The following is a 229,314-nucleotide window of genomic DNA, read 5'->3' as shown; positions in this document are numbered from 1 at the left end:
GCAAAGAATTTCTCACAATTACCACTGTCCAACAATGGGACCTTCCTGTGCCTGTTTCCTCACCTCTAAAATAAATGTAATAATAGGACTTATATTAAACAACAGTTTAGAGGATTCGAATGTATCTATATGTAAGGTGCCAAGAAGAAATGCCTCCCTAGCATGTAGCAAATGCTCAGTAAACTTATTTTTATTGTGGGTAGCAGATGTACTCTGTTCCATGGCTACACTTCAAATTTACCTTTTTGGAAAACACTTGGAAACCTAAGATAAATACCTTAAAAATGTTCATGTTTGGTCTCCTGAAGACATTAGATTTAGGCCAAAAAAAAAAAAATTCACCACAGTTTTACTTATAAACAAAAAATAGAAACAGATTTCATCATCACCTATTAATTCTACCTCCTAAAATAACTCAAATCTTGTTTCTCTGCCGTGCTTTCACAACCACGTTAGGACCCCATCATTTCTCACCAGGACTGTGCATCCTCTAGCTGACATACATACCTGTACAGTCCCACCCTTCTTTGACCACCACCTGACAGTAATCTGCACAGCAACCTCAGCGATCTTGTTATAGTGCAAATCTGATCTATAGCAGTTCCTTGATTTAGGCACACTGGTAGCCAGTGGGCCAAACCTGGCTGGCAGATTTGTTTTTTGTTTTTTTTAAATTTTTATTTATTTATTTATTTATTTATTTTTGGCTGTGTTGGGTCTTCGCTTCTGTGCGAGGGCTTTCTCTAGTTGTGGCAAGCGAGGGGCCACTCTTCATCGCGGTGTGTGGGCCTCTCACTATCGCGGCCTCTCTTGTTTCGGAGCACGGGCTCCAGACGCGCAGGCTCAGTAATTGTGGCTCACAGGCCTAGTTGCTCCGAGGCATGTAGGATCTTCCCAGACCAGGGCTCGAACCCATGTCCCCTGCATTGGCAGGCAGATTCCCAACCACTGCGCCACCGGGGAAGCCCTGGCAGATCTGTTTTAATTCGAATGCCTTTAAGCAGGTAGGTACCACAAGCCCTACCACTCACTGTCGTATGTATTGATTGCATTCTTTCAGATTCACACTTCTTTCCTGCCTGGGCCCTGTAAGATTTGAATTTGTCAGTCTACAGTATACAATCCAAATACTGCAGCTGGCATAATCTTTCTAAAATGAAGAAGAGGCTATGTTTCTGCCTTGCTGTGCTCAAAAAATGTAGCTACTAATTGGCTACTCTTTGTCTAGATGTATTCAATTCAGGAAATACTGTGTCTCTACAATGTTACCCAGCACTCTTCTACGTGCCAGGGACACAACAGCAAACAAAACAGACCAACATCTCTGCCTTCATTAAGCTTAAATTTGATAAGAGGAGACAAGTGCTGTGGAGATAAAGCATGGAAGGGGACAGGGAGTATGGTGGGGTACCATTTCAGATCAGCTGGCCAAGGAAGGCCCACAGAGATGGGGGCATGTGCTATAAAGACATGGGGGGAGGGGTGGAGTGCATTCCAGACAGAAACATACAGTGGCCCTGGAATGCTGGAGGCCTGTCCCTCCAGTAGCTTCTCAGTTGAATCCTAGTTGTCCCTCAAGAATCAGCTCAAATGCCGTTTCTCCCAAGAAATTTTTCCTACCATTCCCAGGTAGAATGGCATTCTTCCTCCCATAGATTCTTACATATAGCTCAGATAATTTCATGATTCTGTCATCATGTGTAGATATTGGCCTCAAAAATATCCACTGAAAAAAATAAGTTACCTGAAGGATAAGCAGACATGATGACGCACTCTGGTGAAACTCTCCTACTGCATTCTCCTAACGCAGGGATGTTATCTGGAATTCTTTGGAAAAAAGGTTTTGGAATCAAAGTCCAGATTTCAGTTTATCAGCCCTTGTTTAAGCCACCATTTGTACAACAATATTGTCCCATGAAAACGCATGATAGAGGCCTAACTCTGTAAAAGCATATAGCAGGCAAAAATAAGTAAATCATAGTGCTTTTCTCCTTCTTGGAAAGCAAATTGCTTTCCATCATAGAGTCCCCCAGTGTAGCTGTGGCCACAAGAGGGCACCATCAGCACAACTGAAAAGCATGGCTGCTTTGCCTTCTCAAGCTCAACCAGCCACCAGCTTTAAGTCCACTGTGTGTGAACTTTGAATGAAGAATGCCAACTGACAGGCATATGGTGGTGATGAGCTTGGTACCACCAAGTATATTACAAGGAGACGAGGAGAAACAAGAATCTAGTGTGGTGGGGAAGAGCAAGGACTGATCAGGATTGGAATGTGGGTTCCACAACCACAGTGCACAGCTGTACCTCCCTCAGCTTCACCTGTAAAACAAGGTCATGCCAGGCCTCTGCTAGAGGCTGCGCGCTGGCCTCAGTGAGCTCAGTCTTGCTCGATGGATGGATGAACAAACAGATGTGATGAGAGCTGCAGGGAAGAAGTCCTGGGGGCACGTGGTCACTGCTCACCTGCTGTGGATACACAAAGTCCCCAGCTCTGCGCTCCGCCCCTCTCGACAGTGCCTCTTCCATGCTGCTCCCCGATAACTGACGGCCCTGTGCGCGGAAGCCAAGCGAGACGATAAACCAGCAAGGGGCTGCGTGAAAGAGCATATATCTCACAAATTAGAAAGAAAAAAACTCTAAGATGATATTTAAAAGTTGATTAAAACACATGCCTTAAGGACAGTCTCTTCAACAACTGGTGCCAGAAAAGCTGGATATTCACATGGAAAAAAAAAAAAAAAAGAGCTGGACGCTTACCTTGAACCATACACAAAAACTAAGACTTAAAATTATAAAACTCTTAGAAGAAAACGTAGACAAAACCCTTCATGACAATGGATTTGGCAATTATCTCTTGGATATGACACCAAAAGCATAGTCAACAAAAGTAAAAATAGACAAATTGCACTACATCAAAATTTTAAACTACATCAAAGGACACCAGTCAACAAGAATCAAAAGGCAACCTCCAGAATGGGAGAAAATATTTGCAGATCATATATTTGATAAGGGGTTAAAATTCAGGATATTTATGAAGAAATGCCTAAAATTCAAGAACAAAAAAATCCAATTAGAAAAAAATAGACTTGAATAGACATTTCTCCAAAGAAACTATATTAAGTGGCCAACGAATATATGAAAAAATGCTCATTAATCATTAGGAAAATACAAGTCACAATAACGTATCACCTCACACCCAGTAGGATGGCTACCATCAATAAAACAGAAAATAACAAGTGTTGAAATCGGAACCCTTGTGCACTACTGGTGGGAATGTAAAATAACACAGCCACGATGGAAAACAGTATGGCAACTCCTCAAAAAATTAAAAATAGAATTATTATATGACCTAGCAACTCCAAAAAAGAATCGAAAGCATATTCGCACACCCACTCCTACAGATTTTGTGTCCCATCCCCCTCCCCCAATTTATATGTTGAAACCCCAATCCCCAATAAGATGGTATTTGGAGATGGGGCCTTTGGGAGGTAATTAGGTCATGAAGGTGGAGACACTCAGGATTACAGCCCTTATAAGAAAAATCAAGACAGCTTGCTTCCTCTCTGCTCTCCACCACGTGAGGATATGAGAAGATGGACATTTGCAAACCAGGAGGTGGGCTCTTACCAGATGCCAGACCTGCTGGCATTTTGATCTTGGACATCCCAGCCTCAGAACTGTGAGAAAAAAATGTTTGTTGTTTACCCAGTCTATGGCAATTTGTTAGAGCAACCCAAAGTGACAGCTTGGCTTGTTTGGCAGTATTATTCAGAATAGCCACAACGTGGAAGAAACCAAAGTGTCCGTCAGTGGATGAACAGATAAACAAAAGCTGGTATATACATCCAAGGGAAAATTATTCAGCCTCAAAAAAGAAATTCTGACACACGCTACAACACGGATGAACCTCAAGGACATTACGTGAAATAAGACAATCACAAAATGACAAATACTGTATGATTTCACTCATACGAGTTATCTAGAGTAGTCAAATTCAGAGAGACAGAAAGTAGAATGGTAGCTGCCAGGGACTAGGGGGAAGGGGGAAATAGGGAGCTCTTTAATGGTTATGGATTTCAGTTTTACAAGATGAAAAAGTTCTGGAGACTGATTGCACAACAATGTGAATATACATAATACAACTGAATTGTACACTTCAAAAGTATTAGGATAGTAAATTTTATGTGTTTTACCACTTTTTTTTTTTTAATGCCTTAATATACTTCTACCTCTGTTGAGTGTGCCAGTACCAAAAAATGCTTCCTAATGAGCATGTTTTATTTTGGGGTTATCTCCTAATAAAGCTACTCAGAGTCTAAACACGATTAAGCAGATGAAATATTTTAAAAGCAGAGAGGTTATCAGCATTTTTTTCCTTTCAGCTTACCACAAGTACACCAAAGACACTGGATATTTAGTCATATGTGCTATTCATGCAAAGCACTGAATGGTTATAAAGGAAAAACTGCCCCTGGGTCTTCTTCTCAATGCTCTACTCACAATATTTCTGGTCACCAAATATGTTTTTTTCCCTACCAAGCCAGTCTGCTACACAGGTCGTGTGCACTGTAATTCAGTTCCTACACTATGTACCCGGAGTTAGCATCAGATCCTGCAGGCTAAGGGCTCAGTCTCACGAGACTGTTCCCCAACCCATTTCCAACACAAATCACAAATCCAGATTGTTACCTGTGCTTCTGAACAAACAGCTATATATCACACCCTCTCCTCACATTGGATTACTCTGTTAGAGTGGCTCACAGAACTCAGGAAAACAGTTTACTTACTAAACTACCAGTTTATTACAAAAGGATACAAATCAGGAACAGCAGATGGAAGAGATGCAGAGGGCAAGGTACATGGAGAGGGGTGCCGAGATTCCACGCCCTCTCCAGAAGCGTCACCATCCCAGCACATATGCATGTTCGATGATCTGGAAGCTGTCCAGATCTCAAAGTTCATGGATTTTTATGTAGGCTTCATTATGTTGACATGATTGACTAAAGCATTGGCCATTAGTGATTGACTTAACCTCCTGCCCCTCTCCTCTCCACTTGGAGGGGGCGGGTGTGTGGAGGTTGAAAGTTCCAATATAAATCATTCGGTTGGTTCCCCGGGCAACCAGCTCCCAGCCTTAGGGAGTTTCCAAAAGTCACCTCATTAGCATAAAGTCAGGAATGGTTGAAAGATGCTAACGAAAGACACCCATTTCACTGTTATGGCTCTGGAGCTATTTCAGGAACTGGAAACGATACTAAATACTATAACAAAAGATGTTCCTATAGCTCTTATAGAAAATTACAAGGGTTTTTAGGAGCTGTGTGCCAGGAACAGGGACAAAGACCAAATGTATATTTCTTATTATAAATCATAGTATCACAATGGCAAACAGTATTTTCTCTATTACTGGGTCTCAGGTAACTAACTTGGATGCCATCCTCTTAAATTCAGGCATACTTATGGCTCTTGACTGTCTTTGTAGGCACTTAGAAAGAAATTTTAATACATGTGTTGAAGAAAAAGTATTTATTTGACACCTTTACAAAAATATTTAGGCACATAATTTTCATATTATGTCACCTGATTTACATATCTCAATCCTCGGTACCTTTTAAAAACACTAAAATGGTCATTTGGTAAATAGAATCTGTATTGAAAAAATACTGTGATAGGCCAACATTTGTAGACAAACTCAGTTGATCATCAGCATGAGAAAGAAACATTTATGAACAAAATAATCTCTAAAAACATTTTTGTGAGACAAAAAATCTAACCAGTAGATTTTTTAAAAAAGTATTTTCAAAAAAGCAAGCTTAAAAAAAAACCCACCATAGAATACCTCCTCATACCATGATGAAGTGGCATCCTAACAGTAAGAACTAGAAGGTAGGTTTAGAAAACAGCAATGGTGCCAGAGGTTCACAAATACCAACTGACAAAAGCCTGGACACAGAGGCAGCATGAAGTTGATGCATTTAATTCGGAGAAGGGAAGAAGGAATGTCTGACCTATACAGGAGCTACCTTAAGGTGACAAACTGGGGAAGTTTTAACGGAATCACCATTCTGAAGTGTAATTATCTTCCTCTAAGGTAGAAAATAATTTTTTTTTTAATTTACCAAAATACGAAAGCAATTTCTTTTTATTTTTTTTTAAACAGATGGATTCACCTGCATCACACAATATCCACAATTATATCCAGTAGGTATTTAATAAAAGACGGCCGTGAGCAGAAACCATTCTTTAACCGTGAGCCAAAACTCTTCTTTAAAACTAAGCATTCTAGAGGCAACAAAGTATAGGGTCACATTTTAAAAGAAATACACTGCCCAGCCTCTAGCATTTACGGAGCACAAATTAAGAATCTTAATCTTTGCCTATAGTCTTGCCATGAAATAATGACAATAACAACATGTGCTGAGTGCCTAATATGTAGGAGGCGTTGTGCTGAGTAGTTTGCATCTGTTATCTCATTTATTCTGAATATTTTTTTCCCCCTCAGGGAGGGAAAAATCAATTACAGCCTTGTTCATAAGGAGGAACCAGTAGTACATAGCTATAGCTATGAGGAAGCAAGAATACATGCAGGAGAGGGAGGAGGGACCCAGGCTATTCACAGGATTCTAATGGCCTGGCACTCATCTCAGAGCTGGGGGACTAGTAGGAGTTGTAACTCCTCTTAGATTAAAAAAGTGCCTCATTCAGCTCTGTGGGTGGGACACCCCTGATCAGCGGTGCTGACAACTGCGCAGGCAGCTTTTACTCATAAATCACTGACTCCTTTCATCTGTTTCTTTCTCTCAATCGGGGTCTGGCTAAAGAATAATACATTCCTTGAGAACAAGAACCCTGCCCTCTTCTTCATCTCAGATGCCCCAGAGCTTAGCATAATGCCTGGAATAAAACAGTCAATCTTTGCTCACTGAATGACACCATAATAATGAAAGCAAAGACAGGCCCTCCCAAAATCCTGGGTTCCATCCCAAACCAGTCAAAAGTGAAATTCCACTATTCTTTCCACGAAGATCCTACATCAGCGTTACTGATGTGAACTTACCATGCATTCCTGATACACTAGGACTACAAACAACAAACTTGCAAACATACTTTTCTTTCTTAACCTACATGCAAGTTGGATCCTACAAATGACTGACTCGTACAGCCAACTTCCATATGAGGGTATTAAAAATCACCTGACATGTTAGCAATGTGTAGCCTGGCCAACCAGGGTTATTCAAATCAATCTGGCACTGCCTTAAAAACAGACTGGCCGAAGACAACATCACTGTCATCGACTCAAGAAGAGGAGCCACTAGTCACTAATGTGTCTTCAAAATTCTCACCACAGCTCATCTGTCTCAAAGGGCAAATTAAGCATTTAACTCTATACTGTCTCTCTTTCTTCCAAGAGGTAGTTAACAGGTCAAAGAACTTTTGCCTTATAAGATGCTGGAATACCAGGTAAATCTCTTTGTGTGTGCCATAACCAAGCCTGCACGTAATTGAAAACAAACTTCAAAAATGGTTGGCCAGTCTATTCAATCTCCAACTTCCCCAGGCTTCTTTCTCTTATCTTGAAATGTTGGTGGCAGTTGAAGGGGGCATCCAGCAATCAACATGGATAGAGCAGAAGCTGTAAACGACTCTACTGCTTCTAATCATCCAGAAAGTTCAGCATAGGCCAGGAGCCCTGAGGTCATGTGCATCTAGTGAAGTTATAACTATCCATGATTTCCTCAAATAAACCTGGAGAGATGACAGATCTTCAAGGGAACCTGATCCCCACGAAGCAGTTCAACCCCAGTGGGGTTTTAGTCCAACACCTCTGAATGCACACAAACTATTTCTAACATCCAAGTTCCCTCCTCCATGTGGCTGATAGAAGGAGGAACAGAAGTGCTAAAATTAGCTCCCACGACTTCCCACTGTCCCCAGGCACAACCAGGCCGTGGCAGCAGCAGTCACAGACAGAAGTGCATGTCAACCGAGGCCAGCCTGGAAGTGAGACAGAAGCTCAGGCATGTAGACTGACCCATCATTCTCCCTGATTCGCAAAGCCTATTCCTCTCTGACTCCAAATTCAATGAACAGATTGCCTCCCTGAAAGAGCTCAAGCTAGCTTAGCTGGCAGCCCCCTTTCCTCACCCACTCAGGGGAGAAGGGAGGTTATCATTGGCAGCATGGCTCAGTGGAAAACACAGGAATTGTGACTTACTAGCAAGTCACCTAACTTTCTCTGAGTCTTGTTTTCTTATCAATAAAACAGGGACAATAAGATATCTTGCACAAGATAATATCCTATTCTCCCACTTGAATTTTCTCAGCTCACATAATACTGGAAAAAAGTGAGCCTTAGGACCCCTTACCTGGACCTTGTAACTTGGGAGTTGGCCATGAGGCTAATTCTAGGGACCCAGCACCACTGGCCAGGCTTCGATAAAGACAAAATAAGGGAAAGATATGAATGTGAAATGACCTCAATATAATAGTTTTTCAAAAATAAAAAGAAATCAAAAACCTTCCAGGTCCCCTGTTGAGGCACCAAAATACTGTTTAGGTCAACAAAGGCCAGTAGATTGCAAACCTAATGAAATGGAAGCCGGAGTGTGCACCAACACAAAGGTACCCAGCCTCTTACACAACGATTGCACAGCTGGCCTGAGCAAACACTCATCTTCAAAGTCAATGTATGTCTCTAAGCCAAGTCACACTACTGTGTTTGAGTTAACACCTGACCCACCCAAAGAGGCAATTCAGGCATGCCCGTCCACAGCTGCTCTCCAGGATGCAGCACTGGTCTTGAGAGAAGCGGGCACGCTCATCAAGTGACCAACGGACGTGGGATGTAGGTGGGAGCATCCAAAGGAAATAGGTAAATGCTCGTGCCATTGAAGTGGAAAGGAAGGTGATGGCTCTAACACTGACACTGCCAGAGACAGTCCAAGCCTCGACAATGTAGAAACATCTAACCAGCCTTTCTCCTCAAACCATATACTCAAAAACATAAGACGTGGTCATTATTGATTCAAGGACGAGTAAAAAGAGTAGCAAGCAAACCCAGTGGTGGGAAGCATGGGGAAACAGATGATGGTCACCTTCCCTGCATGCCATTCTCACTCAGAGAAGAAAGGCTGAGTTGCATGGTTTACAATTGCAGCTTTTCACATACATGTGACATACACTGTAGCACATGGTTTCACGTCACCGTGGGGCTGGTAGACAGGTGCTTCCAACCCTACTTATAGATCTGCAGTTTCTGAGAGCTGAAAAACTTTCCATGACTTGTTCATAGTCACAACATCTTCTAAATAAATCAACAGAGCTAAGTTCTCTGTCTAACCCTCGGTCACTATAGCAGGAGTGAGATCAAGGCAACTACCTCCAAAACATCCCTTTACCCCCAGCACTCAGCACAATGCCTGGCACATACTACATACTCAATACGTTTTAGTTGAATGAATGAATCAGCGACAGACGAATAAATGAGTAAAAGGCCTACTTCCTCCGTCCCTTCATTATCCTCATCCTACACAACAAAGAGGGAATAGGATATTTTCAAGGAAAGCACTGTTCATCCCATGAGTTCTTAGGGAAGCCAACGTGGAAACCAATACACTTCAAAGCCACACACATTTCTTTAGCGCCAAAGACGTCATCTTTGGCAAAAGCAGTGATGATATCCTTATGAAGAAAATGCAATTGTTAAGAAAGAAAACTCAAAGAAGAGAAATTTAAGATCCTTGGCTGCATTTCCAGCAGAAGGAAGGCTAAAGTGCCTCCAGACGCGGCAACGATGTGAATGCGGCGGCTCCAGCTGGAGCACTTCATGTACGCAGCTCTCAGGGACACCTGGATATCAAACTATGGAATAAACATTGATGTTTCACTGTTGGCATAGAAGAAAAATAAATTAAAAAGCCCAGTACATTTTCCAGTCTGATATAAATTAATTCAAATGGCATATTTAAAAGAGTCAATTATAAGTTTCTCTCATAAAATTTTAAAAGGCAGCAATCAATCCTCAGATTGTACAAGTGCAAAGGAATGGTATTTTCTCCATAATCAAGACACCTCAGAATCTGTATAAGAACTGCCAGTGTTCCGAGCTGATCAAAAACTTGGGCCTGTGTAGTTGATGCAATCCTCTGGTCATACTGCTCCTTTCCCCTTAATGTCCAGCTTGTTACTGGCCTCTGACTGTTTGCTCAGCTGCTCTTCAGAGAAAGTGATGTAGGAATACACCAGGCTCCCAGCAATGCTGCAAAATAGAAAACCACCATCAGAGAAGAAGGAAGGAATGGCAAATGTAAGGGAGACTGGTGTGAGCATTGGAGCTACCTTTACAAATCAACAGCACATAAAACTAAAACATACAGCATTTTCATCTACCAAACTAGAGACATTTCCCTCATCATGATATTATCCACTGCTGTTGATGCTTTGGGACAATGAATGTTTGCACATACTTGCCAGCAGGAGTGCCAATTTTATACAGCCTTCCTGCATGACAATTTGTTGAAGTAAAAACCTTAGAATTCTGCTTATCCTTTGACCTAGCAATCCATTTCATGGATGAATTGTATACATCTTCATAGACTTATTGACAAAGTATTTACCACAAAATCTATAATTGCAGAAAATTAGCTAAAGGATAAATGTCCCACAATAGGGAATTATATAAATTCATACAATAGAATACTATGCATCCATTTAAATGATATAAAATAAAAACTGGCAATGACAGTATTTTGTAATCTTACAAAATATTAAGTATTGTCCAACCCCATTTTATTTAAATGAACATGAATATGTATATTAATATGCATCATAATAGAAAAATGTCTGAAAGGAACACAACAAGAATATTAACAATGGTTACATCTGGGGGCTTCCCTGGTGGCGCAGTGGTTGAGAATCCGCCTGCCAATGCAGGGGACACAGGTTCGAGCCCTGGTCCAGGAAGATCCCACACACCGTGGAGCAACTAAGCCTGTGCTCTAGAGCCCACGAGCCACAAATACTGAGCCCAAGTGCCACAACTACTGAAGCCCGTGCGCCTAGAGCCTGTGCTCCGCAACGAGAAGCCACCGCAATGAGATGACCGCGCACCGCATCGAAGAGTAGCCCATGCTCTCCACAACTAGAGAAAGCCCGCGTACAGCAACGAAGACTCAAAGCACCCAAAAATAAACAAATAAAATAAATAAATTTATTTTTAAAAAATGGTTACATCTGGACGGTAAACAAAATACCAAAATAAACAAATAAATAAATAAATAAAATAAATTTATTTTTAAAAAATGGTTACATCTGGACAGTAAGGTTATAGGTGATTTCTATATGTATTTTCTGCATTTTCAAAAATAAGCTTTCAAGACAAAGAAATATTATTTTTAATAAGAGTAAAAAACATCCCAATAAGTAAGTAAACATGCAGACCCTGGGGAGATTCACAGAGTTGGTTTCTCTCCGACTAGAATCAAGTTCACAGTGGAGAACCTATCATCTGGGCCCTCAGACTCTGAACTGGCTGCTGCTACCCCTCACACTTGTCTACCACACCTAACGGCAGGAGGGTTCATTCTTTTGCGACAGTGATTACTCTTTGTCTACTCTCACCTGGACTACATAGCCTCCTGCCCCAGTCACTAAACTGAAAGCAAGCTGGAGGAGCTCAAAGAGCCGACATGCTAAACTGCCCTGACCAGCTCTGCCGTCGAGCCTGCCACCTGTGACTCCCTAGGGTCTCCAGCTGGCAGCCTAGCCTACACTCTTTCAGATGTCTCCATCCTGGATTTGGCTCCTGCAAATAAGGAAGCAAGATCAGGCATTCAGGGTACTAAATAATCAAATTGTGACAATTTATTAAAGTCTACTACATGCCAGGCATTTTACATACATCTCCTGCCACTATAATATCCCTTCAAGGTGCTCATTTTAGGGATGAAGAAGCTGAGTCCCAGAAGTCATAAGTTACCTTGCTCAGGGTCACAAAGCATCTTAATGATGGACCAGAATAAAACCCAAGTCTGTCTCATTTTCTGCACTGAATCGGCTTCCTCCCTATAGCCCCTGCTCCACTTGACAGTGCAGGTACCTGTCTTTATTTTGTTCCCATCAGCCTATGAATTTCCCAAGGCTTTACTCTTAGCTCTACAGAGTGCCTTACACAGCCTGGCACTTTGTAGCAGCACAATTAAATAACTGCTGAATTGCATATCTGCTATGGCCCCATTCAAAGAAAGGAGCCTCACGAACCCATCCCTGGGCCAGTGTTCACAGAGCTTCATCTTTTCCTTCATCTGGTTGCTTTCTTCCATTTCTTTTTTCTTCTCCTTTTTTCCTTTCAGAATTTGATCCGACTCTTCTGGAAACTTTTCTTATTTATCTAATGCATCAAGTAGATGATTTCCTTGGTAGCTGGGCTAGGACCCAAGGAGACAGCTTACCATAGCCTTCCCGATCAAAGCTAAAACTTCTTTGAGGTTCACATGTACATCTACATGATAGTCAATTTCCCTTTGCTTCCAACCCCACAAAAAAGTAGAAGGAATGATCTTTCTTACTTTCATCCTATCCTCCTCTAGATCCCCTCTCCCATGACAACCTAAAACATAACAATGCTCTCTTTTATTTCTCCTGTCAAGACAATCTATTATGTTCATGTTAAGCCGATTTCACCTAAATAGAAATAATGGAGCAATGTAGGATAGAAGAAGACAAAGAACGCCCTGGAATTTACTCTGGACTTCCTCCTTATGGTGATCCTGGGGCCCTATATCCCTAGCATAGTTAGTGTGACAAAAAACATGGACTCTGGAGTTAGGTGTTGGTTCAAATCTTGAATGTAACTGCTAGCTCTGTGCCCCTGGGCAAATTTGTTAATTTCTCTTGAGATTCTAGTTCTGTACTAAAAAGATAAGAATAATACTATCTACCTAGACTTGTTTGAAGAATAAATGACATAACACGTATAAAGAACCAGGCCCTAATCCTGGCACACAGAGTAAGCAATCAGGAAATATTTATTCCCTTCTCCCCACTTCCATGTAAGCTCCAATACTCACAGGCTAGAGGCGAGATGCATTGTTAACAAAAGGTAGAGTGGTATAATAAGGTATAATAAGAAGATTCCTGATGCAAGAAAAGGGCATCTTGTTACCACAGAGTTGTTTAAATAACCAGAGCAAAACCAAAACACAGAAACCATTATTCTTAACTCTGGAGATTAAAGAGTACAGACTGTTCAGTTTATCACAAGTTCCAACATGAGGCAATAATAAAATAGGCTTTCATCTCATCTTTATTCCTGACTTGATCATTATCAAACGTTTACATTTTCAGAAATGGCCTTTCCTGAATCACCTGAAAAGAAGTAAATATTCATCAACAAAGACACCATGTGCCAAAAAGCAGTGATGAGTTAATGCTGTGGAAAGAACATAAATTGCTTCCTAGAAGCTTTGGGAATGTGGGGAAGCTGGAAGGAGGAGATGAGGAGGACTGAGAAAAGAAAGGGAAAAACCCCAATTTGGGGGGGAAAGGCCTATATCTAAATTTTTATACATCACTATCAAATGATTCTGAATCAAAATCTTCTGCTACTTCAAAAAACTTCTCAATCTACTGGCTCTATAAATATTCACATTAAAGTTGACCTCTGATACTTTGGAATTGGTATTTATATATTCGACAATCCTAAATACTGATTTTTAAAATCTTAAGCAATTCTCCATCTGCCTAATATTCAGATCATAGTACTACCAATTATTAATTCACTGAGACCTGCTGTGGCAGACACAGCCAGGAAAGAGACAGAAGAAAGAGACAAAGCAACAGTGTCCCGCAGACAGGGGTCTAGTTAGAATACCACAAGGCTGGCTGGCAAGTGCTGGATAGTGCCACTTCACCTGCTCTGATCCACTCCTGATCTTCCAAAGATCAGGCAAGTACAACCTACCTCTCCGACCTACGTAGCCATGGACATATTTACCAGCCTCGTACAATTAGAAATCCATCCTACAGACATATACTAAAAATGCCCTCCATGTAGCAGCTCCATGGCCGCGGACAAGAGTGTGAAGGAACAGGCTGTCTCCATCTCCCCCTGCAGCTGACCTTTCTGTTCACAGGTGTCGCCAGGTAGCTCTGCCTCTTAGATTAGACTCTGCCTTCCATATTCCATGTGTAAAATATGTCAACCAATATCAAAACCTATGAACCAAGACAGTTTGACTTTTACTGCGATTTCCTAATACACACAATTTCTGCCGAATAATTGAGGCAGGGCCTCTGAGTACATTCTTCCTCCAGTGACCAGGGACACCCCATCTTCACTCCCCACACAGCAGCTGCTGGGGACCCTTTTCTCATCTTTCTCACCAGGCACATAAAGCAGAGCTATGTTGCCTCTTCATCTATCTTCCAGAGCTCCTATCTGAACAAAGGGAAACAGAGAGGTGACACAGGGTTGACTAGAAAGCATTTAACTGTGGACTCTGTGACATTTGCAAAATTCTATAATGTGGGGCAAGTTACTCTCAGAACCTTAGTTTCCACATCTGTGAAATGGTGATTAGAATACCACCCTTACAGGATTGATGTGAGAATTAAATTATATAATTTATTTATATAACAATGTTATATATAATTATATGTTAAATTATATAACTAAATTATAGACTTAATAGGACAACAGATCATTTTCAAAAGGTTAATCAGCATACAGTAGACATCCAATAGGGGTAAAAGTCAAAATGCTAAGGCATACCAGGGACTAATACTGCCAAAAAGCAAAAAGAAGAAAGGGGTTTTGGCAGTTATCGCTTCTCCCCCATCTCTGTGGCTGCACACCAATTTATTCATCCAGAAAATCAAGGAGTCCTAAGTATAGCAAAACCTTCCTGGTTTTGGTCATCCCAATTAGGCCTTAATTGTATTATGAGTAAGCAAGACTTGACCTAACCTCTACCATCTGTAGTGTATTAGTAACTCTCAAGAGTATTTTCCTAGCTGGGTATTCATCCTTCCCATTATGAGACATTCAAGGCACTTTGCACTCGGGCACCAACCTACTTCTCTAGCACAGTCAGTCCTCGGTACCTGCGGATGTAGAACCCACAGATACAGAGGGCTGACCATGGGACTTGAGCATCTGCAGATTTTGGCATCCACGGAAGGTCCTGGAACCAATCCCCTGGAAATACCAAGGGAGGCCTGTTTCACCCTTGTGAAATACGTCTTGCTCTAGCGGTACTGGAGTTCCTACCAGCACCTCCCCGGCCTCCACCCAACATCTGCCTTTCCAGCCCCACACTTCTGCTCACGCAGTACTGCATGGCTGGAATACCCACCCTTCTCTTTCCCACCTCTCCAAATCCTACCCACTGGTCAAGTCCTGGCCTAAGTAGCCTTTCCACTATGAAATCTCCCAAGCAACTCTGTGATTTTAGTTCCTGCGACTACCACAACCTTTATTACTGGTGCCAGTCTGGATAGATATTTTGTGACCTTTGAGTGATGATAGCTGTTGAAAGCTCTTTTGAGGGAATGTATTAAAAGGGCCTCGGCATTGCTATTATTAATGCCATATAAATGCCTAATGTTATTATAAATGCTATGTGATTCCTATATAAATGAAAGCCATTACTCTTAATATAAACATTTCACACTTCCCCTCCTCCTTTGGTCTAATCTCATCACAGGAGCCAGGGTGGTCCTATTAAAACTAAATCAGATCATGTCATTCCTCTACTCAAAATCCTCCAACTCTCTTCCTATCTCTTAAAAGTTGTCCCTAATCTGCCCCCAGCCCATTACCTCTATGGCCCCATCTCATTTCAGGCACTCCACTCCCACCTGCCACACTGGCCTCCTTGCAGGTTCTTGAACACACCAGGCACACTCCCACCTCAGGACCTTTCCACTTGCTCTGCCCTCAAGAAATCAGCACACCTTTGATACTAATCTCCAACTCGGGGCTGAGTCCAAACTACTCAAGCATTTCCATCATTTTCTCCCCTACTTCTATTCCTTTTTCTTTTCTGCCTCTTAAAACACCTTAAAATGTGGGTAGAGGACTCCCATCAGAACTTTTAAAAAGATAATATATTTTATGTGTTTCCTACACCTGGAAGAAGTTCCTTCAAATGTCATTAGCCTCCTGCAAAATAACTTTAGACCTAATGACCACATGACATAGTTTCACAGGACTTCCTCAGGGTGAATCACAGAAGTTTAGTGGCAGAACTAGGATAGACAACTCTAGCTTAAAAACTGAGCACAAGAAAACCGAGGTCATGAAAAGTGAACTATATGTGAATAGCTAGCAGCAGTACCCATAACAAAGCACACATTTTTTGGCTATATTCCATTTCGGTGCTCTTCTGTAAGGAATTATACTATAACCGAGGGCTAGCTAACCTCCCTACATCCTATTTAAAAGTCCAAGTTATTCTAGTGAGATGCCAGTTATTTAACTCTAAAAAGCCTGGTAACTGTTATAGCAGCAGCAACCAACTGATATTACAAAACATGTCCTCTCTCTCTCCAAATGAGAGAGCTACTAAGTAAAGGAAAAGCTCATGTCCTTACTTCAGGAGAAGCCTAGAACCAGAAGAGAGTCTGCTAGGATGGAATTATTCAGAAGGAGGAGTCTGGAATTAGGAAGCAACACATCCTTTTAAGGAAACAGGCAAAGGAGTCCAAAATGAACGAATTGTAGATTCAGGCTCTGGGCAGAGATAGCTAGACCAAAGTCCTCAGAACCTAACTCTGGAGCTAGACTCTGAGCTGCACCATGGCCCACCCCAAAGACTGCATAGACTCTAGGTTGGTGTCAGAAGCTACAGTAAAATGGGTTGTGTTACACAAAAGGAGGCTGACTTAAGAGTTATATAACCAGTATGATGACATATCCTGAAGGGATATGAAAATAAATTTATTCATCTATTCACTATTTACTAGACTGCAGTTAAGAAAATGTGGAAGGCAATCAAGGATTGAATATTTACCAGCTGGGTAGTATGTGGCAAGTTTCTCAGCCCCTCTGTGAAATGGAATATTCACAGCATCTGTCTCAGAGGGCTGTTTTGAAGATTAAGTGTGGAGTACTTAGGGCAACGCCTAAGCATAAAAAATATTGTCTGGTATTCTGTTATTATTATTACTGGTTGGATGCCTATTATGGATCAGGAACTGATAAATACTGACACAACTATAAATAAGACAAGTGATTTCTACCCTCAAATAGCTGGGAATCTAAGGTAACAATGGCTACATATGGTTTACTTAGGTTACATTACAATTAATCAGTCATTTACTGAATGATAATTCATTACCGGGTGAGAACTTGGACTCTGGAGTCCAACCCATCTGGGTTAAAATCCTTCTATGACTTACTAGCTATGTGACCTTGGCAGAGCTATGAGTGAATGCACCATGTGTCTCTGGAGCACGATGCCTGGCACACAGAAACAGGCTCAATGCATGCCTTCAGAATGCATTCAACTCAAACTTTCTAAGCCTCAGCCTCCTCATTTATAAAACAGTGATAATAAAAGAACTTCAAAAGAGTGTTATGAAGAATTAGGCAGTTCAACAAAGAAAGGACAGTATTTTCAACAAAAGGTACTGGAACAACTGGATATCTATTTTAAAAAAACACATACACAGGAAAAAGAATCTTCATCCAGACCTCACACCACATATAAAAATCATTACAAAACAGGCTATATACCTAACTATAAAACCTAAAACTGTGAAACTTCTAGAAGAAAATATAAGAGAAAAATCTTTGTGACCTTGGGTTAGGCAAAGATTTCTCAGACACAACACTGAAAGCACAACCCACAAAAGAAAAAAAAACTGGTAAATTAAACTTCATCAAAAATTTTAAATTTTGCTCTTCAAAAGAGATTAAGAAAATGAAAAGCAAGCCATGACTGAGAAAAACTACTTGCAAATCACACATCTGATAAAGGACATGTATCCACAATATACTGATATAAGGAACTCTCAAAACTCATTAAGAAAACAACTCAAGTTTTTGAAATGAGCAAAATATTTGAATAGCCATTTTACCAAAGAATACATACAGATGGCAAATAAGCACATGAAAAGATGCTCAACATCATTAATCATTAGGGAAATTAAAACCACAATGAGATACCACTACAGATCTATTAGAATGTCTAGAATTTGAAAAACAAAGACAAACTGATGATACCAAGGGCCAGGATGCGGAACAATTAGAACTCTCACACGTGGCTGGGGGTTACGCAAAATGGTACAGACACTTTCGAAAATAGTTTGGCAACTTCTAACAAAGTTAAATATACACTTACCATACAGCCCAGAAATTCCACTCCTAAGTATTTACCCAAGTGAAATGAAAACTTATGTTCATACACAAACTTTTAAACAAATGTTTTAGCAGCTAACACAAAACACCTAAAAACTGCTAACTATGCAAGTAACTTTCAGTTGATGAATGGATAAACAAACTGTGACGCATCCATAATGGAATACTACTCAGCAGTAAAATGGTGCAAACTACTGATACACGCACACCACAGAATCTCAAATGCAACACGGAATCTCACATGCAGTATGTTAAGCGAAAGAAGTCAGACCAAGAGCTACATAACATTATGTATCATTATATGACATTCTGGACACCATATGGATAGAAAACAGATCTTTGTAAGGGGAGAGAGGTTCAATGCAAAGGGACATAGGGAGATTTTGGAGGGTAATACAATTATTTTATACCTTGAATATGGTGGTTACATAACTGTAATAGCTGGTTACATAACTGTATGCATTTGTCAAAACTTGCAGAACTGCACAGGAAAAGGGGGGCATTTTACTGTATTTAAATCATATGTTAATTTTTTTTTTTTTTTTTTAATGGAAGGGGAAAAAAAAAAAGAATCACAGATAAAGATAAGCTCCAGAGATTCTACAAATTCTAGCCCGGGCAGTTATGGGGATGATGATGTCATTATCTGGAGAGGATACGTTACTCGGGCCAAAGCCACAGGCCAGAGCCCAACCTCTGATGAAAGTACAGAAGCGTGTTCTGTCACCACCCTTCACTGTTCATTCCCCACTTGCTCTGCTGCTTTTCTGGGCTTGGGTGAACAGGCACTAATTGGCCACTGGAAAAAGGCACTTAGGGGAGTTAGAGACAGCCAGGCTCTCCACAGAGCCCTACTGAAAAAAACAAACAAACAAAAAAAGCCTTCATAAATCACAGTATCAAATTTGAATGGAGCCTGAGAAGCCACCAATGCAAACCTCCTGCTTCCTGGAATTGAATCGTATCGGAGGGGGCTATTTAAACTTTTCTTAAAACAGCAAAGAAACCAGGCGGGGTGAAGGGGAGCTAGATGCATCTGAGTTTAATCAGAGAATCCTTTAAGAGTACAGTTTAATTAGTGATTTCCTTCAAAGTGCAATCAGCCAAGGATGGACTGACACCATGTCCAATCAAAGTGAACTCTAATAAGTAGCCAATTTAAGTTTGTTTTTCACATGTAAAAAAGAAGTAATGTTCACAACCTATGAGTCTGCTGATTAACTAGTGGAAGATAAGTCAAAAAAACAATAAAACCATAATTTTCATTTTAAAGAGAAAAAGTGAAAGAAAAAAAAGGCAACATATACTTTCCTTTACAAATGCTGTAAAGCATGTTGTAATGGAAAGAGTATTTGAAACAGAAGGTCACCTGGATTTTAATCCCAACTCTGCAAATAATTTGAACGCTGACTGGTGACTAAGTATACTACTTATTGTCCTTAATCTTATAATGAAACAGAGATTAAAGAGATACGGCATGTAAAATTTATTACAATAAAATGTGAAAGCAATTAGGAATTATTAAAAATACTACAGAGGGGAAGAGTACCAATGACATCATTATCAACTAACCTTGCTAGCAAAACAGTACTGTTTAACCAGAACTATAATGCACTACTTAACACAAAAAGAAATTCCACTGGAAGAATTTTCAAGATGTTACATATGTTAGGCTGACATACGTTGTAACATTCCAGCATACTCAGGCACTTAGAAGTTTTTTTAAGTAGCCTGAAACGTGAAAAAAAAAAACCCCTAATATTTCTTATAAGATACTATAAGAGATTTGAACTGCAGATATCTGAAAATGCAAACAGCAGCTTTTATTTCATTTTGACTATCAAGTTCTCATTTGAAGGGGACAAAAAGAAAATCAAGGCATCTCTGAATCGGGTCTGTAACATGTCATAATGATTCTTTAATCTAGATTTTTAGAAATGAAGGAAACTCAGGCCACATCCAAAGTCAAAACTGGTTCACCATGTTGATCCTTATATCCTGGCCCTTCTTCACAGCTATTAATGAAAGAAACTGATATTTACTAAGCATAGATGTGAAGCAATGAATCAGGTACTTTACATTCACTGGATTATTTCATTCCAACAACTCTAAAGAGATAGGTATTTCTATCCCAAACACATAAGAAAACTGAAGCTCAGAAAAGATAAACAACTCATTCAAAATCACACAGGGAGCCAGCATCAGAAGTGTGACTCTGACCAGGATCTGAGACTCAGCTACTCATCTTCCTTCTATAACGTGCAGTCCTCAGGTATGCTTACATACCCATCCTCTCACCAACTCCTACCCCACAAATAAAAAATGATTTTTCCTCTAAAAGACAAACAACAATAGTGGCAAATAAATGTCAGGGAAGGGGAAACAATGAATTACTAACCTATTAATAATATTAGTATGGAATATTAAATTCTCATATTGATTCATAAGAAAGGTAGAATAGGTATTATCATTTGTTTACATTTGAAGAAATAAAAGCTCAAGAAGTTATATACTTTCTTGCAAATTAAAAAAAAAGATACTACCATATTCTAGAAAAGAGTTTTATAGTTTCCAAAGTGTTTTTTTACCAATCCATACAGCAATATACAGCAATCCAATCAAGCAAATATTTATTAAGCAATGACCAGGATTCATTCTAGGAGCTTGGGAAACGTGAGGGAAGAATACAGGCAGAGATCCATACCCTCGTGGAACTTACATTATAGCAGCGGAGATAGAAAATAGGTAATATATATAAATATAAATAGAAAAGTAGAATAAGAGGGTTTGGGAGTATCAGAAGAGGAAGAGCAGGCTGCAATTTTAAATAAGGTGGTCGGGGTAGACCTCCTTGAATAGGTAACATCTGAGCAAAAATTTATAGGCATAAAGGAATTAGCCACGCAAAGTACCTATCTGGCAGTATAATGTTCCAGGTAGAGGAAATATCCTGTCCAAGCACCTAAAGAGAGAGCATGCCCTGTATTCTAAAGGAACAGCAAGGAGGTCTGTGTAGATGAAGTGAGGTGAGGGAGAAGAGAAGCAAGAGTTGAACTTGGAGGACAAGATGGGGATAGATCTTGTAGGGCCTTGTCAGGACTTTGGGACCTGGAGAGACATGGGGGAAGGGAAGTAAAAAGAAGAGTGACATGTTCTGATTTACCTTTTACAAGGAATATACTGTCAACTCTTGAGAACTGACTAGGTGTGGGATGAGGGGATGAGTTAAACCAGGGATACAAGTACAGAAGACTAGGCAGTAATCTAGGCAAAAGATGTTGGTAGCTTAGATGATGATGGAAGTTATGCAGATGGTGAAAAGTGGTATTCTGAAGGCAGAACCAACAGAATTTGCTAACAAACTGGATACTGCGTATAAGACAGAAGAGTCAAGGATGACTCCAAGGCTTTTGAACTGGGAGGCTAGAAGGATGGAGGCTCCATCAGCTGAGATGCAGAGGCTGTGGAGGTGGAAGAGACTTTGGAGAAAATAAAGTTCAGTTTTTGACATGTCAGCCAGAGATGTCAAGTGGGCTACTACATATAAAAGTCCGAGTTCAGGACAGAGGTCTTTAAAATTTGAGAATTTTAAAGCATATAAATAGTGTTTAAAAGCATGAAATTCAAAATTCTCAAACTGAAAAAGATCTTTCATGCAAGTCACCCTCATCATTGTTGAGGATAAATAAAGTCTAAAGGAATGCAGTGATATGTCCAAGGTTAGACACATATAAAGCAACTCTAACAGAGCTGGTATTCTTTAGCCTTGAATCTTCTTGAGAACACTGCATTGACATCTAGCACAATAAATAAAGTATTATTCTTTGAAGGCTAAATAAAAGGGGTTCAACTTCCAGAAAAGACTCCCCAAAAACTGTGGATAAAATATGGAACCACTGTCTCTCCCTTTTCTTAAAAACCATTATTGAAAGACATGAAATGTATAGTTTAAAGACAGCCTCTTCAATAAGTGGTGCTGGGAAAACTGGACAGCTACATATAAAAGAATGAAATTAGAACACTCCCTAACACCATACACAAAAATAAACTCAAAACGGATTAAAGACCTAAATGTAAGACTAGACACTATAAAACTCTTAGAGGAAAACATAGGAAGAACACTCTTTGACATAAACCACAGCAAGACCTTTTTTGATCCACCTCCTAGGGTAATGAAAATAAAAACAAAAATAAACAAATGGAACCTAATGAAACTTAAAAGCTTTCGCACAGCAAAGGAAACCATAAACAAGATGAAAAGACAGGGCTTCCCTGGTGGCACAGTGGTTAAGGATCCGCCTGCCAATGCAGGGGACACGGGTTCGAGCCCCGGTCTGGGAAGATCCCACATGCCGCAGAGCGGCTAGGCCCGTGAGCCACAACTACTGAGCCTGCGCGTCTGGAGCCTGTGCTCCACAACGGGAGAGGCCGCGATAGTGAGAGGCCCGCGCACCGCGATGAAGAGTGGCCCCCACTTGCCGCAACTGGAGAAAGCCCTCGCACAGAAACGAAGATCCAACACAGCCAAAAATAAATTAATTAATTAACTAATTTTTAAAAATGTTTAAAAAAAAAAAAAAAGATGAAAAGACAACCCTCAGAATGGAAGAAAACATTTGCAAATGAAACAACAGACAAAGGATTAATCTCCAAAATATACAAACAGCTCATGCAGCTCAATATCAAAAAAACAAACAACCCAATCAAAAAATGGGTGGAAGACATAAAGAGACATTTCACTGAAGAAGACATACAGATGGCCAAGAGGCACATGAAAAGATGTTCAACATCACTAATTATTAGAGAAATGCAAATCAAAACTACAGTGAGGTATCACCTCACACCAGTCAGAATGGCCATCATCAAAAAATCTACAAACAATAAATGCTGGAGAGGTTGTGGAGAAAAGGGAACCGTCTTGCATTGTTGGTGGGAATGTAAATTGATATAGCCACTATGGAGAACAGTATGGAGGTTCCTTAAAAAACTAAAAATAGAACTACCATGTAACCCAGCAATCCCACTACTAGGCATATACCCTGAGAAAACCATAATTCAAAAGGACACATGTACCCCAATGTTCACTGCAGCACTATTTACAATAGCCAGGACATGGAAACAACCTAAATGTCCAATAACAGATGAATGGATAAAGAAGATGTGGTACATATATACAATGGAATATTACTCAGCCATAAAAAGGAACGAAACTGGGTCATTTGTAGAGATGTGGATGGTCCTAGAGTCTGTCATACAGAGTGAAGTAAGCCAGAAAGAGAAAAACAAATATCGTATATTAACGCATATATGCGGAATCTAGAAAAATGGTACAGATGAACCTATTTTCAGGGCAGGAATAGAGACGAAGAGAAGGGACATGTGGACACAACCACGGGGAAAGGAAGGGTGGGACAAACTGGGAGATTAGGATTGACATATAAACACTACCGTGGGTAAAACAGATAGCTAGTGGGAACCTGCTATAAAGCACAGGAAGCTCAGCTCGGCACTCTGTGACGACCTAGATGGGGTGGGGTGGGAGGGAGGGGATATATGTATACATATAGCTGATTCATTTCACTGTACAGCAGAAACTAACACAACATGGTAAAGCAATTATACTCCAATAAAAAATTGTTTTTAATAAAATATATATATATATATAGTACATTGTAGGCACTCCATAAATGTTTGTCTAATAATAAATGAACAAATTTGCTGTGCAACAGTCTAAGCTTACTGTGACTATTTGACAATCCAAATCCACTCATCAAAGTGGTTACAGTTAAATATTTTTACTTACCTGATATTTAAGCCAATGAAGTTTGTCCATGTGAAAATGTAATCTCCACCAAAGACCATTCCAATATAAGTTATTAATATATTCTAAAAAGAGAAATGGCAATATACTGTATCATAGGTTTAACTGAACTTTTTCAATATTCATATAAACTCATCCATACAAAGACCCAAACATATATCCTTAAAATACAAAAACAAATAAACAGAAAATAACAAAAACCTAATGACCCTAAAACGAGTGTAGTATAAGCATGAACATTAACTAATTAAAAAACAATGACATCAGTCTCTTCCCAGTCTCTCTCTGGAAGCTAAATGCTTTCACTGAAGAATACTAAAAAGATTATCAAACTTTCCCTGCCCTGTGGCACACGCTGACATTATCAATCTAGATAGAAAAGCACTGCTATTACTGGGGGCAGAAAACACCAAGCCACGTTTAGCAATCTCAGAGAAGAGTGCTTTTCTCCTCCTGTAGAGGTAGCAGTTGACTTGCCAGGGGAGAGTGAAGAAGGAAAATCTGCTTACATGCAAGCATTTTCCCCTCTTTCTTGAAAAGGAAAAAAGGAATGGTGGGGAATTTACCAACTAAAAGACTGTTTCTAGAGCAATCTTCCTTGGCACCTTAAAAAACCACAGGGGAAGTCATCTCAAAGTAGCATACCTAAAATCACCTCTCCCAACTCCCTTAAACTCCCAGGTGTAAACATCTTCTGCTTATCTCACTCCCTTTTTGGCTTGTGAGATCTTACTTCCTAGACCAGGGATAGAACCGTGCCCAGGGCAGTGAAAGCGTCTGGCTCCCTTTTAATTATCCTCAGACCGTAAAGGTGAAATAAAGTTTTCCAAAGTTTCATCTCTTATTCAGTTCTTCCCTAACCTCTCTTCTTCCACATTAAGTCACTGCCTCCCTCTGTGCTATTACAACTGCCAGAAACGGTAAATGTCACAAATATTTTTAGTACCTGGGCTCTCTCCGATTAGACCTGTGAAGCAGAAAGTATAGTGCCACAGTGTTTTTAAGAAGCCAAAAACAAACTTCAAAATTATTTTTTTAATGGAGTACGCTTTGAGAGAGCATTCAAAATTATGTCAGCCTCTTCTAGGTCTAAGGATGGAGACAGAATATTACTTTAGAGCAGATTTTCTTATTATTTGAGAGGAAAAAAATAAAATTAAATACCATGTAACAGTAAACAAGGCTGGTAGGCAACTTGGGAAAATGTGTAACAGGACCTCTTGGAGTACAGAGATCCAGGGAAAAGAGAGATTAATTTGCAATAAACTGCCCAAGGAACTTCAGAAAGGGAAAGGACTCAACCCTTGTTGCTCAAAATCAGAAGTTAGAAAAACTTTTTTTTAAAATATTTATTTATTTATTTGGCTGCGCCAGGTCATAGTTTTGGCATGCGGGATCTTTAGTTGCGGCATATGGGATCTAGTTCCCTGACCAGGGATCGAACCCGGGCCCCCTGCATTGGGAGTGCAGAGTCTTAGCCACTGGACCATCAGGGAAGCCCCAGAAGTTAGAAAAACTCCAAGTATATATTAGGGTATCCTAACCAAGGTTTTCTATCAGAAAAAACACTCATGCTCCCAAAGTAGAACTTACCAGGAAGCACAGAAGAGTCTGCGCTGGTAGCTCAAAACTAAGACTGCAATCTCAGCCTTCAGTATACCTGAGACTCAGCTGGAAACCCTGATGATTTCCACGCCCTACTTTAGAGATTCTGATTCAATACATCTGAGGTGAGCCTAGGAATTTCCATGTTTAACTAGCTCTCCTAAGTAATTTTCCAACCACACTCAGGAGAAACAAGGAATGCTGACCCAAGGGTTTATGGGGTTAGGATCCTCAAGCACAGAAGGAAGCTTGAAGCCTGCTGGGAACAGTAACTGAGCTACAAGGGTTGTAACTGGGAGGCTAATGAAAGAAGCTCCACTGTGGCCTGAGACACTCCAAACCAGCAAGGACATCAGGGTACTCCCGTCTGTCTGAAGATATAAGACATTCTTTAATAGCAATACCACATGGCCGTGAGAAGCGACAGCAATTCTAAACCACAGCTGACCCTTGAACAAAGCAGGGGTTAGGGGTGCAGTGGAAAATCCGACTGTAACTTATGGATGGCCCCCCTTACCTGTGATTCAGCATCTGTGGATTCAACAACCACAGATGGTGTAGTACTGTAATATTTACTACTGAAAAATATCCGAGTATTAAGTGGACCAGAGCACTTCAAACCTGCATTGTTTAAGGGTCAACTATAATCAGATAATCCATTTTTTCCCCTCCCTCTAGAGTTTGGAAGTAAAACTGCTCCCTTTGGACTAAGTTCATACAGTTCTGTGGGGAAGAGGAAATATCAAAAGAAAAGTACTGGACTTTATGTTAATAAGAGCATGACTGTATCTGTACGCCATGCTAATAATGATAAAGAACGTACACTAAGAAATTCTAAGCAAATAGGTTTAGTTATCTGCTAAATAACTTTCCCTCACCATCCTTCTTCTTGGTTAAAAACATGGCACCAACTGTTCTCTCATGTTCTTACTGTTTTTATTCTGAAAAGGCAAGTCATCTACTTTGCTCTTGAAGCACTCACTTTACAAAAACCGGAGCAGGGCTGAGAGCTAATTTGGGGGCTGAAACTGTCTCAGCCAGGCCAGGCCTTTGAATGCCTATCTCTAGCTTTCACAGGAAGTCACACAACTGACTTGCTATAGTTTAATTTAGAATTCTATTCACACCAAGCACTCCAAATCCATGATTTGAAGACAAAGACCTTCTGAAGTTTTAACCCAAATCTAGTTTCTATAATGAGGTCAGGCAGACACAACTCCATTGGGGGTGCAAAGAGAAACATAGCAGAACAGTACAAACTTTGCCTCTGAAACCCCTTCCCTCGCTATTGACAAATGGGGCACCAGAAAGTAAGTTCCAAGGGCAAGTGCACTCTTTCCTCCAAATGATCCAGGACCTACCTCCATCTTGCTTTTTTTTAGAAAGCAAGCCTACCTCACTAATTCTTTTGGAATTCAGGGATGCTGTGGCCTCTTGGATCTTAAAGCACCAGAATCACAAAGTCAGATAAAAGAGGCCTCAGGCTTCAAGTCACTAACTGCAGCTCAATATTCAAGTCAGCTTGGCTCTCCTGGCTGAAGACAAATGAGCCTCCCTCAAATAAAATGGATCAGGAGGAAATGACATCACTGGAAATGTCAGACACAGCTTTTAAAAGTGGGCCATTTAAGGTTTGGCTCACGCTTAGGAAAACTCTCTTGATTAGCTTTTGGCACGCATCCTTTTCCTACAGAACAGCCAGAACTCAGCGAGGCAGAGAACAATTCTCATTGGGAGTTAAAGGGACAAGCCTATCAGTACCAAGCTAGTCAGAAACAGGGCTGATTCTCCTTCCTCTGCTCTGAGATGACACATTCTCCTTTTCCCATACTCCTCAGACCTAAGTTGCCTGAAAGTAGAGATGATGCTTTCCCTGAGTTCTTAAGGATTGTTCTAGAAACCACCCCACAAGTTGTCAAACTACCAAGGCAACACATGAGGAAATAAGAATGATGGGGCTTACGGCCACAGCCAGACTTATTTTAGAGGAACACTTTTCAATTAAAGAAGGCACCCAAAAGAGAACAGTATTTTTTCAACTCACCTTAATACAGCCAACTATTGTAGTTGTAAGAGCAGAATTATACTGAGTGCAGAGTACTGTGGCATACATCAAGATAAATCTGGAAAAAAGAAGGAAAAGGTATCTTATAAGTAAGATTCAACTGCTGATTTTATAATAACCTCTAGCCAAGAGAAACAGTGTTGGCCATGCCAGTACATTCTACTAGTCACTGATTGACTGTGAGCCTTCCCTACTTCACTGCTGCTTATACTGCAGTTTCAGATTTTTTTAAATTTCATTAAAGAGAAACACATGTACATTTAACGATCAGGTGCTTTGCCCAGCTACCGCACCGAAACCTTGAAACCACCATTCACAATCATGAATACTCTTTTTAGATCATAGTCCTAATTCACCTAACCCAGACAGAAAGCTCAGGACTCACAGACCCTGGCTCAGGTGTGCATGTCACAGGAGGCCAATATGATTACAGACCAGGGTGAAGGCAAGAGAGATTCTTAAGGATGGAAGAAAAGCAAATGAGAACTACTTTAAGAGGGGATATAGTTCACTTAACAACGAAGTGGCAGCAGTCAGCAGTCCCAGATTTTACAATGAGGCTTTGAAGCCTGACTCAGTACCAAGATATCATGTCAACTTTATTTTGAAGCATCCAATCTCTATGTACCTAGCCTGTGCCAGATCCGGTCACAAATATCGAGTGAAATGACTGGTTGAGGGAAAAAAAGCATTAGGGATATTTGGAGGTGAAGAGAAGAGGCAGATACAGCACATGTGCAGATACCCTCTTGCCTTCTACAACCTGGCAGGGAGAAGTCAGCCCTAAATTCAAAGGCGGCCACTGCTACCTACTAATTCTGAAAACTTAGACAATTTACTTGAATTCTGAGCCTGCTTTCTCATAGGTAAGGGGACAACAATATCTGTCAAATGGTCAATGTAGAAATAAAATTAAATAATGCATGTTGAAATATAATGGTGCTTATCACATACTAGCTTATTGGGTAAATATTGGTTTTTTTCCTTCATCCTTCTAAGCATGACTTTGAGATCAGTTTGGTAGCCCTGAGGGCACATTCCCAAGGGTGGTGAAACCACCTGAATCTGGAGGTTTATCCTAAGCTGATACACTCAAGAGACAGAACAGGATACTAAGAAATGAGGCAAAAAGACGCTAGAACAAATCTGTCTAAGAAAACTATCTGTTAACAAGGCAGCAAGGCTTACCCCATCACACAAGAGAGGGTGAACTGCAGAAGAAAGAGGGTGTCGGCCCAGCCTTCAAAATCCATTGCCTGTAATACACAAGAAAGCCCCGGACTTTAGAGCAGGCTCTCAACATCAGCCGTTCCACTCATCAACCAAATTCCTGTGCACTTGCTCCCGCCACACTCTGCCACATACATACATTTCCCTGCATCGTTCCAAGCGTATAGAGTGACGTTCAAGAACATCATATACATGGAGCTGAATCAACAAGCAGTTTTGTAAGGTTTTCACCTTTCCAAAATATGTAAGGTGAGGGAGATTTTGTACTTCTCCCTGTTGGTACAAGGAAACTGATATTTGCTTGAAGGCGCAAGCCATGTCCTACTAATCTCAGCAGTTCTCCCAGATGGCTGGTATTAAATAAAGGCTTTCTCAAACCTTAAAACGTATTTCTTCCCTGTAACGTGCGAAAGCTCAAGTACAGTCTTAGTTACACAAATTCAGCTGAGGTCTGCCCAGGAAGAATTCCTATTTTAAAACAGTTGATTTTGTAAAAGCAAGATTTCTGTTGTTTTGTTTGATTCGAAGCCAAAAGCAAAGGAATGAATAGAAATGACAGGTGCATTGATCATCTCATTTCTCATCCAATAGAGAGGGTTTGTCTCTCAAGTACATAATTTCTCTTGCAATATGAGTTTGTCAGGCAAATATGAGAAACGCTCCACTTTTCCTCTCTCTGCCAACCTGTCCAGCTTCAACTCTTGCCACTTCAACATAAATCTCACAGCTCCAGGGCTCCAGCAATACCAGGCTCCTTGTGGTTTATAAAACATAACTTGCAGTTTCAAACTCACATGCCTTTGCCTGGAATACCCTTCCCCTCTACATTCATCTGACTCCTGCTCACCCATCAAACTAGAAGTCAAGCAGCTCCTTCGTGGGGCTTTCCCAGATCAAGAACTCCTTCCTTTGTGCCTCAGCAGTACTTCTCTAGTGCTCTTAGAGTCTCTCTGAACTGCAAATCTTTCTATACCACGTCTACAGACTGTGAGCTCCCTGGTGGGAGGAACCACATCAAATTAACTGAATCACATTCTGAACACAGCATCTGACAGACAGTAGACATTCAATCTGCTTACGGTTCTTTGTTGAGGCATAACATATAAAAAATAAAATTCACCAATTTTAAGTGTGTAATTCAATGAGTCTTGAAAAATATATAGTCATGAAACCACCATTACAGTCATGATAAAGAAATTTCAGCCTAAAACCATAAAACCTAGAAGAAAACACAGGGAAAAGCTCCTTACCACTGGTCTTGACAATAATTTTTTGGCTATGACACCAAAAGCACAAACAACAAAAGATAAGAGGGACTTCATTAAACTAAAAGGCTTCTGCACAGCAAAAGAAACCATCAACAAAATGAGAAGGCAACCTACGGAATGGGAAAAAATATTTGTAAACCATATATCTGATAAGAAGTGAATAGCCAAAGATATAAGGAACTCATATAACTCAACAGCAAAAAAAAAAAAAAAAACCAAACAACCCAATTAAAAAATGGGCAAAGGAACTGAGTAGACATTTCCCCCCAAAAGGAGGCACAAATGGACAAGAGGTACATGAAAAGGTGCTCAACATCACTAATCAAAAGAAAGACGCAAATCAAAACCACAGTGAGATAGCACCCCACACCTGTTAGAATAGCTGTCATCAAAAAGACAAGAGAGGGCTTCCCTGGTGGCGCAGTGGTTGAGAATCTGCCTGCCAATGCAGGGGACACGGGTTCGAGCCCTGGTCTGGGAAGATCCCACATGCCGCGGAGCAACTGGGCCCGTGAGCCACAACTACTGAGCCTGCGTGTCTGGAGCCTGTGCTCCGCAACAAGAGAGGCCGCGATAGCGAGAGGCCCGCGCACCGCGATGAAGACTGGCCCCCACTCGCCGCAACTGGAGAAAGCCCTCACACAGAAACGAAGACCCAACACAGCCAAAAATAAACATAATAAATAAATAATAAATAAAAAATTTAAAAAAAAAAAGACAAGAGATAACAAGTGCTGGAGAGGGTATGGAGGAAAGAGAACACTTGTGCACTGTGGGTGGGAATGTAAATTTGTACAGCCAAGATGGAAAACACACACACACAGACACACACAATGGAGCATTATTTAGCCATGAGAAAGGAAATCCTGCTTTTTGCAACAACATAAATGGACCTTGAGGGCATTATGCAAAGTGAGATAAATCAGACAGAGAAAGACAGACACGGTCTGATCTCACACGTAAAATCTAAAAAAGCCAAATTCACAGAAACAGAGGGTGAATGGTGGTTGCCAGGGGCTGGGGCGTGGGGGAAATGGTGAGAGGTTGGTTTTACAACTTATAAGATGCGTAAGTTCTAGGGATCTAACGTATAAGCATGGTATTATAGTTAACAACACTACATTATATACTTGAAAATTACTAAGAGAGTAGATCTTAATTAAGTGTTCTCACCACACACAAAAAAAGGCAGTTATGTGAGGTGATGGCAGGGTTAACTAATGCTACTGTGGTAATCATTTCCTAATACATAACTGTATCAAATCAACCACTGTACAACTTAAACTTACACAATATTAAATGTCCATTGTATCTCAGTAAAGCTGGAAAGAAATATTTACCACCCTAGAAAGTTCCCTCCTGCCCCTTTACAGTCAGTCAATCCCCTCTCCCATTTACAGCACCTGGGAACCTCTGATCTACTTTCTTACTAGAGTTTTACCATTCAGTAATTTCATATAAATGAGATTGTACAGTATGTACGCTTTTATGTCTGGCTTCTTTCACTTGACATAATGCGGATGGCTTGGTTCTTTCAGTAAATGCATCTTTAATTTTATAATGAACTGTCCAACTGTTTTCCAAAGTAGCTGTAACGTTTTGTATTCCCACCAGCACTGTTATGAGAGTTCCCGCTGCTCTACATTCGTATATACACTTGGAACTGTTTGAGACCATCCAAGTGATTAAATAAATGGTAGCTCATTATAATTTTAATTTTTTTTAGGTCATGAATCAATTTATTGATCACAAATAGCATTGAAAAATAAAATAGAACGAAATAGAAAACAGGGTGTATTCCGTGTAACAAGAAATATTTTTTTATGAAATTTTGCCTCATTTATGTGTGCATGGGAGTGTATACTGAATCACAATATAATTATTATTTCTAACTGTATGCAGAGGTCAAATATTTTGAGAAATATTAGTCTAGGGGATCAAATGTTATTTTTAGGGTTAAATGTTTAAAATATTTATACACTGACATGAAAATTGTAGTTTCTACCTGGCCGAAGCATGGCAAGACTCACACAGATAAACCGGAGTAAAAAGTATTACAGACCTAATACTTTTTTTTTTTTTTTTTGGCTGCATCGGGTCTTAGTTGCGGCACATGGGATCTTCGTTGAGGCATGCGGGCTTCTCTCCAGTTGCGGCGTGCAGGTTTTTCTCTCTCTAGTTGTGGTGCGCGGGCTCCAGGGCAAGTGGGCTCTGAAGTTGTGGCGCTCGGGCTCCAGAGCGCGTGGGCTCTGTAGTTTGCGGCGCGCACAGGCTTAGTTGCCCTGAGGCATGTGGGATCTTAGTTCCCCTACCAGCGATGCAACCCAAGTCCCCTGCGTTGGAAGGCAGATTCTTTACCACGGGACCACCAGGGAAGTCCCCAGACCTAATACCCTTGAAGAAATAGAATACATTCTATTTCACACACAGACACCAACATCTTTTGTCTTGAAACTTGTAGCACTTTCCTCTCTTATAAGTTACGTTTCTTCTTCTTTTTTAAAGCCTTCATAAACTGATGACTGGCTTTGAAGTCAGACCTGCATCCAGATCCCAAATCCCCCATTCCCTATGTGTATCATTGTAATTTTAATTTGCATTTCCCTAATCACTAATGAGGTTATAAGCATCTTTTAATGTGCTATTTTGCCATCAGTACTGTTTCTTTAGTGAAGTGTCTGTGCAAATCTTTTCCAAATTTTATTCAAGTTATTTGTCTTCTTACTACTGAGTTTTAAATTAACAGTTTTAAAAAATATATTCTAGATACAAGTCCTTAATCATATATATTGGGTTGGCCAAAAAGTTCCTTAGGTTTTTAAGTAAAAATAAAAGACACATTTTTCATTTTCACCAAGAACTTTACTGAACAACGTATTCACCCTTTTGTTCCACTACCTTCTGCCATTTTTCAGGCAACTTCATAATTCCATCTTCCCAAACATTTCATCTTTTTGAGCAAAGAACTGTTCCAGGTGCCTTTTACAGTTTTCCAGGGAACTGAAATTTTTTCCATTGAGAGAATTTTCTAAAGACTGAAATAAATGGAAATCTGAAGGTGCAATGTCTGGTGAATACGGCGGATGAACCAGAACTTCCCAACCAAGCCTTAACAATTTTTGCCTGGTCATCAAAGAAACATGCGGCCTTGTGTGATCCTGATGGAAGATTATGCGTTTTCTGTTGACTAATTCCGGACGCTTTCGTCGAGTGCTGCTTTCAGTTGGTCTAATTGAGAGCAGTACTTGTTGGAATTAACTGACTGGTTTTTCGGAAGGAGCTCATAATAGAGGACTCCCTTTCAATCCCACCATATACATCACCACCTTCTCTGGATGAAGACTGGCCTTTGGTGTGGTTGGTGGTGATTCATTTCGCTTGCCCCACGATCCCTTCCGTTCCACATTATTGTACAGTATTCACTTTTCATCGCGCGTCACAATTTGTTTTAAAAACGAAACGTTTTTGTTACGTTTAAGTAGAGAATCGCATGTGGAAATACGGTCCAGAAGGTTTTTTTCCACTTTAACTTATGTGGAACCCAAACATTAAAGTGATTAACATAACCAAGCTGATGCAAATGATTTTCAGCGCTTGATTTGGATATTTCGAGTATGTTGGCTATCTCCCGCGTGGTATAACGTTGACTGTTCTCAATTAATGCCTCGATTGATCACTATCAACTTCAACTGGTCAACCTGATCGTGGAGCATCTTCCAGCAAGAAATCTCCAGCACGAAACTTCGCAAACCACGTTTGACACGTTCGATCAGTCACAGCACCTTCTCCAAACACTGTACAAATCTTTTTGTGCGTTGCAGGTGTGTTTTTACCATTCTTGAAATAATAAAGCATAATGTGCCAAAAATGTTGCTTCTTTCTTATCAATATTAAAATGACTAGACAAAAGTTCACGAATTTCGATAAGTTTTTTTTTTAATGCACGCCGATATGACAGCTGTCATACAATCTAACAAAACAATCTAACAAAATTGTTTTGAATGAAGTTAAAGACAACTAAGCACTACTAGAACCATCTTATGGAAAAAACCAAATGAACTTTTCGGCCAACCCAATATATATGAATGCAATATATGCAATATATGATTATACAAGTATTTTCAGTCTGTGGCTTGCATTTTCTTAACGGTGTCTTTTGAAAAACAACTTTAATTTTGATGGAGTCTAAGATCAACTTCGTGTTTTACAATTCTTGCTTTTTATGACTTTTCTATGAAACCCAGTCTAACCCTAAATCACAAAGATATTTTTCTGTGTTTTCTTCTAGTTTTATAGTTTTAGCTCTACTTTTAGGTCTATGATCCTTTTTGTATTAGTTTGCTAGGGCTGCTGTAACAAAGTACCACAAACTGAGTGACTTAAAAAACAGAAATGCATTGTCTTACAGTTCTAAATGCTAGAAGTCCAAGATCAAGGTGTCAGCAGGGTTGGTTCCTTCTGAGGGCTGTGAGAGAGAATCTGTTCCACGCCTCTCCCCTAGCTTCTGGTGATATGCTGGCAATCTTTGGTGTTCCTTAGCTTGCTGAGGCATCATTCTGGTATCTGCCTTCATGTTCTCATGGCATTCTCTCTATGTTACTGTCTGTGTCCAAATTTACCCTTTTTATAACTGCACCATTGATACTGGATTTAGGGTCCATACTACTCCATTATGATTTCATCTTAACGAATTACATCTGCAATGACCCTGTTTCAAAATAAGGTCACATCCTGATACTGGGGGTAGGACTTCAACATGACTTTGAGGGGAGCAACAACACAATGCAACTCAAAATACTTTTCAAATTAATTTTTGTGTATTTCCTGAGGTAAGGGTCAAGGTTCATTTTTCTGCATATAGATGTCAAATTGTTCCAGCACCATTTGTTGAAGAGATTATCCTTTCCTCATTGATTTATTTAGTTACCTTCAACAAAAACAATTGACCAGATGGTCTATCTGTACTTCTTGATTCTCTGCTCTGTTCCATTGGTCAATGTCTACTCTTAATCCAATACCACACTGTCTTGATTACAGTAGTTTTATAAAAGTCTTGAAATCAAGTAGATAAATCCTCCAAAATTTTTCTTTTCTTTTTTAAAAATTTTAGTTTTTTTTTAATTGAAGTATAGTTGACTTACAATATTGTGTTAATTTCAGGTTACAGCAAAGTTATATATTTTTTCAGATTATTTTCCATTATAGGCTATTACAAGATACCGCAAGAGTTCCCTGTACTATACAGTAAATCCTTGTTGCTTCTTTATTTTAATAGTAATTTGAATCTGTTAATCCCATACCCCTAATTTATCTCTCCCCCCGACTCCCTTTCCCCTTTGGTAACCGTACATTTGTTTTCTGTACCTGTTGAGTCTGTTTTGTATATAGATTCATTTGCATTATTTTTTAGATTCCACATATAAGTGATATCATATAATATTTGTCTTTCTCTGTCTGACTTACTTCAGTTAGTATGATATTCGCTAGGTCCTCCAACATTGTTCTTTTTCAAATTTGACTATGATAAGTCCTTTGCAATTCTATATAAATTTCAAAATCAGCTTAGCAATTCTACAAAAAATCCTGCTATGGGATTGGAACGATGTTGAATCTACAGATCAATTAGAAGAGAATTGACAGATTAATAATATCAAGTTTTCCAATTCATAAACATTCATAAATATAAAAATCATTTATTTCGGTCTTTTAAAATTTCTCTCAGTACTGTTTTATAAAGTTTTCAGTGTACAGACATTGACATATTTTGTTAAATTTTTCCCTGAGTATTTCATACTTTTGAAGCTTTTATAAATGGTATTATTTACTTAGTTGCCAAGTGTTCATTGCTGATATATGGCAGTACAGTCGATTTTTATATGCTGACCTCGTATCTTACAACTTTGCTAAACTAATTAGTTCTAATCACTCTTTTCTAGATTCTTTAGGATTTTCTGCATATATGATCATGGTCTTTATAGAGATACTGTTAATTCTTCCTTTCTAATCTCTTATTCTTACCTTCCTGCACTGATGGGGTCCTTGAGTATAATGTTGAATAAAACATTATATGAGAGCAGACATCCCTGCCTTGTTCTCAGTCCTAGTGAAAAGGTATTCAGTTGTTCACCATTAAGTAAAATAGCAATACATTATTTTGGTAGATGTCCTTTATTAGGCTGAGAAAGTTCCCTTCTATTCCTACTTTGCTGAGAATATTAAACTCATAAATGCGTGTCAACTTTTGTCAAATACATTTTCTCAAACTATCGACATGTTCTTCTACTTTACTCTTGCCAATATGATGAACTGCACTGATTAACTGATTTTCCTATTTTAAACTAACCTTAATTCCTAAGATAAACACAACTTGATCATGATTTAGTGTCCTTTTTATATACTGCTGTATTTTTGGACTATAGTTTTCTTCTCTCCTTGTAATTTTTGTCAGCTAGCGGTAGAGGGTATACTGGCCTCATAAATCAATTGGGAAGTGTTCTTTTCTATACTCTGGAAAATTTTATGTAGAATTAGCATTGTTTCTTCCTTAAACATCTGGTAAAATTCTCCAGTGAAGTGATCAGGGCCTGGAGTTTCCTTTCTTGGGAGGTTTTAAACTATAAATTCAATTTCTTTAATAAAGATAGGGCTAAAAACTAGGGCTTTTACTTATTTTAATTAAATAGAGCAATTTATTTAACAGAGTAAGGCTATTCATGTTATCTATTTCTTCTTGAGTGAGCTTTGGCAGTTCTGTCTCTTTCAAGAATTTGTCCACTTAGATAGCCTCAACCACCAGAGGGCAGACAGCAGAAGCAAGAAAAACTACAATCCTGCAGCCTGTGGAACAAAAACCACATTCACAGAAAGACAGACAAGATGAAAAGGCAGAGGGCTATATACCAGATGAAGGAACAAGAAAAAACCCCAGAAAAACAACTAAATGAAGTGGAGATAGGCAACCTTCCAGAAAAAGAATTCAGAATAATGATAGTGAAGATGATCCAGGACCTCGGAATAAGAAAGGAGGCAAAGATTGAGAAGATGCAAGAAATGATTAACAAAGACCTAGAAGAATTAAAGAACAAACAAACAGAGATGACCAATACAATAACTGAAATGAAAACTACACTAGAAGGAATCAATAGCAGAATAACTGAGGCAGAAGAATGGGTAAGTGACCTGGAAGACAGAATGGTGGAATTCACTGCTGCGGAACAGAATAAAGAAAAAAGAATGAAAAGAAATGAAGACAGCCGAAGAGACCTCTGGAACAATGTTAAACACAACAACATTCGCATTATAGGGATCCCAGAAGGAGAAGAGAGAGAGAAAGGACCAGAGAAAATATTTCAAGAGATTATAGTCGAAAACTTCCCTAACATGGGAAAGGAAATAGCCACCCAAGTCCAGGAAGCGCAGAGAGTCCCATACAGGATAAACCCAAGGAGAAACACGCCGAGACACACAGTAATCAAATTGGCAAAAATTAAAGACAAAGAAAAATTATTGAAAGCAGCAAGGGAAAAATGACAAATAACATACAAGGGAACTCCCATAAGGTTAACAGCTGATTTCTCAGCAGAAACTCTACAAGCCAGAAGGGAGTGGCATGATACACTTAAAGTGATGAAAGGGAAGAACCTACAACCAAGATTACTCTACCCGGCAAGGATCTCATTTAGATTTGATGGAGAAATCAAAAGCTTTACAGACAAGCAACAGCTAAGAGAATTCAGCGCCACCAAACCAGCTCTACAACAAATGCTAAAGGAACTTCTCTAAGTGGGAAACACAAGAGAAGAAAAGGACCTACAGAAACAAACCCAAAACAATTAAAAAAATGGTCATAGGAACACACATATCGATAATTACCTTAAACGTAAATGGATTAAATGTTCCAACCAAAAGACACAGGCTTGCTGAATGGATACAAAAACAAGACCCATATACATGCTGTCTACAAGAGACCCACTTCAGACCTAGGGACACATACAGACTGAAAGTGCCGGGATGGAAAAAGATATTCCATGCAAATGGAAATCAAAAGAAAGCTGGAGTAGCTATACTCATATCAGATAAAATAGACTTTAAAATAAAGAATGTTACAAGAGACAAGGAAGGACACTACATAATGATCAAGGGATCAATCCAAGAAGAAGATATAACAATTATAAATATATATGCACCCAACACAGGAGCACCTCAATACATAAGGCAACTGCTAACAGCTCTAAAAGAGGAAATCGACAGTAACACAATAATAGTGGGGGACTTTAACACCTCACTTACACCAATGGACAGATCATCCAAAATGAAAATAAATAAGGAAACAGAAGCTTTAAATGATACAATAGACCAGATAGATTTAATTGATATTTATAGGACATTCCATCCAAAAACAGCAGATTACACTTTCTTCTCAAGTGTGCATGGAACATTCTCCAGGATAGATCACATCGTGGGTCACAAATCAAGCTTCAGTAAATTTAAGAAAATTGAAACCATAAGAAGCATCTTTTCTGACCACAACGCTATGAGATTAGAAATGAATTACAGGGAAAAAAACGTGAAAAGCACAAACACATGGAGGCTAAACAATACGTTACTAAATAACCAAGAGATCACTGAAGAAATCAAAGAGGAAATCAAAAAATACCTAGAGACAAATGACAATGAAAACACGATGATCCAAAACCTATGGGATGCAGCAAAAGCAATTCTAAGAGGGAAGTATACAGCTATAGAAGCCTACCTAAAGAAACAAGAAAAATCTCAAGTAAGCAATCTAACCTTACACCTAAAGGAACTAGAGAAAGAAGAAAAAACAAAACCCAAAGTTAGCAGAAGGAAAGAAGTCATAAAGATCAGAGCAGAAATAAATGAAAGAGAAACAAAGAAAACAATAGCAAAGATCAATAAAACTAAAAGCTGGTTCTTTGAGAAGATAAATAAAATTGATAAACCATTAGCCAGACTCATCAAGAAAAAGAGGGAGAGGACTCAAATCAATAAAATTAGAAATGAAAAAGGAGAAGTTACAACAGACACCACAGAAATACAAAGCATCCTAAGAGACTACTACCAGCAACTCTATGCCAGGAAAATGGACAATCTGGAAGAAATGGACAAATTCTTAGAAAGGTATAACCTTCCAAGACTGAACCAGGAAGAAATAGAAAATATGAACAGACCAATCACAAGTAATGAAATTGAAACTGTGATTAAAAATCTTCCAACAAACAAAAGTCCAGGACCAGATGGCTTCACAGGTGAATTCTATCAAACATTTAGAGAAGAGCTAACACCCATCCTTCTCAAACTCTTCCAAAAATTGCAGAGGAAGGAACACTCCCAAACTCATTCTATGGGACCACCATCACCCTGATACCAAAATCAGACAAAGATAATACAAAAAAAGAAAATTACAGACCAATATCACTGATGAATATAGATGCAAAAATCCTCAACAAAATACTAGCAAACAGAATCCAACAACACATTAAAAGGATCATACACCATGATCAAGTGGGATTTATCCCAGGGATGCAAGGATTCTTCAATATATGCAAATCAATCAATGTGATACACCATATTAACAAACTGAAGAATAAAAACCACATGATCATCTCAATAGATGCAGAAAAAGCTTTTGACAAAGTTCAACACCCATTTATGATAAAAACTCTCCAGAAAGTGGGCACAGAGGGAACCTACCTCAACATAATAAAGGCCATCTACGACAAAGCCATAGCAAACATCATTCTCAACGGTGAAAAACTGAAAGCATTTCCTCTAAGATCAGGAATGAGACAAGGATGTCCACTCTCACCACTATTATTCAACATAGTTTTGGAAGTCCTAGCCATGGCAATCAGAGAAGAAAAAGAAATAAAAGGAATACAGATTGGAAAAGAAGTAAAACTGTTACTGTTTGCAGATGACATGATAATATACATAGAGAATCCTAAAAATGCCACCAGAAAACTACTAGAGCTAATCAGTGAATTTGGTAAAGTTGCAGGATACAAAATTAATTTACAGATGTCTCTTGCATTCCTATACACTAATGATGAAAAATCTGAAAGAGAAATTATGGAAACACTCCCATTTACCATTGCAACAAAAAGAATAAAATACCTAGGAATAAACCTACCTAGGGAGACAAAAGACCTGTATGCAGAAAACTATAAGACACTGATGAAAGAAATTAAAGATGACACCAACAGATGGAGAGATATACCATGTTCTTGGATTGGAAGAATCAATATTGTGAAAATGATTATACTACCCAAAGCAATCTACAGATTCAATGCAATCCCTATCAAATTACCAATGGCATTTTTTACGGAACTAGAACAAATCATCTTAAAATTTGTATGGAGACACAAAAGACCCCGAATAGCCAAAGCAGTCTTGAGGGAAAAAAACGGAGCTGGAGGAATCGGACTCCCTGACTTCAGACTATATTACAAAGCTACAGTAATCAAGACAATATGGTACTGCCACAGAAACAGAAACATAGATCAATGGAACAAGATAGAAAGCCCAGAGATAAACCCACGCAACTATGGTCAACTAATCTATGACAAAGGAGGCAAAGATATATAATGGAGAAAAGACAGTCTCTTCAATAAGTGGTGCTGGGAAAACTGGACAGCTACATGTAAAAGAATGAAATTAGAATACTCCCTAACACCATACACAAAAATAAACTCAAAATGGATTAGAGACCTAAATGTAAGACCGGACACTATAAAACTCTTAGAGGAAAATATAGGAAGAACACTCTTTGACATAAATCACAGCAAGATCTTTTTTGATCCACTTCCTAGAGTAATGGAAATAAAAACAAAAATAAACAAATGGGACCTAATGAAACTTAAAAGCTTTTGCAAAGCAAAGGAAACCATAAACAAGACCAAAAGACAACCCTCAGAATGGGAGAAAATATTTGCAAACGAATCAACGGACAAAGGATTAATCTCCAAAATATATAAACAGCTCATTCAGCTCAATATTAAAGAAACAAACAACCCAATCCAAAAATGGGCAGAAGACCTAAATAGACATTTCTCCAAAGAAGACATACAGATGGCCAAGAAGCACATGAAAAGATGCTCAACATCACTATTAGAGAAATGCAAATCAAAACTACAATGAGGTATCACCTCACACCAGTTAGAATGGGCATCATCAGAAAATCTACAATCAACACATGCTGGAGAGGGTGTGGAGAAAAGGGAACCCTCTTGCACTGTTGGTGGGAATGTAAATTGATACAGCCACCATGGAGAACAATATGGAGGTTTCTTAAAAAACTAAAAATAGAATTACCATATGATCCAGCAATCCCACTACTGGGCATATACCCAGAGAAAACCGTAATTCAAAAAGACACATGCACCCCAATGTTCATTGCAGCACTATTTACAATAACCAGGTCATGGAAGCAACCTAAATGCCCATCAACAGACGAATGGATAAAGAAGTTGTGGTACATATATACAATGGAATATTACTCAGCCATAAAAAGGAACGAAATTGGGTCATTTGTTGAGACGTGGATGGATCTAGAGACTGTCATACAGAGTGAAGTAAGTCAGAAAGAGAAAAACAAATATCGTACATTAACGCATGTATGTGGAACCTAGAAAAATGGTACAGATGAACCAGTTTGCAGGGCAGAAATTGAGACACAGATGTAGAGAACAAACGTATGGACACCAAGGGGGGAAAACCGTGGTGGGATGGGGATGGTGGTGTGCTGAATTGGGCAATTGGGATTGACATGTATACACTGATGTGTATAAAATTGATGACTGATTAAAAAAAAAAAAAAAAAAAAAAGAATTTCAATTATTGTTTTTCCTTTCCCTAAGTTAAATTTAGTTCTGTTTCAAATATAACTGACCAAATTTATAGTCACTTCTGCCTTTGTCACACTTTCAACTCCATCTTTTTTGGTTGGTTTGTTTGTTTAAAGAGATTAAAGATATTTATTTTATATTCTGCATATAATAAAATTACATGCATTATTACATACATAATAAAATGTACAGTCTGTGCAAAAAAAAAAATTTGTCCATTTCATCTCAGTTTTTGAGTTTATGGTATATTGTTCATAAAATTCCCTTATTGTCCTTTTAATATATGCAGGCTAGGTAATGATGCCCCTTTCTCATTCCTGATGTCGGTAATTTGTATTTGTATTTGTATTCTGACTTTCTGTCCTGATCACTTGGCCATGGTTTAGCAATTGTACTGATCTTTTCAAAGAACCAGCTTTTAATTTCATTGATTTCTCTACTGCTTTTCTGTTTTCTATTTCATTGATTTCTGCTTCCTTCTATTTACTTTGGGTTTAATTTGCTCTTATTTTTTCTAGTTTCTCAAGGGAGAGGCTTAGATCACTGAATTTAAATCTTTCTTCTTTTATAATACATATTAATTTCTAGTTTAATTCTGTGATCAGCGAACGTACTCTGTATGGTTTTGATTCTTTTAAACTATGACCACTTGTTTTATGCCCCAGAATATAGTTTATCTTGGTGAATTGTTCCATGTGCACTTGAAACACATGTGTATCCTCTTGCTATTGAGCGGAGTGCTCTACAAACGTCAGTAGGTCGGCTTGGTTGACGGTGCTGTTCAAGTCTTCTCTATCCTTAATGACTCTGAGTTTGTTTTATCAATTACTGTAAGGAGAATGTTAAAATCTCTACTATAATTGTAGGTTGGTCTATTTAGAACAGAAAGGTCTGTTCTATCTGTTTTTGCTTCATATATTTTGAAGCTCTCTCATCAAGTACATACACACTCAGTATTGTTATACCCACTAATATTAACCCTTTTAGCATTATGGAATGTCCCTCTTTATGGTATAGTTTCCTTTATGCTTATTCTATTTAAGGTTTATTGAGTTCCTTGTGGGTGTAGGTTTAGACTTTTCATCAAATTTGGACAAAAAAATTCAGCCATTATTTCTTCAAATATTTTTTTTCTCCCCCACCCCGCCCCTTTTTCAGGACGATACTTACACAAATGTTAGACCCTTAATATTATCCTACATGTCACTAATAATCTGTTTGTTTGTTTTCTAGTCTTTTTTTCTGAACTTCATCTTGAATAGTTTCTATTACTATTTGTTTAATTCACTGAACTTTTCTTGTATAGTACCTAATCTGTTTGATACCTTCTGCTTTATTTTTCAATTCTGATTATATTTTTCATCCCTAAAAGTTTCACTTGGGTCTTTTTTTATATCTTTCTTTTCTCTTCTCATCCTTTCTCAACAGTCCTTCACTGCTTTCAATGTACAATTCGACATCTACTAAGTTCCGATCATGTGCCAGGCCCCATGGTAGGCCTCAGAGCACTAAGCTGAAGATGGTTTAGTCAGGTTTTCTGATAGTGAAGGGACAAACGGCAGCAATAAAAACATACCACCTTATATTTATGGAGCACATTATAGTTTACAAAGTGCTTCTGTACATGACCTGTCATTTGATTCCTACAATAGAAAGGCCAAGCCTTATTATCCCCAGAAGACAATGAGTGACTTACTTCAGGTAACACAGCTAATCCATGGTAGACTTAACATATTTCAAAGCCCAATGTTCTCTACACGGAGCATCAAATTTTATTCAGAAAAATGCCCCAAATATTTAGTGCACAGTCCCCTTTGGGAACATAATAACTATACAGAATATTAAAATAAATCTCAAGGACATAATTCCATTTATAAATAATTCAAAAATAGAAAATTCTCACAGGATTTTTTTCTTTCCCTAAATACTCAGCCTGTCTCTGGAGAAAGCCAGTCAACGGGACAGGCAGCCTGTTGCATTCCCCTGCTTTGCCATAGGAATGGATCTTTGGCAAGCAGCAGACATTTGAATGTATAGCTGCAGGATAAATATGACCCAAACAGTCCTACAGTACAAAGGAGTCCACTCTCCTTTTATTATGCCATAAAGATGGCATAATAAAAACAATAAAAGCTACTGCTTATTAAGCTATTATGCTCTAGGCTCAGAAATATTAAGTAACTTTACCAAAATTATTCAGCTAGTAAATACCTGTTCAGCTCCATAACCTTCATCCTGCTATCTGGACTACTAGGGAAAACGAAAGACAAGGCAATATATTCTGAACTTTCTCCTAGATGGTTCCACATGGTTACTGAGTCAAAAAGCGGAAGTTCTAACTCTATCTCTGCCATTAATCTTCTGTGAGGCCATCATAAAGTCATTTAACCTTTCTAAACCTCTACCTATATTACAAATATAGAAAACTACTCCATCTGTCTCTTGTGAGAATCAATTGAGAGAATAAAATACAGACTCTTTAAATGTATACATAATTTACATTCAGGGAGATTATTCACTTAAACTGCTATCACTGTTACCTCTCAGTGATAGATTTACAAGCGAATTTTTCTTCTCCCTAAGATAGGAAATAAAGAAGGCACGGTGAGAATGTACTTTGTTATTCAATTTTTAAACAAAACAAAACTTCTGCCTCTAGAGAAAACTGATAAAGAGCCATTGTGAAGAAAATGAGCTGCTTGGTCATTCTGTGTGGCACAGAACTAGATGGGCTCTCTGACACAAGGCCGGCAATGTTCAGTGCTGGCTGAGCGCGGGCTGTGGTTATAGACTGAACATACAAACGTGCTTTCTAAGGCTTTCCTTCTGTTTTGAATGAAGTCTCTGGTTCTACAGGTGCTGACAGTGTAACGTAATACACACCACAGGCATGAAAAGAATGTGGCATAAGTAATGGGCAAACAGGTCATATGGACCTACCATTTCCTAAAACTAGGCATTTGGTTTAAATAAGACTTTTAGTTAAATAAAAATATTTAGAAAAAAACTTTAATGAAAAAAATGTGTTCTTTAGTTGCTTAGGTTAAGGAAATAAAGAAAGAGAGGGAGACTCTGAGTAAGATTAGGCAGTGATCAATAACATAATGAATAAAATCTAGTGAAGGTACACCTGAAACTAATGTAATATTGTAAGTCAATTACACTTCAGTTTAAAAAGAAAAAAAGAAAAAAAAAAAAGAAAAGAAAATCTAGTGTAGGAATACAATCAGATTTTGTCTAATCAACTAGCTCTAATCGATGGATCTGCCTATCTGGACCAGTATCTTGGTGAAAAGTCTGAGGCTATGTGCAGGCTTAGCAAGAAAGTGCTGGGACAACTTGGCAATGTCTACAATGCAATATTAGCACCAAATCACCACCCTGATCTAGTGAAAAGCAGGGAATAATTTCAACATGTACCTGAGTCTTAGATGCAACCGTTCTCACTCCCAGGAAAATTTGTTAAGCCAAGAGTTGCCAATTTACTTGAGATTTGAAATAAAATCCAAAGCATCATTGAGACATTTTCTTATGTGTCTGGATACCTCCCTGCTTACTATAAAGACTAAAAATAAACAAACCACTTAGTCTTTGGACTTCATGGTTAAAAGAAAAAAAAAGGTTAATGAATTCTATTTTGAAAATTCATTCCCCAAAAAACTCTTGAGAAAAAAAGTGAATCCTTAGCCTAGAAAGTAAACTGCCAGGAAACTTGCTAAGGCAGAAGACAATGTCCGTGGTGTAAATGATCTGCATGGTTCCCCCCGACCTTGGAAAAGTTAGACAAGTTCATGCAACCAGTGGTCCTAGTTAGCACCCCATCTTCTGCACTACTGTAACCATCTGCCTGCCTCCTGCTCCTAGTTCAGAAAAGGAATAGGAACCCACATATCTTCAATACCCCTTCTTGCTAGGTTCTGCTGCCTATGTTAAAACCTACATACCATGTCAAAACTACACACTCCAGTACTAGTGTCAATGGGGTCACTTACTCTTATTTGAAAAAAGCATATCCTCAAAGGCAAGAATGGCTAAAAACATTACTTTGTCAAACAATATACGGGCGAAGAGAAAGATCTAGTCATTCATAAATAAAAAATAACTGATCCAACCCACTTGTATTACATTTGAGAATACCAAGGCCCAGAAAGCCGGAAGGTCCTGTCTCTATGTGGAAAGAACACTTCAGGGTTTGAGAATCAGTCTGCAATGATCCACAAAGGGACCCAGAAAAGATTAATAACGCTAGACAGGCTAAAGCAACAGCCTAAAAATTCTTCATTATTTAGTAGTAATGCTTAGTAATGCTACACCTCCCAGGAGATGATCTGTGCAGGAACTTTTCCCGTAAAACTCATCGGAGCCATGTAATTTAACCAGTGATATAATGAAGACGTTATACAGTGTACCAGTGCTTACAGTGCTGGCCTTGTGAGAGCTACAGCAAGGGGTCTGTTCTCCCATCCCTACGTGAGAACACCTAGCAGGGCGTGCTGTCAGAAAGCCAGACTCCAATTCCTGAGACTCTGAATCACTGGCTTTGTGCTACAGACATTCCCTTTTGGAGGCAGCGACTAACAAGTTTAAACACAGTCTGTCCTTTGGAAAGTCATTAGTCAACTGATGCTTGTTCTGCCTTTATCTACATTAACTAGATATCTTTGGTTAATAGTAATGTGGCTTTTGCGTGATACACAGTTTTTTTTTTTTTTTTTGGCTTGTTGGGTCTTCATTGCTGCGCGCGGGCTTTCTCTAGTTGCGGCTACTTTTCGTTGAGGTGCGCAGGCTTTTCATTGCGGTGGCTTCTCTTGTTGCAGGGCACGGGCTCTAGGCACGTGGGCTTCAGTAGTTGCAGCATGCAGGCTCAGTAGTTGTGGCACAGGGACCCTAGAGTGCGTGGGCTCAGTATTTGCAGCTTGTGGGCTCTAGGGTGTGCAGGCTTCAGTAGTTGTGGCTTGTGGGCTCAGTAGTTGTGGCACACGGGCTTAGTTGCTCCACAGCATGTGGGATCTCCCCGCACCAGGGATCAAACCCATGTCCCCTGCATTAGCAGGCAGATTCTTAACCACTACACCACCAAGGAAGTCCCATAGCTTTTTTTAAAGGAGAATGTTTTAAAGTTAGAAGACATGTGTCTAAAAAAACTAAATGCTGGATATACTGGTTCCTTTGTTTCTGGTAAACCTGGGACGTTGAGAACTTAAACTTTCTGAAAAATTACACGCACACATTTGGCTTCTCAGAATGCTTTGCCAAGGACCTTATTAGTGCTCACTGGGATGAGTTGTTCAATTGCATCTTGCCTTTCAATTTTTATGGTAATTTAGTTTTTTCTTCCTTGGCCTTCATTCTTGCTTAAAGGCTGTGCCAGCTCATCAACTGCTCTATGTAACTCCTGCTTCCCTGGGGAGCTGACCTTTCAGAGCCCTCTTATTGGATTCCTGCCCTAACAGAGGGAAGTTTTCCCTCCTCTCCCTACTAAGGTTAACAGTGGGATTTTGAGAAAAATAATTTGGATCTGATTTTGCTTCAGTCTGAATCCTGGGTCAAGAGTCTGCAACTCTGAACAATGAAAAACAAATTTATTTGTCCCACCTCCCCCACTTATTTTAAAATTTACAATTCATCACAGGATAGTCATTATTTATAAAGAAAAACTTTATCTTTTATTTTCCTTTTATAAAATGTAATTTAAAATACATTTATATGGTTCTACTACAATCAAAAAAATATAAGAAGACAAATAATGAAAAGTCTCCCTCCCACTTTTATTCTACACTTACCCTGTTCTCTCTCTCTCTCTCACACACACAAATTGGTGGTTACGTTATTAGTTTCATGCATATTCTTCCACAGTTTCTTTACTTAAATAGTAAGTAAATTAAATGAATGTATATATATATTCTTATTTTTCCCTTTTTATTTTACTCAGAAGTTAGTAAACCATATGCACTGTTTTACACTGTGCTTCTTCATTCAACAATTTATCTTGGAGATCTTTTCATTCAATACACAGAGAGCTTACAATCAAAAAAGCTCTGGGTCAGGAAGGCCAAGAGTCCAGCAGATGAGAGCAGTTTATCAGCGTAGATTATCAGGAGGCAGGGAGCAGCTGGGCTCATGCCAGCTGTCAGAACAGCAGCCCAGTCTCCACACTGGCGTGCCTCCTACTCCTCAGAAACACTGCCTCAGCCCTGAAACATGCCCTACCTAGAGAACCAACCAACTCAGTGGACCCAGCCTACTAAGTTACCACATGACAAAGTGGGTCTGGACAGCAGAAGGGACTCATTCAAAGTCAGACAGTGGTCACAAACAGAACTGGAGTTTGCTGGTCTTTTGCATTCTGGCCCCAAGTCCTCTCCACTGTACCACCGATGTCACAAACTTCTAGGGACGTGTCACTGTCTGCAGAGTAACTTGCAAATTCCTGTGTCTGGCACTAGTCCCAACTTGGAAGGAAGCGGAGTGTGGTGTGGCAGGAAGAAGGAGACACTAGTCGTAGAGTCAGAAAATCTGGGCTCTAGCCCTAAGCCCTCTGTGGGCCCAGTTCCCTCATCTGTGAAATAAGGGTCTGGAACCACACGCTCTCCAAGGAATCCTCTAAGGGCTCCAAAGTCGTTGATTTCTACCTTCTAACCACGTGGAAGAGTCTGGTCCTTGCGGCTGGGCCTGTGCCCACACTATTAATTCCACCTGGAACGTACCTTTTGTTTCTCTGCCTCCACATCTTCCAAGGCCCACTCTGACTTCTCCTGATACTTGCCACTCCAGAAAATGCTCCTTGTGAACAAGCTCCTGCCTCAGTCCTTAGAACCTGCTCTTCCCTCGGCCTAGACTACTCCTTCCAAAGAGCCACACAAACTGGTCTCTCAGTCCATTCAGTTCAGTGTCTGCTCAAACGAAGCTTATAAAGATGCTTTCCTTAATCATCTTATCCAAAATAGCACTTCCCCAATCACTCTTCTCGTTTTATCTCTCTTCACAGCTCTTATTACACAATTTATGCTTAGTCTATCTTACCCCACTGGAATGCAAGCTCCTTTGAAGCAAAGACATGTCTTTTTTTAACTTAGAACAGCACCTGACACGTAATAAGCACTCAATAAATATTCGCTGAATGAAATAATTATTTGTAAACAATTAAGTAACAACAAAGCCAAGCTTCAGGGACTCCACTTCTAATACTAATCTGAGGTATTTCTCCCATTCAGTAGCTTGTTCTGTATGCATGGAAGTCCTGAACGGGGGAAAAAAACAAGTCAGGGACACAGCAAGTGGCTTTGGGAGATAGATGTGGTCAGGCAAACAGCAAGAGATCTCCCTGGAGTCAGAGAGACTGGTTTTAGGGAATTCCCTGGCAGTCCGGTGGTTAGGACTCTGTGCTTTCACTGTCGAGGGCACGGGTTCGATCCCTGGTCAGGGAACTAAGATCCCACAAGCCACAGGATGCGGCCAAAAAAAAAGAAAGACTGGTTCTAGTGCTGAACTCAGCCACCGTGTAACCTCAAGCATGTCCTTAACCTCTATATATCAGATAACAACCTACCACACAGGTACACAATGAGGATTAAGGAAAACGATTAATGTGGAAGCATCTTATCAGGCATTGTACAAGGCATCATACCCTATAGGTGAAGTATTACTTGAAGGTCAGAAGTAGACTGAAATTGTTAACATGGGAACAGCTTTATTTAAAGATAAACTGTTGGGACTTCCCTGGTGGCACACAGTGGTTAAGACTCTGCGCTACCGATGCAGGGGACCCGGGTTCAAACCCTGGTCCGGGAACTACATCTCACATGCATGCTGCAACTAAGAGTTTACATGCCACAACTAAGGAGCCCGCCTGCTGCAACTAAGACCCAACACAACCAAATAAATAAATAAATAAAAATTAAAGGGAAAAAAAAAAGATAAACTGTCATGCCAAAAGTGTCCATTCTTTAAAAAAATACATGCACATATACGAATGTTTGCCCACTTATATGTACACATATTTTGAAGGGAAAACCCAAGCCTCAAAGACACACTGACTATGAACCTGACTTACCAGAAAACACTTACCTGAAATCCTGCCACATATTCCACTCTGTAATGTGAACCATTTTTGCCAGAACTTCAGACAAACAACCCACTACTATGAAACTGAACCTTCCAGTGGAAGAAATCAACTGCAGCCTCTCGTAGGATACTATGAGCCTCTAGGATGCGTCAGGGCATCTATGGCTTCCACCCACTGCTTCTGTGCTGATTAATAAAAGCAAACCATTCAACCACTTCTGTAAGTTGTATCTCTAACAACAACCCCCAGAACAGGTTAGCATTACTTGTTGCAGTTGGTGGATAAGAAAACCAAGCCCTATCTCCTCTAAAAATCCAAGCTTGATATTTAACCCACACCAGTTTCTTCCTAACCTGAATACTTATAGTACTGACTGACGGGCATGCACTTTGGTGCTGGATCTTACACCATCTCTGTAGCATGCCCAATGTCTTTCTTGTGTGGCAAGGACTATGTTGTAGTTCTCATATAGTCCCCAAAGAACTTAGCACAGGGCTTTCTTACCACAAGAAAGATGCTCAGTAATACTGAATGGACTGAATCTGAAATGAACTTAAAATGAAATTGTAGTAAGCACACAAGGAATTTAGGAAGAAAGGAATTTAGGAACAGAATCAAACTCAGAATTCTTGGAGTTCCTAAGTTCCAAATTTAATTCATAACCTACCAAACAATACTGATTATTCATATCATTTGTATTTTCATTCTGTAGGCAAAGCTCCATGAGACAGGGATTCCCTCTCCAACAAGGAGATGGAATTGACCCACTTCCATTTTCCATCCCACAATGACCCCAACACCTCTCCCTCAGAACCGGTAACAATTACGACTCTGATGTTGACAGGTCTGCTCCCCAAGACAACTAAATGGTCCTCAAAGGCAACAATACCACCTAATTCATCCTTCTTTCTTATCACCTGAGCCTAGCACTGTGAGACACACAATAGCACTTAATAACTATTCGAGAATGTTAGAGGGAGAGTATGTCAAGGAGAGAATGTTAAGAAAAAGAGCATGAGATTGTAAGCCTGCCAGCCAGTAGGTCCATCTGTACCCCAATAAATATTTTATAAGAATCAAATTAATTAATAATAAGAATAAGGATGAACAAACATTTATGTAAAACCCAAAACACTGATGGGGTTGATCACAAAGCAATGAGTTTGGCCTCCACAATTAGTTTATCATCCCAACTTGAAAGCATTTAGATAAATTCAGTCATTCTTGAAAAACATTGTTCTTTCAAAATAAACCTTTCTTGACCTTTGCTTGGCATTTTCATTGGAAAAAACAAAAAGATTACTCAAATTCCACTCCTCTGCTTAAAAAAAGAAGAAAAGAAGAATAAAAGAGTAAAATCTAAATCTCATCCCAATATAAGTGGCAAAGTCATTTTTTCCACTATGGGTAAACACCTGTAATTATATCGAAGCACTTAAAATTGAAAGTGTGTTAGTGAACTTCAAAATACGCATGAATTTTGCTACAACCTGGCAGATAACTTCTAGTTAAATGATCATCACTCTGGAATGAAGAAATATCTCCTTCAGTCAATGTTTTCAAGTAGCTACAAGCTACTAGTCAAAGTTTCAAATTAATGAAAATTCCATTTTTGCCGAGTCTGTAGAATACCTAATCACATTAATTCTTCCAACTTTCTCATGTACAGATTGGCCTCAAGATTTGGAATCATCTGTGCTGCCATGGGGTACCTGGTTATTTTACATTACATTCTTACCCCAAAGCTAAAGAATGAAGGGTGCTTCTGCCAGAGTCAGCTAGAGGAGGCAGAACACTGAAAAGACCATGGCCTCTGCAGTCAGGCTTGGGTTTAAATCCTGACTCTACTACCTGCTGACAGTCTGATGTTGGGCAAGTTATTCAGTCTCTCTGAACCTCTATTTCCACCTTGGTAAAATAGGGTTAATTCAAACTTCCTACAGCTGTTATGGGGACTATATTACATGGTATATATAAAGTGACTAGCACATAATAGGGACTCAATAAATGTTAGTTTCTCTTCCCACTTTTTTCACAGCCACAAAAAACTCATTCAACACCTTTATTTTTAGAGCAACAGCTCTACAGTAGTTTCCTGCTTTGGAGTCATTTCTAGGCCTGCTGATAGCCAGGTCACAGTTCATTAAAACATTTACATATGTTCTTTGCCAGTTTTAAAAGAAAGAGTTCTTGATGAAAAAAACAAAACAGCTTTATAAGCAGTCAGTCTTCTCCTACCTCTGATTCAAGAACAATTTTTAACAGTCTAACTACTTCTAAAAACCTCTTCTTTATTTTGGTCCCCACTGATTTGTGGAACTTGTCGCTGTCATTATAATAAATAATCAATACATTTATTCTGAAGAAACTACTAGCCAGGGGAATCATTAGGAGGAATCTTGGTACCCAAATCCTTGGCAGAATTCTAGATTTCCATTAAGTTTGCAAAATTCTGTGAATTCTAACAAAATGTTACCGATTTTTATCCTATGAATATGTGTTTCAGAGAAAAATTCTTGTCTGGATTTAGTTTGCTACTTTATTCTGGATTTATTTAGCTAAACATTTGCAGAAAATGAGTAAACTATTCTATTCGTTGCTATTGATATGGTTAAGTCACCACACGGCTAAATATCTCCTGAGGGGAAAAAAACAGCTTGGGATTTAAGCCAGGATGACAACTGTACACCAAAACTGAGAGCTTCTAGAGATACCAAGCGTTTTGTTAGGTTTGAAGAATTCCACTACTCTGGATTTTTTGTTTCTCAAGGATAGTTTGCTACTATTCCTATTTTGTAGTTTAGTAGAAATGTAAAAATTCCCTTCCTCCATCCTTCTGGCACGTAAGAGAAGGACACTAGTTGGCATGCACTATTTTTATGTCGACAGCCAGAGCTATTTTAAGCTACTTTAGTACTATCCAAAAAGGTTAGCATGACATTAGCAAGCTAAAAAGTAAATTCTCAGTCTTTGGTCACTTACTAAGAACATTACTTTTTAACAACCCAACTGTCTATCTCTTGGTCATACAGATAAAAATAAAATTCAAAAACATAAGCCATGAAGCCATAATTAGAAAGTCCTACCTTTTGCGCATCTCCCGTAAAATATGCAATGGCTAGGGTGGGCAGAATCATGAACAGTGCATTGTAATAGAGCAGACCATATTTTCCCAGCTCCTAGGAGAGTAAAAAATTAGGTGTTTCATTCGGTTCCGGTAGACAGAGAGAGACAACCCTGTACAGAGTGCCACCCCCCATTACAAACACGCACCCCTCCCCCACAACATACACAGCAAATTAGTCAAGTCAGAAGTCTTGCAAACATTAAGAAATAACCTAAGCTTTCAAAAAAAAAAATGCAAACTTGCAAGATTTCAAGTTTATTTGAAATAAATTCCTTGAGTGCTTAAGATCAGAGAAATAAAAATGACATCAACTGGTTGCCTCAAAACAGCAAGGAGAAAAGAGGTTATTTTGAACACAAACATACCTCTCTATAGAAACACGTCCTTGGAGCCCTTCCCTTTCCAGACCAGAATAAAAGTCACCAAGTTAGTCCTGGGCTTTTCAGAACTATAACAGAGTGCAATTTAACAGACACAAAGACTCACACCTAGACCAACACAGACAGACATGACTTCCCAGTGAAGTATTTCTCAAAATGTATATGGGAAGTACAATGAAGATTAAGAAGAAAAAAAAGAAAAAGGAAAAAAAAGAAAAGAAAAGAAAGAAAGAAAAAAAAAAGAAAGAAAATTAAGATTACCCTACAGGGACTTCCCTGGTGGTCCAGTGGTTAAGAATCCACCTTCCAATGCAAGGGACGCGGGTTCGATCCCCGGTCGGGGAACTGGGATCCTACATGCCGTGGGGCAGCTAAGTCCTCACACCGCAACTACTGAGCCTGTGCGCCACAACTAGAGAGCTCATGTGCTGCAACTACAGAGCCCACATGCTCTGGAGCCTGCGCACCACAACTAGAGAGCCAATGCGTCTCGACTACTGAGACTGTGCGCTCTGGAGACCACGTGCCACAACTAGAGAGAAGCCCGCGCACCGCAACAAAGAGCCCGAGCGCCACAACAAAAGATCCGGCGTGCCACAACTAAGACCCGACACAGCCAAAAATAAATAAATAAAATAAACATTAAAAAAAAAAAGATTACCCTACAATTCCCAAACTATGGTATGACTAGTTGTGCCCTCAGCTACTGGGGAGCAACAAAAGACCACACACATCTTCAAACACAGGGAGTCTATGAGAACTGTGGGTCCACCTTTGATTCACAGAATTCTGGGACATTCAGCAGGAAGCAGTCACCTAAAAAAGTAGGCCTGAGTTTGGAGGGTAAAGGGGGGGTAAAGGAATAGCGAGGACAGGGGCATAATATCTGCCTAACTTCTGTGACTGAAAGATCACCAAGTGATATGAAAAGTCAAACTACCTTCTCAAAAGCAGCTTTTTTTTTTAATTTTTATTTTATATTGGAGTAGAGTTAACAATGTTGTGTTAGTTTCAGGTGTACAGCAAAGTGATTCAGTTATACATATACATGTATCTATTCTTTTTTATGTACCTATTTAGGTTATTACAGAATACTGAGCAGAGTTCCCTGTGCTATATCAAAAGCAGCTTTGAAAAACTGGAAACAAATAGCCAACAACAGAAAACTAGTTGATTAGACTATGATACAACCATACAATGAAATATTATGCAGCCACTAAATATGTTTAATACTGATTGATGAGGAAAGTGTTCATGAAACAGTACTGCATGAAAAATACAGGTTAGAAAACATTATATATCATCACTCTTTTAAGTTTTTCTCATAGTTAAGTGTGTACATGCACACATACACACAAACACACATTCTTACAAAAGGGTATCTACCAAAAAACAGTGCTTCTCACTCAATGGTGGAATTAAGAAAGATTTATATTTTCTTCCTCTTGCTTATCTATGTTTTCTACTAATACTATTATAAATACATGTTATTTGTGTGATTTCTTTTGAGTTAAAAATGTTTTAAATTCAGTAGCTGCATTCAGGTCTGAAATGCAGCACTAAGTCTTTATGTCCTGTGATTCATGCTCAAAGGACCATGATTATAAGCAGTTCTGAAATGATAGGTAATAAAACTCCTGATTAAAAGCATCTCATTGTGGCCCTACTGCCTGCTGGATAAACCGAATAACTGATTGCTTATGGCCACCACAGCATGAATGAAAAGGTGTGCCTGATTTCTAAGGCAGCAAGAAAAAAGCCACAGTAGGACAAAACAACCTTTAACATCAGGTGCTCCAACAGCAAGAGACATGAGTGTTATCCAGGAAGTAGAGGATGCCTACACACACACACACACACACCATCCAGACAGCTGACAAATGCCAAACTGTTGTTTTTCTTTTCACTTGTTAAAACTGTTTTAAATATCTTTTCCCGTTTTCTTAAACAGAGCACACTGACTACAATTTAATTTAGGGCATCATCATTAGCATGCATTATTGTATTGTGTTTTTATATGGTGTTGTCCATCTTTGAGTAGTTCCATCTGACTTTCACAGTTTTCCTGTTTCTCTTGTTATTAGCTGAGCTTCTATATCGCTGATAAGCCTCTGCCTCCAGATAGGATTGTTGCTCCTAATCCATGAACTGTGAAAAGCAGATCAATATGCTTAAAAGTTCTAATATAAGTAAGCCATAAGTCATTTCTGAGTGAGGAACTAAAAGGCTCCCCTGGGAATGAAATACTCAGAAACCCTCTTTGCTTTTTTTCTAGGTTCTAGGATGTATTCTAGATTGTGCTATCCAATATAGTAACCACTGGCCAAATGCAGCTATTTCAATTTAATTATAATTACATTAAACTACCAGTTCAGTTGTGCCGTCACTTATCAAGTGTTCAACAGCTACATGTGGCTAGTGGCTACCATTAATGGTCAGCAGAGATAACAGATTTCCATCATCATAGAACTGTACTCGACAGTACTGTTTTAGACAGCTGAGGCTGCTGGAGAAATGAAATGTTATTATTACTACATATTTCCAAAGCAGCAAAAAACCAGAGTAAAACTAAATCTCTAACTGTTCCCTTTTCTCTAGCTATTGCACAAAGATTAAGTTTTTTAATAGTAGCTTCCATTAAAATGCAATCATCATACAGAGTCATCAAGGCAAATAAACGGAGAAGACATAAAGGGTATATTCAAATAAAATTTGCTGGAACTAGATCTATACTGCCCCTAGTTCTTCCAGGTTATTCAAAATAAACATTCCAGATTATTCAAAATAATGAAAACTACTGGGATGGCCATATATTCTACGGTTCTTTCTGAAGAAGGCAAAGCCACCCGCCAAGATGATACAAACTCTATACTAATACTACTATCAAGCAGGTAGGGCATTTGTATTTATGATCTGAACCCCAAAAAAGGACCTGAAGTAGTTTCAGAAATACTGTACATATAATAGAGCCAACTAAAAACTAAGCGGATATGGTCATCTGACTGATGAGAACACAGGGATAGGAAAATAAGATAAAGCTATGGTCAAGTTATAAGACTTAAATATGAGATAAAAATACACCAGCTGCTTAGGAAAAACTATGATGGTATCTATGATAACAATCTCATGTGGGTCTTCATATAGGATCCATCATAATAGAAAGGACAACTCCTTCAATAACAACCCTATGATATATAAAGCTGAGTTCCATGTAGCTTCTCCTTACAATAATGCAATCCTATACCACAATGTAGTACAAGTAATATGGCTTGAGTGCTCAGCTTTCTGATGGTCTGGCTTGACCTCAAAATAAAATTCGGTGTGTTTATATTCAACGTATATATTAGACAAATAAAAATATCTTTAAAGCCTTCATGTGCATGCTGCAGTTGAAGGAAAAAGAGCGGGGTATATGAAGTTCAGGTGTATGAGATCTAGGCCAGGAAACTTGGTATTGCCCCTGAAAGAGAGAGATTCTAATACTGCCTACGTTTCCCATTACAGTTGGCCCTCCATATCCATGGGTTCTGCATCTGAGGATTCAACCAACAGTGGATGGAAAATATTCGGAAAAAAAAATTAAAATTCCAGAAAGTTCCAAAAAGCAAATCTTGAATTTGCCACGCAGGCAACTGTTTACACAGCATTTACACTGTACTTACAACTATTTACATAGCATTTATATTGTATTAGGTGTTATAAGTAATCTAGAAATGACTTAAAGTATATGGGAGGATGTGCATAGGTTACATGTAAATACTGCTCCATTTATATAAGGCACTTGAGCATCCGAGGATTTTGTTAATCTCGGGGGTTCCTAGAACCAATCCCCCACGGATATTGAGGGACTACTATATTTGTAGGACAAATATGCAAAGTCCATTCTTGTTCTGCAGCCACTTCCAACTCACTTCTGAAATCTGCTCAAGAGCTTCCAGATACTTCTTTCTTGTCCAGGTCCCTCACCAAGTCCTCTAGAACACAGCCATGAACGTTTATGACACTTTTCTCTAATGAACACCCCTTACTTACATCACTATCCCTCTCAAAGTCAATATTCACCCAGTCCGTTCCAGAAAAGCCAACAGTAAAATCTAATTGCTAATTAGAAAATAAAGTTTCTTACGTGAGCACCAAGGTACAGGCATTTCCCATCTTTCGTAAGTATTTTTCCTTATTCCCCTCTTTATCCCCTGATGAATTGACATGACCAATCCCAACATCAGTAAACATCTCTTAAAGAAGCGTGAGACTGCTACCTACTTTTGAATCTAATTTTTGTTTTACGTAGGCACCATTTGCTGCTGTCAGGACATCATTTATCAGAATAAAAACATATCCTTCCAGATCGAATGCCAAGTCAGAGCTGCAAAACATAAGTAACACTTTAATAACAACTAACATTTAAAGAACATGCATTAAATTTTAAATAAGTCTGAACTACAATATTTCTAAGAACATATGCTTATCTAGGTAAGTGAATATTAGGCATTTTATCAGCTACTAGTATTTCTTGGTTCCTGGTTAGAATTTGCAATTTCATAATCAGTAAGGGGGTCTTCAGAAATGAGAAGCACTAACACTTAAACACAGAATCATTAGCAATAATCAACCACGTCAGTTAATAGCACACTGCTCTGAATTCAAAGTCGGACAACAAGAAAGAACCAACCAAATTCACCATTACAATATAGCTGAAGCAAGCAGAAAGCATCAGAGCTCAATTTCACAGATAAGGAAAACAAAAGGAGAATGAAGTTGTTAACACGTCATTTTTCAAAGGTTCACACAAAAGGTAGGGCTGTCTTGCACAGGTGGTTGGGCCACTGGGTGGAATTTCTGAAGTGTGGAAGGTGGTTAGTTCTGAGATCAGGCTACATCAGTGTCTAAGCACATAGTGGGAACTCAAATACTTAAAATAATTGCCTAATGAGCCTAAGATGTAACTAGTGGGATTAGGGAAACTGAAGTTTCCTGGTATTTAGCAGAGCACCAGGCACAAGACCTTAGTAAACTGAACAGAATAAATGAAAATCTAAGTACGCCTTCAGCATACTTTAGCACCCTAGCTAAAACAGGGGCCCCGCATTCTGTGATTCTGCAAAGGTGCTATCTATTTGTAGCTAAACTACTACATGGGACAGACTTCTGAGGAGCTCTATGCCACTGCAATTTCGGGCAGAACTACCTAATGACCCACCCCTCTTCCAAGCAGCCTGACAACCCTCTAACTCCAGACTCTCTTCCTCCAAATTTTTTTCCCAAGTAAAAGGTTCTACCAGATAGCAATCTGCCTCAGAAACTTTTTGCAGGCCAGAGTTAGCCCTGAGAAACTCCTGTTGTTTTGCTCTATTTTAGATAGCACCAGCTTCAATGAAATGCTTCAAAGATTAGTAGGGCACCTTTAAAAAGAAAGGTAGGAGGCTCGTATAGAATTTTTCTCCAAGGAGGAAGGTTACCTAGAGGGAAAAGCAGTCAGCTATATAACGAAATTCTAGTAACTAACTACTCTATTTTTTTTTTTTTGAATGAAATTTCACTTTGAGAGTTAGGGTGGAGTAGAATTGACTTATAGTACTTTCCCCCCACCTACACTACAGGGATATGATGAAGGTAAATGAGCCAATTCAAGAAGCACACTGGAACTCCCAGATGGAAAATACGAAGTCAGACAGAATTTGCGGCATTAGCAAACCCACACATGCATGGTCTGGGCTGAGTAAAATGTTGTAGAAGGCTTCCACTCATCATTTCAATTTTCTGAGTCTTTGGGTATACATTTTCCCCATTCACTTTAAAATTAAAACTTAAGAACAATGGAAAAAAGCTTTAATAGAATATCTAAGTTACGGCATTTGTGATACCTTAGGTGAAACCAAATAAAGCAATTCTATTATTTATTTCCCATAAGGCAAATAATTTATTATCATTTGCCTTCTCTGAGACACTATTTTCTTTAGCAGCATGCAAAGGAAAAGAACGTCACGTGGTTTATAAAAGCACGCAGGCTCTGGAGTCAGGCACAGATTCAAATTCCAGCTCTGCCATTTACTAGCTGTGTGACCTTGAGCAAGCTACTGAACTTAGATTTTAGTTTTCTCAATATAAGTAGGAAAATTATACCCATACCTTTCAGAGTGGTTGTGAAAAATACATAAATAATATGTGTAAAAATACCAAACATATTGTATGGCACATGGTATATGCTCAATAAATAGAAGATAGCATAATAAACTCTAATTTAACCTTTCGAATGAATGAATGAATGAACTTTTAGAATGAATTTAACTTTTAAGAATCCCAAGAATCTGATTTTGCTAGCCTTAATCTTCATACAGCCAAAAAGATTTAACTTTTAAAAGTCTTTTACTTTTCAAAAACATGATTCTTATTTAGCCTATAAAAAAAATCTCTTTATTGGTAATTGATCATTTATTATCAATAATTATTGATAAATTCTAATGTACTCTCATAGATTTTATATAGGCCCACATCTTACCTGGCAGCTACAAAGGCTCCAATAATCATTGCAAATACAGTCATCTTAATACCCCAAGAAAAAGTCTTCCTACAAAATAAAATAATTAAAAAATACATACATGTGGCTTTAGTTATTTACAAAGACTCGTTTTGCAACACAGGCAAAAAAAATGTATGTTTTTTTTTAAAAAGTTGCAAACAAATGATTCCAAGGAACTGGATATTTAAAAGAACCCCTCTGATGAAGCAAAAACTTACTTTCTTATATAAGTAAGTATACTTATTTTTTCTTACTTTTATCATTTGTTATTATTATTATTGAGTTTGAATTTTTGCTAATCACATTTCTTTAAGTTGAAAATGGTCACACACATTTGTAGTAAAAGTAGCCAAGACATAAACACTATTTAAAGCCTATACTGATCTTCTGACCCAGCTTCACCCAGTGGCATCAGTAGGTATACGAATTCTTGAAAGTATATCTCATGTTCAGACAGGCTTCCATAAGGAAGCCATAAACTATCAACTCCTACAGCAAAGGGAGAAAGTTGCTTAAACTTCTCAAAAGATAAAGTAGAAACAACACAAATAACTGTAATATCTTACATATGCTGGGCACCTTTTCAGGGTGATTAGAGTTGGCTAAAGACTAGACATATTAGAAATTTAACTCACTTGAGTAAAACTCCTTCAGCAAACATTGTAAACAGGATGGAGAACCTTCTCAGAACTGTAAACATTGGCAAGCTGCAGGAAAAAAACAAAGATATTTAAGTAAAATAAAATTTGATTCTCTAAAATTAGTATTTTAAAATAATGCTAATCTCTTCCTTCCATTATGGAAATTCCATGCTGATTAATCTGTGACTAAATTAAATCCTTATTTCTCTCTAGAAAGTATTTGAAAGCCTGAAAGGGTTGCTTTTATAAAACTACCAGAAGTGAAAAACACAAAACTAATTATAAAATGGTAGAAAACATACATCTATTAACAAAGACTGATAACAGACACTTTTAATTTTACCCTGCTTATTATGTTAAACACCCTGAACAGTAATCATGTCAGTCTTTAAAAGACCTCTTCTTTCTTTTCTAGACTGACCTCCCTTCCTACCCCTAACCTTCAAATAACATCGGTGATAATCTTACCCCATAAAACATTCCCTGATTGCCCTTTTGTGGAAGTAATCCTGTCTTTCTCTAAATTCCTAGAGCATTCTGCTTGCACTTATCAAACATACAACCTCTTGCAACATAATTATTTCTGAATCTATCTCATCTCACCCCAAAGTGCCTTATACTTAACTGGCAATCAAAGATAGGGTGTGAATAGATGGATGGATGGATGGATGACAATGGATGAAAAAGAGCAAACTCTATATACAAGCAGCACTTTGCAGCAGGTCTGCATTTCTTTCCAAGTGGGTAATGAGATGTAAAAGGATGCCCCACCCATGATAAATTTGACTTCCATGGAACCTTCCCCAGAAATACCATCGTGGTCATTCTGTCAAGTTTCTTGGGTCTGAGGAAATGAAAAAAGCTTGGTCTCTACCCTCAGAGATCTCTCCATTCTGTTTTACAATCACCCATTATGCCAGAGGTTTAGCTCACGTGACAGTGGTGAAGCCATGGGCTTCTGTTAAATGGTTTCCCTAAGTGTATACTTTTAACATCACATATACCTGATACATACACTCTTTAAGTGGAAAAGCCAAGAATTGGGAAGTTAGAGGATAATAAGTGTTGTCATGGAGTAGAGAGCTACTGCTTCTTTCTAAAAGTGAAAATGCTGCCTCTACAATCATATGGCCATGTGTAAAATGTTAATCATATTTGTATCAGGGTTCCATCTGATGCTATTTTAACTACCTTATGTTAAAAGAAAAACTACAGGGCTTCCCTGGTGGCGCACTGGTTGAGAGTCTGCCTGCTAATGCGGGGGACATGGGTTTGAGCCCTGGTCTGGGAAGATCCCACATGCCACAGAGCAACTAGGCCCGTGAGCCACAACTACTGAGCCTGAGCGTCTGGAGCCTGTGCTCCGCAACAAGGGAGGCCGCGATAGTGAAGAGGCCCGCACACCACGATGAAGAGTGGCCCCCGCTTGCCGCAACTAGAGAAAGCCCTCGCACAGAAACGAAGACCCAACACAGCCAAAAATAAATATAAAAATAATAAATAAATAAATAAAAGATTACTATTAAAAATAAAAAAAAAGGAAAAACTACTAAAGTTTTCATATCCACCATCTAATTTTACTTGTGGAATTTGCCTAAAATATACTATTTATGAATTGTACTAACGAATTGAAATCTCAGAAGCCTAACATATATCCTTCACTATTATAGGTCTGGAAAAATAATGAAAATCTCCCATCACAGTATTTTACAACATTTTAAGACTTTTATCATCAAAGTGAAGGGAAAAAAAAACCCCAAACAAACAAAAAACTCCTTTCTCTTCAAACTTAAGAAATTTTCTGGTCCTTTCATTTTTCCAGAATCATTAACAATGTGTTAAACATTTGACATTTTCAAGTACAATTTTAAGAACACATTATATTAACCTCACTAGTAAAATAAAGTTATCCATACTTCAGTTTCTTTGTGCTGAACAGTCCCGTGATTTGGTTCCCAAAATATAGTAGAGGTAGTGGAAACGTCTAGAAAATTTAAAAAGGGATAACAAAACTCAATAATAAAGACAGCTAAAACAAGGTCCTTTTCAAACAGAAACAGTTTTGTTTATATGATCAAATTCTTTCTACTTAAAACACAAGATTAGTTCTCACACACAATTTTGGCCCCCATGAAGCACCCAAACAACATTACTCCTGGATAAATAGCTCTCTGCAGAAAGAATGGAGGGGAAAAAAGAAACACAAATATGAATATGATCAAACCATATGGGACAACAACATCTTTCTTTACAATATGATAATGTAGAGCCCATTGTTCTGATGTCAGCAGAAAAAGGAAAGGCATTTCATCTTCAGGTGGAGTCAAGCAGAGGCAGATGGAAGAATAAGAAAATAAACCCAAAGAATAATGAATGCAGGATACACTGGCTAGATTAGATGGACGTAGAAAATGCAAAATGACTGTAATCCCAGCAAGTCTTCAATAATTAAAACAGAACACAAGATCTAGGGGCACTTTTTCTTAACTTTAAAGAGACTGTGTTAAAAACACATATTAATACATTTATTCTTTGCCTTCATTATACCCACTCTGGATTAGGCAATTTCAAGGCTGCAATTTTTAAATATGTAAGGCACTGATGAAAAATATATATAGTGACTTCTTTTCAGAACATAAAGTATTACTTTTTTTTTTTTCTTTTTTACCTTTCGAGGTACATTTCTGTCAAAGTCAGGAAACTTGACTACTCTGAGTGCCTTTCCAACCCAGAGTACTGCCACCGTGGTCACCATCTGTAAACAGAGAACACAGATTCACCGTTCTACATATAAAGACACATTCAGAAGTTCTAACGACACAAACCACGTAATGCTGAAGATTCCAACTAACCTGGCCAAGTCCAACACATAGTGAGGAGGGAAATCTACAAAAATGGTAGAGAAAACAAAAAAAACACAGGGTCAGAAAAACCCGAGCTCGGTGAATTCAATTTGCACATCGGCAACCTTACAATGCATTTTGATACAATACACACCAACGTCTACCCCTCATCCAAATGACAATCTGAGAAAAACCCCTGCCGGTTGTCAGGCAACACCGCTGATTTTGTAGCCTCGGGCTGCCACTTGTCTCATCTTGTCCGATTCTACAATTTCAGTAGGCTGCCTGTAACGGATTTTTCTTGGAAGTGAAGACATACATCTCTTGAACAGTTTCACACATTTAAAAAATAAAATGCTTCTGCCTCGGGGTCCCAGTGGCAGCATCACAATCATCTTAAATGGGCTTGAGGATGCGTAGGTCCCCAGAGGCTGTCTATCAGCGAAGTCGGAGAACCCTGAAGTCCCGGACCCTAGCCCAGGCTGCGGGGAAGGCCGGGCATCCCTCTCCCGCCTCCCAGCCTGGCATGCACAGGAGTCAAAAAAGTCACGAAGCAACTCCGCTCCGTCGCTCCGAAGGGCAGGGTTTCCAGGGCGCTGCACGGCGGGCAGGGCAGGCGCTTTCTGAACGCGGCCCCGAACGCTCGCCCGGCAGTCCCGAGCTCGGCGCCGGGAGCGGGACTCCCACTCCGGGCCGGCGCGCAAGCCGGCTCCGCCGCCCCGGCCGCGTATCAGCCGCCCGCCCGCCCTCCCTCCCCGGCTCCCGCCCAACTTTGTTCAGCTCTAACTTTGCAGGCAAAGTCCAGGGAGCCGGCGCCCAGCCGCCGCCGCCGCCCGCTCCTCTCCGCGGCCTAGGTCGCCGCCGCCTCGGCCCTACCTGTAGTTGGTGAGCACGCTCTTGTTGACCACCACGATGAGGAAGGAGCTCACGCCGTAAAAGCCAGCGGCCAGCAGTTTCAGGAACACGGTCAGCGTTTCGGCCGACGCCATCCCCAGCTCCTCCTCATGTCTGTGTGTGGAGGATTTCGCGGGGGCTTCTCCTTTAACCCGGGCCTGCTGACGTCTATGAACTTCCGCCATGGCTGCGGCGGTGGCGGCGGCGGCGGCGGCGGCGGCGGCGGCCTGCGAGGGAAGCGGCGGGCGGCGGGGCCGAGCAGCGCGGGGGTCTGAGGCGGCAGCTCGCGGGGACTCGCGGGACCGCGGCCGGTGTACTGAGCCGGCTGCGGCCGCCGCCTCGGCTCCCCGCGCGGCCGCCGCCCACGCCCGCCCAAGGGCAGGGACGCTGTGGTTCACACGCCCGGGGACTTTGGTCGGGCATTGTGCAACGCGGGGTCAGAGGGGAGGGGCCGCGCCTGGCTCGGCCTGGGCAGGGCTCGGAGAGGGCCCGGAGAAGGGGCAGTGGCGACCCTGAGTCCCGGACAGAGGGAGAAGAACCTTAGGGGGAACCACTCGAGGACACCAGGACGCCTAGCAGCACAACACACTCGCGGAAGGAAACGACCGGAGAGCGCCTGCGCGCAAGCCCGCGCCGGGTGTCTCGGGGGCCGCGTACCTGGGATGCGGAGGCTGGCGGCTGGGGGGCTGAGAGCCGTATTTTCCAGATAACTGCCGCAACCAAAATACAGACCCTCCTCCAATCGGTAACAGGTGGCTGGCTGAGTAGTTAACAATGTGCGTGGGTCTAGCCTCACTCGAACGCTATTTTGGTCTCTCTTGCACAGGGCCGAAGCCCTTAAAAAGTATCAGATGTGGATCAAGAGTAAACATTCAACTGTTCGATATTTCAGTCTGCGTTGCCTCAGATTTCTTACGGTTTCTGAACCCAGAAAACACTATACAATACTGTCTTTGAGATTGTACTGCCATATCCAAAAAGTAGCAAGATAATAAAGTGGCTTGGGGGTAGGTGAAAGAGTAAGGTGTTAGGGCTGAGTTCCAATTCTGCGTTTCCTAGAAATGCCCCCTCACTAGCTGTGTGCCCTTGGGTCAGTTAGTTGAACTCTCTGAGCCTACATCTCCTCATCTCTGGATATAAAGCTGGTTTTCAGTAAACAGTAGACATTGTTATATAAGAGAAACAAATCATTATTACCAGCGTAAACAAAGAAATGACATATCTAATTTTAATGTCAAGACAGAAAAATAACTTTGAATTATTTATCTAAATATTTTGTCCATATCTTTAAAACATTTTCCCATATTTTAAAATTATGGTAAAATATACATAACACAAAATTTACCATCTTTACCTGGTTTTTATTATGGTGAAATATGCATAATATAAAATTTATTATTTCAACACTTTTTAAGTGTACAATTCAGTGGGTTAAGTACATTCATATTGTTGTGCAACTCTTAACCACTACCCTTCTCTAGAGCTTTCATGTCATCTCAAACTGACATTATGAAACCACTAAACAATAATTCCCCATTCCTCCTTCCCTCCATCCTCTAGTAACCGCTACTCTACTTTCTGTCTCTATAAATTTGACTATTCTAGGTATCTCAAATAAGTAGAATCATACAGTATTTGTCCTTTTGTGTCTGACTTATTTCATTTAGCATAATATTTTCAAGGTTCATCCACATGTAGCATGTGTCAGAATTTCCTTCCTTTTCAAGGCTAGATAATATTCCATTGTATGTATATCTTTTGATTTATATATTTTATGTTATCCTGGGGACACTTGTGTTCTTTGACTGCTCCTTAGGAAAAACTGGCACACAGGATGAAATTCTTAACACAGTCCACAAGGCCTTAGGTGACATGGCTCCTGCCGTCCTTACATTTTCCTCCCTAGGCTTCAGCTAAATCAAACTACACCCAGTTCCCTGAAGAATAATCTGGGTTCCTGTGTCCTTACTTCTGTGTCTTTACTCCCATATTCCCTACATCTGGGGTGCTTTTTCTCTCCCTCTCCTCCACTGTCTCCTGAAGAACTGTTACTTTTCTTTCAGTATTTAGGCAAAATATTATCTCCTCTCTGGGCACCTTCCTTCACACCGCCTCTCCTTGCCCTCCACAAAAATGACATCTCTCCTTTGTGCTTCTCCCACTGCATCTTTGTGCATCCCCTTTATAGAGGCTCTGGAATTATATGTTTACATGTCAGTCTGTTCCACTGGACAGTGAGCTCCTTGAGGGCTGAGTGAGGCAGGGACACCTAGAACACTTTAGATGTTTTTGCTAAATGAATCAGTGAATGGTATAACTTTTCAACAATGCAAGAAGCGGCCAAATTTCTTCCTTAACTGCTGGCAGCAGAAGAAAAATAACTAGAAAGTTATATTTTGAGAAACATCCCTTGTGAAAAAAATAATTATTAAAATAATAATGTCGCTCATTACAAAAGCAAACAAGCAAAAGAGACTTGTATCGCATAACTATCTTGCTCTCTTCCTCTCTCACCCCAACACGTTTTTCAGAGAAAGCAACTGCTAACCATCTCGGGGCTCTAGAGCCACTTTCTGTGCCTATACAAATACATATACACACACATATGCATATACATACATACACATATATTTACAGACATGTATTGTTATACATTTTTTAACATAAATGGAGAGAACCAGGTAAAAACACTGATGCTCAAACCAGATACTGCCTCTGACACTAGTTTTGTGATCTCCGGCAAGTTGCTTGATGTTACGGTGGTTCAGTTCCCTCATCTGTAAAATGGAGATAACAATAGCACCCACCTCATAGGGTGGTGATGAGAATTAAGTAAGTTAATAAAGTTAAATGCTTAGAATATAGTACACACTTTACAAGTGTTCCTAATGATAATAATTACTATTATTATCATTATGATTATGCAACCTTTCTCTTTTCACTTTTTATTCCTTGAAGGCCTTTCTGTGGCAGTAAAGAAACTCTACCTCATTCTTTTTAATGGCTGCAGAGAATTCTATCAGCTAGATGCATCGTGATTGATGTGGTCCATCCTATAGACATTTTTAAGTTGTTGCCATTTTTTCAGTTTATAAACAATGCAGCTTTGATTATCCTTGTCCATTCAACTTTGTACAGGTATCAGTTTCTAGAAGTGGAGTTGCTTAATTAAAGACTACTCTTAGGGGCTTCCCCGGTGGCGCAGTGGTTGAGAATCGGCCTGCCAATGCAGAGAACACGGGTTCGAGCCCTGGTCTGAAAGGATCCCACATGCCGGGGAGCGACTAGGCCCGTGAGCCACAACTACTGAGCCTGCGCGTCTGGAGTCTGTGCTCCGCAACAAGAGAGGCCGCGACAGTGAGAGGCCCGCGCACCGCGATGAAGAGTGGCCCCCGCTCGCCGCAACTGGAGAGGGCCCTCGCACAGAAACGGAGACCCAACACAGCCAAAAATAAATAAATAAATAAATTTATTAAAAAAAAAAAAGACTACTTTTAAAAAAAATTAATAGAATGAACAAATTGATCTCCAAAGAGGTTGTACCAATTTTATATTACCACTAACACTGTATGAAAAGGAAATTTCCTTTTATAAAGTCAGATGGTGATAATGGAAACCAGTGAAAGAGGCCAGATAATAGTTCAAGTGCTACTCTATGGAGTATGAAATGCCAGGTACAAATTTCTGCAACAAATCAATTGCAATTACACAAAATGAAATGAAAATAAATCTCCTAAAAAGTACTGATCCAAGCAATTACTGTTGTTTTTCTCAGCATGATTATGTAATTTATTAGCAAGTATACACTAAGACCTACCATAGACAGGCCAAGAACTGTGTTGGGTTTTCTCAACTCCAGTAATGATTTGTGGAGCCTCAGTAGAATGCTGTGAAGTGTAGTGGAGTCATGCATTCTCATTAGATAATGAGAGATAAGATAGGTACTAAGGGGCTTCCCTGTGGTGCAATGGTTAAGAATCCGCCTGCCAGTACAGGGGGCACGGGTTTGAGCCCTGGTCTGGGAAGATCCCACGTGCCGCGGAGCAGCCAAGCCTGTGTGCCACAACCACTGAGCCTGCGCTCTAGAGCCTGCGAGCCACAACTACTGAGCCCACATGCCACAACTACTCAAGCCCGCGTGCCTAGAACCCATGCTCCACAACAAGAGAAGCCACCACAATGAGAAGCCCGTGCACCACAACGAAGAGCAGCCCCCTTTCCCCACAACTAAAGAAGGCCTGCACGCAGCAACAAAAACCCAACACAGCCAAAAATAAATAAAATTAAATCTTTTAAAAAAATAAAAAGAAAAAATAAAGCAACTATACTCCAATAAAAGAAGATATGTACCAATACTGTAGTAGGGTATTATTATAGAAAATTAGACTTTTAGGTATTTTAGGTACTCAAACCTCTTTCCTAACCTTAGTAATATTAATCACAGAATTATATATGGGAAATTTATACATTATCTGATAAAATTTAATAAAGTTTAAAAAATATCTTTAAAAACTGTACAAGATTGGAAAGACTGGATTTAAATGTTCTCATTGATATACAAGCCTACTCTAGTTGGAAATGTCAACATTGTAGGTTGATATATTTTATATCTTGCTAGGTGTAATTACTAGCAGAAAAATCTTCTTTGTATTTAAATCATGTCTTTTGCTTTAGCCATCATGTTTCTTCATGAAGGAAATTGATCAGTACTCTTCCCTACACTTCTCAATTTGCCCTGGCTCACTTGCTTTTCCTATACTGGAATTTATTTGGCCTTTTTGGTGTTCACCAATTTCTTGTTTCACTAGATCAGCCAGCCTAGATCATACCCAATAGCCTACTGTGTTATACCACTGATTATGCTATAGCCAGGGAGCAAAGGTCATAGGTGTTTCCTATTTGAACAATGCTTTTAAAATTCTGAGACCCGAAGTGCAAAGAAGGAGCGTGCAGCTTCTCTGCACTGCCTCATACTTCTCTGTGTTGGGCTGGAAGGAATGACCTCAGTGACCACTGATGGGTGGCCTGGCAATGTGCTGCGATTGAAATTCATTATCTCATTGCATCCTTACCACTCTAGGAAGTAGGTATGGTGAAACAACTTATAAACAGGAAAACAAAGGCCTAGTGGAAATATTAGGCATGCCCTGAGTCTCACAGCTCTAAGTAACTGTACAGATTTGGCCCTAGTCCGTTCAACATTTAGTTTGTGGTCCTCCACTGGACACCCCTGCCTTATTTGGGGTAGGTGGACATACTTGCTTCTAAAGTTCTCCCAATGCCATTACCTCCTTCAGTTGCCAAGTTTAGTGTTTAGCAATGCCATGAAGAAGAATAATCAGGATATAGGAACATCAGTCTATTAAAATCATTGTCACTCATGACCCATTCACAACAATACCATACCAGACATCAATTTAGGCATTGAAAATACAGAGACATTTCAAACTCAATTTATTTACAACTGAACCTCATACAAATCTATCCAAAGTCAGCTGCTTTGAATCTTCTGTCTCTGTGAACTGACTGGCCTCACTATCCACCTATTCACATGGCTCTGCCCAATCTACAACCACCTCCAATCACTCTTCAACTCAGACCAAACTAGTTTTATCCCCTCCACTACACTGAAGCTGGTCACCCCTAAGTCACCAATGACCTCCATGGAAGTAAACCCAGCTGACTCTCAGTCCTTCTCTTGCTTGACCACTTCACAGCATTTGCACGCTGACCCTCTCCCTTCCCTTAGCTACACTCTCTTCCCTTGACTCCTGGGACACCACACTCTCTGCAACTCCTCCTGGTTCTCTGGATGCCCCTTCTCATTCGTCTTTGCTGGTTCCTCCTCTTCTACCATATCTTTAAAATAAAAGTTTCATATGCCTCAAGGCTCAGTCGTGGGTCTTCTCATTTGATTCTACATATTCTCACTAAATAATCTCATCCCATTCCATGGCTTCAGTTATGATTTAACATTCCATCAACACTTCCTAAATCTACTCATGTGTGTTCTCTTGAACTCCAGGTTTGTATATCCAACCGTGTCCTAAACATCTTCACTTGGATGACTCTCTCTGAGGCTCTTCAACATGTCTAAAACTAAATTCATCCTTATCCCCTGAACACCAGCAAACTGCTTCTCCTCCACTGTTCCCCATTGTATCAAGTAATGAATTCTGACCAGCTGAGATCCTGGCTGTCTTACTTAGCTATCCAAAATACTTACTACTTCCTTGGGACTTCTCTGGCAGTCCAGTGGTTAAGACTCTGAGCTTCCAGTGCAGGGGGCATGGGTTCAATCCCTGGTCATGGAACTAATATCCCACATGCTGCACAGCTTGGCCAAAAAAAATAAAAATAAAAAATTTACTACTTCCTGTTTATCAGATCCAATTAGCATATTTCAATCCCTATATTGAACCAGTTGATTTTGTATGAGAATGTTCAGATGATCAAGATCTCTGTGGACTATATTATGGCAGAGAGTAGGAGATTTGATGTAACCCTGAGGCAAGACTGTGATGTTGTACTCCTGACCCTGCCATTTAAGAAGTAAACTGCTTCTAGTCAGTCCTAATAAACTGATGAAGAGAAAAAAGCATTTGCCATATCAATAGCAGCATACTAGGTGTCAGGAGCTGTAGTGTTGATCTGGCTCAGTAAAGATGCTACATGTGAAACATTATCTAAAATTGGAGTCACCTCCTGATTAAGTTTATAATCATTCTTAGATATTTGTCAAGATCTGCCTTCTGTATTGGACAAACAGGTGAGTTAAATGGAAATATGATAGGTATCACCACTCATGGATATTTCCAAGTCTTTGATGATGGCAATAATCTCTGCAATTTCCCTAACGATATGCTATTCCCTTTTGTTACTGTTCTGGTAGGATGGGAAAGTTCCAGAGGCTTTCACTTTCTACAATTATGGTCTTTATTCCATGGGTCAAAGAGCCATTGTGAGGATTTTGCTAGTTGCCAAGTATATCTGTTATGTCTAAACATGTATCTCTTCTAATTATACATTCAAGAATTGGATAAATAACCACACAGTGGCTCTATAGACCCACTGGACTCACTGTGTTTCAGGTTTGGGCTAAGACTCCAGTGGCCACCTGACTCAGCCCCCAGTTTCACTGGTAGTTTACAGTGATATAGGTGCCCAGGAATTAGTATCAAGTAGCCAGTGTTCCATAATCCCCAAAAGGTCTGTGTATGTCCTTTCCCCCAGTACACAGTCACTCTAGTAAATCACTGCAGGTCCCTCTGAGGAAGACTCGGAGGAAGATATGGTGTATACTTGTACCATGATACAGGAGCCTTCCTCAAGGACACTTGACACCCCCTTCAGTGCAAAGGGTTCTGGTTCTATAAACTGGCTTACGTCTGGAAACTGAGTGAGAGACTGTGAGTCTCCATTTTAGAAACTCAAGTTAGATTTTTTTGCTGTCAGTCTGGCTTTTCCTGTTATATAGATTAAGCACCATTTTAGTAGGTTGCCTTGCTATTACATTCTTAGGGATGTTGTAATCAATTAGCCACTGCCAAAGATTCCTGGGGATTAAAACATTCTGGTTACCACTATGTTACTGCTTTCCTTTTATGGTAAATATGCCCATCTCGCCTTTGGTGGTTAAGAACTGCTACTTGCCTCTGATACTCCAGGACTTCTATCATCTCTATTATAAATAGTGAGCCCACCTAAATAGTGAAATTTCCCACCCTTATGCTTGGCTTAGCCATGACAGAACTTCTCAAGGATGTACATGCTCTACACAAAAAGATGTTTCTCAACGTGTTGATGATGGGCGTGTCCTCTCAACATGTAGTTGAGAGATGGGTATGTAGATTATTCATGATAAAAGCCCTCCAATATTCCTATCTCCCTAAACCTTGGAATTCCTTCATCTACATTATAATGGAGGAGGTTCTGGTCTCTCGATCTCATTAAACAGAGGCCACTTTTGAGCCCAGGTCTTAGTTAACTAACTATAAATTGTCAGAATATTTCCACCTACATGAGCTAAAACATTAAATCCAGAACCTCTGGTTAAAAGCACTCATGTCAATACATATGGCCCAATCCAGTGTTATGGTCCATCTTCCTTAAAACTCATCCCTATACATATTCTCCAGGTTTATATTGATATAAATTAGGAAAATCTTGCAGTTTTTTTGGTATATCAACTGCTTCCTCCTGGGTCAGACTTTGTACTTGTTCCCCTGGAGCATACTGATATCTGACCCTACTAATGGGGATAGTAGATAGTTTTCGAGCAAGGAAAGGCTAATATCAGGCACAGGAGGACAAGCTGCTTCTACTGTTAGAAGAGGTTCAGAGTGACCTGAGAATTCAAAATTCTCAACTTGATCTAAATCCAGCCAGATGTATCCCCACTTCAAGATTTAGGGTCCCTCTGCTTCCCTATCATTTTCCTAACTTCTTCATGAGAGACATGGCAAAGCTGTAAATTCAACTGATGTAAATTCTGTAAACTGGACAAGTATATATTTATTCACTTTTAGGAACACCAGTCCTGTGGCTGCAAGAAATGAGAGATCCTTTTAGAGCTGCCATAGAATTTCTCTAGCTCTCTGATGAAACTTAAGCAGACTATAAGGACCTGAGTTTGATACTTTCTTTCTGTAAGTGTTTTAGTCCACTCAGAAGAATCTATCCCACACCACAGTCTTCATGGTCATAATTACTGCTGTAACAGTCAAGTGCAGCAGGCACAGGCTCCAAGGCACTTGGGTCAGCAGGCACTTCTTCACAATCAACTACAGGTGATGATTTAATCAATCATGCTACTTCTGCATGACATGGGTAACCAGCATTCATTTCCCATTAGCAAGGAGCTCAGCACTACATTCAAACCCAAGGACAAAACCAAACCAATCCCCAAATCCCATCTTTTAGAGTCTGTTTCCTGGAACCACTCCTAGTAACAATTTCTGTATCAATCCGAGTCCAGTTAGGAGACAGAAATAACACTAGTTATTTGATTAGAGAGAATCTAATATAAAGAAATATTAACTAGGGACTTCCCTGGTGGCGCAGTGGCTAAGAATCCTCCTGCCAATGCATGGGACACGGGTTCGAGCCCTGGTCCAGGAAGATCCCACATGCCACGGAGCAACTAAGCCCATTACTGAGCCTGTGCTCTAGAGCCCATGCTCTGCAACAGGAGAAGCCACTGCACTGAGAAGCCCTCGCACTGCATCGAAGAGTAGCCCCCCGCTCGCTGCAACTAGAGAAAGCCCGCGCGCAGCAACGAAGACCCAACGCGGCCAAAAATAAATAATATAAATAAAAATAAATTTATCAAATGCAAGGTTTGAAAAAAAATCTCTCCAAGGTATCATGGAGGTAGCCACTGCAGGAAGGGAAGGGGGAATAACGGGAGGAGACTGGAATTATTAAAACCTATAGGAGGAACCCTAGTAGCTAAAACACAGACCTCTGAGGAAGAGATGCTGCTCAGCTGATACCAGAATCTTTAGTTTAGAAAAGGCTCCCCGTAAGCCTGGGATCCAGACCTTTGAGGAGGAAGCACCAACTGGCTGCTGCTGTGGGCTCTGGGAGGCACTAATAGATTGGTTCTGCAAATTCAGGGAAAACCGCAAATGGCTTTCACCTGCTGCTATGCGAAGGACCTGCTGTTCCTGGGCTGAAGACTTGTTGCTGGAGCATTGCTAACAGAGGGCAGACTGGAAAGGACATTTTTTTCTTGCTCCTCCAGCTTTGCAATCTCCCTCTAGCACCACCTATGGCGGGGCCTGACACAGAGCCAGCTGGCAAAGCAGATGCGTGGTTTGCAAAATACAAGCACCAGCTTCACAAAGCAGAATAGAGAAGGGTGGTCCAAACCTAGTGCAAGGTTTGGAGCTGAGAGACAATAAATTAACAACTGGCGCCCCCATTTTAGTAAAAGGAACCACCATTCACCACGTTGCTCACCTTAGAAGCCTAGTAGTTACTCTCAGGGCCTCTCTCTTCTCATCTGCCATATATAGTCCCCTAAATACCTCTCAAGTCTGAACCCACTGCCGTCATCGTCATCCCTCACCAAGGCTACTGCAACGACATCGTGACTAGTCTTCAGCCAGATGACTGTGGGTCTACAATTCACTTTCTACATAGCAGCTACACAGCAGCCACAGCGATTTTGTAAAACGCAGATCTAATTATCAGGATAAAATCTATCTCCTGCCTCACTTCACAGCTTTCTCCTTTTGGCTCTCCCTGCTCTAAATTCATGGTTGACTTTCTTTAATTCCTCAAATACACCCTCTCATTTCTGGATCTTTGCCCCTGCTCATCACTTAACTTATAGATTAAACCCCCATTCCCACAAACCCCACCTCCCTCCTCTGGCTAACTTCTTCAGGTCTCAAATAAAAGAGAGACTCTTCAGTGAGGTCTTCCCTACCCACAGACTCAGGTAACACCCATTCCTACATGCTCTTTAAGAGACATGATAGGGCTTCCCTGGTGGCGCAGTGGTTGAGAATCTGCCTGCCAATGCAGGGGACACGGGTTCGAGCCCTGGTCTGGGAAGATCCTACATGCCGCGGAGCAGCTAGGCCCGTGAGCCACAATTACTGAGCCTGTGCGTCTGGAGCCTGTGCTCCGCAACAAGAGAGGCCGCGATAGTGAGAGGCCGGCGCACCCCGATGAAAAGTGGCCCCCGCTTGCCGCAACTAGAGAAAGCCCTCGCACAGAAACGAAGACCCAACACAGCCAAAAATAAATAAATAAATAAATAAATAAATAAAGGAAATCCTTTAAAAAAAAAAAAAAAGAGACATGATAAACTGAGTTACTCATTGAAATAGTCTTTTCCTACTCTCTGCCTATTGCCTTCCCCCTACCATTCATGTTCAGACCACAATGCACAGGCTGCCGGGTACTACAGATGGTTGCCATTGCAATGTACGCAGATCATAGGCTGCAAATCCTTAGATTCTGTGCTTAAAATTCAAAGGTGTAAAATATTTTAGAAAGAATCTTTTTTTTCCCCTGCTCATGCCTTCCAAACCAGATAAACACCTTCCAAAACTTCTCTCACAGTCTTCCCCAACTGAGTTGTTGGAAACTACTCTTCCAGTTGCTTAGGTCCAAAACTTCGGAGTCATCTTTGACTCCTCTTTTTCTCTCACAGCCCATGTCTAACTTTTAGCTAATCCCATCAACTATATCTTTAAAGTGCAGTCTTCCCTTGGTACCTGAGGGGGATTGGTTCTAGGACCCCCATGGAAACCAAAATCTGAAGATGTGCAAATCCCTTATGTAAAATGGCACAGTATTTGTTTGTAAGCTATTAATCCTCCCACATACTTTAAATTATCTCTAGGTTACTTATAATACCGAATAAAAGGTAAATGCTATGTAAATAGTTGCCAGTGTGGGCAAATTCAGGTTTTGCTTTTTGGAACCTTCTGGAATTTTTTTTTTTTTTTTTGGAATATTTTCTATCCACAGTTGGTTGAATCTGCAGATGTGGAGCCTACAGGTATGGAGGGCCGACTGTCCATCCGTATTCCAACATTTATTACTTCTTCTACTGGCCCCCTAGTCCAAGTCACCATCTGCTCTTGCTAAAATATTGTAATTGTCTCTTCAATGGTTTCCCTGCTTTTATCTTGTACTCACCATTCCTCATTAATCCTTTCTCCCCAAAGCACCCAAAGTAACCTAAAATTTTAGTCAAATATCACACCACTGTTCAAAACTGTTCAATCACTTTCCATCTTATTCTGAATAAAATTCGAAACATTATAATGGTTTACAAGGCCCTACGTGGTCTGGCCTTTTGTTACCTTTGTGATTTCACCCTCTACCTCTTCCACTCCACCTCCCTCAACTCAGCCACAATGGCCTCCTTGCTGTTCCTAGAACCCTTGAAGTCCACTCCGCCTCAGGACCTTTGAATTTATTGTACTTTGCCTAGAATACAGTTCCTGCAGATATCTCCATGGTTCATTCTGTCGCTTAATTCAGGTCTTCACTCAAATTTCATCTTATCAAAGTGGTCTCTCTCAACCCTGAAGAAACAAATGAAAGAAGAACTAAAGAAATGAAGAGCTATACTGTGTTCATAGGTTGGAAAATACAATATCGTTAAGGTGTTAATTCTCTCAAAACTTATCTATAGATTTAATGCAATTCCTGTCAAAATTCCAGCAAGCTTTTTTATAGATGTTGACAAGATGATTCTAAAATGTAAATGGAAAGGCAAATGAATGAGAATGGCCAAAACAATTAGGAAAGGTGCAAGACCCACACTACCCATTTTTAAGCCGTGCTATAAAGCCACAGTAATCAAGACAGTGTGATACTAACATAAGCATATTCATATAGATCAGTGGAGTAGAATAGAGAGCCCAAAAATAGACACACAAATACAGTCAATTGATTTTTGCCTAAGATACACAATTTCAACAGGGAAAGAATAGTCTTTTTGATAGTGCTGGAACAGTTGGATGTCCATAAACAAAAACAAACAAACAAAAATGAACTTCAACACATACCATATACCTTATATAAAAATTAACTCAAAATAGATCATAGATCTAAATATAAAACCTAAAAGTATAAAACTTCTAGAAGAAAACATTGGAGAAAATCTGTAATCATGGATTTGGCAGCAAGTTTTTTTTTTAATTGTAGGAAAAAACACATAATATGAAATCTACTCTCTTAGCAAGTTTTTAAGTATGCAGTATTGTATAGTTAACTGTATCTATGCACATTGTTGTGCAACAGGTCTCTAGAACGTTTTCATCTTGCATGACTGAAACTCTGTATCTATTGAAGAGCAACTCCTCATTGTCCCTTCTCCCCAGCCCCTAGAAACCACTGTTCTAATTTCTGCTTCTATGAGTTTGTCTACTTTAGATATCTTACATAAGTGGAATCATGCAGTTTAATTGTCCTTCTGTGACTGGCTTATCTCACTTGGTTTAATGTCCAAGTTTCATCCATGTTATTACATATTACAGGATTTCCTTCTTTTAAAAGGCTGAATGATATTTCATTATATTGATATACCATTTTCTTTATCCATTCATCCATTGAAGGACATTTAGGATGTTTACATGTCTTGGCTATTGTGAATAATGGTGCAGTGAACCCATGGTAGTGCAAATATTTCTTTGGAATCCCGTTTCCAAGTCTTTGGGGTAAATACCAGAAGTGGGATTGCTGGTTCATATGATAGTTCTATTTTTAATTTTTTTGAGGACTCTCCATGCTGTTTTCCATAGTGACTGCACCATTTTACATTCCCACCAACAGTGCACAAGGTTTCCAATTTCTCCATAGCCTCACTGATACTTATTTTCTGTTTTTGTTTTGTTTTTTATAATCACCATCCTAACAGGTATGAGGCAATATCTTATTGTGGTTTGATATGCCTTTCCCTGATGTTGAGCACCTTTTCATATACCTATTGGCCATTTGAATGTCTTCTTTGGAGAAATGTCTATTCAAGTCCTTTGCCCATTTTAAAATCAGGTTATTTGTTTTTTTGCTAGTGATTAGTGGGAGTTCCTCATATATATTGGATAGTAATCTCTTATCACATAATATGCTTTGCAAGTATTTTCTCTCATTCCATAGGATGCTTTTCACTCTGCTGATCATTTCCTTTGTGGTGCAGAAGCTTTTTAGTTTGATGTAGTCCCACTTGTCTATTTTTGCTTTTGTTGCCTGTTCTTTTGGTGTCATAACTAAGAAATCGTTGCTAAGACAAATGTTATGAACTTTTTCTTCTATGTTTTCTTCTAAGAATCACATCATTTCTGGACTTATATTTAAGTCTTTAATCTATTTTGAGTTGATTTTTTTCTATATGGTGTAATATAAGACTCTAATTTTGCTCTTTCACGTATGAATATCCAGTTTTCCCAGAACCATCTGTTGAAGAGACTATCCTTTCCCCATTGTATAGTCTTGGTACCCTTGTTGAAGATCATTTGATCATACACACATGGATTTATTTAGGGGCTCTCTATTCTGTTCCACTGGTCTATATGTCTGTCTTTATGCTAGCATCATACTGTTTTGATTACTGTAGCTTTGTAATATGTTTTGAAGTCAGGAAGTGTGAGGCCTCCAGCTTTGTTCTTCTTTTTCAAGAGTTCTTTGGTAATTTGGAGACTTTTGTGGTTCCATATGAATTTTAGAATTTTTTTCTCTTTCTGCAAAAAACTCCATAGAATTTTGATAGGGATTGCATTGAACTGTAGATTTCTTTGGGTAGTATGTTCATTTTAACAATATTAGGTCTTCCAATTCATGAACACAGACATCTTTCCATTAATTTGTGTCTTCTTTAATTTCTTTTAGCAATGTTTTGTAGTTTTTAGTGTACATGTCTTTCACCTCCTTGGTTAAGTTTATTGCTAAATATTTTATTCCTCTTGATGCTATTGTCATGTAGTTAACATGTACTCCCTGATATGATGTGATTAGCAAGACACTTCACTTCTGTGGTATCCTTCCCTGAAACTCACAACCTAGTTTAATCATAAGAAAACATCAGACAAACCTAAGTTCAGGGCCTCTACAATATACTTGACCAATGTTCTTTAAAACTCTCAAGATCATAAAAAACAAGGAAAGACTGGAAACTGTCACAGATTAGAGGATACTTAAAAGACAAGGTGAAGAAATGCAATGTGGTATCCTGAATTGGATCCTGAAACAGAAAAATAACATTGTGTAAAGACTGGTGAAATTCAAATAAAGTCTTAGTTTAGTAGTTTTTTTGTTTTTAAGAGTCTTCTTTGACCAACGTACCTAAAATGTCATACTTCCTATGGCTTATAGTTCTCTAACCTTACCTTATCTTTTCTTTTAGCTTCGCCACTTATTGATTATGTTATATTAGCTTATTATCTGTCTCCTCCCAATAAAATATTAGCACCATGAGCAGGGGTGGATGCAAGTTTTATGAAACCTGAAGCTTTGTGAGTCCTACCTAAGAAAAAAATGCAAAGTTAGAAATGTAAAATAAGGTACAAAAATGGATATCTACTTAATATAAGAAACCAGAAAAAATTTTTAAAATCTGACAATTCACAGAAACTATATCTTTATTAATTGCTTGTCACATTTCTATAATTTTTCTATATTTTGGTTACATTTTTATTTGACTGCTTCTGTATGTAATAAAATTTTATAATTTTTTAACACCTTTATTGGAGTATAATTGCTTTACAATGGTGTGTTAGTTTCTGCTTTATAACAAAGTGAATCAGCTATACATATACATATATCCCCATATCTCTTCCCTCTTGTGTCTCCCTCCCTCTCACCCTCCCTATCCCACCCCTCTAGGTGGTCACAAAGCACCGAGCTGATCTCCCTGTGCTGTTTTTAATAGAGATAACACGAAAATAATTCAGTCTTTCTTCTGGCATGGTTTGACCAGTTTGTTATCATTATTGGTAGATGGGATTTATAAATATTCATCTTGACACCCAAACTCACTGTAGTACTATTGCAAATACACACCCTACAAACACAGAAATTCTAATAAGTTCTATTTTGCACAATTCCCATCAAAACAGAAAAAAAAATGCATTTATAACAGTGTATACTACATTACCGAGTATTTGCCAATAAGAGAGGATTTCTGTTTTGGCTAAGTATTGATAAAACTCAAATCCTCTGCTAATAATTGTGTTTGATGACTGGAAGAAGGTTTCATAGATAGCTTCAGATTCTGTATGTTACAGATCTTGTTTCTTCATATAGCCACAAAGTTTTGAAATTGGCCACTATTGGACACATTTTATTTCATGATATGTCCTCTGGACCTGTAAATTTGTGTCACATGGTATGTAAGTAGCGCAGTAGATGGTGGGAATATTCTTGGAAGCCATTCCTACATTAAAACAACTTAACTTCATACAGAAGTGGCTGCATACCATCTATATACAACCTATTAAACCCAGACCAGATGTATTCCTAATTCAGTTTCTCCTTAGAAGGATTCCCAAAATAACTTCTGCCACTCAGTGTCATCTGCTATGAGGGAAAATTTGATGGTAAAAAAAAAAAAATGGAGTGGAAAGAGACAGCATTCTTAACCAATTTCAGCTAAAACATCTTCTGCAAATTTTATAAAATGTATAAAATATATAATCCAAGCCTTAGAAAAAGGGGCTTGAAGCTTGTTTCATCAACTTCAAGGTCTATGTCCATAAGAGTGGAGACTTTTTTTTGTTCACAGCTGTATTCTTGATTCCTAGAAGAGTGTCTTACATAAAGTAGGCATATGATACATATATGTTAAAAGAGAGAAAGGAAGGAAGAGAGACAGAGGAGAAGTGGAGTAGCTCTTTGCATAATTTGGATTACAGAAGCATAATATGGCTTCTCCACATTCAGCAAAAAATAACTATCCTTAGAGTTATTTCCAAGGACGGACAATGCACTGGGCCAAATGAGGTAGTCTAGGATCCTAAACCACTCCACATATTATGATAATATGTCAATACAAGGACGTGATGGGCCTGTTTGGACTCAGAAGTAGGCAGACCTATGAGATGGCCCAGGAGAAGGAGGTCCTGGATGATAACTTGAGTAGAGTCAAGAGAAGAAACTAAAGTTAAGATGGAGGGTTTACATACATATAAGGACCCAAGGAGGCATCTCTAAGAAATGTTGGGGTACTGAAGGCTTCTCCTGATGACTTTGGAAAGGCTAAGTTGTTGATAAATAACATAGCTGTGTGTCCATGCTGCCTCATCAATTCTACTTCGCACTGATATTCAGTAGCAACACACCAGTATGGCGACTCTTCAGTTAGAATGTAGGAATATTTCTATAAATGCTGGTAAACAGTAACTTCCTCAGATCCTCTGAGACTTGACCTACAGCCATGGTCACCTTAGCTCCTCCTCTGAAATCCCTCAGACCTCCCCACAAACCTGCAACCAAGTCTAGGAATAATACCTTGCTTCAGCCATAAGTTTGATTGGCCAGTGCCTGTACTGTGCTCATTATTAAATCTTCTGCATATAACCCCGGTTCTACTAAGCAGTCGACATAGCTGCATGGGAGAAATCATGAACTGAGAGGAGGCCTAGTCTCACCCTCCTGGTACCCGTGGATTAGCCTAAGAACAGAGCAATCTGTTGCTTAGATTGATTGTTTTCCCTAGAGCTGAGCTTTCTCAGGGTAGAGCACTGAACAGGTAGTTCACTTCCCCATCAAATTATGTGAGGGCATAAGCCGAGTCTGTCTTAGTCATTGTTACATTTTCAGCAACTAGCACAGTGATGGCACATAGTAAGTACTCAATAAACATTTTTTGATTAAAAGTTGAACAGTAAAGAGGAAGAAGGTAGAATCTTAAAGGTCTAGACCTGGAAATGTCATCTAAAATCTTGGGAAAAAATCATTAGAAGTGTTCTCTCGTATGCAAGCAGGAAATCTGAGGCTGGACAGGTTGAAAGTCTTGCCCAATCAACCATGTGAATTATGAATAGAACTGTTGAAAAACTCTGGCTTCTTGTATCTTCATCAGTGTTCTTTTCACTGCACTGGGCTCCCTCTCTTTGCTCCAAGAATACAAGTGACCCCATAGCATGGAGAAAATTCAGAGATGATCAGTACTGTTTCTCATAGCATGGAGAAATTCAGAGATGATCAGTACTGTTGTCCACATAGGAAGTGGAAATTTTAAGTAAACTCCAGGATTACACAAGGAAGTAATCTCATATTACAGCTGCAAATGGTTTTGCTTTCTTCCTATTCTGGGAACTGGTGGGCAGGGTGAAGCCATGAGTTTGAGCAGAGTGGGAGACTTTGGAACAACAACCATGGAATGCACAAAGGGAAGTCAACAGGAGTTAAATAAGAAGATTGCTGAGAGCTGAGAGAATGAGGTTGAAATTAAATAGGATGACTGTGCATGGACCTACTCAGTATGGTGCATGAATTTTCTCAGCAATGTTGGCAACGATAAAGAAATACTCAGCCCAGAACATTAATAGTGCTGCATTTGAGAAACCCTGCCCTAGAAACATTTTAAGTGTTTAATGGCCACATGTGGCTGGCAGTTACTATGTTGAACAGCACAAATACAGAACTTTTCCATCATTGCAGAACATTCTACCAGACAGCTCTGGTCTAGAAGATTTTCAAGATCCTTTTTTAACCTCTGAGGTCCTAAGCAAATCAATGAAAGAAAAGAACAAGATAGTAAGGATGCTAAGAGAAAGAAAAATAAGGCAACAGAATGAAATAGAATTGTCTTTAGATGCATCAATTACCAATTATTGCCACTAAACATAGATAGTTCATAATCTGAAACATACAGGCCATATTTTGATTCTGTTTCACACAGAAGTGTAGTGTTTAGATCAAATTAATTATTGACTAAAATTAATTAAGCATGTTGACAAACTAAACGCCACTTTGGAATCTACATTGTGACTACTTGTCTGACTAGTTCTTTTTTTTTTTTCCTGTTGTCAACCCACTGCTATAGCTACAAATACTGTCCTACTTCTTTTTTGGGCAGAGAATATATATAATGAAGGCTTTCTTTAGAGTGAAATAGGCGGTAAGTGGGATTTATATTTAATAATATACCCCAGTTTTAATAATGAGTGGTTTCGATTCTCCCTTTGGGAATTGAAATAAAACACCGTGTTGCTCATACCTCACCTGTGCTTAATCCTGGGCACCTGACTCCTGGAGAAAAATGAGATGTCTCTGATGTCTTTAAATATCTGAATGGCTTCCAGGCAAGAGGAGGAATGTATAAAAAATTTATCCAACTGTAGAAATAAGAAAGGTGATTACTGATTGTCCTTGCAGTGGAGCACTGGGAATTGTTGGATGGATCCTTGGTAGATTAATTCTATAGGGGTGTGCACCTTTGATGGGCTTTCTACTTGGAGAAAATCAACTGTAATGCAAATGACTTGTTCACAGCAGTGCAAATAAACTTTATCTGTAGAGATATAATTGATTTCCCTCTGGTAGAAAAGATAACCTCAAAATTTTTAATTTATTTCCCTATAGGATGTTAATCAGCTTTTTTTGTTTGTTTTTTTAAACACAAATCAGTCGGTTTTTTGTTTTTTGTTTTTGGCTGTGTCGCGCGGCTTGTGGGATCTTAGTTCCCCAACCAGGGATTGAACCCAGCCCCCCGGCAGTGACTGAGTCCTAACCACTAGACCACCAGGGGATTCCTCATAGATTTTTAACTTATTATTAGTAAAGAACTTTCTGACAGTGTGTACTATCTTCTAATTGATCCTTAAATCTACTTACCACCCAGCTCTGTGCCCTGGGAGGTTGATTTCTATGGATTACCTTGTGGGCTCTCCTAACTCAGAGCTGGGACTAGAATGAGGCAAGAGAGACACCTAGGGCACCACATATAAAAAAGCACTCACTCTCAGGCCCTGACAGAAAGTGCCTCCTTAAATTTGGTGCCCTAGGCACTTCTCTAGCCTCACTCTAGTCTCAGGCGTGTCTTAAACCCAGACTTCAGATTGATTTTAGCCAATAGCATTATAGACACAAAAGCGCAAGAGGAGAGTGAGGTTCTGGTATTCATTATTACTACTGTAAGCAGATGAGGTAGGGGGTCCCCGGAGAAAGAAAACCAAGCATGGGTTTCTTGACATAAGAGAAGTCATTTTTGGCCTAAGCCATTTTGGGATCTATTTGATGCTAGCCCAGGCTATTAGACTGAGTTCCATGACAGTGGCTCAGGACTCAAGGGAAGATTGATGACTTGCAGTTTGAATTGCTCTGGTGGTTCTCTCCCGGCCACCACATCCATATCCACACTCAATGTTATGTGATTGAATCATAATCTTTGACAAGAGGCATTTTGGGACAGTACATTGGAAAATATATGTTGGAATTTGAGGAAGCTAAAGAATAAGGTCCATTTTCCCCACCCAAATTTGGGAGTAACTGGGAAATAGATGCAGCAGGTAGTTTGATGGCAATCATAACACAGTTCAAGCTGTTTGGAGGGTGTGGCTTAGGTTTGAGAACTAAATGGACTTGTTTAGGACTGCGTTCTGCTTCCCTGTCTCCAAGGATGGGATTGCCCACCCAACGGAATGTTTGAGTCTGCAGAATGCACACATTTACCCCATATATTGCTGCTCCCTCTGAATTGGGTCAAAGAGGGAAGAAAAGAATCAATTCCCTAGTGTTTACAGCCTTTTAACAGATTAGTCCTATGCAGTCAAGAAACCTGGGCTAATTGCTTCCCCCCCTAATGAGGCTTCTCACTCCTCAGTGGAGAAAAGTGGTGCAATGTGTGGGGCAGGAGACCATGGGCGTTACCATAGAGAAGTCCCTCTCTCCACAGGCGAACAAGAAGGGTGGGGGAATAAGTGCTCTTGTCTAACTTTCCCTTACCTTTTGAATTTAATCATTAAGTTATGTTCAATCAGGGGTGTGTCTAGTACCCTTTGGAGAGGATTTTAGCAGCTATCAGGGAAGTCCTGCTCCTACCTTTATGAGATTGCTCCAACAGTGTACGTTTTTGGATTCTCCTAGGAATATTGGTTAATAGCGTTAATTTTGTGTTCAGAAGGCTCTGAAATACACATTAATCATTATTTAACAGAGAAGAACAAACCTGATTCTGTATTGGATCTATTCCTTTAGCTCTAACCTTTGCGCTCTGTTGCCTGCGCCTAATCATGCTGGCTCTGCACCTTCGTAAAACAGTGTTGCCTGTAACCTGAAAACTACACGACAGCCTATCCTCAAGGCTCTGCCTCCCTTGACCTTTAAAGGTGTAACACTTTTCATTCATATAAAGTTGCAAAACAGAATAACAGTTGTCTTGTTGGAGGTTTATAGGCACATCATGACCAGACCTGCCTGGGCAGCTGCAAGAACAAAGGATTATCACATCCCCTCCTCTCTTAGTATAAAAGAAGCCTGAATTCTAACTCAGGTAAGAGGCAATTCGGGACACTAGTCTGCCACCTTCTTGGTCTGCTGGCTTTCTGAATAAAGTCACTATTCCTTGCCCCAACACCTTGTCTCTCGATTTATTGACCTGTCATGCAGTGAGCAGTACAAGCTTGGACTCAGTAACAATTATATTAATTCAATTAACTCGGAGACCATGATGTGTCAAGAGTAAAAATTTCATTTCCTATTTTATTTCCCATCTCAAATTATGGCCAGCCCATCGCCCAGCAAAAGTCATTAGAGGCGCTGTTATGAGATTAATACACTCCAATAATAAAATGCTAACATAGAAATGCCCAATTTTGAATTCAACTCCCCCAACTATAAGATTTCTTGTGAGAAATTAAATTCAAAGATTAAAGTCCCAAAGAGATTGTAATAGTCTGACCTTGTTGTGGAAACAATTGTACATTGTCTTAGTGACTTACAATATCAAAAAATTATTTTTTGATCATGTTACATGAGGGCTATGGGTTGGTTGAGGCTCTTCTGGGCTTTGCAGGATTCGGCTTGCCTTGGTTCCGAATGTCTTCTCATACTGGCACCCAGGTTCAAGGAGTGGCCACTACTTGAGACATGCTGATCTCATGGTGGAGGACAGGAGCAAGAGGAACAACGTTGAATCATGTAAGTCATGTCTACTCACATTCTATTGGTTAAAGTAAGTCCCATGGCCAAGCCCACGTCAGTGGAATAGAGAGATACACTCCAACTATGGAGACACATGGAAAAGGTAGGGAGGAAATGAGAATTGTGAACAAATTGAAAATATTGTAAACAAGTGTTTAAAAGTTTTGCCTTTATGAATTAAAGTCTCCAACCTCTACTTCTCTCCCATCTTTCTTACCTTCTCTTCTGCCACATCTCTCTGACTTCTGCATTCCTCTGCTCCTAAGGGATCATGTGATTACATCAGGCCCACCAATAATTCCAAATAATCTCCATATTTGAGGTCAGATGGTTAATAAACTTAAACCCATTTACAAAGTCCATTCACAGCTGTATCTAGTGTTTGAAAAATAAGGATCAGGAATCTTGGAGAGACATCTTTGAAATTCTACTTACCACACTGGCTTCAATAATAAAATAAGAAAAATTATTTTTGAACTCATCTAGTCCTGGTGCTTGTCACTGTCTTCTAGGACAGTGGGTTATTTTTTTAAAAGGTCTCTACATTCATTTTTTAAAAAAAAGTTAAGTGTTTTTGTGTAGCCTCGCACATAATCCATTTTCTATGGACAAATTCAAAAATTTATTTTCTCTGTTTCAAACAAAGAAATGGGTTTATATCCATCACGTCAATTTTATTAATTGCATTATATGATTACTCCGTATCCATACTTTTTTTTTTACCTGTTTAACTCTGAAAGAGGTGAATTGAGGTCTTCCACAATAATTTTATTTTTTTAAAGTTCTCCTGAGATTTCCAATAGCCTTTGCTTTATATAACTAACTGTTTTGTTGTTTGGTACATATGTAGTGCACCAAAGATGCTGTTATATCTTTTTCAGATATTGTGTTTTTATTATTACATAAGGCATAAGGTCCTTCTTTGTCTTATTTATTGTTTCTAATCTTAAATTTTAACATCTGATATTAATAATGCCACTCCAATCTGTTTTTGTTTCATTAGTCTGGTATCTCCATCTTCACTCCTTTATTTTCAAGCTTTCTTTATTGCTTTAACTATATTTCTTATAAACAGTATACAGTCATCCCTTTGTATCCACAGGGGATTGGTTCCAAGGCCCCCCACAGATACCAAAATCCATGATGCTCAAGTTCCTTATATAAAATGGAGTAGTATTTGTATATAAAACCTATACACATCCTCCCATATACTTTAAATCATTTCTAGATCACTTATAATACCTAATACAATGTAAATGCTATGTAAATATTTATAAATACAGTGTAAATGTAACTAGTTGCTGGTGCTAGGCAAATTCAAGTTTTGGTTTTTGGTACTTTCCAGAATTTTTTTTTTTTTTGGACTATTTTCTATCTGTGGTTGGTTGAATCCACAGATGTAGAACTCATGGATACAGAGAGCTGATCGTAGAGTTAAGTGTTATTTTTAACTCAGTCTGAGAGTCTCTGTTTCTTAAAGAGAAAATTCAACCAATTCAAATGTAGTATGACAGATACTTGATATCAATATTTTTATGATATTATGTTTGTTCTTTCTCATTTTCTATACATTTTTTAATTAATTCCATTTCTCCTAATTTTGGAAGTCTTCTTATATTTTCTATTCAGGTAACAGTTACCTCTTCTATCAATTCAGATTACGATTGAGAGTAATACATACAACCAGTGTTTTATAAAAAATAGTGTAATGAGTGTGTGTGTGTCGGGGGGGGTGCTGCACTTGAATCAACTTAAGTGTTTTTATTATTTTTCTTGTCAAATTATCCCTGTCTCCTCTAGCATCTTTATCTGTTCTATTTATTTAATAGCTGATTGCTGAATGAGCTGGACTTGGCAGGATGAGCAAACAGGAAAAAACTTTATTTTTTCAGATTTTTTCTGACTGCTAATCCTACAAAATTACTATGTTTGCTTATTCCTCCCCATCCCTAGGTGAAACCTCTGGCAATTCTCATAATTTTGCCCTTTTCTCCATTACATCCTGCCTGGCTGGCCACCGTCTACTTGCTGTGCCCCTTTAGATGGCTTGCTATTTTTCTTAGTTGGCTCAGGAAAGCTCAGGTCTGTTTTTTGCAATATCTAGTGACCACAGTCGTGTAAATGGTAGAAGGTAAAGTCCTGCCCATTATGGACTGGTACTATAAAAGCAAGCAGAACACGACCCCCTGTTGAGGCATCTGAAGGAAAATTCATGGACCTCTGACTTCCCAGTTTTTCCATAGGTTTACAGTTTCCTTGTTGGTCTCCTGGGGACCAATGAGACCAGGAACACTTAATTACACAGGACCAAAAACAACCTTTCGCTGGGGTAATCCATAGATCCCAACTGCTAGCTAGTCCCTGGATACAGCACAACTTCCGTTATTACCTTCTAACTCAGAGACTGGTTTCCAGGGCCATATTCAGATCTCAGCATCAGAATAGAAACCATGTCTAACCTTGCACCCCACATCTTGCAGATGCCAGCATCCATTTGGCTGAGGAGATAATAGATTAAATCTGAGAGTGGAAGAGAAAGGTGCTGAGCTTATGTCACCATCTTCCCAGAATCCACTGCTCCCTGCTGTCCAGCTATGTCAATGGCCAATCCTCAGCCAAGTGGAATTTTTAAGTGGATTTAGTGCCTTTCTAAAGGATAAAACTCACAAGCTCCAGCAGAAACTTCCAAAAATAACATACAAAATCCTCAGTTCTGATTTGAGTCTACTTTGGGCTGAAGTCTGGACACTGATTGTAGTTAGGTTTAGCATTTAATTTAGAAAAGATGGTAGTAAGACATTTTTGGGAACATCTTTTAAGATGTTATGCTTACACTGAGAGCAGGAGAAAGGATATGAATAAAAAGGGAATTTTAAATGAATGCTTATCATACTCAAGATACTCCACACTGTTGTTTTAATCTTAAAAATAATAATACAGTAAAATAAGGTATTGTTGTCCTCATCTTAAGGCCGGGATACAGAAAAGTGAGACTCAGATAGTTTACATTATTTGCCCAAGTTTTCTCCTAACTGCCCAAACCCAGGGCCTACACCTGTTTCTCTTGTACTGAATATCAGGAAACCCTACCATCATTACTTGGGCTATTATTAGGTATATTTTCTATTTCTTATCATTTTTATTGTTAGTGGTTAAGAAGAGTCTGTGTTTTCTCTTCTGAGCCAGCAGGGTAGTTAGGGAAACTATTTTGCTTTGCAGTGAGTGAGGGAGGAGTGAATATGGGGGTGGGGTAGAGGTAGGGGGAGAATGGATAAGAGCAAGCAAAGAGAGCAAGAGGGTCAATCCCTGTCTTCTGGAAAGAACGAAAGAGGACTTCATGACTTCGAGTTGCTGCTGCTGCTGCCTCTCCTCCCCAGCCAGTTACAAAAAGAAAGGTAAAGAGCCAGGAAAGCCTGTGCGTTTCCACCCTACTACTTCCTACATACCTGAACCCACCACCTTATCTTGAACCCTTTTTCCTCTTGCTCTTCCCTCATTTAGTTACACTATCTTTCCTTCATCTCCATTTTCCCTCCTTGTCATCCTATTTGAGAGCCAAAATCTGCCTCTACTGTGAAAAGATGCCCAAGAGTAACATTGATGACATGCAATAAAGAAAACCTCCAGTCAGTGGAAACAGAGAAACCAGAACAAGTTTACCTCCTTACCCTCGAAAGTTTCCAAAAGACCTCCAAAACCTTCCTTTAACTGAAATGCTTCTAATTAACCTACTTCTCAAGTACTAACAGTTAAGATTTTTTGTTCAAAGTCCTTAAACTAGCGGACTACTAATGAACTCTTCAAATGCAACTTGTTTCTAAGGTGAATTCCGTCTTTATAGTGTTTGGGTTCACAAGAAGTTAATGAGTAGATAAAATAGCAATATAATAATATATTTAGAACTTTTAATCCTTTAAGGATTTGCTGCCAAAATTATTTAGCTTATTAAAGATAAATTATTCTTTTAAATTATTTAACAATTCAGGACAAAGTCAAAGTTATAGTTGGTAAAGGCATTATATAGTAAAGAAGTTCCAACATTTACTAACAAAAAGGTATTTGAAATTTTACAACGTCTTTTAATTGCATGAATTGCTAATGTAATACTGGTTTCCAATGATTATCCAAAATGCTGCTTTGACGATTAATTCCACATGCATCAAGTAATGGTATATTTGTCTTGTTTGATATTCAATTATGGAGCAAGGTTATTGACGTTATTTGGCTTCCAATAGCAAATTTCCAGAGTCAGTCTATGCCATTCTTGGTCCTGAATCTACTTTACTGTAGGAATGCTGATGATTGAGGGATCTAATTGAGATAAGAGAAATTCCTGAACTAGTTCCTCTTGTTGATCATTATTTCCTAATTTTGTCCTCTTACTTACTAAAAATAGTATACCACTGTTGGTTTGTGATTCCAATTTCTATGCTTTGTTTTCTTCTACCATCCACTAGAACATTACCATTTAGACAAGAATTTCTTCTGTGATCTTGGAACTTTATTTGCTTCTTGTTACCCAAATTTTGCTGTATAAACAATATTTTATGAGGTGCTTAATTTTTACTTGACAAGTTTAACAAATCATCCAGTGGTGTTACATAATTTATTTTATGGACTTTGAGTATATTTTTTGAAGGCTTTGAGCAATATTGACAGGTGAGGCACTCAATTTGCTCATTGGTTTTACTGTAGAAAACATTTTTTCAAATTTGCCAGTTTTAGCACTCATTTCTTGAATAACAGTTTTATCAAGGAAACCCACAAATTTTTTTGTTAGGCTGGAAAAAGTCTGTGAAAAGTTATAGAGTTTATTCCAAGATATGTTTTCAAATGTCTGCTTGCTAGTTTTCTTCCTTAGTTTATCATCTACAACTCTATGGCTTACTTCAAAAGATACTGCTTGTATAGCTTTCTTCTGTGTTGTAGGCAGAGTTCTTTTGGGTTTGGAAGGAGTAATAGATTGACCTCTAGCTACAGATTTGAGCATTTCACAATTTCTTTCTAAAACAATATTTGATCTTTTATATGGGTAACCACTTCCATTTTCCATAGAATAGGGAGGAAGCCTATTTTTTGTCAAAAGTAACATTTGTACATATCCAGTCTCATGGAAGATTATGGGATTTGTATCATTTTGTTCCTGTGGATTAAAGAAAAGAGTATTCGTCATCAGTCTATTGAGGCAAGAAGGCTATAATTTTTAAAACATGAAAATAAAATGATAAAGTATTCTAAAAATGACTATATAGAAGTTTTTAATATAAACAATAATGGCATTTAAACGTATAAAAAAGATGTCCTTGTATGTGACACACTTCTTTCTCCTGACACTCTGTTGACATGTTAGGAGTAAAATCTGAACTTTTGGCCTCCTGAAACCCTTTTTGAAATAGAGTGAGATATAAAGAAATGTTTGGTGTTGTCACTGGGAAATATGATAGTTGGTGGGATGGAACATTGTTCTGTCATTTCTTAGGTTTCCATGTCCAGAAACAAGCAGCATACCAAAAAATGGATTGAGTCAAAAATCAAAAGAAATATAACTGATTATAAGCCAAAATTACAGTCTGAGTATCCTAATAAGTTCAGAAAGTGTAAAATTTTCTTTAAAATAATTATATTCATTACTATACCCCAACATTTAGCACAATACTTAGCCCAATAAAAAGTGCTCAATATATATCTGTGGAATAAAATAGCCAAAGTAATCGATTGACTTAAAAATAGATTACTTTTATCACAGTAGTAGCAAAATCTGTATGTATGAGCTACTCACTGAACTCTTTTCCACATTTCCATTATAAGGAAAAAAGATTAACTCCACAGAAACTCATCAAATATGAGTATTACTAGATATTAGCTTGTAAACTTTAAGTCAATGATTGCTACTTTTCTTTTAGAAATATAATTAATGAAGTAAGGAATTAGGATCATCTAATTGTATATTAGTGTCCTTAGTGTGAAAGGCATATTAATGCATATGATTACTGAAAAAATGACAAAAGATCTAGTTTTGCAGTCCACTGGTGATGCCAATGTTACCTATTTAGAGATAGTAGTAGAGGTTTGTCAAATTTTTGGTCTGTCTAATCAATACCTTAGGGAATTTTCCACCTTCCGAGTCAATGTACACTTAGGTAGAGGCAAAAACTCGTTTTATCAGCCTCCCTTGAGGTTAGGGCATAGGTGTGTGACCTAGGCTCTGCCACACAGACGCACCTAAGACAGTCTTCAGTTCAGAAAAAGCAAGCATTTTGAAAAGTAGGCATTGTGAAAACTATTCTAGCGAGGATGGTGGTAGATACATCTAGCTGAAGGGCAGCACTGGCAAAGATCTTAGAAACAGTGCCCCCTGCCCAGAATCAGAGTTGTAAACTTTTATCCGTGACAACAGCATGGGCCCCGTGGAGCAATCTGGGGCTGTAACAGGGTTAGTCCTGATTGGAGAGCTTTCAAGCCAGATTGTCTCTCCAGCATCCTAGAGCCTCTGAGCTACCAGATGGCCTTTAATAAATGTATTTTCTGGTTGAAATAGTTAAAATAGATTGATAGAAAAGTGAAACCTAATCCAGTCATTTAAAAAAATACCATCTTTATATTTCTTTTATAATCAAGAAAATTTGATAAATCGTTCTTTATAAAGAAAAACACACAATTTTCAGCTGGTGCAGAGGAATCCCCAGATTTGGGGTGGAGTTTCTAAAAAGAACACTAAGAATTTGTGTTGTTGTCACTTCAGAATATGAAGCCAAGAGGTAAGGAGAATTTATCAAAGATTCTGGGCACTGGAATATGACATTCCCACAAGTAGTAATAATACACATTTTTACTGAACAGTAGTAGATGTTTTCATTACCGTGTAAGAAGCTGCTGTCTTTGCTGGACTAATGTCGATTATCTTGGCATTTGGCTTTTTCAGTTCATCCTCAAAGCACAAGGGGAGCAAGCTTTTCTTTCTTACTGAATACTCATTTAATTGATCATTTCTGATGGATTTATTTGCTTTTGTACTAAAATCATTCATCTCTGGAGGAGATTTTATTCTGAAAATGAACACAAGTTCAGCATAAATGTTTATAGGGCTGATTTCAGCTTGTCTGTTCTTGTCTGCCTTTCCCATTCCTCAAAATCATTACTGCTAGAGAACAAACGTATGGACACCAAGGGGGGAAAGCGGGAGCATGGGGTGGGTGGGATGAATTGGGATTGACATATATACACTAATATGTATAAAATAGATAACTAATAAGAACCTGCTGTATAGCACAGGAAACTCCACTGTACAGTAGAAACTAACACAACATTGTAAAACAGCTATACACCCCCCCAAAAAAAAAATCACTACTGCTAACATCTCCCTCAAACCCTCTGCCATACTTTCAACCTGACAAGACCATCCTTTCCTGCTTGGTTTGTGGGGGGAAATAGCAAAAGCAGGGGTGGAAGCAAGACAGTAGTATGTGTGCCTCTTTGGTTTTTGAGTGGAGAGGAAGTATATTATGTAGGTTGAGGAGAACAACAAAGGAAGAGAGATATATTTGCCACATCCTTTGTTGAGATTCTGGGATGAAAGTGCTTTGCAGGGCAACTTCCTGCCAACACAGGGTGACCCTAGCTTTGTTATCAGGATGAAATGGTGTGGTTAGGCAGAGAGAGGATATAGTTTTCATTCCATCTCTCCCTTGGTCCACATGTGACATGGACACTGAGATTAGGCTTGCCAACAAGCTTGTCATTGCAGGGGTGCAGTGACCCATAGCAAAGGCTTGACATGGGTGAGGTATAAATAGACAGTCTAAGAAGAGATGAAGACATGACAAGAACTAAATGAGTTCTACCATACTAGTGATAGTTGAGAGTGGACCCTATCCAGGTTCAGAGAGAATAGACTATATGTTCATGAAGCACAAATGTCAGTAGCCACAGAACATCTAGGAATGAGGTCAGTAGTACAAGGGCAGTGACCAAGATCCCTGGCCAAGTACCTTTTCCTCAATGTCACAAAGTCCAGTGAGCCCCTCACTCATATACTAAGATACCATGGTAGAAAGAAACAGAAGGACTGTGTTAAACCTAAAGAGGCTGTCCATTTTTACTCCAAACAAAGTTTAAAACACAATGGATTAATATGAATTTTTTTCATTACACAGGGTTTGAGGATCTCATGAGAAGTATCAGAACTATATAAAAATAAAAAGCTACTTTTTTTTCACATCCATGTTGTAGTGTAATTAAATTTGTATCTACTATAAAAATGCAATTGTATTCTCTCCATTCATTTTTCATTGTCTTCCTCTCCATTTGACTGTGAACTTGCAGCAGATAGAGCATGTGCTCAAGGTCTGAATATGACCTTGTGTCACATGTCTATGACCTTGTCTGAATGTGAATGTGACTAGCTGAGCAGTCTTAGAATGGTCATTGGATTGTAGTATGGGCCTAGATGGCCATAATAAGCCAGAATAAATTCATTCTGGTCTACAAGAAAATAAAAGGCAGAACTCTTCTTCTTAGAAACATCTTTGAACAAAATAAAATAAAAAAATTTAAATAAATTACCTTTTATTAACTTAATATTCTAAGTGACCAACCAAATCAAATGATCCCCTAGGTTTTTTTTTTCAGTTTGAGCTAAAATTATAAAAGATTTTCATAAAAGACACATATATATTATGGCATTTAGAAAATACTTTGCATAAAGTATTTTTCAGTATAAAATAACATGGAAAGTACTTGGTATTGTGCTTGATCTGTAGTAGCTACTCAGTAAAAACTTCTTAAGTGAACAAGATAGAACTGGAAAAGACTGAGATCAAGGATCTAATGTTTGGCTAACATAAAACTGGTCTTGGGGATTTTTGTTGAAGAAAGGCATCCCCAAATTTGCAAATCTCTCTAAAATGTAAAGTCATTATTAGCCAGTAGGAAGCCTCAGATGGTTAAACACTTGGTATGGAGAGAGGTCAGTTAGCACATGCCAAACAGACTTTGCCACCGGGCATGAATAAAGTGTCCAAGGCGGAACTCTTCCAAATATGCCTGCTGGCCACTCCAGCATTTCTCTACTTTCTTAAACATGTTCCCAGACACACATGCTGTTGGCAATAAATTCAGTTTTTTTCTTGTCCTCAAGTAGTTTGTATCCTAGTGCAATGTTTCCCAACCTTTTCCACATAATGACAGACGTATTAGTTAATAGTCTTTATTCAGTACACTGAGATAAACACTTGAGAACACTTGTAGCCTGGCTACCATGGGGCCAACTCAGCAGTTTTGAAGGCTGAAGGATCAACATTTCAGCACACCTATAACCGTCTCTGAGCACAAAATTACCACAGTTTATTGGTTAGGAAGCTCTGTTCTAGAGAGAGAAAATAGTAAAAAAACCAACCAACCAACCAACAAAACATATAAATAAAATAATTTCAACTACTTGTAAGTATTACAGAAAAATATAAACATGATACTTCATCTAGGGTGGCTATGGGAGACCTCTCTCAGGAGGGGATAATTGAGTTGAAATCTGAGAAAGGGAATGAGACAGCCAGGTGAAGAGCTGGGAGAATAGCAAGTGTAAAGGTCTGAGTGTGAAACCAGCTTGGAATGCTCACTGGAAGGCCAGTGTTGCTGGAGTGTAGTGATGAGGAGAGTGGAGTAAGATGAGATAAGACAGGTGTCAGGGGCCAAAACACATAAGGGCACATGTAGAACAGCCCACCACTGCTATCAAGGAACATTTCAGAGAAAATGTGACATCTGAGTAGAACTTAAAGGATAATGCGGTAAACAGAGGGTTGCCTACTTAAGAGTCCTTTTCCCCCCTTTTTTGCTAACAGAACCCTGATCCTATTCATTTTTCTCCAAGCAACCCTGTCCTCCAAGGGAGGCTGAGCGCCTTCCTAAATCAAGGGAATGAATCTTGAATAATCTAAGCCTGTGCTTTTCAAGATGTGAGCTACAACCCATCAATTCAGACAATAAATCAATTTAGCATCTCCTGACCAACATTTAAAAAAGTAGAATAGAATAGAGTGTATCACATAGATCCTTAGTAACAATTGTTCAAGATACTAAAATACTGCAATCAATTTCAACTAACAGAAAGACAAATAATTAGGGGTCTATGAATCTGAATCTTCTGCTCCACAGATAGATAGATTGATAGATAGATACATATAGATATTGATATAGATATCAATCATTGTGATATAAAAAGTATTTCATACTGTGGGTTGTGTTAAAAGCTGATAATGATTTACTGGTTTTTAGATATGAGTGTATGAAGCTATTCTAGCCAAGGAGACACCAGGGGAGGTCTGCTGGAGGGCTTTGGGGAACATTTTCCTCACTCTTACAAAAGGGTCAAAAAGAGACGTCCCTGGTGGTCCAGTGATAAAGAATCTGCCTCACAATGTAGGGGACGCAGGTTCCATCCCTGGTCAGGGAACTAAGATCCCACATGCCACGGTGCAACTAAGCCCGTGCGCCACAGCTACTGAGCTTGCACACCTCGACTAGAGCCCGTGTGCTGCAAACTACAGAGCCCTTGCGCCCTGCAGCCTGTGCACCACAACTAGAGAGAGAAAACCCGCACGCCACAACTAGAGAGAAGTCTGCGCACCACAAGGAAGAGCCTGCACGCCGCAACGAAAGATCCCACATGCCTCAATGAAGATACCGCGTTCCAACTAAGACCCCACACAGCCAAAAATAATAAATAAAATAAATCTTTAAAAGAAAAAAAGGGTCAAAGCGCTTTTCTCCTTTTCAGTGGGTGCTGTTACCAGTTATCTTGAATAGTGGTCACCATCTTGTACAGCAAGGCTAGGAGGACAAGTTAGTTGCTGAGACAGTAGAGGCAAGTTGAGGAAAGATGGAGAAGCTGGATATTTGATGGCATCATTAAATCCCTGAATTAACCTGGAGCTGCCTTACTGATGGACTTCTTGTTATTTGAGATTATAAATATCTTTTTTGTCTAAATCATATGTAGTTAGTTTTCTTTTAATTGCAGCTAAAAGTGTCCCAACTATTCAAGATGAATAGGAATCTATCAGAAGTATGTTCTGAGCATAAAGAACAGAGTGGGTCAATCACACAGTACTTGGAACAGACTGTTTGTTGTGATTAGACTCAGTATAAGCAAAGGACAGAATAGACGACTGGAAAGATATTATATGCCATACTAAGGACTCTAAGCTTTACCATTTTTGTTATAGAGTCTTCAGATGTTATTAAGTAGTGAAATAATGTGGTAATATGATTAGATACTGATATTCCTTGGCTAAAGATTTTCTTAATGACTATATCTTAAAGTTAGATGCAGTTAATTTTCAGTTATTTCAATATAAACACACAATGTGTATACCTGTAAATAGAGTCTTTTTCATTCTTATAAGCATTAGACTGAATGCTGGGTACCGGAGAAAAGATTGTAGAACCCAATGTTCTACTACATTGTTGTTGTCTATGCTGTGAATACAGTTCATGGAAGGGCTTAGCATATTCCGCCTAAACATAAAGAAAAGGGGAAACTATCTTAGAAATTATTTTTTCCATGTCTATATTGATAAATAATTTATACTTGATTATTCATATTTGGAATAGCTAATTATGATAACTAACAGCTGACTAGATCTTTAAATAATTTCAAATATAATGCTTATTTAATCCTCAAAAAAAAAAAGCCCTATGAAATAGATGTTATTACCACTTCATAGGTAAGGAAACAAATCTACAGAAATTAAAAAATTTGCCTATGCTCACACTTTTTACTAACTTTTATTTTCTTTGTCTCTAAAACTTAGCCATTATTTTCATATAAAATGTATTTCTCCAAACGCAGGGAAAGTCTTAAGTTTAAATACTGAGAAAAAAGCCCTCTTGGTTTAAACAGAAACTTTACTGTCTCATACACAGAGCAGGTACAGCAGAATAGCTCTGAGTAAAGGGGGAGAAACTGTAAAAAAGTGATCCAGCTTTACCTAGTGTCTCAGATTGTCTCTGTATATTTCTATTTAAATATAATTATTTAGATACCCAAAATAAACATGCATATATAAGTATAAACTGCGTAACTTGTGACTGTCCATCAACCAACCAAACAAATATTTGTTTAGTACCTACAATTTTTTTTCACACTAGGCACACAATATATTTCATTCTGGATAATATGAGATAAAAATTTTAAATATGACAAAAATCCAGGCCATAAAGAATTCACATCTAAATATATATGATTAGCATGCATGAATCATTGGCAAATAATGTAATAAGATAATATCACTAAGAACCAAACCAATCAATACAATCTATAAATGAGGAGGAGTTTAGAAGAGAGGGATGGAATAGACAGGAAACATTTCATCAGTGAGGAAGAACTTAATGCTGGGATTTGGAGATAAGGACATATCAGGAGAGGCCAACAACATACATCCAGGGTATTCATAAGACAGTCAACAGCATATTCAAAGCCAGGTGGGGCAGGGGAGCATTTATCATTTGTTGTGTATAAAGGGTAAGTTTCAATAGTCAAGAAGGATGGTTGTGAGAGGGATAGACTATTGATGTCTTCAAAGTCAAACAGATAAACTTTAACATAAAGAAAAATGGCCAAAATTGACTTGAGAAGAAGTAGAAAATTTGAGCATACCAATAATTCTTAAAAGAAATGTAAAGAAGTTTCAAATAACTACCTTTAAAAAAGTAACCCAGCCCAAATAGATTTATACATAGGTTCTTTCAAATTTTTATGCAACAAATAATTCTTATGCAATATAATATCAGTTAAATTAAAAAATAAATAACAACAAAGACTTTTCAGTTCTTTTTATAGCTGACATAGTCTTGACACCAAAGTCTGAAAAGATCATGCACCAGAAGAAGCCTACAAGCTAATTTCACATGTGACTTCAGGCGATTTCACAAATTCAAAATAAAATACTACTCAACACTATACTAATGGAACAATTTGTAATGGCTAAACAAAATTATCAGGAAACTAAAAGCTCCTAATAGTTCTAAGTTATTATAATTTGTCTCCCAATAGATCAAAGGAGAAAAATAATGTAATTATTTTAATAGCTGTAATATTTAAAATACATTTGATAAATTCAGTAACCATCATTGATAAGAACTGTAATAAAACTAGAGAGAATACTTTCTTATTATGATAAAGAATATCTTAGCAAAATTCAAAAAATTATACCCATATAAAACCAATAACTAATATTATGGTTAATGACAATACGCTAGTGTGTGGCAAGACAAGAGTGACACCTATCATCACTATTATTTATAGATGTTTAGGAAATATTGAGCAATGCAGTAGGAAAAGATAATGGAAGTAGTAGAAACTCTGGAAAATTCTTATTCAGTATGGCTGAGTAAGCCTCTATCAGAGCCACCTTCTCTCAGATAAAAACTATAAACTCTAGACAAAATACTCTAGAAAACACACACACATACACACACACAAATTGCCTGAAGGTCCTGGAGAATGAACAAAAGCAGGTGACAAAGAAAAAGCATTAAAACTTGGAATTACTGACTTGCGTAGAGTGAAGTTTCTATTTTTATGGCTTTTAGTTTGAAGGCAGGCCAAAGTATAGGACATCTAAAAACTCTGATAGAAAACTTAAGTGCTTTCTGGCCAGAAGAACCAGAGGAAAAAGTTCAGGCTGACCAAAACTTCTGGGAAATGAGAAGGGAATGATAGAAAGAAGAGTGCCAAAGATGATAGCCCCATCTTTAATGTATAAACCCTGTCCAAGTCTCTTGCTGACCCATGAACGATGCACGTTTAGGGAAAACTGCAAGTGGCCCAGCTAAGGATATAACAACTGAACTGAAATATGAGCTGCTGCTATAGGGACAGAGTATATTTTGAGCCCAACCAAGTTAGCTGACTGCTAAAACAGTAACATCATTACTCTTTGTAGGAATATAACAGACTCTGGAGTCTCCACATTATAACAGTTGTGGTGTCCAGGATAAATCCAACTTAACATACAAAGACCAGGAAAATGAAACCTAGTCTCAACAGAGAAGGCAATCAATTAAAACCAACCTTGAAATGACCCAGATGTTGGAATTATCAGATTTTATGGCAGCTATAATAATTATGCTCAATGAAAAAAGTAAAATATGTTCACAGTGAATGAAGAAAAAGGAAATCTTAGAGAAATAGAAACTATTTTTAAAAATGGAAATTTTAGAACTGAAAATATATAATACCTGAAATAAAAAAACTCACTGGTTGACTTTAAAACAGAATGGAGACATCAGAGCAAAGAGTCAGGGAACTTTAATACAGACCAATAGAAGTTACCCAATATGAAAAAAGAGAGGAGAAATTTTTTTTTTAAGAGGGATTCAGAGACATATATGTCCCTGTGAGAAAACAATAATGAAAAGTCTGAGCCTGCTCACCTACCCTGTGATCTCAGGCCACAAGTCTCTGGACAGGAGGCTGGCTGCTGTAGGAACTCAATAAATACTTGCTGAACTCAAAAAAGAAAAAAAAGAAAAGTCTGATATATGTGTAACAAGAGTCCCAGAAGGAGAGGAAAGGTAGAATGGGGTAGAAAAATATTTAAATAAATAGTGGTCAGATGAAATATGATCTTAATTTGATGAAAGACATAAATTTATAAATTCCAGAAGCTTAATGAACCCTAAGCAGGATAATTAGAAGAACACCATGCTTAAGCACATAATCAAACTGCTGAAAACCAAATATGAGGAAAACATCTTTAAGCAGCCAGAGAAAAACAAGTTATACACACAGGGGTACACTTTGAACAATTCAAAACACCCCTGACTTCTCATCAGAAACTATGGCGGTCAGAACTGTGAAGGCCAGTAGATATTGGAACATCATCAATATGCTGAAAGAAAAAAAATTATCAGCCAAAATTTTGTGTCAAGCAAAAATTTCCTTCAGAATATCCTTAAGACACTTCCAGGTAAAAGAAAACAGAGAATTTGTTGCCAGCAGACCTTCACTACAAAATATACTTAAGGGAGTTCTTCAGGCTAAAGGGAAATGATAACAGATGGAAATATATCTTCAGGAAGTACTGAAGAGCATCAGATCTGGTTGTATTTGGTTGTTTTTTTACTCTGTTACTTTCTTTAAAACATATAGGAGTGTTGAAAGCAAAAATTATAGTATTGTCCTATGGGGTTTATAGTAATACATGAAAACTATATTATGAAAGACAGGGTTAGTAAATGGATTTATACAATTTAAAAGCTTCTAAATTTTTATGTGAAATAGTACAATTTTACTCTAAGTAGGCTTTGAAAAGTTGATGATGTATATTTTAATCCCTAAAGATACCACTAAAAAATCCAAACACAAAGAGGTACAGCTAAAAGTCAATAAATTAAAATGAAATGTTAAAAAATATTCAAATTATCCAAAAGAAGACAGGAAAAGAAGAACAGAGGAACAAAAAAATGGAGAGACAAACAACCCCCCCAATATTAGTCTTAAATTCATTCATATCAAAAATTACATTAAATATTAATGGACTAAACATTCCAATTAAAAGAAATCCTCAGAATGGGAAAAAAGCAAGACCCAGTTATATGCTGTTTATAAGAAATGTACTTTAACTGTAAGTTGAAAGTAAATTGTTGGAAAAATATATACTGTGTAAACAGGATGCATATGGTGGCTTTATTAATATCAGACAAAATAGACTTCAAGACATAGTATTTGCAGAGATAAAGATGATCAATTCATCAGTAAGACATAAAATTCATAAATATGTATGTACCTGATAACAGAGTTGTAAAATACATGAAGCAAATTGACAGAATAAAATGGAGAACAGGCAACTTTATAATAATAGAGGTTTTAACACCCATCTCTCTGCAACTGGTAGAATAACTAGCTAAACACTCACTAAAGACACAGATGATCTGAACAAAACTATCACCTTAACCTAATTTATAGGTATAGTTACATATTTATATATCTATAACATATAGATATAGTCATATGTTTATAAATATATACTTATAGAACACACCCTATAACTGCCAAATACAAATTCTATTCAAGTGCACATAATACTTTCAATAAAACAAACCATATGTTGAATCTTAAAACAAGTCTCAATAAGTTTAGAAAGATTGAAATCCTACAGAATATGTTCTCTAACCACAATGAAAATTAGAAATCAATAAAGTAAGATATCTAGAAAGACTCCAAATATGTGGAACTTCTACAACACACTTCTGCAGGATTCATGTTTTAAGGAAGAAATCATAGAAGAAATTAGATAATTTTTCAAACTGAATGACAGTGTAAATATAACATATTAAAATTAATGGAATTTTAGTTAATGGCACCATCATTTCTCCAGTTCTCCGAAAAAGAAATTTGGGGATTATTATTCTAAGCACCATATCCAGTCACTTAAAAAATTCTATCAAGTTTAACTACTTAATTTCTTTTTGTTTTTGCCTTAAAAATGTTTTTTTATTGAGGTAACATTGGTTTATAACATTATATATATTTCATGTGTACAGCACATATTTCTACTTCTGTATACCTTACAGTGTGCTCACCACCAAAAATTTAGTTTCCATACATTACCATACAGTTTCTTTTTTTTTTAAATAAATTTTTATTTATTTATTTTTGGCTGTGTTGGGTCTTCGTTGCTGCACGTGGGCTTTCTCTAGTTGCAGTGAGAGGGGGCTACTCTTCATTGACGTGCACAGGCTTCTCATTGTGGTGGCTTCTCTTGTTGCAGAGCACGGGCTCTAGGAGTGCAGGCTTCAGTAGTTGTGGCTCATGGGCTCTAGAGCGCAGGCTCAGTAGTTGTGGTGCATGGGCTTAGTTGCTCTGCAGCATGTGAGATCTTCCCAGACCAGGGCTCAAACCCGTATCCCCTGCCTTGGCAGGTGGATTCTTAACCACTGCGCCACCAGCGAAGCCCCACCATATAGTTTCTAACTACTTTATTTCTCTCCAATCAGTGCCCTCCACTACATTCCCATTGCTACTACTTTGGTTCAGTGCCTCACCATCTCTTACCTTGTAGATTTATGGAAAAGATATAGCAACAGATGATACATTTGTCTAAGAAGTATTTTGGTAAAAGTCAAACAAAAACTCATTGAATGAGCAAGGCCTTTCAGGAGTCAGTGTGAATGTAGATGAGGGGAACTGATAAAGGTGTTAGTAGTTTTACAGGGGAGCGGGCTTTCTGAGTCAGTGTGATGGACCATGCTGTTTACAGCCATATCTTATTGAGAGCCCTTTACAATTGTGGCAAAGGAGTAAAAAAAAAGAATCAACCTATAACAGAAAGAGAACAGGTAGGGGTGTGTGTGTGCGTGTGTGTCAGAGAGAGAGAGAGAGAGAGAGAAAGAGAGAGGTGTTAGCACATGGGAGAGTTCAAACAGATTTCTGAAAGACAAAGTTAATTGAAGCTAGTAGCATAGTAGTGGGAGGGTCACTAAAAAAAATTGTTATCTTTCTATCTTTCAGCTTAAAGTTGGCAGATACTGAAGACGGGAATGAGAACAAAAGTTGTAAAAGAGACACGTTAACTGAAATTCTGTTATGAAATTTCTGAGCCAGTTGCCAATTCCCCCATCTCCTAGTTACCTTATCCCACGTAGAGAGTTACAGGAAATTAATCCCAGGCTAAAATAAGTGGCTTTCTCTTAATAAACTTCTGTTAGTATGGGTTTTGGCTCCCCAAAGTAAAGCTCTTCACATGTTAGCATCTGGGAGGAAGGCTACCAGGCAAACTGCCTACTCTCTGCCTTCTGATCCTAAAGTAAAGCTAGCTGGTTGAGAACTCTACCATATACACAGAACAGTTAGTGTTCAATTCTGGAGAGAGACTTATTTATAAAATTAATGGCAGTTTCATGGAAAAATTAACTCATATCTTTATTTTTAAATATGAACAAATGAAGATTTACCAGATATGACAAAAATCAGCAACTTCAAAGGTACATATGATGATAATCAAAAAGGACAGAACAAAAAGAATACCAGAAGAAACAGATAATTGAAGAAACAGAAAATAACTTAAGAAAATATGAACTCTCCTCAGAAAAATTAGAGAACAAATGTTAATAGGATTCTATGAAAATTAAAAAAAAAAACATAACCAAGAACAATAAAGAAAATTTTGAAATTTAAAATACGATTACTGAACAAAAATGCAATAAAAAGACCAGAAGAAAGAGTTAAGGAAATGTTCCATAATACAGGGAAAATTTTCAAAGAGACAAAAATAGAGAAAAGTGATGTAGAGAATCAATCCAAGATGTCTAGTATTTGGCCATTAGAGAACAGAAAAAATAGTGGAAAGGAAAATGGAAAAGAAGTAATGGAGAGCGCTTCAGGGGGTTTCCCTGGTGGCGCAGTGGTTGAGAGTCTGCCTGCTAATGCCGGGAACACGGATTCGAGCCCTGGACTGGGAAGATCCCACATGCCGCGGAGCGACTAGGCCCGTGAGCCACAGTTGCTGAGCCTGCGCGTCTGGAGCCTGTGCTCCGCAACAAGAGGGGCCGCGATAGTGAGAGGCCCGCGCACCGCGATGAAGAGTGGCCCCCGCTTGCCGCAACTAGAGAAAGCCCTCGCACAGAAACTAAGACCCAGCACAGCCATAAATAAATAAATAAAAGAAGTAATGGAAAGACGTTTTTTAGACCTGAATAAAGCACACTTAGGAATAACCTCAAGACATTTCAAAACAACATTGATAAAGAGAAGATCCTAAAGTTTGCCAGAGAAAAAAATATCACTCACAAAAGACCTGGAACTTTTCATTAGCAACTTTGAATGGTATAGGACAGTGGGGCATTGTCTCTAAAGTTTAGAGAAAAAAAGATTTTCTACTCAGCCAAATTATCAGTCAGGTATATGGGGAAAATAAATACATTCTCAGACATTCATGTACCATTTCTAGGGAAGTTTCTTGAAGATGTAGTCTAGGAAAGTAAAGATTAAATCCAAGCAGAAATAAGGCATGGGATATTAGAATCTGGAAACTAAACCAGGAGTGGGATGACCCAGTGACAACTGCAGAGCAGGCTTAAAAGCAGCGAGTCAAATGTAGAGCAAGAAGTCTCTGGGCTCCATGAACAATTCCTCCAAGAAGACAGGAATGGATTCCACTAAACAGAATGAGAAAGGAAACTTAATCATATTCACATATTGGAGGCGGCATATCTTAGGGGTAAAGAGCATGAATTAGACTGCTGGGTTCTTCCTGGCACTGTTACTTATAATTTGATTTCAGCCAAGTTCCTTATTTTCTTTGTGCCTCTTTTTTCTCATCTATAAAATAGGAATAATAATAGTACTTATTTCACTGGGTTCTTGAAGGTGTAAATCATACATGTATACATATACTTCATATAAATGAATATATTGTACATTTATTATATATTATATATATATCTTTGAATATATGGGTATATATATGCATTTGAACAGTGCTTTGCACACTCAAGTACTACATAGATGTTTGCTATTATTATCATTCACCACAAGAAAAAGGAAAGGCAACTAGGAACTCCAGAAAAAGTATACAAGACAGTCAAGATCTAAATATAAGGGAAATTAATATATGGCATTATTTTTTAGTAACTGATGGAGAATAAGAAAAGAGAGCCTATTGTTTTTATACTATATCCATTGAGAAGAAACATAGTCCTAGCACACTACTTTGTTCTACAATAAACAATTATTTACAAAAATGTAATAATATAAATGCTGTTTATAGCGTTTTTAGTTTTAAAATTAATCTATAGACAAAACATAAAGGCTTAATCAGAGTTGCAAAGTGAGTATAATCATTGACCTCAAAAATGTAAAAATAAAGATATATTTGACCTAGGGAAGAAGATGTGGAGGAAAGGCTAAAACTGCTAAGATCTTTCATCTTATGTAAAGAGGAATCAGGAGTTAGTGATTAAAGTTGATAGGGAAGAAAAAAGTATTTAAAAAAAAAAGAAAAAAGTATTTAGATATATTATTTCAAAGTTAAAACAGAAGAAGCAGAAAAGTAACTATCGAAGATACAGAAGAGGAGAGAGGGAAAGAGGTGAGATGTAGTGTAAATAAACTAATTCAAATCTTTGTTTTTGATTATGCAGTAGATAATGCTTAAATTTTAAAAATTAAATAAAAAAATAAAAAATTAGCAGTAGAAGCTCATTCTTTAGAATTATAGAGTTAATCATAAGAGGAATTGAAACCCCAAAAGGTTAAACATGGTTGTTTCTGAAAAGAGGAAATTAGAACAGGAAGAATGGGTGCAAGGGCTTTGTGTTCTTATTAGCCTTTCTGTATAATTTAATTTAAAAAGGCATATGTATATTTTAATTTGTTTTTTAAAAATTAAAATGTTTTATATAAGATGTTAGTAAATTTATTGTGCTGAGTAATCATGATGATGTTACAATATATTTATATTTCTTGGGAGATTTTTATTAAACACAAACCTATATAAAACAGGTAGATGAGGATAGAACTAATAAGCCAGACAGTGTATTTTGTCAATATTTTTAAAAAGTATAAAAGGTATAAATATGCAATAAAATGATAACATGTTATTAATTATGGTGCAAAGTATGTATTTCTTCATGTTTCATTCTCCAAATTAGCAATAAACAGGGTTAATAAGTAAATTAAGTGAGAGAGTGGCATGGACTTACAAATACTACCAAATGTAAAATAGATAGCTAGTGGGAAGCAGCCGCATAGCACAGGGAGATCGGCTTGGTGCTTTGTGATCACCTAGAGGGGTGGGATAGGGAGGGTGGGAGGGAGACGCAAGAGGGAGGAGATATGGGGATATATGTATATGTATAGCTGATTCACTTTGTTCTAAAGCAGAAACTAACACAACATTGTAAAACAATTATACTCCAATAAAGATGTTAAAAAAAAAAAAAAAGAAAGAGCCTGCTGAGAAGAGGGGAAGGAGGTCCAGCACTTCAGCTGCCATCTTGCCACAGAGTGGAAAGCCAAGGCAGGAAACCATTGTTGAGAGATGGAGACTGAGCCATTATGGCATCATATCAGCCCCTGGATCCAGCTGTGTCTGAAGCTAGACAGCCCTGGACATTTCATGTACATGAGCCAATGAATTCCCTTTTGTGTTTAAAAAATAAATAAATTAATTAAATAATAATACCAATAATAAGTAAATTAACACCTAAGAGACTCTCTTAAATGATTTCCCTTTGCTGATTCTCTGTATTAATTTCTCTCTCTAGTCTCCTAGATAAAACCTCCTGAATAAAATCCAGGCATGCTCAATGGTCAAGGCTGGTTGGTCACTTTTCAGGATGCCCATGTACCTCTGCTCAGGTTGTTAGCAAGAGTCAACACTGCTGGTGCTACAGACATAGAGAACAGACTTGGGGTTGCCAAGAGGGAGAGGTGTAGGGGAGGGATGGATTAGGAGTTTAGGATTAGCAGATGCAAACTATTATATGTAGAATGGATAAACAACAAGGTCCTACTGCATAGTACAGAAAACTATATTCAATATCCTGTGATAAACCATAATGCAAAAGAATATGAAAGAATGTATATATATGTATAACTGAATCATTTTGCTATACAGAAGAAATTAACACAACATTGTAAATCAACTATACTTCAATAAAATAAATTTTTAAAAAATGTTCCCAATAGTATTGGTGCTAAACCCGTTATAATCATTGCTATTGTAATTATGTGAGTTAAATAACTATAACAGAAATGGTCTTGGCTATATATCAAAAGATTAACAAATGGATGTATATTTTCATATTCTAAATTAAAATACAATATTTAAATTAAGCATGTATAATTTTCTATGAGGCCCTGTCTTAACTGACTTTATGATAACTGCTAGTACTTCTCATATTCAATAAATAATTTCCACTGTATTGCCTGTCCAACAAATAACATATTATTTTCTCTATTATTGCCATATATAGTTTTGCATAATATCAGAGATGAAATCACTTTAAAATTTTATGCTTCTGAATCCTAAAATTCATTTGAATTTGGGATTTGTAGAAAAATGTATAAAACTATTAGTGATAATCTGAATTTCTATTAAATAATTGTAAGCATGCAAATTAAACCTACCTCAGTTGTATCCTTAAGATAATGAAAAGATCTAATAGATTTTGATTTTAGATATTCTTCTACTGGCTCTAAAGAAACAAATGCAAACATAAATGATATTTCTATACTGTTAGACTACTTCTAATTTAACTCAACAAACCATTTTCTCTACTTGTAAACTTTTTAGAAATGTAGTTTGTTAGAGCTAAATATATTCTAGAATAATTTGCTTTTAAAAAGAATTTCTATTAACAGAATATAACATTCAATTACTATTATACAATAGAGCTGTATTTTCTTAGAAAAAAATGATTTCTAAATCAAACAGAATCATACTTGATAGTCAAATAAATCTTCTCATTAATTCTTTTGAAAAGAGAAAGATTCCCCTCAACCTGAATCCCCCATCTCCAATTATGAGTTTTACTAATTTGGATTAACATATAAAGGATTTTTTTTTCAAGTAGGTATAATGTAGGGTCAAGCATGCAGACTTTGGATGTAGATAGCCTGGGACCAAAAACTACTTTTCTGTTTGTGAGTTATGTAGCTTTAGGAAAATCATTTAACCCCTCTGAGCTTTAGTTTCCCCATCTGTTAAGTGGAAATAATAGTACTTATGTAACAGGGATGCTGTGAGGATTAAATGAGATAATAGATGTAACAAACTTACATCTGGTATTCCTTCAATCAACAGTTATTTGTTGATCACCTGCAATGTGCCAGGCACTGGTGTTGGACTCTGGAATTGTGATTTCTGCCCAATGATGCACACATTTTATTGGATAGTACAGAAAAGAATTAAGTAAAGAAACAAAGGAGTGAACAATTATAAATTGAGATGCATGCTGTGACAGACATAGACAGATTTTGGTGAGGGGCAGCTTTAGAGGGAGGTATAATTTAGATAGGGTAGTTGCTATGGATTGAATGTTTGTGTCCCTCCCACAATTCATATGTTGAAGCTCTAATTCTCAATGTGGTGGTTTTGGGAGTTGGGCTTTGGGGAGGTAATTAGGTTTAGATGAGGTGATGAGGGTAGAATGCCCTTGATGAGAATAATGCTCTCTCCGCCATGTGAGAATAAAGTAAGAAGGTGGCTGTCTGCAAACCAAGAAGAAGACTCTCAACAGAACCTGATCCTACTGATCTCAGACTTCCAGCCTCCAGAACTGTGAGAAATAAATATTTGTTGTTTAAGCCACCCAGTTTATAGTAGTTTGTTATAGCAGCCTGAATAAGAGAGAAATTGGGACTGAGAGGTGGGGTGCTGCTGTAACAAATACCTAAAAATATAAAAGAACCTTTGGAACTGGGTAGTGGGTAGAGGCCAAAAGAGTTGTGAGGTGCATGCTAGAAAAAGCTAATATGGCCATGAAGAGATTTTTAAAGGCAATTCTGGGGAGCACTCAGAAAGAAAGAGGAGAGCCATTGAGGAGGCTTCCATTTTCACTGAGAATACATGAATAACCATATGCAGAAATGTTGGTAGAAATACGGATGGTAAAGGCCATCCTGATGAGGTCTCAGACAGAAATGTGGAACACGCTATCGGACAATGGAGCAAAGGTGATCCTTGTTATAAAGTGGCAAAAAACTTGGCTGACTTGTGTTTGTGTTCTGGTTTTTTGTGGAAGGTAGAACTTGTGAGTGATGAAATTGGATAGTTAGCTGAGATTTCTAAGCAAAGTGTTAAAGAAGAGGCTTGATCTCTCCTGACTGCTTGTAGTAAAATGCAAGACGAGAGAAATGAATTGAAGACAAAATTGTTAAGCAAAATGGAAACAGAACTTAAGAATTTAGAAAATTCTCATATTACAAAAACTGAGAAATCACGTTCAAAAGAGAACACTAAGGCTGTGGTGCACTGACCACTTGATAAGGAGATAAGGAGATTGGTATGGGTGTGAAACATGGACCTAATCAGCCATCCCAGCAGAGACACTGCCAGCTTGAAGTGAAGGGGATAGAGACAGGATAAAATGAAGGAAGGCTGTCGGACTTCTTGGGTTTTACAGGATAGGATCACAGAGCTATGCACTGCAAACGTGCTATTCCTCAAGACAAGGGAAGAATGACCATGAAGGTGACTCAAAGATCATCAGGCCTGCCTCAGTTTCAAAATCAGAGGCCACTGCCTCAGTTTCTGCCTATGGAGCCCTTGGGGGTGGGCCAACACTCCCACTAGATAGTCCTGGGTATGAAATCCTGGCCTAGGAGAGTCCCAGTGGGGAAGTGGGGGAGATGTGACCCTCGATCCAGCAGAGTTGTGAGAGCAGGACCTCTGCCCCAGTGGGTCAGGAAGGCAGAGCATCAAGCCAAAGAGGATTATCCTTGAGCCTTAAGATCTCATAAAGTTTGTCTTAGTAGGTTTTAAACTTCCTTGGGACCCATTACTCCATTCTTCTTTCCGATTTCTCCCTTTTGGAATGAGAATGTCTATCCTATTCCTGTCCCAACTCTGTATTTTGGAAGCACATAATTTGTTTGATTCCACAGGTTCAAGCTGGAGAGGAATTTTGCCTCAGGAGCAACCATACCTTGAGTCTCACCATAGCTGATTTAGATGATATTTAGGTGAGACTTTGGACTTTAGTAATAACATAAAACTCAGTATGGCAGTAAAATAATTAACATGTTCTAGGATTCCTTTATTGTCCAGAAGGAGGGTAACAATATATTTTGAAAGGATGAATATTGTAATTTCTAGGGTAATCATTTAAAGAATAGAAACAGAATGCATAACTACCAAATTAGTAAAGGGGAAAAGTTTAAATTTTAAAAACTCAATCCTAAATAAGACGTAAGAGAAAATAAAAGGAAACACAGAATCAACAGGAGAGATAGAAGGAACAAAATAAGATGGCAGATTTAAATCCAAAGATATAAGTAGTTACATTAAGTACAAATGGACTAAATGCTCCATTTCAAAGACAAAGAAAGATTACAGAGTAGATTTTTAAATCTAACAATTTGATGTTTACAAGAGATAAGTCTCTTATGTAAGAGATCATAATGTTACAGAAATGTGGCAACAAGATGATGGAAAAAGATATACCATGTACATGTTAGCCAAAAGAAAGCTGGGGTAACTACAGTAATATTGGATAACAAGACAATCACTTTGTAATTTAAAAGGGTTCAATTCACTAGAAATATATAATTCACTAGAAATATATAATAATTCACTAGAAATATATAATAATTCTAAAATTTTATGCAATTAATAACACAGCCTAAACTATATTAAAAATCTGTAAAGCAAGATTTGATAACTCTACAAGGAAAAAATAAGTAAGTCTGAAATTTGTCAGCAATTGACAGAATAAGCAAGCAGAAAAATCAGTAAGGATATAGAAGAGTTGAAAAACAATGAAGAAATTTGACCTAAAAGACATATGTAGAACACTGCACCCAACAGCCACAGAATATACTTTATTTTCAAGCACATACTGAACATTTACAACAATCGACCATATACTGGATGAAAATACAAGTGTTAACTAATTACATAGGACTGAAATCCTATGGAGTATATCCTCAAACTACAATGTAATTGTGCTAAAAATTTATAAACAAAAGATAATTAGAAAAGCCTCATATATTTTGAATTAAGACATAAACTTCTAAATAACCAATGGGTCAGAAGAAGAAATCATAATGGAAAACAGAAAATAACCATGATACTCTTGAAGAGCAAGGTGGGAAGACTTGCTCTACCAGATATCAAGGGTTATTTTAAGCTACAGAAATTAATGTTGTGTGGTATTAATATTGAAATGGATAAATAATATAATGAAACATAATAAGAACTCCAGAACAAAAAGCCCAGAGCATTAGGGAAAGAATAGCCTTTTTAATACCACGCTGGGATAGCTGGGTATTCACATGAACAAATACTAAATTTGACTCTTACCTCACTCAAAATGTAATTCCAGGTAGACTTTAGACCTAAAGGTAAAAAGAAGAACTAAAATCTTTTGCAAGATAAATAGAAAAAGATATTCATGACCACAGAGTAGGAAAAGATTTCTTAGATATGGTACAAAAAGTACTTACCAAATGAGAAAAGATTTGGTATATTTGACCTTATTAAAGTGGAAGAATTTTTGTTCATCAAAAAGACACCATAAAGAGAGTGAAAAGAAAACCTATAGAAAAGGGGAAGATATTCACAACACGCAAAACCAACAAAGAACAAGTAAAAAGAATATATTTGAAAATCAACAAGAAAAGGATAAAAAACTAATTTTGAAATAAGGTAAAACTTGGATGATTTCCAAAAGTTTAAATCCAATTTGTCAATAGTCTATGAAAAAGTTCTCAAACCTATTAGTAATCACAGAAATGCAAATTAAACCATAATGATATACTATTATATACCCAGTAGATTGCTAAAATGGAAAACTGACAATTCCAAGTGTTAGGAAGCAGAACAAAAAGAACCCTCACAAATCTGATGGGAGCATACATTGGTAAAAACACTTTAGAAAGTTGACATTATCTATTATAGGTGGAGATAAGCATCCCCGGTAATGTAAATCCTGGATATACACTCTCAAGAAACTTTTACACAGATGCAGCAGGATGCCTAAACAAAAATATTCATTTCAGCGTTGCAATGACTGACAAACTAAAACCCCCAAATTTCAAGAGTAGTACGGACAAAGTGTGATATATTCATGCAATGGAATACTTAACAGCAATGAAAATGAAGCAACTACACCTCCACAGAACAATATGAGTGAATCTTACAAACAATGCTAAGGAAAAAAAATACAAATGAATGCATACGGCATGATTACATTCATATACAGTAAAAAGCAAGCAAACTAAACAATATTCTTTAGAGATGCAAACAATAGATGGTAAAAATTTAAAGAAAAGTAAGGAAGCGATTACCACAGAAATCAGGACAGTAGTAACTCCTAGGGACAAGGAAGGGAGAGGTGATTTGGGAAAGGTCAAGTGGTGATGTTGGCAATGCTCTATTTCTTGATGTGCAATATGGTTATGTAGGTGTTTTTTTAATAATTGGTTATTATACTGTACATTTTATGCTATATTCACTTTTCATAATGTATGTTATTTCATAATTTTAAATGGTTTAATAAAAAAGGAAAGTGATTAGAAAGAGGGCAAGAATGAAAGAAAAAATACCTGTCGGCAAGCTACTATAGTTGACACACAAAGATGATGATGATTTGGATTAGGGTGGTGACAGCAGACATGGTGAAAACAGATTAATTCAAGATGAGTTAGAATGAAAAGAGCTTGTTGATATATTGAACTTTGGGGAGGAGGGAAAGGAGAGATCAAGGATTGCTTCTAGGTTTTAGACTTGAGCCAGTTGGCGCAAATTGGCCCAATGTACTGAGAATGGAATGCTGTTGCAGGGAGGGGATGGGAGAGAAAGTTTGAGAGGATGGCTAGGGTAGGGAATCATGAGACCAGTTCTGGATATTAGGTTTAAGATGTAATGAGAAGTTTGAGTGGAGATATCAAATAGGTAGCTCAGTGTAGGCACCTGCCCTTCAGATGATTAGTCTGGATTGAGATATAAATGAAGGATTTAACGGTATCTCTACGGTATTTTAAACCATAGAGATTTAAAACACGGTTGGGTGATCTAATCCGTAAGACTGGATTAGATCACCCAAGGAGAAAGAATGTAGAAGCAGAGGCAGGCTCAGGATTGAGCTCTGAGCAAATACAGTATTTTAAGGATGGAGAAGAGAAATTAAAAAGAGAGACTGAGAAAGGGTGAGACAGCAGAAAAACAGAGTTTTAAGCAGGAGGGAGTGATCAACTAACTATACTGGTATTGAGAGGTGGCAGAAAAATATCCTTTGGATTTAGCAACATGGAGATCACTGGTACTCTTAATCAGTGTAACTTCAGTAGAATGGTGGAGGCAAGACCAATTTGGAGTAGGCAGAAGCTTAAACAGAAGTTGAGGGAGTGGAGACAGTATACGTAAACAAATCTTTTGAGGAATTAGATTATGAAGAGTCACAGAAATGAGGTAATATGGGGCGATGTGGATTCAAGGAGCCTCAGTCAGGGTTGCTGATGAGCATGACACAATTAGATGGTTTTTTTGATAATGCCAGAGAGAGAAAAACAAAAACAACATAAAACACTCAAATTTTCTGAGGATCTATAACGCTAGTTCCTAGCTCACAGATTCCTTAAGTTTCTAGGAAAGTGAGTTCCTTTACAGTCCCTGTAAAGTAAATTTCTACTAAGTAAGATGTACAAGCTTGAGTGATTTTTTTAAAACAATTACAAGAAAACTCAGGATTGAGCTGAAAGGAAATCCAAAGATTTTCTTTCCAGAAAAATAAACATAAAAATATATTCTTAATTTGTGAATTGTACAAATGTCTATTCTGACATTTATCATCTCTTTCTCTTAGGAAATTCTTCTTTATAGCTCACTGACATCTTTCACACTGCAGTTATAACCCATGGGCTTTCAAGCAAATGCTTTCAACAGAAACGTCAAATTATAAGAACTTATAAGACAAGCATTAATAAATCATAAAGTATTTAATAAAAGCACTTCATTAATACATCGAAACAGAGGTAAATATACACAGCATTACCTACTGACTTGATTTCTTGAATTTTTATTTTTGTTGGTACAAAGTGTGGTCTTAAATTTGACTTTTCAAAATCACTCTTTTTAGGTTCAGGCATATTTTTGAAGGAGACATATCTGAAAGAAATAAAATTAATCTAAATTAAAATAATCAGAAAATTTACAAAACTAATCTAAAAAATAAATTTGGAGAAATGTGGTCAAGTCCCAGTTATATAGGTTTGAATGTTATTGTTTTAATATATTATAGTACAAAGTGTAAAAGGTTGGGACTGATTAAGCAGGAGCTGAAAATATTAGTGGTAATCACTGGAAACAGAGAGAGAAAACTGCTGTTGTCATAAAATTGAGGGCACTCAGGAAACTACTGTTCACAAGCTAATTAACCCTTTTAGAAAAATACATTGGAAATTTGTTAAATGAGATATTGGGGACATTGCTAAGCCGAGTCACAGTGGTGGGATATGCAGTTAGGGTCAGCTCAGATTCCAGAATAGTATACCAGATAGGATCACAGAATCTATTTACTGTAAACAGAAATTTTTTTCCACTAAATTCTTTAACTGACTATTGATGGTATGTAATTATAATAATTATATAATTTATGATATTTCTGACCTCTAAATGCTATGACTCAGATCTCAGACACTCACCTTTACTTTATATCATCCAGTCTCCCACCTTTTATTATCTATAGGTTGATGTCCTCCAGATTTATAGTACAGACCCCAAACTCTTCCCTGAGCTCCAGATTTATATATCCAACTGCTACATGATTTCTGCAGTTAGATATATCATGCGAATTTCAAACATATTCAAAACCAAATGTTTGCTTCCACTTCCTTTCCAATCTGTTCCTTCCCCAGGTTTTCTCATTTCCATTCAGCCAGAGGCTTAGGCCAAAAACTCTGCAATCATCTTTGACTTTTCTTTCTCTCGTTCCCCATTCCCGATATCTCAGCACATCTCATTGGATCTTTCTTTGAAATACATTCCAAATCCAACCACTTCCTTCCTCATCACATCTACCCTAGTCCAAGGCCCCTTCATCTCTCATCTGAACTACTTCTCTACATCCCTCATCTTCTTCTATCTGCTCTCTCTGCTGTCACTCTTGTGCCCAGCAGTATTTTCCCAATGCAACCATGGTGGCACCTGTAAAATATAAATGAGACTGTCATTTCCCTCCAACTGTTTCCTGTCACACTGAAATGAAATTCACAATTCTCATTGCAAGACAGAAACTTTCCTCCCAATTCTTGTATTTCCAAGTAGAGGAGCTTCCATTGAATGCCCCTCCAGCCCTCTCTCTGTGCATCCCTTTACCCCTCTCCTCCACATGGAAGCAGAGTGAGTTTTTTGGCTGTTTGGTTTAAGGAAAGGAACTTATGCTCTCACGTAAGTACCTTGACCCTTGCTCTTCCCTCTGCCTGTAATATTCTTCCCCTAGGTATTGCAAGGTTTGCTCACTTAAATCATAAGAGATGTATTTCATAAGTCTTTACTCAAATTCCCATCTCTCCAGAAAGGTCTTTTTGCGCCCCCTCTCGTCTAATATAGTAAATTAAGGGAATCAATGCTAATTCCGTTAATTTACTATATTTTTCTTCATAGCATTTATCACTAGTGAATTTATATTATACATTCATTTGCTTGTTTGTTATCTGTCTCTCCGCCTTACCCTAGAATGCAAATTAAGGGCAGGGTCTTTTTTTTAGTCACTGTGTATTCCTAGCACCTAGAACAGTGACTGGCACATAGTACACGTATAATAAATATTTGTTGAATGTATGAGTTGTTTTGGTAAATTTTGATTGAACTCTCTTATAATCTTATAATTTCCAATGAGTTTTCAGTTTATTCTCTTTAGGTTTTTCAATAAACAATCATTTAATCTTCATAAAATAAATTATCTGTTCCTTTCAAAACATTTAAATTTGTATCTTATGTTGTTATTTAATATCATTGGCAAGTACTTCCAGAATAGTTTGGTATACTAGTGAGAATGGGCATCCCTCTGTTTCTAATTTAAATAGGAATGTGTCAAAGATTCCACCCTAATGTTGTTGGCTATATAGTCTTGTTAAGGAGATGATTTTTTTATACTTATCTTACTGTGGTATTTTTTCAAATACATCTGCAGAATATATAGAGATGTTCAGATATGGATTTCCTTACAGTGAACCAAAGAGCATGGGCTTTGAGGTTAGACCATACTTTGCATCTAGACTCTATGTAAACTTCTGCAGGATATTGAGTTTCTCTGAATCTCAGTCCCTCATATGCCAAATGAGGGTAATATTTACCTCTTGGGGTATAAGAATTATTTACATTAGATAGGCACCCGCCGCTCACTGCAGCCGCGAGGTGACGCCTTTTGCCCCGGGGATCTCCCCACTGCCCCGCGCCTTGGGACCTCCTGTTGAAGACATGGGCGTTATCGAGACCCAGCGGTAGCCAGAGGAAGGGAGGAGAGAGAAGGTGATAAATTGCAGAATCACTCATTCATCTCCACGTGGCAATTCCGGGGAAAACCTATGCGTGGGAGTGGATGTGGCTTTTTTTCCCTTCTCCTGCCCCCTCTCAGCCCTAATCCCCAGCGTCTGTTCGCTACCACAAATAGAACCTTCTGTTGGATGAAATAAAATCAAACACTGGGCCTTCAAATAACAAACAAACAAAAAACATTACATAATAGTGAAATGTAATAAAATAATTAGGAGGTGATGAGTTTTATCTTTTTTAGTATGTCACTGAATTTTTAGTTTACATATTTAATTTAAATAATGACTGTGTTTAATAACCATCTAACACAATCTCTGAAGATTCAACAATCACCTCTAACAAATTGTTGGGAGCTGGCTCTAGCACACCAATGATCCCATACCAGAAGAAAAGAAAAGATTAAAAGAGGGAAGAAGAGGAGGTGCGCTAGAGGAAGACCACACCCATCTCCCACTTACAGGTCAGGACAGGAAGAATCAAATTGCTGGCCATACCCCTTTTCATTTCAGGTCACTAAACTGGCTTATATGGGGGAAGGGGAAACCTCAACTAATACACGGGATCAAAATACTAAACTGGTCAGACTTTTAATAACCAAAAATGATCAGAGTGAAATTGGAGAAATAAATATAAAACTGCTTTATGTTATATGTTCCCAAGTTGAGAAAGGCAGTGAAACAGTTAAGCTAATATTTTTATTTTAGATTTTTAAAAAATCTATATTTATAAGCGAGACACTGCAATGGTTTTACATTCTTGTGGTCAGACTTGAGGTTCAAAGCTATCTTTATAAAAAGAATTGGGACTATTCCATCTCTATGCTCAGAAACCATTTAAATAGTTCTTTGAAACGTTGGAGTCACCCTGACACAGCTTCAAGACGGTGCTTTTGTAAAAGATAGTTCTTTGACAATTTCTCAAAATTTTCTAGTTATTGATTTAGTTACATTTTCTTTTTCTTGTTGATTCTATTTTCACCATTTATATTTTCCCAGATTATCCACTCTCTGACTCATGTTTCAAAGCAGCACAGTTATATGAAGTACTCATTATAATTATTTTAATTTCTTCTACGTCCATTGGCATAGCTCCTTTCTCATTACTAGTATTGTGCCTTTATGTTGTCTGTTTGTTCTCTTCAATTTCTTAAATTATGGTCATTTTAACATTCTTTGGGGAGGTCTTAAACATGCTAATTTTGCAAAATGCTGTTAAAGATTCAGTGTGCTTATGAGAGGAAAGCCAAAGTTTACAATGGTGTGTTGGTTTCTGCTTTATAAAAAAGTGAATCAGCTATACATATACATATATCCCCATATCTCCTCCCTCTTGCGTCTCCCTCCCATCCTCTCTATCCCGCTCCTCTAGGTGGTGACAAAGCACCAAGCTGATCTCCTTGTACTATGCAGCTCCTTCCCACTAGCTTTCTATTTTATATTTGGTAGTGTATATATGTCCATGCCACTCTCTCACTTCATCCCAGCTTACCTGTCCCCCTCCCTGTGTCCTCAAGTCCATTCTCTACGCCTGCGTCTTTATACCTGTTCTGCCCCTGGGTTCTTCAGAACCTTTTTTTTTTCTCTTTAGAATCCATATATATGTGTTAGTATATGGTATTTGTTTTTCTCTTTCTGACTTACTTCACTCTGTGACAGTCTCTAGGTCCATCAACCTCACTACAAATAACTCAATTTCGTTTCTTTTTATGGCTGAGTAATAGTCCATTGTATATATGTGCCACATCTTCTTTATCCATTCATCTGTTGATGGACACTTCCATGTCCTGGCTACTGTAAATAGAGCTGCAGTGAACACTGTGGTACATAACTCTTTTTGAATTATGGTTTTCTCAGGGTATATGCCCAGTAGTGGGATTGCTGGGTCATATGGTAGTTCTATTTTCAGTTTTTTAAGGAACTTCCATACTATTCTCAATAGTGGCTGTATCAATTTACATTCCCACCAACAGTGCAAGAGGGTTCCCTTTTCTCCACACCCTCTCCAGCATTTATTGTTTGTAGATTTTTTGATGGTGGCCATTCTGACTGGTGTGAGGTGATACCCCATTGTAGTTTTGATTTGCATTTCTCTAATGATTAGTGATGTTGAGCATCCTTTCATGTGTTTGTTGCCAATCTGTATATCTTCTTTGGAGAAATGTCTATTTAGGTCTTCTGCCCATTTTTGGATTGGGTTGTTTTTTTTTTGATATTGAGCTGCATGAGCTGCTTGTAAATTTTGGAGATTAATCCTTTGTCAGCTGCTTCATTTGCAAATATTTTCTCCCATTCTGAGGGTTGTCTTTTGTTCTTGTTTGTGGTTTCCTTTGCTGTGCAAAAGCTTTTAAGTTTCATTAGGTTCCATTTGTTTATTTTTGTTTTTATTTCCATTTCTCTAGGGGCTGGGTCAAAAAGGATCTTGCTGTGATTTATGTCATAGAGTGTTCTGCCTACGTTTTCCTCTAAGAGTTTTATAGTGTCTGGCCTTACATTTAGGTCTTTAATCCATTTTGAGTTTATTTTTGTGTATGGTGTTAGGAGTGTTCTAATTTCATTGTTTTACATGTAGCTGTCCAGTTTTCCCAGAAAAGAGGCTGTCTTTTCTCCATTGTATATTCTTGCCTCCTTTATCAAAAATAAGGTGACCATATGTGTATGGGTTTAATCTCTGGGCTTTCTATCCTGTTTCATTGATCTATATTTCTTTTTTTGTGCCAGTACCATACTGTCTTGATTTCTGTAGCTTTGTAGTATACTTTGAAGTCCAGGAGCCTGATTCCTCCAGCTCTGTTTTTCTTTCTCAAGATTGCTTTGGCTATTCAGGGTCTTTTGTGTTTCCATACAAATTGTGAAATTTTTTTGTTCTAGTTCTGTGAAAAATGCCACTGGTAGTTTGATAGGGATTGCATTGAATCTGTAAATTGCTTTGGGTAGTACAGTAATTTTCACAATGTTGATTCTTCCAATCCAAGAACATGGTATATCTCTCCATCTGTTTGTATCATCTTTAATTTCTTTCATCAGTATCTTATAGTTTACTGCATACCGGTCTTTTGTCTCCTTAGGTAGGTTTATTCCTAGATATTTTATTCTTTTTGTTGCAATGGTAAATGGGAGTGTTTTCTTAATATCACTTTCAGATTTTTCATCATCAGTATATAGGAATGCAAGAGATTTCTGTGCATTAATTTTGTATTCTGCTACTTTACCAAATTCATTGATTAGCTCTAGTAGTTTTCTGGTAGCATCTTTAGGATTCTCTATGTATAGTATCATGTCATCTGCAAACAGTGACAGCTTTACTTCTTCTTTTCCGATTTGGATTCCTTTTATTTCTTTTTCTTCTCTGATTGCTGTGGCTAACACTTCCAAAACTATGTTGAATAATAGTGGTGAGAGTGGGCAACCTTGTCTTGCTCCTGATCTTAGTGGAAATGGTTTCAGTTTTTCACCATTGAGAACGATGTTGGGTAGGTTTATCATATATGGTCTTTATTATGTTGAGGAAAGTTCCCTCTATGCCTACTTTCTGCAGGGCTTTTATCATAAATAGGTGTTGAATTTTGTCGAAAGCTTTCTCTGCATCTATTGAGATGATCATATGGTTTTTCTCCTTCAATTTGTTAATATGATGTATCACGTTGATTGATTTGCGTATATTGAAGAATCCTTGCATTCCTGGAATAAACCCCACTTGATCACGGTGTATAATCCTTTTAATGTGCTGTTGGATTCTGTTTGCTAGTATTTTGTTGAGGATTTTTGCATCTATGTTCATCAGTGATATTGGCCTGTAGTTTTCTTTCTTTGTGACATCTTTGTCTGGTTTTGGTGTCAGAGTGATGGTGGCCTGGTAGAATGAGTTGGGGCATGTTCCTCCCTCTGCTATATTTTGGAAGAGTTTGAGAAGGATAGGTGTTATCTCTTCTCTAAATGTTTGATAGAATTCGCCTGTGAAGCCATCTGGTCCTTGGCTTTTGTTTGTTGGAACATTTTTAATCGCAGTCTCAATTTCAGTGCTTGTGATTGGTCTGTTTATATTTTCTATTTCTTCCTGGTTCAGTCTCAGAAGGTTGTACTTTTCTAAGAATGTGTCCATTTCTTCCAGGTTGTCCATTTTATTGGTATATAGTTGCTTGCAGTAATCACTCATGATCCTTTGTATTTCTGCAGTGTCAGTTGTTTCTTCACCTTTTTCATTTATAATTCTGTTGTTTTGAGTCTTCTCCCTTTTTTTCTTGATGAGTCTGGCTAATGGTTTATCAGTTTGGTTTATCTTCTCAAAGAACCAGCTTTTAGTTTTATTGATCTTTGCTATTGTTTCCTTCATTTGTTTTTCATTTATTTCTGATCTGATCTTTATGATTTCTTTCCTTCTGCTAACTTTGGGGATTTTTTGTTCTTCTTTCTCTAATTGCTTTAGGTGTAAGGTTAAGTTGTTTATTTGAGATGTTCTTGTTTCTTAAGGTAGGGTTGTATTGCTATAAACTTCCGTCTTAGAACTGCTTTTGCTGCATCCCACAGGTTTTGGGTCATCGTGTTTTCATTGTCATTTGTTTCTAGGTATTTTTTGATTTCCTCTTTGATGTCTTCAATGATCTCTTGGTTATTAAGTAGTGTATTGTTTGGCCTCCATGTATTTGTATTTTTTACAGATTTTTTTTCCTGTAATTGATATCTAATCTCATAGCATTGTGGTTGGGAAAGATACTTGATATGATTTCAATTTACTTAAATTTACCAAGGCTTGATTTGTGACCCAAGATATGATCTATCCTGGAGAATGTTCCACGAGCACTTGAGAAGAAAGTGTATTCTGCTGTTTTTGGATGGAATGTCCTACAAATATCAATTAAGTCCATCTTGTTTTATGTATCATTTAAAGCTTGTGTTTTCTTATTTATTTTCATTTTGGATGATCTGTCCATTGGTGAAAGTGGGGTGTTAAAGTCCCCTACTATGATTGTGTTACTGTTGATTTCCCCTTTTATGGCTGTTAGCATTTGCCTTATGTATTGAGGTGCTCCTATGTTGGGTGCATAAATATTTACCATTGTTATATCTTCTTCTTGGATCAATCCCTTGATGATTATGTAGTGTCCTTCTTTGTCTCTTGCAATAGTCTTTATTTTAAAGTCTATTTTGTCTGATATGAGAATTGCTACTTCAGCTTTCTTTTGATTTCCATTTGCATGGAATATCTTTTTCCATCCTCTCACTTTCAGTTTGTATGTGTCCCTAGGTCTGAAGTGGGTCATTTGTAGACAGCATATATATGCGTCTTGTTTTTGTATCCATTCAGCCAGTCTATGTATTTTGGTTGGAGCATTTAATCCTTTTACATTTAAGGTAGTTATCGATATGTATGTTCCTATTACCATTTTCTTAATTGTTTTGAGTTTGTTTTTGTGTGTCTTTTTCTTTTCTTGTGTTTCCCGCCTAGAGAAGTTTCTTTAGCATTTGTTGTAACGCTGTTTTGGTGGTGCTGAATTCCCTTAGCTTTTGCTTGTCTGAAAAGCTTTTAATTTCTCTGTCGTATCTGAATGAGATCCTTGCTGGGTAGAGTAATCTTGGTTGTAGGTTTTTCCCTTTCATCACTTTAAATATGTCCTGCCATTCCCTTCTGGCTTGCGGAGTTTCTGCTGAAAGATCAGCTGTTAACCTTATGGGGATTCCCTTGTATGTTATTTGTTGTTTTTCCCTTGCTGCTTTTCATATTTTTTCTTTGTATTTAATTTTTGATAGTTTGATTATTATGTGTCTTGGTGTGTTTCTCCTTGGATTTATCCTGTATGGGACTCTCTGTGCTTCCTGGACTTGATTGACTATTTCCTTTCCCATATTAGGGATTTCAACTATAATCTCTTCAAATATTTTCTCAGTCCCTTTCTTTTTCTCTTCTTCTTCTGGGACCCCTATAATTAGAATGTTGATGCATTTAATGTTGTCCCAGAGGTCTCTGAGACTGTCCTCAATTCTTTTCATTCTCTTTTCTTTATTCTGCTCTGCAGTAGTTATTTCCACTATTTTATCTTCCAGGTCACTTATCCTTTCCTCTGCCTCAGTTATTCTGCTATTGATTCCTTCTAGAGAATTTTTAATTTCATTTATTGTGTTGTTCATCATTGTTTGTTTGCACTTTAGTTCTTCTAGGTCCTTGTTAAATGTTTCTTATATTTTCTCCATTCTATTTCCAAGATTTTGGATCATCTTTACTATCATTACTCTGAATTCTTTTTCAGGTAGACTGCCTATTTCCTCTTCATTTATTTAGCCTGGTGGGTTTTTACCTTGCTCCTTCATCTGCTGTGTGTTTTTCTGTCTTCTCATTTTGCTTAACTTACTGTGTTTGGGGTCTCCTTTTTGCTGGCTGCAGGGTCGTAGTTCTTGTTGTTTTTGGTGTCTGCCCCAGTGGCTAAGGTTGGCTCAGTGGGTTGTGTAGGCTTCCTGGTGGAGGTGACTGGTGCCTGTGTTCTGGTGCATGAGTCTGGATCTTGTCTTTCTGGTGGGCAGGACCACGTCTGGTGGTGTGTTTTGGGGTGTCTGTGAACTTATTATATTTTTAGGCAGCCTCTCTGCTAATGGGTGGGGTTGTGTTCCTGTCTTGCTAGTTGTTTGGCATAGGGTGTCCAGCACTGGAGCTTGCTAGTCATTGAGTGGAGCTGGGTCTTAGCGTTGAGATGGAGATCTCTGGGAGAGCTTTTGCCATTTGATATTACATGGAGCTGGGAGGTCTCTGGTGGACCGATGTCCTGAACTCGGCTCTCCCACATCAGAGGCACAGACCTGACACCTGGCCGGAGCACGAAGACCCTGTCAGCCAGAAGGCTCCAAAGAAAAGGGAGAAAGAAAGAAAAAGAAAGGAAGAAAGAAAAAAGAAAGAAAGAAAGAAAGAAGAAAGAAAGAAAGAATGGGAGGAAGGGAGGAAGGGAGGAAGGAAGGAAGGAAGAAAGAAAGAAAAGAAAAGAAAGTTATTAAAATTAAAAATTTAAAAAAATTATTAAAAATAAAAAACAATTTTTTAAGTTATAAAAAAAAGAAAAAGAAAGAAGAGAGCACCTAAACCAAAAAACAAATCCACCAATGATAACAAGCGCTAAAAAGAATACTAAAAACAAACAAACAAAAAAAGACAGAGAGAACCCCAGGACAAATGGTAAAAGCAAAGCTATACAGACAAAATCACACAAAGAAGCATACACATACACACTCACCAAAAGAGAAAAAGGAAAAATACATACGTATCTATATATAAAAAAAAAAATGAAGAGAGCAACCAAATCAATAAACAAATCTACCAATGATAATAAACTCTAAATACTAAACTATGATAAACATAGGACCAGAAACAAATTAGATGCAGAAAGCAAACCCCAAATCTACAGTTGCTCCCAAAGTCCACCGCCTCAATTTTGGGATGATTCGTTTTCTATTCAGGTATTGCAGAGATGCTGGGTACATCAGGTTGACTGTGGAGATTTAATCCACTGCTTCTGAGGCTGCTGGGAGAGATTTCCCTTTCTCTTCTTTGTTTGCACAGCTCCTGGGGTTCAGCTTTGGATTAGCCCCCTCCTCTGTGTGTCAGTCACCTGAGGGCATCTGTTCTTCATCCAGACAGGATGGGGTTAAAGGAGCAGCTGATTCGGGGGCTCTGGCTCACTCAGGCTGGGGGTATGGAATGCGGAGTGAGCCTACAGCAACAGAGCCCGGTATGACGTTGCAACAGCCTGAGGTGCACCGTGCGTTCTCCCGGGGAAGTTGTCCCTGGATCACAGGACCCTGGCAGTGGCAGGCTGCACAGGCTCCCGGGAGGGGAGGTGTGGATAGTGACCTGTGCTTGCACACAGGCTTCTTGGTGGCTGCAGCAGCAGCCTTAGCATCTCATGCCCATCTCTGGGGTCCGCGCTGATAGCCGTGGCTCACGCTGGTCTCTGGAGCTCATTTAGGTGGCACTCTGAATCCCCTCTCCTCGCGCACCCCAAAACAATGGTCTCTTGCCTCTTAGGCAGTTCCAGACTTTTTCCCGGACTCCCTCCCAGCTAGCTGTGGTGCACTAGCCCCCTTCAGGCTGTGTTCACACAGCCAACCCCAGTCCTCTCCCTGGGATCCGATGGAAGCCCGAGCCTCAGCTCCCAGCCCCTGCCCACCCCGGCAGGTGAGCAGACGAGCCTCTTGGGCTGGTGAGTGCTGGTCGGCACCGATCCTCTGTGCGGGAATCTCTCTGCTTTGTCCTCCGCACCCCTGTTGCTGCGCTCTCCTCCGTGGCTCCAAAGCTTCCCCCTGCCTCTGCCAGTGAAGGGGCTTCCTAGTGTGTGGAAACCTTTCCTCCTTCACAGCTCCCTCCCTGAGGTGCAGGTCCTGTCCCTATTCTTTTGTCTGTTTTTTCTTTTTTCTTTTGCCTTACCCAGGTACCTGGGGTGTTTCTTGCCTTTTGGAAGGTCTGAGGTCTTCTGTCAGCGTTCAGTAGGTGTTCTGTAGTTGTTCCACATGTAGATGTGTTTCTGATGTATTTGTGGGGAGGAAGGTGATCTCTACATCTTACTCCTCCTCCATCTTGAAGGTCTCCCCTGACAGCTTTATTTATTCATTTATATTTGGTCCTTCAGTAAATGCACACTTAACATAATTCTTATTTTTGCTATTCTTTTTTTTTAAATCTTTATTGGAGTATGTTTGCTCTACAATGTTGTGTTAGCCTCCACTGCACAACAAACTGAATCAGCCATATACCTACAGATATCCCCTCCCTTTTGGACTTCCCTCCCATTTAGGTTATCACAGTGCATTAGGTAGAGTTCCCTGTGCTATACAGTATGTTCCCATCAGTTGTTAACATAATTTGTAAAAAATAAATTGAACTAAGTTCTAGATATTTGGTTTATAAAATTAACTTTACACAAATTCTGTCCCCAACTAATCACGTCTTTCTTTTCTAATTTACATAGTCCCTTGTCATGGTGTTTTCTTTTTAAAAATTTTATTATGTGGATTAATTTTGTGGACTTAGTTTAGGTATAACTAAATTATAAATCCTGCTACCTAGAAGCAGATAGACTTATAGGATAGACAAAATGGGTATATAAACAGGCTCCTTCTAGGCTCACAGGGTCCTGGATAAGGATGCTCTATTATTCACTGAGAAATGAGCCACAACTACTTCTACCACTCAGTTTGTGAGAAGGTCCAAGTTTGCTCTCATTCTACCGACAAGTTTTCTCTCATTCTACCCGCAAAGCTCCTTCCCTCCAAGTAGGTGTGAAGAACTGTGAAAGGTTGGAGATTTGGCCCTATTTACAAAGCAACAAGTTAGCCTGCCACAGTTTCATCTCTTCTGGCAGAAGACATGAGACTCCTGGGTCAGAGACAAAGGACAGTTTATTATGCACAGCAACAGGAGTAGCACCTTCTGCGTCAGTTCTCTGAGCCCCAATTCCACAGGGCAACAAGCAGAGGGCCAGATGTCACCTGCACACACACTGGGTTATGTTACAGGAATGGAATCTTGAGTTTAGGGAACCTAAATCTTTTATAATGGACAGTAATATTCCTGTTCTTGTTCAGAGGAAGGCTCTTTCTCTGTCTTCCGAGGCTGTCTGTCATACAAACGTCCTTGGAAAGATAAGAACAAAGGCAGCCAGTGCTTCTCCTCACAAGATGTACAGAAATACAGGAGACCCATGGAGAATTTTACCCCAACAGTAGGAAGAAGGAATGGGAGGGATACGAGACTAGGAATAAAAACTGTGTTCCTAGAACTGGGTTTTCATAGAATATGAGGAATGGAACTGGAGTTATAAATTTGGTAGGTTAGTTCACTAGCATAAATTTATAAATCTGTTTTTTGTAAGTTGTATTGGTTTGGGGCTGCTCAAATTTTTAAAAATTCATCCTTTTCCCTCCCCCACTTTTTGTCTTATAGTTAGAAAAATTCCCTGTGAAATTACATCCTGTTGCAGTTGAGTTAAAGGGAATACAAGTAAAGGCCTTGATTTGTGCTGCATGGGCTGGAATTAAAAGAAGGCTGTTGCATGTGTCTGGGATGGACCATTGAGGTGGCACTGGCAAACAAAGGAGGAAACCCAGAGAAAAGTACTGCTCAGATGGGAGGATGGGGGTTGAGCTAAAGCTGCCTCTTCCCAACTTGAAATCTCTTATGGACCACTTTTACCTAGTAATTCTTTGGAATGTTTTATATTTTTATAGAACAGCCACTTTGAGATGGAAGTCCAGAGTTTCATTCAGACACTGTGGGAAATTTTCAAATGCATTTTTGTGTAATAAAGATACCCAGTTTGGATCTTTATTTTATTCATATTTAATTTAAATTTGGATAAAAATATTTCTCCAAGTTCCTCAGAAAGAATAAATAAGCAGTTTACATTCTAAAGTCTTTCATGTCCAAAAACTTGTCTCTCTTTTGTTCTCAAATATAAATGATGATTCATCCGAATAGCAGATTCCTGGATTGTCATTTTTTTGTTTCCCTAGGTATTTTATTCTTTTTGTCGCAATGGTAAATGGGAGTGTTTCCATAATTTCTCTTTCAGATTTTTCATCATTAGTGTATAGGAATGCAAGAGATTTCTGTGCATTAATTTTGTATCCTGCAACTTTACCAAATTCATTGATTAACTCTAGCAGTTTTCTGGTGGCATCTTTAGGATTCTCTATGTATAGTATCATGTCATCTGCAGTGACAGTTTTACTTCTTCTTTTCCAGTTTGTATTCCTTTTATTTCTTTTTCTTCTCTGATTGCCGTGGCTAGGACTTCCAAAACTATGTTGAATAATAGTGGTGAGAGTGGACATCCTTGTCTCGTTCCTGATCTTAGAGGAGATGGTTTCAGTTTTTCACCACTGAGAATGATGTTTGCTGTGGGTTTGTGGTAGATGGCCTTTATTATGTGGAGGTAGGTTCCCTCTATGCCCACTATCTGGAGAGTTTTTATCATAAATGGGTGTTGAATTTTGTCAAAAGCTTTCCCTGCATCTATTGAGATGATCATATGGTTTTATTCTTCCATTTGTTAATATGGTGTATCACATTGATTGATTTGTATATATTGAAGAATCCTTGCATCCCTGGGATAAATCCCACTTGATCATGGTGTATGATCCTTTTAATGTGTTATTGGATTCTGTTTGCTAGTATTTTGTTGAGGATTTTTGCATCTATATTCATCAGTGATATTGGTCTGTAATTTTCTTTTTTTGTAGTATCTTTGTCTGGTTTTGGTATCAGGGTGATGGTGGCCTCATAGAATGAGTTTGGGAGTGTTCTTTCCTCTGCAATTTTTTGGAAGAGTTTGAGAAGGATGGGTGTTAGCTCTTCTCTAAATGTTTGATAGAATTCACCTGTGAAGCCATCTGGTCCTGGACTTTTGTTTGTTGGAAGATTTTTAATCACAGTTTCAATTTCATTACTTGTGATTGGTCTGTTCATATTTTCTATTTCTTCCTGGTTCAGTCTTGGAAGGTTATACCTTTCTAAGAATTTGTCCGTTTCTTCCAGGTTGTCCATTTTATTGGCATAGAGTTACTTGTAGTAGTCTCTTAGGATGCTTTGTATTTCTGTGGTGCCCGTTGTAGCTTCTCCTTTTTCATTTCTAATTTTATTGATTTGAGTCCTCTCCCTCTTTTTCTTGATGAGTCTGGCTAATGGTTTATCAATTTTGTTTATCTTCTCAAAGAACCAGCTTTTAGTTTTATTGATCTTTGCCATTGTTTTCTTTGTTTCTCTTTCATTTATTTCTGCTCTGATCTTTATGATCTCTTTCCTTTTGCTAACTTTGGGTTTTGTTTTTTCTTCTTTCTCTAGTTCCTTTAGGTGTAAGGTTAGACTGTTTACTTGACATTTTTCTTGTTTCTTGAGGTAGGCTTGTATAGCCTGAGGGGCCATCTCCTCTAGGAAACTTTTGCGGATCCTCACATTAGGAATCTCTCTGTGGCAACTGATGTTTGCCTGTTTGCTTATCTGAATCTCCATTGAAGAGATATATTTCACTCTTGCTGTTATATTCCCCGAGTATAGTAGTCACTCAGTAAACACTTGTAGAAAAAAATCAATAAATTAAAATTATAGTCATATGGGATAGCAGAGCTAGTGTTAACAAAAATTAAAATGAAGTTGTCTGTAAGAATTTTTTATTTGAACTTGGTTTAGGGCCAATCATTCAAGCATGAGTGACAGTACAAAATTGCCACAAAGTTACTTGAAGAGAGGCAAATGTTAGAAGTGGTCTTAAAAGCAAAACTCAGAGCCTAGATATGCTGCCAGTTGGACTTATCTGTATGTACTAGATCCTCTTAATTTCTTCAACCAAATTTTCTTTCTTTTGGCCTAGGTTGCACCTTAATTCTTGTTTAAATTCTTGACATTTTCCTGTACTTGTGTGTGTGTGTGTGTGTGTGTGTGTGATAGTTTTGGTCCTCTGAGCACCGATCAAGCAAAATTTACTTGATCTTTGAATCTTGAAACTATGTGCCTGTTTGTCTTTATTTTAGACTCTGATTTCAAACTTCAACTCAGCCAGACTTAAACAACTCAAAAGAACATTACTCAGCTATTGATAACATCACTAAAGACAGGATCAATGATGCCTTTATAAACTACTTACAAACTACAGACAGGAAAGGGAAAGCAACAGTATCATCCTGGAAAATACTGTCATAAAACACACTGCACGTTATCTTTAAATGTGTCTAATGGGTCATTAGCCATATATTATGCTATCACATAATGGTATACATATATATAAATTCAAAAATATAAATATATACAAATATAAAATATATATAATTACAATTATATAATATATAATATATAATAAGATATTATTTTTCCCTTCCCTACATGCCCAACTTCCATTTTATGCAACTTTTTCTATGTATTATTAAAATATTCTATTTTAACATGGATAGTTCTATAAATGATTTCGAAGTAAAAGTATTGGCTGTATCTACATAAAAACAAAGTTGTAGTGAAAGAAGTTTGTGATAAAGCTGAATTACATAAACCACTAATATTTATTTGTGTTAGAAACAAACTCTTTTTTCTTATGGCTGCACAATGGAAACGTGTTCTGACATCCTGGTAAATCATAAACAACAAAAATCTGAGTAAGCTGTATTTTGAGTCTAAATGATCTTGTTTTACTTGAGATTAAGACATATTTGTCCAACTGTCTTCTAGACACTATCACCTGGATGCCCCACAGGCATCTAAAACTTAACATATCCAAAATAAAGCTCAGCATTTCTCACTCTAATCTCTTATCCACTCCAATCTGCTTTTCATCCTATGATCTCCACCTAAGTACAAAACACCAAAGTACATCTAGTCACCAAGATCAAAAGCTGGAAATCGTTCTGTTAAATGTGGTAGTGATAAGAGCATAGGCTCAGAAATCAGACTGCTATGTCTAAATCCAGCTTCTGCCGCTTGTTAGCTTTGTGACTTTGGGCAAGTTATTTTACCTCATCAAGACTTGGGTTTGGCATCTGTAAAACTGCACTTAATACACTGATTTACTACAGAATAAATGAGGTAAGAACACACTACCACCAATGTCCAATTGATTTGAAGTCCTATTGATTCTACACCTGAGTATTTCTTTTTTCTGGGCTCTCCTCCACATTTCTGATGCCTAGAAAATTATATAGCATTACATACATACACAATGCCAGTGAAAGACCAATTTATTACATATTCAGGCTACCCCTTGTAAGTACACAGAGAAACTGCCTTACTTAGTTTTCTAGGCCTACCTTTTTTTTGCAGTATATTGGTTAAAGTTTGAAATAAATCCTGACATTAATTTGGGATGATATAATAAAGCTCAATAAGTCTTTCTTTAAAAATTTGGAATTATAATTACTATATACAATTATCATCTGCAATAGTGAAATATAATAAATATTTTATAAACTAGGAATATTCAGAATGCTAATCTAGGATATTGTAACTCGTAACCATTATGAAATATACCTGTTTGACAAAGCTTACATTTAATATAGATTGCATAATCTAAGACAATATAAAATAATGCTTTAAAATTTCAGACTGAAAGTTTGAGGTAGTTATGATGATTACCTTTTTGTTTTTTTAATGCCATATGATCTGTCTTTTGTGATCTTTGATTCTGCCTCAGATATGGAAGTAGCAATATCCTTTTCAAATTCCAACTGAAAATCAAATGTCAGGGGTATCACTGAAATCTTTTTCTTTACTTCACTCTGAAGGCAGTTTTTCTGCAGCAAATCCAAAATATAACTCAGTGAAAAAGGGAGCACTTTTCATATAAGGAAAATCCGGTATGGAAAGGACAAAATTAATCTCACTTCATACACACATACACTCACACACAGAATTTATGTGGCAGGCAACAATGGAAAAATAACGCAGACTGAAAATTGGAGGCCTTGTGTACCAACTCTTTTTCTATCTATGAAATGAGGGTGTTGGACTAGATGATCATGAAGTCTCCCTCCAAATTCTAAAGTCCAGAATTTAAGAACGACCTATATATTTAGCAAAGACAATATTGATACGTAGAGTTATTGGAACTATAGCTGGCAGCTCTCTCCAACCTGCTCCTCTCCCTGGAGCCACACACATGGTGGAACATGAGCCAGAAATAGAGTTAAGAAAGCAATCAAAAGAGAACTTTGTTCACATATTTATACAGATGGACTGAAGAGGGAAAAGGGTAAAGCTAAAGAGTGAGTTAAGGAGCTGAAAATCTTCTTTAAAACATTCTCTCAGAGCACAGCACAGAGGAATAAAGAGATAAAAACTTGAAAAGGAAGTCAAAGGATATGGGAACTTCTGCTTCTGCCAGTGAGGGATTAAGTGCTACAGGAATTGCCCTTCTGCTCTACACAAGTAGAAAAACCAGACAAAGTATGTGAAAGCAACTACAGTCAGGCATTAGGAAACAGGCAGAGCAGGACCATGATCCCTGAAAAAAGGGAAACAAATTAGGTAAACCCTACAATAGCCTAGCTTACTTCTTGGAGGCAGTTTCTGGACTGACGTGCAAGGAGGGGGAACTCAAACCAAAGCTTGTGGCTCTGACCTCGTTGAGTTTGAGAGACAGACCCTCCACCAGCAATCACGCTCTTGGGCATTCACCCCAGAGAAATGAAAACTTACTTTCATACAAAAACCTGTATACAAATATTCATAGCAGTTTTACTTCATCTTATTTTTTTAGCACCTTTATTTTTAAAAGCAAAATATTGAAAACAACCCAAATGTCCTTCAATGGGTGAGCAGTTGAAACTCTGTACATCCATATAATGGAATACTACTCGGCAATAAAATTTATATATTATTTATCATATAAAAGCTATTGCTTCATGCAAAAACTTAGATGGACCTCAGGGGCATAGTGAAATAGTCAATCTGAAAATTTTACACACTGAATAATTCCATTTATATACCATTCTCAAAATTACAAAATTATAGATATGAAGAACAGATTAGTCCTTGCTGGGGTTAGAGACAGAGAATTGAGGTGAGGGCATGGATACAAATATAAAGGAGTAACATGAGGGAGTACTTTTATAGGATGGAAGTGTGCTGTGTCTTGATTGCGGTGATTTCCGTAAATCTGTAGTGGGATAAAATTGCATAAAACTACAGACCCAAATGAATGAAGGTTAAAAAATGGTGACAACTCAATAAAGTCTGTAGTCTAGTTAACAGTAATACACCTGTGTCAATGTTGGATGTGACTCATACTGGTTTTGCTACTGAACTACAACTCTGTAAGATGTCACCGATGGGGTCAACTGGGTGAAAGGTACATGGAACTCTTTGTACTATTTCTGCAACTTCCTGTGAGTCTATGATTATTTCAAAATAAAAGTTTTTAAAAAATTAAAAAACAATTACCAAAGTGATTTATATACTGTATTTCATTTTTTTGTCAATAGAAAAAAATAGATAATCCACCTTCATAAATGTATATGTATGTATATATGTACATGTATATTTATATTATGGATATTTGTAAGTAAAGATAAATGTATGTATACATACAGATATTCATACTTGTATATCTTTGTAAGAGTACAAAAGATGTGGATGAATAAACCTCAACTGCTAAAATGTGTCTGTCTCAGAGGAAAGGATTAGAGGGAAGAGGCCAAAGACTATTAATATTTCTTTATATAATTTTCCTTTTGTATAATTTTCTTTATACATATCTATATGTTGCTTAACTTGTTTCCAACAGTGTAATTTGAAAATTAAGAAAAGGTTTTTAAAATGATTATATATACTTTCAGAAGAATCTCCAGAGAATTTTCTATCAGTAACACATGAATAGTAACACAAAATGAGAAAATATGTGGAAATGTTTTGCCCAAAGGAAGCTCCCAGGAAAAGTAAGAATTATTATTACTAATTATAACTTAAAATTTTATGTAAAAGGGAATTTTGTGACAAATTTAATAGATTTATCTCTGATTATATTTTTTAAAGTATATTACAATTCATTTTAAACAAAAAATAAAAAAGCAATAAACTTTGGGGTGTCAAAGTCTAAAAGGTCTGCTTTAGTTAAGTTACCCCTGGTTTGTTATTCAAAATTTTGATAGCTATAACAGAATTAATTTATTCCATTTTTCAGTATTCCTTTACTTTATTTTCTGAATGAAAGGAGATAATTATGAAAAATTAAAAAGAAACCAAATTATTATTCAAACACCAACGTTTTCATTTTCAAATTGCAAATATGTTCATTCACTTAAGAGTTCCTCTCTGTGATGTCTTCCTTGATTTCTCAGACTCTATTGTTCCTTATATATGCCTCATTTATTCACATTGTTATATTATTTTACAAGTCTTTTTGCAACCAAATTAAATTGCTCACCTATGGTAAAAAATCTGGTGTTTCAGAACTGTATTCTTTATTAATATTTTATATTAGATTTTATAAGAGACTCACCCTTTTTAGTTTAATTATTTTCTATGAACTTTATTTCTAATTTGGTAGCTATACCAAATATTTTCTTCCTTTTAAAGAACCAGCTAAACAAGTTTTTATGTTTAACAGGTTAGTAAGAACTATAGGAGTAGTCACATTTACTATTTGACTGCTTAGGATTCTTTTATTTTTAATTTACTTATTTAATTTATTTATTTTTGACTGCGTTGGGTCTTTGTTGCTGCGCGCGGGCTTTCTCTAGTTGCGGTGAGTGGGGGCTACTCTTCGTTGCAGTGCACGGGTTTCTTATTGCAGTGGCTTCTCCTGTTGCAGAGCATGGGCTCTAGGCACACGGGCTTCAGTAGTTGTGGTTCGTGGGCTCTAGAGCACAGGCTCAGTAGTTGTGGTGCATGGGCTTAGCTGCTCCGCGGCACATGGGATCTTCCCGGACCAGGGCTCAAATCCGTGTCCCCTACATTGGCAGGCGGATTCTTAACCACTGCACCACCAGGCAAACCCAGGATTTTTTTTTTTTTTTTAAGCAGGTTAGATACATCATAACCAAATACAGCAGCTACCTAAAAGTTACCTTGTATATTTAATTAATTCTTTATAGTATTACATAGATGACTTTTTCAACTAATATAATTATTTGTTTTTTACAAATTGGTTTGTAGTCTCATACTAATGCATCATTAACTAAAAAGTAAAAATCGTTCACATTTGAAATGATAACCTTTTAATGGAAAATCAAATTTTAGCCTATATTTTACAAACCTTTGCTCTTATGGCCAAGAGTGTCTTTGCTTGCTCATCCAGAATATCTAACTTCTCTAAGATTTTTTTTGCCATTGTCAGTCCGTAAATTCCTATTTTAAAAGGAGGGGAAAAAATAATAAATCTCCAAAGCAATTAAAATTTAAACATATAATCAATTATTTAGGCATAAATTAAGAGATCCACCTTTACAATACTGTTTTAGGTAAAGAACTGTATAGATCATGGAATAAACCACAGAATTGTAGAGGGACCCAAGTTTTTTAGATAGAAGCTCATATGATCAGAATTCCCAGAAGCATGTGGGCCCCAGGAATTTTTAAATGTATGATAAAGGTGAGCTGGAGAAAGTTCAAGATTACTGTATGAGAACCAGATGTGACTCATACCTGAAGCAAGGGCATGCAGCTTGATTTATACCTATTTTCTTTTTGTCATGATTTAATTTTAATGAAAGTAAATAAGAAGAGCTCACATTTATAGAATTAATTACATTCCAATTAAATTGGTCAATGATCCAAAACTGTTAATACAGCACTTAGAAGACAATCAGTCACACAGAAGGAGCAGCAACCAAACTGGTGAGGTTCTGTTGCCATAATAGTTCTTATTTTCCAGTTAATTAATTTGCTGAAAATTTCATCTGTGGTCAGATGGTCCACATTAGTTTTGGGGACCTGAGTGTTAGCCATCAGGACCTGGTCTAATTTATTTCCACTTTCAGATGAGAAAATTAAAAGCCACAAAGTACCTTACAATGCAATACAAATAGCTAGGGGCAGAGTGGAGGCAAGGATCAGGAATATTAACCCAAATCTCCCTCTATTTTATTTATTTTTAAAATTTGAGTAGACATTTATGCATTTGACATATTTTTGCTCAGTGAATTGAATGGGCTCCAGCGGCATTTAAATGTAAAAGTTCACAGAAAGTATTGAATTCATTAATATTTCTAATGAGCATCAATGTCAACACTAAGGTTCTTTCTAGCTCAAAATAATTTTATGCGATGTCTCCCATATTGTGTATTATTCAATCAATATCACACAGAGACAATAAAGCATGAAAAGACAAGAATTAAGAATCCTATGCCAAAAGCTCCTATTATTTTGTACTTGGTTTCTTTTAGCTCTCTTTTCTACTTTCTTTCCTTTACTACCTATTGCCCTGGGAGTGAATTCCTGGTGCTCTCCTAGTGTCTTTCCATCCCAGCATGCCCTCTGACATTTTGCTACATCTAAATACTTCACCTCTGTCCCATGATGTAATCCAATGTGACAAAGGGCTTTTGTGGGCTATGAGGCTGCGGGCAGATAGCCTGCCTTGTTATGAACCACATAACCTTGGGTTGCAGGTTGGAAAGGAGAGATGCAGGGCAAGGGTGTTAGCACAGTGTGAATGCCTCAGACTCTCTGGGTCTCCTACAGGAGAGGAGGGGAGAGATTTTGGAAGAGAATAGAGATTATCTGGACGCTATATACTGTCTTTTCAGATTCAGGAACCACCCCTCTTACATATCCTAAAAACAACTTCAGGAATTTTAGTTTCTGTGTTTCCCTTAAACATAATATGACTTCAAGTGTGGGGAAGGATGCTATATTTCTCACCAAAATTTATTTTATTGGGGACAAAGGTTTCTATTTCTAAATGAGAGAGAGAGGTAAATAACTAGAGGAACCGGCATATTGAAACTAATGCATTTCCAAGTTTGGGGAAGGTAAAAATTACATGAGGGAACTGAGACATGCTGCTTACTGTGAGAGGGATGGAAAGCAGGTCCTTTTAAAGGGTAAAATGTCTTATGCCTCTTACTTTTAGAGTCCCTCATCTTTAACATCACATCAGACTTTTTAAGCTATACCACATCATCCCATTTTTTACACACACACACGCACACAGAGCTGCAATTTGAAAGAATTTTTATGTTTTTGATTTAAAATTATTTTGCTATGATATGATTTCTGGCAAATCACTGTGCATATCATGAGTTTCTCTGAAGTGAAGAATACGAAATTTGACACTTAATGAAATTGACGGAATGTTATTAGTTTCAGTTTTGCAGTTTTATTTTCATATTTTGGAACCAATACTTCCTTTTTCAGTTTGCAAATGTTTTTATAGGTCTTTGGCAATGTGCCAATGGTTCCCAGTGGAGGAAGGGCACTGGGAGAAAGTAGAGGTGAGACTAACACTACAGACTAGCTTGCTTGCTTTCATCATCATACCAAGGGTTCCAAGGACCTAGCTGTGTCTCTTCAAGTAAATGCTGAGAGCAAAGGAACATCAGGTCTAATATGATGATGCATCCCAACTGCTTTTGCATGAAGTAAAAACTAATCTTTTGATGCAAAATGCATCTACTGTACTAAACGTTCTTCAATTTGACCTTCTGTTTCAGTCCTTTCTTGATTTAATCTTTTATTGATACTTTTTAATGTCTATTTTAAACCAGCATATTGGCTTAATACTTCTGCTTCATATTTATACTTCTATGGGCATAAATTCTGCTTCATTGTCCTATTTCTATGAGCATACATTTTCATTTAAAGATAAACATTTCATTTGGCCTCCAGCTACTAACTCTATTACATGAAAGACACTGTGCTAGGTATTCTACCAAATTTACTGAGTAAGTTGGCACCTGGCAGACATTTTTCTTGTGACACCCATCTTCCTAGGCAAGGCAAATAGTCTCTCCTATTTCAGGTAAGAACTTCTTCAACTTCCACTTCTCATACCAAAGTCTCATCGGCATCCATTCCCATCTCACCTGTATTTTAATTTTAACAGAAGTATTTCCTCTCCCATCCAAAGCTAATCCCTCCCAAATACTCTAGGTTCTACTACCTCTGGCCTCCTAAAAGAACTACTTCCATTTTTAATCCCCTCTTTCCTCTATCTTTCATTGGTTTTCTTCTCCTTAGCATGCTCAAGTCTCTTCTATTTAAAAAAAGAAAAAAGGAAAAAATTCCTCCTCTAACCTTACTAGCCATTATTCTCTCTCATCTTCCCTTTATTGCCCAATTTCTTAAGCTAGTTGTCTATACTTAGGTTTTCTAATTTTTTACATCTCTTTTCCTTCTCAGTCAGCCATCATTTGACTTCCTCTTAAACTATTCCTCTAAATCTGCTCTCATAAGTCACGAGGGTCACCATCTTATACATAGGTGGGCACTTTTCTGCTCTTATTTACCTTATTTGAGTTTTTATAACTTTTGCTAATGTTGACCACCCCTTCCTATGGGTCTCCCTTCTCTTGGTTTCTGTGACAACAGTCACATCTTCTTACCTTCTCTGAACATTCCTTGCCAATGTCTTCAACTTGCTCTTCTTTCTCAGACCGCTTCCTAAATACTAGTGTTCCTAAATGTTCAGCCATCTTTTCCACTATTCCATATATTCTTCCAGGATGAGCTTCCAAACCCATGGCTTCATCTACCACCATTTATTTCTAAAGAAAATCTCTCTTCTGAGTTCCAAACCTATATACCTCACTCAATCCAGATTTCCCACAGGTAGCCCAAAGGTAGGTCTAAAAGTAAATCCATTCTTCTGCTCCCTTAGCCGAAAATCTCTTCCAACCTTTATTATCACGTAGGCATCTCTTTATTATCACACAGGTTGTATCTTAGGCATCCAGCCCATAAACTTAGGAGTTGTAATGGTTCTCAATCCTAGTTACACTGCAGAATGAACTCAAACGGTTTGAAGAAATACAAATTCCCAGTTACCACCTCAGATCCACTAAGTCAGGATTTATGGAGGTAAAGACCCGGGATCTATTTTTTAGAGCCATTCTGATGCAGCCGTTCCCCAAACCAGAATTTTGTCACCACTCTCCTGGAAAACTCCCTCCCACCCTTTCCCTAAATATACAACAATCACTTTCTCTTGTATATGCTACATCCTACATATCTTTTTAGTTTTTTTCCTCTTATCCATTCACATTGCTATTGCCTCAGTTTAAGATTCCATAACTTGTTGTCTGGATTATTGTAGTAGTTTCAAAATATGTCTGTACATTTGTTCCATCCTATCCATTTTATTCTTCACTTTTGCCTGAATTATTTTTTCAAGAAAAATACAATCACATGCCTCCCTGATTGCAGCTTCAACGCCTCCCTATAGCTTTCAGGACAAAGGTCAAGCTCCTTGATTTATCATGCAAGGCTCATGGTTTGGTCTCTGACTAAGCCTTTAACCTCACCTGCCTCTCCCTCACGTACACTTTTGATAGTCCAGTCCTAATGAATAACTTGCAATTCTTGAATGTGTTGTATTTTCCTTTACTTGTTGCTTTGTCTTTGCTGTTCCTTCTGCCTACAATGCTGTTATCTATTCCCTGTATTTCTAAGTCCCATTCATCTCTCAAGACCCAACACAAGTAATACCTCCGCTGGGAGGCTTTCCCTGATACACTGTGATTTAGATGTCCAACGTCTGTGTTCACATGATAGTCTACGTATACTGCTATCCAGGTACTTAATCACACTTTATTAAAGCATTTGATATACTTTATTCCCCCCTATACTGTTTCTTGAAGGCAGGAACCATGTCTAATTCATCTTTGCATCCCTAATACCTAACAAACTAAATAAATGAATTAACCATCAGCCATAGAGGAAATGGAAAACAGTAAATGCTACATTTGCTTTCATCCTGCATTTACATTTATGAGTATACATAAATCTTTGACAGAGTCCTGTTGAGGTTCTTCTAGATCCTACTTCATAGGGTTATGAGGTTTAATTGAGTGAATGCAGGTGACACATTAAGTGCTTGATAAGAAAAGAAGTAATATAAGTAATGATACACTTACCAGTTAGGGTTAAGATGTGTGAGATTACGTATAAATTCTGCAAAATGCATGTTCCTCATATGCATATCATTTTGGTTTTTTCTGCATACCTGCCACCATGCAATCACCAATGGTTTCCATACGTCTTATGGCCTACTTGCTTCCTTCACAGTATATTTCTTCAATTATACCTGTACTAAATGCTTGGAACTTGGGAAACAATAAGTATTCAGCAAGTCAGTATCTTCTATTTTAATCCAGTAATTCAGTATCTTCTGTACCATGTTATCTATTACCTTGTTTCCTTTCCTTCTCTAATTTTCTCATAGTTTTACTTCTCAATTTTTTATTAAATTCTTATTCTGAATTCAGTGAACAGAAACTAAAACTCATTGCCCCATAAAGTGTTAGTGTAGGTCTTGAATACATAGTAACTGTTTAGGGACACTACCTTGATAAGCATTACTATGTTGCCATACTGGAGACTCATCAAAAAACAAAATTAGTTTGTGTTCAAGTAAATAGATCTAATCATCCCCCTTTCAACTGATATATTAACTAGGGGTGAAAGAGATGATCTCACTTCTTAACTATGTATCGATATATCTGAAGCATTCTTATATATACTTACGGTTGCTGGGAAATCCTCCCTTCTGGAATAGAGAGTTCTTATGTGGTCACAGAAACCTAACCCATAGAATCTTGGGGTTAAGATGGGTCAATAGTCTTTCACATGATTCCATGAAGAGTGAGGCAACATTGACCCCAAATGGACAAGACCTTTCTGATCCTTGCTTTTATTTTCATTGTCACGTCTTCCTTCAGACCTTTAGGTGTTCATTTTCCCTCCTCTCAGTTACTACGCTTCTAATCTCCCTAATTTGCTAGCCCCTAACCTTCCTCCTCAATATCCCTCAAATATTGGTCCATCAAAATGCCATCAGAGCTGTCTTTATTAAACAGGACACTGATCAGGTCCAGCTCCAGCCCACAAACCTCGGCTTGCTCCCCATTACCTGCAGAATAACACGCAAACTCTGCAGATGACATAAAAGACAGTTCAAGAAAACAGTCCAGGACCTGGCTCAGTCTACCTTTCCAGTTAATCTCCCACCATAACCCATCTTCTTCTGCCATATTCTACTACTCCTATTCCCCAGACACATCCTGCCCCTTTCCAAGCATGTCCTTCACTCCTGTTTTTCCTTCCACTTGGGATGTTCTTTCCTCATGTCTTCCAGTCAAAAGCCTATTCTTTCTCAACTCCTAATGTAAAGGCAACCTCTTCTGTGAGACTTTGCTTGACATTCTTTCATTCTTTGTCCCGGTGACAGTTTCATTTTCTTGTGTGCTCCTATCACACTTTGTCCTTCATTATAGAACTTGGCACATTGTGCTACAGAGATTTACCATTTGACAAATTTCTTCCTCACTGTGTTAAAAGCTCATTTAAAGCAAGAATTGATTTACCTACCTTTGAATCTCAGCACCAGGCAAAGGATTTTATACCTAACTGGGATCTGAAAATTATAACTTAGTTTGGAGATGTCTCTGAGTAAAACGGTTTAGGGGGAGTAATCCCAGTTTATCTGTAATGGATGATATTAATTCATGATGATTTACTGGGGATGAAATATGAAGTTGAGTGAATTATAAAATTTGGTTCTTGCCAAATCTAAACTCAGTAAAATTATTTTCAAAGGAAACTTGGATTTATGTTCTTAATTACTGGCTCAGTAATGACGGTTTTTTGAAAAAGAACACAATGAAATAGAGAACTTGCCAACTAGAGCAGAATAAAATCCCCAGTCACTCTCATAGTAAATCATCCACGGGGCTCACTGCGAAGACTTGGCTACATCAACAAACAATTTCAAGGTTGCAAGGCCAACATTATAAGCACATCAGAGACTGAGTTGTTACTAAAAATAACAATACCAAACTAAAAAGTTACTTTTAAGAGCATTAATTCATTTTAACAGTTAGCACTTTGAAAAAAAAGTCAAAAACCAAACAAACAAAAAGCCCAACGTTGCCAACATAATCAGCTCTGCTAAGAAGACTTCTTCAGCAAGCTGCAAATGTCTCCTATTAAAGGAAGAACTTAGGAAAACTGAAAGTGGCTCTAAACTCACAAACTAAAGAGCACGACTGAGCAACTATCTAGAAAATGGGGAGGCTCAAATTAAAATTTACTCCATTACCTGGTTTACCAGTTCAAATGTTTACTCCTTGCAGGCAAGGCCTCTGTCTTATACTTGTACCTGATACAGTCCACTAAACACTGTATTGAACACAGAGTAAGCACTCCGTTAAATGATTACTTTTTGCTCAATAATGAGATAACTGGCTGAATGTCTTTACCTCACATTCCAAGTACACACACAAGGGAATTCTTTTTTTAGTCTAAAATGTTGATAAATGACTCATATTATAGGCTGACTTATGTCACCCCCAAAGGTGTAAGTTGAAGCCCTAATCCCAAGTATCTCAGAATGTGGATGTATTTGGAGGGAGGGCCTTTATTTTAAAGAGGTAATTAAGTTAAAATGAGGTCATTAGAGTGGGCCTTGATCCACTATGACTAGTGTCATATAGGAAGAAAAGACTAAGACATAGACAATATGCACAAAGGAAAGACCATGTGAGAACACAGGGAAAAGGCATCCATCTGCAAGCCAAGGAGGGAGGTCTAAGAAGAAACCAACTCTGCAGACACCTTGGTTTTGAACTTCTAGCCTCCAGAATTGTGAGGAATAAATTACTGTTGTTTAAGTCACACCATCTGTGGTATGGTGTTATGGCAGCCCCAGAAAACTAATACAGCACACAAATCACGAGAACTAATTTAAAAACTCATTATTAGAAGAATTAATTATTAAAGCTGGCCTACGTGCATAGATCCACACCGTATAATTTCTTGTCCCCTTTTTGTTATAGGAGAGCAGGAGAGGAAATTGCCTCTTCTTTTTCAAACATTACTAAAATTTGCCAGTCAACCAATTTGAGGTTGGATGGTAAGATTCTAATGGCAAATATCAAAGATGTTTTAAAAGTATGATGTATATGTTCTGGGGAGTATTACTGTGGGCAACCAATGAGATAACGATTGGAAGAATCCATTGGCAAATTCGAAATCCCACCACAATTATTGCAGGAGTGATCAACTCCAGCCAGCCCCGTCCGGGCCCGTTCTGTTTTGGGAAGTTTGAAGTGCACCAATTATGCAGTCCAGAGTCGGCTTGCACCACATGCCCACCCTCCAGTTCTGCTTCCCCAGGGAGCCTCCACCGCAGGAACCGCCGGCGGGGTGCAGGGGCACGGGTGCACGTGGAATACAAGGGCCCTGCTCACTCTGTGCCTACGATCCTTAAATAGGAAGCCAAAATATCAAAGATGTTTTGATTGAGGAAGCTCCTTAAAATTAAGTATAGAAGAAGCAAAGGTCTTTTCAAGGAACCTGGGAAAAGCCCCTGAGGCCGGCCTCCCACCTGCAGCCCACACTCACCTGAGAAAGCGTGGCAAGAGCAAGCCCGCAACCCAGCGTGATGGTGACGCCTCTCACCCAATCCCTCCCCAGTCAGATCTCGCTGGAGAAATTACCGCAACCAGGGCAGGAGGGGTCTAAGAGTTAATAAAACTATGCATTTCTTTATTTTTTAAAATTAATTAATTTTATTTTATTTATTTATTTTTGGCTGCACTGGGTCTTTGTTGCTGCACGCAGGCTTTTCTCTGGTTGCGGCGAGCGGGGGCTACTCTTCGTTGCGGTGCACGGGCTTCTCATTGCGGTGGCTTCTCTTGTTGGGAGCATGGGCTCTAGTCGTGCAGGCTTCAGTAGTTGTGGCATGCGGGCTTCAGTAGTTGTGGCTCGTGGGCTCTAGAGCGCAGGCTCAATAGTTGTGGTACACCGGCCTAGCTGCTCTGCGGCATGTGGGATCCTCCCGGGCCAGGGCTCGAGCCCGTGTCTCCTGCATTGGCAGGCAGATTCCCAACCACTGCACCACCTGGGAAGCCCCAAAACTATGCATTTCTTATTTCGCCTTCCATCTCTATACAAATTTTAATTTCCAGGCTTCCAGCGCCTCTACCTCCCCAGACTGCATCTACTTCTTTCTTTTCTCTTCTGGCTCTGGTAGCTCTTTTCTGCCCGCTTTAGCCCCTTGGCAATGCGTCCTGTGTCCACAGGAACAGTTTCCTGAGCTTTCCCTACCTTGAAAAGGTCTTGAGAGCAGAGTTCTCTCTCCTCCAAGGGGTTTTCGACCCCATACTTCTGTCACTAAAAGCCAAAATGACTCACCAAATCCTTAGGGATATAAAAACTATTATGCTGAAGACTGTAAGGAGAGAGAGGTTAAGGAAAGAAGAAAATCAAGTAAAAAGAACTGGGGAGCAGCGACTTTGCTTCTCTTTATTTCCTTCTTCCTTTTGTACTTTCTTGGAAACGCAGAATTTCAAGAAGAAGCTTAAAGCTTCCTCCATGCAGTTTGTAGCTCTGAATGGAAGTTGACAATCTATTTTTGAATACTTGATGAAAGATTGCTTTCATGACTTATGACATTAAACAAACAAACAAAAGAAAACCCATTCTTATTCCTGAGGCCAAGAAACAGCCCGTGTGATTGGTAAGATCACCCTTGTATTTTACAAGTTGTATAGCAGGTTTGGCCACACACACACACACACACACACACACACACACTCTACACCATTCATACACACCACAGAATCATAATCTAAAAATGACTGACTTGAAAACATTCTTGATTCGCTCAAGAACGGTGGAGCATTTCTACAACAATGATTAATTTTTTAGTCAAAAGTTATGTTGATAACTATTTCAGGAATGTGCCTTAACTGATGCAAATCAAAATAGAAGTAAAAGCTTTAGAAAACAGCATTAATTATCACAAGTCCATCCTAGTGGCAATGACAGAACTTTGCAAAAAAAGTAGTTTTAACTATGTAGTAATAAAAATTGAGCTAGAAATTGTTATTCATAGCCAATGTATGAAAAAATTGGAATCAATTTATTTAAATATAAGATTTTCAATCATAAAAGTATAAGGTAGTTTAATTCTATCATATTTTTAAAACCATATCCATTCAAGTACAATGATTTGTATGGAATTGGTAAATAGAATCTAGTGGACATTTAACTAATATTATTATAATGCCGTCACCTCAAATTTGCACAAAGGTGAAATTAGCTTCTTAAATAAAGGAGAACTGAGTTCAGAATTGTTAGCCACTTACCAATTTTTACTCAATAAAATTTATAAAACATGAATCTTATATAAAATTCTTAGAATATTATCATTATATCAGTTAATATTTATGGAACACAACTATGTGCCAGATACTAGACTAGAAATTTTTAATAACATCGCTCATTCAATCCTTCATCTTTCATTAATCCTTAATCTTTAATTAGTATGTATGAGAAAGGTATTATCTTCAATTTTAGAAATGATCAAACGCAAAGAAATTATGTGATTTGCCCAATATTATACAATTATTAAGCATTAATATAACATAAAGTATTTTCTCTTTAATAAAAAACATTTGATAAAATGTACACCAGAAACAATTTAAATGGATTCTTTCCTAACTTCCTTAATTGCTCTCAGTTAAATTCAACAGGTATTTACTGAATGAGCTAATGAACCTATTATAGATAAATATTGGGTAAAGGAGTCTAATGAATGCTTTATTTTAAAAGTATACAATGTCTTAAAACATAAGCAAACAAACAACACTATCTTAAAACATAAACTGTACTCTACCGATATAAGAAAGCAAAGAAAGTAGTATCTGCAGACTTTTTCCTCCTGCAGGGTGTTTAGGCCAACCACAAAGTTAGAGGGCATCTTCCCCAAGACCACTCACTTCTGACACCAAGTTTGAATCCTCAGGTTCAATAATTAGCTAGAAGGACTCACAGAACTCATTGAAAGCCATTATACTCAAGGTTAGGGTTTATTACAGGGAAAGGATACAGGTTAAAATCAACCAAGGAAAAAAACACATAGGGCAGAGTCCAGGAGAAGTGCCAAATGCAGAGCTTCTTTTGTCCTTTTCCTGGGGTCAGGAACAGCTTACTCTCCCAGTATCGACTTATGACAATGCATAAGGAGCACAGCCAACCCGGGAAGCTCACCTGAGTTTTGTGCCCAGAGTTTTTAGTGGAGGTTCATCATATAGGCATGATTGACTGATTAATTGCACACATGGTTAATCTCAGTCTCCAGGTTGACTGATCCAAAGCCCCCACTTTAAGTCACATTGTTGGTCTTTCTGGAGTGGTCATTCCCCACCCCTAAGACTATGCGGGAGGAGCCAGCCCTCCACCCTAAATCGCACTGTTGGACTATCCAGTGTGACCCAAGGCCCCCAGGCAAACAAAGACACTCTATCAGGCACAACATTCCTAGGACCCAGAGATTACCTCCCAGAAGCCAAGGGCAAAGTCCAGAGCATCTTTTTGGGCAAGAGATTCTTTACTACATACTGACTGTATCTTGTTCAGAAAATATCCAGATTTTTATTTAGCCATTCAGAAATGGTGAAATCCTGTCTTTCCCCACCTTCTGTCCTCTCTAGAAAAGGGAGCATTTCTTTTCTTGCCCCACACAAATCATGAAGCCTGGGAGAAGTGTCATTATTCTTCAACTTTCCTATTGTCCCTTTCATACCTCTATTTTTCTTCTTCCTTAGGAAAGGCTTCCTTTTATGAAGTTTGTGCCAACCATCTCTCCATACCTACTTATTAATAAATTCCCAGCCATTTCTCACTTTTATGGATTTGGGACCTTTCTCAGTCTCTATATTAAATTTATGAAGTCAATAGTTTCACCTCAACACTCATTAACCTCCCAGATTAAAGCTATCTTTACTTCATTGTCCACTAAAACTGAAACTCTGAAATCTTGAGCTTTAATAGATCACCTTAGATCACAAACTCTCATTCCTTTAGCCTATCACCTCTCTTACTTCTAGATAATGGGCTCTTTGGCCCCTTAGTGACCCCTTACTTCCATCTTTCTTATTTGAAAATCCAATGGACATCTTTCAGACCCTATGTTATTTGACCTCTGTTTTGAATTTGACACTGTTGACTTCTGGCTCCTTGAAATGTTCCTTGGCTTCAAGGAATGCTACTCTCTCCTACTTCTCCTGCCTACTTCTCCTGCCTTACTGAGAATTTTCTTATTACTCTCCTTTATGGACTCCTATTCCTCTGCTCACTCCTCAAATACTATTCTACCCTGGGATTCTTTCCTGTTATTATCTTCCTTCGTTCTGAAACAGGAGGGAAGGGGACAGGGCACAACCTTTAAAAGAATGACATAGCTGTTGAGGATACAACGTAATGGGTTAGAACCGATTTGCCCCAAGATGGCAGATGATTTGACTTCCAGTAGATGTCTGGGCCTCATTATGCACTCATTGTAATACATCAGCTAAATGACACAACCACCGGCGCCAAGGCAGTTCTGAGGCTGACCATAAGAGGCCAAAAAGAGAGAGATGGCCCAATTCCTGGAAATCCCCAGCCCTTCCCTAAAATAGTTGGAACAGTCCTCCCACTTGGTAGCCCGTGAAATTACCCAGCCCATAAAAACTAACCACCCCATATCTCGGGGCTGCTCTCACCTTTTGAGACAGACTACACTTTGTCTATGGAATGTGTATCTTTCTAATAAATCCACTTCTTACCTATCAATTTGCCTCTTGCTGAATTCCTTCTGCACTGAGACATAAAGAACCTGAGCTTCACTAAGTCCTGAGACCAGGTGTCCGATCTCAATTAAGAGACAGTAGGTTCGAGTCCTAGCCCGTGGGTTCAAGTTCCAATCTGAGTTTTGGCTGAGTAAAAGTCTCAGCCCACGGGTTCAAGTCTTAGAGTTTTGGCTGAGTCTCAGCCCAGGGGTTCAAGTACCAATCTGAGTTTTGGCTGGGTTCGAGTCCCATCTGAGGTGTGCGGTTTCAGTTCCCTTCCTGGCCTTGACATTGCCCTCAGAACACAGTCCAAATTACACAGTAAAGAATACAGATATGGAGATTTCTACCATCTGAGTCCAGTTTATGTTGAACTGAGTTCTGATTTTTTTTTTTTAAATCTCAGCCAATCCCTGGTATACAAAATGACAGCCTTATCTGTTCATGTACATTTTTCAGATGTTTCAGGTTTTCATACCTTTGTGCCTTTGTTTATGCTGCTCCCTCAGTACAGACACTTTAGAGGAACTTAATCCCAAAGTTCCAAGGGGAGAACATGTTGTCTATACTATGCCAATGAGACCACTGACTGTACCCCCTGACCACAGTGATTGACTCAGGGAGAGGCACATGACTCACGTGAGGCCACTTAGGGCCCTGGGTCAAGCTACCATGGAAGTTAGAACTACTGCCAGACTTTTTCAGGATAAAATAAATTCTCTTTGTGTACAAACCAGTTTGGATTTATTTTTTCACTTCCTATAAAAGGAAATCTAAAAACTGATACTATGCTTAACAAATATTTGTCAAATGAATGGAAACCGTAAAATAGGTAGATTAATGATCTCATAGGGCTGGTCTGAGAATTAAATGATTTACCAATCTGAAGCACCAAGCCCAGTGCCTAACAAAAGCAGATTCTCAAAACTTTCATTATGTTTCTGTGCCCCTAGCCCTCCTCCCTATCTCCACAAAGTCCACAAAACACAATTCAAAATTGCCACCTGAACTTGATTTTATAGTACTAAGAAAGTACATATTCTCAAATATTTAAATTATTAAATCCTAGAGTTTTCCCCCATAAATCCTCTCCTCCTTTTTAAGACCACAACTTTAAACATATTCCTTTGTATAGTATCTTAAAATGTTTTGCTTGCTTTACATGCAAAAACACAATATTTAAAGTAAAGGATTGTAAAATCTGGCTTCATAAATATTTAAAATTTCTGCATGTCAAAAAACATCAAAACATGTTAAACTTGGAAAACTACCCAACATGTGTAAACAAAAAGTATCTCAAAAATCTTAGGAATCATTAAGAAGAGGACAAACACAATAATGGGAAAAAAATGTGTGTTGAATATAAACAGTCCACTTGCAAAAGAATACCTACAAATGACCATTAATTATATTTTTAATTGTCAACAAAATATTCAAAGCCATATGCATTAAACCTACAAAATATAACTTTTTCCTTATCCTATTGGCAATCTGGGGAAAGAAACAGAGAAATATGCACACCTATGCTGTACCAGTGGAAGTATGAATTGTCAGAATGGTGATTTACAATTTGTAGGAAATCTTTCAAAATATATGTAAACTTTGGCCCAGCAATTCCATTTTCAAGAATTTATATTTAGAAATTAATCATAGAAATGCACAAAGAATTAGGCACAATGCTGTTAGTGTAACATTCTTTATAATGGTGTGAAAAATAAAAAATAGAATAATAGCATCTAATTATTATTTATTGAATTCTCAATTACTAAATGTATTATGTATCAAGTACTATACTGAATTTCACATATATTGTCTCATTTATTCTTCATTTTATAGATTACAAGTTGGATTCAGAGACTTTAAGTATCTTGGTTAAGATCATAAAGCTAGTAAGTGGCAGATTCAGAATTTAAACCCAGTTATATCTGTTTCCAAAGCCTATAATCTTTACTACTATTTTCAGATTTTCTTGTCAAGCTTTTGTCCAGCCATAGGATGTTACATATGATGCAGCTATTGAAAGTGATGTAAAGGAATACTTAATGATATAGGAAACTGTTCATGAGGTTGTGTTAGTTGAAAAAAAAATCAGATTATAGGACTTTACATATTTACATTTAGAATTATTATTATTTTTTTAACAAAGTATGGGTCTATGTTCACAGAAAAGATCTGCAATAAAACGTTCTTAAAAGATGGTTATCTTAGGGTGGTAAAACTATTCCTTGGAATTTTTTTTGCTACTTTGTACTCTTTTCCATTTTCTAAATGCACAGAAGACTAATGCGTAGTAGAGACTACATATGAATATGTATTATATTTGCATCCAAGTTATTAAAATACTTCAATATGGCCCCCAACTTTTTTTCTTCTTGTGAAATGTGAAAAGGCAAGAGCCTCTTTGAAAAAAAGTTTGAAATGTCTTTCCATTTGGCATTCAAAAAAGTTTGAATAAAAGTACATAAAGCTAAAGATTTAAAAAATAATAATTTAATGATTTCAAAAGTAAGGGATAAACCAATGAAAAATAGAAAAGCTGAGTGTAGGACTTCCCTGGTGGCGCAGTGGTAAAGAATCTGCCTGCCAATGCAGGGGACATGGGTTCGAGCCCTGGTCAGGGAAGATCCCACATGCCGCGGAGCAACTAAGCCCATGCACCACAACTACTGAGCCTGTGCTCTAGAGCCTGCGAGCCACAACTACTGAGGCTGCATGCCACAACTACTGAAGCCTGCGCGCCTAGAACCAGTGCTATGCAGCGAGAACCCACCGCAATGAGAGGCCTGTGCACCGCAATGAAGATTAGCCCCCGCTTACCACAACTAGAAAAAGCTCGCGTGCAGTAACGAAGACTCAATGCAGCCAAATAAATAAATAAATACATTTAAAAAAAAAAAAAGCTGAGTGTAGACAAGAGGAAAATTGCTGATAATTTGATAGCAATCCCCTTTAAAATGCTTCTATTGTCTGTTCCAGGCTATGGCACTTTTACCTGAGGGAGGGGTCAAGACACTTTTGTGTGAATAAGAGCTGGAGCCCCTCCAATTGGCCTGCTCTCAAAGATGTTTTACAAATACAATACAGCAATCTGCTTTGATCCTAAGGCAGGAAAAATCTGAAATGGTCAAGACACTTTAACTCTGACATCAAGACTCCTAAATATAGATTGTATCCCAGAGTGGAAATAATAGATTAGTTGCTCCTATGACTTATAACATCAGATGTAAACATTTTTATTGTTCAAAGCTAGTGAGGGTACACTCAACTGAATTAATACAATCTCTTATGCTGAGTTGAACTCAGAATTCCTGCTTAGATGAACTTAGTGCTGGGAATCTTATAATTCCAAAATCAGTTTTTCAACTTTTCTACAACTGTGATAGAAAACCAGTTTAACGTGATTTTTATTTTTATTTTACTTTCTTGAAAAAATAAAAAATTATTTATTTATTTTATTTTTTTGGCTGGGTCGAGTCTTAGTTGCAGCACGCGGGATCTTTCATTGCAGCGCTCGGGCTTCTCTCTGTTTGTGGCGTGCAGGCTCCAGAGCACATGGACTCTGTAGCTGCAGCACGTGGGCCTGGTTGTCCCACAGCATGTGGGATCTTAGTTCCCCGACCAGGGATTGAACCCGCATCCCTGCACTGGAAGTCCCAAACACACATCCATAGTGCCTGGACAGGGACATGAACCCTAGGCTGTGATTTTTAAATATATGTTTTATTAGGAATATTTTGCAAGGGATTCTGTCACTTTTAGGAAAATTCTAGGAAATCTGTCTTATTACTTTAAACTGTTCAAAAATACCCTAAAACTAAATAGGAAAAATATTATTATTATAGTCCTAGTAGACCAGTGACAAACCAGGCAAAGTTAAACTGAGGCAGGGAAGGTAGGAGAAAGATAAAAAGGACAGAGAGAGAAATAAGAATAAACTGAATAGGAGGGAAGAGTATTAAAGAGCAAATAAATAATTTCTGTCTAAATAAGGAAAAATAATCATGACGGTTTTATGGTACAAATAAGAATATGCCCTAGATAGCTCTTTTGTTATTTTCTTCTTTTTGGTACTATTTAGAGAAAGAAGGTAATACTTTAAGGGAAAGAAGTTAAGGAGAAAGGAACTAAGACACATGTGCGAGGTATTTTGCTAGATGTTTTATCTATTTATTTCATTAAAAAATGAACCACTTTTTTTCAGTTATATATATATATATATTTTTTGAGATTATTTTCCATTATAGTTTATTACAAACAATTGAATATAGTTCCATGTGTTATACAGTAGGTCCTTGTTGTTTATCTATTTTATATATAGTAGTGTGTACCTGTTAATCCCAAACTCCTAATTTATCTCCCCTTCCCTTTCCCCTCTGGTAACCATAAGTTTGTTTTCTATGTCTGTGAGTCGGTTTCTGTTTTGTAAATAAATTCATTTGTATTATTTTTTAGATTCCACATATAAGTGATATCATATAACATTTGTCTTTCTCTGTCTGACTTGCTTCACGTGATATGTCCATCCATGTCGCTGCAAATGTCAATATTAAGAATGAACAACTTTTGGGACTTCCCTGGTCGTCCAGTGGTTAAGAATCCGCCTTGCAATGCAGGAGACTCGGGTTTGATCCCTGGTCAGGGAACTAAGGTCACACATGCCACGGGGCAACTAAGCCTGCATGCTCTAGAGCCTGCGCGCTATAACTAGAGACAAGCCTGTGCGCCGCAACTACTGATCCCGGGTACTCTGGAGCCCGTGCGCCACAACTAGAGAGAAGCCCATGTGCTGCAACTATTGAGCCCACACGCTCTGGAGCCCACGTGCCACAACTAGAGAGCCTGTGCACCACAATGAAGAGTCCACACACCGCAACCAAAGATCCCACATACCGCAACGAAGATCCTGCGTGCCGCAACTAAGACCCAACACAGCCAGATAAATAAAGAAACAAAATAAAAATAAAATACATTAAAAAAAAGAATGAACCACTTTTAATTGGACCCTGTATTCAGGGCATAACCTCACTTAGTCCTCCCCACAGGCTTAAGAGGTAGGTATTATTATCCCCATTTCATAGATGAGAAAACTGACACTTGGACACGTTAAGTACTTTGACAAAGCCACTTAGGTAGAAAGAGGTAAATTTTTTTTTTTTTCCAAAGCCAGGAGCTTTCTACTCCACCTCACAGCAAAACAAAATCAAAGGCTATACATGTGCTTCAAAGGCAAAACCTAAGCAGAGTGAATATCCTATTTGTGACACAAGACAAATTTTACAGATTAATAGATAAACAATCTTTAGATTGTTTGGCAATGAATAGCATGACTTAGGATATAGTGCTGGGAAGGATTTTTGCTTTAAAAGTAAAATTAAAGGTGAATTGTTGTCTTACTTGGGTTCTCCCAAAAGCAGACCAAGCGAAAACAAGGATTTGGTATAAGGACTTTATTTAGGAGGCGATCCCACGAAGTGTGATGAAGTGAAACAAGGAAAGGAAAGAAGAAAAGTCAATGCTTTAATGAATGGGTTACTGCTGTGGGCAACTGGGGCTCAGTTTCCCTGGGTAATTCTGAGAGCTGATGGAATTGATGTAGAACCGACGACATAATTGTCCCTACGATGGGTGAGGAAGCTAGGGTTTATCCATAACACTCATCCTTCACTGATTGATGGTTATTCTGAGCCATTATATTCCTGGCACTTCGACCCTGCCCCACAAATGGGCTGAGCTCACTCCTGAGGCCAGAGAAAGTCTCTAGGCAGAAAGACACAGATGCTTGAGGTGAGATGCTCTTGGCATATAAAGCAATTCTTCTGGAAGCTGCAAGTGACATCAAGAGTGAATTGAGGGGCTTCCCTGCTGGCGCAGTGGTTAAGAATCCGCCTGCCAATGCAGGGGACACAGGTTCAAGCCCTGGTCCAGGAAGATCCCACATGCCGCGAAGCAACTAAGCCTGTGAGCCACAACTACTGAGCCTGCGTTCTAGAGCCCGCGAGCCACAACTACTGAAGCCCATGTGCCTAGAGCCCATGCTCCGCAACAAGAAAAACCACCGCAATCAGAAGCCCATGCACCACAACTACCAAAGCCCATGCGCCTAGAGCCTATGCTCTGCAAGGAAGAGCAGCCCCTGCTCGCCGCAACTAGAGAAAGGCCGCACACAGCAACGAAGACCCAACGCAGCCAGAAATAAGTAAATAAATAAATAAAAAATTTAAAAAAAGAGTGAATTGAGGGGATTCAAGTAGGACATCAACAGAGTCCAGTAAATAACTGCGTGTGTGTGTGTGTGTGTGTGTGTGTGTGTGTGTGTAACTTTAGTAGAATAAAATGCAGTTTCAGAAGTAGGTTCAAAGAATAAAATGAAGAGAAAAACAATATTCTCTTATTTCACACACCCTTCTACCACTTGATGGCAGTATACAAAAGTTTAGATGATTGAAACTAAAAAAATAGTAGTAATGACTTGAAAGGACACTAAATATCTCATGATAATGGCTGCAAAACAATTTCCCCAAAATGTGTCATTTTCCAGTTGGAGATTAAGCTACTCTTACTATATTGTAGGTTTTTCAGAAAAATTCTTTCTCCAATGTGTCCCTTCTCCCCCAGCCCCTGCCCGTTTTTATATTATTATAACAGTCATGAAATTACTATTATAATGCAGTGAAACTATTGAATGAATGCTTAAACCACTTTCTTACTTTGTATATCTCTTTACTTTTTGCTGCTACTGAGGCCTGATTTGTCTCCTTACATTGGCATTCCTTACAGAAAGAGGAAGATTTTTCTTTCAGTAAGAGAGGAGTTGTCTTTCTTATCAAAATGCTGACAAAAAAATCATCATAAAAGCTGATAACTATGACCATAGGTTTATGACCTAGGTTTATCTTTCCAGCCCCATTTCTCTCTGAAGCTCCATTCATTTTGTGATGGCCTGTTAAACATTTCCACTGGAGGTCCCACAAGCACTGCAAATTCAACATGTCTACTTGTTAATTTATATCCCTGCCTAAATTTGTTCCATCCTGCACCCTTTTGCCCTTTCACTTGGTCACTGAGAATGAAATATTGGAGTCATTTTAATGTGAATAATAATAATAATTAAAATTATTAATTGAGTTCTGAGTCTTTTATATGCATTACCTTATTTAATGCTCAAAACAAGCCTATGAGGTAAGTACTATTGTTAAAGCCATTTTACAAATGAGGAAACAGACTTGCCTACATGTACATGGCTAGTAAGTAGAGGAACTGAGATGTAAACTTGGTGTTTTCAGAGTCCATACTGCTAACCCACACTTAACAGGAGCAGCACCAAATATCCATGTGTCTGAACATTTTCTCACCTCCCTTGCAACTAGGTTGGGATCATCTATCTAGTTCTGGCCAATGAAATGGGAATGGAAGTGATGTGTGTCTCTTCCAGGCCAAGGCACTTAAAGAAATTGTATTCCCCTCAATCCCTTTTTCCCTCAGTTGTGGCAACCTTAGAAGCCATGAATTCCAGATGGCATAGTTACAAGCTGGAGGAGACGCCATATGGTTAAGGAAAAATACCTTTGTGGTAAGTTCCGGAGATTTCAGTTTGTTGTTATCACTGTGTATGCTAGCCTATCCTGACTGATACAAGCGACGTGCCAATAAATTCCTCCTTCTCCATCACTATCCACATCAGATAGATCAATTACCAAATCTTTTCATTCCTCCTTAATTCTTCTTCCTCTCTTAAGTCCTCATTATTTCTCTAATTGGGACAGCTCCTAAATCCTTCTAAATAACTCATCTTCCTGCCTCCATCCTCAACCATCTCCAATCCATACTCCACTGTGCAGCTAGAGTCACCCTTCTAAAATAATATTATATTAATGTCCTGTTCTTACTTAACATTTTTAAACAGCTTCCCATTCCCCAGCAGATAACAGCCAGTCTTCTCAGCAAGGGCCGCAAGATCCTTGACAAGCTTGATAACACCCACCTCACAGGCCACTCTCCTCAACCTCATGTTCATTTCATTCAGGTCCCCAAATACCCCTTATTCTGCTTTCTAACATGCTGCTCCTTTTGGGAATGCCTCTCCTATGCATCTTTTGAAATTCAACTTAGTTGTTGCCTTTCAGGAAGAAATCTTCCCTGACACTTTATTCCATCTCTTTTCTGTGCTCCCATGGCCTCCCTCTCTTCTAGCCCTTATGCCATTGCATTGTAGCTCTTTTTTCCTATATCTGTGTTCATTTCACTAACTGTCATATTCATGTTAATATCTTCACTACCATGCATGCACAGTGTCTGGCACTATTGGATAATTAAATATTTGCTGAATGAATTAATAACTACATGAATGAATGAATAATATTTTTAGCTATAATGTGTTTCCTAGATAAACTGCAGACAATACAAGATCACTAAAATAGTCGCAAAATTGCATTCTCTTGCTGTGGTAGCTAGTTTGCAAGGATGGCCCCCAGTGAACCATGTCTCCCAGTATTCACACCCTTATGTGAACAATTCCCACATTGAGTCTGAACTGGCTCTGTAATTAGTTTTAATCAATAGAACGTGGAAGAATGGATATAGTGCAACTTCTAAGGTTGGGCTTTAAATATCTGCAGGTTCCAATTTTTCTGATTGGGATATTCCCTTTTGGAAACCAACCAGTGTGCTGTGGTTAGTCCAAACCACGGCAATGACATAGGGAGGAAAACTGAGGCACTCTGGTCAGCAGTCCCAGCTGATTTCCCAGATGGCAGCCAGCACAAGCTGCTAGCCATGTGAATGAGCCATCTTGGATGTTCCAGACTAGTTGAGCCACAGACAACTGCAACTCCAGTCAACATCATGTAGGACAGAAGAACCTTTCAGTTTATCCCAGTCATCTCCTTCTCTCCTATTCTGGCTTCATGTGACCACGTCTCCTACGTGTGTAATGACAAAAATGACAATTCTGCTGCCTTCTAAGTGTTTGCCACAGTTACCAGTGCCTGCCAATGTCTATGCTAACATTGCCGGCACTTGATGTTGAGAGTGCAGATGTCTACACTGGGGTGCAGTCTCAGGTCACTACAGAAGTTGTTGTCATGAATACTGCTAACCTCTTGCACTTCATTATCCCACAGAGATCATTGTGAAAAAGCCCTTCAGATCTGATCACATTTTTATTGCGTCCCTTTCACTCTAGGACTCAGGCATGAATCCGTCGGGGATGGGCCACTAAATAATCTGAGTGATAGACAGAAATAGTGCCACATTCATAATCATTTCTCCTCCTTTATCCTGGCCCACTGTCCTTAAGCCATACTTCTGTGCCGTGACATTCCCTTCCCTTGGATTAAAATTTCTCCAGCAAGGCACCAAGGTCCTTCATGTATACAGATCCTAGGGTGTGAACCCCACCAGACCTTCAGACATAACCAGAGAAGACTGAAACCAAGAGGCTCAACATGCTCAGATTCCAGTAGAATTACGACTGGAGATATTTATTCATTCATATGTTTAAGTGCAGAATACCTCTCCTCTTCCCACTTTCATTTGCTAAAAACTACCCTTCTCCTTGGGGAAACTGCCCTTCCCCCTTTCCAATTAATTTTTAAAATTAATTAATTAATTAATTGTTGGCTGTGTTGGGTCTTCGTTGCTGTGCGTGGGCTTTCTCTAGTTGTGGTGAGCGGGAGCTACTCTTTGTTGCGGTGCACGGGCTTCTCATTGTTGTGGCTTCTCTTGTTGCGGAGCACAGGCTCTACAGCGCAGGCTCAGTAGTTGTGGTGCACGGGCTTCGTTGCTCCGCGGCATGTGGGATCTTCCTGGATCAGGGCTCGAACCCGTGTCCTCTGCATCAGCAGGTGGATTCTTAACCGCTGTGCCGCCAGGGAAGTCCCTCCAATTAGTTTTGGTTGGACTGTCAACTACAGTACATCACTCCACCTGGCCTACAGGGATGAGAACATGACCTTGTTCTGGTCAATCATAGTACCCCATCTCTCTAGGAAAAGGGATTATTCTAAAGGATAAGTACAGGTCCCAAGACAGGGCAGAGTCCTTCTCTGAGATTTTTTTCAGGAAAAGACTCCTTCTTTCTTGAGGCACAAAATAAGAAAGTTGTAGTCCTAGGCTTCTATGTGGAAAATATTTTAAGAAAATAAAGCCTAGAAGAATTAAGCAGATGAGAGACGAATGGTATGAAAGAGAGTTAAGTCCTAGTTATGTCAAGTCGGAAGTTTCTCTCCCTGAGATACCTGAAGTTACCTGCTCCCCACAGAAATTCCATCAATTCTATAATGGGCCGCATGCTTTTCCCATTAATTCCCATTTTTTTACTTAAGTAGTTTAAGTTGGATTTCTAGCAGTTACAGTTTAAAAAATTCTGACTATTGCAAATACAAGCACACCAAAATGATAAAAATATTTTTTCCTGTTTTTAATTTATCTGCCTTATATTCATAATGGGAAAATGACTTAAAGTAAAAAGAGCTGAAGTTGAAGTATATTTAAAGAGTTACCTAATAAGAAATCAATGTGCTATGGTATATAATTTGTGGTTGCCACAATCTGATGAGCTTAACAAATTGTTTAAGAAATGAAAATTAGATTTTCAGAGTTTTTTGTAATGGGAAAAATTTAGGGAAAAATGTATGCTTCATTGGAGTAAAATGACAATCTTAAAAGTTACTCAGCTTTCCCATTTTCTCTTGCAACTCCAATTTGAAAATTTGGTTTTTTTAAAAAAAAATTCTCTATAATTTTGCCATCCAGAAAAGAAAAGATACACGATACAATATGAAGTAATGAAACTCTGAGAATTCTTTACTATTGAATAATACTATGCTCTGGATTAATGAAGTTTTTTGTTGGTTTATAGCATAAAACATGTACAAATGTTTAATGATAACATTAAATCATTCTTTTATTTAACAGCTAATTAGTATTAAACTAAGAAGGAAATCTCAGCAAAATATAAAGGTTCTTGTAAACAAGGCTGCAGCAAGGACCACTTGTGAAATGCGTAAAGTATAAAGGTATCTAAAGAAGACAAATTAATTAAATTAATCTTCCAAGATATACTCTGTCAAACAGGAAAGTAGAAAATTGACAACCTAATTTATACTATAAATTGCCTTTTTACAATGTATTTACAAGTGTGAACACTTTGATTTCCCAATACTGTGAAGAAAAGGAGGCACATGGAAGAAATATCCTGAAAGAGAAAGTTGGTTAGCTACTGACGATAAAGTTAACATCTCTCCTATGTTAAAAAAATTGAATCACACCTGTAAATTGTGGTTAGTGAAAGTTGTGTTAAGCTCCTCAGTGTTTAGACCACTGTACTCTAACAGTTTAACAAGAAGCTACATGTGCTCCACTACTGACTGAGAGGTGAAGCAAAACTCTCACAGTTAGGTTACCAGAAGATTCTCCTGACAGAAATAGCTGACAAAACAAACAACTGCTTTTTTGTTTTTCAGTCGAATTTTGGTTTCAAGTATAGTGCCAATGACTTCAATGTTTTACTTTTTTTCTCCTGTGTAAACTTGTGCTCCATTTTATTTGAGACTTTTTCCATTCTGTAATAATATTCGATTTTAGTGTGGAAAGGAACACAGCATTGAACTCAAGATAGGACTCTTGCCTTATTCCATTTGTTATCACCATACCAAGAAACTAACATTTATTGCATAATTATGTGCCAGACACTGTGATATACATTTATAGATGTGATTTCATTCAATTCTCCCCCAAATCCTATATGGTATGTATTATTACCCATATTTTACAGAGAAGAAAACTAATGGTAAAATGGGCTTGTGACTTGTCTAAGGTTATTCAACAAGTAAGTGGCCGAACTTGAATTTAAACTTAGGTTTCTCTGGCTCCAGAATATTTCTCTTTCCCATTATTCCATGCTGGTGCATTTGTTTCACAGACATAAAGATTAGAAAGTTTAATAGGCATGACCTACTCTTAAAGAAGCACCAACTGGAAAAGAGATTATTCACTTGGAATCCTCAAGGACACTTTCTTTGCAACTTAAGAGAGTTTATGTGCAAAATGACACTGCTTCAGGTTAATGATAGCTTTTATTGCTTCTCCTTTGAGATAATAGCTATAAAATTCCTAGTATACTGCTCATAACATTGTAAGGGATAACTGATTCTCTTCCAATGCTCTCTACTTTAGCATTTGGGGATTGATAAAACCTACTACTTGATATTACTGTATTTGTATCTATGTAATAATACTATACAGGACTCCTATTGTCTTGTTTGCCCAACATCCAAATTTCCTCTGGAAGCTGTTTCTCACATTCACACCTTGTGGTAGATTAAATGATTTAGCCCCATCCTTCTCCCTCCCCTGTATCCCACTCTGACTATAGCTTCACTGTGGGCAGAAAGTGTTTCTCTGCCCCTTGACTTAGAGTTTAGCCATGTGGCTGGCATTGATCAGTAGCATGTGAGTGGGAGTGGCAGTGTCAGGATGGTTCAGAGCCTAAACTTCAGAGGCCTCCCATGTGCCATGACTACCTCGCTTGCTCCAAGAGGTAGATGACCAGTGTGTAGAATACAGCCACCCTAGTCACCACAGCCTAAAGCAGAGCTGCCTCAGCCAATGTGCAGATCTGTAGAAATAAATGATAGTTGTTTTAAACAACGAGTTTGGGGTGCTTTGTTAGACAGCACTAAAGTGGTAATAGCTAACTAACTACCTCCCACCACACCCCACTCCCAGTCACATGGTTCTCACAGAACTTACCAAGTTCTTCTTACAAACCTGACCCTTTGTAATCTTCGTACAAGATGCTGTCAACAGCTGGTCCAGAGGCAGACTGGGCTACTTAGAGCTCTTCTCAATGTTTTGAACTTGGAGGGAGAACATGGGGGCGCTCTTCCTGTGGCAGAAAGTCTAAGGTATAAAACCTAGGAGTTATCCTCAGCCATTTTGGCCGCCCTGTGGAGAAAGCAGATCTGCAGTGAGAAAGATGAGTCAGGAGGTGAAGAGCGACACCTAGGGGCTCGTTAGAGTCCCTGGTTGCAGTTATTAAGGCCTCACTGCATCCTTAACCTGTCTTAGGTTCTCTGAACCAATAAATTTCTCCTTAGTTTGACTAAGCTATTTTGGCTGAGTTTAGTCTCTTGCAATTGAATGAGTATTGACCCATACACATTTTTTCTCTTCCTTTTTTAAAAAATTGTGGTGAAACCATATTATGTAAAGTTTACCATCTTAACCATTTTTAAGTATGCAGTACAGTAGTGCATACTATATGCACACTGTTGTGCAACAGATCTCTAGAACTTTTTTGTCTTGTAAAACTGAAACTCTATATCCACTGACCAACAATTCCTCTTTTTCACATCCTTCCTTCCCCTGAAAACTACCATTCTACTTTCTGTTTCTTTGAGTTTAATTACTTTAGATACTTCATATATGTGGAATTATGGGCTATAGGTCTTTTTGTGACCAGCTTATTTCACTTAGCATAATGCCCTCAAAGTTCATCCACATCATAACATATGACAGAATTTCCTTCTCTTTAGGGATGCATAATATTCCATTATATGTATATACCACATTTTCTTTATCCATTCATCCATCAGTGGACATTTAGATTGCTTTCACCTCACGGCTATTGTGAATAATGCTGCCATGAAGATGGGAAGTATGTGTGAATATATACATATTTTCTTAATGGATTCAAACCCATAATTTCTTGTGCAATCTCTGCTTCTCCACTTTGGGAGAAAAAAAATGAAAGAAATATAGACGATAATAACAGTGGTTTGAGGACACAAACACCCACCAGTGAAACATACTCCTGAGCTTTCTCATACCGGGGCCCTTGGCCATATTATACCTTCTACCTGTCAAATCCCATCCTACCCATAGTTCAGGGGCTATCTGAAATGTCATGTCCTCTGTGGAGCATCTACGATGTTCCCAGTGGAGAATCACTTTCTTTAACTTGAACTTCCATAAAGTATTTCTGTCTTTCTGTGTCTCTTATCACACTTTACTTGTGTTACTTTCTATTTTTCTGTTGTAATCTTTCTGAAGAAAAAGACAGTCTCCTAATCAAATTTGCATTTCCCAAATTACTCTTTCAAGTGTCTTACACATAATTGGCACTCAGTAAATATTTGTGGAATTAAGTGGTCCCTCACCCAAACCCCTGAGTTAAAACTAGATCCCCTCTTTTGTCCAAGTAAGCCCATGTTTACTCTAATCCACCTACTTTATGCTGGAGGTTCATATTTCAATCATTTCCCATCATTTGACTGAAATTAAATCCCTAAATTACATTGGGCAAATGAGTCAGCTAGTTTTTTAAAGGTCAAAATATTTGTTGCCAAAAGGTCAACAGGTTGAATTTGATCATCCTTTAGGTTAAGACGTACTTTAGCTTTAAGATTCTTTAGCTTTGTGATATATACAGTTATTTCCACATGCAAAAGAATGAAATTAGACCCCTATCTTACATCATTCAAAAAAATTAACTTGAAATTAATTAAAGACTTAAATGTAAGACCTGAACCCATAAAACTCCTGGAAGAAAACACAGAGAAAAAGCTCCCTGACACTGGTCTTGGCAATGATTTTTTTGGATATGACACAAAAAGCCCAGACAACAAAAACAAAAATAAGCAAGTGGGACTACATCAAACTGAAAAGCTTCTGCACAGCAAAGAAAACAATCAACACAAAGGAAAGGCAACCTATAGAATGAGAGAAAATAATTGCAAACTATATATCTGATAAGGGGTTAATATCTAAAATATATAAGGAGGGCTTCCCTGGTGGTGCAGTGGTTGAGAATCTGCCTGCCAGTGCAGGGGACGTGGGTTCAAGCCCTGGTCTGGGAAGATCCCACATGCCGTGGAGCAACTGGGCCCGTGAGCCACAACTACTGAGCCTGCGCGTCTGGAGCCTGTGCTCCGCAACGAGAGGCCGTGATAGTGAGAGGCCCGCGCACCGCGATGAAGAGTGGCCCCCGCTCGCCGCAACTAGAGAAAGCCCTTGCACAGAAACGAAGACCCAACACAGCCAAACATTTTTTTAAAAAATTAATTAATAAAATAAAATAAAATAAAATAAAATATATAAGGAACATACAACTCAATAGCAGAAAAACAATCTGATTAAAAAATGGGCAGAGGAACTGAATAGACATTTTTCCAAAAAAGATACACAAATGGCCAACTGGTAAGAGAGAAGGTGCTCAACATCACTAATCATGAGGGAAATTCACATAAAAACTACAGTGAGATATTACCTCACACTTGTTAGAATGACTTTTTTATCAAAAAGACAAGAGATAACAAATGTTGGGGAAGATGTGGAGAAAAGCGAACACTTCTACACTGTCGGTGGGAATGTAAAATGGTACAGCCATTATTGGAGATAGTATAGAGGTTCCTTAAAAAATTAAAAATTGAACTACCATACGATCCAACAATCCCACTCCTGGGTATATATCTGAAGGAACTGAAATCAGTGTCCAAAGAGATATCTGCACACCCATGTTCATTGCCTTTATACACAATATACGCAATAACCAAGCTATGGAAACAACCTAAGTGTCTAAGATGAATGGATAAAAAGATGTGATGTATATATACAATGGAATATTATTCAGCCACGAGAAAGAAAGGAATCCTGCCATTTGCAACAACATGGATGAATTTGGAGGACACAAAATGAAATACACAAGACAGAGAAAGACAAATACTATTTGGTATCACTTATATGAGGAATCTAAAAAAAATAAAAAGTGCAACTCATAGAAACAGAGAGTAGAATGGTAGTTCCCAGAGGCTGTGGGGTGGGGGAAATAGGGAGATGTTGATCCAGGGGTGCAAACTTTATTTATAAGATGAATAAGTTCTGAGGATCTAACATACAGCATGGTGAATATAGTTCATAATACCATATCGTATACTTGCTAAGAGAGTAGATCTGAAGTGTTCTCACAAAAAAAAAAAAAAAAAAAGAGAGAAAGAAAGAAAAAGAGTAACTATGTGAGGTGATGAATGCACTGATTATCTTGATTGTGGTAATCATTTAACATATGTATACATATACCAAATCATCACATTGTACATTTTAAATATATACTGAATACAATTTTATTTGTCAATTATACCTCAATTTAAAAAATATGTATTATTATTGCATTTCTGGTATGGCCTTCTTTTCTTTGAGTCACTAAAGACTTAAGGTCTCTTTTAAAGAAGATGGTAGAAGAATGAAGGAGAATTTAATGGGATAAAAACTCTTCCCCCCCTCCACTTAGAGTTGAACTTGCATAAATAAATGTGTACATCAGTAGACATATCAATAATTCCCTCCAGCTGCCTCATATTTTAGAATCGACTAGGAAGTAATCTCCTCTTTATATCCCTCCCTTTAAAGACTTCCCATCCTTAATGTGTTTAGTATTTTTTAAATGTTTTTAAATCATCATATACAATATACTCATCCTAAAAAATAGGAAGTTATAGAAAAGCAAAAGGAAGAAAAAGTAACCATAATTCCATAATCCAAAGAAACCACTATTAATATTTTGGTGTATTTTTTCCACATACAGATTTTGTTTGGCTAGTATAGGTGAGCCAGTGGTCTTCCAAATGTTTTCCTTAAACACCCTTAAAATAAACTTTAAAAATTAGGTATCCTATTGCATATTTTTAAATTAATGTCTAAAATATTAAACATAAGTCTAAAAAAGTTTACTTCCTTTTAAATAGAAATTATTGAATGTTTTATAAGATGAAATAAGTGAGACAAGGCTGTAATAGGGCCAAATATGCCATGATATAGTTTGATAACAAAACCTTTAAAATTTTACTTGATTTCTTTCAGATTTGCTGTACTTTGTTGATAAGGTAGTTACACATGAATTTTATCCAATGTGTCTAGAAAAAATATGACAGTCCATCAAAAATCTCATTTACATTTAAGAGGATAACCATAAGTCCCCCATATTACTTCTGATGCTCAGCATTCAGACTATTCCAAAATGAGCCCAAATATCCCCAAATTGGCTAAAATTCAGAGTACATCAACATGGGCTGAAATACAAGTATTTTAGTAAGCTTCACTTTTCTAAAAAATGTATACAATGCAGGAAAAGATTAGAAGCCTTATGAGTTTAACACGCCTTGATTAGTAATCAGAAGAGTTCTCCCTGAAACCAGTATCTCCATTTCTCTGTTTGTTTGGTACCCTGGAGCTAATTATACCCAGGGTCATGCACAACACTGAGATTTGGGATGGAGGGATACCATCCTTTAAGAAGCGAAAGAATGACTACTGCGAACCCAGGCTCATTCTCAGAGAAATCAAATGTAGGAAAGTGCACATTAGGAAGCTGGAAATCTGGAAACTGATCTCCTTAGGAGTATGCATGAAGTCTCCAAGAGCTACAGTTGTACACTGAAGGTTTTGAGTTCACCTCCACTTCTGAGCATTCTTAAGTCTCTAAGAAGCTCACAGGAAATAAGATAAAGTTGACCTTTAATGCACACCTCACAGGAAATGGTGATGATTCAGCCAGTAGCACCCACTCCTCTGATAGAGCTGAATGAGCCATAAGGCATTTGATACTGAGAAATATTGAGCAGATGCATGTAGGGTACATGTAGGGTCCTTTGGATGAGTCAAAAGATTTATGGTATTTATTTCTCTTCAAAGTGTCTACATAACTCTTTATGAACAATGGGATTATTAATTCAGTAGTTGAGAAAATTAATAAAGTGACACCTCTTTTATCTGGCATATTAGAAGAATGAGTTTTTCCAGGTAAAAGTATCGTCAAGAAAATTATAACCTCAAGGCCATGAAGTTACAAAAATAAGTTCAACATTTTTGACAAAAAGTTTTCTGAAATGAATAATACTGTCTGTTACATTCTTAAGACTGTGGAACTGAAATTGTACTTTTCTTAATTACTCAGTTGTGAGTTTTGAAAAGTAGAGCAGGCCCAGACAGTGAGCTGGGCACTGTTGGTGAAGCAAAGTGATATGGTGTGGTACACACCCATTGGAGGATGATGGGGTAGAAGTACAGGCAGTTGAAAGAGGAATGCTGGTACCATAAAAAGGCAAAAGATTTACACGATCTGAAGAGAAACCAGTTATTTGATACCATAAAATCTAGTTCAGAGTCACAAGAGTGCGATCAAACTGGAGGGAACAGGTAAGAAACCAAGCCTGAGTCACTGACCCAGATCAGGTAAACTTTGCCCTACAGGAGTTGGCATTCAGGGCTGAAGCTTGCAAAAGTGTGAACCTGAGGCTCCTGTATATTCCTCTCTGATCCCCTAACTGTTTTCATATCTTTCTATTAGCATTTTATTTTTTTATTGTAATTTTTAAATACAATCTTCTTTCCTACTTCAGGGTCCTTGAAAGCCACTAACATCCTCTTCTGTAGTCACAACACTTAGCCAGTCTATGCTGGTGCACAGAAGGCACTTAAGGCCCCTTTATTTGGCCTGTAACAACAGAAGGGCAGGGTGACACAGTCAATTATCCAAATAAGTCTTCAATTGCACATGCAAACATCAGTATATTGAAGAGTGCAAAATGGTTCTTTACTCCAGGCTCAAGCCCCTTATTGCAGTATATACAGAAACCACCTTAAATAGACCTGAGGAGTGGCTCACTGCCCCTGCATGAGTCCATCCACAGTCAGAGTGGGCTTTTCTTCTCTCATCCTAAATTTTGGGGGGCCCACCCATGCAGTTGCCTCTCTTTTGAATGTTTAAAGAAGAAATTGGGAGGAGGAAGCCACTTTCCTAGCCAAACGTCTATTAAACAATTAGACTATTATTCCACTATGAATTGGGGAATTGTTTCAAAGCATAACTGCTGTTATTTGCCTAAGGAAAAAGAAGCCCTCTGTCTTATCTTTGTGCTGCAGTTTCTAAAGGCCCTCTTCTGTCATCTTGGTTCGATTTGTGACTGCCCAAGGAGGAGAGTGGATACATGTCTTGCCCCTGGCAGGGAGTGAGGAGGGATCCAGGCACACTTTAGTCATTGTAGTACAGCAAGCCCTCTCAAATGGGGACACCTGTTTTACACGGTGTAGAGAGAGACTGGGCTGTACCACTGTATCCTAGCTACCAAGAATTGTGCAGATATGTACAAATGTCTGCCCTGAGCATATCCATATATTAGGGGACTTCCTCTGGCCTCTATGGGTAGCCGTTGTCACCTTCTCTCCTTCAAAAAACAATTCATCCAAACACCCATCAGTCTCCCCACCCTTCCATAATATTGATTTCCTTTTTCCATACAGAATTGCTAGATTACTATGGCACAAAACTTTATGCCTCCCAAATCAGGTCTACTTAATGGGATTTGCATATTTAGTGGTACCTTCAAAGGGATGGCTTAGGAGCTTTACACATGATAATATTCAGACATTCTCCCCTACTAAAGCCACTTCAAAGAAACGCAGTAATCAAAGTAGAAATAGTGTACCTGCTATGCAAGCACAAATTCAAGAGTTCCCTAGTCCTCCTCTCTAACCAGATTATCTGCCCTAAGCCAGGCCCATTTAAAAATGCTGGGGCTGCCATATCATCTCCCTATATAGAGGTGGTAGGTTTTCCACCTCTATTCAGAGTCAGGGAGTCACTAAATTCCCATTTCAGGGATCAACAGTCCACTCCTTGTTCTTCTCATTCCCACCCATATAGGGCATCTGAGTTCTGAGGCAAGATAGATCCCTCTAGGTCTCCTCCCCAATGCTATACCAATGTTGCTAGGCAACAGTTTAACATTCCAGGTCTTGGTCCAGCTATACTTCTTAAACTGGAAGATCCTAACCAATCCACTTCAAGGAGTTCCTTCTAGTAGTCAGTTGGTTTATGACAATGTTGCCACCGGACAGGGAAACTGGAGATATTTTCAATCCACAATAGGCAGGTAAATTTATAGAAAAGCACAATTGCATAAGGACTACAGTTCTAGCTGTTTTCTTCTGTTCTGAAGTTCCCTAAAGTGGATTTTTTTTTTAAGTTGGAAAAAAGCTAAATGTTGCATTAAATGTATTTACCCTGTGATGTGTTAACTCAAAATATACTTACTAATTTAATATGATATATTTTCAAGATCATGCATTTTACACTCAATCACCCTTTTCATCCCCTCAGCCAACAACCATTCCAAACTTTTACCAAATGCTAGAGAAAAACTTGAAATTGTGTGACTTTTAGAAAATAAACAAGGTTTATTACTTGCAGGCTTGTAAGATGGTGACAAGATATCTTCCAAAATGGAATAATTTTGAAAGTAAAATGGAGTGTTATGTGTAATTACCTTGGGACAAGTTTAAATTGGACTGTCCCAGGGTACCCAGATGGCAACCCTGTCTGTGGAAAGAAAGCCAAGACAATGGGTTTTGACGCTTTCTGATTAGCAAGTGAAGTCAAACCATTTACATACAAGATTTTATATAGTTGATCCTCATCATTCCAATTCTGTATTTGTGAATTTTTTTACTAACTAAAATTTATTTGTAACCCCAAAGTCAACATTTGCCGCACTTTGTCAGTCATTTGCTGAGATTTACAGAGTGGCGAAAGATTTGAGTCACACAATGTGCAAGTTCCCAGCTGAGAAACTTGTTTCGGCATGATACTGTAATCAAGTGTTCTTTCTCAAGTCTATTTAGTGCTACATTTTTCACATTCTGTGCTTTTTTTTTTGGTGATTTTGCGGTTTAACATGGCCCCCAAGTATAGTCCTGTAGTATTGTCTAGTGCTCTTAAGTGTAAGAAGTCTGCAATGTACACTACAAAGAACACCCGTGTTACGTAAGCTTTGTTCAGATATGAATTATAGGGCTGTTGGCCCTAAGTTCAATGTTAATGAGTCAACAATATAAACTGTCTTTAAACAGAAACACACATAAAGCAATATTACGTATTGATCCATCGATAAAATTGTAAGCAGAGACTCACAGGACAAAGAAACAAAAGAAAGAATCACTAAAATAATTAATGAATTGGACTTAATCAAAATTAAAAACTTCTTTCAAAAGATGTTGGTAAGAAAATGAAAAGATAAGGTACTGACTAGGACAAAATATTTGTGAAACGTATGTCTGATAAAGAACTAGTTTCCAAACCACATACAGAACTCTCAAAACTCAGTAATAAGAAACATAATAAACCAATAAAAATGGACAAAAGATTTGAACAGACTGTTCACCAAAAAAGAGATATGCATGGCAAATATCTTCGAAAAGATGGTTAAGAAGTACCACCAGCCCCCATTAAAACAAATAAATGAATCCTGATTTGCACTGAGCTGTCCATCAATCTCATCTCCACTGTCTAAATTCCTGAAAGATTAGATGATGTCCTCTCCTTTATTTTCTATTCTAATTCATTTCAATCTCCCTTCTGCCTCCATTTCTTTTCTGAAACTATTCTCAGGGAAGACAGACTTTTGTCAAATGCAACACTACCTGTTAGTTCCTATCATATTTAATCTGTGACAATTTGACACTAGTCACACACTTCTTCTCATATCTCTTCTTCTGTCCTTTGGTCAAGATTTTTGGTTCTGGCCACCTACTCCCTTCCCTTAGCTCCCTGGATGTTCTCTTTGAGTTCTCTTATTCTAATCTTACTTTTAATACTATGGACATGCTGAAATCTTCTACATTTAGATCTTCAGCTCAAACTTCTCTCTCAAGTTTACCCATGTCTCCAACATCCTACCAGACAGTCTTCTCTGAACATGCTGTAAGCTCCTCCAAATCACCATGATCAGAACCAAATTCATTACTTCCCCACCCTCACTCCTCCTTTTGTGTGCTCAGTTAATGCTGTTATCTGCTGAGTCAGCAAAAGTAGCCACAGAGTCAATCCTTAAGCTCCCAAATTTTTAGCCCCACACACCGGTTGTTCACTGCACAGCTGTTGAATCGGCCTCCACAGAGCTCTCAGGTGTGTTTCCTCCTCTCAGTTCTCACTGCCTTTGCTTTGCCTTAGGCCTTCATCAGACTTTGGTTTTCCATAGCCTCCTAACTGGACTCTCACCCTCATTCAATTCTCCACACAGGAATTACAATTATCTTTCTAAAAATCCAACTTGGTTATGTATTTCTCTGCCTAACAATCTTTGCTATCTCTGACACTTTCTGATAAAGGAAGTTGGGTTTTTTTTGTTGTTGTTTTGGTTTTTTTTCAGCTGTGTAGCCTGACAAGCAACGGCCAGGTGGCGATGTGCACCTCGGTGAATGGGAGGACGGACAGGAATACACAGAAATACAAAGTCCATTACATTCTGCCACTGACCTAATTTTCCAGCTCAAATCCTTTTCCCTTCAACCTGGAGAAACAACCTGCCAGTCCCAAACAATTTACTTGTACCTTCTGTTCTTGGTATGTGAAATGTTCTCCCATACCCTCTCCTTCACAGTTTAGAAAATTGTTACTGGTGATTAAAACCCAGTTGATAGTCAAAGACACTCTTATTCCTGTATTCCAGTGGTCCTCAGCCCTGGCTGTTCCTTATAACTACCAGGAGAGGCTTTTTAAAAATATCGATGTACAAACATCCACTCACAGAAATTCTGATTTCATTGGGTACAATAAATTTGAGCATAGGAATGTTTTAAATATTCCCCCAGAGTATTCTAATGTGCTAGGTACTAAAGATATAAAAATTAAAAAGACAGTATGGAGTTTCTAACTTCAAGGAATTCACTGTGGAGGAAATGAATAAATTAATTGTCATTTACAATATAAACGAGTACATAGAGTGAAAAGATATTCATGTAGAACAAATAAGGAGGCAAGAAAAGGTGTGTCGCAGAAGTCTCCTGGTGATGCTTCCTATAAACCAACCAAATAATTTGATAATTTTTTATTTGGTCGTAAGATCCTGCTAAACCATGAACAATAGTTCAAAGCCACTAATCTGTAATTTTATCATGTAAACAATACAATAAAGCAGATGTTCTGTGATTAATCACCACTATATCTTTAATACCCTGAACAATACCTGGCACATATTAGATGCTCAAAAATGCTTGTTAAATAAATGAATGGTCAACAGTAGCATTTAAACTTTCTTTTCTTAAGAAATGGGTTTATAATGGATATCAATGTTGGTTGCAAATGAAAACTAAGCATCATATCTTTGGTGTCAAAGATTTTGATAGATAAAGCATATATATGTGTTCTACTTCTTGGATGAGACAGATTATTTTAAATTAAGATGAGGGAAAAAAAGCACTGATAAAGCAGTTCACTTTCAGTTATCTGGGTTTTCCCAAATAGTGACATAAGAGCCAGTCATTTTGAATTGGACGGTTTGAGTTCCTCTTTGAGAATCTGAAATGTAGGTCGGCGCTTTGCTGACATTTCCATTTGCCTCATCACTGAAAACCTGAAGTGATCGTTGACAGGCAGGCAGTGAGGAAAGAAGATGTGACACAGGAGACAGCCTGGCTCTGAAGTGGAATTATGTGCTTCAAACAGGTTGAAAGGTAAAGAGACAATGATCATCTAAATACTCAAAAACAGCTATATTTTCTTTTGGAAATACATGGGCCAAGTTGTCTTCTCTTATAAGTTCTTGTGGTATTTCATACAGTGGTTACTGATGGAAGTTGAATCTGTAATATTGTCTATCACATCACTTTGAATAATATTATTGCATATATTCTATTAAGTGAGTAGTTAACTCCTAACTAGGAATATTTTAGGGCTTGTTTTGCCTATTATTTATAAAGTGAAGACCTATTATTGTTAACAAATTATGAAAGGGATCCTTATATTCAGAAGTCACGGGGACCCCAGTTTTTAGAAGTGTTATCAGATATCTTGTGCTATTTGATGAGTCATGTGTTTTGTTGTTTTATATGAAAGGCTCAGATTTTAGTAGAGATAAAAATAACTGAATAATGTTGATTATTGAATAATTTATTCAATAATGTAGGTAACTGATTAACTGAATAATGTAACTCCAGTTGTAAACTAATGGCAATATTGTTTGGAATTTCTATAAGGTATTTCTTTTGAACTCTCTACAGATAAAAGGGCTTTCTGTAGATTTAACTGGTGATAGCACATAAGCCTTTGTCTCACTTTCTCTTTCTTCATTTTGAGTGCTTGTTTTTTCTGGAAGTTCTGACATTTTTGGCTTTTCCTGAGTTTTACTTATCAAAGACTAATATTTCTGGAGCTTGATAGGCATGTAAACCTGGTCAGGAAAAGAACTGAGCACCAGGAGTTAGAGCAGAAAGAGATTTCTGATGAGAGAGACAAGATTAGGAGGGATTATATTTTATCAAGGGTCAAAATGTCCTACTAAGGTAATTCATAGTGATTTTTGGAGGGTATAACATTCCATACTTTTGCTTTACTCCTCTACCTGTATTATATACCTCCTCACACTCCAGTAACTCGTCTTTGCCCTGTTTCCTTCACCTCCCCCTTCCTTCCTTCTTTCCTTCCTTTTTTTCTTCCTAATTAAAGATTCTCATCAAAAACAACTGTTAGAAAAAATGTTATCCTTTTAGTATTTTATTGTTATTTTATTAAAATATTACAATTTAAACATTTTTCATATTTTTTCTAGAGGGCGACAAAGAGCTTTTTCCTGCTTTCAGGCATGAATCAGGTCACAATTCAATGGGACGTGGCAATAGCTCTTTACATCTTCTTCAATTGGTGTCATGGAGGTACAGTATTTTGAGTACCTATTGCTATTTTTTATTCAAATAAAATATTGAGTGTTTATTATGTTCATGGCATTATGCTAGGATCTCTGAAGAATAAAAACTTATTATATTCAAAAAAATTATATGCACATAAAATCATGTGGAATGAAATAAAGTCCAACCTGCCTCCTAATGCAGTATTCATTTATCAAGCATCCTAACAGACAGACGTCTAATTCTTATACCAACATTTCCACGAAAGAGCTTATTATTTTGAGTTGGCATATTCTATCTTTGAACAAATTTAACTTATACGATAACTCATCAAACATTTCAACTTAATTCAATTCCACAAACCATTTATTGACGGTTACCGCGTGTCAGGTGCTGTGCTAAGCCTTGTATTCCTTTGTGCAGTAGTATTATGTGCTATTATTATTCCTATTTTGTAATTCACACAAACATCTGGCATTATGACAAAGGCATACACAGATTTTAGGAGTCCAGGAGGGAGATCATCAGAAGTTCAGGCAGGGCAGCCATCAGCATTTGAGAGTTTCTGCATAGCATCCTGGGCAGGTGACAGGGATTCATTTACTAGGAGATAAGCAACACCAAGGCAGGGTTCTAGACCTTGAAGGAAGCTTTGCAAATCATGCAAGTTACTCAGAATAGTGACAAAAGCAAAACTGTCTTCTGTAGGTTGGGACACATTATATTAGAGATATAGAAGTAGTCCCACCTCGAGAACTAGAATCCTTCCAGCAGGATATTGGACACTTCCAGAGTCAGACCAACAGCTATCCAAGAAGATTTAGTAAAAATAAGACACCAGCTACTTTTTCCAGCTTCTGGAAATATGCAAATGATAAGTAGGTCTTCTGTTTATATATCCAAGTGATTAATATAAAGCATAGAGAAATAAGACAAGCCCGTGTCATGTGGCAATAGAGACCTACCAGCTGTCCATTAAAAATTATTTTATATATTATTGTTCAATCTGCTATGAATATTTTTAATATCATCCAGACTATCTTTTCCACGTTTTCTACTAGAACAATATTTTACCCCTTTTTAACAGCTTTGCTGAATAAAAAATATACTATGTTTAGCATTCCTCTGACCAATCTAAAAAAAGAAGAAATTAATGTTTTATATGACTTATTTTAACATATTAAAAAGAGAAATTGACAATTTTTCATATGACTTATTCTTATATAATCCATGTTGATTCCTGACGATTACTGATTTTTTTCTATGTACTGAAAAATTATCAACTTACTAATTCATTCTTGAATGTTGTGAAGCTCAGTGGTCCAGTGTTTCTGGGGTTCTTCTTTATTCCACTTTTGAAAACCAGGAGAATATTTGTCCAAATCTGAAGTCTTCTGACATTTTTGATATTTTCTGTGTATTCTCAAACACTACTTGCAATGGTTTCATGAAGGTATTCACATATTTTTTAAGGTGCTCAAGATGCAGTTTGTCTGAACTTGAATTGTTGAACTTATTTAAAGCAGTCAGATGCTTTCTTAAAACTTCTTTTCATGTCTTTGCCTTCAATTCCCTATTGATAATGATGGAATTATTTTTACCATTACTTCAACATTTAAATATTTATAACTTATATGTAAATGTTCATTACATAAATGGCCATATTCAATTACGTTTATATTATAAAAAAGTTAATTCTTTAAGCTTTGAATTCCAAAGATAAGAACTTTTTTTTTTTTTAATAAATTTATTTTATTTATTTATTTATTTTTGGCTGCGTTGGGTCTTCATTGCTGCATGTGGGCTTTCTCTGGTTGCGGCGAGCGGGGGCTACTCTTCATTGCGGTGCACGGGCTTCTCACTTCGGTGGCTTCTCTTGTTGCGGAGCACGGGCTCTAGGTGTGCGGGCTTCAGTAGTTGTGGCTCTCGGGCTCTAGAGCACAGGCTCAGTAGTTGTGGCGCACGGGCTTAGTTGCTCCGTGGCATGTGGGATCTTCCTGGACCATGCCTTGAACCCGTGTCCCCTGCATTGGCAGGCGGATTCTTAACCACTGCACCACCAGGGAAGCCCCCAAAGATAAGAACTTTAAAAAATCAAATACTGACCTTTAATTATCACTATTTTGATAAGGTTTTAAGATACTCTGATACAGGTATTTCCAGAAAAAGCCTACAATAAATTTTCCTTGATGTGAATTTAATTTAATTGATATTGCATTGCATTGTCATTCAAGTTTATGAAAATGACTTTAAATTATTGTCTTTTGGTTATAAAAATAATATGTTATTATATAATTTTTAAAACACAAAATATACAATTAAAAATAAAAAATTACTCTAAAACACAGAGATTATCATTGTTAATATCTTCATGTATTTCTCTTTAATTCATTCATTGAGTTATTTTTAACATTGAGCCTCCATTAAATATGTTGTTTTGAAACTTGCTTTTCAACTTAAAAATGATGAATTTTAAGTGGTTGTGAAGCAATAAATTTTGGCAATTAGTAAGAGTATGATTTTACTCATTAAACTCATAGTTTTCTGTTAAAAGTAACCTTTATCAAAGAATGAAAGATTGATTGAGTAGCTGGTGAATGGGGTTTGGATTCTGCAGTGCCAATTCTTATTCCTAATGTTACCTTTGAAAAATCAGGTAGACTCACAATGTCTCAGTCCTCACCTTTAAAATAGGAGAGCTAATCATATTTGCTCTTTAGACAGCTAGGGAAACTTAAAGGCTGAAAGCTGACTCTAGTCTTGTGTCATGCTGCCGAACATCAATAGAACATGGTAAAAACACACTTTGATAAACTAAACAAATGATACTCTGAGTCCTAAAACTCTTTTCCAATGGAAATTATTCAATTAATCGAAAAAAATTTTTAAATGCAATAGCACATTCTTCTGAATCTCTGGTTTTAATGCTTTACATGGAATTTTTAATTTTATCTATTTGTTTTCCAGGTATTACAAATATAAACTGCTCTGGACGCATCTGGGTAGAACCAGCCACAATTTTTAAGATGGGTATGAATATCTCTATATATTGCCAAGCAGCAATTAAGAACTGCCAACCAAGGAAACTTTATTTTTATAAAAATGGCATCAAAGAAAGATTTCAAATCACAAGAATTAATAAAACAACGGCTCGCCTTTGGTATAACAACTTTCTGGAGCCACAAGCCTTTATGTACTGTACTGCTGAATGTCCTGGATATTTTCAAGAGACACTGATATGTGGAAAAGACATTTCTTCTGGATGTAAGTGTTGAGGTGCATTCAAAATCCAAATGAAAGTTAGTCTAACAATTAACTGGTAATTACCAATCTTGTCTAAAAATAGAGGCAAATTAATATAGTTCACTTCTTCTATTAGTTTAATGTAGGAGTTGCAAATTCAAATGTCTCCAGGGGCCAGGTTGGTGAAATGTGTGAGTTAAGGAGGCTGGTGGGATCCGTGCAGAGAGGAAAGCACAGAGATGGTCTACTGGGCTCAGCCACTGCCCAGCTTCAGCATCTATGAGGGCCCAGTATCCCTAGATCTTTGGACACTTCAAAAGAAGACAGAAGTGTAAATTTTCAATGTGAACTCTACAAACTTTAAATGTTTGTATGCCAATGCATTCAAAAAATAATTTTTCAACACTAGTCTAGCCAAGCACAGCATATATGAAGGGCAGCATCCTCAGATTTTCACTGTTGCTCTTTTCATCTGTTTTTTACTTAACATTGTTTTCCAAACTATTCAATAATATCAACCTTGAAGCAGATTCCATTGAAAAATTTTGAGGCTAAGATTTAGGAAGGAAAAACACATTTGCAACATTAGCTTTGTGTCCCTGCTATACTTCTTACCAGCTGTGTGACCTCGGGCAAGTTGCTTAACTAGTCTGAGCCTCAATTTCATGTCTGTAAAATGAGGCTAATTATATTGGCTATGGTAAGCATCAAATTTAAATAATTTATTTGAAAGCATATTATACACTTTAAACTACAACATTAATGTGCCTAAACCCTTTTAAATGCATCCTTTTGATAAAACATGGGGAGATTCTGATACAATTCCCTGCTCCTAATGTCACTGCCCCAATTGTGAATAATTGTGTTTGTTATTATAATTATTAAGAAAAAAATTAATTAAGTTAATTTTTTAAATATTTGGTAAGTTCAATTTGTGTTCATGGTATTCTGAAGGTGTTTAAGTTACTATAGTAATATGGGCTGGCTTGTATAATTATATATTTAATTCTTGGTTCTACTATTATGAAGGAAAAATCAGTAAGTTCAGCACAGTTTTAACTCAGAGGTTCATTCCCTACAGCATCTGGGCCCATTTTCAGTGAAAGATAGAGGGCTTTGGGTCTTTGTCATGCTCCCTTTCTCTATACTTTTGAGAATCAAATCTGAGTTCTTCCTCATCTCCAGTCCTCAGCTAGACAGAGCAAGCCCACCTGGCCACCTCTACCTGCCCCTTGAGGGGATGTCTGAGAAGCAGGAGGCTTCCTTGTTCTCAAGTAAGGCTATCGTCCTGCTGGGCTCCTGATCTCTATGATTTTCAAGAGAGAAGAGCCATGGGAAGTGGTAGAGGTGAACTAAGGAAGGAAATTAGTAGGTTTTGGAGTCAAAGAAAAAACTTATGCCTTAAGATAATACTAACATGCTAAACTTGCCCTAAATTGTAGGAATTGAAACCATAAGTAGACATCTTATCTGATATCTAAGGACTTCTTAGCTTGTCCACATCCTCAGGAAACAGAAATAACCCTTCATGCTTAAATACTTTCCTATTTATTCTTTGGGGGTGTGGTGGGGTGTTGAGAGAATATTTCTTTAGAGGGCAAATGAGTAACTTTCACAGTTGTGTGGAAAGGTTAGTTTTTAATTAAAGCCAGAGTAAGAAAGGAGGCAAAAGAAGTACGCCTCCTTCCCTCTGTTGCAGTTTGGGTGACAGGTTATTGCCAACCGCTCTCCCTGTGTTGCCTGAGGCCCTCTGCCCTCAAACACAACCACCAGGTGATGTTTAGGGCCAGGGAATGGCCTTTTCTCCCCTTCTAGGACAGCATATTAGAAGCACTTATACTTTTTGCTGATGGCTGCTTAGAAAGATCACCCTTTCCACTTATTTACTTTGTGAGTTGGAACTTCTTACATAGACCTCTGGTTATGAGCGTGAAATTGTAACTACCATGTAAGGGTGTACTCAAACCCCTGGATTCAAGAACCCCTGTGTTCTCAGGCTCTGCACTCTTAGCAAACAGAACTTCCTGTTTAAGTAGGTCAAGCAAAGGTTTTTGAGGGGTTTTGTGGTATTCTAGAAATCACATTGCTTTCACTGGATCACTTTGATTACAGGATATTCATCCTGTGAGCTTTACTGTGTCAACTTATCACCACTCTTCTGAACAAAATGACTGTGTATTTTTTTAAACTGGAGACAAATCATAAAAGACAAAGAGAAGATAAATGAGTCGTTGCTGTTCCTAAAAAGATATCTAAACATATTAAAAAGGTTCTGTACCTTAATGTGTAATTTGTGAAATACAAACTATTATTATCACAGTTTTCATTTTTAGCCATAATCTTAAAGACTTCCTAGATCCTTATCTGTGATTAAATGCATGCATATTATGAAAAGTATTCTATCAGAGTCACACCAATCACGGGATAAAATACCATAAGATGTCTTTATTCATTTAAAAACACCAGATTAAACTATTCATGAAACAGTCATATTTCCACATAATCATTTATTTAAAAGTTGAAATATCTTTGACTTAAATTTTAACCATCTTTGATCTCTATCTGTCATTGTGTTATCCAGTAGAAGGCACTGAATATGCATCTTTAACATTGCTACTAAGTCTCATTAGTGACACAATAGGCTGGTCTGTGCGCTCCTTAGGTAAGGAATTATGGAGTGATCTTTGCCAGAAGTATTGACTTTCTTTTAATTTTAAATTCGTCTCATTGTCATTTTATTAATCAAGCCAATCAAGTCATGAAATAAACTTTACTAAGTGGTTGGTATGCACCAAGAATGTGTTAAACGATAGAAATTCAGAGAAGAGGGGATCACAGAGTGCCTTCAAGAAGCTCTCAGTAGAAAACGATACTTGGCTAAACTCTGAATTAACAAGAAACCTGGTCTGTGAATAGTGAGGGACCCAGTGGTACGGGAGAGGTGCAATTAGTAGGAGAGAGCAGAGTGTCTTCTGCTATCTGGCTGTACAGAAGGTTTTTATCCATGGACATTGAATAACCTGGCAATGAGATCTAAAAACAATTCGGTCTTATTCTTATAATCATATTCACATTCCCTTCTTTACATAGCTTCACATTAACAAATAGTGCGTATATTTGCATGTGTGTATATAATCTATTTGCTCTTTTGCAAAGTTAATTAGTTACCAGACACTTCAGAGAGAATGCTGTGGAATAACATAGCCCAAAAGACTGACAGTTGTCTTTTAGGATGGCCAAATCAGTGATACTCTGTCTGAAACCAGAGGGAAAAAATAACTTCAGCACAGATCACTGAGGGACCCCAACTCAATCAATATCCAAAATGATTTAAATTTATGTTTCCACAGCTACCTCCTTCAAGGCTCAAAGAAAACTTAAAGATTTCTTTTATCCTACTTGGAGTCCAGTTTCTCCCCATTGTAACTTGATACTACAACTCACCAAAATATTCTAAATCATTTTAGTGTGTTCTTACTGTTTGAAAACACGGTTTTTTGGTGTTTTTTTTTTGAGAAGGCCAAGTTACAGTTTTATTTTTATTTTTATTTTTTTAACATCTTTATCAGAGTATAATTGCTTTACAATGGTGTGTTAGTTTCTGTTTTATAACAAAGTAACTCAGCTATACATATACATATATCCCCATATCTCCTCGAAAATACGTTTTTTGTTTTTTTTTAAAATCATTTATTTATTTATTATTTTTGGCTGTGTTGGGTCTTCGTTTCTGTGCAAGGGCTTTCTCTAGTTGCGGCGAGTGGGGGCCACTCTTCATCGCGGTGCGCGGGCCTCTCACTGTCGTGGCCTCTCTTGTTGCGGAGCACAGGCTCCAGGCGCGCAGGCTCAGTAGTTGTGGCTCACGGATCTAGTTGCTCCGCGGCATGTGGGATCTTCCCAGACCAGGGCTCGAACCCATGTCCCCTGCATTGGCAGGCAGATTCTCAACCACTGCGCCACCAGGGAAGCCCGAAAATACGTTTTTTAATTGTAAAATCAAATTGCATTCATGTAGAAAGTTTTTAAAATTTTGGACCAACAAAAAATACCCATCATTTCTATAATCCCATAATCTCACTACTAACAGAATCCCTCTTTAATAATTTGGAATATGTCTTTCAAGTTTCAGTCTTTTTCTCTCTCCCCCTCTCTATCTCTTTGTTAGTCTCTCAAATGAGACCACTATACTATACTATTTTTTTCACTTTATCATATGGCCAGACCTTACTTACTTAATTAAACATATTTCTAGTGCCTTCCAAAGGCCATATACTTAAACTGTCTTCTACAACTTTGTTTTTGGATGCATTTTAGGAGTGTATTTTGGGGTGTTAAGGTGGTCTCCAATTCTTCCATTATTAGGAACAACACTTTAAGAGGCAAACCCTTTTTAGCCAAATATTTTTGTATATCTATGAACATTTCAATAAGGTTGCATTCCTAGATTTAAAATTGCTGGGTCGCAAGATATTACTCCCACTTTTTAAGATTGTGGTATGTAAAGTGCTCTCCATGAAGGTTGTATCAATTTGCATTCCCACCAGCAGTGTGTTAGAGGATTTCCCTGAGTTCATTCCAATAATGTGGATTAACATTTTTCAAAATCCTTGTCAATTTGATAGATCTAAATGACATCTATTATTGGTTTAATTTGCAATGAGGATAAATTTTTCATATATTTATTTCTTCTTTTATAAGTAGTATTCTTGGTAGATGATTTACAGGTGAAGTGCAAGAACATATTTGTATTTAAGATAAAGCTTTGGGTATAACTTCAGGTGCATAAATGTCTGTATTTTTATTCTTTCTGAGCCCCCATTTTTTCCTTTTCTTTTTAATGGGAAAGAATTATCATTTTCTTTTTTTTTTTTTTTTTCCTTTTTTTTTTGGGCGCACAGCGAGGCATGTGGGATCTTAGTTCCCCGAGCAGGGATCGAACCTGCGCCCCCTAAAGTGGAAGTGTGGAGTCTTAACCACTGGACCACCAGGGAAATCCCTCTTGTCATTTTTTGAGTCGTCAAGTTTCCCAGGCAGTATTGCAAATGTAGGCACAAGCTGAGAGAGCCACACCTGAAAAGTGAGCATATGGTAAACACTCAGTATTTCCATACTTCTTTTTTATCTTGATTCTTGGTAATTTATTATTGGATGATGCACCTGAAATTCCAGATGCAGTTCTATAGTTGCTGGGGTTTCGCAGGCTTCAGAGGCTCCAAAGACTCAAACAATGTCATTAGAACTCTCTCACCTTTTCTCATTTCTTGGGTTTTGTTTTCCCCTGTGTTGGCTTCATTCTTAAATAGACTGTTTCACTATGACAGCAAGATGGCTATCAACAACTCACAGCTCACATGTTACTCAGAGATAGCAGTTTCAGCGGGGAAGAAGCACCTCTTTTACAATGGCTCCAGAAGAAGATCCTTGGATAACTCTGATTGGTCATCTTGAGTCATGTGTTCATTCCCAAGGGAAATACTCTGATTAGTTAGCCTAGGTCAAGGGTACACTTCTGTGTGATTGACAGCCCTTGGCATAGGGGTGGAGTGGGGATGAGGTTGGGAGTGAGGGAGATGTCAATTCTCAAAGGGAAAGATGGTAGCAGACAAAAACTAACAATATTCCCCATAATAGGGCCACTCAGAGAAAGAGTTGAGGGCATGGGAGAAGGGTAAAAGAGAGAGAAACTAGAAATAGAATTCTGTGAATGCCAAAAATTTTTAATCTTTTTTTATTGTAGTAAAATGTACCATTTTAACTATTCTTAAGTGCACAGTTCTGTGGCATTAAGCATATTGTACATTCACATCACTGTGTAACCATCACTACCATCCATTTCCAGAACTTTTTTCATCTTGCAAACCCAAAACTCTGTACCCATTAAACAACAACTCCCCATATCCCCCATCTCCCCAGCCACCATCATTCTACTTTCAGTCTCTGTGTGTTTGACTGTTCTAGATACCTCCTATAAGTGGAATCATATAGTGTTTGTACTTCCATGTCTGGCTTATTTTATTTAGCATAATGTCCTCAAGGTTCATCCATGTTGTAGCATGTCAGAATTCCCTTTCTTTTAAAGGCTCAGTAATACTCCATTGTATGTATGAACACCAGACTTTTAAAGTGGGTAGTGGAATAGGTGCTGGAGAAGTAGATAGTTGCCAGAGTAGAAGAAAAACACCATGGAGAACCCTTTCACAAGAGTCAGAGAGGTTTCAAGGTGGGAGTGACCAAAATAGCAAATGCTGCAGAGGTCAAGCTTAATGATGACTTCACAGAAATCATGGAATTCGTGGATTAGAAAGTCACAATGTCCTTAACAACAGTGGTTCTGGTGGAATTGCGGGTCTGAATCTTGATTGTTTGGGGTTCAAGAGTAAATGGGAGTTGAGGAAAAAGACCAGTATAATGGACTTAAAAAAACAAAGCTATTATGAAAAGGAGAAAGATACGTTGGCAGCTGAGGGGAGACAATTTGGAGAGGAATTTTTTTTTTGGATGGGAGGAACTTGATCACCTTAGTATCCCCAAAGGAGGGGAGAATATAGTAAAGTATATGGAGGAAAGCAGCAATGTTTGAGGGCAAAGTGGGTTGCAAGGTGAGCTGGTAGGGATGGAATGGGGGAGGTGCTGTGTACCAACTGGCCTGGTTTTCCAAATAAAATGGAAAGTTTATCAACTAACTATAAAAAACTTTATGTTTCTATGCTCCTAAGTGATATATTTTGTTGCAGATCCACCAGATGTCCCTGACAAAGTAACCTGTGTCATTTATGAATATTCAGGCAACATGACTTGTACCTGGAACCCTGGGAAGCCCACCTACATAGACACCAAGTATGTGGTGTACGTGCAGAGGTAGGTTCCCTCCTAACAGTCTAACTTGAGCAATTCTACTCCAGTCCAGCCCATGCTGTGCCTCCAGCAGAGATCCAAGAAATCAACTTTAAATATTAAATGCATCCTTTTTATCACCAACTCCCTAATTATGATCAAGGAAGCTACCAAAACCCTTTTCAGGCCATTAATATTTTCACTCTGTGGGACAATGTGTTCCATAATCTTCCTACTCTTTTTACTCATTGGAGGTAATTGGGGGCAAAGGCCTAATGGGATACAGCACAGCACAGTTTTAAAAGGATCTTTGTTCAAATCCCAGCTCTATCCTCCTTCTAGGGTTTAGGCAACTTAATCTCTCCAAATTGCCATTTCTTTATCTTTAAAATGGGTTTAAAAATAAAACCTAATGCACAGGGTAATTCTAATTATTTAAGTGGAATTTGGTTTTTTAAGTGTGTATTACAGTGCCAGGTCCATAGTCAGCACTACATTCATGGAAGCTATTAGTTATTAATAATGACCCCCAAATCTTAAATTTGGTGTCTGTGTAGTCTGACCATCTTCCCTGGTTTGCCTGAGACTAAGGGAGCTATCAGGACACAGGACTTTCACTTTTAAAACTGAAAGTAATAATTGAATGAAAGTAATAATTTTCTAATTGGAGTTGAGGAGGGCTTTGTGGAAACGCTCTTTTGTTACGTTCTAACAATAACCAGACTTCAGGAGCCAGACAACCATGCAGCCAAAATCTCTTAAGTTTTATGCTTAAAGACAAATAATTGATCATAAAAGTTATATTACTTCATACTAAATTAAATTGGGAGAAATGTATCTTTAGTTTCTGCTATTCAGAAACTGCAAAATAGGAAAAGGTTGATGTGAAAAAAATCTTTTCCTTCCTGAATGTACATAGTTCAAATGTTTCACTGTTAGAGCAGTTCCTCAGAGCTACTGAGAGGCTGTCTCCTGGGCTATAGTCCTCAGTTTGGCTTGAATAAAACTCTCTTCTATCCCTTAAAAAAAAAAAGTTTCACTGTTACATCTAAACTATATCCATGTATGTCAGTCTGTGTTGGACTCCTTTGCTAGTGTTAAAGATGGAAATAATACCGTTAATTTGGGGGAAAAAATTGTGGGCAAACTGGGCTACCTTGGTCACCCTATCCTTGTTTTGTTTCGTTTATTTTTTTTTTAAAGAATGCCTTTAGTTTTGTACAATTGATCCTTGAAAAATACAGGGGTTGGGGTGCTGATCCCTTCGTGTAACTTTTGACTCTCCCAAAACTTATCTACTAATAGTCTACTGTTGACCAGAAACCTTACTGATAACATAAACAGTTGACTGACATATTTTATATGTTATATGTATTATATACTGTATTCTTACAATAAAGTAAGCTAGAGAAAAGAATATGTTATTAAGAAAATCGTAAGGAAGAGAAAATACATTTATAATATTGTACTGTATTTCTTGATACTGTAAGTTAATGCTGTCTGTTTACAAGATTAATCATCTCTTAGTACCGACATCAAAAATGAAAAGATCATGTGAAAAAGAAATTCATGTTTATTTACAGGTGTCACAATTCATGCATTGATAGGGAAGAAGCAGCAATATGATTGCTTTATAATAGCCTAGTATAACTGATATGATTGCTTCATAGTAGCCTAGCCTATACACTAATGAATGAATCATTATAAAATTTTTATGGCATACAATATTGCAGTCATATTCATAATACAGCATTGGAAACTTTGTTACATATTTTTAAAAACCACTGACCTGTGATGATAGGCTGATACGCAGTTTCTCTGATTAGGAAAAACAGGCATACTGTATGATAATGTAATTCTTTGAAAGCAAAGTTATAGAACAGTAAGAAAACTAACACATTATTAATTTTATATTAAATATCACTCACTTTATGCCTGTGTAAGGATAGACTAGTATCTACTAGCATCTACAAATATTTTATGCATTTATGGCATACCTAAGTTTTTCTTAATTTTTTGATATCTCTAGGCTATGCAGTTCATCGGTGAGTTTTTTCAAATTGTCGCAAATCTAAAATTTTTCCAATATATTTATTGAAAATAATCCACCTATAAGTGGACCTGAGCAGTTCAAACCCATGTTGTTCAAGGGTCAACTGTATTTGAAGTACACGTTTTTTTCTAGCTCAAAATTTCACAAACTACTTTTTCTTTTATACTTAAAAAAAAAATTATTTATTGGATTCCCACTGTTTGCCAAGCACTGGGCCAAAAGCTTTATATGTGCTACCTCATTTCATCCCTTATACAACCTTGTGTGGTACATATGATTATTTTTCCGATTTTTGTAGACAGGTGACTGAGGCCTAGCTAGGTTAGGTGATGCATCCAGGGCCACGCAGCTATGAGAGGGAGAGGTGGGATTTGAATCTGGGGTGGCCTGACTGCTTTCTTCCTAGTTTAGTCTTTTCTGCTGAAGTGGTGTGGGAACCCAGATCACAGGGCATATTTGAGAGATGCTATCCAGGTCTCATCATTATGGGAAAGAATAACCTTCCAATCTTGCTCTCTCTCTCCATCTGTTAGGTACTCAGAATAACTTTGATTAAGTGAAACATAAAAAGTAACACCTCTATGTTCAAGACATTTTGGGTAAAAACTAGACAGATTTTATGAATACATTGCTAAGCCTGGGCTTACTGGCTACATGTCATGGGCAAGAAGCTCACATCTTTCACTAAGTAGAGGTATGGTCAGGTAGCAAAGGGATGATGGAAACACTGAGACCAGTGATGGGTTGTGTTGTCAAATATATAATATACTAAGCACTGCGCTCTGTACTTCAGGTGCCTTACATCTTCAATCCTCAGCTTAACCTTGCGCAGTAACTATTAGAATTGTCCCCTTTACAGAGCTTATGTTACTTCCCCTTAGACATAAGGGAGCCAGGATTCTAACAGGTGTCCAAGACTTAACCAATCCTCCTTGCCCCCTTGAGATGAAAAGAGTCCATGAGGACAAGAATCTCATTGCAAAGGCAACTTTAGGAATGTGAAAATGAGGGCAGTATGGGAGCAAACACCACAGTTTAAGCTCAAAGAAAAGTTAGATAGTGCCAGATTGACAGAGAATGCCTAGGCTTTGCTATCTCCTGGAACTTTTACTATCTCATGGACCCACTGATCTTGATTAGTTGGTTAATTCTTTTTCTTTTAATATAACAGCTTTATTGAGTATAATTCACATACCATACAATTTAAAGTGTACAATTCAATGATTTTAGTATATTCAAAGAGTTGTGCAACCATCACCACAATATTAGCACATTTTCTTCATGCCAGAAAGAAACCCCATCTCCATTAGCAGTTACTCCCCATCTCCCCTCAACCCTCCCAGCCCTAGGAGTCCTCTGTGCATTTGCCTACTCTGGACATTTTATATAAAAGGAATCATATAATTTGTGGTATTTCATGACTAGCTTCTTTCACTTAGTGTAAGGTTTTCAAGGTTCATCCATGGTGTAGCATGTATCAGTACTTCATTCCTTTTTATGCCTGAATAATGTTCCATTATTATATGAATATATCACATTTATCCATTCATTAGTTGATGGACATTTGGGTTGTTTCCATTTTGGGGGCTACTATGAATAATGCTCTACTAACATTCATGTATAAGATTATGTATAGACATATGTTTTCATTTCTCTTGAGCATATATTGATACTTAAGAATAGAATTGCTAGGTCATATGGTAACTCAGTTTAAACTTTTGAGGAACTGCCATACTGCTTCTTTTAATTGAAGTATAGTTGATTTACAATATTATGTTGGTTTCAGGTGTACAGCATAATGATTCAATATTTTTATAGGTCATATTCCCTTTAAAGTTATTGCAAAATAATGGCTGTGCTTCCCAGTGCTGTACAATATATTTTTGTTGCTTATTTATTTTATAAATAATAGTTTGTATCTCCTAATCTCATACCCCTATCTTGCCCCCCCCACTAGTAACCACTAGTTTGTTTTCTGTATCCGTGAGTCTGTTTCTGTTTTGTTACATACACTTGTTTTATTTTTTAGATTACACATATAAGTGATAACAGAGTATTTGTCTTTCTCTGTCTGACTTATTTCACTAAGCATAATACTCTCTAGGTCCATCCATGTTGTTACAAATGGCATAGTTTCATTCTTTTTTGTGTCTGAGTGATATTCCATTGTATATATATATACCACATCTTCTTTGTCCATTCATCCATTGATGGATACTTAGGTTGCTTCCATATCTTGGCTATTGTAAATAATGCTGTTATGAACATTGGGATGCATGTCTCTTTTTGAATTAGTGTTTTCATTTTCTTCTGATATATACTCAGCAGTGGAATTGCTGGATCATATGGTAGTTCTATTTTTAGTTTTTTGAGGAACCTCCATACTGTTCTCCATAGTGACTGCACCAATTTTTAATCCCATCAACAGTGTACTAGGGTTTCCTTTTCTCCACATCCTTGCCAACATTTGTTATTTGTAGACGTTTTGATAATAACCATTCTGACAGGTGTGAGGTGGTATCTCATTGTTTTGTTCTGTTTTGTTTTGGCCATGCCGCACGTCTTGTAGGATCTCAGTTCCCCGACCAGGAATTGAACCCAGGCCCTCGGCAATGAGAGCGCGTAGTCCTAACAACTGGACCGCCAGGGCCCCTCTCGTTGTTTTGATTTGCATTTCTCTAATGATTAGCAATGTTGAGCATTTTTTCATGTGCCTGTTGGCTACCTGTTGGCTACCCCTAATTTCCTATTTAGTATCATAAAAATGTTCTCCTAATATTTTATGATTATTATATATCTCTTTTAAAAGCCATTAACGCATTAACAATTATATCTGTCTAAATTATTTACACATGGTTTTTGAGGGACACATCTTCTTTATCAAGTGAGGAATACTTGCAGTAGTTATGAGTACTGAAATTGTTCTCAGTACCCAAAAAGTCACTTTGAAAGTCTTAAGAATAGATTTATTAAAGAGCAAACTGTCAGAAATATCCATTGAAAAGAGCGCAAGCTTTAGAGTTTTATGTTTGAATTCCAGTTCTGAGACTTATCAGTTAGATGTCTTTTATGGTACAAATATCTGAAAACCCAAGTGCAGTGACTTAAACAGACAAGGCCATAGTGGTAGGCAGTACGGAGCTAGCATGTTAATTCAATGGTACCCCAAGGAAGCAGGCTCTTTCCACTTTTCTCCTCTGCAGCCTTTAGTGTGTTGGCCTTAATCCTCAGATGCTACACATCCAGGCTTCTCATCCAAGCTTCAGGAAGGAAAGAGGTGAAGGGAAAAAGACATTCTCCCATGGACTTCCACTTGCATCTCATTGGCCAGAATTGAGTTACATGTCTACTCTGTCAGGATGGGAACCTCAGAGAGGGGTGTTATGGGTGGAGTTCAGTACTGTCATCTAATAGTATCCGCCACAATTGCTAGCTGAGGGATCTTGGTAAATTTGTTTAGCTTTGCTAAGCCTCAGCCTCCTGAGAAATGAGTGTAAGTAATACCATACTGAGTGTTATAAAACTTACAAGAAAGCAAATTCTAAGAAAGGGCTCACAAATTGGAAATGCTTAGAAACTGACAAAAAGGCGATGTTAGAATATTAGAACATCAGGGTGAAACTCAAGGCTGGCTCTCTAGACTTGTTTGATTTGTTCCAAAATCAAAACCTGACTGATTTGGGAGACAAGATTAATGTAAAGCCATAAAAAATGATCACTTACAGGATATTATAAACAGTAACTTTATTTACGTTATTTTCAAGTAACAGTAATTTTGGACAGATGACTATCTAGAAAGATTGTTAAATGTGCTCTAATAAGTAAGACTAATTTTCTAGCTGTTGTACATATGTCAGTAGTAAAGTCACTCATTTATTCAAACTAGAAATGTAAACCCAATGTGGGCAAGAATTTTTGTTTGTTTTGTTCATTGCTATATTGCTTGAGCCCAGGATGAGGCCTGGCATATAGTAAGCGCTCAATAAACACTCGTTGAGTGATTATTCTGATAACTAGAAATAAACATTTCCTGCATCCTCCCTTCACAATCTAGTTAACTAATAATACTACAAGGTCCTATATATTAAAAAAACTTTTTTTACTGTCTTTTCTGAAACCAAGAGCAAATTATAGCCAAACTCACGCAAACCTAACCCAAATTCTGACTTGATTGAGTCCAGATTAATGGAATTTTTAAAAACTTTATCATATGTTATCATAAAAGATGTGAAGGGTTACCATAAAAACAATGTTATCCTCTAGCAAATTCAAAGAATGAGCTCCTATAAGCACAGACAAATTGGAAAAGAAAATAAACATCTGTTTGTCTTACAATTAATTAAAAATGCACCCACGAGTTGAGAAAAATTAGAGAAATCCATTTTTCTAACTTATGGTTAAGAAGGCCTTTCCCCCTAGGAAAAAGGTGAGTTATAATGAATTTTGTGGTTGAAGTGGTATCAGATTTTAAAAGGCTTTTCTAGATCCTGGGTTCTCAGGGTATTTTCCACTTGGGCAGATAGGTAGAGATCAGCATTTGCAAGGTTTCACTTCCAACTCATGTGGTTCTGTTTTCCAGTAAAATCACATATAGAGAGAGGCATTTCACCTCAGCCCCACCCACTTGTTTCCACAGTGGCAGTTGATGGCATTCCCTCTATGGCAGCATAGGGGCCATCAGGGCCTCCGTCTGGTGTTGGATTGAAGTTGTAAAGTAGAGGAATTGTGTCTGTGTTGCTTCAAGAGTCTTCTTTCTCCCCAGAACCTTTGTGGTGACCCCACCAGCAGAGCTGCATGTCCATTCACATACACTCCTCAACCCCTTTGTATTTTGCTATGTACCAGTGGGTGGTGATAGGAAAAAAAATGAATCTCTGCTAATAAATATCTACTTACTGTTGTCCCATTACGCTCAACAGCTTCATGTAAATATATTCTTTCTTTATCTTGGATACTCTTGCAATGTCTGGCACAGTACCTTCTACTCAATAAATAACTTGTTGAATGAAAATAAGTGCATGATGGCCCTTCATTCTATTTTATTCAAGTCAATTTAACAAATATTTATTTAGTATTTCATGTCTTCTTGGAACTATGTTAAATGCTAGAAAATTTTTTAAAATACGCAACATGTCTGTGCATGACAAGTTTATAAACTGTTTAGAACAGCACCAACGGTAGAATTTTCAGGTACTATGAAAGACCAATAGGGTCTTTTAGTTTTAATGAGACCCCTAAAAACAATTGCCTACTCTTCCAGTTCACAAGGCCTGCTTGTTTTTGCCACATCTTCCTCTCCATATGCATATTCATTATAACCAGAGTTCTTAGATATAACTCCAAATATATTTGAGGCTGTGATGTTATATTTCTACTGAGTTCAATAACCAGTTCATATGTTAAAATCCATCTCCTCACTGATTCTGCACCAGTGCTTGGAGAGCTAATTGTGGCTGGGGACAAACACAAACTTACTGACTGATATTACTTTATATTCATGACCACTCACCTCAACTGGACCCAGGTAGCCACCCAGTAGTCCTACTGCACTTCACTGGCCAAGTCACTCCCCCACTAACCAGGTAATTATTTCATTACTCTTTCTCTCATCTCTGGTCTCCAACATCTTCTCCCCTTCTTCACTCTATTGATGACCTGCTTTCTATTTCATTGAGAAAATAGGAGTAATGAGAAATACCACAGCCTCCCTCATCTGCTGACACACTGACATCTGTACCCACATACATGGTCTTCCCTTCTAGTACTGTGGATGAACTACCATTGCCCTGATGCCAGCTCTCCACTGTGTACTAGATCTTACCCTGCCTGCCTACTAGAGGACATTGCTCCAACAATACTCCTCTCTTTCTTCTGTATCATCACCTTTTCTATCTTTACTGGATCTCCTCATCAGCTTTCAAAGATGCTGTAGTATCTGCTCTCTTGAAAATACAACCCTCCCTTGGTCCTTGCCTTCCACTAATCTATTTCTCTGCTCCTTCTATGGCAAACTCCTCAAAAGAGTTGTTTGTACTTTCTGCCTCTACTTCCTCTCTTTTCATCATCTCTTTAATCTAGTCAAGATTTTGCCCTCCACCTCCAGGTCTTAACAGTGTCACTAATGACTTCCCCATTGCCAGATGCAATGGTTTATTCTCAGTCCCACCCTCCTTATAAGAGGATTTACTCTCAGGAGCATTTAACTTAGCTTTTTACTTCCTTCATTTGGCTTCCAGGACAGCACTCCCTTTTGGTTCTCCTCCTACCTTCCTGGATGCTTTTTCTCAGTCTCTTTTGCCAATTCCCCTTTATTCCAGTAAAGTAATGGTGACCCAGAGCTCTATCCTAGGACCTCTTATTATCTCTATCTACACTCATTACCTAAAAGATCTCATCCAAATTTATGGTGTAAAACTCCCTAATCTATATCTCCAGTCCAGATATCTCTCCTGAAGTGCAGCCATCATTTATCTAACATCTTACTCAATATTTCCTCTTAGATGTCCAAAAGGTATTTTCAAGCTAACACTTTCAAAACCAAATACCCAGTTTCCTTTCCCCAGACTCGCATTCCCTATCTCAGTAAGTGGTAACACCATCCTTTGCAGTATTCAGGTTACAATCATTGCAGTCCTCCTGGATTCCTCTCTAACACGCCCCCCATTCAACTGATCAGCAAAATCTATTGGATCTGTCTTTTAAAAACTGACTTCTCACTGCCTGGTCCAAGACATATCATCTCTCACCTGCATTAGTAAACTGGTACTCTAGCCTTCACCTTTGCCCTGCTACAGTCTATTATTCACAAGTAGTCAGAGTAATCCTTTTCACATGCACATCAGATGTCACTCCTCTGCTCAAGATCTCCCATTTCACTCAGAGATCAAAGGCAGCACCCTTCCATCGCCTTATGTGACCTTACAATGCCTTCTAAATCTCCCCCTCCTCTAGGACTCTCTGATATCATTTCATCCCTTTCCATCCCTCAGTCTACCAAGCCTCAATGACCTCCTTACTGTTCTTGAACAGGATAGGCAAGGTCCTGCCTCAGGGCCTTTGCATATCACCTAGAATGCTCTTCCTCCAAAGAGCCACAAGACCTGATTCTTTACTGCTCTAGTGTTACCTTCTCAGATGCTCAGATAGGTCTTCCCAATCTCCCTTAAAAAAAAAAAAAAAAAAAAAATACCCCCACACCTACTCCTAGCATTTCCTAACCCCTTTCTTTTCTCTTCTGAATGTTTATCACCACAAGACATATTATATATGTATTTGTTTCCACCAGAATGTGTGCTCCACAAAGGTTGGGACTTTACATGTTTTGTTCACTGTGGTAGCCCCAGTGTCTAAAGTAGTGCTTGGAATATAGTGGGTGTTAAATAAATATTTGTTGAATGAATGATTAAATTAAAAAATACTGTTCACCATTATCACCACAAATCAGCAGTGTTTATTAAAAATCTATTAACTACAACTAGGATTAGGTGGAATGGAAACTTCAGAAAAATATAAATCATGCTGACTCCCTTCAACAAATAATCTGTTATGTATTAATTAGCACAAGAAAAAAAGAAATAGAAGTAAGAAATTTAAAAAACTTTGTAACATACAGTTGTACGCAAAAATTGTCCTAAAGTATATAGTCAGTCATTACAATTAGATTCTTCATCTAGTATAGTGCGTTGTGGTCTAGGTGCTGATATGAGGGATAGACTTTAAAAGAAGAATTAAATTACCTAGTAGCTATGGTTAATGTCGGTTTGAGAATACATTTCCATTTTGACTTGTGGTCTCAATACGTGTGATAAAAGAATTAGCCACAAACCAATTAACAACATGTATGTGGTTTTCTCTAACTGGAAAATATTCAAAGATGCCCTACTTACTACTTACACATAGTTGCCATTCTCTTATTTTCACATTTGAATACTTATTTACCATGAAGTTAGCATTCCTTATTACAAAGCCCTCGCATGGAACCCCTGTGCAATGCTCCTTCTCAGAGGGAGCTCATTTAGTTCAAGCCATGTCCACAGCTGCCCTTCCCAAAGAGGTACAGTAGGCACAGTACCCAGGGCTCGCCATACTTTCAGGAGTCTACAAGATGTTTAATTGCATTTAAAATCACAGGAAAAAATGAACCATTAGGTCAAAGAAAATGGTTTAATATGTGATATTAATATAGTTGCTTTTATATCAGCAGTTGTGAAACATAATCTATATGAATATATATGTGTGTGTGTGTGTGTGTGTATATATATATATATATAAATAAACATAAACATACCTACACACATATAAACTTTTTTTTTTTCTTTTTTTTTTTTGTTTTTAAACTTTTTTATGTTAATGGAAGAAGGGGTCTATGAAGGCAAAAGTGCTTAGGGCCCATGAAAATCATACTGTGGCCCTGGATGGTCTTGACTTTGTTTTAAAAAATTCTAAAAGTGAAACCAATTCTGATTCATTTTTAAGTAAAAGGTTGCCTTCTGAAAGCAAGCTAAAAAGATAGCATCAAAAAAATTGAGGAATAATTCATTCAAACCAACATAACTGGTGATCATAATCTTTTTTTTTAAGTTTAGAGACAGAAGAAGAGCAAGAGTATCTCACTTCAAGTTATATTAACATCTCCACTGATTCATTGCAAGGTGGCAAGAAGTATTTGGTTTGGGTCCAAGCTTCAAATGTACTGGGCACGGAGAAGTCAAAACAAGTGCAAATTCACCTGGACGATATAGGTAAAGAATAAGAAATTCTGTAATGGCTTTACAAATAAACAACTAATTTGTTCTGACCTAATCAAATGAAGTTGAGATCTGAAAAGAATTTCCCTAAAGTTCCTGAAGATCATGATACAGAAAACAAGAATTACCCATAAGCCACTGCCTGAGACAAGCCAAAGATAAGTAAGGCTGCCATTGTGTTGTATATTCTTTCAGTCTTATTTCTACATGGGGTATGTCTTTTCACAATATTTACTAAGGACTTCTTATGTTTAACCATTGTTCTAAGGGCTAGGGAGAATGAGATAGACAAGGAAGATACCTCCTGTCCTAAATATCTTGCAATCTACCAGGGAAGAGGGAAAGAAATAAGGATTATAATAAAGTGTGATGAATCTTATGTTGTGAGAAGTACAGCATACTAAAGCATTCTACTGTACATGCTATTTTGGAAGTTATGTTTTTATTTGATTTTGTTTGAAAAGTTCTACAAAAAACATAGAAAATTGTGGAGAATTATGTAGACATCTCTATGTACACCAGCCAGATTCAACAAAAGTTAATGTGTTTTGCTTCAGGTATTTTAGAACTTGCCTTTTAAAAAAATAATAATATAGAATACATATTTCTATTAATTTAATCTATAATCTTATTTTTAATTAATATCTTTAATTAGTCCCTTATTACTGTTCCCAATTTTTCACCATCATAAACTACACTGTCATGGACAACCTTTTGGCTGAATTTTTGCATAGTAGTTGTTTTTTTCCTTAAGATAACTTCCAAAAAGTGATTGCCCTTGAGCCTTTTACAACTATATCCTAGTCCTAAAGCCAGAGTTCAACCAAAGAGCACCAAGTGTGAATCACCTTCTCTTTGGAGATTCTAGTGCCAATTATTCCTGTTTTTATTATTAAAGTTGATTTCAGTAGCTAACATTTATGGCACACTTTCTTCAGTGCTAACTGCTTTTACATACATTATCTTATTTAACCCTCACAACAGTCCTATTTTGTAGAAGAGATTATAATTTATACATGAGGAAACCAAGGCTAGGTGGCATTAGAAGTTGAGTTTGCAGAGCTAGGAAGCCTCTAGTTCTAGTATCCTCAACTCTTATCTTCAGTCTTTATTTAAAAGCACACTGCAATGTGTCTGACAACTTTCCTGCTGATTAACGTTCTAGGGGATGTGACACCTCTTGGGGCACAACACGGGTATCCTCTGGGGACTACTGGGGTCTTCTATTGGAACTAATATCTCAACTAATAAGATTGGTCTAAAAATCTGTCCTTATGCTATGAATATTGGCTTTGAAAACAAGCACTGCTGACTACGGTGATGAATAGTAACTCCATTGTGCTGTATATTCTTGGAGTTATAGTTCTCCACATTTTTGTAAGTTTACATTTTGAGGTAGGATATAGCCATAACATGCCCTTATCTTAAAAACAGGTTCCCCTCAATGGACTAATGATGTTTAAAGGCTATCGTGTTCAGTATCATTTTGGCAGTATCATTTTTAGGAATTAGATTATTACTATTAGTATTAATGCTATTATTACCATTGTTATCTTATTATGATCTTAGTGTCATTGCATCCATTTATTGAACACCTATAGTGTTCCAGACAATTAACATGCAAATCACATTTAATTCTGAAAACAATCATGCATGGTACCACTGTGCCCATTTTATAGACGAAGAAAGAGATAAAATAATTTGCTCAAAGCACATAGCTAGTAAGGAGGAGAGCCAGATTTCATCTCAGACTTGCCGACTTGCTGTAGTTAACCACCACCCCACCTCCCATAAAGGGAAAATCTCATCTGGCTGTCACCTCCAAATCTGCTTTTCACACTGAACCAGGGAGCCTCTTGTTTAGAGTTACTCCACCTCCTCCTCCTCCTCCTTTCTCAGTATCCCAAGATGGACTCTTAGAAACTCAGGTTGAAAAGCACAGGTTGACAGTGTAGGAGGCTACTCCCAATAGAACCCCTAGGTTATTAACGGATGAACTATATTCATTTGTGGCACTTTAAGAATAAGACATTGCAAGTTAGATATATGAACTGTTCTATGAAACTGAAGACAGAGGACTCTCCTGGGAGCAATTTCCACATAACGGCTACGGGATTGGTCTTTAATTAAGTTAGGAAGATATGCTGAAAGGCAGGGCTGAATTAATAGTGCAGTAACACTGCCAAAATGACATGTGAGAGGAATGCTTAAACTTCTCTTATAGAGAAGTTTCAATACGGAAAATGCAGTGCCTTCTGGCTGCCATTTTGAACATTAGTTCTCCCCACTGAATAATTATAAGTAAATACATGCTGTTAGAAAGATACCAAAGAACTACAATATGGTTCTTTATTTCAACATAAGTGGAAACTAAAGATATGGCATCTACGATGGAATTGACGGCTTTTAAAAAAAATGTAAGATCTAATGGGAATGTATGAAACCAAAGCAATGAGAGCAAAAATTCAACATTCTGAGTCTTGTGTAACAAACTAATGTTCAAGTGCATATTACATAACATGTTTTTATTTGAAAAATATAAGCTCATTCAAACCTAAACCGTCAGATCTCTATTGCATTGATCTGCTCTGTGCTAAGACTCTATCTTAAACCAGACTTACTGTTCTATCCGCATTTCTCATAGGACTAAGCAGACTTTTGCTTCCTCCCCAGAATATTTCTTTCTGCAAAAGGGTCTCGGAATGCTTGTGCTGTTACGTCTGTGGCAGGTCACACTCAGAGGTGGGAGACAGGAGGGGGTAGGTAATTTGTAGCCTTGAGGGTGCTTAAATGGTCCCAAGTGGTTTCAGAGCCCTGGAGATCCACTTCCCTGACTCTAGAAATCTCTGAATTCTGATTCTCATTACAAGAAGCTTAAACTAGCAAAAGGAAACCACCTATGGAATTCAGATGATAAAACTTCAGTATGGTAAGCTCTTTAATTAGATTAATCCTGCTACTACTACTTACGTTCTATACTGGGTTTAGCCCAAGGATTTTATTTTAGGTCAGTGCTACTAGAAAGCAAATCTTTAATTTTTATATTTTTCTATAAATCATATATCTGTGCACATAATTTTAGATAATATTATTCATTGAAAATAAAACAAATTTCCCAAAGAATACTTTATAAACTTAGAATAAACAAAAAGGAAACTAATTCATAGAGAATATTAAGCTGTAATAATGGCCTCTAAAAACACACATACAGGTTCTTGAGTTCTTTGTTAAATAATACGTCTAACAAAGTTATAGGTTTTCACTGTTCTACTATGCATATAGGAGAAATGGGAAGTGCCCATGATTTTATTCTGTCCAGACAGAACAAATTTACAAGAATTTACGCAGTTTAGAAATACAGAGCTTCCAGTTACACCATTACACCTAGTACAAAAAATAACTAGTAAGATGACCAATCAGAATTTCAGTTTCCTTTTGAAAATCATAATCACAGAACACAGCAATAATTTGCAAAGTCTTAGAGTCTTGTAAGACTCCTTGTTCAAATCATACTTTCAAGTACAGATTTATTTTAATAGATAACAAAACAAGTTAGCAATAGATATAAATATTCATACAAGTTTCCCTATGACACAAGAGAATAAAAATATTATTGTGAACGATCTTAATTTTACATCTTACCAAATTAGATACTCTGAACTAAATTTAGGTTGCAAAACATCATTTCTCCCTAAACAGATGCGGGAAAGAAGAGATATCTTCTTTACCTCCTTTTCACATTCTTTTGTTAATAGGCCAGGCTTCAGAATTTCATTAGTTCAGAATACAGGGGACTATGAGGTGGGAAAGGACAAGACAGAGCTCCATTTAACAGAAATGGAGAATGGGTGGAATAGAATTTTACTTAAGAACAGCAGTTTTCTCCTACATAATAGATTAGAAAACAAGAAAAATTTCATGTTAATTAGATCATGAGTTTTGTTTTTTTTTTGGTACTTTGAGTTTTAACATGTCTAAATATTGATGAAAAAATATTGATTTCTCCCTAGGCAAGTTTTAAGCTGCTGGATTTCTGTTTTTGTTTTTCTTTAGTGATACCTTCTGCATCCATTATTTCCAGGGCTGAGGATATAAATACTACAGTGCCCAAAACCGTAATCCACTGGAATAGTCAAACATCAATTGAAAAGGTTTCCTGTGAAATGAGATACAAGGCTGCAACAAACCAAACTTGGAACGTAAGCTAACTTTCACTATTCTTTTGCATGTAAGTGAGTGAAAGAAAAGCCAGCCAATAGTCAAGTGACCACAGTGGATGTATAATGATCTATTTTACATGTTTTTATCTGATTGGTCATGTAATATTCAAACCACTCTACTTTTAATAATGATGCTTCCAAATAGAGAGGTGTTTCCTGAAAAGGTCTCTTGCCTTTTGTAAACTGCTAAATAGACAAATGTCCAACTAGGACAGATTCATCTGTTTAGCTCCTTGTAATTCACTGTCTCTTAGGGTGAGATTTAGATCAGTGATTATGAATATAAAATGTAAGTATTCTATGCTGAAATTTAACAGCCATCCGGGGAAATAAAATCTGTTCAAAAAGCTTCAGATTCATGGGTGTCTCTTTTTAAATGAAAAATGTTCAATCCAAAATGTAAAATTTGTTACTATATTAGTCTTAGATGAGCATAAGGTAAAAAGTGAATGTCTAGGCAAACTAACCATCCTTAAATACCAATGATAAGTTAGCAAGCGTCTTAGGAGAGGCATAGGTACAAGGTTCATTAATAAAATCACATCACATGACAGCACCTGTGAACATTATAATAAAAACTCACTAATTTGAACTACAGGGTAACACTAGCCTGACTGAAGAAAAAGTACCAATTTTAGTGTATTTGAAAACAAATGCCATTTTATTATTTTTAAGTACAATAAACTGCCATTTAGTCAAAATAATTATGGAATGGAGTTTATGGCTTTGCTTAATTAATAGTTATGTGTCATGTATGAATTTACCAGTTTTCAGAGAGTTAAGTGAAATGATATGTATTTATTCTCTGGTGATTAGCATGGCTCCAAAGTCTTCATCATTCTGAACATGAACGATACAGGCTTTGCTGTAGTACAATATGTTTAAAGAGTGTCAAGAAAATGAGGGTAAAACTATACTGATTTCATGACATGCTCTAAAGACTGCTCTTTAAAAAGAAATCCCCGATGCCAAGTTGTTTATTTACCTTTGTTAATGTACATGAGAAATGTGACCTTTTAGTTGTTTAGATTACACTTGGATGCAAGTCCATGTTCTGCAACATTTGGTCAGTAACCAAATGAAGATCCTGCTGGACTCATTGACTAAATAACTGCGGCATTTGTGTGCACAGCAACCCCATGCTTGAAGCCTAGGACAAGCAAGATTAAAAACTTCACAGACAATCTTCTGCATATGTGGAATTTAGGTAAATTTGAAAACAACCCAAATGAAACTCTCATCCTAGATTTTGAGTGGATGAGGCTTTACTCTAATAAGACACCTGGGTAGTGTCAGGGTCATAGGATGATATTGAGAACATGAAATTTCTTTATTTGGCATAATTAGGAGGAAGTAATAAGCTATAAGAATGTTTAGAAAATAGAAAGGAGTTACAGTATCAGTATCTCTGAATAGATTTTCAGAAACCAACTGTTTTCTTGTTGAAATTCTTGTTCTCTGCTCCCCTTGGCGGTGCTACGTATGCCACTGTGAGACTTGGTAACTCAGAGGTAAATCTGAGCTCCCTTTTCAAAACCTTCTCTTTATCAGAAGCAGGCAAATGAAGGAGGTGAAAGAATATTTGTTACCTCATTTCATCTTCATCACAATCTTTTGTGATAGGTAGTATCAGATCCATCATCGAAATGAGGACATAGGGCTTGAAAAAAGCTTAAGCCAGGTTCTCCAAGCTTACAGCGTTAGTAACTTAGTGCCTCTTACAGACCCTGCATCACTTTGGGCACCCCAAAAATGTTTGGAAAATGAAGGAACCAGTTTCAATTCAAAATCTGTATCCTATCCCTTTTACCATGATTCCTCCAAATGTAATTACTCACACAGATGACCCAAGTCCAGCTGGTAACAGCCAGAATGATGCTTTGTTTTTTACATTTGTTACCCATCAGTTTCATCTGGATCATGCATAAAATGTTGTCTTTACCTCCTTGTAAGGAGACAGGAAGCGAGAGTCAGGAAGAGTGGGCAGACACAAAGGACTACCGATTTGCTCTTCCACCTCAGCTCTGCCTGCATCAGATAACTGATGGAGGGAAGCTCTTTACTTCAAAGCGGCAGACAGCTATGCAGAAAGCCTTGTGGCTCGGCACATAGGCTCTAGAGTTCAAAGCCTTGCTCTGCCACTTTCTGGTTGTGCAGCCTTGGGCAAGTTCCCTAGCTTCTCTGGGCCTCATTATTACCACACCTAAAAGAGGGATAAGATAAGCACCTACCTCATATGGTTTGGGGGATGATCAAATGATGGAAGAAGCTAGCCCAGAGCCTGGAATAGAGTTAATGTTCAGTAAATGCTGGCTGTTACTGTTCCGCTTCGTCTTAACCTCCAGGAGAGCCATGCAGCAGGTGTGGTCGAGCCAAGGATGCCCACCTGAAAATCAAAATCAGTGCATTGAGGGTGTTTTCAGCTGTTTTTAGCTAAGCTGCATATAGATTACGAGGTATCAGCCAGTCCTTCCCGTGAACCTGCAAGGCTGACACCATGGGGAGAATATCTACTTGTTAGTTATCTTCATGGACTGTCTCCCTACCTCCCTGGCATCTTTGCCCACTTCTGTGTACCTTATCTCAGGAACATTTGCCATGTTGTATGTATTTACCTGTTTACACGTGTATTTTCCATCCTTAAACTATGAGGCCCTGGAAGACAGGACATTTCCATAATCATTTTTGTATTTCCATTGATATTTATAATGTCTGGTTCCCACAGATAATATTTTGACACATTAGCTATTAGTATTATTACTATTTGCCTTTAATGGTGCCAATAGCAGTGATAGTAAAGTAGGGAAATCTTGACTAGAAGTTCAAGTGAATGGATTAACAGTGACTCGAGTCTCTGATTAAGCTAGACCAGGGTATTGGCAAACATTTTATTCAAGGGCCAAATAGTAAACAATTTAGGCTTTGCAGGCCATAAGATCTCTGTCCCAACTATTCAACTCTGCATTTGTAGCATGAAAGCAGCCATAGACAATTTGTAAATGAATGGACATTGTTGTGTTCCAGTAAAATTTTACTTTTGGACACTGAAATTTGAATTTTAGATCATTTCCATGCATCATTGAAATAGTCTTCTTTGGATTTTCTTTCAACCATTTAAAAAATGTAAAAACTCTTCTTAGCTCATGGGCTGCACAAAACCAAGCATTCATTTTTTTCCTGGAATGGCTACTAGAACAGCAGGCAGATAGCCAAGGTTCAAATCCTTGGCCTTTGCATTTCAAAAGTGTCAATGCTAGTATAGGACAGAAGACTTGTAAGAACATGTGATTAGTCATGACTGGGTTTCTCAATCCCCATCCCCCTTCCCTCTCACACCAAACACTAGATAAAGATTCCTGAGCAGAGACAGGGGGAAATGGGTGAGGAGAAGAGGTTGGTAAGGGGGGAGAACAAAAAGAGTTTAGACTTGGGTGGTTACTGAGAAGGACCCCTCATTCTGGGCCATGCCCCAGGTTGGGAGTCAGAGGAAGGTGGGATTATAGAACTCTGAATAGGTTGAGATTCTCCCCTTCACCCAAGGGTGCTCCCAGAAATTTAGGTGTAACCCTAAGAAAAGAGGTACCTCAAAATGATGGCGATTAAGTTTCCAGGCCTCACGCCTTCAGAATTGAGGCTCTAAAAAGAAAGCAGCTGCTATAAAAATAAAGCTATATTTCTGGCCCTTGAGGTCATACCCTCTGCATAGGAACACAGTTAGGTCCAGCTCTCTCAATGTCCATTGTAGCCTCTGAAAGTGTCATTTTGAAGGTACCATATTCAGCTTGCAAGGCCCTAAGCAGGCACCTGGTTGGCCTCTTAGTAGAAACAACTGTTAACAGTACCATAAAATTCTTCTTTCTATTTTAGAATTCTGGCTGTACTTTAGGGTATATCTCTTCTTAGAGGACTTAGCTATAAACATAATGGCAAGAGACATATTGGAGAACAGCAACTCCTCTCCAAAAGAAGCTCATATGAAGCAGGGTGCATATGGAAGTCAAACTTTTGGCACTAATAAAATCTCTCCTGGATCCCAGTAGACTCTAGGGGCCTTCAGTCATATTTAGAAGAGCAGAAAATTTCAAGGGCCGTGGGTAGAAATGTGGCTTACGGAAACTCTGAATGATATCTTTCAGGAAACGTGATAGCCCAAAACAGATATTTTTATGATTTTTACATTTTCAATGCATTGCAAGTTTTAAAGATTTATGTTAAGACTGGGTTTTAACATTAGAATCTCTAGGGCTTCCCTGGTGGTGCAGTGGTTGAGAATCTGCCTGCCGATGCAGGGGACACGGGTTCGAGCCCTGGTCTGGGAAGATCCTACATGCCGCAGAGCAACTGGGCCCGTGAGCCACAATTACTGAGCCTGCGCGTCTGGAGCCTGTGCTCCGCAACAAGAGAGGCCACAATAGTGAGAGGCCCGCGCACCGTGATAAAGAGTGGCCCCCGCTTGCCACAACTAGAGAAAGCCCTCGCACAGAAACGAAGACACAACACAGCCATAAATAAATAAATTAAAAAAAAAAACAAAACTTGACCTTTAAAAAAAAAACAAAAAACATTAGAATCTCTAAATGACATGTATACCTTGTTTTGTGTGTGTGTGTGTGTGTGTGTGTGTGTGTGTGTGTGTGTTTTAATCGTGATAGTTTTAACTTTCTCTTTCATGGTAACTGTTTTCTCCCAGTTGCTGAATAAGTGCATTTCTAGACTTTTTTTTATGTTTACGTTTCAATTGTGCTTCACTTTTTTCAGTAGATCCACTATTACAACACACTAAGGCGCTGTGTAAATGCCTTGGTTTTTCTCTCCCATCTGAACCAGCTTGTCTGGGGGTCCTTTTTCATTATATTTTATAGCAGGTTGTAGTCCCAGAAAAATGATTTTTAAGTTTATCCTTCAGCTATTTTCTTGCTTATCTTCCATTGGATTTTCACGTTTCAACAGTCTTAAATGTTTTGTTTTGTTTTCCCATATATACATGAGAAAGGATAGATATATCCTTGTAGAATGCATAGATCTGCAATAAGGACCAATTTAACAGCTTAGTTTGTAGGTAATTGCTTCCAAAAGTCATCATTCACAAGTGAAATTATTTCATCATTCAGGAAGAACTATTGATCTAAATATGCAACTGCAGAGAGAGAGAGAGAGAGAGAGAGGAGGGAAGAACGACTGAATTCAAACAATTGCTATTATGTCCCCCTTTCTCCCACCCTATTAAAATCAGCTGTTCCAAAATTAAGACGATATTACATTTTGGAATTTCTTGATATTTAAAAGCTTGAAAGAGTTGTCAAACACTAAGCAACATGTATTTCACTTTTAAGGTTAAATAACATGTATTTGATTATCTTTGGCCATCTTTTATACAAAGTAGCCTATTCCTCTCTGTTTTCCCAGGGTCCTGGAACATAGTAAGTGTCCATACATTTCTGCTAAATGGAATAATTGTTTTAAAAGCACACTGCATCATTTCTTTATGGTATTTCACTATGGTTATTCATCCATTTTAGGTTAAAGAATTTGACACCAATTTTACATACGTGCAACAGTCAGAATTCTACTTGCAGCCAAACACTAAGTACGTATTTCAAGTAAGATGTCAAGAAAAAGCTAAAAGGTACTGGCAGTCCTGGAGTTCACCCTTTTTTCATAAAACTCCTGAAATAGGTGAGTGTATTTACATATTTAATCTCTTAGGCTTCTCTTTTGACTTCTGTCTCTTTTCTAAGTATATATTTTTTTCTCCTTAATTTCTATCAAAATCGACAAAACTATTCTAGGGCAGGTGATAACATTTAAATCGTCATTTTCCTTTGATTTTGTTAAGGCTGACTACAATTTATGTAATGGTTCTCAAACATTCCAGGGCATAAAAACCAATAAAAACCACCTGGGGGTGCTTGTTTAGTATGCATGGGATTACGTAATTCTCTTCTCAATAAAATCTAGCTGAGCTATTACCTTTAGGTATTTTCCTGCTCTTAATATTATTCGTCTAATTTTCTAGTCATTTACATGTCGTTCAATAAAATCTTAGCCAAATAGACTCAATTGTAAGCAAATAATAAAATGAATCTATAGTAATTTTCATAATACTCCATAGTGGCCCCATTATCCTGAAGATGTCTCCCTACTGTAGGTAGCTTATACACTAGATTAAAAAATTTTTTTTCAGAACTGAAGTACTTAATTGTAATCACAGCATTGTTAATATCGTTCTTACTATAATACATCTTGGAATTGTGTTTTATGTTTTCAAAACACTTTGACATACATTATAAATATTGATGGACACCAAATAAGTAGAAGGTGCCAAGAGCCAGACAAGCTAATAAGTTCTTTTGGTGCCCCCTACTGCCAAAATCTCAGAAACACATTATTAAGCGAATAATTTACAATACTGGTTATCAGTTCTCTTTTTTTAAAGTAATTTTTTAATTTAAGGTATTCTGTTTTAAGTTGATATTGTTATAATTCTTAGGACTTTAGATGCCATTTTAGAATAGTCAGAATTTAGTTGATAATCTATTTTAATGAAATCTAGAATTGTTTAGCAAGATTATTCAAATTGATAATTAACATTTACTTACCACTCACAAAGTACTACTATATATAAGCTTGTTTGACCTTTACATTAGTCATATTTGGTAGTATAATTGGCATCATTTTACAAATGAGGAAACTGAAGCATGATTTGCTTCATTGCTAGTGGGTAAACAGCAGTTAAAGGAGAACACGAGTTTTCTAACTCACCACCAGCCCTCAGTAATCTCATCAATTTCTTTCTTTAACCAATTACAGTTGACCCTTTAACAACATGGGTTTGAACTCTGCAGATTCACTTATACACAGATTTTTTTCAATAAATGCTACAGTACTACACAATCTGTGGTTGGTTGAATCCATGGGTGCAAAACTGGAATGCAGTGGAACCAAGACTACTGAGGGCCAACTATAAATTATACGGGGATTTTTGGCTGTGTGGAGGGTCAGCACCCCAACCTCTGTGTTGTTCAAGGCAACTATACATCAAAGTGGAGGAACAGCTTACTAAAATATCCTATAGGTTAAGTACAGTCAGCTCTCCATATTCATGGGTTCCACATCCACAGATTCAACCAACCATAGATAGAAAATATTTGGGGAAAAAAAGTCTGGAAAGTTCCAAAAGCAAAGCTTGAATTTGCCTCACACCAGCAACTATTTACATAGCATTTACATTGTATTTACAACTATTTACATAGCATTTACATTGTACTGGGCATTATAAATAATCTAGAGATGATTTAAAGTATACGGAAGGATGTGCATAGGTTATGGGAAAATACTACTCCATTTTAATTAAGGGACTCGAGCTTCCTCAGATTTTTGTATCCGCGGGGGGAGGGGTCCTGGAACTAATCCCCCATAGATACCAAGGGACTACTGTATAGGACCACAAATGTTCTCCTTTAAAAGTAAAGGCCGTAAACCTCACATAGAAGAAACAGGAACATCAGCTACCCCGCAACAATTCTAAACGTAAAGTCTTTGTTTTCTAAGGGGGAAAAAAACCACTTAAGAGGCAAAAATGCCAGTTAAGATGAAATAGCCCTGAAAACTTGCATCTATCCATGTTTAACATGTTAGCTAAGAGGAACCATAAACTATTCTCTTGGTACAAATTCCTTTCTAAGACACATTGAAGAAGAAACAGGGAAAGTGTGTTAGCGAAAGTGCTAGTATTAAATCTTTTCAAAAACTTATCTCTTTTTTTCTATTTGTAAAAGCAATACAAGTCTGTTGTAATATGCAACCTAGAAATGTGTTGTTTACATTTTAATGGATTTAATACTAGTTTTTTCCTATGCACATATTTTTTAAATGGTTGATGCTGTGGTATATGTACTGTTTTATATCCTGACTTTCTTACTTAATCTACCTTGTTGAATTTAAAGACCTATTAATGGGTGCATTCCAGTTTATGGATATAGTACCATTTAATCATTTCTCTATTTAAACAATATCTAGGTTATTGCATTTTTTCCGTTATCAATAAACTTCTTTGAATAGCTTTGTATATGAACTCTCCTTATGTCTTTAGGTCTTTTTGGATCAAGAGTTAAGCACATTTTAAGATGTTTGATGCAAGTTGCCAAACTGCTTTTCAGTAAATCTTTAATATCAATTTCTTTTTAAAAAGGTATCCATGAAAAGACAGCAATTCATTTAAGTTGTTCATGAAGTATTCATGTATCCTCTACCATGCACCAGGCACTTGCTAGGTACTTGCAGAACCTCAGTGAGCAAAGGAGACAAAGATCCCTTAATTCTAGAGAAGACAGCCAATAAAAAGTATAATAAAAAGTATATAACATTATAAATATAGAAATACAAGCAGTAAGAATCAAACCTCACAACTGAAGTTTGAATTGTTTCATAACCAACTTGTTTAATAATGGGGTTTTTTGGCTAAACTTTCCCAGTAATTAAGGTTTATTTATTTATGAAGAAACACAGCCCAGGCAATACTTCACCCTCTATGCAGGAATTTCCTGTTTTTGTTCTCTAAAATTCTCATATGTGTATCACTAAATTGATTCATCCTGAAACAATGTGTTTTCAAAATTATGCCCAGATGGCACAGCAGGACAAATCATGAAGTAGGTATGGCTTTTCCTGCAGGCCCCTAGCATTCTTCTGTATCACTTTCCCTCTGGATAGTGCCTTTCCTTGGTCTTTAAAAACCTGGTCTCCAAAAGAAACCAAAGGAACTCAATTATAATAAGGGTTAAATGACGTGTTACCTTTTCCTTCCTTAGAGTATTTAGACTTCAATGGAAAACAAAGCCTTACACAGTAGTCCCCCCTTACAGGTGGGAGATATATTCCAAGCCCCCCAGTGGGTGCCTGAAACCACGGATAGTATTGAACCTTATATATGCTATGTTTTTTTTCCAGTACCTACACACTTATGATAAAGTTTAATTTCTATATTAGGCACAGCAAGAGATTAACAACAATAGCTAGTAATAAAATAGAACAACTATAACAATATACTATAGTAAAAGCTATGTGAACATAGTCTCTCTCTTTCAAAATATCTTATGGAAATTTAATGCCTTTTGCATCTTAACTAAGCACTTATCACACTCTATAGCTGTAACTTTCCCAGTTTCAGGTATGACAGCAAAACTAGCACAAATTTCTTTTTCTCTCTTCACAATTTCAAGGATAGAAGATTCATTCTTACCATACAAGTTAGCAACCTCAGCATAGGATTATTTTTCCTTCCTTAATAAGTCGAGAACTTGCATCTTTTCACTTAAAGGGAGCACTTTAGGGCTTCTCTTTGGCATATCCAAATTGCCAGCATCACTGCACTTGTACTTTGGGCCATTATCATGTAAAATAAGGGTCACTTGAACACAAGCACCATGATAACCAAGACGGTGTTCTGATAACCAAGATAGCTACTAAGTGACTAACAGGCCAGATCCATGGATGATTCCCATCTGGGGTGGGACAGAGCTGGACAACGTGAGATTTCATCACACTACTCAGAATGGTGCGCAATTTAAAACTTAAGAATTATTTCTGGAATTTTCCATTTAATATTTTTGGACCCAGTTGACCAAGGTAACAAACCAAGGAAAGCAAAATGTTGGATAAGGGGGGACTCCTGTACTAAAAAAGAAAAAAAAAAAATCAACCTTAGTTGATTACTTACTCTTGGGCTTTAACAATCACATAGGAGAAATTTCTCTAGATTAGAGACTCACATTTTTCTATACTGGTATAGTAACAAGAGGCTAATTCAGTGATTGCATCCAGGTGACTTCAGGATAATAAATAATATAGCTAACATTTACTGGATGCTTATTGTGTGTTGGGCACCGCGATAAGGATTTTACTCATCACTGCAGCCCTATAAAACTGTTATTCCAACTGTGCAGATGAAGAGATGAGGCTCAGGGAGGTTAAGCAGTTGGCTGAACATTATAAAGCTGGGAAATGGTAGGGCCAGGGCAGAGCTCAGGCTGTAGGATTCCAGCACTCACCCTGTAGCTCTGCTGGTCTCCTTCCTAAGAGAGCTAGGAGGGTGCCATGTCAACCTCCCCTGGGCCACCTAACCATATTCTCCTCTACACATTAGCTAATATGCCAACATAACTTCATTTAATGTAATGCTTATTATGAAATGCAAATAAATGAGAGAAGAGGGAACTGTAAGATGCTATCAACTATTTCTACTTTGGCAATGAATACAAGATGTGGAAGCACGTTTGGGTTAAAGTGATGAGAATGAAACAATAGAAACCTTGGGATAGGACAGTGCAGTCTGAGATGAGGACAAAGTATAGATGGGAAAGGTGACCTTGCCCAAGACAAGGCACCACAGGGAAATGCATAGCGTGTTTTTCCAGCTGGCCCTGGCTCAGGAAAATGTCTTGAAAGCAATGCTTCTCAGAGTGGGGTCTGTGGACCACCTACATTAGAAATGCTTGGTACTAGTTTAAAATACAAATTCCTCAGCCTCTAGTCTAGTGATACTTCTGCAGTGAAGTGTAAAAACCAGTATTCTGGAAGTTGGACACACCCTTTAAGAGGGAGAAGTGTCATGAAGGGTGTGGGTAGGAAATGTGGACAGAAAGGGGGAGAACAGAGTGCCCAAGCCATTGCCTTGGTAAGAGTGGTTCTGGGGGCCAGAAAAGGGTGGGTACATGACAGTCTCAGGCCACTCTCTCTAGTACTGTCTGGTTCCCTCTCTACTCCTTTTCCTCCCGCCCACTGCTTCCTCAGTCACTGGGCACCCCAACTCTCTTGGCAGCCCAGGATCCCAAGAAGCAGGGGATGCAGGACCGAGGCTCCAGTAAACCATCACGTCCCACATTACCCCCTCTGCCTACACCCTCCCCTGCCTCTGGGTGTGAGGTTTCAGCAGAGGCTCTGAAGACCTCCAGGGCTGCTGAAATGGCAGCTTCTAGACCACCAACCTGGATAGTCACTGTAAAAATTCCTGGGGTCTTTAAGCAGTACAGAAAGAGCCCCAAAGGGGAGAAGATGGTTTGTCAGCATAAAAAACCAACACTGAAAATGTGAACATGAATTCCCTACTACCAATGTGAGAAGAGGTCTTCCTGGCAGGAATGTTTTTCCATTCTGCATTGTAATACAGATCCCTTTTTAATGAAGAAAAGGTAGAGGCTCTATAATCCCTTTAAAGACAAGTCAGAAGCCTGAGGGAAGGGCAGTCACATTTCATAATGACTAACTTGCTTGAATTACAACTTGCAGTAGAAAAGTTTCCCAGAGAAATCATATTCTTCTTTTTTTTTTTGACAATTCTCCAGAGGAAGGCAAGTATAAGCAAGATATTAAACCACATCATACTTTGTTCTCACAAAATACTGTTTGTTGTTGCATTACCAGTGACTCAAAGATTCTCACTAATCTTCCAGGACTATTAGTGGCTTTTTAGCCACTAAAACAAATGTTATATCAATGGAACCAAATATAGGTGGTATTAAATATAATGCAAATTAGGAGTGGCCCACAGAATGTACTCTTGCAAAAATTCTGTCATTTGTAATTAGAGATTTCTGATTCATTCATATTGAGATGGATTATAAATTTGTAGATTTGTGGTTGTTAAACATATACACAATGTTCCTTGAAATACTAATCATTTTAGACCCTTCATCTGGATTTATTTAATCTTTGGGTCCTGTCCCTAATAAACCACCAGGGTTTTGTAGAATAGAAAGCAATTCATAAGAGTTTCACAATTTCTCTGAGGTTTGCAATCCGATAATAGAGAATAAAGATTATGCTTTTTCATGAGGAAGTAACAATCTCCTGTATTAGTTTCCTATTGCTTCTGTAAAATGTTAGCATAAATTCAGTAACTTAAAACAATACAAAGGTATTATCTAGCAGTTATGGAGGTGAGAAATCCAAAATAAATATCACTGGGCCAAAACCAAGGCATTGGCAGGACTGTGTTCCTTCCAGAAGCTCTAGGAGAGAGTCAGTTTCAGTGTGCTTTCCAGACTCTAGAGGCTGCCTGCATTTCTTGGCTTGCAGCCTCATTTTTCATCTTCAAAGCCAGAAGTATAGCATCTGCCAATCTCTTTCTCTGACCCTTCTGCCTCCTTCTTATAAAGACCCTTGAAATTTTGTCCCTGTAATTTAGGATCATCTCTCCATCTCAAGTCCCTTTTGCCATATAAGGTAATCTATTACACAAATTCCAGGGATTAGAGCATGGCCATCTTTGTGGGGTCATTATTGTCCTACCATGTCTCCTCACCTAACCACCCACTACCAACAATTGCAATTTTTACCAACTACACAGTTTTTCACTGCGATTAGGTGCAAGCAAAAGAAAATCTGGTTCTCTTAAGCAGGAAGGGAATTATGGGAAAGACAGCTGGAAAGTGGTAGAAAGGCTGGCAAAATGATCACGAGCAGGATCCAAGGGACTGCAGGAACTAGAACCACAGCCAAAATCGCAGCCTAGGAAGAATCTGGTGAGAACTGCAGCTGGCACTGTGGTCACTGCCACTGCCTGCCCTGTGCTCTGGACACTCCACTGGTGCTGCTGTTACCAGACCCTGGATATAGCTGCTGCACTCATATTGGATTCTAAGCGATTTCCTGGAGCTGTGTGTCCTGTGCGAGGTGGGGAAGAGGGCATCTGATGAGCTAGGCTTAGGTCATCTGCTTGCAGCTACTTGCTGGCTGTGGGGAGAGGGAGTCTCTACTCCATTGAGGCTACCACAGTGGGAAGCCCTACTGGCCTCCTACCTACCCTAGGATGTCCACAGAGTAAGTCCTGCTGCTGGGCAACTGAAAAATGGCAAATGTCCACTAGACTGTTCAGACTCAGGAACAGGTACATGCTGGCTTGACAGCAAGGTTGCACCTTTGAAGAATCCTAAACCACTGGGTAAAACTTGGAAGCTGCCCATTCTTGCACATAGAATTTTGCTACACTTTGACATCAGACCCTCACCTCTGTGTGGTCCATGTCACTCAAGAAAATGTCTAGGTGGCTGCTGCTTTTTACCTTTTCCTTCTCTTATTCTTTCTCTTTAACAATATGATTGCCATATACATATTTCTTACCTTCTTTACTCTCTATGTACCAAGTACTTACAGCCTAGGAATATAAGCATGAAGACGGTCACTTGAATATGCCTAGGCACGACCTCCTATCATTAATATACAAGGATAACATGGTAACTCATGAAATGATTCATCGTTTGACTTGTTTTTCGAGGTGTGGTAAAGAGTTTGTTCTGATGTATTGTTTTCTCTGCCCTGGGCTTCTGGTGCCTATTTGATAGGTCTGGCCACTGTCTTTTGCTTTGCCATCTGACATGGACTGGGGTCAAATCTTCACCCTTGGCCCAATAATATTGAATTCCAACCATAGAGCTAAACTGGCCTAGCGAGATAGCATGTAAATGCTGTGAATAGCTGAGATTATTAGAAGAAGGAGACTAGAAAGAAAGAAATCAAAAGGAGATGTTTGTGTTTTAAGAAAAACAAGATAGAAAAAAAACCTTCACTAACTTGAAAAACACACCTTTAATATGGCTCCTCTTTCTTAAATATCTAGAAACTTCTGAAAGAGAAAGGTCTAGAAAGGTCCCTGTGTCAGCTCTGGTCAAACCTCTAAGATGCAGGCCTTGATTAGTGTGGCTCTGACACCACGACTGGCAAGGACAAAAATAAACAAAGGAGCCTTATAAATACCCATACCCTTTGGCCCAGTAATTCCACTTATAGAAATCTAGCCTTAGGAAATAAGCAGAGCTATGGAAAGGAGTCTTATGTACAATGATATTTATTTAAAAGCTAATTATAAAAGTAAGAATTTGGTAACAATCTGAAAGTCCAATCATAGCCATAGCTAACGCTTATTAAGTTTTTAATTTGTATAAGGCATGGTACTAAGCGCTTTGTATGAACTATCTCATCAAACCTGATGAATGAAGCATTGTTATTATCCAATTCTACAAATGAAGATACTGAGTCACAAAGCAGTTAAGCAACTTGCCCAGGGTCTAGCAACTCCAAGTGGTAGAGCCGGGATTTGAACTAAGTCTCATCTGAATCCAAAGCTGGTGTTTGAAATCACCAAGCTATACACTTTCTCAATGGGGGATGATTGAATAAACAGAGTACAAACATCATGAAATATTAAATTGCCATTAGTATGATGATTCTGAACAATTTTTAATAAAATTTTAAAATGTTCATGATATAATATTAAATTTTAAAATCCCAGACACAGTATTTAGTAAAGAGCATGATCTCAGCTAGGGTACAGATATACACAAAAGACTGTTAACAAATGCAAAAAAATGATTGTTTCTAGTTTGTGAACAAATGTAAAATTGTATTTTCTTTTTCATACTCTTCTATACTTTTCAAGCATCCTACAATTAGCATGTATTGCTTGTATAAAAGGGAAATAGTTGGTGTTCAGAAGAAGATAACTCTAGGCTGGAAGAGTCTGAGAATCAGTGCTCAATGGGTTAGCCCAACCATCGTCCATTGTGGTGGGTTCCGAGCCCTACAAGGCCAGGCAGCTCCAACACACTGCCCAGCCTCCAGGGAGCAATGGCTAAGTCTCAGCATGGGAGCACTGCTTGCAAGGCTGACTCAGCTACCCCACCTGGAGCCATCCTGCTACAAAAGTGAGATTATTAATTAATGGAGCCAGTGACCAGCACAAATTACATGCCAGAACCAGGTAGGAATTTTCACTCTTGGACCTCTACCTAGGTGACTTTGGACAAGTCATTTACCCTTTTTATGCCTTTGTTTCCTCATCCATAAAATGAGGACAATAGTACTATCTACCTGATTGGGATGTTGTAAGGATTAAATGAGAGAAAGCATGTAAAGTCTAGTACAGTATCTGGAACATAATTAGTACTCGATAAATCATCACTTTAAAAGAATAACAAAACACACTTTGCCCCATGGTAGACGTAGAGGGAAAGGCTGAGGAGACTGATTTGACATTATCCCTAAGAAACAGATGGAATACATTATTACTAAAACTAATTCCTTCTGAGTGGATTTGATTAAATTAAGCTGGTATTTGGTAGGCCAAAGAATGTAGTTATGCTTATAGTTTTGTCCAAAAACAAGAAACTACATCTTTTTTTAAAACCATTCTAAACTCCCTATAAACATACTGTCTTCTGTTAAGACTAACTCTAGTGTCCAATGTCAGTGTGTATAAGTTATATAAAAATTCTTACCAAATTAGAGATGATTTGGGGTTTCTGAGTATACTCAAATATATGCTGTGAGAGTAATAAAGCATAATTTAATATTCCACTGCAGGGACAAAACTGTCTCTTTACAGACATAACACCACAGATATTAAATAAATAACGAAAATACCATGAGATTTTTTCTAGCATTTTAGGCAATACACTGATGATTAGTGTTGATATAAACAATGTTTTTCAGTCATGGCAGGTGGATTAAGGGGATGTATTAGAGTTTTTTTCCCTCTCTCTTTTATTTTTCGTATTAAAATTATTTTCTCCTACTATAGTTACTGCTTTTATAATGAAAAATATTAAGTATGATTTAAGAAGAAATGACCTAGACACTTGGTGGCAGTATGTCATGAAGATAATAGTCTATATGGCTTCATTTCAGTCCTTCGCTTAAAAATTTTGTCATTGACATATATACACTACCACGTATAAAACAGGTAACTAATGAGAACCTACTGTATAGCACAGGGAACTCTACTCAATGATCTATGGTGACCTAAATGGGAAGGAAATCTAAAAAGAGTGGATATAGGTACAGCATATATACGTATAACTGATTCATTTTGCTGTACAGCAGAAACTAACACAACATTGTAAAGCAACTATACTCCAATAAACATTAATAAAAAAAATTTGTCATTGGCTTGATTTCTTCTCTGACAGTTTTGTTTATAAATTGTCTTACTTCAGATATCTGATTCTTTGTGAAATTACCCTCTTATAATTAAGCATCTCTTTTAAATGACTTTAATCTAATTTAAATTAATACACCTGGTTGACTTGCAACTATGATAACAAAAAGACTCTAAAGGAAGATTATGTTTGTTCTCTATTAGGGCTAATAAAGCCCTAGTCCGATATGAAAATTATTTTTATGTGATGCAAATTAATAACTGATGTTTCATTGCCAAATAACCACCTGTAGTTTATACAACAGAATTATATTAACCTGTATTAAAAGCCAACAGCACCACATATTATTTTTTAATAAAAATGCTAATTTTAAAATAATAAAAGTGAAAACAAAAATAATCCAGCAACATATGCTATAAACCCATGATTTTGCAAAATTGAAAGTTGTGTTACATTTTAATGTAATATTTTTCTTAAAATTGTAAAATAATGTAGATGCAGACTCCTGCTTGGGCTCCCTGAGAATGAACATAAGCCTGTAAAATACTAATTTAGATGAATAAACCTGGCTGTTGACCACTGGGGATGGAACCACATACTTATGGAAAAAAGAGACATAGTGAAGCATTGAGGAGCCAGAAAGAGTTTCTGATTTGTCACAATTCACAGTGAAACATTTCCCTCTTGCTGTGGAGAAGTGAGAATAAAAACACAGGAAAGAACTTTTGGCTTTTCTGATGTTTTCATCTTCTAAAATTCCCTACCCATTGTTCTTAGAAAACTACTCTTCAATCGAGCTTGTGTTTGCACCCAGATCAGCCTTTTTAAAACATTTCCAAAGACCCATAGGAATCTTTTTATCGGAACTCTGATATTTTTCTCAAAGAGAGTTGCCCTGGCCACATAGCATGTTATACAAGCCTATGATATCTCCGTAGCAGTTAAGGACACCTCAAGTTGTGATTTCTCCCTGGCCCCCAAAGTAATTCTTTTAATAGAAGAATTTGAACACTGAAATCAGAATGACTGAATAAATAGGGCTTGAGGCCCTCTTGGAGGTCCAGAGCTTAGAACCATTTTCAGGAATATCTTCTGTCAGCTGGGAGAATTGTGTCCTTGAAGTCACCTCTGGCAGCTTTTAATTATCAGGAGGGAGGAGGTGGGTAAGGAAACTCCAGGACTCCTTTTTTTTCTTTTATAAATTTATTTATTTTATTTTATTATTATCATTATTATTTTTTTGGCTGCATTGGGTCTTCATTGAGGTGAGGTGTGTGGGCTACTTATTCAGTGGCTTCTCTTGTTGTGGAGCATGGGCTCTAGGTGCGCGGGCTTCAGTAGTTGTGGTGCACGGGCTTAGTTGCTCCGCGGCATGTGGGATCTTCCCCAACCAGGGTTCAAACCCGTGTTCCCTGCATTGGCAGGCGGATTCTTAACCACTGAGCCACCAGGGAAGCCCATCCAGGACTCTTCTGAGTTCAGACTGAAAACAAGTTAGCTACCAAGGCAGCTGACCCCACCCTGGTCAGAAGATTTCATTAGCAGTGTTCTGACAGGCTTTATGGGTAGACAGGGCTGGCCAGGATCCTTGCCCGCGGGGAAGGAGCAGAGGGAAGTCGTTAATGGCATTCCACCCTTATGTTATAACCTCAAAGTGTCTGCTAATCAAAACTGGGCTTCTTATATGAAGCCAAGAGGCTGTTCACGAACAGCATCTCTAAGACTGTGCAAAGGCAAAAGTAACACATCTTGGAGGCTCTTAAGGAAACCTAAACTTTATTGCGTCATCTATTGGAAGGAATCAAGTAGAGACCAGTTGTGTGTTTTTTTCTGGCTCGGTGAATGAAATAAAGCTCCTTGGAATTTGTTGCCTAGAAGCCTCATGAAATTAGTGGCCACACCTTCAAGTCTTACAAACCCTAGGTAGTTTTTATTGTCCTTTGAATGTTTCCTCCTTTACGATTTACCCAATTTAATAAAAAGAAGAAGACACACACACACACACACACACAGTTTTTGCTTTTACTCCATCTTTCCAGCCTATTAAAGTTACTGGTTTACTTTAATCATCTCCAAACAAGTGAAGAAACTCTCTTAGGAAATTGGGTAACCCAAGTGCAAAAAGTAAAAAGCTGACACTGTTTTCTTTTTGTTCAAAAGTTCCCCAGGTCACACTGCAATCATTTCAACATGATACTCAGAATTCTGGGCTTCTAATTGCTTCCATCTTTGAAGGACACCTTACTTCTGGTAAGAAAATACTGCTTAGGTTTGTTGAGTAGTCTTTATTAATCATCCATTTGAATGCTCCATACTGAAAAGTCATGTGTCAGCCATAAGTTTCTTGACAGTAAGATATGCCACATGCTTTCCATAGGAAAATAATCAAACAAAAATCTGCTTAAAATTGAATTTAAGGATTGGTTTAGGTAGATTTTGCCAGCTTTTGCTCTGGGTTAGATACATGTTCATTTCAATTGGTGCTGGGGCTCAAGACCTCAAAAATTCTTCCTAAAAAATACCATTATTTCAGTGTCTACCATGTGCTAGGAATTTCATATACATCATCTTTTTCAATCTTCAAAATCTTTATCAATCTTCAAAACAACCTGTTGAGGTAAGTGCTATGTATCTATTTTATAGATGGGAAAACTGGAGCTCAGAGAGGTTGAGGAACTTGTTTGGACTAAAATTCAAATCCAATTTTCAAATCCTGAAGTCTGTGCTCTTTCTCTTATACAAACCAGCTCCCATTTTATTTGTTAGTATGACTTAGTATTTTCCATTGATAAGCATACCTAAATGTTTTAGGCATAAAAAAGATATTAGATCAGGTTGTAGAGCATTTATCTCCTTGCACAGAAATCTGGCAAGAATAGTATAAATCTTTGGCAGGTGATATTGATATTCTTTGGACTTCCGTTTATTTATTCAAAAAATATTCTATGTTGCCAGGCACATATTTTATGTGCCAGGCACTATTCTGAGTACCGGGGAATCAGCACTGAAAAAAATGAACAAAGCCCCTGTCTTCATGGAGCTTCCATTCCAGACAGACAGGGTGGGGTGGGAGTGGGGGAAACCACAAACAAAACAAGAAAAGGAAGGTGGCAGCAAGTGTTATAAAGGAAATGAAGCAATGTAAGGGTACTCTGAATTTGTGTCGTGAATCAATTATGGGCCAAGTGCTTAGGTTCAGCACAGATCCCTAATTACAAATGCCTGCACAGACCTGCACCTTGATATTTCTGTGGGAATTGTGGAGGCTACGAACTCATGCCTGCTCTGTTAGATAGGTATTATTTTACAGAAGAGGAAACTTGAGCTTCAGCAAGTTCATTATTATGCTCTGATGTTACAGAGCTGATAAGCGGCAGCACCTAGTTTGAACCCAGGTATCTCAGGTTATTCTTTTGGTGACTCTGCTCTACTCCTCAAACCCCTTTACCTGGCCCCATGTTAACTTGGGAATTCCTCATCCTCCTCCAGGACTAATGCACAAGGATATGTGGAAGCCAGTACCTCCCGTTAGTTGCTTGAAATCCTTAGCAATAGTATTTTAGTCCTAGGAAAACACTAATTCCATGCCACACTGGCCCTGGCCCACCAGTGGCTTTAGGAGAGGGGCTGGACAGCGTGGAGATGCCCAAGAGTATGTTAGGTGCAGCTGGGGAATAACTAGGGCAGGGCCAATTCAGTGTCTGACACGTGGTAAGTATCCAATAAACGTCTGCCAAAGCGAGGGAGGAAGGAGGATGGAAGGGGCCAACACCCAGCATGGCTCAGAACCAACTCCAGCATGACAAGTCATGTCCAAATTAAAGTTTACATTTGAAAATAGAAAATAGGGTTTTTCATGTACTAGGGAGAAAATGGGATGAGCCTGGTAGGTAACACATGCTGAATATAATAATTATTTAAAGATTACAGGTGATTAATTCCACTTCAAAATTCAAAAAAAGCATTGTTTTTAAAATAAAATGTCAGTGTAAGATATATGGCAATTTGGATTTCTCTCTTATAACATATATTGTTCTAAGTAGAGTGAATGTTCTTTTTCAGCAGGAAAAAATTCATGAACAATAAATTTCGAAGAATGGTGACAAGTTGTACATAACTTCTGTCTTGTACAAAAGGTTAAAAAAAAAAAACTACTCAGTTGTGATTGTGGCCAGCTTTAGACTCTGTCGCAAGCAATTGGGAATTCTCACTTGTGTCGAACAAACCTAACGATGTTTATCACTAAACCTTTTTTATATAAAATATGCAAGCACAAGCTCAGAAAAATGTCTAATGCTGACCACATCTGCCAGAGACTCAATTCACTGACATCAGATACATGCAGCCCAATTCCCTCAAACAAAAGGTATTGTTGTGCAGTTTGGAAGGGCAGTCACTTCACAGCCCAAGGTAAAGGTTAATTTTATTTCCCCTTCCTATTTCCTTTGAGATCAATGACCTTCACTTGGAGCAGAGTAGAGAGAACAATGATTCTGGCGTCACATAGATGGAAATTATACCTAAAATTATTTTTCTTTCCTTTCAGACAATAGGCAACAAGACATTGGGCTTCTATTGGGAATGGTCTTCTTTGCCGTTATTTTATCAATTCTTTCTTTGATTGGGATATTTAACAGATCGCTCAGAACTGAGTAAGTTTTTGTACAATTTGTTTTCTCATTTAGACATATATTGGTACCATCAAAATGTAGTCAATTCTGTGATTTACTAGAAAAGTTCATCAACATTTTTCTTGAGAGAAAGACAAAACAGAAGAAACTTTAATGAGTACCCACCCATGCCAAACTCTTTACAAATGTCATTCGTTTAATCCTTGCAAGATCCTGCCAGAAAAGCTCAGTGGCCTATTTTACAGATGACTTACACGAGGCTTAGAGAGGTTAAGTGCTCAGCCCAAGGTCACCAAACACTAAGCCAGGAGTCCAGACGCAGCTGATGTCTCAGCCCATGTTCTCTCTTTCCCTACGCAGCCTTCTCATTGTGCCCTCAAGTCTGTCTACAGTGCCTGAATTCTTCACAGTAGTTAAGTCGTAACCTACCTCAAGTTCTACCCAAGCAAATCCCCTGAATCAATGTGAAGAGAAGTGTGGCAACGTGTGAATTCATCACTTTGATATCAATCGTGTTAGTGTTTTAGCATCCAGCCCCAATGCCCATTCCCCTTGGCCTCCTTCAGTCATTTTTTTCCAATATGGTATTAGTATAATAAAGATCAATGCCTAATTATTTTAAAATGAGACTTTGAGGGAAGCAAGGCCTTTGACACCCTAAATTTTACCAGATGCACTATTTCTAATTGGTTAATAGAGTTGTTTGATGTGGCAGTCCCCCAGTTCGTCCAGTGATGCACAAATTTAACACATGTGAATGTTCTTTGCCTAATTGGCACTGAGTTTCTATTTCTTGCCATCACTTGCTTCATGAGATAATCCTTCTTTCTCTGAAATTTATAATCAAAATGCAGTAGAGAGATTCAGAATGAGCTATTGTGAATAAAGTACACTAGTGATATTTTTTTTTAATTTACGTAGGCTTTTTCCTCAAAACCTAAGCTTTTAAATTACACATTAAATATATCCCTGGTACCCTTGTGAGGTGAGAAAACTAATATGGAACTTTATTTTAGGTTGTTTTAAAATATACTTGATTATAAAATCCTTTGAAATATCTTAATGTTCCAACTTGTAGTGCATAAGCATATTAATATTTGTGTTATTATCCAAAGATGTCCTAGAGAGTGTAAAATTTTAAATAACATTAAGTTTGTTACGAACTAAAAATTAACTTCCTACTGGTAACAATAAATAAGAAAATAAAACAATTCTTTGGTAATTTAATTATTTAAATAAGCATTCTTTTTAAAAAGATAAAACTAGAGATAATTCCAGTATTACTATTTTATATATGAGCAGATACTGTTTTTACTATAACTTTACATTATTTATAAAAGCCTTATTTCAGAAACAGAACTGGAAAATGGAGAGCAAAACAATTTTAAATATAATGAAAACAAGAGTGGTATCTATATATATATATACACACACACATATATATTTTTCTCACTGTATCAGTATGCTGTATAAAAACTTTTCTTCAATAGCATGAACTTACTAATTTCGTCTAATTTTAGGTATACAAAGGGAGTGTGAATTATTTTAAAAACTGAACTATAAAACATTGTATAAATATGTGTAAAGAAATTATTTTTTACCCTACAGTTCAAGGTCAAATTGGGCAAGCAAAGTCCATGCAGCTAGTTTGGTTGTTACTTAGTAAAAGTTCTTAGAGAAGCTGCATAAACAGATAACAAGAGTCTGATCTGTTGTGGTGCATTGTTAACACATAATGATGTGCCAGAGATCAGTGTAGTCTCTTCGAAGCTCCCGGGACAACATTTTTGCTCAAATCAATTTTTACGTAAATGCAGGAAGTGCTTTCAACACAGTGGCAGTGCCAAGGGGTAGCTTAGGAGGAAAAGTGAGGTGTTTACAGCTTCTCACTCTTCCTTCCATCACCCGATCCCAGAGATCCGTAATAAGCACACAGCCTAAGTAAAAACTGGTGTTCTCACCATGCCACACAACTGCAAGACAACTTCCCCGGACTCCTGCTCCAACTACATAAGGAAAGTCTGGAGCCACCACTATCATCGCAACCTTATTTAGAATCATTACAATTAGAGGAGCTCAAATATTATAGTTTTATTATATGAAATTCTCTTCTTTAATATTTCTCTGTGGTTATGGTCCCCTTGGAAACTTTCACAAAATATCCCTTAGGTTTTACAAACTTTTCCACACTGACATCTCTGCTTATAATGGTTTGCCATATTTAACATGTGTATAGTTTCACTTCCTGGGTGGTTCTCCCATTTATCTTGAATCTAGTGTGAGTGTTTTGTAATGTTCCGGCTCATTAGAGACAGGCAGAGCAATAGAGAGAAGAGGAAAATCTGAAAAGATATTGAATCAACTTCCCACATAACTTTTTAAAGTAAGAGATGGAAATCTTAGTTTCTGCATCGGAAAGTTTGGTTTTAATTATGCATTCCATTCTAGTTGATTTCCTAATCTCCTAGATGATTGCCTGCACCAATCCTCAAGTAAGATGCTTATTCTTAGCCATTTTTTGTTTTTTAGAATTAAAAGAAGAATCTTATTGCTAATACCGAAGTGGCTTTATGAAGAGATACCTAATATAGAAAATAGCAATGTTGTGAAAATGCTACAGGTAACCAAACACCATCAAATACAAACTAAATGGCAGCTGAAACCAAGAGTGCAGTCCAATAATTAGAGTAGAATTTCCATTCAAATAAAGAAATATGTGTGCATATTTGCACAACTGTATAGCTTATGTAGAGATAAAATTATACATATTTCAAATCATACTTAAGAGAGATGAGAAAATGGACTAGGGGAAGAAACGAGAGATGAAAGAGAGAAGCAATGCCATTCAAAAGAGAAGAGTGAATGCAAGATTGTAAGCAAGGTGCCAGAGCCACTTGGTGGCCAAGCAATTGGAAGGTGTCTTCAGGGACAAAAGGAAGAGGGAAGAAAATCTCAATAGATCAAGCCTCAGAGACACAAAGGGGCTTCTGTTTTACATGAGACTGCAGAAGCAGGTGGAGCCCAAGGAGGACACCACTTTGCTCCTGAGACCCAGTGGAATTCGAGAAGATGAATGTGAGGAGACTATGGCAGATGGCGTCACCAGGGGTGGGCCAGGTTTCCAGTTTAGCAAAGAATAGAAGTGTGCCCCAGGAAGGCCCTGAGGCTACAGGGGACTTTGCCGGTTATGGAGGAGCTGCTGCTGATTATGGAAGAGGGGAAGTCATCTGCTATGTGTGCTGCTACACTTTCTGGCTCTCCAGCCTGGCTGTCAAGGGGTTCAAAACTCAGGTGATGGGACAGACACATCATTCAAGCATTGCAATGCAGTGACGTAGTACAGCGACAGAGATGAGACCAAACAGGATGCGAGTATAGAGGAAACATATTAAAAGACAGGAAGGAGTTGCTCAGGAGAAACGAAAGACATTCAAAATAGACAGGCTACATGAGCAAAGGCAGAGGTGAGAAGAGCATGTTGGGTGTTGCTTTGTGGAAACACTTGATGTGAGGAGTGGCTGGAATAATGTGGGAATGCAGAGTGGGATCAGATCACAGGAGGCCTTATTATGGAACTCAGACTTCATTCTGCCAATCAGTAGTTTTCAAACTTGAAAAAAAAGTTATTTTTAGCCTAGGAACCCTTTGTTCAAATGATGTGAGGAAGACAAGTATTTGTAAAACAAGAAAAAGTGGCTCTATTTGGAGATCTAGTGAGCCCATTAACCAACTCCTTCCCTAGCCCCAGGTGAGTCTCTAAGGCAACAGTTCTCAGCCTTGGTTGCATGCTAGAATCCTGATTCCCAGGCCACAACCCAGGGTCTTTGGGGGAGGGAGGGCAGGGGGAGACCCAGGCCTCAGCATTTTCCAAAGCTTCCCAAGTGATTCCACTACACAGCCCATGCTGAGAACACTGTTAAGGGGTTGAAAACTATTGCTAAAGACAGCGAGGAGTCAGTGAGGGGGTGTCCGTTGGAATAGGAATGGTCCTAGGAAAGAGGCAGAATGGGAAGGTAGAGAAATGAGCATCGTGAGTTGTGGGCCAAGTGTCGAGAAGCAAGGGTCCTTGTGCTGTCTTTGTAGAGGGTCTGTAACATAAGAAGTGGAATGCATCTGTGGAACGTGACAAGGAGCAGGTCACTGGTGGTCCCGGTCCAGGGGTTCAGTTAGAAGTGAATGGAAGGGGACTGAGAGTGGAGACATCTTTTGATGAGTATAGACTAGAAGGGAAGTAAGAAAAGGGCTATGTTGACACATGATCAAGTACTCTCAATACTGATGCGATGAATGTATTAACAGTAGCTCCAGAGCAGTATGGACTCAGAAGCGTGTTTGTACTAAATTGAACGGGCTTGAGAGGACTAGTATGGGGGGGGGGGGCGGGGGAGGGAGGGGACTGATCAAGCACGACTATGAAGGGATGAGGAGGAAAGGCTCACCTGGAGCAAGAGGGATCCTTGTCTCTGGATCCTTGAAGGAGAGAAAGGGTGTGGACGTGGTTGATTTTGAAGGAGGTAATGTTGCCTACACGGTGGATGGGTGGTCTGGAATAACTGAACCCACATATAGAATAAAGTACATAGTTAACAACTGACTGAAGGACAAGTACATAGTCACCAAACTACAACTAATAAATACTGTGGTCTTGATATGCATTCCACTTAGTCGTTCTGTCTTGCTCCCCCACTAGTTATCCTAGGGAACTGGGGACATTCTGTGATTCAGAGAATTGTCCCTGCCCTCACTGTGATCAGATTCTCCTCTTCTTTTACTGTCCTCACATTGGATAGTCCCTGTTGCTTTTCCATGTCCTTCACTATGGTCTGACTCCCATCCGCTTCTCCACTCAGCTGCCAGCCTGAAGAGGGGAAAACACCCCCTTCCTCTCAGTTTACTATAGCAACTCTAGTTCCTTTGACTTCATCTGACCCATGACTACATGTCTGCCCTTCCCAACCCAAACCTGGCAAGTGCCTTGGGGAGGCAGAGCCGAAGAAAATTTGAATGACCCTTCACGCTGCTTTATTCAAGGTCTTCATCTTTGTCAAACTTCCTTCCCATTCAGGGCTCCTGGAATTAGAAATGAACCTTAGGGTTTCCTTCAGATGAGGTTTTGTTTTCCGCCCAAAGACTAAGGGGTAGTGTTCTAGTCAGTTCAAGCTGCTCCAACAGAATACCATAGACTGGGTGGCTTAAATGACAAACATCTATTTCTCACAGTCCTGGAGGCTGGGAAGTCCAAGATCAAGACACCAGCAGATCTGGTTCCTGGTGAGAGCTCTCTTGCAGATGGCTGCTTTCTGGTTGTGTCCGCACACGGCAGACAGAGAGATCAGCTCTCTCGTGTCTTTTCTTATGAGAACACTAATCCTATTCATGAGGGCTCCACCTTCATGACCTAACTACCTCCCAAAGGCCCCACCTCCTAATACCATCACATTGGGGGTTAAGGCTTCAGCATATGAATTTTGGAGGGACTCAAACATTCAGTCCATAGCAAGTGGCTATAATTTTGTAATTGCGCTGGGTGGGAGTTATTTGCCCTGGGAAACCAGCCATCAGCTGGAAGGCCTCGGGTCCTTTTCTTACCAGAAGAGTCATCAGGCTTTTATACAAATAAAAACTTTCTTCACCTACCCTCCTGATTGATCATCACAGACATGTCTGAATTGTGAGCAGCTAGCTGCACACTTTTAGGACCACAGCACAAAGCATTTACTACAACCTTATTCTCAAATGGAAGCAAAATAGGATTCTCCACGCACTACCCCCACCCCCGCCAACTTTCTTTTATTTAAGCAACAAAGTATTTTCTTGTAGAAAGGAACTATAATATTAAGAAATAGTCCAAAATTTTAAAAGGCCCTGAAATAATTTGCAAGTTAATATGAAAGAGGCTTCTTTCTCTTTAAAATTTTTAAATAAAGGCATGTGCTTACAGCATGGATTATTTTTATTACTCCTTTCCTTCAGTCTCCTCCTGGGAGAATTTAACAAACATTTGGAATGGAGCAGGATAACAAAAGACAAAAGGAGGAAATCATATGGGAAGAGAAACAATATGAAGAAAAATGAGGGGGAAAGGAAAGTTGAGGGAAAGCAAAATTCCAGTCCTTCCTCAATTATCCAGTTGGCTCCTTTAAACTTCTTTTGTAAAATAAAACAATGTCTTTTCTTTCTAGGAAAAAAGTGAATTTATGAATAATAATTCCAGCGAACAGGTCCTATATGTTGATCCAGTGATTACAGAGATAGAAATCTTTCTCCCAGAAGAAAAACCCATGGACTACAAGAGGGAAAAGAATACAGGATCCCTGGAGACAAACGACAGCCTGCAAAAGTCACTACTCACCAACACTACAGTTGTATATATTCCTGATCTCAACACTGGGTATAAACCCCAGATTTCAAATTTTCTCACTGGGGGAAACCATCTCAGCAATAATGATGAAACAGCTTCCTCAGCTCTGGAACCACCAGCTGATTGCTTAAACCTGGGAAAGAATGCCAGGTTTAAAAAATATCCTAATTTTTCTTTCTCTGTCTCAAGTATGAATTCGCTAAGCAACACACTATTTCTTGAAGAATTAAGCCTCATTTTAAATCAAGGAGAATGCAGTCCTCCAGACATGCAAAACCCTGTAGAGGGGGAAACCACCATGCTTTTGGAAAATACATCACCAAATGAAACTATTCCAGAACAGACCCTGCTGCCTGATGAATTCGTCACCTGTTTGGGGAGCATGAACGAGGCGTTACCATCTATACATTCTTATTTTCCACAAAATATTTTGGAAAGCCACTTCAACAGGATTACATTCTTAGAAAAGTAGAGCTGTGTAGTCAAAAGCTGCCTTGCAATTTGAAGATGGCTCTCTCCCTCAACACAAATTTAATTCTGCCCTATTTTTTTTTAATTGGAGAATTAAGATCCAAAGATGGAACATAATTCATGGCCACAAAAGCAGCAACAATATTAGGGATGCCTCCTATATTTTAGAAGATGTATCAACTATATCTTTTTTAATTTGCCTCATTACAAGGCACAAAACAGATCTCTCTTTTGTATGAAGGATAAATAATACAAAGTATGTGGTAGTGAAATAAATGCTGAAAATCGTTCTTTGAAATCGAGATATTAGTATGCGCTTACAAGAGGAAAAGCAAGTTTAATTTTCATTTTATTACTTAGTGTTCTCTCGAGTAGATAAAAATACAGCCCACAGACAACAAAATAGGTAAGGGATGGAAACAGAGGAACAATTAATTGCATGTTTACTGTGTTGGATTTTTGCCCTACTACTTTCTATTCAGATGTTAAGAATTTGATCTTCCTTATTTTGATTTTGGACTGAGAGAGTTGTAAAACAGTGATGTGTGGAAATCATGAGATAGTTGTCTTCATTCCAGTTCAGAGTGATGGCATTGTTCTCCTGTGATGTAGTTGGTGTATTAATTACACTGTAGTAGACTTATTGAGGTAGAAGATGCAGGATCAACAAGGTGTAATTATTTCTTTTGTATTAGATATCTGTCAGAAAATTATTGTTAAACCAGGTATTTTTCCAAATCTAGGATGGCAATGCTTGCCACACCTGTCACTGCCCCATATCCTAGGTCTCCTGTAAACATCTCCAACTCACCACCATGTGCCTTTCTGCTGAGCCCTAAGGTGGTCTCAGAATCCTCTCAACACCGTGCTCCTGATGGCCGCAGTCAATAAGGGCTGGGACTGGAGATGAACTCTATCTGCCAACCAGGTCAATACTGGAAGTGGGTGATCTTAAAAATATAAAATGCATATTTTAACTGAGAAATGGTACCCAGCAGACTTCTCTATTATGATTAATTTTTACATCAGGGGGAACTTTTTTCTAATGATCAGAACAATTTGAAAATTGAATAGATTACCCATTGAGTTTCTCTTCCTCTTCTAACAGTTGTCAGCAATAATTTATATTCAGATTAAATAGTTTTATTTTAGCAAACAAAGCAGTTAATCAAAAAAGGACCGGTTGTTAGCACATGAGCAAGCTATTTTGTTTTGTTTTGGCTTTTGAAAAAAAAAAAACCACAAAAGCAGTTTTGTTGTCATTAAGTGTCCCCATGAGGAGGATGACCACACATCCTGGTTTATCCTGGTTTTTGCCTGTTGTCCCAGTGTTAATTATGGCCAGTGTGCCTTTTCCCTCTCAGAAACATCCCTTTGGATGATAAATCATTTGGTCACTCTGTCTATGAAGACTGTTTAATGTCCAACATATAAATAATTTATCACAATTCATCTCTTTTTTTTGCCTCGATGGTCCTCTTTATTTTACTTGATATCATTTACTAAAGCCATTGTGCTCCAAAATGAACATAATATTAGTGTAAAAAATGTATCTCCTGCTGTGAAATTCTATTCTGTTTACCCTAAAATATGTATATATTTGTTGTACTTCACATATTCTGAAAGGTGTATATTTTAAATCACTAATGAAATGCTAATATTAAATATCTTGACTTGTAAATGGTCATATGCCTTTGTGTTATTCCTTATCCAGTGGGAGAATATAATGAAGCAAAGAGGCAGGTAGTATTTGAGATAGAAATAACAAAAGACCAAGATGAATCTTTGATGTTTACCAATCTGCTGAAGACATCTGTTAACAAGTGAAAAATATTTTCATAGTGTATTTCAGTATAACTGTAACCTGCCACACATCAAAAAAGCTTTTGTCAAGCTTATAGGATTGCAGCATTATTTGATCTTCTGTGTGTGCTTTCAATGCAGTCAGTGCTTCCTTTAGAACATCTCCTTCTTGTCCCCCTGGAGCAGGAAGGGGGCTGCTTTCTCTTCCTATAGTGTCCTCCTCACACCCACATCACATTAAGAATGGAGGAGACACTTCTAGTTCCATCCATGCCATTGGCCCTTGTTGGTCCCAATGGACTAAAATTTGAGGCTATACCTATAAACAAAGCAATATGCTTGCCATTGCCCCAACTCAGAGAAAATTTCAACTGCTTCATCACAATGCAACCTTGGTAAACGGCAAAGGGTTTTCTTTCTATAATTCTTTTTTTTTTAATAAAGTTATCTATTTTATTTATTTTTGGCTGCATTGGGTCTTCGCTGCTGTGCGTGGGCTTTCTCTAGTTGCTGTGAGCAGGGGCTACTCTTTGTTGTGGTGCGCCTCATTATCCTGGCTGCTCTTGTTGCAGAGCATGGGCTCTAGGTGCGTGGGCTTCAGTAGTTGTGGCATGCGGGCTCAGTAGTTGTGGCTTGTGGGCTCTAGAGCGCAGACTCAGTAGTAGTGGTGCACGGACTTAGTTGCTCCGCGGCATGTGGGATCTTCGCGGACCAGGGCTCAAACCCATGTTCCCTGCATTGGCAGGCAGATTCTTAACCACTGTGCCACCAGGGAAGCCCATCTTTCTGTGATTCTTTATTCAACAAGTATTCACTGAAGTGTTGAATGCCCCTACTATGTGTAAGGCACTTTGAACCAATATAGATGTTAACAAAACCAGCCAAGTCCCTGCAGCCTTAGAGCTATCTGCAAGAAGCAGATAGCACATGGAACCAAATCACTGCCCTTCAGTGAGCTTTTGGTGGGGAAGAGGGTGAGGATAGGAAATGGAGAGAGGCAGAAAAAAATAAAGAAGAAAAATACCAGATAATGAGTGCCATGTAGAGAGGTAAAATGGGATAATGTGATAGAGAAGGACTTGGTGGCCACTTTGAGCTGGGCAGTCAGGGAAGGTCTCTCCCAGGAGGGGACACTGCAATCTGAATCACAGGTAGGAGCTGCATGTGAGAATCAGCTTGCAACTGATAAGTCCCTTTTACAGAAGAATTCTCCAGAGCTAACGTCTCTACTTCTTTCCCTCCTGGACAAGTTGCCCCTAACCCCAGACCTCTGCCACCTGTCCCTTCCTCAGTCAGAATTTTCTGTAGCTTTAGGGGACAACTTTGTATCTTTTCATCTTTCCATCTAGCCCTTGGGCTTATTATTAACTTTCTTTCTCTGAGTCTCACAATCTTTCTAAGTTGCTGCTTCCTAAATGAACGTGTCATACTTATTGGTGTGGGTTACGGAGAAGGAGGAAGAAAGAAAGAAAAAGCCCCTCGAGATACCATTGAGAGGAAAGAAGGGGAGAGAAATATAAAGAAAGAAAGGTAGATTAATATGCAGTGATGCTGAAGCAAAATGGAACACCTTGGTTCTGGACAATACTGAAGCTGATTAAGGGGCATCCAATTTCCTCCTGTTCTTGAATCTTCTTTGCCCCCTACCTCTCTTTTCTTACACAGAAGCAATATGGGGAGGAAAAATTGAAGTACAATTTGGGGGTACCTTCTTGGTTTGTGTGTGTGTTTTACCCTTTATTAAATTAGGAATTTGTTTTTGCCAGAGTTAGAAATAATATTGATGCTATAAGAGGGCTTTAGAGTTTTAGCAAGCAGTTTTTGGGTAACATGGGTTGCTGTTTGGCCCTCCTGGTTCAGTCAGAAGGTGTTCCCAGCTTCTTTCCTTTCCTTCTATTTTCAGTCCCTTTGACATAGAGGCAGAACATGACTATGGCATAGGGCAGAGGTTTTCAAAAATAAATTTTAGCAACTGATCCCCTTTCTCCAAGTGAAATCTGTTGCAGAAGCCCCAAATATAAAACAAGTGAAAGCAAGTATTCTGTGGAAACAGAGGGTGACGTTCATGCTTGTCCCCGCTACCCCTCCTCTGTAGCTGCTGCTGAAGCAGCCTATGCATCCATGCATAGGCTTGTGTGTGAAAATCCAAGGCTGGGGAATTTCTAGTCCACACCTGGGTGATCCGGGTCCTAGCCCAGCCTTGAGAAGCCTGGACCTCAGGATTGCACTAAACTCCCCATCTCAGCCACAAGGTTGCCACCAGGCAAAGGGGACCAGAACTCCCTTGAACCTCCCTGCACTCTGAATGACTTTGTAAAAAGCTTTCTCTCGGAGACTACTAATAGAGGTGGTACTATATGCAATAATTAACTTGTTTCTTTCCAGTTACTTCATCATAAATGTCTGGGTTTTGTTCAAGTTTATGTTCTTTTTGTGATTACTAAGAATAAAATATTGTGTTGTGAATATAATTAGATTTTATAAACCCGAAGACTGCCAAATTGTGCTGCAGTTTATCTCTTTATGAAGTAATCATACCAATTATAGGGAGATGATGTTTTAATGGAAAACATTACCCACTTGGCAGACACTATTGAT

General features: G+C 38.0%; 3 protein-coding genes across 6 annotated transcripts; 1 reads left to right on the top strand and 2 right to left on the bottom strand.

The window, feature by feature from the left end:
* Nucleotides 1-3,840: 3,840 nt before the first annotated feature.
* SLC35D1 (solute carrier family 35 member D1) lies at nt 3,841-65,048 on the bottom strand. Of its 4 annotated transcripts, XM_082420922.1 has the most exons (13): nt 64,670-65,048; nt 63,803-63,836; nt 63,619-63,705; nt 62,867-62,934; nt 60,945-61,016; nt 60,289-60,357; nt 58,053-58,155; nt 53,369-53,461; nt 45,638-45,676; nt 29,041-29,108; nt 27,832-27,910; nt 24,165-24,247; nt 3,841-10,258 (listed from the first exon to the last, which is right to left on the bottom strand). In XM_082420922.1, the coding sequence occupies exons 1-13, from the start codon at nt 64,870-64,872 to the stop codon at nt 10,150-10,152; spliced, it is 1,107 nt and encodes a 368-aa protein (XP_082277048.1). In that variant the 5' UTR covers nt 64,873-65,048; the 3' UTR covers nt 3,841-10,149. The 4 variants fall into 4 exon arrangements, with proteins under 4 accessions (XP_082277048.1, XP_082277049.1, XP_082277046.1 ...); XM_082420923.1 differs by lacking the exon at nt 45,638-45,676 and having other exon boundaries at nt 64,670-65,040; XM_082420920.1 differs by lacking the exon at nt 60,289-60,357 and having other exon boundaries at nt 64,670-65,004.
* A 21,771-nt stretch (nt 65,049-86,819) lies between these two features.
* Nucleotides 86,820-146,027, bottom strand: LOC309641412 (uncharacterized protein C1orf141 homolog). The gene is given in 9 exon segments (XM_082421435.1): nt 86,820-90,950; nt 90,953-91,439; nt 93,156-93,342; nt 97,668-97,810; nt 108,429-108,496; nt 115,016-115,128; nt 131,608-131,765; nt 135,227-135,318; nt 140,046-146,027. Coding segments are annotated over 8 exon segments (1,329 nt in total). The 5' UTR covers nt 135,302-135,318; nt 140,046-146,027; the 3' UTR covers nt 86,820-90,852.
* Nucleotides 146,028-162,185: 16,158 nt separating this feature from the next.
* IL23R (interleukin 23 receptor) lies at nt 162,186-228,132 on the top strand. The gene is made up of 10 exons (XM_082421426.1): nt 162,186-172,448; nt 175,389-175,685; nt 182,399-182,522; nt 193,132-193,292; nt 197,352-197,497; nt 203,038-203,194; nt 215,611-215,700; nt 217,997-218,102; nt 220,611-220,701; nt 224,264-228,132. The coding sequence occupies exons 1-10, from the start codon at nt 172,379-172,381 to the stop codon at nt 224,912-224,914; spliced, it is 1,893 nt and encodes a 630-aa protein (XP_082277552.1). The 5' UTR covers nt 162,186-172,378; the 3' UTR covers nt 224,915-228,132.
* Nucleotides 228,133-229,314: the final 1,182 nt, after the last annotated feature.

Source organism: Balaenoptera physalus (assembly GCF_965194825.1).
Source record: "Balaenoptera physalus genome assembly, chromosome: 1".
Lineage (NCBI taxonomy): Eukaryota > Metazoa > Chordata > Mammalia > Artiodactyla > Balaenopteridae > Balaenoptera > Balaenoptera physalus.
This window is presented reverse-complemented; position numbering and strand designations above follow the sequence as displayed.

Excerpts from the sequence above, each read along its gene's own strand:
- SLC35D1 (XM_082420922.1), bottom strand. The coding sequence starts at position 64,872 with ATGGCGGAAGTTCATAGACGTCAGCAGGCCCGGGTTAAAGGAGAAGCC. Across the intron at positions 53,462-58,052 it reads AACAAAAATTAGATTCAAAA|GAGCTGGGAAAATATGGTCT; the intron begins GTAGGTAGCAGT and ends TTACTCTCCTAG. Across the intron at positions 29,109-45,637 it reads CGGTTGCATCTAAGACTCAG|GCAATGGATTTTGAAGGCTG; the intron begins GTACATGTTGAA and ends TGTGTATTACAG.
- IL23R (XM_082421426.1), top strand. The coding sequence starts at position 172,379 with ATGAATCAGGTCACAATTCAATGGGACGTGGCAATAGCTCTTTACATC. Across the intron at positions 182,523-193,131 it reads TATGTGGTGTACGTGCAGAG|TTTAGAGACAGAAGAAGAGC; the intron begins GTAGGTTCCCTC and ends TTTTTTTTTAAG. Across the intron at positions 215,701-217,996 it reads TGAAGGACACCTTACTTCTG|ACAATAGGCAACAAGACATT; the intron begins GTAAGAAAATAC and ends CTTTCCTTTCAG.